Genomic DNA, 286,705 nt, shown 5'->3' with positions numbered 1-286,705 from the left:
TAGAGATGTAAATTGGATTTTTTTTTTAAGAAAACAAGGAAGTAGGCATATTAGAGAAAGTTTACATCCACAAAAGTTCTCTAGTTTTCCAGAAAGTATCCCTGATTGCTAGGTAGTGCAGGAGAACATTAACAGCCTTGAACCTCACTTGGGGTCATGGAATTTGTTCTTTGAGTTTTTAAACAAACTGCATTAGGTTGAAGGAAGCCTCAAATGTTTATTCAAGTGAAAAAATAAGTTACTAGAAAGATAGATTGATGGATCTACAGACCCTGTCTCTGATGGTGTCTTAGTGAAAAATACTTGAAGAAAATAGGCTGGATTTTAGGTTGATGCACTGGGCTATAAATTTATTTTTGAGTTGTGTGTTTATATATTGTTCATAATATCTTTGTATAATAAATTTGTAGACATAATTTCAAACCTGTAGAAAATTTGCTAGACCAGTATGAAGAACTCTTTGTATATGCTTCACCTAGATTCACCAGTTCTTCATATTAGGCATCGTAGACTTTGGCATTTACTCTTTCCATATATTCTAATTGTTTTTCCTGAAGTGTGTAAGAATAAGTTGGAGACTGTGTTCCCCTTTATCTCTATACAGTGTTTACTTCTTAAGTAAAAGGGCATTCTCTTATGTAACCACAGCACAAATAACCCAAATCAGAAATTGAGCAGTGATACATTTAATCTACAGTCTTGCAGAAGTGCTACTGTGTCCTCAGTTGATTTGTCTTATTGGTAATACTCTTAGTGTCTTGGTTCACCTCTTCTATGAGATGTCCCCACTGTCAATTTATTACTTGTCTTTGTGATTAATATGTTTTGGGGAGATGTTTTGAGAGTCTGTAAATATGCAATCAAATAGATTGCATATAAGTTACATAAAAAGGATATTATCAGGGCTGGGGATGTGGCTCAAGCGGTAGCGCGCTCGCCTGGCATGCGTGCGGCCCGGGTTCGATCCTCAGCACCACATACAAACAAAGATGTTGTGTCCGCCGAGAACTAAAAAATAAATATTAAAAATTCTCTCTCTCTCTCTCTCTCTCTTTAAAAAAAAGGATATTATCAGTGGAATTATTTGATGGAGAAGGTAAAATGATTTATTGCTTATTTTTTTTTTTTACAAACTCCTCCTCTTCTCCCCAAATAAAAAAGCACCTGAAACAAAGGTGTGCAAAAAATTACATTTGGGAAGTCCAAAACTAATAGCTGGAGGGTATGTATTCCAGAAGCCCTGAGAGCAACAAACATATTTTGAAAATATGAATAGTCTGGGCAAGTGTGCTTTTAGTGAACCAGGAAAAGAGAAAAAGCATTCTCTGGTTGGGATATAGGGTATTCAACTTGTAGAATTTTCCTTCCTTGTCTAAGTTTGTTTATGTCTCAATATTTTTAGAAGTACAGCCCTTTGTTGACACATACCTTTAATCAAGTAGCCAGATCTCAAACCACACAGCCTGATTATACTTTGAAAGATGTCATATAACATACCTAAAGTTAAAGTTGCCTCAGATGATTCTAGCTCAGCAAAATTGTACCCAAGAGGGGGGAAAGTTTTTGGCTTCCATCTAGTCAGGTAAGAAGCTGAAGTTATCTTAAATATCGGAGAAATGAGACTTGAAGTTGAAGCATAAGAAATGTAAGCCATTGCAGCTTATTTGTGCAGGGGTGTGTGTGTGTATGTGGGGGGGGTGGGGGGGTGGATATTTTATCCAGGAAAGTAAAAGACAACTAGAGGCTTTCTGCTCTCTTCCCCCAGTTTAAAACCATGGTTTCTTGAGGTTGAAAGTTCCAAGTTTGAAGCAGAAATCTTGAGTAGTTCTTGGGAAAGGATAGTTGAGCTGGTTAATAAGCATAGGAAACAAACTTGCTATGAAATATGCCAGGGGGGGAAATGCTGTTGCATTTCAGATGCATTTGAGTTTTGGGAAATATTACATCTTTTCTAAGAAAAAGAAGCAAATTGAGGCTCTAGCTGACACCTCTTTCATTAAAACATCCCCAGATCTCCCAGCAGCCATTATTCAATAGAGTTATTCAGTGTCTTCCCTGAGGAAGGTCCTTGGGCAAATAGGAAACTTGATCCAAACCGACTAGAGGGAGAAAAAAAATATATATATATATATATTATTGGCTGATATACTGAAAAGGCCACAGGCAGGCCAACCTCTGGTCCGGTTTCCTCCGGAGGTCCAACTTCCTGACTCTGGGACTTCACCCTCTTTCACATCCTTTTGCATGATCTGAGATGGCAGGGGCAGTTCTCTTTATATAGGCTGCCCAGGTAATGGCAACAGGTATGTATTTCAACCCTCCTAGCAGGAGTACCGAGGGGCGCTTTGATTGGGCCGGCTTAGTCAGATTCTCACTGTTGAACCAATGAGGTAAGGATATGCTGACTGGCTGAAATAAATCAAGGTCCTCCCTTGGAAGTGGGTGAGCCAATGCCATCTGAACCATGTTGAAACCTGGGTAATTTGTCAGAAAATTTCTGTTACCGTCATTGATCAGCCTAGTTGGGGAGGCAGACAGTAAACAAATAAATGGTTGTAATATATGAAGTAACAGTGTGACAATTAAGTCAAAGACAACCAGTACAGATTGGAGGTGGGAGGTGACATTTAAACAGAGTCCTGAAAGATCGTGTAGGAGTTATCAAGAAGAGAAATTTAAGGAGAGAGCCAAGAAATTTGGGCATCTTTCTTGGGGAGACACCTATTACTTGACTTTTTCTTGGGAGAGTTGGTGTTTTGAACCACTCATATTGTGCTCCGCAGAGGCTGCAGTTTCCTCAAGTGACCACAGGAGGGCGCCTATGGGAAACTCCCCAACAGACAGCAGGTTCCCATGGACAAAAAGTCAGGTAAGACCTCAGCAGTAGCTCACTGCAGGGCCTGGGACGCTTTCCTGCTGGGGTCTGAGGCCAGCAAGGCTGGGGCTTGGACAGTGATTGCAAACCAAAGAGGATAGATATAGATAAATATATAAACCACTGATACAGAGCAAAGATGCATACCTGCTGTATTTCAGCACTGAATGTACCACATTTTCAGAATTTTCCCAATATCAACCACTAAACTTCTCTAAGTGATATTCAGTAAATGTTTACTAAAAATATAGATGACAGTATAGATGACCATGGGAAAGTAATATACATTCATGCCTGACTGATATAAGATTTCTTCCTAAAGCAAATTAACAAGTGCTTTCCTGTATCTGTACAGCCTCCCTCCCCACTGGACATCTTGGGTATTGCTGTTGTATCACAGACTTAGGGTAATTGAATCAACATCTGCTCAAGGTTTTCAGGGTGAGAGAAACTCACCCTGGTGGTACATGTTGATTCTACTGTAGAATGAACTCTTGGTTGTGTTTTGTTGGAAATATTTAATACCTTATTATTATTAAATTAATGGTCGTTTTTAAAAAGAATGAAAGGAAGCATCATCCTCTCAATTCCTGCCTTTCCTTAATGAGGCCTGCATTCAAGTGGTAACAATGGTCTGGAAGCTTTGGAGGCTGCTCCTTTGGACAGAGAGTGCTCAAATTTGCTTTTCTTCTACCTTGTCAAGTTCTTTCATATTTGTTACTTAAATGGTTTTTATATAATGGGTATAAGTATATAGTAGCAATATTTATACTTTATATTAGAAAATCACTCTGATACAAAAAGAATAAGACACTTTAAAATTATCAGTTTCACCCTTCTGGCTGTTTTCCACCATCTTCAACCTCTGCAACAAGAGTGCAAACAAATTGTAGAGCTGGATGAAGGACTCTGGGAACTGTCGGCCAGTGAGCAGCCCCACAAACTCGTTCATATTCTTCTGTTAGCTTTGTTGAGGCTAAAAGCATTACCTAATCATTTCTAGTTACCCATCCTGTCATTTCCTTCTAGTTATAGTTCCTTCCATTAAGCTCCTCTCTTAGAGCCCAAAGGCCTGACCTAGAACCAATCTCTCTGCCTAATGGTCATCAGCCTCTTAGTCTCTGAAGCATCTCTTCGATTTAGGCCTGATGTTATTAATTTATTTTCTTTCTATCCTTCTCCTGCTCCTTCTCCTTCGTCTCCTCTGGATTGAACCTAGGGGCATTCAACCACTGAGTCATATCTCCAGCCCTTTTTATTTTTAATTTAGAGACAGGGTCTTGCTGAGTTGCTTAGGGCCTTGCTAAGTTGCTGAGACTGGCTTTGAACTTGTGATCCTACTGCCTCAGTCTCCCGAGTTGCTGAGATTACTGTGCCCAGCAAGTCCTATAGAATTTCATGTAAAAATACCCATTCACAATCACTTATCCATCCATTCAAGTTGCTTGTGCATTTACTTATTCATTTAGCCAAATGGAGAACTATTATGACCGGATCATTATCCTCAAGGGATTTGGAACTTACTGGGAAATGAAAATGTAAATCTTCATTTGCAATACTCTGGAACAAATGCTTACCAGGTAGGATTGCCAGATAAAGTACAGGATGGCCAGTTAAACTGCATGGTTTAGTTGTTCAATCTGGCAACTCTCCCACAGGGGTATATGTTAGGTGCAGGGAGACACACAAGAAGAAGAGTGGGGATGCTTCCTGGAGAAAAGGACATGAAGGCTGACACAAAGAAGGAATGTCAGAAGAGGGAGGAGGATACGGGTGTGTTCCATGTAGAAGGAGCAAACAGACCACGCGAAGGTCCACACTCAAGAGCTGCCCCAGGGAATTTGAGGCAGTGACGCTGAGGAAGGTTGGAGCCCAGAAGGCTAAGGACTGTCAAACAGGATGTCTAGAGAGACAGTGAAGCTGCTGTGGAATCTGGACTTGAACTTCAGTGTGCTGTGGAGCTGTTTTAGGATTGTAAGCAGCAAAGTAATGGAGGGTAAGCCTTTCAGAATTTTTTTTTTTTCCATCTGGAGGTAGCTGAAGATGAGGAGATTAGAGAGGAGTCTGGAGATGATAGGAGAGCAGAGAAGGGTGCACGCTGCAGTAGTAAAGCTGAGCGGTGGCTGTGTGTGAGGAAGAGAGAAATGGACAAGCTCAGCGGGTGGATGACGAGCTGCAGGAAACAAGAGGAAGAGAAGAGTCAAGTCTAGCTTGCAGGAGGAGGGGTCTAGGGGTGCAGGAAGAAGTGGGCATTGTGCTCTCATGGCCAGTGTGCTTGAGATATGCTCCCTGCCTTTCCACTGCTGAGTCAGGGTCACCAGGACTGCACCTACAATCCACCTTCCAGAATTCCTTGCTGCTGCTTTCCAGGTAGGTTCAACCCAAGGTCAGAGTGAGGAGGAAGGGAGAAGCCATGTCTTTCTCCCTCTTCTTTGCATAGGCTCTTCTGCTTTGCCTCTGGAGGCCTGTCCTCACCAGGGGCTGCTTCCTCTGTGCCCTGGCTCTGGGGATATCCTGGACTGTCTGGCTCTTTACTTGACCTTCTAGCCTTTCTATCACCAGGTGAAACTTGCTATACTTGTCATGGGCTGTTTTTTTTTTTTTAAATATTTTTTCCTAGTTACAGTCAGACATGATACCTTTATTTATTTATTTATTTTTATGTGGTGCTGCAGATTAAACCCAGCGCCTTGCCCGTGCTAGGTGAGCACTCTACCACTGAGCCATAACCCCAGCCCCTCACGGGCTGTTTTCTACTGGGCCTTGACTAATGTGAGTGAGTTGAGTTTGAAGTCACCGTATGAGACATTTAAATGGGATTTTAACAGGAAGTCATATACAATGGTTCCTTGGTATCCAGGGTGCATTGGTTCCAGGACTTCCCTTGGATACCAAAATTTGGAGATGCTCAAGTCCCTTATATCAAATAACATAGTAGTCGTATTTGCATGTAACCTGTGTACATCCTTTCTCATATTTTAATTAGATGACTCATAAAGCTAATATAATGTAAATACCATGTAAGTAGTTGCTATGCTGTATTGTTTAGGGAACAATGACAAGTTCAGTACATACTCAATTTGTTTTTTCCAATTTTTTCCATGCATAGTTAGTTGAATCTATGGATGAGGAACCCATGAATATGGATAAAGGCATCATTTAGGACGGTCCACTCTGATTGGTTGACATGGAAGTTAAGGATCCAGAAGCCTTCCATTGGCTTGTCAACCAAGAAATTATCAGGGCCTCCAAGGTGAGCAGTTCCTTTAGAAAGAAAAACCAGGGCCTGGGGCTGTGGCTCAGCGGTAGAGTGCTCGCCTAGCATGTGTGAGGTGCTGGGTTCAATCCTTAGCACCACATAAAAATAAATAAAATAAAGATATTGTGTCCAACTACAGCTAAAAAATAAAGAAAAAAATATATATTTAAAAAAAAAATAAAAGAAAAACCAGATGGTAGTGGACTGAAGGGGAGATGGGTTGGGGACCAAGATGAGGCAGGTTCAAGAAATCCAGCAGTGGAGGGAAATAAGAGGAAGATTTGAAAAGAGAGGAGAGGGAGGGCTCTCCCCAGAGGCTCTTTAAATGTGGTGGGAAAGAGTCGGTGAAGGAGAACAGGGGGCTGATGGAGGCACAGAAGGTGGCATCTGCAATCCCAGTGGACCAGGCTCCTGTGCTCCCAGCACCCCACTGACTGGGTGTTCCCTTTCTCTGGTTTTCCACATTGCTATGGTTTAGATATGGGGTCACTCACAAAAGCTCATGTGTGAGACAGTGCTGGAAGGTTTAGTGGGGAAATGATTGGGTTATGAGAGCCTTAACCTAGTCAGTGGATTAATCCGCTGACAGGGATTAACTGAGTGGTAATGTAACTGGAGGCAGATGGGGTATGACTGACTGGAGTAGGTGGGTCACTGGAGCCATGGCTTTGAGCTTTATACTTTGTCCCTGGTGAGCAGAGCTCTCTGCTTCATTCCAAGCTGCTTTTCTCTTTCTCTTCTGGGTCCAGAGCTATAGAGTCAGCTCACCATGAATTGAACTGTGAGCCCAGATAAACTTGTCTACTTCTTCTTTTTTTTTTTTAAACTTGTATTTTTTAAAAAAAGTTGTACTTGTCAGGTGTTTTAGTCACAGTGAGGAAAAGCTAACTAAAGTACATGTTGACCCTTGGAGGTTGGTTGCAGGAGTCTTTGATTGACCTTCTCCCTCTCCCTCTTTTCCTGCAGTGCTTCTGGGTCATAAATGAAGGTCAGGTTCTTGAGTGAGTACATCAGATTTAAAAAATTTCATTCTTGACAGCTGATTTCTTGAACAACCTCCTAGGACAAAGACCTATATACTGTTTCAAAAAGCCAAGTTAACAATTTTTTTTTCCGTCAGCATTGGGACAGAGTGCTGTTTCTTTGAGAACTAGACAGAGGGGTTGACTTGCTCTTAGGATTGTTGCTTGTGTACCGGAACCAAACTTTACCTCTGGTGTCTTAGCATCCCTGTGGGCATGGGAATTAAATTGACATAAAATAGATGAACAGGAGCTGGGCACAGAAGTGCACACCTGTAATTCCAGCTACTAGCGAGGCTGAGGCACGAGGATTTTGAGACCAGCCTGGGCAATTTAGAGAGACCTCTGTCTCAAAGTAAAATAAATAAATAAATAAATAAATAAATAGGGCTGGTGGGTCCAATCCCTTGTTCTCCCAAAACAAAACCAATCAAGAGAACAAAGCAACTGAATGCTTACAAGAAAATGAAGACCCAAAGACATGGCAAAGCCCAAAGACTTTTGAATTAGGTTGAACAGAAAGAGGCAATAGTGAAAAAGTAACTAAATTGTATGGGGAGGCTAAAGGAAGGTAAGAAAGATAATAATAATGTAATAATAATAATTCTTATTGTACTGGGGAATGAACCTAGGGATGCTTTACCACCGAGCTATATGTGCAGCCCTTTGATCTTTTATTTTGAGACAGGGTCTTACTAAGTTACCAAGACTTTCCTCAAACTTGCGATTCTCCTGTCTCAGCCTCCTGATTTGCTGGGAATAGAGTTATGCACCACCATGCTGGGCAAGAGTTATTTTAAACCAGATCTGTGTCCCCTGCTCTCCCCAGCTATGGCTCCTGGTGGAAGAATGTGTCTTTCCTCCTGTTACAGGGAGCAGGGAGGGCATTTTTCATGTGGGATTTTTTTTTAACATCTGAGGACCAGTTTTATTATTTTAATTCTCTCTTATAATGCAACACAATTAAAAATTTTTATTGGTACATTATAATTGTACATAATAGATTCATTGTGATATTCATAAGGCACATAACATAATTTGGTCTATTTCATTCTCTAGTACCTCCCTTCTCCCTTCCCTCCTCCCTCTTCTTAGTCCCCTATTTTTACTCTGCTGGCCTTCCTTCTATTTTAATGAGGTCTTTTTTTGTTTGTTCCTGTATAGCTTCTACATATGAGAGAGAACATACAATCCTTAAGGTTTGGAGTCTGACTTATTTTGCTCAACAGGGTGCTCTATTTCCATCTTTTTTCCTGCAAATGACACAATTTCATTCTTCTTTATGGTGATTAAGACTCCACTGTGTATATTTGCCACATTTTCTTTGTCCATTCATCTGTTGATGGACACCTGGGCTGGTCCCATGACAGCTATTGTGAATTGCACTGCTGTAAACATGGGTGTGCAATATAACAGACTGACTTTAATTCTTTGGGATAAACATTGAGGAGCTGAATAGCTGGGTCATATGATGGTTCCATTCCCAATCTTTGGAGGAAGTGCCACACTGGTTTCCATAGTGGTTTTACTAATTTACAATCCCACCAGCAGTGTGAAGTATTCCTTTCCCCCCACATCCTCACCAGCATCTATTATTATTTCTATTCTTGATGATTGCCATTCTAACTGGAGTGAGATGAAGTCTCAGTCACACAGGAATTTTAATCTCCTATTTTCAGAAGTAAGAGGAGGAGATTAGAATTTTTTTTGTTTTCTTTTTTTAAATTTTCCTTAGCTCAAAATAATTCTTACACTAACATAGCATCTTTGGGGTGTATACTTTGTCACTTTTTACTGGAAAAATGCAAAAAAGCAAGATGCTTTTACAGTGAGAGACATCCAAAGTCTCGGGCTTCCTGAGAGAATGGCAGGTTTACACCCTCTCTTTCCTTGTGACTGGGATCTGAGCTCACTGAGGAAAATGGCAATTAAAATCACTAACATGGTTTATGTTATATTTTTTAAAAATCTTTTTAAATTTAGAGCAAATTTTAATTGAATGTTTGTAAGATATATAAACCACTTGTCCATGTTTTGGGGCCTGAGCATCTCATGGGGTCCTTTCCTTTTCTTTCCTGGTACCTGCCGCTGTGCTCCTCAGGGATCAGCTGCACACATTATCAGTCCTCTCAGCTGGTCCATCCAGGGAGCCCTCCTCCTTCTCAGTCTGGTTGTCATTAACAACTTGCTTCTCTCTTCCCACTCCTGGCGGTCTTAAACCCAAAGGCTTGGTCTTTGTGGAACCAGTCTTGAAAATCAGGATAGGGTCCTTATTCCCCAGATTTGAAGATTAAACACCCAAGAGGAATGCAGAGGCAAGATGGAAAAGTAAATTATATTTAAAAGGCAGAAGAGGGAGAGGAAAGGGGAGGGGCGGGGCGGGGAGAGAGAGGAGAGGAGAGGAGAGGAGAGAGATAGAGATAGAGAGATATGCTCCTCCAGAGAGGAGGATGTCCAAAGCTGTTGCCCCAGTGAGTGGGGGATGTCTTGCCCCTTTTATAGCTTTTAGGTTTCCTTTCTTCTCCTGTCCCCTCCTCCTCTTATCTAGCTTGTGAGACCAAATGTGACCAAAAGGGCAGGAAGAGAGCCATCTCGGGGCTGATTGCTTGTGTTGGAAAGTGTGATCCCCCCAGGCTGTCAGCTACCAGGTGATGGGAGTGTTATCTGCGCATTTCCTTTTCTCTGATAACCAGCTACCTGTCCTTTGTCCTGGTCTCACTTGTTCCCAATGTGGATCCTTTAAAGAGGACAAGATTTGGAGAAAAAGAAAGAAAATGTCTTGCTTTACTAGCAAAGGAGAAAGGCAAGGACTGGAGTAACAGAGGCTGCCATTCTAACTGCCAGGGGGAACAGAAGGCTTTCACAAGGAGGCTACAAAGGCTGTTTTCCAGGGCTCACTATCAGTAGATCTGATTAACAGTTAACATCGGAATGAGCTGCTGTTCTGTAACCCGGTCTGGAGTTTCCACACCTGGAGCTTCTTTACTTTTGTGGACAGTGAGCAGAAGCTCAGATAACTTGGCTTAGGATGGAAGAATGTCAATCTTGCTTTCCTTGCAGTTGGGGAGGGGAAGAGGGAGAATAGGGAAGAAAAAGAAAAAAAAAGTGAGTTTTGAAAGAAGCCACCAGTGGTTTATATTCAAAGCATTAAGTGGACCCCTGTTGCATGGAAGGGATCCCTGTTACAGTCTTACTCTCCACTGTGGATGTTAAGTACAAGGGAGATGGGGTCACTCAGAGAGTGCTGTCAACTCTGGATTGGTGGAAGCAAGGAGGCAACCAAGCTACCGAGTGAGCCAACCCTGAGTAATTTATTCTGACGCGTGTCAAGGAACATGGAAAAAGAGCAGCTCTGTGATGCCCCAGAAGTTTTAAAAATTGTTTCCTTTTCCTCTTTTCTTTCCTTTCCTTTTGTTGGATGGAGGATGAGCCCAGGGCCTTACTTATGCTAGGCAAGCCCCCAGAAGTCCTAAGACACCTACTGGGTCCTCATATTGTTATACACCCAGACTTTCTTTGTTCTCCCTCTTCATGCCACTCAGGTTTCTTACCCTCTTTGTCACCTAGGGAAGGTCAGTACCAGCCCTGGGATGGTTCCTAAATGTGTCCTACTTCCAGGTGCTAGGGAGATTCGTGCATACACCCCACCCGCCAACCTTTTTGGGCTGTCCTGTCATTCATTCTAACAAGGCAAGTGGACCTGTGCCCCAAGCTACATTTTCAGGCATCCTTCACTTATTGATAATCTTAATGCTTCTTCCATGTGTGTACAAATCATAGAATGCATTGTGAACAAAATTATACAAAGAACTAAACATAAACTCAGCTTTCCATTACACCCTGGAGTCTGTTAGTAAATCTCTATTTTCTTCACTCTTCTTACTTTGGATTGTTTTTTCATTCAAGCCTGTTTTTCTTCAAACAGATGTCTTTAAATGTAGATGCTCCTTCTCTTACAATTCAATGGAGTTGTGCTCTGAGTTGAAAATATTGTAAGCTGAAAAATTTACTTAATACACCTAACCTACTGAACATCATAGTTTAGCAACACACTTTTTTTTTTTTTTTTGTACTGGGGAGTGTACTGGGCACTTTACCACCGAGTGACATCTATAGTCCTTTACTTTTTTTTTTTTAATTTTTGAGATGGGGTCCAGCTCAGTTGCCTAGGCTGTCTTTGAACTCCTGGTCCTCTAGAATTGCTGGCTGGGATTACGCATGTACTGCCACACCTGGCTGATTGTCTACTCTTGTGATACAAAGATTAAAACTCCAAATTGGAAGTAGTTTCTATTGAATGTATGCCAGTTTTTGCACCATCATTAAGTAAAAAAAATTGTAAGTGGAATCATTGTAAGCTAAGACTGTATATAAAATATCATGTTAACTTGGACACATAATAGTATTTTCTCTCAATTTCAATTTGCATCATTTACTCTCCAGTAATCACTGAAGTATTATTTTTTAGTATATCCATGAAGGGATTCAGAATATCAGAAATGTTTTTGATAATAATAAATAATCTTATGTTTGCTCAGAAGTTTATGTAGCATGTTCATTGAAAACCCAGCCTAGCCCCTGGCATTGCTCTTGCCGAGAGGGCAGCTGGCTTTCAGCAGGGCTGATGAACTGACTGGGCCTCACGTCTGTCTGGCTGGTAGCTGGGGTGTGTGCTAGTGGCAGGGCCCCAAGTGGGGAGCAGGAACTGCAAGGCTTCTTGGGCTCTGGATTAGCTCCCCATTATTTCTGTTCCATTCTGTTGGTCAAAGCAAACCATGGAGTCAACCAGATTCAAGGGATGGCAAAACAGACCTCACCTCTTGTAGGAAGAAGCTGTAACATCACATTGTAAAGGATGAGGGTAGAGGAGGGCCCTAGATGGAGCCATTTTGGAAAACCTAGGAGGCTGTCAAAAACTTACCTTTTAGACAGCCCAGATTTTCATACATACCCATCTTTGGTTTGGTGGTCCCTAAAGATTGTCTGTCTATTTTGGTAAAGGGACATTTTGTGACAAGTGTTGTCTTTCTAAATGAGTGGTTCTATTATTGGCATTCCATTCTCCTCATCAATTATTTATAAGGTTTTCATGGATGTGTATGCAATTATATTTCTGTGTATATTTTGAGAAATAAGTTGCACAGGTCTCTTTTCTTTCTCACCCCCTAGAGATGTGATAGAGGCAGTAAAAGTGTCCAAATTCATGAGAAATTGGAATAATCAAGAGTTACCTGGATGGAATGCTATTAATGATAGCAATTCATGGTAGAGTACCTTTCATCTGAGACACTCAGGGTCTGTTAACAGATTAAAAGTAGTAAAAGACACCAATCTAGAGAATTTTCATTATCTTGTGCTCTGAAGACTCAGATTTTCATTGGTTTGAATGGGCCTGGAAATACATTTTTATTGCTAGGGGCATAGATGCCTCTAGCAATGTTCTTAATAAAGCAAGGTGAGTTATAAGCAATCGTCTGATGAAGGGTAAATGTACCATACTCCATTTTAAGAAAAATACAATATAAAAGTCTTACCATGGAAGAAAATCTTTATATGATCTTTTAAGAAAACTTCAAGAAAAATAAAGACGTGACACTATATTAAATTTAAAGCCAGTGACTTATAAGCAAAGAGAAGCAAAGACAGCCTGATTAAGGCTGTTGCATTGTTCTGGCATTTTTTATGTCTCATCCGTTTCTTGGGCCTTCTTAGATCATAAGCTTTTAGGGCGCATAGAACAACTCCATCTTGATGTAGTACTGAGCAAATGCACCAGGAGGTTCTCAATAAATAGGCATTAAATTCTAAGTCCAGAAGGGACCTTGAGATGCCCTCTGCTCACTCCTTACTACTACTGGTATGCAGTGTTTTAACCAGCTCAGAAAAACAGGCTTTTTTTTCTTTAAAATGTCCAAATTCAAAGACTTCCTACTATGAATTAACTTCTCACATTGCCTTATGCTCTTTTTTATGTCATTTAAGAAAATTGTGGTAGAAACCCATAACCTAAAATTTATCATCTTATCTGTTTGTAAGGGTACAGTACAGAAGTGTTAACTGTGTATGCATCGCCAAGCATCAGATCTCTAGAATGTTTTCATCTTTCTAAACCGAAACTCCACCCCCTTTAACCACCCCACCCTCTCCCCCTCTGCCTCTGTCCCCTAGCTCCTATCAGTCACCATTCCACTGGCTGCTTTTGAGAGTTTAGCTGCTTAAATCATCACAGAAGTAGAATCAAGTAGTTCTCATCTTTGCATGATTGGCTCAAGTTCATTTAGCATAATGTCCTCAAGCTTCGTTCATGTGATATCAATATCATGTGACAGAATTTTCTTCCTTTTTTTAATATTTATTTTTCAGTCTTTTAGGTGGACATAATATCTTTATTTTTATGTAGTTCTGAGAATCGAACCCAGTGCCCCATGCGTGCTAAGAGAGCACGCTACCACTTGAGCCACATCCCCAGCCCAGATTTTCTTCCTTTTTAAGGATGAATAAATTTCCACTGTGAGTACAGACCACATTCATTTTTTTTTTTTTGAGAGAGAGAGAGACAGAATTTTAATATTTATTTTTTAGTTTTCGGCAGACACAACATCTTTGTTTGTATGTGGTGTGAGGATCGAACCCGGGCCGCACGCTTGCCAGGCGAGCATGCTACTCTTGAGCCACATCCCCAGCCCTACAGACCACATTCATTTTGTATAGATTTTCTTTCATCTATCGATGGACACTGGGGTGACTTCCACCTCTTGGCTATTGTAGGCAATGCTGCCTTAAACACTGATGTTCAATAGCTCTTTGAGACTCTGCTTTCAACTCTTTTGGCTATATACCCAGAGTGCCATTGCTAGGTCACATGGTAATTCTATTTTTAAGTTTTTGAGGGAACTACCATACTGTTTTCTGTAACAACTGCACCATTTTATATTCCAATTAATAATGTATAAGTGTTCCAATTTTTCCCATCCTTTCCAACACTTATTTTCTGTTTGTTGGTTTGATTTTTGGTAATGTCTGTCCTAATGGGTATGACATGATATCTAATTGTGGTTTCAATTTTCATTTTCCTGGTAATTAATGAAATTGAACATCTTCTCATGTGCTTGTTGGTTATTTGTATATCTTCTTTAGAGAAATGTCAACCTGTTATTTGCCTATTTTTAACTAGGTTATTTTTTTGTTGTTGAGTTGTAGGCATTTTGTTGTTTTGTTTGCCATACTTCGGACTGAACCCAGGGGGTTCTACCACTGAGCTACATTCCCAGCCCTTTTTATTTTTTTATTTTGAGACAGGCTTTAGCTAAGCTGCTTAGGGCCTTGTTAAATTCCTAAAGCTGGTTTTGAACTTGCAATTGTCTTTGCTCAGCCTCTGAGTTACTAGGATTATAGGCTGCACCACTGTGCCTGGCTTGTGTGTTGATTTTTTTTTTTTTTTTTGTCTTGCAGCTTTGCTGAACTTATTTGTGAGTTCTAACAATTTTTTTTTGTGTGTGTGTGTGGGGGAGATCTTTAGGTTATCCTCTTAAAAAGATCATGTCATTGGAGAACAGATTATTTTAATTCTGCCTTTCCAATTTGGATGCTTTAAAATGTTTTTCTTGCCTAACTGCTCTGGCTTGTACTTCTAGTGGTATGTTAAGTGGAGAGAATGGGCATTCTTGTTTTGTTCTTGTTCTTAGAGGAAAAGTTTTCAGTTTAAGGCAGTTTTTTGATACTGTGGCTCCTGTGGTGTCTGTAGAGTAGTATGAGCTCTGTTTGGAGACCTGCTTTCCTGACATACAGTGTGGGCTGCTGTGATGTTTGCTACTTGATAGATGCTCTGGGCTCAAATGCCATCTTGGTCATTTTCTTTTATGGAACCTTTGGTGCTTGGAACTCTGAACCTCATTTGTAGGTTCTGGTGAGGATTTAATAAACTAGTATGATATCAAAGTGATTTAGCCACAGCAGGTGCCCATTAAATCCTTGCTTCCTTGTAATTAGTTGCAGAGAAGAATATGACCTTAGAGATGGGATTTTGGATTCCAGCCTAGTGCTCCTCAAATTTTAATATGAATATGCAATTTTATTATGTAAGCCTTGTTAAATGCAGGTTCCGGTATTATAGTTCCAGGGTAGCACCCTAATTCTGCTTTTCCAAGCTCCTGGTGATGCTGCTGCTGCCGAATTATAGACTATACTTTGCATAGGAGACTTTAGCTCTGACCTTTCTCACTGCTTCCTGGTAGAGCAAGATGTTTGCCTCCAGGGGCAAAAATGTCTGCAATGTGAATACTCAAGCCTACTTTCTTTGCAGACAGGGCCCTACACCAAGTCAAGGTGAGCTAAAGAGAACTGTATACAGAGGTGCTGTAATGCTCGAATTGGAGATGGACAGTCTGCATTTAGAAACTGTCCCTGCCATTCCCTAGCTGTGTGATCTTGTGTAAATCATTTAATCTCAGCATGGGGATAAGGTCCTTCCCTTGGGAGTTTGCTATGGGGATTAAATGAGACAATGGATACATGCAGGCAGCAACATGGGAACAAATGAACACTTGTGTGCACTACTTTAGTTCTTATTGTTGTAAGAGGCAGGTGTTGTTAGAAGATAAGGTCTAAACAGGACTACACACACTCTCCAGCAGAAGCTCTCCCAGAAATGCCACTCTCCTTTCCTCCTACAGCTTGGACAGAGTAAATAACTTGCACTTGTAGGGGCCTCTTGCTTCCAGCAAGAGAGGCCAGAGGTGGCCTCAATGGCCCAACTTTAGCCCCTGTCTCTCCACGCCTTTCCTTTGATTTCATCCCCTGGTCCTCTGTGGGGGGATTTCTGTTTTACTGAAAGAAGAGAGAAGGAGCCGAGTGCTTTGAAAAAGGCCTCTGCCTACTTGGAACTTCAGGACTTTTTAGATTGGAAAAAAAAAAAAAAAAAACCAACTCCTGATCAAGAGAAAGGAGTGGGTTTAGGATGGGTTTTAATTGGCTGTTAGAGTGCTCACTGGGTGGTGGGAACCACTTGGCCTCTGGCTTCAGGCCACTGGCAGGCATTAATAGCCCATTAATGCACACCCTGCCACTGCTTTATTTCCTAATTAATACTGCCTGCTTGAGGGACAGGGAAACAGAGCTATAAAATTGTTTTATCTATTGCTTCAGCAATGAGGGGGGAAAAAAATGTTATTAGCTGCCCATGCTTGTCACACATTAATGGCTAGGCTAGAAAATCAGAAGGATCAGCAGGACTTTTATTTTTTGAATTTTCACCTCAGGGTGGAGAGAGGTCAATACCAAACCCAACTGCAAGTTTAAGTCAGGAAGTTTGGATTTTGATGATGTTGCCAGCTCTTGGGTTCCTTTTCACAAGTTTGTGGAATAGAAAGGAGTGATCAAAGGCAGGAAAGAGGTCTGGGGTTGTGGCTCAGTGGCAGAGCGCTTGCCTTGCACGTATGAGGCACTGGGTTCGATCCTTAGCACCACATAAAAATAAATACATAAAATAAAGGTATTGTGTCCATCTACAACTACAAAAATACTTAAAAAAAGGTAGGAAAGATTTAAGATTTACTTTCTTCTCCTGTCAGGCTGGGGAGAAAGAGAGAGGAGGATTGTCATGTGCAGTTGGGCAGATTGTACAATGTACAAAGCAGCTTAATTCACATCATAGAGCATTGACACATATTATTATGACATGGTTCTCACAAATGGAAACAAGAGTCTTGAAATATCTCTGTTGCTTTTACAGGGTTAGAGAAGTCCATCTCAGCAGAAGTAATTTTGTCCCTTAGGGGATATTTGGGAATGTCTGGCAACATTTTTGGTTGAACAAGGAGATGGCGTGATGCTGACATCTAGAGTGCACGTGGCAACCCCTCCAGCCCCCAACAAAGTATCAGCTAGCTCAGAATGACACTGTTGCTAACGTTTAGACGCCCTGCTCTGGAAGATGAAGATGTCCCTGAAGGTCAATGTGGACTCTTTCCTTGGCCTGTTCTACTGTCAGGACTGTTGGAGAGACAGGGCCATTTCTGATTCTACGTCTGTCATGCCACAGCAGTGCATAGCTCGAGGTGCCCACAGAGGCCCACATGCCCAGAGGAACACGGGAGCAGACCTGAGTTTCTGGCAGTGTTGGGGACCAGGCTGGGGTGAGTCTTCTGCCTCTGGGCCCTTGCGTCACCAGCGATGCGGAGGGTATCTCCTCATCCACGGCCTGGGGAGAAGCAGCTGTCCTGGTCTCTCCAAAGCATCTCCGTTAGTGACTTGTTGCCTCTCAAGAGCCAGGTCCAGCACCCTGAGATTTGTCTTCCATGCTGCCCCTAAGACCAGTTTTGGAAGTTCTCGTGGATGAGCAACGGGGGGTAAGTAGCTTTGAGACAGAACAGAACTGTCGGGCTGGGCTCCAATCCCAGCTTCTCTGCATACTCCACCTGTGGCCTTGAGAGAGTCATGGGACCTCTTTGGGCTTCAGTTTCCCCATCAGTAAAAGGGATGATAACAATAGCGCTCACTTCATAGGATTATGGCCAGGATTGTGCTAATACAAAGGATGTGTTCAGAGCAGATCTGAATGTGTAGCAAATACCACGTGAGTGTTGCCCACCCTAGACCTTGTTCTGCATTCATTACTTGGGTGCTGCGCTAATTAGCTAGGAGGGCCATAACAAAATACCAGAGACTGGGAGTTTTCCACAATGCAAATTAATTTTCTCATGGTTCTGGAGGGTGGAAGTCTGAGATCAAGGTGCTGCCAAAGCTGGTTTCTCTGAAGATCTCCCTCCTTGGCTTGCAGACGGTCGTGAACACATTGCTGTCCCTCCGGGTGTGCCTGGGTCTGGTGCCTCTGTGTGTCCAGATTTCCTCCTCTTATCAGGACACCAGTCAAACTGAATTAGGGCCTAGCTTAGTGGCCTCATTTAAACTTAATTGCTACTTTAAAGACCTACTCTCCAAATATATCATATTCTGAGGTAATAGGCATTAGGACTTCAACATAGGAATTGCGGTGCTGGGGGACTGACACACGTCAGTCCATAATAGGCACCTATTACACTCCAGTCCCTGCTCCCCCAGCAGGGGAATAATGAACACAAGCCAGATTTGGAAAAGCTCAGAGTCTGGGAGTTCAAGGGAAAAGTAAGCAATCAGCACTTCTGTGGATTAGGAACTGCCTCATGTCTGTGGTTCCCAAAGTGTGGTCCTTGGACCAGCCGCCACATCACCCAGAGACTTGATAGAAATGAACATTCTCAGGTTGTATCCCAGCTCTACTGCATTGAAAACTGCGGGCTGGGGAAGGGCCCACATGCCCAGAGAAACACGGGAGCAGACCTGAGTTTTTAGCAGTGTTGGGGACCAGGGGAAGGACCCCTTCTATGCCACTCTGATCCTTCTGAAGAGTGAGAGTCCCTGCTGGAGAGGATATAAGAGTGGGTGCGACCTAGAGTCCACCAGGGAGTGCACAGCACAGGAGCTTGGAAGTTAAGCGACTGTGGATTCCCATCCCAAGACAGAGAGACTCGAGTTCATGTCTTTGTTTTTTTTTTCTTTTTTTTTATTGGTTGTTCACAACATTACAAAGCTCTTGACATATCATATTTCATACATTAGATTGAAGTGGGTTATGAACCCCCAATTTTACCCCAAATACAGATTGCAGAATCACATCGGTTACACATCCACATTTTTACATACTGCCATATTAGTGACTGTTGTATTCTGCTACCTTTCCTATCCTCTACTATCCCCCCTCCCCTCCCCTCCCATCTTCTCTCTCTACCCCATCTACTGTAATTCATTTCTCTCCTTGTTATTTTCCCATTCCCCTCTTATATGTAATTTTGTATAACAATGAGGGTCTCCCTCCATTTCCATGCAATTTCCCTTTTTTTCTCCCTTTCCCTCCCACCTCATGTCTCTGTTTAATGTTAATCTTTTCTTTCTGCTCTTCCTCCCTGCTCTGTTCTTAGTTGCTCTCATTATGTCAAAGAAGACATTTGGTATTTGTTTTTTAGGGATTGGCTAGCTTCACTGAGCATAATCTGCTCTAGTGCCATCCATTTCCCTGCAAATTCCGTGATTTTGTCATTTTTTAGTGCTGCGTAATACTCCATGGTGTATAGATGCCACATTTTTTTTTTATCCATTCATCTATTGAAGGGCATCTGGGTTGATTCCACAGTCTATGAACATCGATGTGGCAGTATCCCTGTAGTGTGCTCTTTCAAGGTCTTCAGGGAATAGTCCGAGAAGGACAATAGCTGGGTCAAATGGTGGTTCCATTCCCAGCTTTCCCAGGAATCTCCATACTGCTTTCCAAATTGGCCGCACCAATTTGCAGTCCCACCAGCAGTGTACAAGAGTACCCTTTTCCCCACATCCTCGCCCGCACTTGTTGTTGTTTGACTTCATAGTGGCTGCCAATCTTACTGGGGTGAGGTGGTATCTTAGGGTGGTTTTGATTTGCATTTCCTTGACTGCTAGAGATGGTGAGCATTTTTTCATGTACTTGTTGATTGATTGTATGTCCTCCTCTGTGAAGTGTTTGTTCATGTCCTTGGCCCATTTGTTGATTGGGTTATTTGTTTTCTTATTGTCTAATTTTTTGAGTTCTTTGTATACTCTGGATATTAGAGCTCTATCTGAAGTGTGAGGAGTAAAAATTTGTTCCCAGGATGTAGTCTCCCTATTTACCTCTCTTATTGTTTCTCTTGCTGAGAAAAAACTTTTCAGTTTAAGAAAGTCCCATTTGTTGATTCTTGTTATTAACTCTTGTGCTATGGGTGTCCTATTAAGGAATTTGGAGCCCGACCCCACAATATGTAGATCGGAGCCAACTTTTTCTTCTATCAGACAGAGAGTCTCTGATTTGATATCTAGCTCCTTGATCCACTTTGAGTTGACTTTTGTGCATGGCGAGAGGAGGGGATTCAGTTTCATTTCGTTGCATATGGATTTCCAGTTTTCCCAACACCATTTGTTGAAGATGCTATCCTTCCTCCATTGCATGTTTTTAGCTCCTTTATCAAATATAAGATAGTTGTAGCTTTGTGGATTAGTCTCTGTGTCCTCTATTCTGTACCATTGGTCCACCCGCCTGTTTTGGTACCAGTACCATGCTGTTTTTATTACTATTGCTCTGTAATATAGTTTGAAATCTGGTATCGCTATACCACCTGATTCACACTTCCTGCTTAGAATTGCTTTTGCTATTCTGGGTCTTTTATTTTTCCATATGAATTTCATGATTGCTTTATCTATTTCTACAAGAAATGCCATTGGGATTTTGATTGGCATTGCATTAAACCTATAGAGAACTTTTGGTAATATCGCCATTTTGATAATGTTAGTTCTGCCTATCCATGAACAAGGTATATTTTTCCATCTTCTAAGATCCTCTTCTATCTCTCTCTTTAGGGTTCTGTAGTTTTCATTGTATAGGTCTTTCACCTCTTTTGTTAGGTTGATTCCCAAGTATTTTATTTTTTTTGAGGATATTGTGAATGGAGTGTTTTTCCTCATTTCCATTTCAGAAGTTTTGTCGCTGATATACAGAAATGCCTTTGATTTATGTGTGTTGATTTTATATCCTGCCACTTTGCTGAATTCATTTATTAGTTCTAGTAGTTTTTTTGTAGACCCTTTTGGGTCTTCTAGGTATAGAATAATGTCATCCGCAAATAGTGATAATTTAAGTTCTTCTTTTCCTATTTTTATGCCTTTAATTTCTTTCATCTGTCTAATTGCTCTGGCCAGTGTTTCGAGAACTATATTGAATAGAAGTGGTGATAGGGGGCATCCCTGTCTTGTTCCAGATTTTAGAGGGAATGCCTTCAATTTTTCTCCATTCAGAATGATGCTAGCCTGAGGCTTAGCATAGATAGCTTTTACAATGTCGAGGTAAGTTCCTGTTATCCCTAGTTTTTCTAATGTTTTGAACATAAAGGAATGCTGTACTTTGTCGAATGCTTTCTCTGTGTCTATCGAGATGATCATATGGTTCTTATCTTTAAGTCTATTGATGTGGTGAATAACATTTATTGATTTCCGTATATTGAACCATCCTTGCATCCCAGGGATGAATCCTACTTGATCATGGTGCACAATTTTTTTGATGTGCCTTTGTATCCGATTCGCCAGAATTTTATTGAGGATTTTTGCATCTAGGTTCATCAGAGATATTGGTCTGTAGTTTTCTTTCTTTGAGGTGTCTTTGTCTGGTTTCGGAATCAGGGTGATTTTGGCCTCATAGAATGAATTTGGTAGAGCTCCCTCTTTTTCTATTTCCTGAAATAACTTGAAAAGTATTGGTATTAATTCTTCTTTAAAGGTTTTGTAAAACTCCGCTGTATACCCATCCGGTCCTGAGCTTTTCTTGGTTGGTAGTCTTTTGATTGCTTCTTCTATTTCATCCATTGATATTGGTCTGTTTAAATTGTGTGTATCCTCCTGACTCAGTCTGGGCAAATCATATGATCTAAGAAATTTATCAATGTCTTCACTATCTTCTATTTTATTGGAATATAGGTTTTCAAAATAATTTCTAATTGTCTTCTGTATTTCTGTAGGATCTGTTGTGATAGTGCCTTTTTCATCTCGTATGTTAGTAATTTGAGTTCTCTCTCTTCTTCTCTTCGTTAGCATGGCTAAGGGTCTGTCGATCTTGTTTATTTTTTCAAAGAACCAACTTTTTGTTTTGTTAATTTTTTCAATAGTTTCTTTTGTTTCAATTTCGTTGATTTCTGCTCTGATTTTAATTAATTCTTGCCTTCTGCTACATTTGCTGTTGTTTTGCTCTTCCTTTTCTAGGGCTTTGAGATGAAGTGTGAGCTCATTTATTTGTTGGTTTTTCCTTTTTTTGAGGAATGACCTCCAGGCGATGAATTTCCCTCTTAAAACTGCTTTCATTGTGTCCCATAGATTCCGATATGTTTTGTCTGTATTTTCATTTATCTCTAAGAATTTTTTGATTTCCTCCTTTATGTCTTATGTAACCCATTGATCATTCAGTAACGTATTGTTCATTGTCCATGTGATGTAGGATTTTTCCTTCCTTCTTTTATCATTGATTTCCATTTTCATTCCATTATGATCAGATAAAATGCATGGTATTATCTCCACCCCTGTATATTTACTGAGGGTTGCCCTATGGCATAATATATGGTCTATTTTTGAGAAGGATCCATGTGCTGCTGAGAAAAAAGTATATCCACTTGATGATGGTTGATATATTCTATATATATCAGTTAAGTCTAGGTTATTGATTGTGATATTGAGGTCAATAGTTTCTTTATTCAACTTTTGTTTGGAGGATCTGTCCAATGGTGAGAGAGGTGTGTTGAAGTCACCCATGATTATTGTGTTGTGGTCTATTTGAATCTTGAACTTGAGGAGAGTTTGTTTTATGTATGTCACAGCACCATTATTTGGTGCATAAATATTGATAATTGTTATGTCTTGTTGGTGAATGGTTCCTTTTAACAGTATATAATGTCCTTCCTTATCCCTTTTGATTAACTTAGTCTTGAAGTCGATTTTATTCGATATGAGAATGGCCACCCCTGATTGCTTACGAGGACCGTGTGCGTGGTATATTTTTTCCCAACCTTTTACCTTGAGCCTGTGTATGTCTTTTCCAATCAGATGTGCCTCCTGGAGGCAGCATATTGTTGGATTTGTTATTTTTTAATCCATGTTACCAGCCTATGTCGCTTTATTGGAGAGTTTAAGCCATTAACGTTTAGAGTTACTATTGATATATAGTTTGTACTTCCTGCCATGTTTGATTATTTATCTCTTTTTTTTTCTAATTTAGTTTGTTTCTCCATGATTAGCTTTCCCCCCATCCTCTGTCTTTACCGAGGCCCTTCCCACTGATGGTTTTGGTTATTGTTTTTCGTTTCTTCCTCGTGTAGTGTTTTGCTCAAGGTGCTTTGCAATGCTGGTTTTCTGGCTACAAATTCTTTTAGCTTTTGTTTATCATGAAAGATTTTTATTTTGTTGTCATACCTGAAGCTGAATTTTGCTGGATACAGAATTCTTGGTTGGCATCCATTGTCTTTCAGTGTTTGAAATACGTTTTTCCAGGATCTTCTCGCTTTCAGCGTCTGTGATGAAAAATCCGTTGTTAACCTTATTGGTTTACCCCTGAATGTAATCTGCTTCCTTTCTCTTGTAGCTTTTAATATTTTCTCTTTTTTCTGTATATTGGATATCTTCATAACAATGTGTCTTGGCGTTGGTCTACTGTGATTTTGTGTGCTCGGTGTCCTGTATGCATCTACAATTTGTATATCTGTTTCCTTTTTTATTTCTGGAAAGTTTTCTGTAATTATTTTATTCAGCAGGTTACTCATTCCTTTGGTATGAATCTCTGTGCCTTCCTCTATCCCGATGACTCGTAAGTTTGGTTTTTTTATGTTATCCCAAATCTCTTGGATGTTTTTCTCGTGATTTTTTCCCAGCCTATCTGAGTTGGCTAGACTCTTTTCAAGATGATATATTTTGTCTTCATTATCTGACGTTCTGGCTTCTACTTGCTCCACTCTGTTAGTGATACTCTCGATTGAGTTTTTAATTTGGTTTATCGTTTCCTTCATTTCTAGAATTATTGTTTGATTTTTTTTATAATCTCTATCTCCTGATAAAGATGCTTAACTTCTTCTTTTATCTGTTTATGTAATTCATTTTCAATGTGATCTTTAGGGTTCCTTTCCATCTGTCTAAGGTGTTCCTTGAGTTCTTTATATGGCCATTTTTCTGATGACTCTAGGTCCTCCTGAATATTTAGGCTGTCCTTCATTGTTTGTACTCCTTTTCTTCCTTGCTTTTTTATGCTCATGTTACTTCTTGTTCTGTTTGACTGCTGAGTTACTATTTACTCTTGTAAATTTATTTGATGCTTGGGAGGAGAGATATTAGAAGGGATGGGAAGAAGTCACTAAAGAGAATGAGTGTAGGCAGGTAGAATTCAAGTAAGGGGGAATAAGAAAATTGAAAAGAAATGAAAAGACAAAAGAAAAAAAGTGAAAAGAAAGAAAGAAAAAATGAAAAAATAAAAATTTAAAACAAAAAAAATTATAATGATAATAAAAAAATGAAATTAAAGTTTAAAAAATAATAGTAATAATAATAGAATAAAAAGAATTAAAAAAATTGAAACCATTAATAAGAAAGTTAAAGAACAACAACAACATCAACAACAAAAAGTGAAAATAAAATAAAAAAATACTAATAATAATCATTAAAAAAATAATAATAATAAATGCAGTTATAGAGCTCGATTAACTTCTCTTCCATTAGGTGGAGCTATGCCCACTGGGCCAGGCTTCTCTTCTTGATAGGTGGGAACCAATCACTGTGCCTCAGCTCTTCTTCCCAGACTGTGCGGGTCTCCAATCCTGAGTGCCTAGGGCCTTCTCTTGTGGTTCCTTAAGCCAGGCCCCGCTCATCTGTGACACTCACCACAATAGTGGCTACATGCTGGGTCTGCTGCTCCTGGGAGCCCTGTTTTCATGGATGCCTGGGCACACCCTTTCTGTTTGCCTCCCTCAGACCCTAAGTTTGTAGGGCTTGGGGCTGAGGACCCCCAGCAAATTTGTTTGCCCTCAGGTAGCAACTCCCCTGGTAGCTGGTGCAAGGGACCTCTGTTGTCAGCACTGGTGGGAGCGATAGCCGGGAGTTCTGCGCTGCTAGTCCTACGTCACTCCTGATTCCCTGGGTCTGGCTATCGTGCCCAGTTGGCTTTTACCTCTGTGAGTTCAGGTGGGCCGACTAGTTATTTCAGCGGGATCATTAGTGCTGAGTCACGAGAAGCAGGTGAACCAGAACTAGAATGCAGCCAATCCAGGCTCGGTGTGTTCTGAGAAGGGCAAACTGTTCGCCCGGAATCCTCTTCAGCTCAATAGTGCCTATTGGTCCTGAGCGAACAGTATTTTGACAGTTTACTTCTCCCTATGCCCGCGCAGCTGAAGGGGTCAGAGACTTGATCTCTCCACGTCCTCCGCCATGTTGGATCACTTAGATTTTAAATTGTCACTCATCTTATCAGCTGTTCCATTTTACTCGGCAGCTCACTCGTGCGGTGAAGAGTCTGCTCTAAGGTGCTCTGTGGGAAGCGGTGGCGGCGGCGCGGCGGCGGCCCAGCTGTGGCCTTCGGGACCCCCGGGGAGGGGGTGTGGGCTGGGGGAGAGGAGGCAGCGCCTCGGGGCCCGCGCGGGCCAGGTACTGGGCACACGAGAGAGCGGACAGGGCGGGGGAAAGAAATTGAGATCTAGATTTAGGGAGTGAGTGTGGGAGGAGAGACGGCGGGGGAGAAGCAAAGCAGAAAGGCGGAGAGGAGAAGGAGAAGGGGCCGAGGGAGCCGGGCAGCTCGGGGGCTGCAGCCTTACTCGAGTTCATGTCTTGTACCTTGTTTGCTCTGTTGTTTTGGATTCTTATTCTGAACCTCGCTTTGTCTTTGTGTGCTTAGGATAACTGTCTCATAGCATTTGTGGGAAAGTGTAAAGATAACAGATGTAAAACATTTAGTACAGAGCCTAGCTCAAGTTGGGGACCCGATTGCAGAGTTGTCCTAATGGGTTGGTGATGTGATGGATGGGGAGAGGCTGGGATCCTAGAGATTTAAGTGGTCTTAGAGTAGGTTGAGAAAGGAACTGACGTGTGCTGGCAGCTTCACAGGCCCAGGAGCCTCAGTCAGACTCTTCCTTGGAAAGAGCTTCCAAGTCCCATGGAAACTTCCAGGTGGTGATGATACCGTCCAACTAGGGGGAAGAAACCAGAGGTCCTGAGAGGAGTTCCTTTGCCATTTGTAAATGCCTTTGTGCCTCCTCCCAAGTACTCCTGACCCTTGGCGACCTACTCAGCACCTTAGTTTCTCAGGGCTACCCTAACTACACACTTACACAACAGGAAATCATTTTTGCACAGTTAGGAGGCCAGGAGTCCAAGATCAAGGTGTCAGCAGGTTTGTTTTTCCTGGATTTGTAGATGGCCGCCTTCTTACTGTGTCCTCACATGGTCTCTCCCCTGTGCCTCACATCCCTGGTGTTTCTTCCTCTTCTTGTACAGGCTCTAGTCAGATTGGATGAGGGTCCACCCTAAAGGCCTCATTTAACTTAATTCCCTCATTATGTAGTCAGGTTCTGAGGTCCAATAGGATAAGTCTTCAACACAGGATTATTTTAGGGAACACAATTCAGTCCATACCACCTGACAAAGACCTGGTAACAACACCACAACAGTCCTAGGCGTTCAACCATGGAAGCAAGTGAAATGAAAGCTGGAACATCAGGGGCAAATCCTCCTCCCTTTTCCTCTTTGTTCAAATTCAAGGTGAGACCTCAGGCCCAGATCTTACAATTGCTTTAATTATACTCCTGTGTCAATAAGTAGTATAGGTGGTTCTCTCCTGTCGCCTTCCTTTGCTGGCCATTTGGGGACATCTTAGAATAACACTATTTTTAAATTTTTTTTTAATTTGTTCTAATTAGTTATACATGACAGTAGAATGCATTTTGACATATTGTACACAAGAAGAGCACTACTTATCCTTCCTGTTAGAATAACACTATTGAAGTATCCACTTGTCTTAGATTTTTTTGGACAATCGTGGTTTTAAAACTATTTCCTAGTTGTCTGCCAGAAACCACTTCTCATTTTTCATGTAACAGATTTCAAAATTTGGTTTAGGAATTATAGCTATCGGACCTGCCATGCTGAAGACTGTAAATAGGAGAAGTGGGCAAGGAGTGGCAGAGGCCAGGATGAGGAGCAGAAAGTCAAGAATTTTAACAAGTCCCCAAATCATAATAGTTTGTTGTAGAAGCAAAAACTAGCTTCTGGTTTACTGGCAAATCTATTCCCCTAAATAACATATTAGCAGGAACATTTAACACAAAATTTCCTAGCTGTAAAATGGAAATATGTATACCTGCTGGTTGTGTTCAAAGGTTATTGCAAGAAGTAATGCTAATATCAATAAAGCCCTTTAACAATGAACTGAAGTAACTTGCAAAGTATTGCTTTCCCTCTCAACTGCTCTTCATAGCTAGATAGCAGTGGCTCTATTTTTACTGAATCCTGGAGTATGTATCTCTGAGTCCTGAAAGTATGAAATGATCCCTGTATACTGAAGAATATTCGTCTGCAATGTGTACAAACAATTATGGACTGGCGCTCAGGCCTCTTCTGGGAGCTCCTACCCAAAAGATCACACTGATACCTAGTATGACATCCTAAGGGTCTTTGGCAAATATCTGTAAGTTGCTTTGTTGAAGGCATTTGTTAATTGGACCCTGAGTGGCAAGAACAATGTACTTGTCAGCTGGAAAAAGTCCCTTGAAAAATCAACAACTGCAAACAAGACATCTTCAATAGTGAAGGCTGATTAGAATGTGGCTTGTATTTTGGACAATAAACTCTATTTATGATAGTGTCCTGGTCATTAAGTATCTCTGCTGTAAGAGAAAACTGAGGCTATTAACTTCTTCAGACAGAACCAGGGGGGGAAGAGCAATCATTTCTTTTATAAGCAGAAGGGAAGGTTCTGCTCAATAAAGATCAATTAAACATCTCTGTTAAAAGGCTGCTTGGGAGCTGGTGCCAATGAAAATCTCCCTGAATTGAATCCATGTGCTCCCATTCCATCCAGCTCCCCCCACCCCTGTATCTTGCTCTGGAGGAGATTTTAAAAGGACACTGGCAATTGTAAATGTTATAAGGCGACAGTGGCTCTCACATCCATGGCTGACTGATATTTGATGTTGAGTAACTTTGCATGCACTCTGCGGGGACATTCCTAGAGGATAGAAGGCAAATTAAATGTATCTCTGGATTCAACTGAGCCACCTTCATGAGGTTGTAAAAAGAATAATAATAGACACTAAATTGCCAGAAGATGCCTTAGTGGTCAGAGCTATGCATTCTCAGGATACAAGAAGTTTTGGGGGCCTCAGTCATATATAGAGCATATACAAGCCCTGAGCACTTTGTCATCATTTTCCACTTGAAACCTTTCTTTGTTCCTTTAAGATACCATGTGCTTCTATTTCCTGAGTTTTCTCACGTAAAGTCCATCTTTTCTTCAGAATTCATTGCTCTGTTTTCTGAGCTCTGCTATGGTCCTCTTACATATCAATTATAATACTTTCCCAACTGTTAATTTTTCAAGTATTGGTCCCTCATCTAAGATGTTAACTCCTTATTTATCTTTTCATTCCCTCTCACCATCCATCTCCAATACCTGGTACGAGGATCTGCACGTGACAAGTATGTTGAAATAGAGCCTGCAAGTTGGTCTTGGTGAAACCTCAGTGCAGTTAGCATATGGATGAGCACCTTCTGAAGAGGAGGGCTGGGTGTACTGTCCAGAGGTACATGAGAATCCAGGTCCAGTGAGTGAACGTGGCTCTAATGGAACATACCCATCTATATTTGAAACTGGAAATTGTTTTGAACTTCATCATCCCCAGTAGTAATTCAGACCTTGAACCCTAGTCTTGTCAGGAGTGTGGTGCATTCCTATAATCCTGGTGACTCAGGAGGCTGAGGCAGGAGAATAACAAGTTTGAGGCCAGCCTTGGCAATTTAGCAAGACCCTGATTTGCTAAAATATAAAAAGGAGCTGAGGATGTAGCTCAGTGGTAATGCTTTCCTGGGTTCAATTCCTAGTAATGCAAAAGCAAAGATTAATACTGCCCTCCCCTCAAAAGAAACTCTCTTAACCTCTCTGTTAATTTTGTTTTGCTGTTTTACCAAATTACCACAAACAGCAGTTTTCCATAACATAAAGCAATTATGTTACAGTTTCTGGAGATCAGAGGTCCAGACACTGCATGTCTCCTCTGTGCTTGGGCTGATGGTCAAGGTGTTTGCCAAGGCTCTGCTCTGACCTGCAACTTAGGGTCTTCTAAGCTCACCAGCTGTTGGCAAACCCACGTCCTTATGGTTGTAGGATTAGGACCCCTTTTGTTGCTGGCTCTCAGCTGGAGCACTCTCGGTTCCTAGAGGCTCCTCACATTCCTTGCAACATGAGCCCCTTCATCTTTCATCTAGAGACTCTCCCTATGTGGAATCTTCCTCGCTTTGATTCTGACTCATCTCTGACCTCTAGACTCAAGTTTAAAAAGCTCAATTGATTTGATTAGGAAAATTTCTCTACCTTTAGATCAATCAATTTGGGACCTTCACCCCTCAGAGCAGTGTTTAAATTAGTGTGATTGAATAATTGGAAGAAGTTGTGTGTCCCTCCACCAGGCAATGACAATATTGGATGCCATCTTGGAATTCTGTCCATCAAATACACCAACTGACCATTCAAAAGCTTCATTTATTTGTCTGTGCCTGATGTACTAATATTCTCGATCTATGTCATGCAATTGGGTAGACAAAGGAGATAACAAACATGGACCTGTTGTTAAAAGTGCTGCTCCTTGACATGAGTGAGGTTTCATGGCACTTGGAAGATGCTCATGTTGCCTGATTGAGACACAAACTTAGAGAGGTGACATATAGCAAGTATTACTCTCTTTTTTTTAAACTTTTTTTTTTTAATGGTATTCTGTGCCTGTAGTCCCAGCAGATTGGGAGGCTGAGGCAGAAGGACCGAGTGTTCAAAGCCAGTCTCAGCAAAAAGCGAGGTACTAAGCAATTCAGTGAGATCCTGTCTTTAAATAAAGTACAAAAAAATAGAGCTGGGGATGTGGCTCGGTGGCTGAGTGCCCGCCGAGTTTAATCCCTGTTTAACACCACCTTCCTCTAAAAAAGCCTTATTCTGAATACTCTGAGATATGGGTCAGCAAACTGGCCAGACACCTATTTTTGTAAATCAAGTATGGGCCCACAGCCATGCCCGTTCATTTGCAAACTGACTTGTGGCTTCTGGCTACTAAAGCAGGGTGCAGGGGAGACCTTATGAGTTTCTACTGTTTCCAGGAATGCCTCTCTAAACCTCTCAGGTAACTTACTTTTCTTTTTTGCTGTACTGGAGATTGAACATAGGAGTGCTCTACCACTGAGTTATATCCCATCTTTTTATTTTTTAATTGAGACAGGGTCTTGCTAAATTGCTGAGGCTGGTCTCACATTTGTTATCTTCCTGCCTCAGCCTCCCCAGTAGCTGGCATTATAGGCCTGTACCACTCTTCTCAGCTCAGGAGCCATCCTGGATTTCCTTGCCTGACAAATGAGCATATGATCATTCACTGTTAGTTTGTGTGTAAGTGAAGTGTGTAACACAGTGTGAGTGTTTAATAGCTTCATTAAGACGAGCAATACAGTGTGCTGGGGAAGCAACCCATAAATAAGATGGGCCCAGCAGGGCTTCACGATATTCCATGGTGTGGGCGTCTTCCTCCAAAGGAAAAACTTCCTGTAAAGCCATTTTCCATTACGGAGCACATTCAGGGCAACATGAAGCCCTTTAGAAATTCAAAATTCCCTGCAGATCACTGAATATTGCAAGAGGTCATAATTGATTAGGATATAACTGAGTTTGCAAAGGAATATTTAATTTTATGATTGAGAACCCTGGTACTTTGCAAGAAACCTTCCTCCCTTATTTCTGAGGTTAATGCTTTTAAAAATCATTGCCTGATGAGATCATGCAAATTCAGCCATCTGTATAGTAGTTGAAAGAAAGTTTTTAGATAAATTGCTATGCCTTTGCCGCATAAATCCTTATAAGATACAGGACTCCAATAATACTTCAAGTTACCAGGGAGTTTCATATTTTACTAAAAGGCGAAAAAAAATCAATCTTGAATCTCTTAGTTCAGTGACCAAAGAATCACTCCATTGATTTTGTTCAGCTACTCAGGTGGGCATGCAATTTATCCTGATATGATCTTATCTGATTTAAAGTTTACTTTTTCTGGGAAGTATTAATTCAAGTGTTAGGACAGTACTGTAATACCAGACCCTCTTTAGAGCCACTTTACGCAGCTTATATAAACATCCCAGGATAGAGTTTCATTTTAACATTTTCTCAGATTCACATTTTGTTTGCTGCACGCTATTCTTCTTTTAAACAGAAGAGGGAGGAAAGCCTTGTCTAAATAGTGCTGGAAGGAAAGGGATGCACATTTTTAGAGGAATGGGAAGGCAAGAACAGGATGAACTCTGCCGGGTGTGATTTAGGTTTGCAAAACAGAAAATAAATACATAAATAAATAAATAAATAAATAAATATCGGAAACTAAGTATGTTTTACCAATTAATTTTTTTTTACTTTTAATTTTTAAAGCATCTATCAATAGAACCAAGAAAAATAATGGTAGAAGGTAGGGAGAGGGATATTCATTTGATGAAGTGCAGTATTGGGACCCTAACACATAGCTGGATGGATAGAGAGCTTCAGGGTCTGATAGAATTAACTCTCTGAGCAATTCAGTCCACCTGGCTGAACTCTAGGCTCTAGGCAGCTAGTGCGATAGTATTTATTCCTCTCCTACTTCTGGGAGGAAAGCAGAGGTGATGACCACTAGAAGCTGCATGAATTCTTGCTGGAGTTGTCCAACTCAGAAATTCTTCTGGATAGATGTCCCACACTCACTCCTAAAGGGTTCCCACGGTCCACATCTGGGGCCACTGCACAGCGCTAATAAGAAACTCACAGAGCTCTTCCTCGGGAAGCAGTGTCTTGGCTAGAGTCTCTCTGAGGGCTTCTGTCTCTTGTTTTTATGGTCGAGATGAACATTTGGGTTAATTTCATTTCAGAGTTCATCATTCAGAGATAAGAGTATGGATTGTTTTGGTTGTGTGGAGTCACAGAAACACATGCAGATGGGAGTCACTGGATGACTAAACTGGGTGGAGTGCATGTCCCTTGTTGGCAGTGCAAACTTGGACAAGCCCCTTAACCTTTGTGGTCCCTCTTCTATAGAATGGGGATTAGGACTCCTGTATTGTTTTCCTCAGAGACTTATGAACAGTCAGTGAAATAATGCTTTCTACAATGATGAAGTATATAGTATGTGTGGCAGACAGCATCTCAGCCTGATTCTAAATAAGATGCAGAGCTATAATAGGTTACAGGAAGAGGGGAGGCAGGGCCAGGACTAGGGTGCAGTAAGGTGGCTAGGCTGCAGAATATAAGGGGGGCATGCCTGTAATCCCAGCCACTCAGGAGGCTGAGGCAGGAGGATCGCTGGTTCAAAGCCAGCCTCAGCAACAGCGAGGTGCTAAGCAACCCAGTGAGACCCTGTCTCTAAATAAAACACATAATAGGGCTGTGGCCGTGGCTCAGTGGTTGAGTGCCCCTGAGTTCAATCCCTAGCATCCCCCAACACCCCAAAATGGGACCACAATATACCTGAAACATTTCAATTGTCTCGTTTTACTTAATGCATCTCAGGGAATCTTCTGTAGCAATACTTAAAGTCAACCTCATTGTTTTAAATAAACTGCCTATATTCTATGATATGTGTCATAATTAATGGAGCCATTTCTATACTAGTAGATATTTGCAAGAGTGAAAAAGGGGAAGCAACACAATCTGCCATGAAAATCTTATAGTTTTTGTTTCTTTTCAAACCCAGAGATTTAATTTTAGTCAAAAAGGATTGCATCCTGACATAGGTGATGAGAGCAGCAGTTATGAGTACTGTGTAACATGGAATCTGTCCCTGCTGCTTTTCATCCTGACCAACCTCCACTGGATTCCTGTTTCTATACTAAATTTTTCATTTATAGTTTAGAGGCTGTAAAGTAAAGACTGGAGGAGCTATTTTTCTAAAAAAAAATCCTCAGTAAAATATTGTGGCACGAACAATATTGTTTTGGGAATACTAGTTCAAAAGAAGAGTGAGGTGTTTCCCTCTGTTACACCATATCAAGCATCCTGCAGCTTTGATCTGCTGGGGTCTAAGGCGAGGGAATGCTTCACGGAGCTGCGCAGGCACAGCGCCACCCAGTGGCTCTCTGCGGAGGATGGATTTATTTCTAGGCACACGTGCAAAATCCCTGGGAGATCTTAGACATGCTGGAGGGGGCATTTTACTGGAGGCCCAACCCCTGCATGAACAGCAGGGGAGATTGGAGTCAGTGACATTTGGGATATTGTCAAAGTGACTCCATGTGTTGCCATAAGCTGATGCCTGGGGCAACTCAGGTTACTGTTGCTTTTCAATGAATTTGCATTTTATGTCTCACAGTGTATCTACATATATTAGAACAAAATTGTGGCAATATACTGGGAGCAAGTCATTCCTTGCTCTGTAGGCAGTGCTTATATGACTTCAGGGACCTTTGCCATAACCCTGTGGTCCATAAGTTGGGAACCACTGAGATGAGATATTGAAAAACTGAGTGCAAATGAAATCATTAACTCAATGTCAGGGGGAGTATGGTCTTCGAAGGAATCCTGGGGTGAAGTCTCACCATACCGAAGAAACTCCCTGTCACTCCTCAAGAGCCCAGAATGACTCCCCTAGGTAACAAATCAACATCTCAGGCAGCTTGTTACTGGAGGTCCCACTCTGTAATGAACCCTATTTCCTACAGCTCTAGATTAAGGCAGTTGCCCTCATCATTATCAGCAAACACTACAGTTATTTCTTCTTTTAAATCTAAGCTTCTGTTTTTTGACCTCTCTGAAATGCAGCCTCCAGCCCTTTGGTAATCTGAAGCTTACCTCTTTTTAATTCCCTTCTTAAAGATTCCTTGATGTTCACTCAGTCAGCTTGGGCCTAAGGTGGCCTTCCCTTCTGCAAACTTGTAATATTGTGTAGTTAACATGTTCTAATTTGGGGCTTGCTGCTTTGTCTTAGTTGGGCTGTAAATTTCCTGAGTTGGGGATGTTCAATGTCTTCATAGCTCCTTAAAGCAAGGTACTAGATGCAACATAGCATAATAATATTTAACTTGCTGACTAATGAAAACAAATGTAATGATTTTTGGGATAAATTTAGATCTTCAACTACTGTCATGTATAACAAAGTAGAGCAAATTGTATATATGTCTGTCTGTCTGTCTATCTATCTATCATATATATATATATATATATATATATATATATATATATATAATCTGTTGCAGGTAGATTTAAAAAAATTCACTCTCTCATTCTCTTATTTATTCATCTAATCACATGTGGTTGGCCCTCCATGTCTCTGGGTTTTGCATCCACAAATTCAACCAACTATGGATTGAAAATATTTTGAAAAAAAATTGCATCAATATTAAACATACATAGACTTTTCTTGCTATTCTTTCCTAAACAATATAGCATAAAAACTATTTCCATAGCATTTACTTTATATTAGGTATTAGAAGTCATCTGGAGATGATTTAAAGTACACAGGAGGATATGTATAGGTTATATGCAAATATTGTACCATTTTATGTAAGGGACATGAGCATCGTAGATTTTAATATCCTTGGGGAGTTGTGGGAACAAACCCCTGTGGATACTGTGGATACTGTGGAATGACTACATATGAAACTCTGGGTGCATGGCAGGCACGTCCTTATTTGGCAGAGTGGAGAACAATGACGTTAGCTCTCTGGAGCTAGGACAAATGGGCAGTCCGTGTTCTGTGGACAGGACCCTCATGACCCACCAGCCATGGCTTGGAAGATGCCTGTTTTCTCAGTTATATTTGGTCCTGTACATTCTTAAGTTCAGAGTGTGTCCTCTATGTTCTCGCCTGTGCCCCGAAGATCTATATTAAATGCTTACATGCCTGGGCAAGGATATGAGGCAGTAGTACCTCATTTGGAATGGAGAAGTGTCCTGTGGGAAGCATGTGGGACCATTATGGAAAACAGCCAGTTGTTCATACAGACTGAACCACTTTGCTTAGATGAGGGATTGAGAACCCAGACGGCCCTGATTATGTGTCTGTATTCCTGGACCTAGGGCATTGCTTGGGAAATGTCTGTTGAATGCATGGTGGCCATGCTACTGGTGACAACTGTGCCTGCCCTGCTCTCTGTTGTCTTTTTCTTGTGTGAACAGTGTTTTGCAGGCCTCTGGGTTAAGAGTAGTTATTTAATGTACATAGACCAATGGGTGACTGCTAAATGGGAGAAAATTGTACATTTAGGGGATGTAATATCTTGGGAGGATTTATACCAATTACTTAACTGCCTGAATTCCAAGTCCTTCATATTAGCTTTATAATAAGATGAGCCAGGTCTCACATTTATCCCAAGAAGACAGGCTTATCCAAATCATCTATATTTTAGCAGGCAGTACCAAACTTCAGGCCTCAGAAACACATTTTAAATAATTCTTACCATGCCATATATTTTAAGTATCATTAAAAAGCCATTTTCTTACTTTTAAAAATATGTGTGCAATATATTTTATGAAACCTATAATAAGTCTATGAAAAATTGATTATTTTTTCCACAGGGATACGTTCAAATGATTTTTATTCTGCTCACCCAGTGAAAAATCTAGTGTGCATTATGTTCTTTATCTTATTTACTCCCTCTCATGTGTATAATCACCATGTTCCCAACAAAGAGAGAAATGGGTTTCTCTGTTTGGGTAGCCAAATAATTTCCTGTGGTGGGCAAAGGAGTTGATGCAGATCTAAACCAGGGAGTGTGCATTTCCCTTGCAAACATATCATTTCTCTATTCTGCTTCCTTTCTGTCGACTCCATGGGATAGGGGTCAGGGTGTAACCTGGGTACTGACCTGAGCAGAGGGCAGCGTGGATGCTGGTTGTTTTGGGAAGAAGCAAAGAGCTTCACAGGCAAGGGTAATATTTTTTCTGTCCTTTAGCAGTATTGTTTAAAATTAAACATGTAAATGTCCCATTTGCTTTCTTTTTGTCATTCTCTGGTGCTTAAGCCACAGGCTAATTGGTCATGGTAGAGGCTGCCTTTGTTAGCAGCCCCTCTCCACCTTTTCCCCTGAAGGGGAGCCAGGGCAGAAGGCTGCAGCACTCCATGCCAGCCTCTTCCCAACTCCTCCCTCCACTTCTTCTATCTGAGCATCCTTATACTGGTAAAGCTCTTATAATAGGTAGGGAGATGGAATTGGGCAGAGCAGAGAAGTGACAGGTGAGAAGACAGACCCCTCCACCCACCACTGAGATGGAGAGGGATGGCCTCCTGAGCTGGGCTGGCTGAGCATACCACACACAAGGAGGAAGAGGGCAACACAGAGAAGCTCATCAGACTGTTGTGAGTCCAAGGAAGGAGAGAGCTTGGAGCAGGATTTACCAAGCACAGGGAGTGACAGTGGGACATGTCAACATCAGCAGGCCCAGCCCTGACCCAGGAGAAAGGAGAGGGTTTCTAGGACCGTGTCGAGGAGTGTGGTCTGATCACACATGGAGGGACCATGAGGACTTTTGAGATTTTTGAGAGTATGACTTGATCTGAAGCTTTTGGAATCCTAAAGAGAATTTAGAAGTTGTCATATCTGTCTAGGGGTTTTAAATGTGTTTTCTGAGGAAACCCCTTGGGGGCTGCTCTGGTGGGGGCAATAGGAGGGTCTGGGACCAGAAGCCTAGCTGTTGGGATCTTGGACCGCTGCTCCTGCTAAATCAGGCAGCTCCATCTCTGTTTTACATATTGAGCTGTTAGGTAAAAGTTCTTATTTTTCTTGTAAAATTGTACAACATAAAATTGGCTAAGATGGTAAATTTTAATTGTGCAGTTCAGTAAGGCATATTCATATCATGAAACAGATCTGTGGAACTTTTTCATCTTGCAAAACAAACCCTATCAGTGGTTTGGAAATCACTGATCCATTATCCCTCCCCTGCTCCCCATCCCTGCTTTGACAGCGAGGAGATTAAGATCCTGGGTAGCCACACTGGCCCCACAGTAGAGATGCCATGCATACGCCTGAAGCCAGGTTCAAAGTATAATATAAGTGCCACTAATTGTGTGGGAGACACTGAGCAGTCGCTGTACTTCAGTGTCTCAGTTTTCTCATCTGTTAAAGGGACATGGCAAACCGAGCATGGTGGCTCACGCCTGTAATCCAGCAACTTGGGAGGCAGGAGGATCACAAGTTTGAAGTCAGCCTCAGCAATTTAGTGAAGCCCTAAGCAACTTGGTGAGACCCAAAATAAAATATAAAAAGGGCTGGGGATATGGCTCAGTGGTAAGTGCCCTTGGTTTTAATTCCAAGCATTACCAGAAAAAAAAAAAAAAAGAACATGGCAGTAATTGTATCTGCCTTATAGCCTTGTTGGGAGGTGGGGTAATATAAACAAAATGTTTGGAACAGGGCCTTGTACTTAGAAGTATTGGCTATTTTTATTAAGTGACTTCCTAGGATGACGTGGCTCCTCATAAGGAGAGCTACTCCTGTGAGCCAGCAGTTGGCTCCCTTAGTGCTTCATCTCTTGAGTTTGCCACGTAAGACTGAAAAGGTGGCTTTGAATCAACCTGCCTTCCTTCTACATGTCCTATTTCTCTGCTAGTGTACGTCATTGACCTCAAGACCTTAATCCTAAAGGGGAAACGGATGCAGGACATTTTATGTAGCATAAGGACAGACCTACATCCTCCCAACAATGATTTGTGCAATATTTGCTGAAAGCACTGGATTAAGTATAGGGGATAGCAAATGACAGACCAGGCAAAAGTCCTTGCTGTCACAGAGCTTGTGTTTTGGCAGGATAAACCTTTGCAGTGCAGATCTTTTAATACATGAAATGTTTTTCTTGGACTCATAAGGCCCAGGAAGATGAAAAGTTTGCATAAAAATGCTCAGGTTTGGAAATGAAATGCTCCAGACTTCTTGCTAGTAGTGCCTTGAAAAATAGTTTGTAAAAATGGATACTAAAAATGGTGCAGAAATACTGGAGCTCTTGGGCTGAGATAATTTTTCAGATACAAAGTTTCCAAATTGATTTATCTCAAGTTCTTATTCCAGGGTTTTGTGTTTAGTACTTGGTGAGGACAGCATAAGGTTCATTTCACTTGTTCGTCAATCAGATGTCAGGAGGAATGTGGGAGTCCAGCTGCCGTCACCTCTCCAGAGCTTCATCCTTTCCTCCACCATGTGAGCAGGTGACATTCAGATATCAGGGAAGCAGACACAGTAGTGTGGGGACCAGTTTTGTTGGGGATGAACTGATGCTCACCTGTCACAAGCTGAGGACTCTCCAGCAAGGAAGAAGATCTGTACTGCAGGGCACTTGAGCCACGTGCTCCTCTCCTGTGCCACATGCTTTGTACTCATGGCTACTTCACTAGGTCCTATGAACTGTCATTCATTGGCCTTCCCCAATGTGGCATTTCTAGCTGCTGCCAGCAGTCAAGGTTGGCAGCTGATATGCATCCTGTGTGCCATCAAGACCTGACTGTGGACATTGAAGTCATTACACAGTCACTGCAGCTGAGGCTCACTTCTCTTGCCCATGCAACTTCCACTAAGGGACCCCTATTTGTTCAGGGAAGGTGGAGATCACTTATCTTAGAGAAACAAGGTCTTTTCTCTAGGACTAGCAGATGGATCATGAAGGTCTAGGCCACTTGTAGTAATCCTGCTCTTTTTCAGCTTCTCTTGCAGTTCTAAGTGGTATGTGGAACTGGCTAAGTCTGTGAGCAGTTTCTAGGAAAGACTTTTGTATTTCTCAAACACTAAGAGAGAGCCTTAAGAGAAAAAAACTCTTTTTTGTTTCTTTTTTCTTTTCCTTGTGTGTGTGTGTGTGTGTGTGTGTGTGTGTGTGTGTGTATGCAGTAGTACTGGGATTGAACCCAGGGCCTAGGCATGTGCTCTACCACTGAGCTATTCCTCAGTCCTTTTTATTTTATTTTCAGACAGGGTCTCACTAAGTTGCTCAGGCTGGCCTTGAACTTGCAATCCTCCTGCTTCATGAGCCAAGTAGCTGGGATTACAGGTATGAGCCACTGCACCCAGTTTTCCTGTCCCCTTTGATTCATTTTCCAGGTGTGTCCCACTCACTGTAGCTGAGCACATGCTAGGTGCTATGCACTATTCCAGTTGCTGCGGGACCAACAGCATCTGAAACAGAGGATTGCTGTCCCTCAGTTTCCATTCTAGTCAGGAGGGCTACATAGATAAGAAACAGAAAGACAAACACATAGTACGTTAGAGAATTAGAACTTTGGATAAAAATATACCAGGGAAGAGAGAGGAGCTGTCATTTTGAATAGACTTCAGCTGAGACCTTGAAGAGAAGGTAACGTTTAGGTAGTGGCCTGAGGGGAGGTGAAGGTATTGGAAGAAAAACGTAGGGGAGAGAAAGCACAAGGTTTTGAGATCGAGGAGTGTTTAACACATTTGCGGAAGAGCAAGGAGATGAGAATAACGGGTAGGGGGGAGCAGAACCATGGCCAGCTGAGTAGTGGGGTCAGCCATATGAGGCTTCATAGAGCTCTGCAGAATGTGGCTGTGCCCTGAGTGATACAGGACACCTTGGGGAGGTTCTGACCAGAGGAGTGATGGGACAGGCACATTTTAAAGAGGAACCATCTGCTTGCCACAGTAGATTGTGTGGGTGAGTCAGGATGGGAAGAGAGGAAACCCAAGACAGGTCGATGCCATGATCCAGGCAAGAGGTGATGGCCTGGACCAAAACAGGTCACAGGGGAAGAAGTGAGGGTGGATTGGATTCCACATGTGTTTTTAAAGTATAGACAGGATATCTTGACAAGTTAGATGTAGTTATATGAGAGAATCAAGGATGACTCTAGATTTTTGTTTTAACTAAGCAGATAGAAGGTTGGGTTTGCTTTCTCCTGTGATGAGGGAGAATGTGGCAGGAGCAGGTTCACTGGGTCCTTCAGGTGCTCGGTCTAGGACAAGCTAAGTTGGAGATACAATTGGAAGTACTTAGTACGTGTTGTACATGATCTATGATGATGCAGGTCTGGGGCTCAGGCAGAGCAGAGACTACAGATAACACACCTGGAGGGAGTCAGCATGGTCATCATACTTAATGCAGTAAAGTGGGATGAGGACATCTAGGGCTGAGTGGAGGTGAAGAGAAGTATGAGCCCTGAGACGTGTGATGCCCCCGAACCTATAGGGCAGGGGGTGAGTTGGATCCTGAGAAGGAGCAGCCCAAGGCAAGAAGAATATGAAGTTCTGGAAGCTGAAGGTGTTTTCAGGAGAATGGAGCCAATGGCCAATGGCCGTGCCATTGGTTGCCCGAAGAGGACAAATTTAGGACCCTGGAATTTGGCAAGGAGAGATCATCCATAAGGTTGATAGGGCAGTTTTGGAGGAATGGTGGGACAAAAATTGGAGAGGAGCAGAGAGGGAGGGGCAGTCAGCCTGGGCACTTCTTGGAAGGAATCTTGCTGTAGAGGGGAATGGGAATGAAGAGAGAGCTGAAGGGAAACACAGAGGCTAAGAAAGGAGAATATTTTGTCAGAGCCAAAAATTGTTTCTTATGTCTACAGAATGAGACTTCCCAGCCCACCTAGCCCTCACACCTACTTTGGGCTGTGCCTTGGCCCTTCTCAAATTGTTGCACTCCTTGATCTTCCTGTAGTTCCACCCTCTGGTTACCTTGCAGGCTCTCCCACCTTTTCCTGAGCCCCACCTTTTCTTATTCCCTCCAGTGGGACTCTGATATTCACCTCCAGTAGAATCGATGGTTGCCTCCTCTGTGGGCTCCTAGAGTCTAAACTTCTTTTATGGGGCTGTCTTACTTTTTAGGACCTCAGTTGATTTTTGAGTTCCTCAAGGGCAAAATCACATCTTGTGATTCTACATGAAGAATAATGGTTGGCTCTAAGTAATCATGTGGGCTACGATATCAAGTATATAATCTTGGTAAGACAGAGGATCTGTTGTTCTTTCCTCCTAAAACATAGGTCTCATGGACTAGGGAAAAGGCATAGGGTATTTTATTTATAATATGAGGTGGACTACATGCTAGTGTTTATATCTGGTGCAGGCCTTGCAGCAGTTTCCACTGCTGGAGAAGTGTGTGTGGTATAAATGGGAGTAATTACCTATGTTTCTTCCTAACGGCAAGAATTTGGTTCTGAGTATGTAAGCCCTACTAGGAATATACCTAATTCTGCTACTGGATAATGTACTTGTTGAAATCTCCATGACTGTGAGGCCTCGCCTGCCATATGGCTTCATAAACTATTCCTCTTTGAGACTGCATGGAGATGCACATGGAGAGGTCGAGTCTGAGCAGGCAGCTTGTATTCCCAAGCTCCATGTGATGAGGAGCAGAGCCTGGAACTCAGTAATTACAGATTGACAAGTTGGTTTAATATCAACTCGAGAGGACTTCAACGATGGAGTTGCTGGATTGATTAAGTAATACTATTGTAGGAGCATAGGCTCCAATGGGTTTTGTTTGGCAGAAGGTTCTGTGCGGTATGGGTCTTCAGGGTTCAACTTTGGAGCCCATGAGAAGAGCTAGAATTTTCACCTGTAATTGTGCTGGGAGGGGGGGAGGTGCTCCTGATGATTATAGCTTCAGACCTCTGAATGGGGATGGAAAGAGGAAAAAAAAAGGTTTTAGAATTAGAAGAAAATGAGCATGAAGACAAAAACCAATAAGTGGTCACAGAGCTGCCAAGAGTGAAGGCAGTAATGAGACAGAATTAGTTCTTACTGACAACTTGAAATTGCCTGGAACATTATAAAAATCAATCAGCCTGTTAAAAGTAGGCTCACAGTGACCACTGGATGGTGTGATGTTTGCAATTTGTCTGGACACAAATTTAGAGAAGCCAGCAGAGATTTACCCTAATACATAGCTTTTGGCTGGTACCAAGTTTTTGAAGAAAAGGCTCAAAATGAGCTTCTATCAGGGTTATTTTTCTCTAGCAATCCTAAAGCCAGTAGAACTGAACTTAGTTGATTACTCATTTTTCCAACCTAATATCTTTTGTTGTTTTGCTGCCCTTATAATGTATTATGAGAAATATATTTTAGTGTTTCTTTTTTTCCTATTGAAGATTTGGTTTTTTTTTTTTCCTTTGGATTATGTTTCTCTGATATTGTTCCCTAGTGGCTTCTAACAATATTGTAGTAGCTCTCAATATTTTGAACGTGAATAAGTGTAAGAAAACATTAACCTTAAATTCATTCTTTAAACAGATGTAGTGGGCACAGAGCATACATGTGATCCTCAAGGAGTTTCAGTCTCTAGGGAGAGGTAGATGAGTAAATCAATCATGATAGGACAGGATAGGAACAGAGAGAGGGGAGCCTGAACATATAGTGGCAGTTGAACCTTGGTGAGGCAGGGATTATCTTGCTTGCTAACTGCACTATAGTTTTGATTCAGGGTGGCCCTCAAAGGCCCATGTGTAAAAGATTTGGATTTCAACATGCAGAGCTATTTGGGAGGTGGTAGATGCTGTAGGAGGAGGGGCCTAGTGGGAGAAAGTTAGGTCATCAGGGATGTGCCTTGGGAGGGAACCGGAATGTGAGTCTCTTCCTTTCTCATTGCTTTTTGGCTGCCATAAGGTGAACAGGCCTCCTCTGCCATGCACTCCCACCATGATGTACTATGCTGTTGCATACTCAAAGTAACAGGGATAAGTGACCATGAACTGAAGCCCTGACTGAGGTAAAGTATACATTTCTTCCTTTTAAGTTGTTTATCTCAATTATTTTGTCACATTGATGGAAAGCTGAATAACAAAAAACTATCCCCAGAACTTGGTACATGGATGGAGTTTTGTCCAATGCTTTAAAAAAAATCTCCCAAGTAGATGGATGTGTTGAAGAAAGGGATTTATAGACATAAGTGAAGGCAAATACAAAGTGCCAAGAATATAAACAAAATTTGATGGCTGGGTGGTGGGACATGGATGTCTCAGGGGCCAAATGAGGTGAGGTCAGAGGTCATAGGAGCCCTGTGAAGCCCAGGTGAAAGTTCTTGCACAGAGAAGGTAATTACAAATGTTTATCACATGACCAAGTGAATGAACAGAGGACTTCATGTCAAGGATGTCCTTGATGAGATTTGTCTTAGATTTCTCCTGCTATTATGGGAAATGGTTTGGAAGGGGTCAGTCTAGAACGTGACTCCCAACCTGAGATTATTCTGCTTCCCTAGGGACATAGGTATTGTAGGTTGGTGCCACGTGGGGGATGTTACTTGTATCCAGTGCATAGAAGCCAGGGATGATGCTAAGTAAACAGCTTACAGTGCACAGGACAGACTTCCTTCTCCATTAAAGATTACTATAATGAAAAATGTACCAAGAAAATGTAGTTTATTCAATTCACCTAGAACTGATCTAGTATCCCTTAAGAGCCCCCACTTAAATTGATTTAGAAGAAGTTTAACAATATTTAGTTAATGCAGTCTAGAAGTTGGTGTGATCTAATGATCTAAAAAGACCCTTTAGACAGTGGTCAGTCTTCTGGGGATCATTGTATCAGCCTTTCTAATGCAATAGCCTACTATACCTGATCTCTGGGTTTATATTTTTCAGACCCCAGGGAGCCTGAAAATTTTTTGAAAAGCCCAGGGGCCACTGCTGGGTATAACAAACTGCCACTCCAGGCTTTTTCAACCCAGTGTGACTCAGCAATATTTTTATTTTTGTCTGTTGCTTCCATGTAAGATATTGTTTGAGAAAAGGGTCACTATGCTAAACACTTAAACAACTGATTAGAAATACCTTCAAGGCTATTGAGCTGGATCATGAAATAAGGCTTAGACTAGTAACCTGGGATCCACTGGGCATTTTTACCAGTGTCATGATATTGGTTTCTAGGCTTTGTTGTTGAGAATTGGGCCTGCCCAAACTTTTTATTCATGTCCAATTGTGTCATCATTTTGTAGAGTGGATAAAATCTCTTCATCATGGTCAATAGTTTCTTCTCAAATAGCAATTTCTCATTGAAGACTGCCCTCCTTAAGGGAACACAATGAATTTCATGCTTCTCCAACAAATAGGGAAGGTGCTAAATAACCTACATCATTATAGCAACCATTTCCCTTTAAGGAATAAAGAACTGGACTTACAACTTTAAAATTTCTTTTTAATACCAGTATCGAGAAAGTTTCACACTTTACCAGAGATCAGGTATAGTAGGGTATTGCAACAGTAGAGCTGGTGCAATGATCCCCAGAAGACTGACCACTGTCTAAAGGGACTTTTTAGATCCTTAGATCACACCAACTTCTAAACTTCATTAACTAAATATTGTTAAACTTCTTCTAAGTCAATTTAAGTGGGGGGCTCTTAAGGGATACCAGATCAAGTTCTAGGTGAATTGAATAAACTACATTTTCTTGGTACATTTCAGTTGTGCTTTAATTTGCAACTTTGTGTGCTTTCTGAGGTCTTTTTCACACTTGTTCCATGAATAGTTTCTTCAGTAATTCTTTCTGTATTGCTTGAGTTTCTTCAACTTTTCCCTCTTCCCCATGAAGCAAAAGGATAACTAGAGGGGCGGGGGGTTGAACAGGGCTGAAAGGGTTTATAATAAGAAGCATTAATAATAACAATGTCAGTTATTATAAATATAATAGTAGCCAATATTAATCAAGTACTTATGATCTAAGGGTTGCTCTGAGCACTTCTCACTTGTAATGCTGTGGTGAGGGTTAGAGTAAGTTCTCAGACTGGGAACTGAGACAAGAGGAAGTTCAATATCTGCTCAAGGTCACTGTCTGCTGATTGGATTCCACCCCAGGCATCTAGTTCCAAAGTCCAAGGTTAACCAGAACCCCTCATGAGAATTGTTGTTATTTACTCTGGGCTGAGTTTTCTGGCCTCTGGACCAACGGTTCTTTCACTTGAATGCTCTGTGTCATGATGGTCCATCTGCCTGCATTAAAAAAAAGTCTTGTCGTCAGTGTCCTTAAGCAAAGATTTGGAAGATTTAGATCTTTAAAGAGCAAGGCAAATACATCCAGGCAGAGAGGTATATTTTGTGAGGGATTTGATGAAAATTAAAGGAACATTTAATTTCAAGCAGGAGACACACAGTTCAATCAATTTGTTTAATCTTTATGGATTTCAAAATCTGTTCTTTTAGGTCTGTAGTAGTTTGACTTCATTATTTTAATGTTTGGCTGTTGACAGCCTAAGCCTCATTCTTCCTTCTTCCTTCCTGCTCCCATACATGAACAAACTGATACCAAAGCCTGGGGTGTCCTTTCTTTGGGGTGGAGAGAGATTCAATCCACACAGGCCTCCTCCTTCGTGTGAAACCTCTCCCTGACCTTAGGGAAAACCAGACCAGTCTCCTTTCTTCGTCTGTGGTGGTTTATTTTATGTACAAACTTGATTGGACTAAGGGGTGCCTCAAAGGCTGCCAAAACCCTTCTGGGGGTGTCTAAGAGGGAGTTTCTGGAAGAGATTAACATTTTAATGAATAGATCCAGTAAAGAAGGGGGGAGTCTTCATCACTGTTGGTGGGCATTGTCTAACCTGTTGAGGGGAGAAAAAAACAAAAGGCAGAAAAAGGGTGAATTCTCTGTCTTCTTGGGCTAGGGCATCCATCTTCTCTTCTTCTCAGACATTAGACCTCCTGGCTCTGGGGCCTTTGTAGTTGCAGTACATTATGTCACCATCCCTCCTGGTTCTCCAGCTTGCACATGGCCAACCTGGGCCTTCTTGACTTCCATGGTCATATGAACCAGTTTCCACAATAAATCCAGATATATCCGATTGGCTCTATTTTTCTGGAGAACTGGCTAATAGTCTATGGTACTGTGAGTGGTTCTAGAGGAGCAGAGTTTTAAGGATCAGTTTGCTGAATTGGCTTTGTGGCATCTGGAATTGGCTCTCTAATCTGATTAAAGATGCTATTTACTGTCTAGTAGTAAGGAGAGCATCGATATTCCTGATGTGGACTGTTAGTAGAGATATTGTGCACTAGATACTCATAATCAATACTTATACAAAGCAAGTAGCTAAACAACTCTGTATATGATATTTATGGACACTTTTTTATTTTAAACTAAGGAATATAAAGACATTGGTTTATTACTCCTAATGTCTTGGGACAAAGTGATATAAGAAAACAAAGAATTTAGGGATTTGAATTCCCAGTTCAAGTGCCACATAAATGATCTAAGAGCTTCTAGATGTCTCCCAAGGGAGGGTCTTATCTCCTGCTATAAGGTTGAAACTGCTGAAAATCAAACATAGGACCTCATCTCCTGAGTGGCCAGGGCCACTTTCAGAGCCACTGCTATTAAAGTAAGGTTACTGTTTGGGAAAGGATGGGATCCAGTAAAGTGGAATGGAGACATGTAAGAAGACCCTGATGAAGCTGGGGACATTGAGTTTCCTTTGCTAGCAGCAGTCTCCCTGACTCCTATCTGAAGGAATTAATCCTGTCTTACCTGAGGAGATGGTAATGTCTCCTGTGAGGCAGTTTGCATGCAAAACATGCTAACTCTCCTCACGACCCACCCCACCACACCTCTTTTCTACCAGACCTTTAACTACACCCCATTCTCACCAATCCTGTAAAGGTGAGATTCAAAGTGTAATCTAAGGGATTTGTGCTATACTCTGGAAGAACTACTGGAGTTTTCTAATCTATATAAGCAGAAATCCAGAGTGCATGAATAGAAATAAATATTAAGGGTATGGGCTAATGGTGGAAGAAACATAAAGTTTGATAAGTTTAAATTTATCAGTATGGGGATTTAAAAATGATAGCTCTTGTAGCACCTGTTCTTAGTAGAGAGTCTGGACCCAGCTGTGCCTGCACTGTCTGTTAACTTTCAGTTATGCAAGCATTTCAGTTTCTTTTGTTTCCACTTAAGCTGGTAAAAATTAAGTTCTTGTCAGTTACTCCAAAATATTTCTAAGCAAAATCAAGATCTGGTGTTGCTGGACACAGACCTGACCCTTCGCCTCTCCCCTCCCTCAAACCTCAGGAGTTGAGGCAGCCATGGCAATCCTTTATTGCCAGAAAGATTTCAGACAAATCGCTCATAGTATCAGACATGAGGTTTTATTTTATTATTATTATTTTTGCACCAGGGATTGAACCCAAGGGTACTTTACCACTGAGTCTCATAACCTAACCCTTTAAATTGTCTATATTGGAGATAGGGTTTTGTTAAGTTTCTGAGGCTGGCCTTGATCTTACTGCCTCAGCTTTCCAAGTGGCTGGGGTTATAGGCAGGTGTCACTATGCCTAGCAGCAGGCATGAGTTTATTAGAAGGGATAGGAAAAGGAAAAAGGGGACACTCTCAAGGGAGAGTGTGGGTCCTCTCAGAGAAGGATGGTATCCCCCTCTTACCTACAGTTTTGGGGGGACCCAGGGAAGTTTACAAAAGTCTACTTCTTGACTTTTGACTGAATTACTGAATTTCAACACAAGCAGGATGACATTCAAGACTTTGACAAGACAAGTCCCATTGAGCATGACAACTCTAGGACACTTAGCCCATGCTGACCCGTTCTAACTGAAACCTGTTCTTACAGATTTTATGGTAGGAGAGATTATCCTAATCTCCCGAGTTCTGGGATCTTTTCTGTGTCTTTAAGCAGGAATGTCACAACATGTGTTCTTGAGGTTAACATGTGTTCTTATTGGCATTTTGGGCTTGCATTTCTCCTGCAGATAACAGGTTGTTTGCTGAGGGCTGTAACACATCCTGTTGACTTAAGCCAGACAGGGATGCAGGTAAATTTCTTTCTTTCTTTCTTTTTTTTTTTTAAAGAAGAAAACCTGTGGGGGGTCAGCACTGTGACACCAGTTTACGGAATTGTTCCGTTAACTTCCTGTTCCCATCACTCAGGTCTGTCTGTTCTGGATCATGGAAATGCAGAGTGGAAGGCCAACAGGCCTATACTTGTCCCCTCTACCCTGCTCCTCAATTTTCTTCAATCAATCTGGTATTTATGTAATGCAATGCAATGCATCTTAAGGAAAAAACTAAAACCTCCTTCAGTTTCTTAATCTAGGTCTAGTCTTTCCTACCAGGAAATGCAAATCACATCTGCTTCGGTGGTGAGTATTATGTTTCTGAGCTGCCTTACTGAAATCATCTCTCAGCTTTATTTCCTCCAACCTAAACTTCATGGGTGGGCACTTTCTTAAACAGCTTTCCTAGAAGGTTTAAGCACTGGAGACAAAAATGGAAGGCTTGGCTGAGCCTTGAAACACATGTTAACAGCACAGCAGGGACTAGGATCCTCAGACATAAAGATCATCACAAAAGAATGATATTTGTTTGTTTTCATGCAAATCAGCACTTCCAGAGGACTCCAACATTTTCAAAACCAACTGAGGTTAAAAGCAGCTGAAGCACTTGCAATCCTTGTGGCAGCTCCAGGATGAAACATGTTTTCTGCCTTTTTTGTTCTTAGGGTTGCTCAGACAGTGTTGAGACAGAAAGGAGAACAGGAGTGGTACCAAAGACGAAGTGATGGGGCCCGAGGCAGACATGAGTTTGTGAGCCTTATCCTCCAGTGGAGAGATGAATAAATACGAAGTGAAGAAATGAATATGTGAATGGAGTAACTTAAAATGAGTAGGAAATGCTACAAAGCACACCATGTGAAAGGGGGAAAAAATTCCCTGCTATACCTGGTGGGAGTAACAGGTGTGGCTTTAGGTATGTAACTAAGGGGGTTAGGTTCCTGTTGGTGCACATAAATTATCTCATAACAAACAGCCTAAATATAAGAGATTCTACAGTGGATTTATTAGATGTAAAAATTGTTTCGTAGACTTAGCAGCTAGCCCCTTAACAGTGGGGTTGGGGAAATCATCCTTTCAACCTTGTACTGTGTACTAAACCTTGAGGGATCTGGCATAGAAACCCTGTTCAGAAGTTGTTTAGGGCCTGGCCACTGAAGTGTGGCCTGAACCAGCAGCTTTGGCTCCACAGGAATCTGTCAGACATGCAGATCCTCAGGCCCCACCTTCTATGTGCTGAATCATCTTGTTTTATCTTGATCCATGATTACCAGAACTTTAAAGTTTGAGAAGTCCTAGCATGGACAACACAGGTAAGAATGAATAAAGATGAATCTTGCCCTCAATGAGGCCCCAGTTTGTTAGGGGAGACCAGAGTATGCCTCCCCCAAAAGGAAGAATTGCTGATCTGGAGGCAATTAAGAACCAGAAGCAGGAGAACTCTCTGCCCTTCCTCTCTTTGCTTAAAAGCAGGACATAGATTTGTGAGGACAAAAGGTATCTTGCCCCTATTTCTGTGAGGGAGAACCAAGGCTAACACTGAAGAACAACTTAGATGCTCCTTGTCTAAGGGATGATGCCAGAAGAGTGTTTATTAGTAAGCTTTACTAATTAGCCTTTATCCACTATTGATTGGTTTGCTTTTCTACAACTTGCTGCTCATAGAGACCCAAAGTTCTTTGCCTTTGTTTTTTTTTTTTTTCCCTATAAAATTTTGCTTTCCTGGGCTGGGGTTGTAGCTCAGTGGTCAAGCACTTGCCTAGCATGTATGCAGTACTGGGTTCGATCCTCAGCACCACATATAATAAATAAATTAAATAAAGGTATTGTGTCAATCTACAACTAAAAATATTAAAAAAAATTTTTTTGGCTTTTTTTCAAAGATGCTGTGTGAATTCAAAGCCACCTCTGGAGAATTACTCGTGCCCTGGGTGTTTCCCACGTGCATATGGAATATACATGCTAATGAACTTCTGTTTGCTCTTCTTTCACTCTGCATTTTATTTTTATTTTTTAGTTGTCAATGGACCTTTATTGAATTTATTTATATGTGGTGTTGAGTATCGAACCCAGGACCTCACAAATGCTAGGCAAGTGCTCTATCACTGAGCCACAACCCCAGCCCCTTATTCTGTATTTTGACAGAGGAGTCCATTCCAACTATAAACCTCTGGGAATTGTTATTGTTCTCCTACATGTAGGTAGAGAAAGTTCATGGAGAGGTGCATTTGGGGCACTGGGTGTTTTGGGAAGAAGTACTAGAAAACAGTGAAACAGAATCTTGGAGATCTGTCCCACAGCTATTGAGATTTCGATGAAACAAAGAATCTGAAACCCAATTTAGGTCACTTTGTGATTGGATTTTTCCAGATTCTAGATGTTTCTTAGGAGGTAGAACTGCTTGAAGGTTTAGGAAAAGACAGCATGGCCAGGCCTGGAAGACTTGGAAGGAGCCACGTGTCCTGTATATACTGAGTTGACTTACTAAACCTTACCGGATAAACCTTTGTGTGAATTTCCCCTCAGTTGTAATTAGGGATCCCTGTGAATTGCCCGGGTTCTCTCTCTGCACAAGCCAAGCATTTTCAAGGTCAGCAGTGAGGCCTGCACTTAGGGAGTGCTGACCCCAGGTCAGAGCTAATTGGCCTGAAATGGTGATTAGTGGAAGAAATGGGGGAGCTGGAGGGCAGGCTGGTTTCATTTATTGGCAAATCATCATCCCTCCGCTCCACTCTTTTTGCTCATAAATACATGTAGATTTTCTAATAGTGTTGGAGAAATTTTGAAGAAAGGAAGAAAACATGTTCTCATAGATTGTTAGCCATTTGGATGACTATTTTTAGAAAACAGGGCATACCTGAGATAAAAATCACTTTCGGGGGACTAAGCATAGAAGTCATTTGAGATGTCATTTGAGAACAGGGGTATCCAAAACTATGTTGCTCAACAGAACTTTTTTTTTTTTTCCTTAATTCAAAATCTCAGAATGTGAAACTGTTAAAAAGTGATGTCTCTGGAAATTGGGGAGTGATGATCATGAGCTGTCCCCTTGTTGGGACCCACCTACCCAAAAGTACTATGTGGAACCACAGAATACTGTTCTTGAGCAGTTCCTGGCAGGTTAAAGTTTTGGTGTTAAGAGATATGTCAACTCAAGTCCTGTGCAAATGGCAACTGTTGGCTGATCCCAAACTCCTGCAAAACCAGTCACGCTGTCCTCTGTCCTCCTAATAGAATACATTGATAAAAGACAAAACAATTGGCCACAGTATAGAAGCTTGGATTAAAAAAAAAAAAACAGCTGTAAAAACTGAATGTATTAAATCCTGATGAAACAGAGGGACAGTTCTTTGGAAGATAATGAGATGCCTCCTTTGTCCGTCTAATTCATGACTTCCTACAGGGGAGCCTGGCAGAGCTCAGGTTTGGCTCTTGCGCCTGGCTTTCTTTGACAATTTGGTCTTGGTGGGAGCAAAGCAGTTGTGAATGAGCAAATGAGCGCCAGGTAAGCTGGTGAGTGTTCTGTCTTTGCCTTTAAGGCAGCAATTTGGAGGTTGTAATGAGAAAGCTATTTGCTGCTTCCTACTCCCAAGCCCCCAATCTTTGTTGGAAGAGAGAATTAGTAAAAAAAAAAAAAAAAAAAAAAAAAAAAAGAAGGAAATTCCCTAAAGAACCTTTCCAGGGACAACAAAACATCCATTGTAAACAGCAGGTTTGTCTTCTGACAGGTTTTGTTTGCAAATGATAACAATTACAGGTAATTTTTCATTTCAATTGGAGGAGCAGGTATTAAAAGAGAGTGAGAGAGAGGGGGCAGAGAAGGAATGAGAGCGGCAAGATCTCCCAAGTGTCTTATTCACTCCCAGGTCTACAACCCAACATGAGTGAGGAGGGCCAGGTAGCGGCTCCTCATTCCATTAAGAGATCTAATTGTGGCTGTTCGGTCTGTTGGCAGATGCAGTTTCTACATAACAACAGCCCAGAGACAGAGCTGCATGATTAATGCCTCCAGCTGTCATATGCCCCATTATCTGTGCATTTGCATAACTTAATGGTTGAGGACAGGGGAGAGAGGATGCTTAATTTAATGTTTAGCAGGCCCTTGATAGCTGAATAATTTAAGAACTGTCAAGGGGGGTCAGTCCTACAGCGATTCAGCAAGACAGCTATGATTTCTGCATATCGTTAAAATTCTTACTTGGGAAAAAAAATTTTTTTTTTTTAAAGGGAAAAGAAAAGAACAACAATGCCTGAAAGGAAGCACTGATTTTTCTCTGTTAACCACTTCTTCCCCAGGGCAAATAGGACTTTGCTTTTGACAGCAGTTAGATGTCTGGTGACAGCTGGAAGAGAAAGGTTTAATCCACTCCCTTTCTCCCTTCTTCTCTGGACCTCCAAGAGCCTCTTCCCTACTTCTTGTTCTCTTTGTCCCCTCAATCATCTTACCCTTATGTCCTGTTTGGTGACCCACATACAATCCTCTCCCACTGTACCTCCAGTCTCATTTAGTTGGAAGGCAGACAAGGTAGGGGGAGGGATGTGGGGGAGTGTCGAAGGGGGTGGAGCATAATTTACTTAAAATCAACTAATAGCCCAACCTGCTTTCAGTAGGAAACACTGTCAGTTTCATTAGTTGCTAATGAATATTATTAAACTAATCTGTCATTTGTTTTCTAATTATGTGTCACTAGGCATCACAGTGGCAGCTGAGGTGACTGCTGTTGAATAATTCTCCCTCTTGAGTTCTTGTTATTATTTTTTTTTTTTTTAGAGGAAGAACAGCCAGGAATGATTAGCAATAATTTGAACCTGTGTTAGGTCCCCCAACGCTGAACATTTCAATAATCATTTTTTTCTCTGGCATGTTCATAATACAGCCAGAATCTGTATGATAGAATACAGAATCTGGGTAATACACTCAGCTTTTGCAGCCCTCAGCCAGGGGGTTGGCTGGCCAAGACCTTGGCTTATGTGAAATGTGGGTCAGCCTCATTGCTGAAATTTCCAACTTGAAATTTATTCTCATTATTTTCCACTACAACTTCTCATCAGATGCCATTAAAATTCTGTGGGCCTGGAATTTGGGCCCAACTTAACTAGTGACTAGGTCCCTCCATGGTGCTTGGCTTCTCTGGAAAGTCTAAATTGGTTTTGCTCAAATGGCTGGAGTGATAGGCTCCTCCACCCTCTCTGGGTAATCTCTCCAGCAGGGTGGGTGAACTTCTCACCGGACGGCTCAGGGTTATGAGAGAGTATTCCAAAGACCAGGAGTGGGAGCTGCCACTGTCTAAAGAGCTACCTTGGAAGCTTGCCTGGCATCATTTTATTTCCATCATATTCTATGAGACAATGCTGTCACAAAGTCTACCTAGACTCAAGAGGAGATGTGGACTTCTAATGGAAGGTGTTAGGGTCTGGGGCCATCTTCAATCCACCTTGCTCTCACCAGATGTCTCATATTGGTTCCCTGTCATTTTCCTTTGAACTTCTCCTACACCACCTGACCTGGTTTCTCACCAGCATTCTGAGTTCCTATATGTCTGGTCCTTCCACCAGAATTCTCTTGCAAATTCATAAACTAGGGCAAGCTTTACTTCCCCTCTTAATGTTTATTTGAGATTGAGGGCAGCCCAGACAAATGGCACATCCCCACAGAGTGGATCCACTAAAAACAAAGGGGCTAAGAGTTCAACTGCATCCTCAAGCTGTCTGATCAGCCTTCTGTGTTTCTGATTTCTCTCCAATTTTCTAAAATAGTTATTAGAAATATTTACCCCTCTCTTGAATGCCCAACCTAGATCTTCCTTATCAACCCATCACTTCCCTTCAAAGGACTTCATTTGATTTAATTCTTTGCTTGTGGTCTTGACTTCTTCTCACAGGCCTGCACATCTGTTGCCCATGTTCACTTACTTCAAATCCTTCTCTGTATAAATCCTTCTTTTCCTCCTTTCAGATCAGTCTCTTGAACCAACTGCATCTTTCATTTCTACTATTTTCTTCAAGGACTGAGAACTATTTATCATTCCCTCTCTGGGTCTTTTTCTCAGCCTACATACACACTCAACCTCAGCATTGAGATAATAATGCTATGGTTTGAAAGAGTTGTCTACATTTATAGAATCCGTGGTCTCCCTTTCCATCTCCTCCCCTGATTATTGCAATCAGGTTCTTGGTCCTTGCTGATATCAACAAGGCAAAGGTTAGTGGGGCCTCCTGATCACCATATCCAGGGGCCAGTTTTCAGTTCTACCTGGTTTTGTTTCTTTGTACCATTGATCTCTCCTTTCCTCTCAGACTTCCTCTTTCTTTAGCTGCTGCTATGCCATCTTTTATGTCTTAGTTTGCTTAGGCTGCTATTAAAACAATAATAATAATAATAATAATAAAAAACAACAAAATTCCACAAATTGGATAGCTTATAAACAATAGAACTTTATTGTTCACAGTTCTGGAGGCTGGAAAGTCAAGATCAAGGCATTAGCAGTCTGATAAAGGTCCATTCTGGCTCATTTATGGCACCTTCTCTCTTTTCCTCACATAGTTGAAGAGGCAAAGACGCTCCCTTGAGCCTCTTTTTTAAGGGCACTAATCTATTTACGAGAGCTCTACCCCCATGACCTACTTACCCCCAAATACCATCACTTTATGGTTTTGGATTCTACCAGTCAATTTTGGGGACACACAAGCCTTCAGACTCTAATACTTATTTCTTCTGTTTTCAAAATCAGTTTATGGTTTTTCTTCTTCCTTGACCTCTCCCTTTCCTGAGTGTTAATGATCCCTGAAGTCTGTCCTAGTTCTCTCCTCTTCTCTCTCCACGATGTAGCTGATGGTCATGTCAATTGCTGTTTGTTGTGAAGACTCCAAAATAAATCTAGCACAAATCTTTCCTGAATAACAAGGTTATATATACATGTACATGCACACATCTGTATAAACACATTCCTATGCACACATTTATGATTGACTAGTAGACATCTTGACCTGGAGGTCCCACAAACTCAAACTTCCCATATCTGAAAAAGGACTCAATTCTCAACCTGTTCTTACCCCTTACTTCAAATCTGCAGTCTGTAGTTTCTGGCATTCTTCCTTGTCTTCCATGTTCACTTAAGTACTATTTCTATTGAGTCCCTCTCTTTGGGTTTGCCTTGTTTTTCTCTTATGGGCTTCGTGTTGCTCCTCATTATCTAGTTAGTGAGTTAATCAGCTTTCCATTGCTGTGACCAAAATACCTTACAAGGACAAGTTTATTTGGGGCTCATAGTTTTAGAAGTCTCAGTCCATAAATGGCTAACTCTATTGCTTTGGGCCCAAAATAAGGCAAAATGTTATGGTGGAATGGCCTCATTGAGGAAAGCTGCTGACCTTCTGAGAGCCAAGAAGCAGAGGTGAGGGGAGGGGAGGTAAAATGGTTGCAGGGAATACGAAGTCTTCCAGGACATACCCTCAATGACACACCTCTTCTAGTCATGCCCAACTGTCTACATTACTACCAAGTTCAGTCAAACTAGGATGAACTGATTAGGTTACAGCCCTCATAATCCACTCACTTCACCTCTGAACATTAACACAGGAGCTTTGGGGGGGGGGTGGATCACCTTATATCCAAACCATAACAGTAAACTGGATTCCCTTCTTTTAATTTCCTCTACTTTTATCCTCTTACCACTTGCTCACCAAAGAAATGCTTCCAAAATGCAAACTTGAACAATTCACTGCTCTACTCAAAATCCTTCAATGACTTTCTGTTGCCTAGAGATGAAAGTTCAAACTTTCAGCCTGGCATGTTAAATACTTTCTGCCTCCAGGCTTCATATCCCTCCTCATTGCCGTTTTTTGCCTTCATGCCTTTGCACATGATTCATCTGTCTGAAATCTCTCCCTTCCTCTTTCATTAGGCAATTCCAACATATACTTTAATTCTCAGCTTAAGTTTAAGCTACTTCAAATCTCACTCCCCAGGAGACATTTGGCAATGTCTGGAGAAATTTGTTGTTGTCACAAGTTGGGGGTGCTACTGGCCAAGAAAGCGGCTAAGCATCCCTACAATGCATAGGAAAGCCCCCCACCCCCACATCTGGTCCAAAATGAAAATAGTGCTGAGGATGAGAAACTTTGCTTCAGATCAGTTTTCATGCTACTAATCCTTTGTACTCATCTCTTCAATATCTTCCACATGGCATTTTATTTATTTGAACTATATATTTCTCTGCTTAGATTGTGTGAGGTAGAGGACCAGATTTTATTTCCTGGCAGATGGAGCATCTTAAGGACTATTTATTTAAAAAATGACTTTAGTTGATGTTTCTCCTAAATTTCTCCTGCCTACCATACTGGCTATTCATGAAGATGTTATCAATCATTTATACTTCGGAGTGAATGAGCCTTGGTTGGTTTCTTGAATAGGTTGATTGGTATAGGAAGGAAACAAGGGATGGAAGGCAAGGAGACGTGGAAGTTGTTGCCCATCTCATGAGTTTGGACTCCTGTATTTCTTGGATGTTCATATTTTCCTTTTTCTTTCTCTTGGTCCCCAATACCTGACACAACATTTCCAGCTTTTATTTATCTTGGTTTTCTAAGGTTTCTAATAGTGGAACTCTGATGGGAAAGATGCTGTTTATTTGTTGGCTATTGGTTCCATTTCCATTCTTTTGTGACCTTCCGTAGATTCCTGGCAATGGGGGCTAGAAGTCTGAGAACTATATTTCTAAAATTATCTTGCCAAATGGCTTCTAGGTATGTTCTGCAAATGGAAGGCACGGGCAGGATATTGGACAGAAGGAAGGAAGAAGATATTTTCTATGTTTCTGGAAGTGCAGCAGAAGTAGTGGTGGTGGTAGGCAAGTCTAAACTCCTGGCTTCCTTCCCAGGCAGCCATGCCCCAAGCCGCCTCATCTACAATGCACCTGTGGCCTTCACTCTGGTAGTAGCAATGTTCAATTTGGACAACATTAGGCTCTGGATTTTCTATGGGACCATGGATATAATTCCAACAGCACCAATGATGGGTTTTCCAGAAGCCTCCGTGGTATGGAGATTATGGACTCTAATATTTTCTCATCTGCTTCTCTAGGCTTGGAGATGGGAGCAGCTTCTTGCAATGACTAACCTTTGGCTAAGTTCACTTATTCCCTCTTCCCTCTGCCAACGCTTCCCAGATTGTTCCAATTCCTGTATTAAGTTTCCTCTGTTCAAAATATGTAGAGTGGCTTCTGTTTTCCTGATGAGACATGGGATGAAGCGGTACTAATATGGCACATGACCTTTTTCAAGGAATTTCCAGGAATTTTCAAGGAATTTTTGAGATTAGGGTTTGAACTCTAGTAAATACAGTGTTTAAATTTTAATCCAAGGTAGGGGAAAGTTGTCACAGAGGTAAGATTTTCTAACTTTTTTGATTCAGAATGTATTTGGAATTCAAAGCAAGGTTCTTTACTTTACCCCCTTAACTCTTTAGTGTCTTCTTCCACTGAATGAAGTGATCAGTTTGAATGAAGTGATAAGTTTGATGCAATTTTCTGTTCTCTAAAATTAAAAACAAGGCCTGTTTTTTTTTTTCCCTAAATAGAGAAGATGCATTCAACGGATAAAACAACTCTGTCAACCAAAGAAGAACCTGGTTGCTTTGACAATCTGCATGCTATATTAGTATGAAACAATTTTGCAGGAACTAGAATAGCCTTGTTTACTCCATCATGTGATGGTGTACCAGGCAGGTGTCTTTTCTAAGAAGTATTCAAAGTCTTCTGATGCCTTCTTGTCATGATTAGAATAAGATCTGAACTATTCACACTAGCTCACCCAGCCTCTGCTTCCCATCCAGGTCCATCTCACTTAAGCCCACTGTGTCATACGGTACCTTTCTGCTATTCAGATATTGGAAGCTTGTGCCTGAAACTGGGTTTCAACACTTACTATCAGAATGCTCTCCCCTGGGTCTTCTTGGGGTTTACTCCTTTTACCCAAATGCTTAGATGTAGCGTTGCTTTCAAAATGACTTCAGTAGTGATTCCATATAAAAGTCATCTCAATCATCCTCTACTCTATTTCTTTTTAATGTGTCATAATTTGTATTGCTATATCATCTAAATTATTTATTTGTTTGCTTGTTGATAATCTGCCTCCCACCACTGACATGAAAACTCAATGAAAGTAAGGAGTTTCTTTTACCACACCTTTATTTTCTGAGTTTGAAATACTCCCAGGAACAGCCTAGGTACCTGACAGATATTGTTAAATGACTTAATTAACTGTGCCCAGGGTGCCTCCTACTCAAGTTGGTAAGTATTTATTGTCTATCTTCTCTGTGCACAGGACTGTAGTAAGAGATGGAGATAGTAGGTTGTGATACTTTTCTAAACTAGTGTTCGTCACGATGAGAACTCTGTCAACAGCCACAGCTTCTGCCTTGGAGGAAAATAGGTTTATACTGAGCTTTCATGACAAGCTGGGTAATTTGCTAAGTCTCTAACTTATTGAATTCACTCAACATTTCATGACATAGGTATTAATTTAAACAATTTTTTGATGAGAGAACTGAAATTTGGGAGTTCAATAACTACTATAAATCACATAAATAGGAAATGACAAAGCTTGACCTTGAACTTAAAATCTAAGTCAAAAGCTACTTGTAACCTTTTCATGATCCCTGTGTTTTTAAACACCTTATTTTGCTTTTCATGATGCCCTTACATAAAAGATGGAGTTTCTTACATAGTATAAGTTCTAGTGTTCTATAGCACAATGGGGTGAATATAGTTCACCACAACTTATTATGTATTTTATGAAGAACTAGAAGAGAGGAGCCTGAAGTCTCCAATCATAAAGAAATAAGGAGATGGAAATGCTAATTACCTGATTTGATCAGTGCATGCTACATGCAAGTATTGAAATACCACAATGTATCCCATTAATAAGTACAGTTGCTACATGTTAAAAAGATTTGAAAAAAACCACATGTATTAAAAAAGGAATGAATGATCAAAGGGTCACTGTGTAAAAATATAAGGTCCCTTATAATGTCTCTTATCATCCTTTAAACAAGTTTTCCAAAGCAAATTTTAATTAAAACCACACACACACACACACACACACACACACACACACACACACACCAAACCCAAGAAATGTAGTGCTTCTTAGAATTCAATAAAACTGCAATCTTATTGCTAAAAAATTGACCTCTAGACTTTAATCTTGGTTTGAAATGTGACAAGTACCCCTAAAGTTGTGCATTATATTTAAATGACATATAATATCATATACATATTATAATTATATATAATACATATAATATTGCATTATGACAGGGAAAACTTCAGTGTGATGACATGGGAAATGTTTTGATTTTTAAAATCACCTCCTTAATTTCAAAGAGAGTAAAAGAGGAAAAGGGAATTTTATTTTCTATTGTAAGGCAATGAGATTTGTTAGTGAAAAAAAATCAAGATTCCTTCAAACACTTGTTGATTTTATTGTCAACTCAGAGCTTGTGTTAATCAGCTTTTCATTGTTGTGACTTAAAGACATGACAAGAACAATTTAGAGGAGGAAAAATTTATTTTGGCTCACTGTTTCAGAGGTTCAGCCACAGCGGGCTCACTCCATTGCTTGGGGGCCCAGCATGAGGCAGAACGTCATGGCAGAAGGGTGTAGTAGAGGAAAGCTGTTCTGTTCTTGGTGGCTGGAAGGCAGAGGGAGGGGAAGGGGCTGCAGGAAAGACAAATCCTTCCAGGGCACGCCATTACCTGCTCACAGTTCCCACCTAGTCAGTTTGTTCAAGCTAAGATGGACTGGCGAGCTTCCAGTTCTCAGAATCCAATAATTTGACCTTTGAACATTCCTGCCTTAACATAGGAGATTTTTGGGGATACCTCATATCAAACTACCACAGCACTTCATTTCATTCTTGATCTTTTGGGGAAAGAATAATGAAGAGAAGGTAGTAAGTGGGGTCTCTGCAGGAGGTAGAGCTAGTTGGATAAAATTTAGAGACTAGTCTAAAAACATCCTCCTCCCCATTATGCCCATGTGTCTTACCTTTTGCCTTTTTACCAACTGAACATTTATTCTGATTCCAGCAGTCTACTCTAGAATGCCCATAGTCACTCACACTCCAGACTCAACTCATCTTTTCACTTATCTGGTATCTGTTAATTAGAGAAAAGAAGATTTGTGTGTGTGTGTGTGTGTGTGTGTGTGTGTGTGTGTGTGTGTGAGAGAGAGACTATGTAACTCATCACCACTGAGTTACATACTCAGCCTTTTTTTATTTTCTATTTTGACATTGGTCTTGCAAAATTGCTGAGGCTGGCCTCAATGTAGTAATACTCTTGCATCAGCCTCCTGAATTTCTGGGGTTACAAACATGTGCCACTGTCCCAGTAACCCTCTCCTTCTTTTATTGCTTAATAGAGAAATATCAAGATTTAAAAAGAATTTAAGAGTTAACCAAGTTCTGTTAGAAGAGGCTGGATAGGAATTTGGAAGCATAATTCATTCTCTCCCCCACTTTTTTTGTTTTGTTTTGTTTACTAGAAGTAGTTTCAAAATTAAAAGGTGGGTGATTTCTTATTGTGTGTCCATTAATGAGGTTCAAGAAAGTAATTCCACATGGCTAATATGCTGTTGTTTTTAAAGTTACAATATAGGTCAGCCATGTTGATTGAAGGAGGCTTGCTTAGAGCGAGATCTAGCAATGTAAGAATACAGGCACAGAGACACCCAGGATAAATGGTCTTCTAGCCTAGAGGGGCAGGGGTGATTGCAGCCTGTATGTCACATACCAGCAGCTCTGACATCTTGTTTGCTCCTCCTAAAAACAAGGATATCTTTTATCTCTGGCTTGTATTGGCCGATCCCTGTCTCACATGGCTTTTATCTTCCTTTTGACCCCCTTCAGTTGTACTACTGGGAAATTAACTATTGGCCAAAGCTGGAGGATCTTAGATTCTCCTGGGGGAGATGAAAGTCATAGGTTTATTTGACATCCTTGGAATTTCCTTGTGAAGCCACTCAACCCTGGCCAGAGTTACTCCTTGGAGTGAAGAGTAGAGAGAAAAGTGGGAAGGACACATGTAAGCATCAAACTTATAAAGTGACTATTCTGTGATAGTCCTTTTTATATTGGTGCATGATAACTTTACATAATAACAGGATTGGTTATGTATTTGTATGTGCATACAGTATAACAGCATAATTTGGTCAACTTCATTCCCCAGTACCTACCTTTTCCCTTCCTCCTGGTCTCTCTTCTGTTTTTTGTCATTCTCTCTCTCTCTCTCTCTCTCTCTCTCTCTCTCTCTCTCTCTCACACACACACACACACACACACACACACACAAATACACACTTTTTTTTTTGGTATGTGTGTGTGGTATTAGGAATGAACCTAACAGGGGCTCTCCTGGTAAGCCACATTCACAGGGCTTTTTTCTTTTATGGTACTGGGGATTGAATCCAGGGGCACTTAAACACTGAGCCACATCCCCAGCTGCACCCCCATCACCTTTTTAAAATTTTTTAAAAAAATTATGAGACAGAGTGTAGCTAGGGCCTTGCTAAATTGCGAGGCTGACTTCAAACTTGTGATCCTTCTGCCTTAGCTCACTGATTAGCTGTGATTACATGCTTGTGCCACCACGCGTGGCCTGTTTCTATAATATTGTTGCCTTGGCTATTGAGCCATGGTTCTAGAATGAGTGGGGATGGAGATGAGGGTAAATCTGCTTTCATTTTAGGGGAGAGAGAGAGAAAGTACCTTTAGCTTTCACCAAATTTTTGTAACAAACAGATCTGCTTCACCCTACTGGAAACTATCAACTTTAAATAAACAAACTCTAGGAAGCCTCTTTGTAATGGCAGAATAAATCTACCCTTATATTTCTCTTGAAATAACAAGGAGATGAAATACAAAGGAAAAAAAAAACAAAAAACCTTGAGCTCACTAACATAAATCAGCCCTGTTGTTGGGATTGGCACATATGGTACGGTAACGTGGCCCACTGCTCGGAGACCTGCTAATGGAAGACCATATGTGCTTCTGTAAGATCAAAACACAACAGGCCTGGTTTAAGACTCCGTGGCGGCCCTGATACGGAACTTCCTTGCATTTATTGGCTTGTGTTTCTGCTTTAGCACTATTCTTACCAGCACAGTCTCTCCTTCTCTCACTTTTTATTTTCTATCTTTTAGGAGTTGAAGGTGCTGGATAATTTAAAACTTGCGTTTGGACTTTGTAGTGTTCTTTCAGTGGGCAGAGGCCACTAGAGAGATGTAGGCATCAGGAAAGGGAGGCGTTATTGATGGTGCCTCCAGGACAGAGCAGTCTTTCTGCTTGCAGACTTGCCTTTTGGAATATATTAATTATAAGAGGTTAGAGATTTGGCTTTAAGCAAGGATGAAAAGAGGTATTACTGGGTTTTCTCACTTTCACCCTTTTATTTAATATAGGAATGTAGACTTTGGAAAAAATGAGAGGGCTCAATATTTACTTTTAGTACATAAGCAAAATGAATGAATTGGAATGCACAGCTTTTGTTATTGGGGGAACAAGAACAAAGGAAAACCAAGGAAGTTATTAATAGGACCAGATGCACAGCATATCTTTCTTCTTTGGCGCTCCAGGAACCTTGTGAGTGTAAGTGCATTTATCTTTGAGATGACCTCTGAAAGTGGTGCCTAGTGAACATATTACCCTTTGATTTGTGACCATTGGTGCTCTCTGTTTGCAGGAGATGCTTGATCCTGGGTAGGTCTGAATGGGCCCATGATGACTGTCAGATCTCATGGGAAACAAAGCCTTCTTTTTTTTTTTAAGAGAGAGAGAGAGAGAGAGAGAGAGAGAGAGAGAGAGAGAGAGAGAATTTTAATATTTATTTTTTAGTTATGGGTGGACACAACATCTTTGTTTGTATGTGGTGCTGAGGATCGAACCTGGGCCGCACGCATGCCAGGCCTGCTTGAGCCACATCCTCAGCCTGAAACAAAGCTTTCTAAGAGGGAACAAACAAACTACCCACATGCACACCTGTTATTGACATAAAAGTTGGTTATTTTCTTTTTTATTTTTATGTGGTGCTAAGGATGGAACCTAGTGCCTCACACACACTTGGCAAAGTGCTCTGCCACTGAGCTATAGCCCCAGCCCACACTATTACTTTTGAATAAAAAAGTACCTTACCATTAACATTACCTAACTTGGTTATGCTATTTTCTTTTTTTTTTTTTTTTTTTTATTTTCTGAATCCTTGTCCACAGCATCTGTCAGGACCTTTCTGTTCAGACCGTGGGGCATCTCATTGTCAGTCTGCACAAAAAACGTTTTGCTATGTGTGTGTGTGTGTGTGTGTGTGTGTATTGACTAATCCCATGCCATTTCAGTGCTATGAAAGCATAATGTTTCAAAGTCAGAGCTCACTCTTGAATCCAAGTCAGAGTAAGAGTTGTGACTGCCTTAATTTGTATATTATACTTAAAAATTTTTTTTGGGTGATGACTTGTGACCTTGTTTTTCCCAATTCTAAAAGATGAACTCTATATGTAGCCACCTAACATGGAGAAATAAATAAATTCTACCTGTCTTAGGTGTGTTAGGTGTCAAGAGGTGGTATCATTCAGGGCAATAGTTTTTAAGCCTGGGTGATCATTACAGTGAACTGGGGGAGAATGTTAACATCATTAGATTCCCACTTCTGAGGATTCTGATTGAAGAGGTCTGGAGTGCAGTCCAGGGATCTATCTGAAAACTTCCTTAGGTCATTTTGATGATATTCCTTAGGTTTGGGAAATGCTGGTTATAAAACCCTTTCTCTGAGTTTCAGTTCAGTTTTGCCGTGTAGTCACTGAACCAGCAAATGAATCAACCACCTGTTATCAATCCCAGGCACAGGCTGAGTGCTGGGCTACAGAGATGGACATGACAGGCATGCAGTCCACCCTTTTTCATGGTTCTGGGCTCTGTTTCCTCACCTTTAAATAGAGGTTGGATGAGGTTTCAGGCCCCACTCAGCCCTAGCAGTCATGATATTTTAGAAACTCAGCTGTGACCTCCAAAAGTGCCTTTCAATTTCTTTTTGGTTCTTATTGCCAAGTTGGCATTCTCCCATTCCACTTTTCTGTCTGGCCCTAGACATATCCTTACAGCAATGGTCTTCAGAACCTTTTGTCAGCCTGAAGGAAATGTTAACAGATTGTTCTTCCGCCAGAGGTTAGTGGGCTGGGAAATTAACCAAGGCTTCATTAGGGCTGTGCATGTGTCTGATCATCAAGGAATATGACAAGTGGCTGTCCACTACTGACAGAGTTTAGAGGATGCCCCTTATTTCATTACAAGGAAAAGCTCTTGTACTTATCTGTTTCTATCAGAGGCCTGTAGGCACTAGCCATGAGGCTCCAAAGACAGGTAGACATGGGGCAAATCTGGACCTTCCAAACCCACGGGGGCTAAAGTGAGGGGGTAGGCACTTTTCTCAGCATCTCACAGGGATGGGATTAGGGGTGGAGTAGAGGAGCAAATGTGGTCAGAGACCCATTCTGTCTCCAGTGCAGAGTCATCATAAAGCAACATGGCAATTTAAAGTTAAGGAATTTTCGAAGAATGACTCTATGAATTTGGAACACTCTAGATCTTACTTAGATGGAGAATGGAATTTAAACAACTGGGTTTTCTTTAGAAGTCTTCTTATGATTCAGGAAAGTTACTGGTGGATGCTACTTGTTGTGGTCAAGGAGATTGTTCCCAGTCATGAGTATAAGCTATGCTCACTGTGGTTCAGCAGAGTAAAACTTCAAGGTGTCCTAATCAACCAACAAACAGTTGTCTTGTAGTTCTTCCTCCCGGAAGGAGAAGAGGGAAGTCAAGAAACTCATTCTTTGGGTCTTCAGGGACCAGCATATAAGGTAAGTAAGGTGAGGGAGATAGTAGAGACTAGCAAGGGACGATTTGAGGCTTAGTCTAAGGAGCAAGGCTGTTGCTCAGCCTCAGTGACAGTGGCATTCTGGGAATATGAATCCAGGGTTTCCCAATCTTATGAAAAATTTCAAAAGAAGCTGGAGATCAGGATATTTAGGTCTTCAAACAACTTGAATTAAATTTGCACATATACCCCAACTACAAATTGCCCTCCCTAATTGTTACTCATATGGAGAATATTGGGAAACTTTTGATGATTGGAAATAAGAGAAAACACACAGGTAGAACTTCAAAAAGGTTTACTCTGTTATTCATGATCATTGTGATGGAATCCAAATTGTAGAAACCTTAAGTTGAAAACAGCATCCCAATGTACCCTATAGGAATGCAGATCTGAGTACTCAAGCCACAGTATATAGAGCTCTTTGGGGTTGTGCCATGGAGAAGAGGTACAACCATCTATGATGATTTTGTTTCAGAGCATCTCCTCAGGGAGGTGCCTTCAGGAGGTAGTGGGTTTTCTGCCATGACCACAACTTTTCTTTATTATATCCTGTGTTTCTTATCAACAAGATTAGGTCCATTTAATCCTTTTCCTTCCCCTGAAATGATCACCTCCCTTCTTTTCCTGTGTTCCCCCCAGATTCCACTGTGATTTTTGTCTTCAAAGTTGGGTGTGCATTATTGTCATCTCTCCTTCTATGTCATTAATTCTCTCTCTCTCCCTTACCCACTCATTTTCATTCACAGGTAGGAGAAAGATTTAGAATGCTGAGGGTAGTGAGGACAAAAATGACATCAGGGTGGCCTTCTACCGGGTTGTGACTTCAAAATGTTTTTCCTTTTTTTGGTGTCCGTGGAGGTCTAACAAATAGATATCTCTACTGTAAGACATAAAACCTTGCCACTATGTCAATATGAGATATAGCTCCCATCACTGTAGAACTTTCAGGTCTTACTTTGCTAAGGAAGCTTCTGTATCCTTCCATAATTCCAGGTGCATCAAAAATCAATTGGGCGCCATGTTTGTATCAATGAGGAGCCTAGAAAAATCAAATGTTATGTCATAGTTGAATAATTTTTAGTGCACTTAAAAGAATTATTTATATAGTTGTAGAGCAGAATTACATATGACTGTGCAGTATGGTAGGGCTAGAAACATTGGGACATATGTGGGAGTTTCTTGTTACCTCCAGGCCTGCTGGGGCTGGTGGAGATGGTGGCTCCTAGAATTTGAAGACAGGACAGGCTGTGTGGAAGAGGATGGTGTCAGGAGGAAGCCAGCATGTAGAGACTTTCTGTGGAGGAATCCAGTTTATTCTCCTCTTTTTCCTATGGTCTACCATCTTCATTGTCGAAGATCAACTGGAAGCCTGTGCCCATGCAAGTCAGCAGGGTGAAGAAGGTAGAGAGTGGGTCTGGAGTGGCAAGTAAACTATCAAATATGACATTTTAACAGATCCAGGACTTCCAGATGTAGTCATGAGATGGCAGTTTGATCTTGATTGTTCAGTGGAGTGTAATTGCCCACATTTCCATGCTGGAATGTTCAAACTGAATTTTTTTTTTTTTTTAGAGAGGGGAGAGAGAGAGAGAGAGAGAGAGAGAGAGAGAGAGAGAGAGAGAGAGAGAGAGAGAGAGAATTTTTAATATTTATTTTTTAGTTCTCGGCGGACACAACATCTTTGTTGGTATGTGGTGCTGAGGATCGAACCCGGGCCGCACGCATGCCAGGCGAGCGCGCTACCACTTGAGCCACATCCCCAGCCCCCAAACTGAATTTTTAACAGAAGCCTTTGAATAAACACTACTAAAGAAATATATTGCAAAAGACTAACTGAATTGTTGCTCATAAAATTCAACAAACATTAAATCCTTAGTGTGTTCCTATTACTGTGACCACCTTATTGATGAACTATATTGATGCTACTGTAATAAGGGCAAGATCTTATGATATTTATATTGGGTTTAGCTGTGAACTCTTCCTCTCTTCTGTGAACTTGGATAAGAGATTGTCCCTTTGCCCTTCAAGAGTTGAACAAGTGATTATTTTGTACCAGTCGACCTTTGTACTTTTATATTGTATAGGAAGATGGTTTCAGAAGCAGAGTTGTTTTTTTAATAGTCTACTTATTGTTCAGGTTTTAATTTATGGACAAAGCAATGTCAGAACTGCATTTGTGGTTTTCTTCTTGTAAAATGGGGATTGACACACTGCCTATATGCACAAACCTGAGTGAGATTTTGAAATCAGGGCAAATCCATCAACACTTTACTCCCAAATCCAATGTTTTTTTAAATTCTCTTTTGGACTTCATCCATGTGCATGTATAATTTCTATAAGCCAAGAGGTTCTGTTTGCATGTGAAAAAAACCCGAACTTGAAGTGGGATCAGAAGTGACATCACTAGAGCATTGTTTCAGTGTCCTTGAGCACTGTGCCCTGCTCCAGGAGGCTCCATCCTCAGACTGACTTCTTCAGGGGATAAAACAATCCTCCTTTTCCAGGTTTCACAGCCACCATGACAGACTATGAGACTTAAACATTAAGTCTTTATTTCTTAAACTTCTGTAGACTGGGAGTCCAAGATAAGGGTGCTGGCAGGGTATCTGGTGGAGATTCTCTACCTGGCTTGCGCGTGGTCCCAACCCCGACTCTTCATATGGCCATTCCTTAGTGCCTTTAGGTAGTGGGAGGGAGGTGGGGAGTAGAGTCAGGCGGGAGGAGAACAAAGCTCCCTGGTGGTTCTTTCCACAGGGACAATAGTCACATCACTGGCCTCGTCCAAACTGAACTGCTCATGACCTCATCCAAACTGAACTGCTTCCCAAGGTTCTCATTTCTAAACACCTCCATCACATTGGGAGTTAGGATTTCAAATATGAGTTCTGGGTGGACACAATTCAGTTTATGGCATCAATTTAACAGTCAAAGGTTTTGTCCCCAAACTATCAAACAAAAGCCCTGATTTCACTGTGATAGAACTAACTTATACCAGTCCTTCTAGCCAGGGAATGCCATAAACTGGTTAGCTTGTTTTTTTTTTTTTTTTTGCCCACCGTTAATGGACCAGTGGTGGTGGTGGAGATAAGATTTACAGATTGACTTGCGTTGCGTTGTGGGGGGGAGTTCTGCCCTTGAAGCGTGCCTGCTATGCAGGATGGGAGAAGAGGAAAAGGTCAAGTGTCCGCTGTATTTAGGCTACCCGTTCCCATATTGTTGGGTACCCAGCTTGTTTTTAGTATTTGATTTCTGTTCAGTAACACAACTAAATTGGATTTCAAAATTTCTCATGAAAGTGCATTAATATTGGGTTTCAGAATTTTTGTCTGACATGCTCAGCAGTGGTTGCTGCTTAATGGACAAAAGCTGGTACTACTCAAACCAAGTGTTCCAGAAAATCAATATTACTACAGCAGTGGAGCCCTTGTTTCCATACATGTCTCCCCATAAAGAAATACAGTCTAGGCATAATTTTTGACAACTGAAAGCAGAATTAAAGCCTACCCACATTTTGGAGGATAATGTGTTTTACTCAAAGCATCACATCTCAAAAATATCTCATAGGGGCTGGGGATGTGGCTCAAGCGGTAGAGTGCTCACCTGGCATGCGTGCGGCCCGGGTTCAACCCTCAGCACCACATACAAACAAAGATGTTGTGTCTGCCGAAAAGTAAAAAATAAATATTAAAATTCATTCTCTCTCTCTCTCTCTCTTTAAAAAAAAAATCTCATAGCAATATCTAGAGTGGTGTTTGACCAAAACCTACATACCATGGCCAAGTCAAGTTGACACACAAAATTAACCATCACAACAGTTAATATTATTCCAGTTTTACAGATAAATCTTAATCAAAGTCTACCCATCACATTGAAACTTTCTCTAAAAAAACAGATCTTTTCATGACTCACAGTATGTGTGTTCCTCCAGGCACATTACCTCTGAATTTATTGTACTACATTTCAATTTTTGTAGGAGTTAGTTTTACATTGCATACAACGAGAAACCCAGAATCTAGATTATATTTAGCTCTTTTGATGGTCAAAGCTCCAAACTTGCCTATTGTCAAAAGCATACAGTGCCCTCTGAGGTGACTGTCACTGACATATATAATTTGAGCTTTCAAGGGTAAACAGGGTAAATTAAGACATCCTTTAGAATGTCACTCAAGAGAGTACTTCAAAATTCACTAAAGCTACATCACCTTTCAATATTAATTTCAAAAATCATAGCCCATACATCACAGAACATAAAACTTTATGTTAAAAATGAATCTTGGGAGAGACAAAAGATGATGGAGTATAGGAAGAGGACAATTTCTTGTTGTTCCTTGATTCGGGATTCAAGTAGTGGAGATACTACTTCCCAGTGAGGTGGTTACAGAGGGAATATACTGAATCTCAGTGTATTCAATATCATGGAGAAAGAAATTTGGGTGCTTTGAACATAGAAAAGAATATCTCAGGAATCCAACTGATAATGCTATGGCACCAGAACACTGTGGATGGGAGGGGCAACCCAAGCAGAAAGAAAAACTGGATTTGTAAAGAAAATTTGGCCCAGAGAACCACTGAAACAGAACTTGAGTGATCCAAAGGTGGCACAGCAAATCAATTGTGATGGATGCTCTGCTTTTCTCAACTGGAGAGCGAAGTGCTGATGCAGCATATTTTGAGGAGACCAAGTTACAGATTTCTGTGTCTGGAAGCCAGGAAGTTCGTAACAAGAATTAAGCAATTGTTCATGCAAGCACCTACCCTAGCACCTACCCTAAGATCTAGATTCCTCCTGGAGGAACACAACCGAGGTGAAAAGAGAAGGGATTATGCCTGGAGAGACACTGGCTATGGATACAAAGTACAGTACTTCTCACTTTCCCTTTGGCTTGGCAGCTTGCAGGACTACTCAGAGAGATCCGAGAAGCTAGACAGGTGGGCATATTTATGTCCTGGGTTTGATCCTAGGAAGAATGAAACTCTCAGGAGAGAGTTCAGTTCACCACCATCACCACCACCAGATCTAGAAGCCCAACAGAGATCCCCATCTGCTGGGCTGGGCAAAAGGGTGTACAGAGGTATTCTCTCTAGAGCAGATACCTCATGACACAGCTTGAAAGGTTCCTCAGAACTAAATCCCAGCAACCTGAACTTTCCATTTAGAACTCTCCATCAGCCCCACCTCAGGAGGCCATCTATACAATTTGAACAGACAAAACTTCAATTGTCATTACTTCCCATTCTGTTCTTAGAAACTGGTTAGCTGATAGTTTAGTGAGCAACTCAAAAGAAGATGGTTCTCAACCCCCAACCGTTACTCTCTCTAAGGGACACATGGACCAAGAGGAAACAGAAAGATTTCTTTTCCTTTCTTTTTTTTCTTTTTCCATCAAGCAGAAATGTGAATGTGTTTATGTGTGGACATGAGTGTTCTAGCTATGTTGATTGGCTCATGGAGGTGCATATATACACATACATATATATAATATTTTGTCTTCATGTTATCACTTTTTCCTCTTTTATTCCTTTTTAAAAAATTTCTTTCCTCAATCATTTGTTATTTTCCCTTTTTTGACCTCAGAGGGGTAAGATTTCCTGTTTATAAGTTTTTGTTTGGATTTTGTTTGTTTGGGCTTTTGTTCTTGGTTCATCCTTCTTTATAATCATCACTTGCTACCTCTCTTCTGCTGTAACTGTTAACTTTTTGAATACTTTAAACTTGCTTTTACCTTCCTACCCCATTTAACAAACTGTAATTTATTATTTTATTTTTGGTACCAGAGATTGAACCCAGAAGCACTTAACCACTAAGTCACATCTCAAGCCCTTTTTAATTTTTGAGACAAACTCTCACTAAGTTGCTTACGGTCTTGTTAAACTGCTGGGACTGGCTTTGAACTTGCACTCCTCCTGTCTCAGCCTCCTGAGCATCTGAGATTACAGGCATGTGTCACCAAGCTCAGCCTAATTTTTGAATCTTTAAGAATAACTGACTTTATATAATCAGTACACCCACCACTCAAGTTGTTGTGGTTATTAGTTGACACCCATGGCTTATGTTACTATTTCATGGCTTTTCTTATTATTGCTGTTGTTAAATGTTGACCCTGCAATTTCTCTTTTTGTGATCATTAATGGTGTACATGCCACAGTAGGCACTGGACATTTATTCTAATACTATACATTGATTATTATGGTTGTTGCTGTTGCTTGTTTCCCCATTTTTATGAGAGGGGTTTCAGGAAGTGACTGGTATACTAAAAGTTCACAGAGTACAGAACTCTGTGGTTGAGCTACACCCACAATGGAACAAAATGACAATACACCTTCTTCCACACGCAAATTAACCCTCATCAAGTTTAAACAATACTTTAACACATAGAATAGAGGAAAGAAAACTCTTAAACCAATGATTAAATTCCAAATAAGAAAAACTAGAGAGGAATATCAGGTCCCATTCTTGGACAATTTACTCCTACAGCAAAATCAAATAAAGTTTCCAAAAAGAAGGCACAGCAAAACCCATAGTGTTACAGCAACTCTACAAGAGTTAATTGAACAGTTCTGCAGTAGAAAACTGAGAGGCATTAGCAGCTGGAACTAACACTTGGATTAGAAAGCCTATATGTTGAAGTGAAGAAATACCAACACAGAACTAATTTTTCTCCACATTTTTATTTGTGTATTATAGTTGTACACACCAGTGGAGTTTTTTTGTTAAATATTTGTACATGGATACAATATAACAATATTATTTGATCAATATCACTCCCCAGTACTTTGCCTGTCTCTCCCCACCTCTCACCCCTTGGTCCCTTTCCTCTACTGATTTCCCTTCGATTTTTAGGAGATTCACCCCAATATTTTTTTCCTTTTTCCTCTCTACCTTTCACATACGCGAAAAAAACATATTTATTTCACTTAAAATTCATGTATCACTGTAGTAAGATGTCTTTAATTCTTCAGGGTAAATATTGAGAAGTGGTATAGTGGGTCATATGGTGATTTCATGCCTAGTATTTTGAGGAGCCTCTACACTGATTTCCATGACAATGGTAATAATTTACAGTCCCACCAACAGTATAAAAGATAACACAGAATTAGTAATAGAAGAGATGACTATATGCCAAAGGACATCCTCAAAAAAGAGGAAGACAAATCTACCTCAACAGATACACAGTCTAAGACCTCTGAAAACATGAGGAAACAGGCAAATAAGTCAGACCCCAAAAGTTATAATCCCCTAACAAAGAAACACAGAGACATGGAAGGGGATGAAATTCCAGAGAAAGATTATTTAAACTTGATTTTTTAAAATAATTGAGATAAAAGAAGATCTAAGAAACAAAATAAGAAATAACTAAGAGAGGACAAAGACCATTTCAATAAAGAAAAGAGATTCTGAATAGCAATTATCAAGAATACAAATAAAGATAATTGTTGGCAAGGATGTGGGGGAAAGGTACACTCATACATTGTTGCTAGGACTGAAAATTAGTAAAATCACTCTGGAAAGCAATATGAAGATTCCTCAAAAATTAGTAATGGAACCACCATATGATCCAGCTATCCCACTCCTTGGTATATATCCAAAAGATTTAAAATCAGAATACTACAGTGATACAGCCACATGAAAGTTTATAACAGCTCAATTCACAATAACAAGGCTATGAAACAAATATACATGCCCTTCAACAGATTAATGAATAAACAAAATGTGAGATGCACACACACAATAGAATATAACTCAGTGATAAATGATAAAAATAATGATTTTATGACTTTTGCCAGTAAAAGGATGGATCTGGAGACTCTCAGGCTAAATGAAATAAGCCAATCGCCAATCCCCCAAATCCAAGGACCAAATATTCTCTCCAATCTGTGGATACTAACACACAATTGGGTGGGGGCAAGACAAAAGGAAGAATAGGAAGGGAAGGAAAAAGGGATGGGAATAGGAAAGACAGTAGAATGAATCATATGTAACTTTCCTATGTTCATATATGAATACACCACCAGTAAAACTCCACATCATGTACAGCCACAGAATTGGATCCTAATTAGAATAAGTTATATGCCGTAATATATAACTTGTCAAAATATACTCTACTATCATGTACATCTATAAATAATAAATTAAAAAATTAGAAATGTTAAAAAAGAAAATATGGTATACACACACACACACACACACAATGAAGTATTGGTTATAAAGAACAATGACATTATGGCATTTGCTGGTAAATGGATGGAACTGGAGGTTATCATGCTAAGTGAAATAAACCAGTCCCCAAAAGCCAAAGGTCAAATGTCTTTTCTAATATGTGGAAGTTAATCCAAAATTGAGAGGGGGAGATAAAAAATAAAAGAAAGATCAATGGAGTAGATGAAGGGAATTAAAGGTAAGGGAGGAGAGATGGGATACGAAAAGAAAAGTGGAATGAATCTGACTTAACTTTCCTATGTAGGAATATACCACAGTGAATCTCACTATCATGTATATCCATAAGACATAAATTACAAAAATAAATAAATAAATAAATAAATAAATAAATAAATAAATAAAAACTATAAATAGCCAAAAGATCAGTAGAGTAGAGAGAAGGAAACATGGGGAGGAGAGGGTAAGGAAAGGGGAATTACAGGGACTGAATTAGAGCAAATTATAATCCATGATTTTATAATTATGTCAAAATTAATACTAATATAACGTATTACTAAAAGAACCAACAAAAAAGAAAAGATAAGAGAAAATATAGATTCTCAAAATAAAACTAGATCTCCTTGAAATGAAAGAAAACACAAATAAAATAAGAACTTCACCTAAAAGTGACGGATTAGATTGATAGAAAACAGAACCTTAAGCCTTGCAGACAGGGTATTTGAGCTGGAACACTTAATATACAGTGAAGGAAAAATAATAATAATAAAAGACTCACTTCAGACTTCTCATCTCAGACTCTAAAACCAAGGGCAAGGTATGAGGTAATCCAAGCCCTGAAAGAAAACAATTGCCAGCCAAGGTTGCTATATCCAGTAAAATTATCAACCAGAATTAAAAAGGAAATAAACATTTTCCATTTACTTTAAGGATAAACTCAAAACATTCATGATCACTAAACCTATACTACAGAAAATACTTAAGAAATAATACACAATGAAGAATTCAAAATTAAAACCCAGAACTTTCAAATGAATGCAACTTTTCAGAAGAATAATTAAGCAAATGAAAACTAAGAATGAATTAAAGCTATGAAAAAAAAATTGCTAGAAATAATGAACATCTCCCCATAATAACTCTGAATATAAATGGTCTCCACTCTTCAATTAAAAGACATACTTTCATTATCATAGCATTAATTGTCCATATTTTTTAAAAAAAGAACTGAAACAATCTAATGCTATATCTCAAGGCCCTAGAAAAGCAGGAACAATATAATTCTAAAACCAATAAAAGACAGGAAATAATTAATATCAGAGGTGAAATTAGTGAAATACAGAATTTTTAAAAATACAAAAGATCAATGTAACAAAGAGTTGGTCCTTTGAAAAAATAAACAAGATCTATAAATTCCTAGCCAAATTAACCCAAAGAATTAGGTAGAAAGATCCAAATCAACAAAATTAGAGATGAAAAAGGAGATATCATCACAGACATTTCTGAAATCCAGAGAATCATTATAAACTAGTTTGGAAACTTATATTTAAAAAATAAATGTATGTTAGGAAAACAGAAATCTAATCCAAAAAAAAAATAAAAAGATATTCACTTTTGGGCTGGGGGTTGTGACTAAGTGGTAGAGCATTTACCTAGCATGCATGAGGCACTGGGTTCAATTCTCAGCACCACATACAAATAAATAAAATAAAGGTCCATCAACAACTGCAAAAATATTCTAAAAAAAAGATTCTCAAATTCATCCACATTAGTTCTGCTTATAGGAAAAGGAAAGCAATAATTTAAAAGGTTATATTTAGATGTTTTTAAATTCGGCTGAATTCCCTAGAAGGATTCAAAAAAACATGGAGGAAAATGGACCCTGAGATCATATCCCACCACCTCAAACAAAGAGGGAGTGGAAGAAGTGGAAGAAGAGAGAAAATAATTAAAATCAGAGCCAACACCAATGATTTGAAATATCAAAATTTAGGTCCAGAAAAATCATGAAACAGGTACATTGCTTGTTGCACTGAAAATTAGTGCAACCACTATGGAAAGCAGTAGGAGATTCCTTAGAAAAATTGGAATGCAAACACCATTTGACCCACCTATCCCACTCCTCAGTCTATGCCTGAAGGACTTAAAATCACCAAACTATAGTGACACACCCACATCAAAGTTCAGAGCAGCTCAATTCACAATAACTGAACTGTGAAACTTCTAAATAATTCCAATATTCCCCTTTTCTGAGGAAATCCCAACATTATATCTTATACCTAACTGCCATCGTATCTCACCTGGAATCTTGCTCTCACTATTCCATTCTAATTCTTTCTGAGGCCCCATTTTTGTATAAGCAATCTGAGTAATCTTGTTCAATGTAACTATAATTACAAGTCAAATATCACTTCCTAAAAGACCCATCCTCTAAGACACAAATTCTCATGACTCTGCCACTCCCCTTCACACTTCTTATGCAATTTTGCATTTATTCATGCAATTATTGTATTTATATCTGAGTAGAATCTATAACTGCTATTTAGCCACCAGAATACCCCCAATATATGTTTATTACATAGAAAAACTCTCTCTCTCTTTTTTCTTTTTTTTAATTAGTTCTAGGTACCCAAAGCCTCCCACATACTAAGCATTCCCTCTACTACTGAGCTATAATTCCAAACCCAATGTATGTTCTCGAATGAATAACTGTCCTCATGTGTAAGATTAATCAAATAATCTAAAATATTATTAATCTGCATCTTTATTTCCCCCAAAGAGCTAAGGTTGCTAAAAGTGAAAGTCCAAATTACCTGTTAAGTCCCTTCTTTTTTTTTTAATTTTTTTTATTTTTTTTTATTGGTTGTTCACAACGTTACAAAGCTCTTGACATATCATACTTCATACATTAGACTGAAGTGGGTTATGAACTCCCAATTTTACCCCAAATGCAGATTGCAGAGTCACATCGGTTACACATCCACAATTTTACATAATGCCCTATTGGTAATTGTTGTACTCTGCTCCCTTTCCTATCCCCCACTATCCCCCCTCCCCTCCCCTCCCTTTTACTCTCTCTACCCCATCTACTGTAATCCATCTCCCTCCTTATTTATTTTCCCATTCCCCACCCAGCCTCTTATATGTAATTTTGTATAGCAATGAGGGTCTCCCTACATTTCCATGCAATTTTCCTCATCTCTCCCTTTCCCTCCCATCTCATGTCTCTGATTAATGTTACTCTTTTCTTCCTACTCTTCCTCCCTGCTCTGTTCATATTTGCTCTCATTATATCAAAGAAGACATTTGGCACTTGTTTTTTAGGGATTGGCTAGCTTCACTAAGCATAATCTGCTCTAGTGCTGTCCATTTCCCTGCAAATTCTATGATTTTGTCATTTTTTATTGCTGCATAGTACTCCATTGTGTATAGATGCCACATTTTTTTTATCCATTCATCTACTGAGGGGCATCTGGGCTGGTTCCACAGTCTAGCAATTGTGAATTGTGCTGCTATGAACATCGATGTGGCAGTATCCCTGTAGCATGCTCTTTTAAGGTCTTCAGGGAATAATCCAAGAAGGGCAATAGCAGGGTCAAATGGTGGTTCCATTCCCATCTTTCCCAGGAATCTCCAAACTGCTTTCCAAATTGGCCGCACCAATTTGCAGTCCCACCAGCAATGTACAAGTGTACCCTTTTCTCCACAACCTCTCCAGCACTTGTTGTTGTTTGACTTCATAGTGGCTGCCAATCTTACTGGAGTGAAATGGTATCTTAGGGTGGTTTTGATTTGCATTTCTCTGACTGCTAGAGATGGTGAGCATTTTTTCATGTACTTATTGATTGATTGTATATCCTCCTCTGAGAGGTGTCTGTTCAGGTCCTTTGCCCATTTGTTGATTGGGTTATTTGTTATCTTATTGTCTAATTTTTTGAGTTCTTTGTATACTCTGGATATTAGGGCTCTATCTGAAGTGTGAGGAGTAAAGATTTGTTCCCAGGATGTAGGCTCCCTGTTTACCTCTCTTATTGTTTCTCTTGCTGAGAAAAAAACTTTTAAGTTTAATTAAGTCCCATTTGTTGATTCTTGTTGTTAACTCTTGTGCTATGGGTGTCCTATTAAGGAATTTGGAGCCCGACCCCACAATCTGTAGATCGGATCCAACATTTTCTTCTATCAGATGCAGAGTCTCTGGTTTGATATCAAGTTCCCTGATCCATTTTGAGTTAACTTTTGTGCATGGCGAGAGAAAGGGATTCAGTTTCATTTTGTTGCATATGGATTTCCAGTTTTCCCAACACCATTTGTTGAAGATGCTATCCTTCCTCCATTGCATGCTTTTAGCCCCTTTATCAAATATAAGATAGTTGTAACTTTGTGGATTAGTCTCTGTGTCCTCTATTCTATACCATTGGTCCACCCGCCTGTTTTGGTACAAGTACCATGCTGTTTTTGTCACTATTGCTCTGTAATATAGTTTGAAATCTGGTATCGGTATACCACCTGATTCACACTTCCTGTTTAGAATTGCTTTTGCTATTCTGGGTCTTTTATTTTTCCATATGAATTTCATGATTGCTTTGTCAATTTCTACAAGATATGCCGTTGGGATTTTGATTGGCATTGCATTAAACCTATAGAGAACTTTTGGTAATATCACCATTTTGATGATGTTAGTTCTGCCTATCCATGAACAGGGTATGTTTTTCCATCTTCTAAGATCTTCATCAACTTCTCTCTTTAGGGTTCTGTAGTTTTCATTATATAAATCTTTCACCTCTTTTGTTAGGTTGATTCCCAAGTATTTTATTTTTTTTGAGGATATCGTGAATGGAGTGTTTTTCCTCATTTCCGTTTCAGAAGTTTTGTCGCTGATATACAGAAATGCCTTTGATTTATGCGTGTTGATTTTATATCCCGCCACTTTGCTGAATTCATTTATTAGTTCTAGTAGTTTCTTTGTAGACCCTTTTGGGTCTTCTAGGTATAGAATCATGTCATCTGCAAATAATGATAATTTAAGTTTTTCTTTTCCAATTTTTATGCCTTTAATTTCTTTCATCTGTCTAATTGCTCTGGCCAGTGTTTTGAGAACTATATTGAATAGAAGTGGAGATAGAGGGCATCCCTGTCTTGTTCCGGATTTTAGAGGGAATGCCTTCAACTTTTGTCCATTCAGAATGATGCTAGCCTGCGGCTTAGCATAGATAGCTTTTACAAAGTCAAGGTAAGTTCCTGTTATCCCTAATTTTTCTAATGTTTTGAACATAAAGGGATGCTGTACTTTGTCAAATGCTTTCTCTGCATCTATCGAGATGATCATATGGTTCTTATCTTTAAGTCTATTGATGTGGTGAATAACATTTATTGATTTCCGTATGTTGAAACATCCTTGCATCCCAGGGATGAATCCTACTTGGTCATGGTGCACAATTTTTTTGATGTGTTTTTGAATCCGATTCGCCAGAATTTTATTGAGGATTTTTGCATCTAGGTTCATTAGAGATATTGGTCTGTAGTTTTCTTTCTTTGAGGTGTCTTTGTCTGGTTTCGGAATCAGGGTGATGTTGGCCTCATAGAATGAATTTGGAAGAGCTCCCTCTTTTTCTATTTCCTGATATAACTTGAAAAGTATTGGTTTTAATTCTTCTTTAAAGGTTTTGTAAAACTCCGCTGTATACCCATCCGGTCCTGGGCTTTTCTTGGTTGGTAGTGTTTTGATGGCTTCTTCAATTTCATCCATTGATATTGGTCTGTTCAAATTGTGTGTATCCTCCTGACTCAGTCTGGGAAAATCATATGACTTAAGAAATTTATCGATGTCTTCACTATCTTCTATTTTGTTGGAATATAGGTTTTCAAAATAATTTCTTATTGTCTTCTATATTTCTGTAGCATCTGTTGTGATATTGCCTTTTTCATCCCATATGTTAGTAATTTGAGTTCTCTCTCTTCTTCTCTTCGTTAGCATGGCTAAAGGTCTGTTGATCTTATTTATTTTTTCAAAGAACCAACTTTTAGTTTTGTTAATTTTTCAATAGTTTCTTTTGTTTCAATTTCATTGATTTCCGCTCTAATTTTAATTATTTCTAGCCTTCTGCTACATTTGCTGTTGTTTTGCTCTTCCTTTTCTAGGGCTTTGAGATGAAGTGTGAGCTCATTTATTTGTTGGTTTTTTCTTTTTTTGAGGAATGACCACCAGGCGATGAATTTTCCTCTTAAAACTGCTTTCATTGTGTCCCATAGATTCCGATATGTTGTGTCTGTATTTTCATTTATCTCTAAGAATTTTTTAATTTCCTCCTTTATGTCTTCTGTAACCCATTGATCATTCAGTAACATATTGTTCATTTTCCATGTGATGTAGGATTTTTCCTTCCTTCTTTTATCATTGATTTCCAATTTCATTCCATTATGATCAGATAAAATGCATGGTATTATCTCCACCCCTTTATATTTACTGAGGGTTGCCCTATGGCACAATATATGGTCTATTTCTGAGAAGGATCCATGTGCTGCTGAGAAAAAAGTATATCCATTTGATGATGGTTGATATATTCTATATATGTCAGTTAAGTCTAGGTTGTTGATTGTGATATTGAGTTCTATAGTTTCTTTATTCAATTTTTGTTTGGAGGATCTGTCCAATGGTGAGAGAGGTGTGTTGAAGTCACTCATAATTATTGTGTTGTGGTCTATTTGATTCTTGAACTTGTGGAGAATTTGTTTTATGAATGTCACAGCACCATTGTTTGGTGCATAAATATTGATAATTGTCATGTCTTGTTGGTGAATGGTTCCTTTTAACAGTATATAATGCCCTTGTTTATCCCTTTTGATTAACTTAGTCTTGAAGTCAATTTTATTCGATATGAGGATGGCCACTCCTGCTTGCTTACGAGAACTGTGTGAGTGGTATATTTTTTCCCATCCTTTCACCTTCAGCCTGTGTATGTCTTTTCCAATCAGATGTGTCTCCTGGAGGCAGCATATTGTTGGATTTGTTTTTTTAATCCATGATACCAGCCTATGTTGCTTTATTGGAGAGTTTAGGCCATTAACATTCAGAGTTACTATTGATATATGGTTTGAACTTCCATCCATGTTTGATTGTTTATCCTTTTTTTTTTTTAAAAAAAAAATATTTAGTTTGTTTCTCCGTGATTATCTTTCCCCTTGACCTCTGTCTTTACTGAGGCACTTCCCACTGATGGTTTTGGTTATTGTTTTTCATTTCTTCCTCGTGTAGTGTTTTGCTCAAAATGCTTTGCAATGCAGGTTTTCTGGCTGCAAATTCTTTTAACTTTTGTTTATCATGAAAGATCTTTATTTCGTTGTCATACCTGAAGCTTAATTTTGCTGGATACAGAATTCTTGGTTGGCATCCATTGTCTTTCAGTGTTTGAAATACATTGTTCCATGACCTTCTTGCTTTCAGTGTCTGTGATGAAAAGTCCGTTGTTAACCGTATTGGTTTACCCCTAAATGTAATCTGTCTCCTTTCTCTTGTAGCTTTTAATATTTTCTCTTTGTTCTGTATATTGGATATCTTCATAACAATGTGTCTTGGCGTTGGTCTACTGTGATTTTGTGTGCTCGGTGTCCTGTATGCATCTTCAATTTGTATATCGGTTTCCTTTTTTATTTCTGGAAAGTTTTCTGTAATTATTTTATTCAGCAGGTTTCTCATTCCCTTGGTGTGAATCTCTGTACCTTCTTCTATCCCGATGACTCGTAAGTTTGGCTTCTTCATGTTATACCAAATCTCTTGGATGTTTTTCTCGTGATTTTTTACCAGCCTTTCTGAGTTGGCTAGACTCTTTTCAAGATGGTATATTTTGTCTTCATTATCTGACATTCTGGTTTCTACTTGTTCCACTCTGTTAGTGATACTCTCCATTGAGTTTTTAATCTGGTTTATCGTTTCCTTCATTTCTAGAATTATTGTTTGATTATTCTTTATAATCTCTATCTCCTGATAAAGATGCTTAACTTCTTCTTTTAGGTGTTTATGTAACTCATTCTCAATGTGTTCTTTCGCTGCTTGAATTTGCTGTCTTGTATCCTCTTTGATGTTCCATTCCACCTGTCTAAGATGTTCCTTGAGGTCTTTATATGACCATTTTTCTGATGACTCTAGGTCCTCCTGAATATTTAGGCTATCCTGCATTGTTTGTACTCCTTTTCTTCCTTGTTTCTTGAAGCTGCTCATGTTGCTTCTTGTTCTGATTGACTGCTGAGTTACTGTTTATTCCTATAAATTTATTTGATGCTAGGGAGGAAAGGTATTAGAAGGGAAGGGAGGAAGTCACTAAGGAGAATGAGAGTAGGCAGGTAGAATTCAAGGAAGGGGGATAAGAAAAATGAACAGACAAAAGAAGAAAGAAATAGGAACTAAGAAAGAACAAAAATTTAAAAAAAATATTAATAATGATTAAAAAAATTAAAATTAAGATTAGAAGAGAAAGAAGAAAAAAAAAGAGAAAGGGAAAAAAAAAGATAGAAAAATGAAGATGAAAGAAAAACCCCAATCAAGAAAAAAAAAAAAAAACCTAATAAATGCCGTCTTAGAGTTTGATTAACTTCTCTTCCACTAGGTGGCGCTGTGCCCACCAGGTCAAGTCTTTCCCGTCAGTACGCGGGAACCAATCACTGTGCAGCAGCTCCTCCCAGACTGGGCGAGTCTCCAAACCTGAGTGCCTAGGGCCTCCTCTTGTGTCCAATCACTTCCACTTTTCCTCTAGCCAGGCCCCTCTCACCACAGTACTGGCTACAGGCCAGGTCTGCTGCTCCTGGGAGCCCTGTTTTCATGAACGACTGGGCTCACTCCTCCAGATTGCCATTCCCTCAGACCCTAATTTTGTAGAGCTTGGTGCTGAGAATCCTCAGCGAATTTTACTTGCCCTCTGGTAGCCACACCCCCGTAGCTGGTGCAAGAGACCTCAGCAGTCAGCCCTGGCGGGAGCGGCAGTCCCACACCACCTCTGACTCCCTCGGGCTGGCTGTAGCACTCACGGGAGAGCTGGGAGGGGCTCTTAAGTTTTCCCCGATGCGTGGAGAGGGAAAGCCAGGTGTCCACACACCTGTAGCAACAGGCTTCAATGAAGTTATCTCCTGCACTGCAGCCCTGCGACTCCAGCCCTCTGCCACAGTGGTGTCCTCCGCAAACGGCGACAGTTCGCCTCTCCCTGCCGGGCGACCAACGCCACGGGCGGGTCCCCACTGTCTCCCAAGCCCCGCCTGGACCCTGCGGCCACTACCCACGAAGGCCCGGCAGGCATCCACCTCCGCAGGATGAGAAGGGCTGACCAGCCGCCTCGGCTGGATGGCTTAATGCTGAGTCACAGCTGTCAGTCTCAGCTTTTCAGACGCGGCGGTGCGGGGCGCGGAACACGGAGAGGCTTACTCACTTCCCGCCGCCATCTTCCTCTTCTCGCTATTTCGGGATGATGGCGGGGTGCTGGCTCGCTCTCTCCGGTGTGTCTCTGCCTCGAGCTCCCACGCCTCTCTCCTCCACGGCCTCCACAGCCAGCACTGCCCTGGTCGCTCTCTCCGCCCCCGGCGTTCCAGGCTTCTAGCCAGCCGCGCCGCGTCCCGGTCCGTGTTTTTCTGGCTCGCGCTCCAGCAGCGCCCAGGGCCGGGGAGGCGACGGCCGGCAAGTACCACAGTCCCCGGGCCCCGAGTCCCAGCGGCCACAAACCGACACTTCTAATAGACCTACCAGATCCCGGCAGGACCCCTCTTCATGGAATTTTGCTAGGAGTTCCTTAGTGTGAAGACTGCCGCTGTTCCAAAGGATCTTTTTGATCTCGTTAATGTGGAGACATTAGAGTCACTGCTTCCTCGTCGGCGGCCATGTTCCCTCCCCAAGTATGCTATTTTAAATTAAAGGTCTTTGGAGAGCAGTAGATGCTGGAAAAGGTTTTTTCAAGATACCACACAAAGATTAGAACTGCCAAAGATGGAAAACAATGATCTTTAGTTAAACTAATGTCTGTCGGAAGGAAAATTAAAGAATATAACCATACCTAGAATGAATTTGTTATAAGCTATTGTCTGTCTCTTAGGACCATTCAATTCCCAAAGAGAATCATTTACATTATCTGAGCACTCAGTCTATTCATTTACCTAAAATCATTTACTACCCCTCCAATTGTGTATTTCACTGACCTCTTTGGGTTGTTTCAATTATCACAATCCTGTGATTCTCCCCTGTGCATGTTAATAATATATGTATCTTTTTTTCCTATTATTAGTTCATGCCAGCAAACTTGCAGACTTTTTGAGAGAGAAGGGAAACTTCTTTCTTTGCCCCTATAATATACTGACAAAGGAATAATTCATATCCGGAGTGGAATAGTGCAAGATTTTCTAATGCTACTTAGGATAGCGTGCAGTTTAAAATTTTGGAATTCTTGGAATTTTTCATTTAATATTTTTGAGCTGTGGGTGACTGTGGGTAACTGGAATCACATAAAAACAAAACTACAAATGGGGTGGGAGATTGCTTCATTCAAATTTCAGGGCCTGTCTTCTGCTGCTAATATTGCAGAGTTTATATCTAAGTCCTGTTAGACTGTTCAGGTAAATGAGCATTTTAGCATGTTACTTTGAGTATTCATGATATGTAAAGTCTTGAGTGTTGTCATTTACTGTAAAATATTCTTATGAAACTTTGAAATAGACTAATGATTTCATAAGGTGATCTTTAAAGATTACATTTTATAGTTTTTCTATACTTTTTTGTAATCAAGAATGTTATTTGTTCAAAAGTAATTTTATATTCTTTTCCATTTACTTTAATTCTTAGATTTCTATTAAATTTTAAAATAAATAGATCCATGGTGTTTCATTTCAGAAAATTTATTACAATGTTATTATTAAATTGATCATTTTTTTATTATTGACTGAAACAATATTCTTGAAATTTAGACTCAGAAGAAGAATTTTTTGATGCACCATGTAGTCCCTTGGGAGAGTTTCCTCAAGTTCCAGTTAGAGTTAAAAGTACTCAACACAAAAAATTACAAAAGCAAGATTGTTCAGTAAATTTGACTGAGATTAAAATGCGATTTGAAGTAGCAGAGGTATGTGATATGGTAAATTAATAACAGTTTTTTAAATTGTCATGTCTACCATTTACAACCTCATTGCTAATAGGTACTGCATCCCAATTAAATGATGTAAATTTTCTGTATGGTGGTTCCCTTTCATCCTCCCCTTTCTTTTGTTTGAAGAATAGCTTCTTTAATCAAGAATTAGGTGTTTGGATATGATACATTGTGGGTTTTCAATACATATTTCTTAAAAATTATTATAAAAAGTGGAGTGGTGATTATATGTGGAATGGTGATTATAAAATTGCTTCTAAATTTTAAATACATAGTACATTATTTATATCATGTGTATGTGCAAATACATTTCATATATCCATATATAGCCACTATGCAAATAAATGTGATTTTTGTTTTAATAGTAGTATAATTTTCCATTCTTCTTCAGGTTTTGATTCAATTTTATCACCTTGTGGGAGATTGTGAACTACCTGTGGTAGAAATTGATGTTTTAGGATTAGGCACAGAAGTTGAACTTAGAACATTTGATTTGAAAGCAAGTGCCTTTTTGAAAGAGTTCTGCTTAAAATGCCCAGAATACTTAGGTAAGAATCTCTATTTCTTAAAAATAAATAAATTAATTTTATTACTTAACTACATGCTGGAGAACTTTTAATTATTTTAGTGTTCGAATATTTATAGTATATTTGCTCAAATATTCTCGGAGAAATATTGTGTTTATACTATTACTATTATATTGTGTTTGTACTAGTCTATTTTCCATTGATATAACAAAATACCTGAGGCTGAGTTATAAGTATAGAAAAGAAGTTTAATTACCTCATAAATTTGGAAGTTGAAAGGCTGAGCTTCAGTGGCTGCATTTATTTGGCCTCTGGTGATTATCTCTTGGTGGGTGGTATGACAGCAGGAGCATATGTAGTGGAGATCACCTGGTGAGACAGGAAGCCAGAAGCTGATTCAAGGGTCAGTCTCACTCTGTTGTAACTATTCACTATAATGGATACTAACTGGGATCCCACAAGAACTATATTAATGCTTCCTCTGGACAGTGTCCCCAATGACCTTATCATTTCGAACTAAACTCTACCTCTTTAAGGTTTGACCACCTTAACACAACATCCCTGAGGACCAAGCCGCCAGCACACTAATCCTTGGGAGACAAACCACGTCCAAACCTTAGCAGAATTAGTCTTTGGCTTTTCATCTTACACTTGGTAGTCTGAGGAAGGGGTAGACCAGAGACAAAATGAAGATAATTTTTTTTCATTAAGGAAAATCAAATGTGATTAAATCTTAAAGCTACATTTAATATAGGAACACTAAATTAATTTCCTATTACTGCTGTAACAATTTACTATGAACTTGACAGAAATCTGATGTAAGTCCTACTGTACAGAGAAAACTGTTATATGATTTATGAATATGTCAGAATGAACCCCAGTATCATATATAACTATAAAGCACTAAGGAAAAAAAAAGAGACCTGAGAAAATAAATTAAGGGGTCAGTGAGAGTTCCTTTTTGGAGGCTCTAGAGGAGGATCCATTTCCCTGTTTATTATGTTGTTGACTAAATTCATTTGCACATGATTTAAGTTTGTTTTCTTGTTACCTGTTAGCTGTTGTTAATGCCTACAGGTTTCTATTCAGTCTTGCATTATATCCTCCTACATCTCAGACCCAGCAAAGGGTATCAGATTCTTACAGGGTTATTTCTAACATCCTCTTCTACTTTTTGCTTCCACTCTTAACTCAGGGAGATAATCAAACATAATCTCCATTTAACTATAATCACATCTTCCAAGTTCATTTTGTCATATAATCCCGTAAGATCACAATGTAGGAATCTTGTCTTGTTTTTCTTGTTTTTGATGGGAATGGTATTCTGTCTGTCACAAAACTTTTAAGTTTTCCAGAATCATAATGGATCTGTTATATCTAAGAAAATAGTCCTGTTTTCTTTGTTAGGGATTTAGGTAGATACTATTTATATTTCTTCTTTTATGTTTTTTTAATCCATAGTTTACATTAAAAGTTCATAATTTACATCAGAGTTCACTCATTATGTTATACATGTATGCATTTAGACAAAACTATAATAGCAAGTATCCACCATTATATTTATCTAAAGGTTAGTTTTACAATGCTAAAAATCTTCTGTGCTTCATCTTATTCATCATTCCCTCCCCTTTAACAAGTGGCAGTCACTGATCTTTTTATTATCTCCAAATTTATACCTTTTCAAGCATGTCATATAATTGGAATCATATAGTATGTATCTTTTTTCTGATTGAATTCTTTCATTCAGTAATATGTATTTAAATTGTTTTTATATCTTTTCATGGCTTGATAGCGTTTTTTTAAAGCTGGAATAATGTTTCATTGTCTAGGTTGTTATGGTATATTTAATCCATTCACCTACTGAAAGATTTCTTAGTTGCTTCCAGATTCTTCCAGTTATGAATAAAGCTGCTGGGTGTTTGTGTAGATGTTTTTGTTTTCTTTCGGTAAATGCCAGAATCTGCAATTATAGAATCACATGGTGAGAGTGTAATGTAGTTCAGTAAGGAACTGCCATACTGTTTTCCAAAGTGGTTGTACCATTATGCATTTCAACTGGTGATAAATAAGAGTGCCAACATTTGGTGGTATTGTAATTCTGGATTTGGGTCATTCTAATAGGTACGTAGTAATAATTTGCATATCTCTGTGACATATGGTGTGAAACCATTTTTCATTTACTTATTTGCTGTATATATACCTTATTTGGTGAGTTGTCAAGATCTGTGGCCCATTTTTTAATCAGATTAAGTAGTACAGCCCTTATCTCTTACTAAGAAGATCACGTATGTAGCAGATACAAAATTTTATTATGCTTGTTCTTTTGTAACCAAGAAGCAGTTTTCTTTGATAATTGGAAAGAAAAGTATACCAGCTCAATAGTGTTCTGTAATGCTCTAGAAGTATTAGAACAGTTGTTAATTTACACTTTAGCTTATTTTTGTTTTCTCAAGAGCAAAGGATAAGAAAACCCTTGAAAATAAAACACAGTGCATACAGTTTTCACTGTACTCATTTGCCCTTGTTGTCTTGAGAGAGAGAGCAAATAGCACAGTTTCTCATGAAAGGTAGATGATCAATAAATATTTGTTCAGTGAATTAATAAGTGTGTAAACAAAGTGTGGATCTTCTTGGGGGTAAAAGTGTGGTTAGCACCGGCATTAGAAAGCTGGTTTATATGCTAATAACCTTTTAAGTTTGGAGGATTTTGTGGTGTTTTTCCCTTAAGAATAGTATAGTTTTTTTTCTCCCAGTCTCTACATATTGACTTCTAATAGACATAAGTAATTTGATGATGATGATAATGATTTTAAAAGGCATTATACGAAAATCTCTCCTATGGTAGTTTTCCTACAATGGCAGATTTTGAGCAGAAGCAATAATATAATTAAAACAGATTATGTGGTAATAGAGTTAATTTAATCTAAACTGTATATAAAAACTTTTTCATCACATTCCTGATCTGTCTTCTCAACAACTCGGTTTTCTAGGATTGATGACTTTTCTCTAGGGATTTTTATGACCTGGGGCTATAAGTCTCTTCATGTCCTTTCATTTAATAGATTGCTAATTTTTCTTACCTTACCTACTGTCTAGGGTTAGGAAGGTTGAGACTTCAGTATTGAGGCACAAAGGAAGGGAATGAAATTGTATGGAAAAATTACACTTGTAGAATATAAAAAATGAAGGGAACTGAGTAAGTATATTCCAAAGACTAGAACTGGTACAGAAAAGCCTTTTTCAATTATGTTATTATTAATATTCCCTACCTTTATTTTGAATTAATTTTCCTACCAATAGATAATTAAAAATTTTATTTTTAGATGAAAACAAGAAACCTGTTTATTTGGTCACAACACTGGATAACACAATGGAAGATCTGTTAACATTAGAATATGTGAAGGTAACTGGTTCCATTTTTATCTGCTTGATAGGTTAAGTGTGCTGCTGAAATTTTATATCAAGTTTTGAAAGTTTTGTAATATTTTGTTTGTTTAATATTTAGTCCTAGTGTAATCTCAGTAACTCCTGTCTTGATAATAAGAATGATAATATGCAACATGTATTGAATACTTGCTGTGTGTGCTATGTGCTGGAGAAGCCCATACTTAACAAATGTCTTTTGTTCTAGTAAGGAAATTGCTTTGTTCTTGTGAAGCACTTGCCTTTTTCCATAAATGTATATACTTAACCTAAAATCCGTAATCTATATATAGTTACTGTATACATACATACCCCGGGAAAATTATATAAATGCATGTTAGGACTATTATTAATTATATGAACATATTTTCCTAAGATATGCTAATAGACTTGTTTTCTCTTTTGATAGGCTGAAAATAATGCACCTGATTTGAAAAGTACCTATAACAATGTTTTACAATGGCTTAAGGTATGATTGAATAACAATTTACTTTTAATTGTGTGTATTTTTTTTGTCCAAGTGTATTATGAAAATTATCTCTCATTATAAAATCCTTGAGGATAAAACAGTATTATAAATTGTATCCTTGATAGCACAAAGCGTAAGTCCTTATAGAGACTACACAAGCAAATTTTTATTGACCTGTTATTAAAATCAGCTTCCTTCTTTAGGTGAATTTTTCATCTTTGGATATTCATTTACATACTGAAGCACTTCTGAATACAATGAATTATCTCAATAACATCCTTTCACAATCAGTGGAAAAACCAACCTCAGTGTCTGTTCCAGAGACTGAAGACAAAGGAGATGTCATTAAAAAATTGGGTATCTTTCTTTAAAATTCAACTGCAATTTCTTTTTTAAACAAGTAGATCATTAAATTTAGGACTGGGACTTATTGTTAACTTATATTAATGACTTCAGGATTCTGGTGTATAGACTACTATCCAAAGGATTCATGATTTATTGAGTTAATTTTAGAAAATAATATTAAAGGCAAAGGAAACCAATTACTGCTGAAGAAAAGATTTTTGTCATGCAGCTGATTATACAGAAGATTATACAGTAGAAGTATTTGATTTGGATTAAAATTCATGCATTTAATAATTAAATAGCATTATTTTAGATTAAGAGGAATGTAAGCCTTGGTAACTTAGCCATGACCCTGTTTCAAAATAAAAAATGAAATAGCTCAGTGGGGAAGTGCCGTATGATTCAATCCCCATTTTTCTTCTTTTAGTGCTAAGGATCAAACCTAGGGTCTCATACATGCTAGGCAAGCACTTTGCCAAATGAGCTACATCCCCAGTTTTGTTCAGAGTGTATTTTTAATCAGAATAAGATTGAGTATCCCAGTCCAAAAATTTGAAATTCTTCAAAATCTGAAACTTTTTAAGTCTCATGTGTGCTAAAATGTTTTAGATTTTGGAGCCCTGTTTTGGATTTTTGGATTAGGTGTGCTCAGCCTATTACTATTTAAAAGCAACAAAAATTTATAATTTTCACAATGATAGGTGTTTCCTAGTAGACATCAAGTCTTAGAAGTTTAGAATTTTATAGCTACAGTTGCTTAGTTTCAAATAAGTAGTCTCCCCTAGGAACAGTATTTCATTTTGCTTTTTTTTTTCATTAGGTATGATAATTCTTTAGAAATCCTAAGCCAGTAGGAATTATCTTATTTTGCTTTTAGTTGATACAAAGCAGACTTTTAATATCATTATTTATATTGATAGTTCAGTTACTTTTTAAGTGTAGTATGGTAACTGCTAAACTTTTCCTTTTATTTTACAATATGACTTTTTTTTCTAGCTTTAAAACTATCCATGAATGAAGATATTATAACCTTGCAGATTTTAGCAGAATTATCATGTATACGGATTTTTATTCAAGATCAGAAACATAACATTGCCGAAATTAAGATTGAAGGTAATAAATCTCATAAAATAAATCCAATAAATAATTAAATGAAAGAAATAAAAACTATTAGTCATCTTTTTATTTCCTTAGGACTTGAAATGATTATCATCTGAAATGATTATGAGGACTTCAGTTATGGAAATAAATGCCAAGCTAAGGAATATAATTGTTTTGGATTCTGATATAATGGCTATGTACAAAAAGGTAAGAATTTGTTTTCATTAATACTACATCACTAAATATGATTGTCCTTAAAGAGTGGTCATACTTTGCTAAATTTTAGCAATGTGTATGAGTTTTATAGTCAGGCATAATCAGATTATCTTGGCTCTATTCCTTAGTAGTTGTGTGATCCTTAGCAAATTACCTAATCTCAAATTTCATTTCTTTTCTTCGAATACCCTGCATGTCATAATGAGTTTCAGATGCCAACATCAGAAGGGCTGAGATTTTTTTAAAGCTTATTTCCAGGGATGCTAATCAATATAGCTGTTATGTTAAGAGAGCTGTTTGAACTGAATGCTTAGTGACTGAAGAGTAGGTGTTTTATTACTGGGTATAAAATAGTAGGGATTCTGGATTTGATACTTTTGTGGAGTTGGACAGATAATTCTTGAATAATGAGGTCTGAAGAGTGAAGGAATATTAAATAGTAAGATCAGAAAACCTGTACTTCTTGAGCCAGGAAGTCACCATTTGGAATTTGACAAGAAGAAAGGAGAAATGCACAAATGGACTTAAGAGTATTCTAATCAGCTTTTTCACTGCTGTGACTGAAAGACCTGACTAGGACAGTTTATAAGAAGGAAAAGTTTATTTTGGGACTCATGGTTTCAGAGGTCCATAGAATATTCGCCTGTTTCTCTAGGTCTCAGAAATGGAACATTCTGGGTGACCCTGTCCCTTTTCCTCATGGCATTTAACTGATATGTTTGGTGGCTCCTACATGGGACCAAATATCCTACTGTGTCACAGCAGAAGGGGACCTTGAAAGATATTGTCCAAGGAGGATTTCTTATTCTTCCCCCAGGTATAGTTTTCTCATATCCTTGTCCCTAGAATTTTGAATCTTCACCTGAACCTTGATGGCCAGGATTTCTGCCCTTTTGTATCTTAAGATTTTGTTCTGAGAAGCGGATAATCCTGGTGGTTCTTTGGACTTTTTTGCATTGGAGTCTTCTTTTCTTTTCCAGGAATATACCAAGGAATACTCTGTCTGATGTTCTACTTTGTCTTTCTCATGATCTCCCAGAGAGGTCCATGAAGTACCTTCAGCTGAGTGTGAACTAGTCTTGTGTTTATGGCTTCCAGGGTTTCATTATCTCACATTAGTTCACAGTCCATCTTTATCACTTTGTTTTGTTTTTATCCTGAGGCATTTTACCTATCTTGTATGGTACCTGGCATCTCTCTATCCTGCTTTCTACCACAAGTGAGCTGGTGCTTATTTTCTGACTTTCCTTGAAGATGAAAGTTTTCCCTTATGTTTTAGGGTGTTTTGTTGTCAAGAGACCTTCTATTTCTAATGGTTCCACGAAAAATTGTGATGGTTTATTTGGTTTATTCTTGTTTCAGGGTTTGGAATGACTTTCTCTCTAGTTCATGCATCCTAGACAGAAGCATACTGTAGACTTCTTTTCAGACCTCATATCTTTGACTCTTGAGGATTATTTATGCTATGGTTGGAATTTATTTGCCTGTTGATGGTTCTTCAGCTCCCTGTTCTTGCTTCTAGAATTTAAGAGAGTTGACAAGACAGTAAATTAGTGTCCTTCCCATGTTCCAAAGTATTAGAATACATTTTACGTCTTCTGTCGTCTATACCATTTTTAACTGGTATTACAGAGCTTGAAATTTTAAGCCTTTGTAAGTAATTCCAAATTGACAATTAAGATGGGTCTTCACAAACCAATAAGGAATGAGGAGTATAGAAATAGGAGATCCCTTTAAAGGATCTGGAAAATCTGTTCCTATATCTCAGATCAAGAGAAGGTAGTTTTTAGTAAGTTGTAAATATAGTTTTTTTTCAGACTTTTGAAAGTGAGCGAGGATTTTTCATTTAAATAATGACTCTTGGATACAAAAGTATAAACTCTTAAGTGAGAATGCATACGCTGAAATTTTCTCTTCATTAAAAATAAAATGCTGAGCCATACCTACTAACATGATTTCATGACCTACAAAGGGAGCTGCCACCATCAGTTTGAAAAACTGTGTAGTGTAGGTTCTAATAAAGCAGTGAGAATTGTAGCCTCATTTGTGCTGGCTTGAATATGTGGGATATTTTCCAAATATGTATGTCTTTTATTATATTTTGCTTTGTTTTCTTTTTATCCTGAGGCATTTTACTTAAAAAATGGATTCTAATCATTGGAATGTTCTCTCATTAAGGCTGTGTATATCACTGGAAAAGAAGTTTTCAGCTTCAAAATGTTTTTTTACACAAATGTAACTGCTGGTTCTGCAGACACAGATATGAATGTGGTTGACGTTGGGTTTAATTTAACTGTTGGTTGCATTGAAGTCGTTTTTGTCACAAAATTTCTATATTCCATAATAGTAAGTATTTTAATTATTTTTATTCTTTTATACTAGTTTGGAATTGGTGTATTAACTAGATAATCAAACCAATGAACAATAGCAAGAATTCCTTGCTTTTTAAAAAAATTTAATAATTTTCTGTGTACCATTTATAATAGTGACTGAAATGGTCAGTACCTTGTTTATATAACATCATTTTCACATGGGTATATTCTATTTAATTGAAATTATATTTTATATATTACCACATTAATATATGTAGCGTTATTGTTATATACTATATATTAATTGAAATCTTTTATATATTATTGACTTAAGTATTTGCTTTGCCTGATTTCCAGCTCCAATTTTAAAAATGCCAAACACAAGTTTGTTTTGGTCTCATGTCATTATTAAGAAAATTACATTTCTTATTTCTTTATAATTCTGTGGATGTTTGGATACTTCAAGAACTGATATGATTCCTATATGACTTTGTGCTAAAACTTCTGCGTTTTTAGTTGTGCTTTTCATATTTTATTTTCTGTTTTACCATTGCCATCAGCTATTTTTTCCTGTGAGTGTCATACCTGTCTTTATGATGTCACTTTTTAAAAAAATCTTGTTTCTAAATTTTGGTGTATAAACTAGATAATCAAATCTAAGGATATAAATAGAATAAATAGGCCAAGTATGGCAAGTATGCATATGTATTGTACATATACAACATGGCATACATATTGATAAGATTAGCAGTTTTTATAAGAAAGGGATTCATATATTTACTTGGATATATTTGGGGGATATGGAGCCCTCTTTTGTTATTTCAGAGTTTTAATCACTTAGAACTTTTGTGATTTTTTTCAAATTGGGGTTACCATATAGGTTTGTAGACATAATATAAGGATGAACAAATCCTCTTCGTCTAATTTATGTTTATTACTCAAAACATTATGTCACTGAGCCCTCTTATGATACCCTTTTATTTAAAAATTACTGAAAATAAAATGTAGGTTTTTTTCAGAATGTGAAAATTAATTTTAATCAGATATATTTTATTATTAAGGTAATTTTTCTAGAATTTTAGAAATTTGAAAACTTACTTGAGAATCCTTGAAGAAAGATATGTTATCTTTTCTTTTAAAATTTTACAAACATAGATGGCCTCTCTTCGTTGAGGTTGTATGTGGAAATATGATTGTTTTACTTTCAGAGAAGGTATACTAATAAAAGGAATAGGTATCAGTGAAACATTCCCCGTCCTTATTTTGCTTTGTTTAAGAGACTAGATTTTTATTTTATCAATATCTTTGTGTTTATTTCTCAATTTTTACATCAGAAAGTTAAGATTTAATTTAGACAGACTTTGAATAAATAATGCATGGTTATGTGAAGTCAAGAGGTTTTCTTATGGAGGTAAGTTTAGAAACATTAATACATATTTAATACATCTTACTAATGGTAATGTTAATAGGAATATTATTCTGTCTTTAGGCTTTTATAGATAATTTTCAAGCAGCAAAACAAGCCTTGGCTGAAGCAACTGTTCAGGCAGCAGGAATGGCTGCTACTGGTGTAAAAGAACTGGCACAAAGGAGTTCTAGATTTGCATTAGATATTCACATCAAAGCCCCAGTTGTGGTTATCCCACAGTCTCCTGTTTCTGAAAATGTTTTCGTTGCTGATTTTGGACTTATTACAATGAAAAATACATTTGTTCAAATATCAGAGAGCCAGAGCTATCCCCCACGTGTTATTGACTTGATAACAATAAAGCTGAGTGAAATGAGACTATATAGGTAAGTTTTTTGCAAGTATATTTGTGTACAGTGTAATTTTTTTCTGAATTTTTACATTAAAGACTTTGGTAGCTTAAATTGTTTACAGTGGGATTGTAGTTTATTTTAACTATACTTCATTTTGTGATTCTCTCTCCCTCAAATATTTTTGGGAATATCAATTATAGTCTTTTTAAAATTGTTTTGTATTGGAAGTGCTACAGCTAGTTGGATTCAAGTGACACTGAATTCTTTTTTTTAAATTTATTTTTATTAGTTCTAATCAGTTATCCATGAAAGCAGAAAGCTTTTTGATTCATTGTACTCAAAAATAGAGCACAACTTTTTATTTCTCTGGTTGTCCACGACGTAGAGTCACACCACATGTGCAGTCATACATGTACCTAGGGTGTTGGTGTTCTTCTCTGTCCATCATCTTTCCTATGCCCTTCCCCTTTCCCCTTCCCACCCTCCCCCTTGCCCAATCAAAGTTTCTACATTCTTCTCACAGCACCCCCTATTATGGATCAGCATCCACTTACCAGAAAAAATACTCGGCCTTTGGTTTTTAGGGATTGGCTTACTTCACTTAGTATGATATTCTCCCACTCCACCCATTTACCTCAAATGCCATAATTTTATTCTCTTTTAATGCGAGTAATATTCCATTGTGTGTATATACCACAGTTTCTTTATCCTTTCATCTGTTGAAGGGCATCTAGGTTGGTTTCACTGTTTAGCTGTTGAGTGACACTGAATTCTTGACAAGCTGGTTTGACTTAATTTTAGGGGGCCAGGATTCTATTGAATGAGGGTCATGCTAATGAATAATGGTGATGGAAGATATTAAAGACAAGAGGGTAGTGATAATGTAAAAGAATATAGAGGCATATATAGATTGGAGATTCAATAATATCAGTCTTAAAAAATAAGAACTATTTGTTGATGTATTATAGCATGAGTAAAAGTGGTAAACCTGGGTCTTGTTATTCTTAAAGGAACAGTGAGAGGTGGGAGGCATCATCACAAATTAAGAAAAATTATTTCTCTTACCCTGAGATAGGCAGGTTATTGGAGAAAAACTGACATCTGTTTATAGAACTTCTTGGAAAGCCAGGTTTCGGTTAAGATAAGTAATGAATGATATAGTTAATGAAGACAGTTGGAAAATGTTGAATGATTTGTTATCTAAGTCCAGGGATTTGGGAAATTACAGGAAAATACTAAGATAAGAGATTTCTGTTTTATTAGTAGGCTATAATATGCATTAATACCTTGAAGTTTCAAGTGGTTCAGTAACCTGGAGAGTTTGAACTGTAAGTTTCCATTGCTAAAATAGAATATTTATACTTTCATTTCATCATGTGTTGTTTGTTTTAAAGAAATGGTAGATGTATATGAGGTGTGAATCTATTGGTAAAATAGATTGCTTGTGTTTAACAAGAGTCCACAATTGTCTGTAATAATCATAATATTTATTATTTTATCTCCAAAATGGTTAATTTTATTGATAATGAGCATAAAAGGTTTTTAACAATCTCTTGAATATCCCAAAATAACTGCTAACAATTTGGTCTTTTTGTTACAGTTCATTTTATCTGCATATATATTTAACTTCAGTAAAATTAGGATTATATTGTGTGGTTTGTGTTGTACATTGCTTTTTTCTAACAACAGGCTGTGTTTTTCCATGTTTTTATTTTGAATGCATAATTTTTTCTTAATAGTTTATTACTTAGTTTTTTAAAAAAATTTTTGTTAGGAATTTAAATTGATTCAATTTCTTTTTGATATTATAAAACTATAATGTTGATTGTTTTTTTGTTTGTTTATCAGTACTGATATGATCATCTTCTTTCCTTTTTTTGGACAATTCATTTCTGTAGGTTGAATTCTTACAAATAGAATTGTTCAACTAGAGTATAACCACTTTTTCCTGAAATAACTTTAAAAAAGTAATTGGTTTGTGAAAATATAGTTTAGTTACTACTTTTTTCCACATAAGCAAGGACAGCAAGTTCTTTATATTGTTGTATATATCTTAATCCAATTTCTTGAATACAGTTTAGCAAATATTTATTAATTATATTACTTATGCCAATAATCTGGACTAATACTAGTAACACAACAAAGAATAAGATAAACATAGTCCAGTGCCTTCCCATGAAGTTTTCACTATAATTTAAACTCATAAGTGGACTATATACATTAAAATGCATTATATGAAATACTTTGATAGAAAAAGTTCAAAGTACTTGTAGGTACACATATCCAAATTATCTAGCCCCAAGATATAGAGTAATATTAATACAAAAGATTTTTCCAGAGGAAATAATGTTTTAATTTAGTATTTATGTTTCTTATAGTTTATTTACTCAAATATTTTGAAGGTTATGATCCAAGTATTTATTACAGTGAAGAACTGGAAATAACATATTTTTCATGATAGAAGGCTGATTAAATGACTTAGGACTTAGCTCTATGTTATGATATATAGCCATTAAAGTTGAATATGCAGTATTATCCTATAGAGTTTTTAGATTCCTTATTTTATTACAGTTAAGTTGGAGATTGCAAGCATGCATGCATGGATAAGTATAATGCCACTCTGTATTCCATTCATCAGTTGGTTTGATAACTAGACATTCTGAGAGATCCTTGATGATTCCCATATTTCTTTCCCATTGTATAAACAATAGCTAAAATTACAGTAGTATCCTGATATTCTAATTTAAGGATTTGCTGTCAGTTAAACTATAAATACATTACTAATTGTTTGAGATTGTCACTTGAAGATACAATAGGAAGCTTCTATGGTCATATTGTCCTTGAAGGGTGTTTTAGTCAGCTTTTTTGTTACTTATCACAAGGCCTGACAAGAAACATGAAAAAGTTTATTTGGGGCTCCTGGTTTCAGAGGTCTATGTTCATAGGTGGCTGACTCCATTGCTTAGTCTTTAAATGAGGCAAAAGATCATGGCTGAGATATGGAGGAGGAAACAGCTCAGGACACAGCAATCAAGATGCAGAGAGAGAGAGCTCTGCTCAACAGGGACAAAATATAAATCCCAAAGGCATGTCCCCAGTGACCTGCCTCCTCTAGCCATGCCTTACTATCTTCAGATACAACCCATTTAATTTCCGAATTGAACCCAGTTAATCCTTTTTAGTGGATTAATCCACTGACTGGATCACAACTCTCATAATCTAATCATTTCACCTCTGAACCTTCTTGAATTTTCTTACATGTGAGCTTTGAGGTACACTTCTTATCTAACAAAGGAATTCAGTGACCTGATCTTTTCTTGATTCTTGAGCATCAATCCTACTTTTATCAGTACTTGGAAAACCAAATATGGTTCAGCTTTATATAAAATTATACATACTCAGCTATTTTGATCCATAGAAATAGAAATTTCATATAGTACAACTTTATTTCTTTTTAAAGTAAGGAAATATGCAGTATTCTGCTACATATCTGAATCAGTGTAGTAAAATGTTTTTATAATGAGGTTTTATGTAATGGTTGTTTACTGATTATATAGAGAGAGTTCTGGATTTGGTATACAGCGAGTATTTTTTGTCACTTTTTACCACATCGTAAAATGCTATTTAAAAAATTAATTTATCAGATAAAGTCGCCTTTGTTTCTATAGGGACAGAACATCTCTCATGTTGATATGCAAAATGTAGCCCAACAGAGTTTCATCATATCCAAAATTTATTGATTTCTCTTTTATATAGAAGTTTATATAAGTTAATCTTTGTCCCTCCACCCTCATCTGACTATATATGAAACAATTCATAGAAATTTTGTTTCTACTTACAGGTCTCAGTATTTTAATGATGCATACCAGGAAGTACTGGACCTATTACTGCCATTAAATCTTGAAGTGGTTGTTGAGCGAAATATGTCCTGGGAATGGTACCAAGAAGTTCCTTGTTTTAATGTAAATGCTCAGCTAAAACCTATGGAGGTAACATTCTGGTGGCTCTTTGATTTCTGTTTTTGTATTTGTTGTTGTTTTTCATGGGAAATGTTGCTTTGGAATATAAGAACTTTTTTGGGTAGAATTTTTATATAATCATTTCGGTCAGAAGGAAAATTGTGACTTATTAGTCTAGAATTTTTTAATATTCTCCGTTTGCTCTTTTAACAGATACTCTAATTTAAGGATTTGCTGCCAGTTAAAATATAAATACAAATGAGTACTTACTGTGTGTGAAGTCTTGTGTTAGGTACTGGAGATATAGTGACAAAGAAGATATGACATTTTACTTCATGTAACTTACAAGTCTAAGGCAGTGGTTGGTGGTGATGGTGATCTGGAATATGCAGTAGTTAGATAGTAAAAAGTGAATGGACACGTATTTAAAATAGTTATAAATTGTGATAAATTCCATGAAGGAAACAGTCAATTAGTTGTATTCATGGAGAATTTAGTGGAAAGGTCTTGGCTGGAAATATTATTTGATAAGTTATCAGCATATAATATTTAAAGCTATGGTAAAATATGAAATAACCTGTAAAAAAAGAAGTTAAAGGAAGAGAATGTCTAGAAGAGTGGGGAGGTTGAAGGTGAAAATGGTAAATGTTGTCATCACCTTAGTTATAGCTTTGTCTGTTCTTTGACATTACTTTGCAGATCTCTAACACACCACCCACAAGTCCTTATTTTTCCCTTCTGACTGGATTGAAGTTAAAACTATTATCACATGCTTTACTGAAGTGACAGCAACATATACTCTGTTTATTCTTTAAGAAATCTACTTAGATCCTTCCCCGCCTTCCATCCCCAGTTTTCCTTTAAATTTCTCTATAAAATTTTATTCAAAAAGAGAAAACCATCATTTTTGAGATTTCAGACTTTTTAAGTCAAAATTATATATAGTGTTTAAAATGTGATGGTGTCAACCGAAAGTCTTTAAGCTCTTAGTAAGTAAGGTAATATGAATGTGTTAACTTATAGGGTTGGGCATGGATGGTGTCTTCAGATAAATATTTGAAATATTTAAAGTCTCTTTATATTAGTAAGAGAACAGATAGAAACTTAAAAAAACATAAATAGCATATTCTACCCAGAATGCAGGGAGATCCACACCCCACTGTGTTATTAGGCAGATTTTCGTGTGGCAACAGAGATTTTGTTTTCGCTCACTGTTCTCAGGGAGACTTCATGCAGAATATTCATGTGATGCTGCAGATCACCTTCAAATACCTGGGTGCCTTCTGGGGCAGATTCACTAGGAGGAAGTTCAGTCTTCCCCTACCCTGATTCACCTGAACAATTAGCAAATATTGCCATAGCTCACTCCACAGCCCACATATTTTATCCCTTTTGGACCTTATGTTTATACCCTAGGACCTTATTCTCTGTCAGAGAAAAGCTGGAATGAAGTCATTTAGTCTCATGCATGCAGACCAAGTGCAACAACTTTTGATTTCTGCCTGCCCTGACTTGTAGGAGCCATACATCAGCGGTCTTGCAATCCTTACAATTCTTCTAGCTTCTTCCAGTGAGCTGCTATCTAGATTGAAGAGTTAGGATTAAAAATCAGTATTTGAGGGGAATTCATTGTACTGTACTAATTGAAAGAAATGATTTAAAAGTTCTAACATTTAATTTCAGTTAACTAATTTATATGAGCATATTATTTTTGCAATGCTTGCACCATAATGAGCACAAAATAGTGTCATGAGTAAAAGAGAATGAATGAAAGTTTAAAAAAAAACATAGGTAGCATGAATAAAGTATATATGGACTTTATCTTAAAAACTAGATGAAGTACAGTCAAAGGAAGCCTGATTTCAATACAACTGTAAAATTTTGTGTAATTAAAATCCCTTTAGCTTTTTACAACCAGAAATAAAAACAGTTTTGACAAGTTTAGAATGAAGTCACAATTTCACAATTAAAAAAACTGTCTTGATCACATACATCAATTTAAAACTCATTTTTTTTCATATAAATGCTGTTACTTTATTCATGGTTCTCCAAAGAAATAAATAATAGGAATGGTGTGGTAGGGGTAAAAGGGAGAGATTTAGCTTAAGAAATTGGTGCATATGATGTGGAGGCTAACAAGTTCAAAAGGTACAAGGTAGGCCAATAGAAGGCACAGGAAAATGTTGATGTTGCAGCAGTCTGAAGGTAGCCTGCAGCAAAATTCTTGCTTGAAAGGGGTCAGTCTTCTTTCTAGGGAATGCATTCAACTGATTGGATGAGGTCAACTCTGTCATGGAAAGGAGTCTCATTTGCTCAAAATCTACTGATTTAAATGTTAATTTCATCTAACAAAAAACTTTAGAAGAATGTCTAGAATAATATTTGACAAGATATTTAGCTACTGTGAACCAAACTAATGAAACATACCATACCTTTGTGTGTACATACAATTAACCACTATATCTCTCATAATAGGTCTTATGGTGTTGGTATAGGCTAATTTCAAAACATGTGGGGTTTGAAGTTAACTGTGAGGGAGTTATTGAAGTTTATGTGAACTTAAGCATTTTACTTAACTGTTTAGGTTTATTTTCTTATAAAATCAGGATTATATTTCACATACTTAAGACTTTTGTGAGATTGAAATAAAATAATTCATGCAAAACACATTATATATTTCATCACACAAATATACTGTTAGTTTGGCTGTTCTATCTTTTATAAAATAGATGATTAATAATAAAAAATGTCCAAAGTATTGGATAACTACTGACCAATGAAAGTTCATTTTAAAGGTTTAAAATTACTGGATTATTTGGCACATTCATAGCAAGTAGTTCACTGGCAGTAGTTATCTAATTTAGTTGTGTATTTCACAAATTCCTAAAGATCACATGGCATTTAGAAAACTGAATGTTCTTATGCATTAAAATTTTAATCTAAATTTCAGTTAGAGAGCTAAAATTAAATAAGTTTTTCATTTTTCTTACATGAGAATTTTAAGGGAAGGATATAGGGGTATTAAAAAGAACAAATCTTTTTTTTTTTTGTTATACCAATACCGAGACCCTCAAATAACTCTCAGACCACACATTGCCATTCCAATTAAGCTTTTATTGCTGGCCACCAGCAGACACTCTAACTCTCTAAAAGCGAGATGGTCAGAGTGACGCGCCTACCTTCAGTTGGCCTCATATTTAAGCCAAAAACAAAAACAAAAAACCCACAAAAGGGACGTTTGAGGGTTTAGCCAATATAAGCAAGGAAGTACAGAAGCTGAATTGTGCAGTTAACGTGACAATGCAATGGGTACTTTGGTATTTCCCACAAGACTTTCCAGGTTGACATAGCATCAAGCAAGCAGAAAGGAAGTGGGTCAAAATGATCCTAGTTGAGTACAAGTTAGAGAATGGTTACTAAAGTCTAGACGGTTAATCTCTGACAAGGTACGTTGCCCTAGAAATATAGAAAGCAGAGAGAACAATTTTACATTTTATAAGAATTTCTAGGTAACTATTGATGGGTACAGAGTTGGGGCTTTCCCATGGGAGAAGCATTTCTTACATGATATGGAGTCTCGGTAAAATGGAGTCTGTTTGGTCATTGCCTTACCCTGGCCCATAACATTTTTCCTTGTATTTTCTTTTTTTATTTTCCTAAATTATTTTTTTAAATAGTTTATTCTTAGTCAGGAAGATATGACTACTATTTTTAAAACATTATATGGCAACTTATGGTATGAAGATGTTCATGCCTCACCTGCTAGTGTGAAAGACCACTCTGGCAATTCTAATGGAGTAGCTAATGCTTCATACCATTCAGGAGGTAAGTTAACCTTAAATTTGTTCCCCCTTTTCATGCTTTCTGTCCTCTCTCTATTTATTCTCCCCCTCCTCTCCTTTGTCCCCTGCCCCATCTCTCTCTTTTCTCCTTTCTTCTATTCCTTTTTTCCTTTCTCCTCTCTTTCTTTCCTTTCCCTTTCTCTTTCTTCTTCTCATAGGATTAATAAATCTCTTTCTAATGCTCTAATTCCATTTAGACATTAATAAATTATCTCTTTTATTAGTCATTCTGTTGATATTTATCCTTTGAATTAAAATTCCTAGTTCTGTTTTGTTACTTTTTTCTCAACTTTCCTATAGGACCTTCCATCTGCTTGCAATCCTCTCCCTTATCCTTATAATAGTATACAATGGTATTAGGAATATCAAAATATTATGAGTGTATATAGAAAGATGATCATTGTAGGTGATGGGTTTTAACATATGTTTTCAAGATAAATGGCTGAAAAATAGGATAGAAGGAATCATAACTTAGAAAGTTGTTTTCCAGTGTTAGATCCAAAGTGCTATGTGGAATATAGCTGGGTGCTAAGTTCAGTACTAGCATGTGAAAAATTGGGTTAGTTAGGAATGCTAAGATGATTTTGATGCACAATAATGAAGTGTTATCCTCATTGTACAATTTGGAGATCCTCAAACCTACCTACCATAAAGTAAAACCTACTTATCTATGATGTCTACATTTTCAAAGCCCTAAGGTATTATATAGCTTTACCACTTGGAGAATCCTTACACAAAAATAACCTTACATTTACAGCAGTACTGGAAACCCATCCTTACTATCTAATCAACACAGTCCTTTATTGTTAAACATAAATGGTCAGATTTGAGGAAAAATCACAAGAGCACAAGCATGAAAGAAACAATAAATACATTAGTGTTTTCTAAAATAAACAAATAATTGAACAACAGTATATACTTGTAGTGCAGAAGTGTAGCATACTAAATTTTGCATAATTGAGCCACTGTTAGCAACTCTCTAAAATAAAGAAATTCTCTTCTCTCACATTCTATTTTAGAGAGTTTCTTTATCGAAACTGTAGCAGCAGAGGTAGTATCATAATAAACTACAAGTCCCCAAAAACACAGGGATGAAAAAGTGTTGCTTCAGTTCAGAAAGCCCAGTTCCAGAATAATAGATACTGCAGGGGAAATATCTGAGAGAATGAAAGCTTCCAAATATGTATTAAACTCTGTATTTAAGTAAAATATCAAGTCAACTCTTATAAAGAATCTACCAGATTTTAAGCAGCTTGAGTAAACTATGTCTCCCCATGTAAAAAAAAAATTTCCTTTTTTAAACTATCAGAACCAAAAATGGTAAGATTTTAAAAGTTACGAGAAAAAAAGAAACAGGCTGCCTACTAGGGGCTTGAGAAACAAATGACTAGATTATTGATTGTGTGTGTGTGTGTGTGTGTGTGTGTGTGTGTGTGTGTGTGTTCGGGGGTGTATTGCTTTTGCATTATCAGTAGAACTTGATAAGATGGGAATCTGGATAATAGGTGAAAATAGAGCAATATTTCAGAATTCTGAGAAAAGTGATTTTAAAGCTAGGATTCTGTATATGGCCAAACCATCATCTAAAATGTGAAAACAAAAGAATTCTTAGATTTTTCATTGATTAAAGTGTACTCTGGGCTGTTGTTCTGCCTCAGTGGTAGAGCAATCTCCTCGCACTCTGGGTTGGAACCTTAGTACCACATAAAAATAAATAAGTGAGATAAAGGTATTGTGTCCAACTATAACTAAAAAATACATTTAAAAAATGTACTCAAACTCCTAAATATCTACACCTAAAAAGTTGAGTTTAAAAATATGTTCCAGCAAGGTAAACTAGGAATCAGAAAGAGGAAAATATGGGATCAAACAATAATGGTTCTACCCAGGAGTGCATTTTAAAGAAATCCCAAAATTATATATGTGACTAAGCTGGAAGTACTTGGTTTTCATTAAAAAGGAACTGAGACTATTTAATGAACAACAACAAAAAAAAAAAATAGAAAAGAAGAAGAAGAAAAGTTAGGTAGAATCATGTTCTATATCCTAAGAAAAGTAGCATAAATTGTACATAATTTGTGTGATGAGGACTTAACTATATTTCATAAGTGGCATAGAGAGAATTGTAAGTTTTCTGTTTTTAAGAAAGAAATCTGTATATTGTAATGCAGAAATACAGTGTGCTGAATTTTCCATGATTTTTTAGCTACTGTTAGAATGGGAAAGAAGAATTTTCATTTTTTAAAAAATTTATTTATTCATTTTTTTATTGGTTGTTCACAACATTACCAAGCTCTTGACATATCATATTTCATACATTAGATTGAAGTGGGTTATGAACCCCCAGTTTTACCCCAAATGCAGATTGCAGAATCACGTCAGTTACACATCCACAATTTTACATAATGCCCTATTAGTAATTCTTGTATTCTGCTACCTTTCCTATCCCCTACTATCCCCCTCCCCTCCCCTCCCATCTTCTCTCTCTACCCCATCTACTGTAATTCATTTCTCTCCTTGTTTATTTTCCCATTCCCCTCACAACCTCTTATATGTAATTTTGTATAGCAATGAGGGTCTCCCTTCATTTCCATGCAATTTCCCTTTTCTCTCCCTTTCCCTCCCATCTCATGTCTCTGTTTAATGTTAATCTTTTCTTCCTGCTCTTGCTCCCTGCTCTGTTCATAGTTGCTCTCATTATATCAAAAAAGACATTTGGTATTTGTTTTTTAGGGATTGGCTAGCTTCACTAAGCATAATCTGCTCTAGTGCCATCCATTTCCCTGCAAATTCTATGATTTTGTCATTTTTTATTGCTGCATAGTACTCCATTGTGTATAGATGCCACATTTTTTTATCCATTCATCTATTGAAGGGCATCTGGGTTGGTTCCACAGTCTAGCTATTGTGAATTGTGCTGCTATGAATATCGATGTGGCAGTATCCCTGTAGCATGCTCTTTTAAGGTCTTCAGGGAATAGTCCGAGAAGGGCAATAGCAGGGTCAAATGGTGGTTCCATTCCCAGCTTTCCCAGGAATCTCCAAACTGCTTTCCAAATTGGCCGCACCAATTTGCAGTCCCACCAGCAATGTACAAGAGTACCCTTTTCCCCACATCCTCACCAGCACTTGTTGTTTGACTTCATACTGGCTGCCAATCTTACTGGAGTAAGATGGTATCTTAGGGTGGTTTTGATTTGCATTTCCCTGACTGCTAGAGATGGTGAGCATTTTTTCATGTACTTGTTGATTGATTGTATATCCTCCTCTGAGAAGTGTCTGTTCAGGTCCTTGGCCCATTTGTTGATTGGGTTATTTGTTATCTTATTGTTTAATTCTTTGAGTTCTTTGTATACTCTGGATATTAGGGCTCTATCTGAAGTGTGAGGAGTAAAAATTTGTTCCCAGGATGTAGGCTCCCTATTTACCTCTCTTATTGTTTCTCTTGCTGAGAAAAAAACTTTTTAGTTTAAGTAAGTCCCATTTGTTGATTCTTGTTATTAACTCTTGTGCTATGGGTGTCCTATTAAGGAATTTGGAGCCCGACCCCACAATCTGTAGATCGGAGCCAACTTTTTCTTCTATCAGACGCAGAGTCTCTGATTTGATATCAAGCTCCTTGATCCATTTTGAGTTAACTTTTGTGCATGGCCAGAGAAAGGGATTCAGTTTCATTTTGTTGCATATGGATTTCCAGTTTTCCCAACACCATTTGTTGAAGATGCTATCCTTCCTCCATTGCATGCTTTTAGCTCCTTTAACAAATATAAGATAGTTGTAACTTTGTGGATTAGTCTCTGTGTCCTCTATTCTAAACTATTGGTCCACCCGCCTGTTTTGGTACCAGTACCATGCTGTTTTTGTCACTATTGCTCTGTAATATAGTTTGAAATCTGGTATCGCTATACCGCCTGATTCACACTTCCTGTTTAGAATTGCTTTTGCTATTCTGGGTCTTTTATTTTTCCATATGAATTTCATGATTGCTTTATCTATTTCTACAAGAAATGCCGTTGGGATTTTGATTGGCATTGCATTAAACCTATAGAGAACTTTTGGTAGTATCTCAATTTTGATGATGTTAGTTCTGCCTATCCATGAACAGGGTATATTTTTCCATCTTTTAAGATCTTCTTCTACTTCTCTCTTTAGGGTTCTGTAGTTTTCATTGTATAAATCTTTCACCTCTTTTGTTAGGTTGATTCCCAAGTATTTTATTTTTTTTTGAGGATATTGTGAATGGAGTGTTTTTCCTCATTTCCGTTTCAGAAGTTTTGTCGCTGATATACAGAAATGCCTTTGATTTATGCATGTTGATTTTATATCCTGCCACTTTGCTGAATTCATTTATTAGTTCTAGTAGTTTCTTTGTAGACCCTTTTGGGTCTTCTAGGTATAGAATCATGTCATCTGCAAATAGTGATAATTTAAGTTCTTCTTTTCCTATTTTTATGCCTTTAATTTCTTTCATCTGTCTAATTGCTCTGGCCAGTGTTTCGAGAACTATATTGAATAGAAGTGGTGATAGAGGGCATCCCTGTCTTGTTCCAGATTTTAGAGGGAATGCCTTTAACTTTTGTCCATTCAGAATGATGCTAGCCTGAGACTTAGCATAGATAGCTTTTACAATGTCAAGGTAAGTTCCTGTTATCCCTAGTTTTTCTAATGTTTTGAACATAAAGGGATGCTGTACTTTGTCAAATGCTTTCTCTGCATCTATCGAGATGATCATATGGTTCTTATCTTTAAGTCTATTGATGTGGTGAATAACATTTATTGATTTCCGTATATTGAACCATCCTTGCATCCCAGGGATGAATCCTACTTGATCATGGTGCACAATTTTTTTGATGTGCCTTTGTATCCGATTTGCCAGAATTTTATTGAGGATTTTTGCATCTAGGTTCATTAGAGATATTGGTCTGTAGTTTTCTTTCTTTGAAGTGTCTTTGTCTGGTTTCGGAATCAGGGTGATGTTGGCCTCATAGAATGAATTTGGAAGAGCTCCCTCTTTTTCTATTTCCTGAAATAACTTGAAAAGTATTGGTATTAATTCTTCTTTAAAGGTTTTGTAAAACTCCGCTGTATACCCATCCGGTCCTGGGCTTTTCTTGGTTGGTAGTGTTTTGATGGCTTCTTCAATTTCATCCATTGATATTGGTCTGTTCAAATTGTGCGTATCCTCCTGACTCAGTCTGTGCAAATCATATGACTTAAGAAATTTATCAATGTCTTCACTATCTTCTATTTTATTGGAATATAGGTTTTCAAAATAATTTCTAATTGTCTTCTGTATTTCTGTAGCATCTGTTGTGATATTGCCTTTTTCATCCCGTATGTTAGTAATCTGAGTTCTCTCTCTTCTTCTCTTCATTAGCATGGCTAAAGATCTGTCGATCTTATTTATTTTTTCAAAGAACCAACTTTTAATTTTGTTAATTTTTTCAATAGTTTCTTTTGTTTCAATTTCATTGATTTCTGCTCTGATTTTAATTATTTCTTGCCTTCTGCTACATTTGCTGTTGTTTTGCTCTTCGTTTTCTAGGGCTTTGAGATGACGTGTGAGCTAATTTATTTGTTGGGTTTTTCTTTTTTTGAGGAATGACCACCAGGCGATGAATTTCCCTCTTAAAACTGCTTTCATTGTGTCCCATAGATTCCGATATGTTGTGTCTGTATTTTCATTTATCTCTAAGAATTTTTTTATTTCCTCCTTTATGTCTTCTGTAACCCATTGATCATTCAGTAACATATTGTTCATTTTCCATGTGATGTAGGATTTTTCCTTCCTTCTTTTATCATTGATTTCCATTTTCATTCCATTATGATCAGATAAAATGCATGGTATTATCTCCACCCCTTTATATTTACTGAGGGTTGCCCCATGGCATAATATATGGTCTATTTTTGAGAAGGATCCATGTGCTGCTGAGAAAAAAGTATATCCATTTGATGATGGTTGATATATTCTATATATGTCAGTTAAGTCTAGGTTATTGATTGTGATATTGAGTTCTGTAGTTTCTTTATTCAACTTTTGTTTGGAGGATCTGTCCAATGGTGAGAGAGGTGTGTTGAAGTCACCCATAATTATTGTGTTGTGGTCTATTTGATTCTTGAACTTGAGGAGAATTTGTTTTATGAATGTCGCAGCACCATTATTTGGTGCATAAATATTGATAATTGTTATGTCTTGTTGGTGAATGGTTCCTTTTAGCAGTATATAATGTCCTTCCTTATCCCTTTTGATTAACTTAGTCTTGAAGTCGATTTTATTCGATATGAGTATGGCCACCCCTGCTTGCTTACGAGGACCGTGTGCATGGTATATTTTTTCCCATCCTTTCACCTTCAGCCTGTGTATGTCTTTTCCAATCAGATGTGTCTCCTGGAGGCAGCATATTGTTGGATTTGTTTTTTTAATCCATGATACCAGCCTATGTCGCTTTATTGGAGAGTTTAAGCCATTAACATTCAGAGTTACTATTGATATATGGTTTGTACTTACATCCGTGTTTGATTATTTATCCTTTTTTAAAAAAATTTAGTTTGTTTCTTCATGATTATCTTTCCCCTCGCCCTCTGTCTTTACCGAGGCACTTTCTACTGATGGTTTGGTTATTGTTTTTCATTTCTTCCTCGTGTAGTGTTTTGCTCAAAATGCTTTGCAATGCTGGTTTTCTGGCTGCAAATTCTTTTAACTTTTGTTTATAATGAAAGATTTTTATTTCGTTGTCATACCTGAAGCTTAATTTTTCTGGATACAGAATTCTTGGTTGGCATCCATTGTCTTTCAGTGTTTGAAATACATGGTTCCATGACCTTCTTGCTTTCAGTGTCTGTGATGAAAAATCCGGTATTAACCTTATTGGTTTACCCCTGAATGTAATCTGTCTCCTTTCTCTTGTAGCTTTTAATATTTTCTCTTTGTTCTGTATATTGGATATCTTCATAACAATGTGTCTTGGCATTGGTCTACTGTGATTTTGTGTGCTCGGTGTCCTGTATGCATCTTCAATTTGTATATCTGTTTCCTTTTTTATTTCTGGAAAGTTTTCTGTAATTATTTCATTCAGCAGGTTACTCATTCCCTTGGTTTGAATCTCTGTACCTTCTTCTATCCCGATGACTCGTAAGTCTAGTTTTTTTATGTTATCCCATAACTCTTGGATGTTTTTCTCGTGATTTTTTACCAGCCTTTCTGAGTTGGCTAGACTCTTTTCAAGATGATATATTTTGTCTTCATTATCTGACGTTCTGGCTTCTACTTGCTCCACTCTCTTAGTGATACTCTCAATTGAGTTTTTAATTTGGTTTATCGTTTCCTTCATTTCTAGAATTATTGTTTGATTATTTTTTATAATCTCTATCTCCTGATAAAGATGCTTAACTACTTCTTTTATCTGTTTACGTAATTCATTCTCAATGTGTTCTTTCGCTGCTTGAATTTGCTGTCTTGTATCCTCTTTAAGGTTCCATTCCATCTCTCTAAGGTGTTCCTTGAGTTCTTTATATGACCATTTTTCTGATGACTCTAGGTCCTCCTGAATATTTAGGCTGTCCTGCATTGTTTGTACTCCTTTTCTTCCTTGCTTTTTGAAGCTGCTCATGTCACTTTTTGTTCTGTTTGACTCATGAGTTACTGTTTACTCCTATCAATTTATTAGATGCTTGGGAGGAAAGGTATTAGAAGGGAAGGGAAGAAGTCACTAAAGAGAATGAGACTAAGCAGGTAGAATTCAAGGAAGGGGGGATAAGATAATTGAAAAGAAATGAAAAGACAAAAGAAGAAAAAAAATAGGAAATAAAAAACGAAAAAAAATTAAAAAAAAATAAAAAATATTAAAATTAAAATTAGAAGAAAAAAATTTTTAAAAAATTGTAAAAAAAAATTTAAAAAAACAACAAGAAAGAAAAATGAAAATGAAAGAAAAACCCAAATCCAAAAAAAAAGAGAAAAGAAAAAAAGAAAAAAAAACTAATAAATGCAGTCTTAGAGTTTGATTAACTTCTTTTCCAGTAGGTGGCGCTGTGCCCACCAGGCCAAGTTTCTCTTTTCAATACGCGGGAACCAATCACTGTGCAGCATCTCCTCCCAGACTGGGCGAGTCTCCAATCCTGAGTGCTTAGGGCCTCCTCTTGTATCTAGTCACTTCCCACTTTTTCTCTAGCCAGGCCCCTCTCACGGGTGCCGCTCACCACAATACTGGCTACATGCCAGGTCTGCTGCTCCCGGGAGCCCTGTTTTCATGAATGACTGGGCACACTCTTCCAGTTTGCCATTCCCTCAGACCGTAAGTTTGTAGAGCTTGGGGCTGAGAATCCTCAGCGAATTTTACTTGCCCTCTGGTAGCCACGCCCCCAGTAGCTGGTGCAAGAGACTTCAGCTGTCAGCACTGGTGGGAGCAGTAGTTCAGCGCCACGGGTCCCGCGCCACCTCTGATTCCCTTGGTCTGGCTATCGTGCTCACGGGAGAGCTGGGAGGGGCCCTTACAGGAGAGCTGGGAAACCTTAAGGTTTCCCCGATGTGTGGAGAGGGAAGGCTAGTGAATTACACACCTGTAGCCGCAGGTTTCAATGAGGTTATCTCCTCTGCCGCAGTCTGATGACGTCAGTTCTCTGCCATGGTGGTATCTCTTGCAAATAGCGACAGTTCGTTTCTCTTTGCCAGGCGACTAATGCAACGGGTGGGTCCTTACTGTCTCCCCCAAGTCCCGTTTCAAACCTGTGGCCACTACCTATGAAGGCTCGGTAGGCATTTACCTCCGTAGGATGAGAAGGGCTGACCAGTTGTTTCAGCCAGATGGATTAGTGCTGAGTCACAGCTGTTTGTCTGCGGGAAGCAGGCGAACGGGAGCTTGAATTCAGCCGATCAGGGCTCAGTGTGTGTTCTGAGAGGCCCAGACTGTTCGCCCCAGATCCACGTCAGCTCAGCATTGCCTAGTGATCCTGGGCAAACAGATTTAGGTTGTTTACGACTCCCTATGCCTGCACAGCTGAAGAGGTCAGAGACTTGATCTCTCTGCGCCCGCCGCCATGTTGGAATCCCCAAGAATTTTCATTTTTGAGAGATGCACCAGTGTACCTAAAGTTCCAGAGGCAGTATTATAATAAACTATAAATCTCTTCACTGAAAAATATTACGTAGTCCAACAACACATGAAAGACTATGTAGGTGCCAAGCCATTTGTAGATGACCTTCTTCTGGGTTAGGATTTCTTACCTAGCAGAGCAGCTCCCTTGCTGTGACCTATTAAAAGTTAGCTCTTGGTATAAAGGTTTGGAGGGCAAGGGAAGACAGAGAAAGAGTATATAAATAAGCAAATGTTATTAATCATAATAATACAGAAGTAAAGACAGAACTAATTAAATCTGGAGAGGAAGATGTGACAGGTGAATGAAATAATATATAAATAATCGGGATTATGAAGATAATATCTAAAATTGATGGCACAAGAAATAAAGGTTAGAATATATTGTTATTTTAATAATTTTCTTCTGGAAAATTTTATACCTATGTCATTTGAACTGAATAATGATCAACATAAAATATGAAAAAAATTGTGAACTGCAACTTATGCAATGCTGAAAGAAATTTGTAGCTATAAAGAATTATATTAAAAAAGTATAAGATTAAAATAAAATGTCAAATTTTTCACCTCAAGAAACTAGAAAAATAAACCCAAAGTAAATAAAAGGATGACAGAAATTAGAAAATACAAAAGAGAACAGATGAACAATAGAGAAGTTTAAGTCAATTTAATAGGTTTATTGGAAGGACTAATAAAATTGATAAACCCTAGAAAGACTAATGAACAGATCTGTGGGCTCTCTCTCGTCCAGTGAGGAAGTCCACAGAACAGGGTAGAAGAGAGTGTGGCTGCAGAGTCGCTATTCAAGACCCCCAGAGACCAAGCAGGAAGCTGGTCTGATTTTATTGTGCAGTTGCCATGTATATATACTCAGGCAATAGCTAAGTAGATTATATGCAGCCAACAATACAATTTTTTGCTAACTGTCCTTGCAGTGACCAGTCCAGGAGAGGGCTGTGGAGCAAGCACAGGGACTGCAACACTTGGCCTCATGCCCAGGGTTGTGCCTACCAGGTAATTGGCCTGCTGCTCATGGGCCTAGCACAGGGGAATGGCCTGCCACTCAGATACTCTTAACATATGCCATGTATGCAATACTCTATGAACTTGTCCCCACAAATATAAATTCTCAATATAAGATTTAAATAGATTACTTACAGACCACTAACAGGATAATGAGTGAATATTATGAATAATTTCATGACAGTGAATGCTAGCTACAACATAATATTGAATCTAATAATAAAGATATAAAGAAAGTTCATCTCAAGTGATAATTATCCTGGGTGACAGTTGGTTTAACACTGAAAATAAATGTAAGTGAACAAATTAAAAGACTAAAGGCAGTGGGGCGATCATATGATCATCTCGAGTTATGCACAAAGTACATTTGACAAAATTCAGCACCTATTTAAAAACTAAAAACTTGAGAGGCATACATTTTTTTTGACAAAATATTGAAAGTATTCCCCCCCACCAAAAAAAGGATCAAGGCGAGAATGTGCACAGTCACCATTCATGTCATTATTCTTCTAGCAGACAATTACAAAACAGTAAGGCTGAGGAAAGGATTAATAGAATAAAGGAAAATATCACTGCCTTTTGTCTCACCTTGACCCATCATGTAGAAAACACTAAGAAGTGTTTAGCAAATTCCTAGGATTAATAAATAAATTTAGCATTTTAACAGGATACAAGATGCAATTTGTAAATATCTTCAGTAACAGTTGAAAAAAACAGTAACAGTTTTAAAAAACATTATTTATAGTAGCATCAAAAGTCACACATGGGAAGAAGTTTACAGAAATTATGCAAGTCCTCTATACTGACTGATGAGAGAAACTAAATGATTTAAATATGATGGAGAAGTGTATGGTTTTGGAGCATTGTAGATTCAGCATAATCCTTGTCAGACTTCATTTTAATAGAAATCGAAAATTTGCTTTTAAAATTTATATGGAAATGCTAAAAACCAAGAACAGTTTGAAAACAACATTGCAAAAGCAGACCAAAAACTTACTCTAATCTTAAAACTTGCTATAAATTTGTTAACAATGGAGATATATACTGCTGGCGAAATCCAGAGATATAGATCGGAAGACAATAGAGTTTAGTAGATACAAAAATATAGTTAGTTGATTTTTGAGATTGTATTAAATATGGAAAGGATAGGCCTTTTAACAATGATATTGTCACAAGTGGGTAAATGTGGGAAAAACTGAAACTTATCCCTTTACACCACATACAAAATATAATTTGAAATGGATGCAAAATGTAAAATTTAAAAGCTAAAACTTTAAACTCATGGAAGAAAACATGAAAGATTATCTTCATTGATCATATGATAGCCAAAGATATCCTAGGTAGATGCAAAAGCACCAATCATAAAAGAGAAACTTTATATATAGACTATCAAAATTTTTCATCATCAAAGATAGTATCAAGGTAATGAAAGGCAAAGGGGAGGGAGGGGAAAGGAGGCGGGGCAAGGGGATAGGAATGATGGTGGAATAAGTTAGACATCATTACCCTAAGTACACGTATGAAGGCACAAATTGTGTGAAAATACTTTATGTATAATCAGTGACTTGAAAAATTGTGTTCTGTATGTGTAGTATGAAAGAGTTGCATTCTGTCATCATGTATGACAAATTCAAATAAATAATTTAATAATAAATAAGAAACATATTCATGGTGTGTTATGGTTCTTAAGCCCAGAATACATTACAATAATTCAGTAGCAACTTTTTGAAAACAAAATAATTATCAAAAGATACGGATATTTGAGAGAGGATGATGTGTAAATGGATAGTAAATACATGAAAAATGGCTATTATAATTTTTATGAGATAAACTTCAGTCTACCAGACTATTATAATAGACTTACAATGCCAAATATTGATGGAGAAAATGGAATTGCTAACACTTTTACATATGACCTGTAGGAATATGAAGTAGTATAACCAGTTTGACAAAGAGTTTGTCTGTTAATATACACCTACCTATTATAGAGTAACTCCACACTTAGGTATTTAACTCCACCCTATTCCAAAATAAGTGTGTATATACACAGAATGATTTATTCATAGAAGTCCAAATCTAAAAATAATCCAAATGTTTTTCAATAGGTGAATGAATAAACTGTTTTCAGAGTGCATGATTACTTCCATAAGTGAACTACTGATGCATGTAGTAACATAAATAAATCTCAGAAACATTATGTTCACTGAAAGAAGCCAACCATGAAATGGTACAATCTATATTATTCCATTGAAATAGAATTTAGGTACAGACAAAATTAATCCATGATGATTGAAATTAGAATGGTAGGGATGTTGGAATTTGACTGGAAAGATCAATTAAGGAGACTTTTGGGGGGGAGATTTAAATGTTCCATATGTTGGGGGGTTGGTTACATGGATGTATACATTTATGAAGTCTCATTAAGTTGTTCGGATAGGATTCATTTATTTTATTTTATGTAAATTTTATCTTAATTAGAAATAAATTACCTGGAATGTTGATCTTGTCTCTTGAGTTGGGTTGAATGAGAATTAGGAATTGATGTGTTTTCCTTATAATCCCATTTAATATATATCATATACATATAATATTCTCATTAAAATTTAAATCTAGGAAACACAATATTTGAGTCCTGATTAGTGGAACAATTTTTAAAATAACATCTAATGTGTCTTATTTGGTCTTATTTTTTAAAAGTAAAATTTCAATATTAAACTATGTGATGGTGCTTTATTTACTTATTGTTAAGCACTTTAGTATACATTTTACACATGCTGATTTACTTAATCTTCAAAACAAACCCTGTGGTTAGTTTTATTATTCCCAAATTATAAAAGTAGAAATGAAAGCATTGATAGAAAACAGGAGTGCTGAGTGTTTAATATTCCCAAATTATTATGCAAAGAATCTCAAGCCAGAAATTCTATATGTGAATTTCTAATATTTTTAATTTTCTTGAATAACATCTTAATTTGTTGAATCTATTTCATGGTTGTTATAATAAGCTACTTTTCATATTTTTTTCTCTTAATAATTTTTCAAGGTGCAACTGTGGTAACAGCTGCTGTTGTAGAAGTACATTCACATGCTTCTCAAGTTAAGACAACACTAAATATGAGTTTCAAAACTGATTATCTCACCATGGTACTGTATAGTCCAGGTCCTGAACAGGTAAGTTGAGGAAGGAAAGAAAATACAATTTATTGTGAAAAATTATATATGTGAATGTTCATCAGTAATGCTTGTTCATATTCTGTGTGTATTTTGTAGTGTTCTTCTGAAGAAATGGTTGATCTTTTCACTTTAAATTGACAATAATTTTGACTATTTCCATTTTTAATTAGCTATTACTTTTATATAACTAATAATGTGAAAAATAAATTGTTTTTGGCATTTTATTGGAGAGTCCTTTGACAATATAGAATTTTGGAGCAGAGGATATATATATAGCTCAGCAGTAAAGTACATACTCAACATGTACAAAGCCCTGGAATTAGCCCCTGAATCACTCCCGAAATTAGAGAATTTTGATATTTCAGATAAGCAGATATAATAATTTCTAGTAGTTTATATCATAAAGTATACTTTAAACCTATTTTTGTATAATTTTCAGATTTCTGTTTGGATTTCTTATTCCGCAGGAGGCTTTTACAGATGTTCGTGATCCTTCTTTGAAACTTGCTGAATTTAAGTTGGAAAATATTACAAGTAATTTAAAAATGTATACAGATGAATCAATATTTTCTTCTTTCTCATTAAGAAACTGTATTTTAGATGATAAAAGACCTCACATCAAGAAAGCAACTCCTAGGTATGTATTATAATAGCATTCTGAATTTTTACGTTAGAAATTGTTGGTATATTGTATAGAGCATACCTTTAGGATTACATTTTAACTTTCTATTTACATCTTAGGATCTTCAGAGCTTCAGTTCAGTCAAGTCATGATATTCATGTTACATTTGAAAAGTTCTGGTTTAGTTATATGCTCTTACTAGACAGTTGATAGATTCATTGAATAAATAAAAATAAATGGGGAAAAGCATGCTGACTTTCAATAATGATAATTTCTTAAACATGAAGTTTCTAATTTATGAAGTATTTATGCTCCAGAAGTTTAAAGGTCTGTTATTTATAGCACTTTGTGGGTCTTCCTAGGAGACATGACTTCAGAGTGCTTATTTGTTCTCAGTAAAAGAATAAGAGGCCTTAAAGTTTTAATTGGTGTATTTGGTTATTTGTAAATTACTCATACATAGGCATTGTTATTGTGTTTTTCAGAATGATAGGACTAACAGTTGGGTTTGACAAAAAGGACATGATGGATGTTAAGTTTAGGAAAATCAGAGATGGTTCTGTGACTGATGCAGTCTTTCAAGAAATGTATATTTGTGCAAGTGTGGAATTCCTGCTGACAGTTGCAAATGTCTTTTTGGAGACATACACAGCAGGGTCTATTACAGAGACCAATGTTCAAGCATGGACTTCTAAAGAAGGTTAGTTACCAGTTAAAATATTTAATATCTTTACTTTTGAAATACTATAATAGCATTTATCTTGGTTAGCCATTTAGATGATCAGAGTAAATGCAGAAATAAATTAAAATCTTTATTGTTCAGAGTAGGAGGAAACCCTTAATGTGTTTTCTGAGAGTATATGCAGTTTATATTTTTTTTGACAGTGCAAATATATATTGGGTTAAAATATTATGAGACCTATATTGGAATAAGTAATTTGCTTATCTACAGGCAACAATATGAACAAATTTGTTGCCGAAAGAAAACAAGTAGGGAGAATAAGAACCCACCACATCTTTTTGGGATCAAAGATAATATCTTAATTTAATATATTTGTGTTTTATTCTGTTCTGTTGATAAATAGCTTTTACATATAATTTTTATATTTTTAACATATTTCATGTAGTAGAAAGAATATCAGGTTGAGAGTTGGAATCTAGATTAGGTTCCAGTTGTGCCCTTAAATAGTAAAGATTTTGTCCCACAGTTGTTAGTGTTTCTCCAAGTCATGAGAGAATTGGAGCTTGCATGAGCATGTACTTAGTATGCATGAGTCCATTGGTTTAATCTCCAGTGCCACCAAAAACAAACAAAAAAAAAAAAAAAGAGAAATTTTGAGTAGATTATTTGGGGATCTATGATTCTTTTATTTTCCTTTTGTACTTAGAGAAACATGTTTTTCTCATAAATAATAAAATACTTATAAGTAATACTTATATAACAAATACATATATATTTAAGATGTTGAATTATCATTTTTATTTTAGCACCTGTACAGGAGTCAGAGAAATGGGAAGTTAATATTCTTATTAAAAACCCTGAAATTGTGTTTGTGGCTGACATGACAAAAAATGATGCTCCTGCCTTGGTCATTACAACACAATGTGAAATTTGCTGTAAAGGTGACAGTAAAAATAGTACAATAACTGCTGCTATTAAAGATCTCCAAATCAGAGCGTGCCCATTTCTTCCAGCCAAGAGAAAAGGCAAAATCACTACTGTGAGTTTACTAACTAATTATTTGCTTAATTGTAACTGATTTAATATATAATATATATCATTTTTAGGAGTAAAAATTTCCTATTTTCTTTCTAACCTTGTTCTGTATAATAACTTTGTCTCTGTTTGAAGAGCCTCATTTAGAATATTATTATACCAGTTTTCAAAATTTTTTTTTTCATTTTTGTAGATGTTCTTCATTGTTGTGTGTATTTGTGGGAATTTTCTTATAAGAAGTTGGTTTCCTCTTGATACTTTTCAATTAAGATCTTACTCTGAATTTCTAACCATGTCAGTTTCAAACTGCTCTTTGACTTTTAGGACTTTCTACCAGTTGTTTTCTGTGTTGTTTCAGTTTTATTATTTTCCCTTTTTATCTCCCATTTGGGTGTTTTGCTTGTCTGCATATAACATATTTTCAACCTCAACCATTTGCTTTGATATACTTCATATTTGAATTTTACTCACTAGTAGTCACTTGGTTTTCTTCCTCCTTAAAACTCTTAATTCTTAGTTTATTTGCATAGATTCCCAATAGTTTAAAAAATACACTTGAAAATGTTTAGGCTTCTAAAGGAGTAATAGAAGCATAAATATTCTAATTATGAAATATAATAGACATTATAATTTTAAGTTAATATATATTGATTAAGATATTAAATACAGGCTGGGGTTGTGGCTCAGAGGTAGAGCACTCACTCTATGTAAATGTAAAATAAAGATATTGTGTCCATCTAAAAGTAAAACAATAAATATTTTTTAAGAAAGATATTAAATAGGCTGGCCATGGTGGCACACGCCTGTAATCCAAGGCCTGACCATGTTGTGTTGAACATCCGAACTTCAGGCTTTGGCGGCTGAGGCAGGAGGATCAAGATTTCAAAGCTGGCCTCAGCAATCTAGTGAGGCACCAAGCAACTTAGTGAGACCCTATCTCTCAATAAAATACAAAAAGGGCTGTGTGTGTTGCTCAGTGGTTAAGCCCCATGGGTTCAATCCCCAGTAAATGAAAAAATTAAGATACTAAATAAACCTCGTCTTAGTTTGCAAAGTTGCTCATTATTAAGAAAAGGGAGGCTCTAAGGAAAATAACCATGAGCTGGATCTGTCTTTAAAGCAAACAGCAGGTGTCAAGTATATCATCCACAGCACTAATAAATGTATTAGCATTAATGATGGGGGCCAGTTAGTTCTGAAAGATGGAAAAAGTATAGTAAATTAGGGGGAAAGAGATGTATTAGGAAGTTAGGAAAGCGTTTACAGTTTCAAAAGTGAGAGAGAATGCAGAAGAGATAGAGTAGGTAATGTTTATATAGAAAGAAGGGAAAAATAGAAGCAACAAATGAAGTGATATTATTACTTTTAATGTTTGATTTTATATATAAAACCTTTAGTATGTTGAGATATAAAGTCTTATATATCTAATTTTATGACAGAAAATATCTTATTAAGTGTAGCATTTTATTGTGTGACTATTGGCAGACTGTTGAAAAAAAAGATTAGTTTTTCCTATTCTTATGTTAAATTATGTTGATAGATTTTCCTGTAGTATACCAGCATTATGTTTATTGGTTGGGGTTATCTGTTGCGGGGGGGGGGGGGACTTTTCACTGGAAGTCATATTTATGGTGATAACCTGAAGGATAAGTAGATCTTAAACTTGGGCAGGAGGAATCATAGGAATGTATTTTGAGAAGAAGGAAACTGTATGTGCTGAAAAATGTGAGTTTCATAGAACATATTTCCACATATTTACCCAAACATCATCACTTTATCTCATATATTTTATCTTTTCTCTTTGTTATTCAGTGGTCTTCAACTTGGGGCAGTATTCCCTACCACAATTAATCTCTGTAATGTAAGGAGTCTATTGTGAGAATTTTTTTTATTGGTTGTTCAAAATATTACAAAGCTCCTGACATATCATATTTCATATATTAGATTCAAGTGGGTTATGAACTCCCATTTTTACCCCAAATACAGATTGCAGAATCACATCCATTACACATCCACATTTTTACATAATGCCCTATTAGTAATTGTTGTATTCTGCTACCTTTCCTATCCTCTACTATCCCCCCTCCCCTCCCCTCGCATCTTCTCTCTCTACCCCATTTACTGTAATTCATTTTCCTCCTTATTTATTATCCCATTCCCCTCACAACCTCTTATATGTAATTTTGTATAACAATGAGGGTCTCCCTCCATTCCCATGCAATTTCCCTTTTCTCTCCCTTTCCCTCCCACCTCATGTCTCTGTTTAATGTTAATCTTTTCTTCCTGCTCTTCCTCCCTGCTCTGTTCTTAGTTGCTCTCATTATATCAAAGAAGACATTTGGTATTTGTTTTTTAGGGATTGGCTAGCTTCACTAAGTATAATCTGCTCTAGTGCCATCCATTTCCCTGCAAATTAGATGATTTTGTCATTTTTTTAGTGATGTGTAATACTCCATGGTGTATAAATGCCACATTTTTTTTATCCATTCATCTATTGAAGAGCATCTGGATTGGTTCCACAGTCTAGCTATTGTGAATTGTGCTGCTATGAACATCGATGTGGCAGTATCCCTGTAGCATGCTCTTTTAAGGTCTTCAAGGAATAGTCCGAGAAGGGCAATAGCAGGGTCAAATGGTGGTTCCATTCCCAGCTTTCCCAGGAATCTCCATACTGCTTTCCAAATTGGCCGCACCAGTTTGCAGTCCCACCAGCAATGTACAAGAGTACCCTTTTCCCCACATCCTCGCCAGCACTTGTTGTTGTTTGACTTCATACTGGCTGCCAATCTTACTGGAGTGAGATGGTATCTTAGGGTGGTTTTGATTTGCATTTCCCTGACTGCTAGAGATGGTGAGCATTTTTTCATGTACTTGTTGATTGATTGTATATCCTCCTCTGAGAAGTGTCTGTTCAGGTCCTTGGCCCATTTGTTGATTGGGTTATTTGTTATCTTATTGTTTAATTCTTTGAGTTCTTTGTATACTCTGGATATTAGGGCTCTATCTGAAGTGTGAGGAGTAAAAATTTGTTCCCAGGATGTAGGCTCCCTATTTACCTCTCTTATTGTTTCTCTTGCTGAGAAAAAACTTTTTAGTTTAAGTAAGTCCCATTTGTTGATTCTTGTTATTAACTCTTGTGCTATGGATGTCCTATTAAGGAATTTGGAGCCCAACCCCACAATATGATCGGAGCCAACTTTTTCTTCTATCAGACGCAGATTCTCTGATTTGATATCTAGCTCCTTGATCCACATTGAGTTAACTTTTATGCATGGCGAGAGGAGGGGATTCATTTTCATTTTGTTGCATATGGATTTCCAGTTTTCCCAACACCATTTGTTGAAGATGCTATCCTTCCTCCATTGCATGCTTTTAGCTCCTTTATCAAATATAAGATAGTTATAGCTTTGTGGATTAGTCTCTGTGTCCTCTATTCTGTACCATTGGTCCACCTGCCTGTTTTGGTACCAGTACCATGCTGTTTTTGTTACTATTGCTCTGTAATATAGTTTGAAATCTGGTATCGCTATACCACCTGATTCACACTTCCTGCTTAGAATTGCTTTTGCTATTCTGGGTCTTTTATTTTTCCATATGAATTTCATGATTGCTTTATCTATTTCTACAAGAAATGCCATTGGGATTTTGATTGGCATTGCATTAAACCTATAGAGAACTTTTGGTAGTATCTCAATTTTGATGATGTTAGTTCTGCCTATCCATGAACAGGGTATATTTTTCCATCTTCTAAGATCTTCTTCTATTTCTCTATTTAGGGTTCTGTAGTTTTCATTGTATAGGTCTTTCACCTCTTTTGTTAGGTTGATTCCCAAGTATTTTATTTTTTTTTTTTGAGGATATTGTGAATGGAGTGTTTTTCCTCATTTCCGTTTCAGAAGTTTTGTCGCTGATATACAGAAATGCCTTTGATTTATGTGTGTTGATTTTATATCCTGCCACTTTGCGGAATTCATTTATTAGTTCTAGTAGTTTTTTTGTAGACCCTTTTGGGTCTTCTAGGTATAGAATCATGTCTTCCGCAAATAGTGATGATTTAAGTTCTTCTTTTCCTATTTTTATGCCTTTAATTCATTTTGTCTGTCTAACTGCTCTGGCCAGTGTTTCGAGAACTATATTGAATAGAAGTGGTGATAGAGGGCATCCCTGTCTTGTTCCAGATTTTAGAGGGAATGCCTTCAATTTTTCTCCATTCAGAATGATGCTAGCCTGAGGCTTAGCATAGATAGCTCTTACAATGTCGTGGTAAGTTCCTATTATCCCTAGTTTTTCTAATGTTTTGAACATAAAGGGATGCTGTACTTTGTCGAATGCTTTCTCTGCATCTATCGAGATGATCATATGGTTCTTATTTTTAAGTCTATTGATGTGGTGAATAACATTTATTGATTTCCGTATATTGAACCATCCTTGCATCCCAGGGATGAATCCTACTTGATCATGGTGCACAATTTTTTTGATGTGCCTTTGTATCCGATTTGCCAGAATTTTATTGAGGATTTTTGCATCTAGGTTCATCAGAGATATTGGTCTGTAGTTTTCTTTCTTTGAGGTGTCTTTGTCTGGTTTCGGAATCAGGGTGATGTTGGCCTCATAGAATGAATTTGGAAGAGCTCCCTCTTTTTCTATTTCCTGATAACTTGAAAAGTATTTAGTATTAATTCTTCTTTAAAGGTTTTGTAAAACTCTGCTGTATACCCATCCGGTCCTGGGCTTTTCTTGGTTGGTAGTCTTTTGATTGCTTCTTCTATTTCTTCCATTGATATTGGTCTTTTTAAATTGTTTGTATCCTCCTGACACTGTCTGGGCAAATCATATGACCTAAGAAATTTATCGATGTCTTCACTATCTTCTATTTTATTGGAATATAGGTTTTCAAAATAATTTCTAATTGTCTTCTGTATTTCTGTAGCATCTGTTGTGATATTGCCTTTTTCATCCCGTATGTTAGTAATTTGAGTTCTCTCTCTTCTTCTCTTCGTTAGCATGGCTAAGGGTCTGTCGATCTTATTTTTTCAAAGAACCAACTTTTAGTTTTGTTAATTTTTTCAATAGTTTCTTTTGTTTCAATTTCATTGATTTCTGCTCTGATTTTAATTATTTCTTGCCTTCTGCTACATTTGCTGTTGTTTTGCTCTTCGTTTTCTACGGTTTTGAGATGAAGTGTGAGCTCATTTATTTGTTGTTTTTTCCTTTTTTTGAGGAATGACCTCCAGGCGATGAATTTTCCTCTTAAAACTGCTTTCATTGTGTCCCATAGATTCTGATATGTTGTGTCTGTATTTTCATTTATCCCTAAGAATTTTTTGATTTCCTCCTTTATGTCTTCTGTAACCCATTGATCATTCAGTAACATATTGTTTATTTTCCATGTGATGTAGGATTTTTCCTTCCTTCTTTTAGCATTGATTTCCAGTTTCATTCCATTATGATCAGATAAAATGCATGGTATTATCTCCACACCTTTATATTTACTGAGGGTTGCCCCATGGCATAATATATGGTCTACTTTTGAGAAGGATCCATGTGTTGCTGAGAAAAAAGTATATTCACTTGATTATGGTTGATATATTCTATATATGTCAGTTAAGTCTAAGTTATTGATTGTGATATTGAGTTCTATAGTTTCTTTATTCAACTTTTGTTTGGAGGATCTGTCCAATGGTGAGAGAGGTGTGTTGAAGTCACCCATAATTATTGTGTTGTGGTCTATTTGATTCTTGAACTTGAGGAGAATTTGTTTTATGAATGTCGCAGCACCATTATTTGGTGCATAAATATTGATAATTGTTATGTCTTGTTGGTGAATGGTTCCTTTTAGCAGTATATAATGTCCTTCCTTATCCCTTTTGATTAACTTAGTCTTGAAGTCGATTTTATTCGATATGAGTATGGCCACCCCTGCTTGCTTACGAGGACCGTGTGCATGGTATATTTTTTCCCAACCTTTCACGTTCAGCCTGTGTATGTCTTTTCCAATCAGATGTGTCTCCTGGAGGCAACATATTGTTGGATTTGTTTTTTTAATCCATGTTACCAGCCTATGTTGCTTTATTGGAGAGTTTAAGCCATTAACGTTTAGAGTTACTATTGATATATGGTTTGTACTGCCAGCCATGTTTGATGATTTATCTTTTTTATTTAAAATTTAGTTTGTTTGTCCATGATTAGCTTTCCCCCGCCCTCTGTCATTACCATGGCTCTTCCCACTGATGGTTTTGGTTATTTTTTTTCATTTCTTCCTCGTGTAGTTTTTGGCTCAGGATGCTTTGCAATGCTGGTTTTCTGGCTGCAAATTCTTTTAGCTTTTGTTTATCAGGAAAGATTTTTATTTCAATGTCATACCTGAAGCTTAATTTTGCTGGATACAGAATTTTTGGTTGGCATCCATTGTCTTTCAGTGTTTGAAATACATTGTTCCATGACCTTCTCGCTTTCAGCGTCTGTCATAAAAAATCCATTGTTAACCTTATTGGTTTACCCCTGAATGTAATCTGCCTCCTTTCTCTTGTAGCTTTTAATATTTTCTCTTTGTTCTGTATATTGGATATCTTCATAACAATGTGTCTGGGCGTTTGTCTACTGTGATTTTGAATGCTCAGTGTCCTGTATGCATCTACAATTTGTATATCTGTTTCCTTTTTTATTTCTGGAAAGTTTTCTGTAATTATTTCATTCAGCAGGTTACTCATTCCCTTGGTTTGAATCTCTGTACCCTCCGCTATCCCGATGACTCGTAAGTTTCTCGTGAATTTTTACCAGCCTTTCTGAGTTGGCTAGACTCTTTTCAAGATGATATATTTTGTCTTTATTATCTGACGTTCTGGCTTCTACTTGCTCTACTCTGTTAGTGATACTCTCAATTGAGTTTTTAATTTGGTTTATCGTTTCCTTCATTTCTAGAATTATTGTTTGATTATTTTTTATAATCTCTGTCTCCTGATAAAGATACTTAACTTCTTCTTTTATCTGTTTATGTAATTCATTTTCAATGTGTTCTTTCACTTTTTGGATTTGCTGTCTCATATCCTATTTAAGGTTCCATTCCATCTGTCTAAGGTGTTCCTTGAGTTCTTTAATTGACCATTTTTCTGATGCCTCTAGGTCCTCCTGAATATTTAGGCTGTCCTGCATTGTTTGTACTCCTTTTCTTCCTTGCTTTTTTATGCTGCTCATGTTACTTCTTGTTCTGTTTGACTGCTGAGTTACTGTTTACTCCTATCAATTTATTTGATGCTTGGTAGGAAAGATATTAGAAGGGAAGGGAAGAAGTCACTAAAGAGAATGAGAGTAGGCAGGTAGAATTCAAGGAAAGGGGAATAAGAAAATTGAAAAGAAATGAAAAGAAAAAAAATAAATAGAAAATAAATAAAGAAAGAAATAAAATTTAAAACAAACAAAATAATATTACTAAAAAAATGGAAATTAAAGTTTAAAAATAATAATAATAATAAAAAATTGAACACATTTAAAAAAGTTAAAGAACAACAACAAAAAAATTAAAATTAAAGAATAATAATAATAATAATAATAATAATAATAATAATAATAAATGCAGTCATAGAGCTCGATTAACTTCTCTTCCAGTAGGTGGAGCTGTGCCCACTGGGCCAAGCTTCTCTTCTCAGTAGGTGGGAACCAATCACTGTGCAGCAGCTCTTACTCCCAGACTGTGTGGGTCTTCAATCCTGAGTGCCTAGGGCCTTCTCTTGTGTTTCCTCAAGCCTGGCCCCGCTCACCTGTGACGCTCACCACAATACTGGCTACACGCCAGTTCTGGTGCTCCTGGGAGCCCTGTTTTCATGAATGTCTGGGCATACTCTCCCTGTTTGCCTCCTTCAGACCCTAAGTTTGTAGAGCTTGGGGCTGAGAACCCCCCGCAAATTTGCTTGCCCTCCGGTAGCCACTCCCCCGGTAGCTGGTGCAAGGGACCTCAGTTGTCAGCCCTGGTGGGAGCAGTACCGGGCGTTCAGCGCTGCTAGTCCTGCTCCACTCCTGTTTCCCTTGGTCTGGCTGTCGCGCTCACGGGAGAGTTGGGAGGGGCCCTTAAGGTTTCCCCGATGTGTGGAGAGAGATGGCTAGGGGATTACACACCTGTCGCCACTGGCTTCAATGAAGTTATCTCCTCCGCCCGTGACGTCAGTTCTCTGCCATGGTGGTATCCCATGCAAATGGTGACCGTTCGTTGCCTTTGCCAGGTTACCAATGCAACGGGTGGGTCCTGACTGTCTCTCCCAAGCCCCGTTTCAGTCCTGTGGCCACTGCTTATGAAGGCTCGTTTGGCTTTTACCTCTGTAAGTTCAGGAGGGCCGACCAGTTATTTCAGCGGGATTGTTAGTGCTGGGTCATGAGAAGCAGGCTAACCGGAGCTTGAATGCAGCTGATCTGGGCTTGGTGTGTTCTGAGAGGCCCAGACTGTTCGCCCCAGATCCACGTCAGCTCAGCATTGCCTAGTGATCCTGAGCAAACAGCATTTAGACAGATCTCTCCACGCCTGCCACCATGTTGGATCCCTTAGATTTCAAATTGTCACTCATCAGCTGTTCCATTTTGCTCGGCGGGTCAGGGGCTCACTCGCGCAGTGAAGAGCTCCGCAGGAAGTGGTGACGGCGGTGGAAGCGAACCAGCTGCGGCCCTCCCGACGCCCGGGGAGGGGGTGCAGGCTGGGGGAGGGGAGGTGGGGCCCACGCCGGCCGAGGGACTGGCCACGCGAGAGATTGTGAGCATTTGTTAAGTGCTTGTTCATGTTTGGTTGAACCTTATAAGATTGCTTCTTTGAAGGGGAAGCACTAATAGTCTCCACAGTAAAAATCATATAACAAAGGGAGAAATATGGTGAAGGGGTTATAGTAGTAAAAAAGAATAAATCAATAGAGTGTGATAGGAACTTTTGCAGAACAAAGAATAGATAACATGGCACCATCAGTATCAATGTACACATTCCACTGTTGCAATTGTATACTATAGGAATAAAATGCCTAATCAGAACGTGTATTACTTTATATGAGAGACAAAAACTGACAAGTAAAAGAGGAACTAGCAAGAGTGTGATATAAGACAATGACTGCTGTGTTCAGTGCTCAGCCTTTGGATATGAATCCTTTGGGCCAGTGCTGGCACTTATAAACACTGCTTTCTGCTGAATACCCCACTGATTTGTCTCTCTATAAAAGAATGCCACAATGGCAATAAAATCACACTGGATGTAGTTGGTGTCAAAAATATCACTAGCAGGGAAATAATCCCTTTTAAGAAAGTATTCTGCAACCTGAAGTTTAACTCTGTGGACCGCATTATGGAGAACTTGAGTGTGTAGTTTTGGCATGAACATTCTGATGGATGAGAACCACCTACATGTTCAGTTTTAGAGAACTGGACAGAGCAATTTGGTGAGAAAACAAATACATGTGAAACTTTTCTACAACTTGAATATTTTTAATTGGCATTTTGTGAAATTCAAACCCAAAGTTTCAGGGACTTAACGCCTAATTTAATTGGACAAAAGCCAATTAAAATTTTTTATGTGTAAAATCTTTTACATGTATTTATATATTTTTTCTTTTATTCTTTTGTTTTTGCCTTCTATAAGATGAAGAGATAACATAAATTTTATGTTGAGAATCTGATTATATATTATGCATCATTATAATTTCTTATGCTCAAAGTACATAGAACTAGTATATCGACTTTTAAGTCATATGCTAGTTATCTTACTTATTAAGAATAATAATATTTTTCTATACTTAGAAGATGAAAAAATTCCATAAGAAAACTTCTAGAACTAGTAAATGAATTAAGCAAAGTAGCAGGATATAAAATCAACACCCATAAATCAAAGACATTTCTATTTATCAGTGACAAATCCACTGAAAGGGAAACAAGGAAAACTATCCCATTTACAATAGCCTCTAAAAAAAGAAAATACTTTGGAATCAACTTAATGAAAGAGGTGAAAGATCTATACAATGAAAACTACTAAAGAATGCTAAAGAAAGAAATTAAAGAAGACCATGCTACCAAAAGCACTATGCAGATTTAATGCAATTACAATCGGAATCCTAATGGCATTTCTCATAGAAATAGAAAAAGCAGTCATGAAATTCATATGGAAAAATAAGAGACCTAGAATAGTTAAAGCAGTCCTTAGCAAGAAGAGTGAAGCAGGTGGCATTACTATACCAGACCTTAAACCATACTACAGAGCAGTAGTAACAAAAACAGCATAATATTGGCACCAAAATAGACTTCTAGACCAAAGGTACAGAATAGAGGACACAGAGGCTAACCCACATAATTACAGTTATCTTATATTAGACATAAGTCACCAAAAATGTACATTGGAGAAAAGATAGCCTCTTCAACAAATGGAGCTGGGAAAACTGAAAATTCATATGCAACAAAATGAAATAAAACCCCTATCTCTCACCATGCACAAAACTCAACTCAAAGTGGATCAAGGACCTCAGAATTAAAGCCAAACACACTGTGCCTATTAGAAGAAAAAGTAGGCCCAAATCTCCATCATGTCAGATTAGGCCCCAACTTCCTTAATAAGACTTCTATAGTGTAAGAAATAAAATCAAGAATCAATAAATGGGATGGACTCAAACTTCAAAGCAAAAGAAACAATCAGTGAGGTGAAAAGAGAGCCTAAACTTTTACCACTCACACATCAGATGGACCACTAATCTGTAGGGTATATAAAGAACTCAAAAAGCTAAACACCAAAAACCAAATAACCCAATCAATAAAAGGGCCAAGGAACTGAACAGACACTTCTCAGAAGATGATGTGCAATCAATCAACAAATATATGAAAAAATGTTCAACATCTCTATCAGTTAGAGAAATGCAAATCAAAAGTACTCACTAAAATTTCATCTCACCCTAGTCAGAATGGGAGCTATTAAGAATATCAACAACAATTTGTGTTGGATATGGGGGAAAAGGCACCCTTATACATTGCTGGTTGGACTACAAAATGGTACAGCCAATATGGAAAGCAGTTTGGAGAATCCTTAGAAAACTGGAAATGGAACCACCCTTTGACCCAACTATCCTACTCCTCGGTCTATACCCAAAGGACTTAAAAACAGCATACTGCAGGAACACAGCCACATCAATGTTTATAGCAGCACAATTCACAATAGCTAAATTGTGCATCCAACCTAGAGGACTTCAGTAGATGAATGGATAAAGACAATGTATACACAATGGAATATTATTCAGCATTAAAAGAGTATAAAATCATGGCCTTTGCAAGTAAATGAATGGAACTGGAGAATATAATGCTAAGTGAAGTTAGCCAATTCAAAAAAAAAAACAAAAAATGCTGAATGTTTTCTCTGATTTAGGGATGCTGATTCATAATGTGGTTGTTTGGAGGGTGGGTATGGGAAGATTGGGTGTACTCCCAAAGTGGGTGGGAGGGGATGGGAGGGGTATGGGTGTAGGAAAGACAGTGGGATGAGGTGGATATCAGTACTATAAGTACATGTATGAAGATAGGAATTGTGTGACCCTACTTTGTGTACATCCAGAGATATGAAAAATTGTGCTCTATATGTGTAATACGAATTGTAATGTATTCTGCTATCTTATATAACAAATTAAGTTTTTTTAAAAAAAGTAAAAAGAAACATTCAACTAGATATGTTAATTGTAAGTTGGATATACGAGTCTGGAAGTCAGGAGACAGGCTAGACATTTTGCTTCATTTTTCTTATCTATTTCTCTACTTAAAACTAATTTAAAAAATTAACCCTGGAAATAAACATTTCAGATATGAAAACTGAGCAAGGGTAAATTTTTCTGGATTCCTTATAGACAGAGTCTCTGAATATAGATCCTAAATAAAAGAGATCCCCTCCCAAAAAAAGAATAACAATATTTTTTTTGTGTGATTTCTTTGAAGGAATGGTTTTAGATTTTTTTCTTCCAATTTAGTTTTCTCTGTAAGTGTATTAAACAGAATTCCAAGATTTCTTCCCCCGATTTTTGTTCTTTCTACACAGTTTTTTCTCCCCTATGGATGATATTAGGTTACTAATCAGTTGACTTTGTGTTAATGGGGAGTGTGATTCTTCTCAGTGAGATATTAGAAATATGATGAAGCATCAGGGAGACGCCTGCTTGCTGTTTTGAATGAAAAATTGCCATGTCAAGGAGCAGGCCACATGGCAAGGACCTGGGGAACAGGAAGTAGTCCCTGACTGACTTAATACATATGGGATCTTAGTGTTAGGGCCACAAGGAAGTGAATTCCCCCATCAATTTGAAAGAAGTTGAAAGCAGGTCTTTCCATAGTCAGTCCTCCTTTTTAAGATGAATCCTGTAGGGTATATAAAGAACTCAAAAAGATAAACACCACATGTTTTATTTTATTGGCCACATGTTCAATTTTGATTTCATCAAAATTCCTGACTCATAAATCTAGGAAATAATACATTTGTGTTATTTTAAACCACTAAATGTGTGGTTATTTGTTTCACAGTATTATAAAACTAATATGTATCGTGTTTTGCTCCAGAAGTAAGATGCTGTTGTAACAATTTATTTTAAATGTGGGAGCATCTTTGGAACTGGGCAGTAAGTAGACATTAGAGAAATTTTGATAATGATAGAGTAAGTCTTAATAATATCAAACACACTCTTGAAAAAAAGGTGGTGAAGGAGAACACTACCAGTGAGGACTCAGAGGAGAATAAAATGTACATTATTGGAAACTCGGTGGAAGAGGAGTTTGGTACACAGTGATTAAAAAACTTCACAGAATTGACTTATGGTTACATAGAAAATGGAACTTGTGACAAAGTTTGGCATGTATAGCTAAAGAGATTGCCACTTACCTGGTTTTTTGCTGTTTATAATAAAATACTGGAAGACAGAAATAAATTGTGGAAAAATGTTAAAAAGAACCAGAATTTAATGGTTTTGATAATTCTCAGCCCTTCCAAATGGCAAAAGCTTCTAGAAAGCAGAATGGGTGTCTAGAGGGTAATCTGGAGAAAAGATTGTGTGATTATATAATGTTTTGCTAACACCTAAGGAAGATAAGTGTTCAGTCACTTAAAGGTCCCCTTCACAAGATTAGGATTTGTTTGGTATCTTAATCCAGAAGGCCTCTAGAAAGCACAAGGGTGTTACTCATTAGTCTTCTCATGAGGAGACCAGGTTTTCTTAAAAAAGAGATATTTGGATGTGGCTTTTGTCTAATGGAATGAATTTTCATGAAATCCACAAAAGACTTGCAGACTTCCTGAGAAAATTATTTTGCCTGAAACACTATTATATTTAGACTGACAAGGACTGAGTATCAAATGAATAGAGACTCTTGAACCCCCAAAATTCTACCATTGAGGGGAAGAATGATAAAACTATAAAGGTGCAGATTTTCCCTATCTTTTATAAAGAAGGAAGGAAGATTTAGAGAGAGGAGCTGAGAGAGAATTATTCCCAGGTTTGAAAACTGAATCAAGAAACTCATTTGCCTGGCTAGATTTCAGAATTGTTTTGGACTCTGTTGGCTTCTTTTTTCATTCTTTTTCCCCATTTGAACTGGAATATATGTAAACTGTTGTCCTAGTGTATTCCACCTTCAAGTGTTGTGAGTGGTGGATGCTGGTAACTCACCTCAAGTTTTAGAAGGAGCGAAATTGTGTCTCAAAAACTATTTTTAATGGATTACATCCTGGAACTTCATCTGCAGCTGGTTATGATTTACATTTTAAACTTTACGTTGATAAAAAATAGATGAAATTTTGAATCAGTGAGACATACAAGTCAGATATATGATGAAATACATAAATTTTAGGAAAGGGTAAATATATTTTGCATTTGGGAGAGACATAAGTTATTCGACAGGCCAGAGGACAGAACTCTGCTTACCACAGTTAGGGAAAATTCAATTAGTTTTTAATTATATTACAGAATTAAATTTGTAAAATTTTTAGCATATATTTTTATAATGTATTATAATGTATCTAGTATTTTTATAATGTATGTTATTCTATGTTTTATTACTGACATTCAACAGCTTTTATTAATATCTACTATCGTTATAGTACATATAGTTGAAATTATACTTGATAGTTCAGTATTTACAAGATTCATGTAAATACTTAACAGATTGAAGTTAGTTGTAGTAATGTAAAAATTAACGTAAGCAACAAATTATATCTCCTATTTTGTGTTAATAATGTTTAATATTAATTGCTTATGATTATTTAGCAAATATATTTAATGTATTTTGAAATTTTGTTTTTCCATTTAGGTTTCACCAGTTATCATAAATACCATGATTACTATAACTTCAGCACTTTATACAACTAAAGAAAGCACCCCAAAAGAGATGGCTTCTTCTTCAGCACATTTATGGGAAAAGAAGGATACAAAGAATTTAAAAATGTGGTTTCTTGAAGGGTCAAATGAAACTGAAAAAATATCTCCCTCAGTTGAATTGGTACCCAAAGGAGAGATGATGAAATTGAACATTGATTCTATTTTTCTGGTTCTTGAGGCTGGAATTGGTCATAGAACAGTGCCTATGCTTTTGGCAAAGTCATGTTTTTCAGGGGAAGGCAAAAACTGGAGTAGTCTAATAAATCTCCACTGTCAGCTTGAGCTAGAAGTAAGCATATGTTTATTCTTGTAGTTTTTATAACAAATAGTACTATGCATAAAATATTTTAGGTATTATATGTAGATATTTATGCCTTTAGAGAGGATTTTATCTCAAGTAAATTATGAAGGGCAAATCTGGACCATTATTTGTTAGCCAATCGAGGAAGGTGCTGAGGGAGGGATTATATTGTAGGAAGCTCCTGAATGACATGCAGTGTGTTTTTCATGCAGAAGAAATAGCATGGCCAGAGTCATGTTTACAGGAACCATTGTGGAAGATCATTTTTTAAACTATCAAGATGCTTCAATTCATTTAAAAAGATTAAAAATTCTTTCTTTAGGTTCATTATTATAATGAAATTTTTGGTGTATGGGACCCATTGCTTGAACCATTAGAAATTGATCAGACTGAAGACTTTAGACCATGGAATCTTGGAATCAAGGTAAATATATATATATATATATATATATATATATATATATATATATATATATTTATGTATATATTTGTATATAACATATATATATATATATATATGATGTGTATGTATATATATTTATGAAGTGTGTGTTTAATGACTTTATTTGAGCCATTTATATTCATAGCAAAATTGAGAAGATACAGAGATTTTTCCATATACTCTTTGCCACTCTACATGCCTGACTTTGTATTACTATCCCCCATCAAAGTATATTTGAAGTCTGAACAGAAGATGAACTCTAGATAGGGCAGAGGAGTGGAAGGGGAAGCGAGGGGGCAGGGGGTTAGCAAAGATGGTAGCATATGATGGACATCATTATCCAACGTACATGTATGAAGACACGAATTGGTGTCAATATACTTTATATACAACCAGAGATATATTAAAAAAAAAGTTTTCAAAAATTGATGTCTACACCACATTAGACACTTTAATTTTAATCATAGCAAAGTTGAAGTTTTCTCATTGTCAACTTTGCGCACATTCTTCCCTATTTGACCTCTGAATGTGATTTTCAAATCCAAAGCCAGTGCTACCTGTCCTTCTAATACAAATAATTAACATTACTGATGTATAAGGCATTGTTCTGAATAAAATATATTTGCATTAATCCCCACAATGCACCCCCACCACCACCACTGAAAATGATGCAGTTTTTATCAACATTTGTAACTGGACTAAGACCAGAGAGGTTAATGGACTTCCATAAAGTAATAATAGCTACAAAGTAGAATAGATGGTATGAAAATTTAGCTGCAGTCCCCATTCTTCACTATATTATGTGTTCTTTTAGGTTGTGGTCTATTCCAGGTTTCTTTTACTTTCTGGAGGGAATATTTTTCTAACAATCTTATCTATCTTTCTATCCATAAAAACTTTATAGAGAAAAATGTATATTTTTTGCTTAAAAGATATTGTAAATTTATGTAATCATGATAATCAGGGCTTTTAGATGGACAAATAGTGCTTCTGAAGCAGAGATTTTAGTATTACCAGCATGTTTGCTGCCTAATAGTGACTAGTCAAACTACAAACAAATTTTTAGGGGCTTTAAAGCCACTTAAAGTAACAACAGAAATGGCTAGCCTGGCATGCCCAGGTTAATGTATTATATCACTTGATTTAATTTTCGAGATATTTTTAGATGAAGGATTTAGATAAATGAATTCCTTTGGTAATTTTTACGTCAGAATATGCATGGCAAGTAGGTCTTTGAATCCTAAAACAGGGTAAATCTTATTGATTCTTAATGATGGCATGTACAAGTAAATTTAGGAATGAATGAATTCATTGCCCTTTGTAATAACAATATTATTGGATTTGTCTCAAGTTTGTTTTTACTTTGTAGAATGAATTATGTTGTGTTCCTAGAAGTGAATTCTTTTTTATATGTCACAATTTATCATTTTAGATGAAAAAGAAAGCAAAACAAGCTATTGTTGAGTCAGATTCTGAAGAAGAAAACTACAAAGTGCCAGAATATAAAACTGTCATCAGTTTCTATTCAAAAGATCAGTTAAACATTACATTATCCAAATGTGGCCTTGTAATGTTAAGTAATTTAGTTAAGGTAAGAAAATTTGAAACTTTTAATGTTGATATAATGGACTGAGTTGACCCCTTTTTTGAGTACATTTATTGTTAATTTAATTGTCATGTATTCTGCTTATCATTTAGTTCTTCACATTTTCATTTAAGAAAACTGTTCCTCATTAGGCATTTACCGAAGCTGCTACTGGATCTGCACCTGTCTTTGTAAGGGATCTAGCACCATTTATGATTTTAAATTGTCTTGGACTTACGATCTCTGTTTCACCAAGTGATTCTTTTAGTGTACTCAGTGTTCCTCTGGCAAAGTCATATACATTACAAAATATGCAAAGTTTAAGTATGGATTATGTACGAACTAAGGACAATGACCATTGTAATGCAATGACCAGCCTAAGCAGCAAACTCTTCTTCATTCTTCTTAGTAAGTGATAAATTTCCTTCTTGACGTTTTATTCAAAATTACATTTTACCTATTTGTAGTGTGTATGTGTATAAGCTATATGGTATATATGTAGGTGTGTGTGTTGTTGGGATGGTGGTGGTGGATTTTTAATAGATTGAGGCCTTTTTTTTTTTTTTGCCTTTGCAGCACTTTGGTTTCTTTCATCACTAATTATGTGTTGTTCAAATCTGCTTTATTTGTTCTCCATTTATTTAGAGCAGGCTAGTTAACTGCTTTATTGTGGGGAGGAAAAAATGTTGTATCTCTTCTAGTTTTTATAAACCATAGGTATTTGGTGAATGTTTTAGTCATATGTGGTATAAAGTATTAGATATTCTACCAGTTTTGTAGCTTAGTGAATTCAAAGAGTTTGAATTCATACAAAATTCTTAAATTGTCATACTACCTGGTCATTATGAAAAACAGTTCCAAATCTTTACCCTTACCACTTTCTGATACTCTGATATTTATGTAGCTATCGAGGAGAGGGCATCATTTGAAAAAGGTAATTCAATTTGGGGGACAGGGAGCAGACTACAAAAATATTGCTCATTCTTCTAGTTAAGAAATAATGCATAATGGGTGTTTCAGAGCATTGTCAGTGGATTGATCAGTTTTAGCTCTGTTTGTTTTTGCACTAACATTTCTATGATTGGGAATAAAGTGAGTGAAATTTATATAAATAAGAAACTTCACAACTCAATACAACATGTATATATTAGGTAAGTATATACAAAATTTTGTTTAATCAAATCCAAGATATGGCTAAAAAGTTACAGAAGTAGTTGAAATAAATGAAAATTAAAAAATTTCAGTTCCTTTAGTATTTTCCAATGTCTGTCTCAAGGTATTAGTGACAGCAACTCAGAGATCACTATTCTTGAATTTTATAATAATAATTATCATTACTTAGATATTTTTAAAAGGTTTAAACTGGGCCCAGTGATACATACCTAAAATCCCAGCTACTCAGGAGGCCAACCTGGGCAACTTAGACCCTATCTCAAATTTAAAAATACATAAAAATAAAAAAGAAATAGGATGTGGATCAGTAGTAGAGTACCCTTGGGTTCAATCTCCATATCACAAAACACAGAAAATAAAATTTTAAGACCATCATCTGATATTTTGGTATTTACCATATGTAAAATTAATATATAGTAAATTACAGTAAAAACTTTCAAACATCTGTATTTAATTTAGCTCCTGTTAACCACTCGACTGCTGATAAGATTCCTTTAACAAAAGTAGGACGATGTCTGTACACTGTAAGACACAGAGAATCTGGAGTTGAAAGATCTATTGTTTGTCAAATTGATGCAGTAGAAGGAAGTAAGAAGATAACAGTTCGCTCACCAGTGCAGGTATGAAATGATTGATTTGGAGGGGAGATTCTTCATGCTTACTTATTATTACTAAATGGATACAAACTATAATAGAAGTAGGTTAATATCAAAGAATATCTCATCAGTAGCCACACTACTAGAAGAATTTGTTCAGTATATATCTTAAAATTTTTTGTAGAATGGCTTTATAAGATATTATGTAAGAAAAATCATCAATATGTTCTTTAGGTTTTTATAATATATACATATATATGTATATATATATTTATATATATATCCTTTCTTTTCAATTAGAAAAAATTATATAGCTTTATCAAGGTATAGGCAATAAACAGCATATATTTTAAATTGAGTTTTGGTATAAAAACACGAAACTTGATCATAGTCAAGGTAATAAACATATTTATTACCAAAAAACTTCCCCTTTTCCCAACTTCCCCATTCCTACGTATCCGCTAATCTATTCTCAATGTGCATTATTATATAGTCTTGAATTTTATATAAATGGAATACAGAGTAGAATTTAACTTCTTTCACTCAACAAAATTTTATATGTATCAACTTCTGTGAATAGTGTTGTTACATGTAGTTGCAGAGAAGTAATCCATTATATGGAGATACCATATATCCATTTTGAGTGATTTTTTAAAAATATTTTTTAGTTGTGAATGGACACATTAACTTTATTTTATTTATGTATTTTTATATGGTGCTGATAATTGAACCCAGTGCCTCACACACATGCTAGGCAAAGGCTTTCCCACTGAGCTACAACCCCAGCCTCTCTAGTAATTCTTTGTATACATTGCAAGGTAAAGGTTGAGGATTAGTCTTTCCAGATGACTTTCCAATTGCTCCAACTCAGATTGTATTTTTCCCAACAAATTTTCTTGATACTTGCCAAAAGTTATTTGGCCATAATAAGATGGTTTATTTCTAAACTTGTGTTCTTTTTCATTAATCTGTTTGTCTTTGTGCTGGTACCACATCATCTTGATTATTAAGTTTTGAAATCAAGTAGTAAAAATTGTCCCTCTTTAGTTCTTTCTATTTCTCTTTAAATTTTAGTCAGGTTATTTATTTTTGTCAAAATGTGATAAAATCGACTTTTTTAAAATTTAAATTTTCAGTTATCTATTACTAGCATTTAGAAATAGATTATTTTTCTGTTAACTCAGATTGTACAGCCTTACTGGACTCATGTATTCTAGTAGATTTAAACCGTTGTGTAGCTTTAGACAATTATAATTTCTGCAAATAAATACATTTTTACTTCATCATTTCCAATTTTTTTTGCCATTTTTCTTGAGCTTATTGAGAAGATCTTAAAAATTTTGTTGAGATGATAGATTAAATTTATTTTAAAATGTTTCATCAACTCTGCATTCCTAGGATAAATCTCATTTGATCATGAAGTATATTATTGGACTGTTTTCTAAAATTGTGATTAAAATTTTTTAATTTATGTTCACAGAGAATCTTTGTCTAGAATTTTAATGTTTTGTGTGTCTTGTGGGAAAGTTTTAAACTATGGTTTCAATTGATTTGTTATCTACTACTATTTTTGGTGGTATTAGGAACCAAACACAGGATCTTGCATATGCTGGGCAAATGTTTTATGATCTACACCTGAACTCTACCTTCAGACTTTTCTGTTACTTTTAAGTGAGCTGTTTCATTCATGAAATTTATCTGTCTCACCTAAACTGATGAATTTGGTAACATTAAAGTGTTAATAATATTCCATTATTTCAATGTGTAAATTTGCATTGACAGTCAATTTTTAGAGCAATGACCTTAAATAGACTTTATCTAAAATATATCATTAGGTCCTTAAAACATTTTGTTGATTGTTATTTACTTATCTTCCCTCAATACAGACAAACCAATTGAGATTACTATTCATATTTTTTAATACTGATAAAAGAGACAAGCTGCATATCTGTGAGGTATTAGTTAAGTACTCCACAGAGCCATTGCAAATGAAAAAGAATTTGGAAGGAAGGAGGGAAGACAGGAATGAAGGAAGGAGAAAAGTAAAAGAAAAAGGAAGAAAAAGAAAAATAGAATTAAGGATTGCTACAATATATTATCTGATGTATCCATATGTTAAATCATTCTTTTTCAAAAGCAAGAATAGAGATTTTTAAAACAGCATATATAAAACTGAACATTTGTTGTATTTTACAGGTTTTTTTTTTTTGTGTGTGTGTGTGGGGAGTATGTTATTTATACAGATAAACAAAATATCCAGGGATTGTGCCCTGGATATTTATGGATGGGAATAATTTAGAGTTTCTTTGTTATGTTTTCCTGTATTATTAAATGTTCTCATATATGTGTTCATTACTTTTGGTATTCAGGAGAAATAGAATTTTTCAAGCTCACAGAACTAGTTAATAGTTGAGCCAGGATTTGATTATGTGCGTGTGTGTGTGTGTGTGTGTGTGTGTGTGTATAATGTTTTTACCTTAGTTGTTCATGTCCCTCTCCTATTACTCTGCTGCTGTATAGTGAAAAACTTTAGGATAAACTTATACTTTTTTAAAAAACAAAGAACAGAAATTTATTTCTCACACTTTGGAGGCTTGGGAAGTCCAGGATCAAGAGGCACCAGCTTGAGTGTCTTGTGAGAACTGCTCAACACTGTGATTCTAAGATTGTACCTTACTGCTGAGAGGATGTAGCAATAAGATGTAGTCCTGGAATCAGATGGTGGCAGGCAGAAAGGCAAGAGGGACTGAATGCTGTGTCCCCAAGGACAGAAGAGAAAAATGGGAAGGGCTGCAGAAGGCTTTTATGATTCCTTTTTCCAGATATTTGGTCTTCTTTCCTAGTTTTAAACAAGTAGTTTATTCTCTGCTTCCAACCGACTTTTTCCACGCTAAATTTGACTGGGTAAACAAAGCAAAATCACACTTTGGTAACTAACTTTACATTCCAAATATGCACTATTGGAAGCATGTAGATCTTAGTAGGTTTCATTTGTATCAGTGGCAAGTTGAGTGAAAAATTTATTCAAAAATTTGTAATAAAAAATGTGATTATAAAACTTACACCTAATGTCTCTTATTTGAACTGAACATTGCTGATTTGATATCAAATCTTTTCCTTAGGAAGATTTTTCAGTTGTATTTTTAACTTTGAGAAGTTTATTATATATAGTCCTCTCTGTCCACAGCATGGAATATAACAAATGTTGACATTTAAATTTTTTTCTTCAAATTAAAAAAAAATGAGTAAAGTTGAAGTCATCTATTTTGTTTCCTTCTTAGTCTGTATTTGCTTTTTTATTCTTATAGAAAATACCAATTTGGTGATATATATATTTTTATCTATGATAATATATTCTGTTGCATAAATAATCAATTCTAAGAAAATTGTTTTGTCTTGTGTGTGTGTGTGTGTGTGTGTGTGTGTGTGTGTGATGCCAGGTTCAGACCCAGGGCTTTTCACTTGGTAGGCAAGAATTCTAACACTAACATCACCAGCAAGAAAGTTTTCTTAATTATTGCAGTATTTATGAGGTGGTTTCTTTGTTTCTTAATAAGATCAGTAAGGTCAGTGTTGTAGAGAACATGACTGTTTTTTGGTGCATATATGTAAATATTTCTCTGGATATATTACAGGAGAAAACTTGCTAAGTCTTTAAACAGGTATATATTTATTTCTTTGCCCAACTATTTTCTGAATAATTTTTATCAATTTGTATTATATCAGCAGTGTGCAGGTGTTCTTGTTCACATTCTTTTTAGATGTTGATATTATAAGGCTTGTGATTTTTTGCTAGCCTTATGGTATGAAAACATACCTAATGATTATAATTTGCATCATATTGATTTCTAGGAAAGTTGAGTATTTTTTCATCTGTTTATTGGTCATTCAAGTTTTCTCTTCTGCAAATTACTTGCTTATATTGTTTGCATTTTTCTCGATTGCAATTTTCTTAATGATTTCACAGATTTTTGTATGTATGCTGATTATAGATTCTTTATTAACTATATTTTAACATTTTCCAACCTGTCACATTTTTCACTTCTGTCATATAAATAATAAATTGATATATTTTTTCTGTGGATTTTCTTCTTCTGTTTCTGCCTAAATAAAAACATATCTCTAAATAAATTAATCCCTGTCTCAAGGTGAAGATATTATTATCTTTCACCTCTTGAGATATTTGAAGTTTTATTTTTAAATTCATTTCTTTTCTTTTCTTTTTTTTTTTTTTTGGTAAAGCTGAGAACCTTTCCATATATTTTTTAGGATAAATGATTCTGTTTTCTTCTAGTTAGTTTATATGAGCAAGATGAATGTTGCCTAATAGTATCTTTGTTTTACTGTATTTTATATGGACATATAAAAATTATTTAGGTTCTTATAGTAGTAATATTAAAGATGAGTTATTTTTCTTTCTCAGATTAGAAATCATTTTTCAATTCCAATCTCTGTTTATGAAGGAAATACTTTATTGGGAATTGCTTCACCTGAAAATGAATTCAACATACCATTAGCATCTTACCGGTAATTTTTTTCTTTATTTTTTGTTGCTATTTCATAAAGTTTTTAGTTTTAGATGCTATGTGAATATTTATTTTTAACTTATTAAATTTTCATCAAATTTATCCTGTTGATTATTTTATTTAGATTTCAAGTATCCTAGGTGGTTCTTTTCAAAAGAAATATTATTTAATGTATAATTAATTTGTACCATGTAAATTATTTATGTTTTTGCTGGTAAAACAATTACTACATGCTTGCAGAATGATCACCTTAACCATAGTTATGTATATTCATGAGTTTTACATATGTTTAAGAATATGATTGATGGTTCCAAGATTTATATATTGTGGCCTGATTTTTACTTTCAAAACTATTGTAATAGAATTTTGGTGAAATTCCTTTTGAAAAAATATCTTTTAATATTAACACTTCTCTGTTACTTGGTTAGGGATAGAGTAATGTAAATGCATTAATGGTTAAATGTTTATAATATTTTGATTAAATTTGATATAAATGTTTTAAGAAAAAATTAACAAAATGCTAGTCTTACAATTGTAGATTTAACATTGTAACAAATAAATATTATTTGGGCGATTTAATTTACAATTGAAAATAATCTCTTTTGTGGAGAATGGATTCTCTTGGAGAATAATCCTTCTGTAAAATTAAGCATTGTAGTTTGTTTAAATGCCATTTCAGAATACACTCTAAAAATGCTAGGGAAGGAAAAAGGTGATACTACGGTTTTTAACTGTCCCCTAGTTCTGTTCTTTCTGATCCAAGCCTGAAAGTTTATGGTGGTGTTCTAAATGCTTAGAAAGCAGTCTTAATAGTTCAGGGCACATATTTTCACATAGATAGACCTACAAACCCTAACATGCATTTTATTACTTAATTCAGAAGTGCTGAGGGAAAGAATTGTTGAGAGAATAACAGCAAAAATAGTTGTTTACAATATCAGACATGTTCTAGAAAGTTTTTTGGGTTGGTTAAAAGACAAATTTTAGATAACTTGTAAGATGTTTAAAAATTTCTATGAAGAACTTTTAAACCATTTAATAATATTTAATAATAGTTAATGACATTCATCATAAAAAAAAAATACCGGCAAGGCATTGGCACCAAAAGAGAGACTTAGACCAATGGTACAGAATAGAAGAAACAGAGACAAACCCACATAAATCCAATTATCTTATACTAGACAAAGTTGCCAGAAACATACATTGGGGAGAAGATAGCCTCTTCAACAAATAGTGCAGGGAAAACTAGAAGTCCACATGTAGCAAAAATGAAATTAAACCCCTATCTCTCACCTTGCACAAAAATCAACTCAAAGGGGATCAAGGACCTAGGCACTAGAACAGAGACCCTGTGCCTAATAGAAGAAAAAGTAGTCCAAATCTCCACCATATCAGCTTAGGTACTGACTTTCTTAACAAGACCCCTGAAGCACAAGAAGTGAAATTAAGAATCAATAAAAGGGATTGAAATCAAACTAAAAAGCTTCTTCACAGCAAAGGAAACAACAACATGAAGAGAGAGCCTACAGAATGGAAGAAAATCTTTAACTATATGCCACCAACATTAGTCTCCACAATATTAAAGAACTCAAAAAACTTAACACCAAAAACAAACAAATAACACAGTCACTAAATGGGCTAAGAAGCTGAACCGACACTTCACAGAAGAAATACAATCGATCAACAAATAGACAAAAAATGTTCAACACCCCTAGCAATTAGAGAAATGCAAATCAAAACTACACTGAGATTTTATCTCACTCCAGTCAGAATGGCAATCATCAAGCATACAAGCAACAACAAATGTTGGCAAGGATGTGGGGGAAAAGATACATTAATACATTGTTTGTGGGGCTGTGAATTGGTACAACCACTATGAAAGCAGTGTGGAGATTCCTCAGAAAACTTGGAAGGGAACCACCATTTGACCTAGTTATCCCTCTTCTCAACATATACCCAAAGGACTTAAAATCAGCGTACTACAGTGATGTAGCAACATCAATGTTTATAGCAGCTGAATTCATAGTAGCCAAACCATGGAACCAACTTAGGGGTGCCCTTCAACAGCTGATTGGATAAAGAAATTATGGGATATATACACAATGGAATATTACTTAAAGAAGAATGAAATTATGGCATTTGCTGATAAATGGATAGAGCTAGAGAATATCATGCTAAGCAAAATAAGCCATTCCCATAGAACCAAAGACTGAATGTGGTGGGAAGAATAGAGGTACTTTGTATTAGAAGGGAGTGAAGGGAGGGGAGGAAGTATGGGGCGGGAAGTACTGTGGAAGGAATCAGACATTATTACCCTATATGCATATATGATTACATACTAGTGTAATTCTACATCATTTACAACCAGAAGAATGAAAAATTATACTCCATTTATGTATGATACGTCAAAAATGCATTCTAATGTAATGTATAACTCATTAGAACAAATTTTTAAAAAACAGTTAATGGCATTCTGGTTTTTAAGAATATCTGCCAAATATTTTGTGACTCTGTAGTAGAGAAAAGAATATCTTTGTACTTTTGTTCAAGTCTAAATAATACTTCATTACATGAAATTTAATCTTCCCTAATAGAGTTATTATTGACTAATCAGCAAGAATTTTGCATTAATTCAATGATTAGATGTACGTGCACTTAAATATTTATGAGTTGAGGGCTTAAATTAACAAATGGTATTTTTCTCTATAGAATTTGACTATACTCATCCTTAAATTTAATTAATAAATATTTATCAAGTGTTGTGTTGTGGGTGAGACATTGTAATATACCAAAATAAATTGGACATGGTTGTTACCATTAAGAGATTGATACATTTTCTAAATATATTAGGTAGGAAAAAATGGATTTTAGAGAGTTACTGAAAGTGTTACTAGGAACTGTTGAAAACCAAGGATTAGTGATTGACTTCTGGGGAAGGTACATGAAGAACAGATAAAATATAGTAATGTTGAGATTAGATGCAGACAGCAACATAAGTAGAAATAATTGCATAAACAAAGATAAACAGGAATGAAATGGTAAGGACTTTGTATAGTTATAAAGAATAATTTGAATTTCATTAGAATATAGAGTATGTATTTAAAAACCGAATTTGAAGAATTAAGTTCACGCTTAAGAAGTTATTCCCTCATTTTTTTTTGCTGCCAGTTTTATAAATCTTACATCCACCTACTAACATCATCTGTTTTCTTCCTTCTTGTCACATAATATTTGTTGTTCAGTTTCTAGACCACTCATTCTACCACTTTTTCTTATTTACAGTCTCCTACCATTGATCATCTTCTGTTTTCTCTTCTTCACTCATTATTTGAACTTTCCTTTAACCATACATTTTTCTCTAACTCAAGTCTTTTTCTCAGAACTCTTTTTGGGAAACATTTCACTTCTTCATTTTTTTTAAGGTAATTAAATCCATGGACACTTAACCACTGACCCACATCCCTACCCTTTTTATTTTTTATTTTAAGACAGGGTCTTGCTAAGTTGATAAGGCTGGCTTTGAACTTATGATATTCCTGCCTCAGACTCCCAAGCTGCTAGAATTACAGATTTGTTCTACTGTGCCCCGCAAAATTTTTCACTTCTGAATAACACCCTGCAGTCTGTTTAGAAAGAGTTGGCCACACTACATTATTCCCTCAGTCTTACATTTGCTTTTTCAGTTATCTATTACAGTGTAGTAGTTACCTTTTAACATTTCATTTACTACTTGGTTTATATATTTTAAATTTTGCCCTCTCATTGCTACATGGAGGCCCAGAGAATGTTTTGATAAAATGTTTTGATATGTTTGTTGACTTTAGGAGAAAATTAATTTTTTTCTTTAAGTGTTGGAATAATGGAAAGTAGAATGAAAATTATGAAGAGGCTACAAATAGAATAGGCTGTCTGAAACTGATTGGATAAAAAATTGTGTGTAGGTCAGGGGTACAAGTACTCTAATATTTCAAAGACTAGTAGTTTAAAGTCACTAAAAATGGGAATATAGAAAATCAAGCACGGAGGATTCATTGTTCATTGTGGGCAGTTTTTAACATCACAAATCATTATAGAAATACAAAACAGTTAAAATTTTAAGAAAAGAGCTTAGGAAAATAGGGATGGAGATAGTTTTTATAGTTGTTCATCTATAAAGGTTACTCATAATCATAGCTCATTAGTGTTATAAATAAATAATATTTGTAGGTGCTGAGGGTGTAGCTCAGTGGTAGAATACTTACCTTGCACATTTGAAGCCCTAGATTTGATCCTTACCACCATACATACTCATAAATATACACAAAAATATTTCTTAAGTGTTTATTCTAGCATATAGCTAACTTTTAAACTTGTTAGACCTAGCTAGCCATGGTGGCATACTCCTCTAATCCTAGTAACTATGGAATATGATGTTGGAGATAACAAGTTCAAGGTCAGCCTGGGCAACATAGCCAGCTCCTATCTCAACAGCTTAAAAAATAAAAAAGACCGGGATATCCAAGATGGCGGGCCAGCAGGAGGCAGCATTCTGTGTTACTCTGTGACCTGGGACTTAAGTAGTGAGAATAATGTTTCTCTGCAAGCAATATTCCTGCTCCTGCGCAGGAATCACAGCCACTGTGCCAGCACAGAGCTCCAGGCCTCAGCTTCAGAGAAGGTCTCCCAACTACTCATCCATACAGGACTACCAGGAGCTGGAGTGGCAACATAGGCATGGGTACCCACACAGAACTTTCGGCCGCCCACCTGAGCAGAAATCCCAGATGCTGCTCCTACACAGGACACCCAGCAGCTACCAACGTGCAGGAACTCCACCTGCCATTCCCGTATGGACACCCGTCTACTAATGTGGGTCTCCCAGGGTCGTCTCCATCTTGGGACTCTGCAGCAACAGAGGTGGTCCCCTACGTGCTGTAGCATGCCTGTACCAGAGAACTTCACACAGACTCTGAAGACAGCTGAAACCACACACTGTATGCCACAGAACACACTCTGAACATATTGTCCATATCCAATGCTATCACCTGCCTCCCCCAAGCTGACCGATACCTTATCACTGAAAGCAGCTGGCTCCATCTTGGGTCACTTTCATCACCATCTTTAGTGGGGCAACTCCCAGTTTGGAATGCCGCTGGCCAGGTGCCCAGTTTCTAAATCCCCCTTCTCCCCAGCAGCCACTAACCCAGAATAGTAATACCATGCTTAACTTCACCATCCTGAGGGGATAAATACTAGCTAACAACAGATGACACCACCAGGAAAGATACTGATCTCTAGCTTAAACAACCCTTGCCTCTTCCTTCAAGCTTTTTTTTTTCCTTCTCCTTCCCTATTCTCCCACCCTCACATCCCCAGCCTATGTGAAAGCAAGTATTTTGCATGAATTAGGATTTTGAGGACTGGGTGTCTGAATAGTATATTATAGTTGACTTGCGTATTCTTTTTTTTCCCTCCAATTTTTACTATTTTAACATTTTTTATTTTTCTCAGTATATGTGTACTCTACTGTCTTCCCATTTACTTTTCTACCCTAAATTACTTCTTCTCCATTCTCCTGCTACTGACATTCTTCTTTAGGTTTCTCATCCATACTTCCTAAGATATAAGAACTCTATATCCTCACCTCCTGCCTCCTCAGCAAATCATCCTATACCTCATCCCCAGTTCTTTGTCCACTGTCAGAAATTGTAAACCCTTTTACAAACTTATGGATTATATTATAGATAATAATTGAATTCACCATTTCTATACATTGTAAACAAATTGTAAACATTTTAATAGCAACTATTTGTTTTAAGGTTATATCTTGTTTATATTGGGATTGTTAACATTGTCCTTCCCCTCAAAAGGAGAGATATTGGAACTCTACAAGGATACTATAAGCTTATAGGGTAAAAATGGAAATGCCTCAGATCCACAGTGCTAGAAGGAAAGACAGCAACATGAAAAGACAAAGGAGGAAAGTGCCCGAAATAAATCAAGATAACACATTATTATAATCCATGGCCAGCACAGCAAATGAAATTACAGAGAAGGAGTTCAGGATGTACATAATTAAAATGTTCTGTGAGTTAAAGGATGATATAAGAGAGCAAATACAGGCAGTAAAAGCTTATTTTGACGAAGATCTACGTAAACACAGGAAGCAAAAGATGACTTCAATAGGGAGATAGAAGTTCTAAAAATAAAAATCAAACAGAAATCTTTGAAATGAAAGAAACAATAAACCAAACTAAAATTCATTTGAAAGCATCACCACTTGGAAGACAGGACCTCAGACAATGAAGACAAAATATATCATCTTGAAAAGAAAGTGGACCACACAGTGGAAATGGTAAGAAACCATAAGCAGAACATTCACGAAATATGGGATAGCATAAAAAGACCAACTTTAAGGGTTATTGGGATGGAGAAAGGTATAGAGTTCCAAACCAAAGGAATGAACAATCTATTCAATGAAATGTTTTCCAAGCATGAAGAATTAATTGGAAAACCAAATAGAAGAGTCTTACAGGACGCCAAAATCCAACAGATCTACACCAAGGCACACTATAATGAAAATGGCTAACATATAGAATAAGGTGAGAATATTAAAAGCCACAAGAGAAAGGAATCCAATTACATATAGGGGGAACCAGTTAGGATATGTACAGATTTTTCAACCCATACCCTGAAAGCTCGAAGATCCTGGAACAACATATACGAAACTCTGAAAGAAATAGATGCCAACCAAGAATCTTGTATCCAGAAAAATCAAGCTTTAGATTTGATGATAATATAAAAACCTTCCATTATAAACAAAAGTTAAAAGAATTTACATCTAGAAAATCTGTACTACAGAACATCCTCAGCAAAATGCTTCATGAAGAGGAAATGAAAACCAAAAATGAAAATCATCAGAGGGAGGTGTTACACTAAAGGAAAAAATAATGAAAGGAGAAATCAAGTTAAAATAAGCACAAAAATGGCTGGGAACACAAATTATGTCTCAATAATAACCCTGAAGGTTAATGGCCTAAACTCATCAATTAAAACACATAGGCTAGCAGATTAGATTTTTTAAAAAGTCCTAATTATATGCTGCCTCCTGAGACTCATAGGAAAAGACATCAACAAACTGAAGGTGAAAGTTTGGGAAAAATCATACCAGTCACATGGACTTCGGAAGCAAGGAGGGGTTTCCATACTCATATCAATTAAGTAGATTTTAAGCTAAAGTAAATAAAAAAGGATAAAGAAGGTCATTTCATACTGCTCAAGGGATCCATCACCAAGAAGACATAACAATTATAAATATATATGCCCCAAACAATGAAGCAACTTTGCTCATTTAACAAATTCTTCTCATGTTCAGAGACTCAAATAGACCACAACAGAGTAATTTAGGGTGACTTTAACATACCTCTTTAGCGACTGGATAGATATTCCAATCAAAAGCTGAACAAAAACTATAAAACTCAATAATAAAATCAATAACTTCTACTTAATTGATACACATAGAATATTTAATTCTTCAACAAGTGAATACCTTTCTTCTCAGCAGCACGTGGATCCTTCTCTAAATAGACCATATATTATGCCACAAAGAAACTCTTAGCAAATACAAAAAAAAGTACAGAGACTACCCTGCATTTTATCAGATCATAATCGAATGAAATTAGAAATCAATGACAACATAAAAATTATTCCAACACCTGGAGACTAACTAATATTGCTATTGAATGAACAATGGGTTGCAAAAAACATCAAGGAGGAGATTAAACAATTCTTAGAGGTAAATGAGAATACTGATGCAACATATTGAAATCTCTGGGACAATATGAAGGCAAAACTAAGAGGAAAGTTCATTGTATGGAGTTATTCTTCTTTAAAAAGAAAAAGGAACCAAATAAATAACCTAACATTACATCTTAAAGCCCTAGAGAAAGAAGAATAAATCAACACCCAAAGCAGTTGAAGACAGGAAATAATTAAACTCAAAGCTAAAATCAATGAAATCAAAACAAATGAAACAATTGAAAAAACTGACAAAACAAAAAGTTGGTTCTTTGAAAAAATAAATAAAATTTACAACTCCTAAGCCATGCTAACAAAAGGGAGAAAGAAAACTCAAAATTACTAACATACATGATGAAAAGATAATATCACATCTGACACTACAGAAATATAGAAGATAATTAAAAATTATTTTGAAAACCTATACCTATAAAATAAAAAATATTGAAGGCATTGACAAATTTCTAGAGTCATATGATTTGCACAAATTGAATCAGGATGATATATACACTTTAAACAGATCAATTTCAACCAATGAAATAGAACATGTCATCAGAAGCCTACCAACCAAGAGAAGCCCAGGACCAGATGGATACACAGATGAGTTCTACAGGCCATTTAAAGAAGAACTAATGCCAGTACTCATCAAATTATTTTGTGAAATAGAAAAATGGTCACCACTTCCAAACTCATTCTATGAGGCCAGTATCACCCTGATTACAAAGCAAGCAAAGAAAGAAAACTTCAGACAAATATCTCTAATGAACATAGATGTAAAAATTCTCAATAAGATTCTGGCAAATTGAATACAAAAACATATCAAAAAGATAGTGCACCATGATCAAGTTGGGATCATCCCAGTGATGCAAGTTTGGTTCAGCATACAGAAATCAATAAATGGAATTCATCACATCAATAGACTTAAAGATAAGAATCCTATGATCATCTCAAAATACAGAAAAAGCATTTGGCAAAATATAGCATTCCATCATATTCAGAACACTAGAAAAACTAGGGATAATAGGAACATACCTCAACATTGTAAAAGCTATCTATGCTAAGCCCCAGGCCAACATCATTCTAAATGGAGAAAAATTGAAAGCATTCCTTCTAAAAACTGGAACAAGACAGGGATGCCCTCTTTCACTACTTCTATTTAACCGTTCTTGAAACACTGACTAGAGCAGTTAGACGAAAGAAATTAAAGGGATGCAGTTAGGAAAAGAAGAATTCAAATTAGCGCTATTTGCTGATGATATGATTATATACATAGAATATCCAAATTGTTCCACCAGAAAGATTTTAAAACTAGTAAATGAATTCAATAAAGTAGCAGGATATAAAATCAACACCTATAAATCAAAGACATTTCTATTTATCAGTGACAAATCCACTGAAAGGGAAACAAGGAAAACTACCCCATTTACAATAGCCTCTAAAAAAAGAAAATACTTTGGAATCAAATTAATGAAAGAGGTGAAATATCTATACAATGAAAACTACTACAGAATGTTAAAGAAAGAAATCAAAGAAGACCTTAGAGGATGGAAAGATCTACCTCGTTCTTAAATAGGCAGAATTAATATTGTCCAAATGACCATACTACCAAAAGCACTATGCAGATTTAATGCAATTACAATCCAAATCCTAATGGCATTTCTCATAGAAATAGAAAAAGCAGTCAATGAAATTCATCTGGAAAAATAAGAGACCCAGAATAGTTAAAGCAATCCTTAGCAAGAAGAGTGAAGCAGATGGCATCACTATACCAGACCTTAAACCATACTACAGAGTAACAGTAACAAAAACAGCATAGTATTGGCACCAAAATAGACTTCTAGACCAATGGTACAGAATAGAGGACACAGAGGCTAACCCACATAATTACAGTTATCTTATATTAGACAAAGGCACCAAAAATTTACATTGGAGAAAAGATAGACTCTTCAACAAATGGTGCTGGGAAAACTGGAAATTCATATGAAATAAAACCCCTATCTCTCACCATGCACAAAACTCAACTCAAAGTGGATCAAGGACCTCGGAATTAAAGCCAAACACACTGTGCCTATTAGAAGAAAAAGTAGGCCCAAATCTCCATCATGTCAGATTAGGCCCCAACTTCCTTAATAAGACTCCTATAGTGCAAGAAATAAAATCAAGAATCAATAAATGGGGTGGACTCAAACTTCAAAGCAAAAGAAACAATCAGTGAGGTGAAAAGAGAGCCTAAACTTTTACCACTCACACATCAGATAGACCACTAATCTGTAGGGTATATAAAGAACTCAAAAAGCTAAACACCAAAAACCAAATAACCCAATGAATAAATGGGCCAAGGAACTGAACAGACACTTCTCAGAAGATGATATGCAAACAATCAACAAGTATATTAAAAAATGTTCAACATTTCTGTCAATTAGAGAAATGCAAATCGAAAGTACTCTTAAGATTTCATCCCACTCCAGTCAGAATGGCAGCTATTAAGAATACAAACATCACATTCCACCATCATTTCTAACTGATTACTCCCATGCTTCCTCTCCCTACCCTACTATGAATCAGCCTCCTTATATCAGAGAAAACATTCAGCATTTGGTATTTTAAGATTGGATAAATTCACTTAGCATTATCTTTTGTAACTCCATCCATTTACCCGCAAATGCCATGATTTTATTCTCTTTTATTGCTGAGTAATATTCCATTGTGTATATATGCCACATTATTTTTACCCATTCATCTATTGAAGGGCAACTGCGTTGGTTCCACAATTTAGCTATTGTGAATTGTGCTGTTATAAACATTGATGTGGCTGTGTCCCTTTAGTATGCTGTTTTTAAGTCCTTTGCGTATAGACCGAAGAGAGGGATACTAGGTTAAATAGTGATTCCATTCCCAATTTTCCAAAAAATCTCCATACTGCTTCCCATATTGGCTGCTCCAATTTGCAGTCCCACCAGCAATGTATGAGTGTACCTTTTCCCCCACATCCTCGTCAACACTTATTGTTGTTTGTCTTCATAATAGCTGCCATTCTGACTGGAGTGAGATAAAATCTTAAAGTAGTTTTGATTTGCATTTTCCTAATTGCTAGTGATGATGAACATTTCTTTATATATTTGTTGATTGATTGTATATCATCTTCTGAAAAGTGTCTGTCCAGGTCCTTGGCCCATTTATTGTTTGAGTTATGAATTTGATGGACATTATCATCCAAAGTACATGTATGAAGACACAAACTGGTGTTTATATACTTTGTATACAACCAGTGATATGAAAAATTGTGCTGTATATGTGTAATAAGAATTGTGATTCATTTTGCTGTCACATATAAAAAAAGAATATAAACAACAGTAAATCTTGGTGCAGATGTTTGGAAAAAGACACACTCATACATTGCTGGTGGGACTGCAAAGTGTTGCAGCCAATATGGACAGAGTTGGGAGAATCCTTAGAAAAATGGAAATGGAACCACCCTTTGACCCAACTATCCTACTCCTCGGTCTATATCCAAAGGACTTAAAAACAGCATACTGCAGGGACACAGCCACATCAATGTTTATAGCAGCACAATTCACAGCAGTTAAACTGTGGACCCAACCTAGATTCCATGCCCTTCAGTAGATGAATGGATTAAAAAATGTGGCATATATATACAATGGAATATTACTCAGCAATAAAAGAGAATAAAATCATGGCCTTTGCAGGTAAATGGATGGAGTTGGAGAATATAATGCTAAGTGAAGTTAGCTAGCCTCAAAAAACCAAATGCCGAATGTTTTCTCTGATATAAGGAGGCTGATTCCTATTGGGGTGGGAGGGCAAGCATGGGAGTATTAGACAAACTCTAGATAGGGCAAATGTGTGGGGGTAGAAAAGATGGTGAAATGAGATGGGCATCATTACCCTAAGTATATGTATGAAGACATGAATGATGTGAATAAAATTTGTGTACAACCATAAATATGAAAAATTGTGCTGTATATGTATAATATGAACTGTATTGCATTCTGCTGTCATATATAACAAATTAGAATTTTTAAAAAAGAGACAAAAATAAATAAATAAATAAATAAAAAGGCTGAGGATGTATGTAGCTCTGTGTTAGAGTGCCCTAGGTTCAATCCCCAGTACTGCTAAATAAATGAACACATCTTCTTAAAATTTCTTTAAATAAAACATTATTATGCTTAAAGGTATTGTTGAAATGTAAACACAGAATGTAATATTCAAATATAAGTATTAATCATTTGGTATCACAGGATTCTGTCATCATTTTCTTATACCTACTCTTCCACATCTGTGCCCCAGATTTCTGCAAATATATGTAGAAAACTTTTTTTTTTTTTTAGTTCTACGGGACAATAGAATCCATTTGATATATTTATACAACCATGGACTATATCTTATTGTAATAAGGATTCCAGTCTTGTGGATGTATACAATGGTGAGATTCACTGTAGTGTGTGTACATAGGAAAGTTATGTTGGATTCATTCTATTGTCCTTCCTGTTCCTAAACATCCTCCCTTCTCTTCATTCTCCTTTGTGTATACTACTGAACTATTCTTCTCCTCTTCTTGCCTTATTATGTGTTACCATCCACATATCAGAGAAAAGTATCAACCTTTGGTTTTTTGGGAATTGGCTTTCACTTAATATTATAGTTTCCAGATCTCTCCATATAACAGCAAATGTCACAAACTAATTCTTCTTTATGGCTGAATAATATTTCACTCTGTGTGTGTGTGTGTGTGTGTGTGTGTGTGTGTGTGTGTGTGTACCACGATTTCTCTATCCATTCATCTGTTGATGGGCATCTAGGTTGGTTGCATAGCTTAGCTATTATTAATTGTGCTGTTGTAAACATTAATGTGGCTGTGTCACTGTAGCCTGCTAATTTTGACTTCTTTGCATATATCCTGAGGAAGGGGATAACTGGGTCAAATGGTGGTTACATTCCTAGTTTTTGAGGAATCTCCATACTATTTCAAAATTTTTCATTAACTTTGAAAAGCCTGTGATGATTTTTCAATAGAATTTTTTAAATTTTATGATCACTGTTGTGACGTTTACTTCTTGTTAAGATGACATAAAGCCAACTTCTTTCAGTAAAATGCACAAGTGATTGTATGTGTTTAGCTTTGCATGTATGGTTGGTATGATTGTGTATTTTCTGGTTAATATAAGTACACTTTTAAAATAGTAAATTTGTAATAAAAATATTCTCTTCTTAAAAGCCAAATAACATAGTGGATTTACAGAAAGTTAAGAAGATATTACCTAGGCCTAAAAAATATACAAAAACTTAAATATTTATTATAACAATATGGAACAAAATAATTTCATTATTCTAAAGCTGTAATCATAGTTTTTTAATGTAAAGCATTTTATTTTATTTTTATTGATTTTATAAAAAATAAATGACAGTGGGATGCATTACAATTCTTATTACACATAAACAACACAATTTTTCATATCCCTGTTTGTATATAAAGTATGTTGACACCAATTCATGTCTTCATACATGTTCTTTGGATAATGATGTCTATCACATTCTACCATCCTTGCTAACCCCCTGCCCCCTCCCTTTTCCTCCCAACCCTCTGCCCTATCTAGAGTTCATCTATTCCTCTCAAGGCATTTTAAATTGTAATGTTTAATCTTTTATGCAGATCATTTCTTTTTCTGAAGCCAGAAGATGAGGACTATCAAAGGTGTGAACCAATTGACTTTGAAGAAATTATAACAAATGATGGAGCTCTTCTTAAGAAGAAATGTAGATCTACAAACCCTTCTAAGAAATCATTTATTATTAATATCGTCCCTGAAAAAGATAGTTTGACATCTCTGTCATTATATTCACAAGATGGTTGGGACTTACCTTATATAATGCATTTGTGGCCACCCATCCTACTTCGAAATCTTCTTCCTTATAAAATTGCTTATTATATTGAGGTATTTTTGATTTGGGATTTCATTATTTTGTGTGTGTGTGTGTGTCTGTGTGTGTGTGTCTGTGTGTCTTCCTGTCTGACTTTGCAGCTTGAGTTACTTAAAATTATGAAAAATAAAAATTGTTTTGAAGTTCTAGTAAATGTTATATAGTAGTAATAAAGAATATCTAACAGATATTCTTCAAGTAGAAATGTTTTAATCATGTATAAAATGATGAATTAAAGTACTTTTCACTAATTTACCTTAGAAGTCTGTTAAGCCTAATACAAATTATTTGCACAACTGTGGTATGCCATTTATAAAATAACTTAACAAAAGTAATATGCAGTTCTCTTAAAATTAAATTTAGAATATGGAGATAATAAAATTGCATATAATCACCATTTGATGAGATCATTGTTTTAGACAACATATTGCATGTATATTTCATATATCATTTGTTTAAAAGATGAATACTAATTTTTGAAATGAGTATGAGAATTAATATTGAAATAACATTTAAGTACTATACATAAGCAGAAAAGCTGGCTACTTTGTATTATATTTAATGCTAATTCCCTAAAAGAGTTGTTTGCCCTCTGAAGGTGCTTTTTCCCTTAAATACTCGAATTTATTTTAGCAGATTAAGTATGGTTTTCTCATAAGGTTATAAAAGTAATATCTCCATCATAGATTTCATATAAATAATCAATTTTTCAAACTTATCACATGAAAGAAAGTACTTTTTCACTATATTTATCGTAGATTCATTTTGCTTTTTGAGTTATTATATTCCTACACTTTCTAATACATTCTTTGCTGAAGGGAGTTAACATATCTGTGGTTAAAGAATATCTGTTTACCACATGAGTGACAGATAGTTAGTTGCACTTTGCTGTCAGATTTGAGATTGTATTTTAATTCTGTAATTTGCTAGTTGTATGTTCTTCGGCTATATTTTATAATATTTTGTTCCTAGTATATAAAATGTGAATAATAATAATACTTGCATGGTTAGGATATGGGGAAATTATTTGTTGGTGTACATAAAGAATTTAGCATAGTGCCTAAGAAACACTCCAGCACCACCACCATCAACCACCATCATTTTTGTGTGTGTGAAATATTATTTAGCATATAAGGAGTCAGTAGCTGATATTTTGCTTTAATTAATTAAAAATTTTAAGATGAAGAGATTCCTTCATCTTATGTTATGAACAATATTAATTGTAAGAAGGAACCAGGAAAGAAATATTGAGAATACTGGTAAGATACATAGATGCACTGTTTACATTTACATTCTTATAAAATTTTTTATTTGATGCTCTTGGAATCATATTCTGTCTGCCAGTTCCCAAAGGATGTGATCAATTTTTTTAAAATACAGTTTATATAAGTATGGGAAAAGGGAATAGAAGAGGAAAGTATGGTTAGGAGACTCAAACTTAGAGGTCATAGAGATAGGAATTCAGGTAATGGAAGCATGGTTGGAGAGCAATGAACAGTTTTGAGGGATACATAAGATGTAATATAGTTGTTGGATATGTGTGAATGGATTGGTAAAAATCAAGATTGGAACCTGGCACTGTGGCACAAGCCTATAATCCCAGCTGCATGGGAAGCTGAGGCAAGAAGATTATAAATTCAAGGCCAGCCTGGGCAATTTTTTAAAAAATTAAAAATGCTAGGTCATAGAGCACCCCTGGGTTCACTCCCCACAGCTGTCAGAACAACAACAACACATCAGAAATGGAAGGCAGTAAAGATTATTATTTTGGATTGGCATTAGCTTTTTATGTTTTTCGTTATTTTGTAGTTTTCAAATTATAATCACTTGTAGATGTTTTTGGTTTACTAATTATATTTATAATGTTTTACATATAATTTCCAATGAAGTTTCCTACTGCTTATTCTTCACAAGAGTCTTTGAAGTAGTTTTTAGACCATTTTACAAATCAATTACTCAAGTCTAGATTGCATATTTTACAGAGGTTTTCATCATTGGCAAAGTTAGAACTTCAATGTAGGTCTTCTAACTGATTCTGATTGTTATTTCAAGAGTTTTTTGTATAGCATTAGAATAATAAAATAGAACTTTTGGATGATTATTCAGACATTTCAAAATTTATTGTATTTTTTCATTACAGGGGATTGAAAATACAGTTTTTACTCTCAATGAAGGATATTCAGCCCAAGTTTATACTGAGCAAGTGGATAAAACCAAACTACATTTAAAATTGCTTGATTATCTTAATCATGATTGGAAAAGTGAATTTTATATAAAATCTAATCAACAAGACATTAGTTTCATCAGTTTTACCTGTGTTACAGAAATGGAAAAGACGGATTTAGATATTGCTATCCACATGACTTACAACACTGGTCAGGCAATCGTGGCATTTCATAGTCCATACTGGATGGTCAATAAAACTGGCCGAATGTTACAATACAAAGCAGATGGAATTCATCGAAAGCATCCACCCAATTACAAAAAGCCAGTTCTCTTTTCTTTTCAGCCAAATCACTTTTTTTATACCAATAAGGTATGTAACTTTTTTCTTACTCTTGCTCTTCTCTCTTTATGATTCCTATTTGGAGCACTAAAGTACTTTGAAACTTAGGTAGAAATAACATTTGTACATGAGGTTAAATAGATTTAACATTTAATGTTGAGAAAGGTTTTGTGTATTAATGTAATATTTAGTTTATGCAAAAAAAGTTTTAAATTGTCAATTTAAGTAAAAATTTTTAAAGGTACTTGTAATATCTTTAAAATATTTTTTCCTAGGTTCAGCTTATGGTAACTGATAGTGGGTTGTCAGATCAGTTTTCAATTGATACTGTTGGTAGTCATGGAGCTGTTAAATGCAAAGGCCCAAAAATGGAATATCAAATAAGTTCATTCTGTGTTCAAGCAACTTTTATTTAAAATATCTGTTGGTTACTTAAGAAAATTTTATAAGGATGTTATAATAATATAACAGTCTTTGAACTGTTAGTTTTTTTTCCTTAGGTTGGTGTCACTATAAACCTTAGCAGTTTTAACATTACCAGAATTGTGACATTTACTCCTTTTTATATGATTAAAAACAAGAGCAAATATCATATATCAGTGGCTGAAGAGGGAAGTGATAAATGGCTCTCTCTTCAATTGGAGCAGGTGGGTAGATGAATTTCAAAAATGTATCTCTTTGAATTCTCCTTTTTTGAAGTTAGATGCCTGAAATTTTAACCCTCCCCCACCCCAATTTTGAATCAGTTCCATGAACTTTTATTGAGTATTTGTACTAGGCTTTCAATATTTAATTATCAAAAACTAGACCTTTCTCTATAGGAATGCATAGCTTGTTCAGGAAGGTAGACACCAAAATAGTTAAATATACTAATGGAATTTGTTAAGGTATAGAGGCATTAAAGAGGAGGAAATGATTTATTTTCTCTTTTAGAAATGCCTTCATACAGAGTAGATTAAGCCAAACTTTCCTTCAAATTATTTGAAGTAACTTATGAAATTTTGATTGTGTACCATCATTTGCTGTCAGATCTACATAAAAGTTTCTAAACAATTGACTTAGGTTGATAGAATATTTACTTTCTATAAAACTTGAAACTTATGTGTCTTTTAATATTGCTTTTCCTTTAGTCTGTTTTTATTTTCCTACTGCATCTTTATTCAAACATTTTAGATGTTCAGATTCTCCTTCATGTATCTTATATATCTTAATATTCCTTTTGTCTTTTCCATGTCTTTAACTCTTTGCTACATTCTGGATGAGTTCTACTTTGTATATCTCTTTCTTGTTTTTTTTTTTTTAATTTACTGTGTCTAAACTGCTATTTATGACTTAAACTACTGATTTTTCATTTAAATATATTTCTCATTTCCAGAAGTTCCACCTTTTTCAATTCTGTTCATTCTTTCAGTGAATACTTACCATGGACTTTTTGTTTGTTTTGTTTTGTTTTGTTGTTAAATACTTAATTGTAGGTAGACACAATACCTTTATTTTACTTTTATGTGGTGCTGAGGATCAAACCCAGTTCCTCACACGTGCCAGACAAGTGCTCTACCACTGAGCTACAGCCCCAGCTCCTTACCATGTACTTTTTATGTGACTTGAATTACATCTGTTAACAAAATCTCAAGTTTCTGTCTTTGGTAGTTTACAATTCAGTGAGTGCAAAGAAAAACAATAAATCAATAATAACCTAATCAGTTAATAAAATGTATAAGAAAGTTAAAAGTCTAATGAGAGAAATAGAAATCAAGTAATATAAGGAATGTCAAACATTCTGAAGAGCAAGGAGTGACCTTTAGTTTTAGTAAAGTGATCAGAACTCACTGAAGTCACCTTTGAACAAAAGCTTGCAGGAAATGAGAGAGTAGCTGTCAAGAGCTCAACTGAGCTGACAGATACAGGAGTAATTGATTAAGACAACAAGCCAGAATGAAAGTAACACAATCAAACTTTTAATCATTTACTTTGAATAGTCCAAGCAAGAGGCTAAATAAACCAGATAGGGCACTTACATCCCCTTGTTCCATTTTCCCTTCTAGGAACATTCCCCTTCTAGGATGAAGTGGATCAGCCCAGTCATTTACTTTGAATAGTCCAAGCAAGAGGCTAAATAAACCAGATAGGGCACTTACATCCCCTTGTTCCATTTTCCCTTCTAGGAACATTCCCCTTCTAGGATGAAGTGGATCAGCCCAGACATTGGGGTTGTCTCCCTGTTGAAGGACTCCTTAACAAAAGGCTCTGGCAGTTTTATGAACCTGAGGGATGAAAGAGGGCAGAGTAGAAAAATACTGAGCACTGAGAAAGAGTTTTCAGGGCTTCTTCTCTTCTCAGATAAACCTCTGGCAGAGGCTTCTGAGGAACTCCTCTGCTCATGGGCCCAGATAGAGAGACCTCCAAATGAAAGTGCCTGGGCTAGAAATGCAGGTATATCTAAAAGTATTGGGTGAGGGAGAAATGAGGGGGACTGTCTTTGAAACCACGGGAGGGTACTTAGTTAGCCTTGTGAGGCCTGATGGAATATTTGAGGAGAAAGCATTAGACACAGAAGGATAAACCAGAATAGGGATTCTAAAGAGGGAAAGGATTTGACACGTTTGAGGGATATCAAAAGAGGCCAGTGATACTGGAGAGGGAAAAATAGTAGAGGAAAAGCATAGTGGTAATGAAGGATAACTATACAGAACTTTGTAAGCCTTTACAAGGACTTTACCTTAACCGAGTGAAATGGGGAGCTTTAGGAGAGTTTTGGTCAAAGATTAAACATAGCACGTTTTCAAAACATACTTACTGATTTAATATATGATTTATCTTTGTGAGTGTTCCACATAATCTCATTAGCTTTATGTTTTTCTTAGACATATTTTTTCTGTGATTTTGTGATAACATTTTTGTCTTGATGTATCTGTGTCTCTCAGATATTGTCAGGTCTTGATTATCCTATGAAAACCTTATCTGTAGAATGTCTTTCAATAGTTAGTTCATATTTACATTAATTTCAATCACAAATGCATAATGACTCTTTAAAATTTGCTTTTTGTTGTTGTTGTTGTTGTTGTTGTTGTTTACCGTTTCAGCCTAAGGTAAATTTTCTTTCATGTGTTGAATTTTTTAAATTCTAATTTTGTTATTTGGCTTTTTGTTCTTGATAGGGGAATGGGGTCTCACTTTGTTGCTCAGGCTGACTTTAATTTTTTTTTCTTTTGTACTGGAGATTGAAACCAGTACTTTACCACTGCACTACATCCTCAGTCCTTTTATATTTATTTTTATTTTGAGGCAGGGTTTCTGTGAGTTGCTGAGGATTTTGCCAAGGCTGACCTCAAACTTGTGAACTTCCTGTCTCAGGCTCTCAGATAACTGGTATTACAGGTGTGCAGCTTGTTTCAAACTAATGGGCTCATGCAATCCTGCTTCAGCTTCCCAAGTAGCTGGGACTATAAGCATGTTTCTAATTTGACTCATACTGATCAACCTTATCATATTAAGATGCATACTCACCAGGCATGTTGGCGCAAACCTATAATCCCAGTGGCTCAGGAGGCAGAGGCAGGAGAATTGCAGGTTCAAAGCCAGCTCAGCAAGGCCTAAGCAACTTGGTGAGACCCTGTCTCAAAAAATAAAAAAGGCTAGGAATGTGGCTCAGTAGTGAAATGCCCCTAGGTTCAATCCCCAGCACCAAAAGAAAGAAAAATACTCATGATTATTACTGTTTTTGATTTTTAACCTTATCTATATTTCTCTGTTTCCCTTCTACAAAAGACAAAAACGTTAGCACTTTCTTGAGCCTCAAGAGGCCTCACAGTTTTAAATACATTATACATTATTAAGCTCAATACATTGTACATTATTAAACTCCAGTATTAAGCCAAGGCTGTCAAGGAATCATAGCCTTGAGGATGTCTAAAATATACAACATTTTTAGTCTTTTCAGTTCTTCACAAGAAATATGCTTGGATTAGTTGTATTGTTTCTATTTTGACTCTCCCTGGTAAGTACCTGCTAGGATACAGGAAGTCTTGACGGGGGGGAATCATAGTAAACCTCTTACATCCTTAACCTTGTTCAATAACTAATTCTACCTTTCATGGTTGAATAAAACCGACTTTAACAAGCTAAGACATTTAGCTCAGTTTTGCTACAGAATTGTCCCCAGGTAAAAACTAATTATCAACGTGTAGAAGAATGAGACTATTTCCTTATTTCTCACTCTGCACAAAAATCAACTCAAAAATGTATCAAAGACATAGGAATTAGACCAGAAACTTTGCAATTCCTGGAAGAAAATGTGGGGTCAACTCTTTAACATATAGGTACAGGCAGCGATTTTCTCAGTACAATCCCTAAAACTCAGGAAATAATGCCAAGAGTTAATAAATGGATTGACATCAAAGTAGAAAGCTTTTGCACAGCAAAGGAAATGATTAAAACTGTGAAGAGATAGCTTATGGAATTGGGAAAAATCTTTGCTCTCTGTTCTTCTGACTGGGGATTAATATCTAGAATGTATAAAGATCTCAAAAACCTTAATACCAAAACCCAAATAACCCAGTTAATAAATGGGCAAAAGAACTAAACAAATACTTCTCAAAAGAAAAAATACAAATACCCAACAAATACATGAAAAAATGTTCCAGATCATTAGTAGTTAGGAAAATTCAAGTCAAAACTACACTGAGATTTCATCTCCCTTCAGTTAGAATGGAAGCCATCATGAATACAAAAATAATAAATGCTGGAGAGGGTATGGAGAAAAAGGATTACTTTTACACTGTTGGTGGGATTGTAAATGAGTACAACCACTATGGGAATCCATATGGAGGTTCTGCAAAAGGTTATACCTCTACTCAGTATTTATCCTTAAGAATCAAAGTCAGTATACTGTAGAGATACATGCATACTTGTGTTTATATCAGAACAATTTGCAGTAGTTAAACTATGAAATCAGCCTAGTTGTATGTCACTAGATGAATTAATAAAGAAAATGTGGTATATGTACACAGTAGAATTTTATTTAGTCATAAAGAAGAATGAAATCATGTCATTTGCAGAAAAATAGATGGAACTTGAGAACATTATTTTAAGTGAAATAAGCCATACTCAGAAAGTTTTCTGTCATTATGGAAACTAGAGAGGAAAGAGAAAAAAAAAGATGTTTGTGTGGGGGAGAGTATCTTATGAAAATCAAAGGGAGGTTAAGGGAAGGGAAGAGGAGATGAAAAGGAAATACTGGGGCATGATACTGGTCAAATTCTATTGTTACATTGTGTGCATGTACAAATATGTAACAACAAATCCCACCATTATGTACAACTAAAAAGGGGAAAAAAGAATTGTCTCCAGGTCATATATGATAAAGTTCAGGTATCATACATGAAAAGGCTCTTTGAAAACACTGCATGACCAATCAAGTGACCAATCTGGTCAGGACCTAAGATGGAGTTGACTATAATTTATACAGAAGGCTAGTTCTCCATCTTGTTTTTTTAATTCTTGTCTTTGTTTCCAGTTTCTGTCATCCAGTCTTTTTTCTGGTGCCTTCACCGTCTCCTCTGTCTTTAGCTTGATTTCCAAATCACAGATGTCCAATTATTTTAAGATTCCAAGCTTCTTTCCTTCTATGAATTTTAGATTACTTTTTTACTCTTAATAATATTAAGAGCTTAATTACATTTTCTGACTCATCCATAGTGTGTACTTATACTTAATTAACAAATAATATCCAAACATGATTTATATTTTTAGTAATTAAATGAACCTTTGTTTTAAACTCAACATCTGCTTCCTAGTTTCTGACTCAGCTTAGTTGCTGATTTTTCAACACTTCTCTGAAAGAAGTCTGTTTTCTCCCAAGCACCCTATTTATCTTTGCTCTCCAACTTAATTACTCATTGCTGCTTGTATTTTTAGTACTTGAAAGTGATAACCCATTTCTAAATTGACAGTTTATAGCTGTTCAGCTAAGCAACCTAATAACAATGTTGAAAGAGTTTGGTGGTTTTGTTGTTGTTTGTTTTGGGTACTCAGGATTGAACCCAGGGGGCTTTACTGCTGAGCTACATTGCCAGCTCTTATTATTTTACTTTTTTAAATTTTGAGACAGTGTCTCACTAAGTTGCTGAGGCTGACCTTGAATTTGAGAACCTCCTATTTCAGCCTGCTGAGTCCCAGGGATTATAGGCATTCACAACCATGCCCAGCTGACAGAGATTTTTTGAAGTTTATTTTACTACTATGATGAGTTTATTGCAACAATATAGGTATTTTTGATAAGATCTGTTTATTTTTATAAATATATGTAATATATGTTCTTAGTGTATCCCCTTTTGGCCTGAGGACGCTGGCAGTAAACTTCTTATTCAAGTTGAAAGGAGTGAAGGTCCTCCAAAAAGGATATATTTTAACAAGCAAGAAAATTGTATTTTATTGCGTCTGAATAATGAGGTAAGTTATTTTTTCACAAGAATCTTTGAAAAAGCTACTATGTATTTACTAGTATTTTATTTTACTTTTTAAAACAATTATCTGTTTTTCCCCTCTCACTAAAAATGAACCAACATTTCTTTTTAAAAGGGAAAAGGTACCAAAGATAAAAAGAAATATTTAACAAAATTAAAAAATATATATTTTTTAGTTGCAAATGGACACAGTATCTTTATTTTATTTACTTATTTTTATGTGGTGCTAAGAATCAAACCCAGTGTCTCAAGCCTGCGAGGCAAGCGCTTTACCATTGAGCTACTACCCCAGCCTTAGAACAAATTTTTTAAAAATTAAAAAATTTTAAAAAAGAGAAATTTAAGATAAATTAATTATCACACCGAAAGTGAGTTGGAGTGCCTAAGATGCTAGATAGGAGATCTAGAATTCCACAAATATGCATACAAAAAGAATTCATTGTTTCCCAGAAATGCAATATAAAATGCTTATTTTCTAAATTGTCTTCCAAATTATCAAGTTATGAATAGTTTTATTACTACATGTTATTAATAATAATCTTGGGGAAATTGTCACATTAAAGAATGTTTTCCTTTCTTTTAGCTTGGAGGTATCATAGCAGAAGTTAATTTGGCTGAGCATTCAACCATTATTACATTTTCAGATTACCATGATGGAGCAGCTACATTCCTGTTAATAAATCACACTAAGAATGATCTTGTTCAGTACCAACAAAGGTAAGAAGATTATCACAAATATGGTAACTCCTGATTTAGCCGAATCTAGGTAACGAGACATTTATAATGATTTCTCATGAATATAAACATAGATAATGGTATTGTGGTTATAAGAAACAATGTCCTACTTTTAAAGAAAGGTATACTCAAGTTTGTAGGGATCAAACCAACTTCATGATTTACTTTCAAATGCTTCAAAGAAAGAATCATGAAGAGTTAAACAAAGTATAGCCAAAGCTTGATCATTTTTTAGTCTGTTGAAAAATGTCAGGTTTGTTCAGAGTCTCAGAATTTGGTCTTTTTGAAATTTTCATATTTTAATAAGCATAATGTAATTATAAAATTTTAGATTTTTTTCAGATATCCTCTTCTCGATAAAGTGTATGGGAAAAGAACTGCTTCCTAAATACCAAAACTCAAGGTTGATGGTATAGGACTAATCTTAAAATTGTTTATTTCAGTTTTGCGTGATATCATACCCTCTTGGTGCTACTGTAGTTTATGCAACTCTATGTTCCACTACTTAGTGGTTCCAGGTTATCCTGAATTTATTGTGTCTGAGTATTTTGTTTTCATCTCTTACTTTTTAATGGGCCCATATCTGTTAGTGTATTTATACTTTTCTTTCGCTTCCAAATGTAAAACTTATAATAATTGATTTAAATCAAACACATATTGAATAGGGACCATAGAACTAGTCTAAGAAGTACCTAGAAGTCCTCCTTGTCTATCATTGTCTCATTTGTTTGAGATATTGAGAAAGGATACTTCCTGTTTTTTTTGTTTTTTAATTATATTATAAAAAACATAAATTCTGTCTTAGTCTGTTTGGACTTTTTTGTAAATAACAGAAATTTATTCCTCACAGTTTAGAGGCTAGAAAGTCTAAGATCAAGTCACTGACAGATTGAGTAATCTGGTGAAGGCTCACTTTCTATTTCATAGCATTCTGTCTGTATATTTGAACTTTCTCACTAATTTATAGAATTTTTTTCTAAAAGCTCATTTTTATTCCTTTGCAAGTAACTGGCTTTTCTGAATGTTTACAAGGGTTTCTCTTCCCTTTGTTTTTTTAAATTTAAATATTTTACTAAATAGGCATAGGATCATATTCTGTTTTTGTTGATATTATCTGATAGCCAGTGAAGTCTTTTAATCTTCAGGGAAAATTTATTTGGCTCAGAAAAACTTTAATTTATCACTTCTTTGATTAAATAATTTCTGTTTTTCTTATTGAAATCTTTTTGTGAATGAGCTGAATTTCTTATATTGTGTCTCACATCTTATTATTTTAAAAATAACTAAGCTACACCTGTTTTTGCCACAGTAACTAACACTTAGGGAACAGTTGCCAGTTAAATTCTCTTAGATTTAGTATGAATCATATAAAATAGTTGAAATTTTTTCCATAATTTGAATTAAAACAAAAATTGACATTCATTTCAAACTTGAAGATCTTTATTTCCTAAGTGAGATGCTTTCCTTAAAATATTTTCTTAGAGATTGCTTATTTCATTATATAAGGAAAATTTGTCTAATTCAGAATTTCTACAAATCTCAATAGGCTAAGAATTATATATTATCTTGTATTTTTGATATATTATCTGGTTGCATTTAACTTAATACCTATTTTTGCTACTTTTAACAGTTGTCTCAGTGATATTGAAGATTCCCTTCCTCCTGGAAAAGCAGTGTTTTATACCTGGGCTGATCCAGTGGGCTCTAGAAAATTAAAGTGGAGTTGTGGAAAAAGCCATGGGGAAGTAACACAAAAGGACGTAAGTGTTAGTTTGATTATTACAGTGTTCTCAAGAACTCTTTTTGGTTTTGTGGGTCTGTGTGTTTTTTAAAAGATTATTTTCAGCCTTGATGATTTTAAGAATTGTTCTATATTTGTAAAATAACTGCCAGTGATTTAAAATATAGTATTTAGGCTCTTTTTTATTTGTTTGTTTGTTTCTTTTACTATTTCTTTCTTTCTTTCTTTTTTTTAATCTAACCAGAAGCTAGATACAGTTGGAAACCAGAAAGAACTAGTTTTATCCCAAAGAAGCAGGATCTTTCAGATTTACTCCAGTAAAACATGCAAACCACATGCAAAACTTTTCTTCCTTTAAAACAAAACTATATAGAAATCCTTCCTTATGTTCATTGTAAAAAAAGTGAGTTCTGTCCAGCTTTATCTTATCCAGAAATATTATAAACCAGAAGTAGTCTAATTTTGTCCACATCTCTATATGCTTCTACTAAGTTGTAAAAGATAAAGCTCTGCTTACAGAAGTGCTTTCAGCATTCACCTCATAAAGAGATAAATTATTGGCCCTGACAGTCATCTTAGATTTAACTGCTTATGTAGAAAACATTTAAGGGTCCATTAAGTATACTGTTAAGAATTTATTTCTTAGGGGCAAGTTCAGATAATAAGGTTGTATACAAACATTTTCTAATAACATAAATGACTTTCAGAAAATATTTTCTTAAAGTTATATTTGACCTTCAGAATTCATCTTAATTTGACCCTATTCTAATGTTTTTCTTCCCTTTTATTATTATTTGTTCCTGACTATCAATAGGCCAGTGATTTCTCTCATTTCTCTTTTAGAAAGGAGACTGGACAGTTTTATTATTTTTTTATTTTTTTTTTTTAAAGAGAGAGTGAGAGAGGAGAGAGAGAGAGAGAGAGAGAGAGAATTTTTAATATTTATTTTTTAGTTCTCGGCGGACACAACATCTTTGTTGGTATGCGGTGCTGAGGATCGAACCCGGGCCGCACGCATGCCAGGCGAGCGCGCTACCGCTTGAGCCACATCCCCAGCCCTGGACAGTTTTATTATTAAGTGTGTTTTTTGTTCTAGGGTTTTGTTGTTGTTCTTGTTGTTACTATTTTTTGAATTAACAGCCCTGTATCAAATTAAGGTAATTGCTTTCTACTCCTAGTAGTTGCTGATTTTTTTTAAATTAAATGCTTTCAATTTTTATCTATTGAAAATGATTATGTGCCTTTGGGACTTTATCTTATTTTGTAGATGGATTTTATGATTTAGTTTTTTAATATTAGGCCACTTTCACATTTTGGGAATTGACTTGCTAATGGCTTAAAACTTTTTGTTTGAATATTCATGAAGGAGATTGGCCTGTAACTTTCCTGTCTTGTAATTTCCTCTTCATAATTTGATATCAAGGCATTCTTGGCTCACTAAAAATCTTAAAAAATATTTAATCACATTTTATAGAAGATTGATGTGAATCAATATGATGTCCTCTTTGGATGTTTGATAGAGTTTACTAATGAAGCCAAGCAGTCCTTGCCTGCAGTGGGAAGGTTTTGAATTATGAACTCTATTTTATTTTTACATATAGGACAATCCACTTTTCTGTTTATTCTTATTTTGATGTTTTTCTAAGAATGTGATCTCTTCATTAGAAATTTCTAATATGTTGACATAAATATATTCATAATACCCTTTTTAAAATTTTGAATATATTTATGGTGATGCCCTTTTTCATTCTTGGGATTGTTTATTTGTGCCTTCTTTTTTTCTTGATTAATTTTGCTAAGGGTTTATCAATTTTATAAGTTGCTTTTTTACACAAGAAAATCATGGTTTCTTTAATGATATCTTTTATACATGTATTTTCAGTTTCACCAGTTTTACTCTATTTTATTTTATATTATGTCATCTTTCTTTAGATTTACTTTGATTATTTTTTTTAACATCTTAAGATCAATACTGTATTAGTCTGTTCAGGCTGCCAAAACAAAGTACCACTGACTAGATGGTTTAGACAAAAGAAATTTATTATCTCCTTAAATGTTCCATCTCCAGATACAGTCACATTGAGTACTAGGGCTTCTACATAAGTCTTAGGGGAAAACAACTTAGTTCATATCTAAATCACTATTTTTCAGATATTTTTGCTTCATATTTGAAGTCATTTAAAGTCACTAATTTTCCTCACAAAATAACATTAACTTCATTAACAAAATTAACAAATGTTAATTTTGCATGTTTATTATCATTTAGTTCAAAATAACTTTCTAATTTTTTTTATTGGTTGTTCAAAACATTACAAAGCTCTTGACATATCATATTTCATACATTAGATTCAAGTGGGTTATGAACTCCCATTTTTATTGTTACTTATTTTTTATATTTTAGTTTACTGGTTATCATATACTTTTTTTTTTGTACTGGGAATTGAATTCAGGGGCGCTTGAATACCGAGTCACATCCCAAGCCCATTTTTGTATTTTATTTAAATAGAGATAAGGTCTCACTGAATTGCTTAGCACCTCGCCATTGCTAAGACTGGCTTTGAACTCGAAATCCTCTTGACTCAGCCTCCCAAACTGCTAGGATTACAAGCATACGCCACCACGCCCAGCCTTACATTTTAATAGTATGGGAACTTTCTCATTTTCATTGATTTCTGATTTAATTCTTCTGTAATTTGGGAAAATATTTTGATTCACTATTTTGAAATGTTTAGATTAGCTATGTGGGCCAGTCTATGGTCAGTAACTAATTCATATGTATTTGAGAAAAAGAAAATGTTCTGTAGCTTTTTAAAGAATGTTATATGGTTTTTGTTAGTTTGTTCAGATTTGTTAATTGTGTTATTTAAATCTTCTGTATCATTTATTTGCTTGTTATATTTGAGAAATATGTTAAAACAGTATAATCATAAATTTATACATTTCTCCTTTTTGATTCATTTATTTTAGCTTTTCTATTTTGAAGCTATGTGATTAGGTAATTACAAATTTTGAATTGTTATATCTTCCTGGTCATATCATGAGGATATAATGTTGCAGTGCCTGACATAGTATCTTCTTAGGCCCAAACATCTAGACTCACAAAATGCTTATAGGCAATTTGCACCTGCTTATTTCTTTTTTTTTTAGTTGATTTTTTAAAATACACAACAGTGGAATGCATTACAATTCTTATTACACATAGAGAACACAGTTTTTCATATCTCTATATATAAAGTATGTTCACACCAACTTATGCCATTGTACATGTGTACTTTTTTTGCATTACAATTCTTAATACACATATATACCACAATTTTTCATATCTCTGTATATAAGGTATGTTAACACCCAATACCTGTACTATGTATAATGATGACCATCACATTCCACCTCCTTGCTAATTCCCTTCCCCCTCCCTTTGCTTCCCAACCCTCTTCCCTGTCTAGAATTAATCTAATCCTCCTATGCTCTCCTTCCCTACCCCATAATGAGTCACCCCCCTTATATCAGAGAAAACATTTGGCATTTGTTTTTTTGGGAATTGGCTGACTTCACTTAGCATTATCTTCTCCAATGCCACCCATTTACCTGCAAATGCCATGATTTTATTCTCTTTTATTGCTGAGTAAAATTCCATTGAGTATATATCCAACATTTCTTTTATCCAGTCATCTATTGGAGGACATCTAGGTTGGCTCCACAGTTTAGCTATTGGGAATTGTGCTGCTATAAACATTGATATGGCTGTGTCCCTGTAGTATGCTGTTTTTAGGTCCTTTGGGTATAGTCTGAGAAGGGAAATAGCTGGGTCAAATGGTGATTCCATTCCCAGATTTCCAAGGAATCTCCAAACTGCTTTCCAAATTGGTGCAGCCAATTTGGAAAATTGTATGAATGTACCTTTTTTCCCACATCCTCACCAACACTTGTTGTTGTTCGTCTTCATAATTGCTGCCATTCTGACTGGAGTGAGGTGATATCTTAGTTTTGATTTGCATTTCTCTGATTGCTAGAGATGATGAGCATTTTTTTTCATATATTTGTTGATTGATTGTATATCCTCTTCTGAGAAGTGTCCATTCAGGTCCTTGGCCCATTTATTGATTTATTTTTGGTGCTTAGCTTCTTGAGTTCTTTATATACCTAGAGATTAGAGCTCTATCTGATGTGTGAGGGTTAAAAATTTGCTCTCAGGATGTAGGCTCTCTATTCACCTCACAGATTGTTTCTTTTGCTGAGAAAAAAACTTTTTAGTTAGAATCCATCCCATTTATTGATTCTTGTTTTTAATTCTTGTGCTATAGGAGTCTTATTAAGGAAGTTGGGGCCTAATCTGACATGATGGAGATTTGGGCCTACTTTTTATTCTATTAGAGGCAGAGTCTTTGGTTTAGTTCCTAGGTCCTTGATCCATTTTGAGTTAAGTTTTGTGCATGGTGAGAGATAGGAGTTCAATTTCATTTTGTTGCATATGGATTTCCAGTTTTCCCAGCACCATTTGTTGAAGAGGCTATCTTTTCTTCAGTGCATGTTTTTGGCACCTTTGTCTAATATAAGATAATTATAATTTTGTGGTTAGTCTCTGTGTCCTCTATTCTGTACCATTGGTCAACCAGCCTGTTTTGGTGCCAGTACCATGCTGGTTTTGTTACTATTGCTCTGTAGTATAGTTTAAGGTCTGGTATAGTGATACCACCTGCTTCGCTCTTCCTGCTTAGAATTGCTTTAGCTATTCTGGGTCTCTTATTTTTCCAGATGAATTTCATGATTGCTTTTTCTATTTCTATGAGGAATGCCATTGGGATTTTGAACAGAATTGCATTAAACCTGCATAGTGCTTTTGGTAGTATGGTCATTTTGATAATATTAATTCTGCCTATCCATGAGCGAGGTAGATCTTTCCATCTTCTAAGGTCTTCTTTGATTTCTCTTGCTAGGGTTCTATAGTTTTAATTGTACAGATCTTTCACCTCTTTTGTAAGTTGACTCTCAAGTATCTTTTTTTTTGGGGGGGGGACATTGTGAATGGGGTAGTTTTCCTCATTTCCATTTCAGAGGATTTGTTACTGCTATACAGGAATGCCTTTGATTTATGGGTGTTGATTTTTATATCCTGCCACTTTGCTGAATTCATTTACTAGTTCTAGAAGTTTCTTGGTAGAGCCTTTTGGGTCTTCTAACTATATAATCATGTCGTCAGCAAATAGTGCTAGTGGTTTTAAGTTCTTCTTTTCCTATATTTATTCCTTTAATTTCTTTTGTTTGTCTAATTGCTCTGGCCAGTGTTTCAAGAACTATGTTGAATACAAGTAGTGAAAGAGGGCATCCCTGTCTTGTTCCAGATTTTAGAGAGAATGTCTTCAATTTTTCTCCATTTAGAATGATATTGGCCTGAGGCTTAGCATAGTTAGCCTTTACAATGTTGAGATATGTTCCTGTTATCCCTAGTTTTCTAGTGCTTTAAACATAAAGGGGAGCTATATTTTGTCAAATGCCTTTTCTGCATCAGTTGAGATGATCATATGATTTTTAAGTCTATTGATGTGATGTATTACATTTATTGATTTCCATATGTTGAACCAACCTTGCATCCCTGGGATGAATCCCACTTGATCATGGTGCAAAATCTTTTTGATATGTTTTTGTATTTGATTTGCCAGAATTTTATTGAGGATTTTTGCATCTATGTTCATTAAAGATATTCTTTCTTTGAAATGTCTTTTTCTGGTTTTGGAATCAAGGTTATATTGGCCTCATATAATGAGTTTGGAAGTACTTCCTCTTTTTCTATTTCCTGAAATAAGTTGAAGAGTATTGGTATTAGTTCTTCTATAAAGGTCTTGTTGAATGCAGATGTGTATCCATCCAGTCCTGGGCTTTTTTGTAGAACTCAGGTGTGTATCCATCTGGTCAAAGACTTTTTTGATGGCTTCTTCTATTTCCTCACTTGATATTGGTCTGTTAAAATTGTGTATATCTTCCTGACTCAATCTGGGCAAATCATATGACTTAAGGAATTTATCGATGCCTTCACTGTCTTCTATTTTATTAGAGTATAAGGTTTCAAAATAATTTCTAATTATCATCTGTATTTCTGGAGTGTCTGTTGTGATATTTCCTTTTTCATCACATATGCTGGTAATTTGAGTTCTCTCTCTCCTCTTCTTTAGCATGGCTAAGGGTCTGTCAATTTCATTTATTTTTTCAAAAAATCACCTTTTAGTTTTGTCAATTTTTTTTCGTGCAATGTATACCTATTTTTATTTTTTTATTTATGAAATTTATTTATTCACCCTAATGTGTTATACATGATAGCAGAATGCATTTCTATATATATATAGAGCACAGTTTTTCATTTCTCTGGTTGTACACAAAGTAGAGTCATACTACTTGTGTCTTCATACATGTACTTAGGGTAATGATGTCCATCTCATTCTACCATCTTTCTTGCCCCATCCATCCTCCCTTTCCCTCCCTCCGCTTTTCCCTATTTAAAGGTCCTCCATTTCTCCCATGATTCCCCCCAATCCGCATTATGGATTAGCATCCACATATCAGACAAAACATTCAGCCATTGATTTTTTGGGAATTGGCTTTCTTTACTTAGCATGATATTCTCCAACTCCATCCGTTTACCTGAAAATGCCATGATTTTATTCTCTTTCAATGCTAATATTCCATTGTGTATATATACCACAGTCTTTATCCATTCATATATTGAAGGGCATCTAGGTTGGTTCCACAATTTAGCTATTGTGAAATGTGCTGCATTAAACATTGATGTGGCTGTGTTTCTGTAGTATGCTGTTTTTAAGCCCTTTGGGTATAAACCAAGGAGTAGGATAGCTGAGTCAAATGATGGTTACATTCCAAGTTTTGCAAGGAATCTCCATACTGCTTTGCATATTGGTTGCACCAGTTTGCAGTCCCACCAGCAATATATGAATGTGCCTTTTTCCCCACATTCTCGCCAACACTTATTGTTGTCTGTATTTTTTTTCCTGTGTTTATATTTTAATTTTTTAAATATTTGAATCAGAATTGGTTTTTTTATTTCATTGATTTCAGCTCTGATTTTAATTATTTCTTGCCTTCTACTGCTTTTACTGCTGATTTGTTCTTCTTTTTCTAGCACTTTGTGATGCAATGTGAGATCATTTATTTGTTAACTTTTTCTTCTTTTAAGGAATGAACTCCATGCAATGAATTTTCCCCTTAGTACTGCTTTCATAGTGTCCCAGAGATTTCAATAAGTTGTGGCTGTGTTCTCATTTACCTCTAAGAATTTTTAAATCTTCTCTTTGATGTCTTCTGTAACCCATTATTCATTTAGTAGCATATTGTTCAGTCTCCATGTGATGCAGAAATTTTTATTCTTTATTTTGTCATTGATTTCCAACTTTATTCCATTAAGATTTGGTAAAATGCATGGTAGTATCTCTGCTCCTTTGTATTTGCTAAGAGTTGCCCTGTGGCATAGTATATGGTCTATTTTTGAAAAGGATCCATGTGCTGCTGAGAAGAAAGTGTATCTGCTTGATGCTGGTTGATGTATTCTATATATGTCAGTTAAGTCTAAGTTAAGTCTAATTGTGTTGTTGAGATCTATAGTTTATTTATTCAACTTTTGTTTGGAATATCTGTCCAGTGGTGAGAAATGTGTGTTAAAGTCACCTGAGATTATTGTGTTGTGGTCAATTTGACTCTTGAACTTGGAAAGAGTTTGTTTGATGAACATAGGTGCGCCATTGTTTGGGGCATATATATTTATGATTGTTATATCTTGTTGGTATATGTTTCCCTTAAGCAGTATGTAATGTCCATCTTTATCCCTTTTGATTAACTTTTGGCTTGAAGTCTGCTTTATTTGATATGAGTATGGAGATCCCCTGCTTGCTTCCTCAGTCCATGTGAGTGGTATGATTTTTCCCAACCTTTCACCTTCAGTCTTTGTTTGCCATTTCCTATCAAGTGAGTCTGCTGTAGACAGCATATTGTTGGATCTTTTTTTAATCCAATCTGCTAGCCTATGTCTTTTGATTGGTGAATTTAAACCATTAACATTTAAAGTTACTATTGAGATATGGTTTGTATTTCCAGCTATATTTGTTTATTTTTGTTATTTAACTTGACTTGTTTTTCCTCTTTGATTGGTTTTTCTTTTAGCGAACCACCTCCATAGTACTGATTAAAATCCCAATGACATTCTTCATAAAAATAGAAAAAGAAATCATGAAATTCTTTTGGAAAAATAAGAGACCCAGAATAGCCAAAGCAATCCTTAGCAAGAAAAGTGAAGCAGGAGGCATCACAATAACAGACCTTAAATTGTACTATAGAGCCATAGTACATAGTAACAAAAATGGCAAGGTATCGGCACCAAAACCTATATGTACACCAGTAGTACAGAATGGAAGACACAAAGACAAACTCACATGAATACAGTTATCTCATACTAGACAAACATGCCATAAACATACATTGGGGAAAAGATAGCTTCTTCAACAAATGGTGCTCAAAAACTGAAAATCCACATGTAGCAAAATGAAATTAAAACCCTATCTCTCACTCTGCACAAAAATCAACTTAAGGGAATCAAAGACTTAGGCACTAGAACAGATCCTGCTCCTAATAGAAGAAAAAGTAGGCCCAAACCTCCACCATGTTGGTTTAGGAACTGACTTTCTTAAGACTCCTAAAGCACAAGAAGTAAAATGAAAAATCACTAAATGGGATGAAATCAAAGTAAAAATCTTTCACAGCAAAGGAAACAATCAGTAACATGAAGGGAGCGCCTACAGAATGGGAAAAAATCTTTACCACATGCACCTCAGATACAACATTAATCTCCAGCATATATATATAAAGAACTTAAAACTTAACACAAAAAAAAAAAAAAAAAAAAACCTAATCAGTAAATCAGCAAAGGAACTGAACAGGCACTTAACAGAAGAAGAAATACAAATGATCAACAAATATATGAAAAAATGTTCAACTTTTCTAAATTATAGAAATGCAAATCAAACTACACTAAGATTCCATTACACTCCATTCAGAATGACAATCATCAAGAATACAAGCCACAATAAATGTTAGCAAGGACAAAGGAAAAAAGGTATACTCGTACATTGCTGGTGGGACTGTGAATTAGTGTGGCAACTATGGAAAGTAGTATAAAGAGTCCTAAGAAAATTTGGAACGGAACCACCATATGACCCTGTCATCCTACTCCTGGGTTTATACCAAAGAACTCAAAATCAGCTTACTCCAATAATGCAGCTAAATCATTGTTTATAGCTCCTCAATTCAATTATAGAACCAACCTAGTTGCCCTTCAGCAGATGAATAGATAAACTGTGATATATACACAATGGGATATTACTTAGACTTAATGAAGAATGAAATTATGGCATTTTTTGGTAAGTGGTTGGAACTGGAGAATATTATGCTAAGTGAAATCAGCCAATCCCACAGAAACAAAGGCTGAATATTTTCTCTGATATGTGGATGCTAATTCACATTAAGGGGTGGGAGGTAAAATAGTGGTATTGTGGACTAAACAGATAGAGGTAATGGGGGTGAAGGGAGGTTATGGGCATAGGAATGATAGTAGAATGAATCAGACATTATTACCCCATGTGCATATATGAATACATGACCTGTATAACTTTCCATCATGCACAACCAGAAGAATGAGACGTTATACTCCATTTATGTATGATGTGTCAAAATGCATTCTACTATCATGTATAACTAATTAGAACAAATACAGAAGAAGTAGGTAAATAACTTCTCATTTAATCCTTATTTACCAAAGGGTTTTTTTAATCATGGTTAATATTGAATTTTATAAAATGTTTTTTTCCCAGATAGATCTTATTTTATTTGCTTAACATCTATTTTGTTTCAAACCTCCATCTTGGATCACTTTGTTTTTGCCATTTGTTAATTCCTTCTCTAGAATATCCTTGTATGATTCTCTTTTGATGATGAACTTTAGTAATTTAGCATGCATCTTTATTTTGTGTCCTCATCTTCCATGAAGATATTTTTGCTAAGGAAGGAATTTTAGGTTCAGAGTGACTTTCTTTTAGCATATTGGTAATATTTTCCCATTGTCTTCCAGTGATGTCGAGATATCTGATATGGGTTTTTTAAAATTGTATTTAAGGGGATTACCTATAATTTAAATAACTTTATTTAATGTTTTCTAATTCCGATTAGATTTACTCAGGAAAAATATTTTAATATAAAAATAGTCTTGATTATATTTGCATATTTAGATCATAGTGATAGTTTGAAGTTTATAAAAGCAGAAATTCTCAAGACATTAGACTTAAGAATTGTTTGTAAACTTCTTATCTCTCAATGTTGTTTTAGTGCTGTTTATTTTACTTTAGAATGTATTATAACATGATGTTTCCTATGCAATAATTTCATTTTAACATTTCTAATTTCTGTGCATTATAACATGAATGTTACTAAATATTAAAATTTCCTATAATCTGAATATTCATTAGCTGGAAATTTATAGCTCTTACTGGAATTTGCTACGTTTATCATGTTATTTAACCTCAGGATCCTGGTTCATCACAATGCTTCTGTAAGTGCTTTCTACCTAATTAGTCCTGTGCTGAATATCAGTGTTTCATTTATAAGAATTTGCAATTGAGATATCAGACATTTTTTATTCTCTTTCAGCTATCAAATGATACTGAAGTAAATTTCCAAGTATTATACAAATATTAATTCAATTGGTTGTCACTAATCCTTTGAAGTAATCATGACTGATTAATTTTCTAAGTATTATAAAAATATTAATTTATTTAGTTTGCCACCCCACTCCACTCTTATGAAATAGGTGAAATTAATATCTTCATTTTGCAAATATGAAATTTAGACTTTGTGTTGGTTGGGACCAAACTCTAATTTTTTTGTGTGTGTGGTTTTCTTTTAGGATACGATGACACCTATAAATTTGGGAAAAAAGACCGTTTATTTAGTTTCATTCTTTGAAGGCTTACAGCGCATTATTTTATTCACTGAAGATCCAAGAGTGTTTAAAGTGACATATGAAAGTGAGAAAGCAGAGTTAGCAGAGCAAGAAATTGTGTTGGCATTACAAGATGTTGGAATTTCTCTTGTCAACAATTATACAAAGGAAGAAGTAGCCTATATAGGCATTACAAGGTTAGGTACCTTAAGTTTTGGATAAGTTTAATTAGTTCTTAATTATTATGAAATGATCATAAAAATCTAAAGTGACAATTTTTTTGACTAGTCATCAATACTAAGGTAATTGTAATTTCCAAGTACATTTAAGGGTTTTTTTTTGGGGGGGGGCGCTGTGGAATAAAAATGTCAAAATCAAATTTATAAATCCCCTATCATGTTTTTAATCATCCTAGTGCTCTAACAAAGTTAGACTTATTCAATTATTAAAAGTATATCTTATTGAACAAGTCATAAAATTTTCTGATTTATTTCTTACCATCTATCAGAGAACAAAGTACACTGTATATATAATCCATAAGTAGTTGTTGCAAGACTTAAGACAAGCACATTCTAATTTGACCTTGGCACTTGAAGATCTAGTAAAGAATGCTGTATTTTATTATTTTCCATATAAGGCATCACCATTAAAGCTCTTATCTCCCCTTATGCCCTTATTGTTCCTATTCACAAATTGTTAAATTAAAATTAACACACACACACACACACACACACACACACACACGTGAGCACCCGCATGCCTATTGTGAGAGCATTTCTTCCAGTCTACTTAACAAGATAATGTAGTTTTAATCCTTTACATGAGTTGAATTCCAAATATTAAAGGTATTTATGATACATATTTAAATTTAGTTTCTATGTGAATTATATTTTACCGATTTCTCATTGAATGGAATAAATGTAATTTTAAAGAAATCTTAAAGCTGTTTTCTTTAAAATTTTCATTGTTCTCAAAAACTTAAAGTTTTTCTTATTTAAATAAGAAGTTAAAATACAAATTTTATGGCTATTATAACTATCATGTATTATCTCTCATGCTAAATGATATGGCAAAGATGAAAACATGGTTTTCTAACTTTGTATTTTATTAAGTGAATATAAATGTTGGAAAGAGTAAACAAATTGAATACTTAAAATTAAATAATTTATGTAAGTAGAGTAATTTTAGAGGCTGTTTTTATTGGTGCATACTTATTATACATAATGGTAACTTACAATGTGACATATATTGGAACACGAATATAACATATTTTGATTAGTTTTAGTACCCCAAACTTCCCCCGATAGGGTTTTTTAATTGCCATTAAAGTAAATAAATAAATAAGTATATATGCATATATATAGTGCATTATAGTTGTACATAATACTGGGATTCTCTCTGACATTCATGAATTCATATAATATTGTTTGGGTATATATATTTATTCTGTCGTTAGGTGTTTAAGCATTTTAATTTCTGTGCAATTAGATTTCTTCTATTTATACTGTCTTCTAGATTACTGTTAGATTGTAATTTCCAAGTACATATAAGGATTTTTTTGCCTGTGGGATAAAAATATCAAAAATCAAATTTATAAATACCCTATCATGTTTTTAATCATCCTAGTGCTCTAATTACTGTTTTATATTTTGTCTCTCCTTAAAACTCCCGTTTTCTCTCAGTTCATTCCCTTGCATCTCACTTCACCAATTGAAGCCAATTAAAAGCAAACTTCCTAGACCCACCTTATCTCCCAGTATCACAACTTCTTATTTACCAGCATTTGTACCTACATGCTATACCAATATGATTCTCTTGAGTTCCATAAGTATATGTATGTGCTCCCATTTAAACATGTTTCTACTTTTGCACTATATTTCCTATATTGCACATATATTTCACTGTTACTTACTTGACAACAATGATCCACCATCATCTTCTTTCCATCTTAGGTTTACAATTTCTGTCTCTCTATTGGGTTGTTTCTGTCTCTCTACTGGGTTGTTTCTGTCAGAACTGTTACTTCTCTGAACTTAAAAAAAAAAAGTCTCCTGACCCTACTTTGTTTCTTTCTACTACCCATTTTATTTTTTCTCTTTACCGCCAAACTTCTCAAATCACTATTTCAAAAGAGTTTAATACGTTCACTATCTCCAATCTTTTTCATTCTTTTCTTTCTTAACCACTCCATGCAGGATTTGCTATTTAACACAAATTTCTTCTTGATACAGTTTCTTTCATTTGATTTCTAGGATATCTCACCATCATGGGTTTTCTTCCTGTCCCAACATTCTCAGATTCATTTGTTGTTTCCTTGTTTTCTCTCAGTTTCTTACATTGGATGCTTTGAGGCTCTAAGACCTCAATCCTCTTGTCTATTTCATTTTTTCATAATTTCTAATACCAATATATTCACCAACTTTTTGTAGATACACAAATAATATATTTCTTAAGCCAGTCCTCTTTTCCAAATTCTTTACATATATATCTGACTGCATACATAAAATCTGCTCAGATATCTAAGAGACTTATTTAACTTCATATGTGTAACACCAAACTCTTTAATTTTTTCCTACCAAAACCTGTTTCCCTTGGGAGGTATTCACAACTCCAAGTTGCTCAGGCTGAAGACTTTGTTTGATTCCTCTGTTTCATACCCCATATCTATTTCATGGAGAAGTTCTGTACTAACTTTTCCTTCAATGTATGCATAGCAACTGACCATATTTTTTTTGCCTGTTATTACCCTCATCCAAGCCAGTACCATTTCTCAGGTGCTTGCTGTATTAACCCTTAATAAGTTTTTCTGCTTGTAGCCTTGATCCTCTTTTTTCCCCCAACCCATAATGCATTCTCAAAACATAGATTATATTACTAATCTTCTTTTAACCTTTCAGTGTTTCCTCAACTCAGAATAAAACTCAGTCTTTTCAATGTCTTAGAAGGTTCTGCATTATTTGATCTCCCACTGACTGACTTCATCTTTTACTCTTAATGTGTTCCTACCATACTGGCCTTCTTGTTCTTCTTCATTTACTACAGATGTGATATTGCTTTATAATCTTTGTTAATGCTTTGCACTTAAATGAAATATTCTTTTTCTGTAGTCTGCTGGATAACTCCCTTACCTCCTTTAAGGTTGATGAAATTTTAGCTTCTCAGTGAGGTCTGTGTTGAACACTCCATTTTAATACCACATCCCCCACCACTTCACATATCCTGAGACTCCAGATTCTCTTTATTTTGCATACTTTTTCTCTTTTGCAAACATTTTTACGTATATGTTAAAATTGATTCACTTGTTCACTACTTATTGTCCATTACACCCCAGCTATAATGAATAGGAATGACAGAAATGTTAATTAATTCGTGTTTTTAGATTTGTAATGTGCTTATTTGTAATGAAGGCTAAAATTGTGACTTCACAATTCAGTAAAACTTTTGAAGTTTTACAAAGGTTTTTTAATTTATGTAATAAACCAGTTTAAATGAAAACGATTATAAATTAGTACTATGATTTTCGCTTTCATATGTAAGTTCTGATGTGGTTTGGGAAACAAAGCCCAAGAAGAAGGCAAGATGGAAGACAATGAGTGTAAAGCATACTGAGAAGTTGGAAAAAGAATTTAAGGAATATACTGAATCTTCACCCTTAGAAGACAAGGTTATTGAGTTGGACACTAATATTCCGGTAAATTCTTTTAATCATTAATGTGAATTTCTAATTTTTCTCTATTGTAGTTTGAATTGCTAATGAATTTTAAGGAAAGTCTGGCTTCCTTACAAAACAAATTGAATATAGTTAATCCTAACATACCTAACTCATACAAAATATTTTAAAGGGATGGTTATGTGTATTAAGAAATCAAACTTTCTGGCTGGGGTTGTAGATCAGTGGTAGAGCGCTTACCTAGCACATGAGAGGCACTGGGTTTGATCCCCATCACCACATAAAAATAAATAAACAAAATAAAAGTATTGAGTCCATTTTCAACTAAAAATGTTATTTTTTAAAACACTTCCTCTTAAAGATACTTTCTTTAGTTAATGAGAAGTTAAAAATGGTTTTTTATTTTATTCTTAAATTTATTTTCTTTCATTACTTGATTTTTATTATGTAAATTTTATTAATGTAAAAATTGATACAGCTAACCTATAAGGATTATAAAAGTATGTACAATTTAAGAATATGAGGTAAAAGATCTCAGTCTAACCCTAGTCAAATATTTAGCCTACTCTTTAAATTAGTATTACCCTAAAAGTTTTATGATATAAATTTTCAATCTTAATCATTTATGGAAAAGAGACATTTCATGTTGGTTTTCTTTTTGTGGGGGGATTGGTTATTTTTCAGGTTTGATTCACACCTAGTGGGATTAACATGAAAATTTTGCAACCACATGTACAAGCTATTCGAAGAAACTATCTTCCAGCATTAAAAGTGGAATATAGCACATCTGCACATCAATCATCATTTAGAATTCAGATTTACAGAATACAGGTAAGTCTTACTGAAAATACTGGCAAAACATAATTCAAACCCTATTTATTCCCCTGGTCTATATTGTCTTTTAGAAAACCCAAAGAAAAAGGCAAGATGGAGTCAGTATAAAACACACCAAGAAGCTGGAGAAAATTGAATCTTCACTTCACTTCCTACTTCAATTTCAATATTTGACTGACTTTTTGATTCCCTCTATTTCTTAAAGCCTACTGTTGTAGTCAGGTTGTATTATTTATATACTATGTATTGACCTCTTTTTTGTTTTCTTAGATTCAAAACCAGATTCCTGGTGCTATTTTTCCATTCGTGTTTTATCCTATTAAACCTCCAAAGTCTGTCACGTTGGACACAGGTTTGTTTTTACTTTTAGATTACCATAAAAACAGTTGTTCTAGCTATTAGGTTCATTTTACTATAAAAATATGAAATAAAACCTACTGTAGGATCACTGAAAAATTATACTGCTTAAAAAGGAACAGCAGAGAGTATTCAGCTGACTTCAGTGAAACTCAAGTTAATGCTAAAAATAAAAGATTAATTGTAAATGTATATTTAAAATTTTAAAAATATTAATTAGCACATCAGATTACTAATCTATAAATCTGTGATTTAAAAACTATTAGATCATTTGAATAAATAATGAGTAAATTCAAATTCAGAGTGTTTTCTAATAAGAAACTTTTGTGATGAGAATAACTGACACCGTTTCTTCCACTTTTTCTTCTCCTTTACCTTTCTTACCTATCCTTGTTCCCCCACTTTCTCTTTGCTCCTTTCCACCCTACTTCACTTGCCTCTGTTCTGGGTTTCCCATTCCAAACCACAGGCTCTTAAAAAAAAAAAAAAAAAAAAAAGCCTGAAAGCTTTTTTTCTTTTACTTGTAAATGACACAATACCTTTTTTTTTTAGTTGTTCATAGACCTTTATTTTTTTATTTATATGCGGTGCTGAGAATTGAACCCATTGCCCCACACATGCCAGGCAAATGCACTACTGCTGAGCCACAATCCTAGCCTCAATATTTTTATTTTATTTATTTTCATTTTTATGTGATGCTGAGGATTGAACCCAGTGCCTCACATGTGCCAGGCAAGTGCTCTATTACTGAGCCACAACCCCAGCCCCTTTGAAAACTTTTAACTACTATACATGCCCCCCCCCCCCCCCCGCACTGAGAGACCTTGGGCAAGTCTTCAGAATCTATTTTCATAGTTTTTGTCATGATTCTAATGCATACTTCCAGTTTAAAATACTAATTTTTAGAATTAATTATTTTTAGAGTAAATTTAGATAATCACAGTCCTAGAGTCTGAAATTAAGACCATAAGGAAATTTGCAAATATCAGTAATTTTAATTGATACTCATGATTTAGTAAATGATTTAATTTTCCATTATAATTATATTAAATTGGAAGAAAATGCTTATGTTTGCCTTGAAGAATCAAGAGAGTAATCATGTTTATAACCTTGACAGCACCAAAACCCTTCACAGATGTCAGTATTGTCATGAGATCTGCAGGACATTCGCAGATATCACGTATTAAGTAAGTGTCGTCATATATTTCTTACATGTTCATTTAATATTTTGGTTGAAGAATATGAATTATCTGCACTCTATAAAAATAAATTTCAGATAAGTCAAAGATTTAAATGTAAAATATTAGATAATAAGGATCAAAGAAAATATCTTAATTATATTATAATCTTGGAAATTCAAAAGGCTCTGGATGAAATACTTCAAATTTTAACAATAATTGTTTCTAGATCTGGGTATTTTATTATTTTCTTTTTTGTATATTTGTTTTTTCTTTTTCCTAAGTTGTCTAAAATGACTGTAGATTGTTTTAGAAACAAGAACAAAATAATATTTATATTTCACTCACTACACATTCAAAAAATGGGACATAGGCAAAAATTTAAGTCTGTTCCTCCCAATTATCTCTGAGACAAACTCTCTTTATTCCCTTGCTTTTTAAAATGTAGTTTATTGTATATGTGTACCTATTATTATGCTTTTTTAAAAAATATATATTTTTAGCTGTAGATGGACACAATATATTTATTTATTTATTTTTATGTGATGCTGAGGATCAAACCCAGTGCCTCACATGTGTGAGGCAAGTGCTGTACCACTGAACCACAGCCCCACCCCTCTTTTTAATTTTTTATTTTTAAAAATTTGAGTTTACTTATCCATTTCCTCTCTATAGCCCTTTTTATATTTTGGGTTTGTAGCTGTTATAAACAGTATTGCCTTGATTTATTTTTTATTCACTCATTTAAGAAGTCCTAAATTTCAAAATTCTAATATTTATCTGATACTTTTTTTCCTCAATGCAATTAATTGATTTTATGAAATGTTTTCTGCTTTATAATTAGGTATTTCAAAGTGTTGATTCAAGAAATGGATCTCAGGTTAGATCTTGGTTTCGTATATGCTCTAGCAGACCTCATGACAGAAGCTGAGGTGACTGGAAAAACAGGGGTAAGACTTAAAATAATAGAATTTATGGGATGGGCTAAGGAAAGAGGGGGATTAAAAAATATAAATTCTTACAGATATTAAAATGGCTTTTGTGTTCTTCTTTAAAATATAATTTTAAGCCAGGTATGGTTGTGCATGCCTGTAATCCTAGTGGCTCAGGAGGCTAAGACAGAAAATTCAAAAATTTGAAGCCAGCCTCAGCAGTTTAGCAAGGCTCTAAGCAATTAGCAAAGCCTTGTCTCTAAATAAAATATAAAAAGGTCTGGGGATGTGGCTCAATGGTTAAGCACCCTTGAGTTCAGTCTCTGGTACCAAAAAGAAAAATAAATAAATAAAAAAAAATATATAATTTAAATCCTTATTTAATTGTGGTGGGTATATTGGGAAAAATCATATTTTTAGATGTTAGCAAGACAAAGGAAAAGTTTTAGTCTAAATGGTAGAAGAAAGAAGGTAATCAGTCATAGTCACATCACTTTTTTCCTTTTATTTTTGTGGGTTAATTTTGCTTTGTTTTTGTTTGGATTGATAATTTAGAAATTTGGGGTACAACCAGGATATTTGATGAAAAAAGGGATAAGTCAAATTGAAAGGTTTCATTTTCTTGGTGACTATTTGAAAGACTTTAATATCACAGTGATAAGCTAGATGAAATATAGGCTCTTTAATTACCTTCCCACATAGAAAGACTTCTTAAGATAAAGACAAACTTCATGGCAGATACATTTTTTTCCCCTTAAAACAGCTTTTTGAGATATATTTCACATACTATGCAATTCACCCTTTAAAAATATAAAACTTGGGGATTTTAAATTTATTCACAAAGTTGTATGACATCACCACTAATTCCAGAACATTTTTATCACACCCAGAAGAAATGCCTTAGTTCTGTGTAACTGCTATTCTACTTTTTGCCTCTTCAGAAAGGTTTTCTATTCTGAACATTTTATATCTGTGAAATCATATAATACATTGTCTTTGGTGAAGTGTTTCTTTCACTTAGCACAATGTTTCTAAGTTCATCTATGTTGTAGCATTAGTATTTTATTCCTTTTATGGTCAAATAATATTCCATTACATGAATATGCCATGTTTCCATTATCAGGTAATGGAAATTTGGGTTTTTAGCACATTTTGTCTGTTACAGATAGTATTACGAATATTTGTTTATAAGGTTTTATATAGACATATGTTTTTATTTCTCTGGATTAAATGTATACCTAGAAGTGAAATTGCCAGGTCACATGATATCTATGTTCAATTATTTGAGAACTACCAGTTTCCTATAGTTTCTCCACCATTTGTCATTTTTACCAGAGTATAAGAGGGTTCTGTTTTCTCCATACTCTCTCCAACACTTATTATTCTCTGTGTTTATTTTATTGTAGCTATTCTAGTGGGGTGTATAATAGTTTCTTATTGAGGTTTTGATTTGAAATTACCTATGATTAATAATGTTGAAAATCTTTACATTTGCTAATTAATAATTTTTATATATTTCATGGAGAAATGTCCATTCAGATGCCTTTGCCTAATATTTGTATTTTTTCTTCTTATTAAGGAATTATAAAAAGTTCTTCATATATTCTGGATACATTCTGGATACTAATCTCTTATCAGAGATAGGTTTCTTAAATATTTTCTCATGTTTTATTTATTTTATTTTTTATTTATTTTTATGTGGTGCTAAGGATCGAACCCAGTGCCTTACAATGCTAGACGAGCGCTCCACCACTGAGCTACAACCCCAACCCCATATTCTTTATTTTATTGTTCATGCTTTTGGTGTCATTTCTAAGAATCCTTTGCCAAATCTCAGGTCATAAATATTTAGCATTATGTTTTAAAACTTTTAAATTTTTACATCTTAAAATTTGGTCTTTGATCCATTTTGAGTTCAGTTTTGCATATAAGGGTCTAAGCTATTCTTTTGCATATGACTATCCAATTGACTCAGTGTGATTTCTTGAAAAGATATTTATTCCTCTGTTGAATAATCTTAGCACTTTTGTCAAAAACCAATTGACCATAGGAACATATTTTTATTCCATTGTTCTGTTTGTCCTTGTTACCAGACAATACTATCTTATCATTGCTTTGTAATTAGTTTTGAAACTAAGAAATGGGTGTTTCTACTTTTTCTTCTTTTCCAAGATTGTTTTGGCTATCCTGAATCTTGGAATTCCATATAAATTTTTAGCTCCTCAAGTCCTTCAAAAAAATTCAGATGGGTTTCTGATAGGTATTGCATTGAATCTATAGATTAAGACAGAATTAATAGTTTTAAGACTTCTGCTGCTTTAACATGAGATGGTTTTCCATTTTATAGTTCTTTCATTTCTTTTAACAATGTTTTCCAGTTTTCAGAGTATAGGTTTTGTACTTGTTAAACTTTGGCAGGTAAAGGGACCTGGGGATTGAACCCAGGCACACTCTATCACTGAGGTACACAACCCAACCCTTTTTATTTTTTGATTTTGAGATAGGGTCTTGCTAAATTGCTGAGGTCTTACTAAGTTGCTGAATCTGCCCTGCAATGCAGTCCTCCTGCCTCAGCTTTCCAAGTAATTGGGATCACAGGTTTTTCACACCACACCCAGCTACTTATATTAAATTTATTCCTCAGCATTATATTCTTTCTTCAGTATTATGCATGAAGCTGCTTGTTTTCCTAATTACATTTTTTCATTGGTAATTGCTAGTATATTGAAATAAAATTGATTTTCACATGTATTATTTTCTACAATGTAACTGAATTATTTTGTTAGCTATGATTGTTTTTATCATATATTTTAATATGAGGTTATATCATCTAAGAAAAGAGGTAGATCAACTACTTCCTTTCTGATATGAGAAGTTTTTTTGATTACTTTTTCTTCCCTAATTGCCCTAGTACTAACTAGTGAATTGCTGAAGTGAGAGCAGCAATCCTTTTGTTATTTCTAATATTAGTGGGAAAGGTTTCAGTCTTTTACCCTTAAGTATGATGTTGACTGAGTTTTTTCTAGACATTGATTGTCTGTGTTATACATACATTTACATGTCATTATTCTTATAATACATATGTAAATAGCTAGATTAAGTTTATTAATATTTTATTGAGGATTTTTATATTCACATTCATAAGAGATATTCATCTGTGGTTTCTTATGATGTCTTTGTTTGGTTTTGGTGTCAAGAGTAGTAATGACTTCATAAATTGAGAATTGTTCCTCCTCTATTTTTTTGCGGGGGGGAGAAGTTTGTGAAAAATTAGTAGTTTTTAAAATGTTTAGTACAATTCAGCAATGAAGCCATCTGAGCCCACATTTTTTTTGTGTACTTTTTAAAATTAAAATTTAATAATCCTTCATTTATTGTAGATCTATTTAGATGGTATATTTCTTTTGGGGTCACTTCCACCAGTTTGCATACTTCTAAGAATTTTGTCTCTTTTATCTAAGTTTTCTAATGTATTGGTATAAAATTATTGACAGCATTTTTTAAAATTAGTTCCTCATGACAATACGACAGCAATTTTTTATAATCCATTTTTTTAAGGTCAGAGTGGCTGGGATTACAGGCGTGTGCCACTGTGCCTGACTCAGTCTTACTTTTTTTTACATCCATTCTGATAATTTCTGCTTGTCAATTGAATTGTTTGATTCATTCACATTTTGTTACTAATATAATTGGATTTAGCCTACATTTTATTTTTTTGTTTTCTCTGTGTTCATCATTTTTGTTCCTTTCTGCCTTCTTTACTGCTCTTTGTATTAAAAGAACATTTTCTTATGAAGTGTTTAAATTTCTTTAGTAATGTGCTTATCATAACTTTGAGTTTTTTTAAGTGATTGCTCCACAACTTAAAATATACATCTCATCAAAGCAATTTCTGATTTATATAAGTGGTATTCCATATTTCCCTGAGACACTGTTAATTTTTCTTCACCCCTTTTTTTATTGCATAATTTCTACAAATTTATCTTCAAGTTCCTGGGCTACTTCTCAACACATAGAAGTAACTTATGTCTTTGTGTTTGGAAGAGAAGTATTGGTGATTATCAAAAATGAAAATATAATCACTTCATGCAAAATTATTTTCACTCCTTCTCCTTTTTTGCATAACTATTGTTATAGTAAAAACTTTAGAAATTATTCTGTAATATTATCTAATTGACATGCCATGATTAAATTTTACTCACTGTTGAAAAACTGTCTTTTTACATTTGATCATATATATCATGATCCAAAATTGGTCCACAGGCTGCTTTGATTAATATATTTAAATATGTTTAATGCATTGCGTCTTTTTGAAACCACTTATTGTTGAAGAAACTCATCCATTCATTCTCTAAAATTCTTCACATTTTGGATTTATCCATTTCTGTTTTTGCATTATCATTTAGTAAATTACTCTTTTTATATGTTTTCTTTAAAATAGTAGTTGGATTTTTTTGCTCGATTTATCCTGGTTCTACTTTGATGCTTTAGCAATAGGTTTATTATGTGAACTTAAGCATGAGTTCATGAGTTTCTTTTTTCATTTTATTTTTTAATTTGTTCTTATTAGTTATGCATGACAGTAGAATGCATTTTGGCACCTTGTGTACAAATGGAGCACAACTTCCCCTTCCTCTGGCTGAACGTTGTGCAGAGTCACACCTATAGTATAATCATACAACTATATAGGATAATAATATTTATCTCATTCCACCATCCTTTTCATTCCCACCCCCCTTCCCCTTCTCTCATTCCCCCTGAATAATCCAAAGTTCCTTTATTCTCTCCCACTTCCTCCCCCCTTTATGGATTAGCATTCGTTTCTCAGAAAACATTCAGCCTTTGGTTTTTTGGGTTTGGCTTATTTTACCTAGCATAATATTCTCCAGCTCCATCCATTTACCTGCACATGCCATAATTTTGTTATTCTTTAAGGCTGAGTAATAGTCCATTGTGTATATGTACTACATTTTCTTTATCCATTCATCTGTTAAAGGGCATCTAGGTTGCTTCCATAGTTTAGCTATTGTAAATTGATCAGTTCCTTCTTTTCAAAATTATATTAACTGGCCTCTGTAGATTGCAGTAAAGCAGGTACCAACATTCTATAAGTGTAACCATTATGATTGTGTTTAAAGAAACAAATATGCCCCAGAGTAGGTTGATGAAATGGATTAGTGGCCTTTTGAAAGAAGATTTGTAGTCACTTGAAGAAAATCTTGGTGTCTTCTAATGATTTAATGAATGAAAACAAAAGATATGCTTACCAGTTTGTGATCAGACAGAACTTTTCTAACTATAAAAATTTTAGTTTCTCTTCTGAGGCAGTAATCTCTAATCATGAGTACTCTTGAGTAGGTATTATAGAGGAGCTTTCTTAGATATGTGAGCTATTAGTTTAAATCTCCTACAGGCAGATTTTTTCAGTTTTAAATACTTTATGTTCCTTTTGTAGCTTGAACTTTTTCATAAAGATAAAGAAGCAAAAACTTTTTCATAAAGATAAAGAAGAAGAATATGAGACAGTTTCATTGGTAGATCAATCACAAGTCAGTCTCTATGAATATTTTCATATATCTCCTATCAAGGTAGGGAAAAACAAATTATTTTTATTGTCCTTGATAATCTAGGTAATAACAAATAGATTTGATCTTTTAGGAGTGATATAGCATTTAAATTATATTCTTTAATAGTATAGAAATTCTCTATTATGATAATTACAGATATAAATAAGTAACAAAGAAGTTATGTGGAAATAATAGTGGAATCACCCTACAGCATGTGTTTGTATTTTGACCTAACATTATTTTACTTTAATTTTCTGTTAAGCTATTAGCTGGCAATTTTAAATTTTCATATATTGTGTATTAGTTTTGAATTATTTTACAAATTATACTTGATTTTAAAATTGGACAATGAATTAAAGTAAATCTAAGTTAGATTTTAACAAAAAAATGCTTTGAGTTACAGAATACTTTAAAATCATTTCACATATATATGCACATATATGCAGTACAATACAATTGTACTTTTTAACTGGTTTCATCATACTAACACAATTCTTATAGTTGAAATGTACACATTTAGACATATTTGAGTTATTCTCAACAGCTTTAGCTTCTAGATTATTAATGTTATTAACAAATGTTAAAAATAAATATTTTCCTAAGCTTGTCAAAAGAATAGGATTAAAGTAAATATCATATAATTTTAAATTGTTGAATTTAAATAGAGCTATGTTGGATTTTAAGTTTCTTTAAAATTTCTACTTAATTTTGGCATAATCCAGGTAACTTTAAAATGTTATTTATGGTGTAATAAACTTAAAATTAAGCTGATTTTTAAAAATTAAAATTGTCAGTATGAAGAAAGTACTTTTAAATATGTATCTCTTTGTCTCTAGCTGCATTTAAGTGTTTCACTGAGTTCGGGTAGAGAAGAAGCTAAAGATTCAGAGCATCATGGAGGACTGATCCCAGTTCATTCTTTAAATCTTTTGCTAAAGAGTATTGGTGCCACCCTTACAGATGTACAAGATGTAGTTTTTAAGTATGTTCAATATTCAGATTTGTATACTGATGAATGATTCCTTTTTATTTACCTAAAAATTTTTGTAAATGAGAAAGTATGTATAGTATGTAGTAGATAATGGGGGAAAGGCGGTTTTGTGTTTAAGTGGAATGCAATCAAACTAACATCAAGCATTTTATCTGCTCCTAACTACTAAATCAAAGAATAATTATTAAATAATTTTCTTAAGAAAAATTGACGTAAGCCATGCAATTTTGTATACTTTAAAATGTCTGGCCTTGGAAATATTTCGAAGAAGACATGGTTGCCCGGAGATATTGTGCTTGAAGTCTCAATTAGGACAGAATGAATGCAATAATAGGGAAAAAAAGGGGGATCAATTTAAACAGGTGGTCAAGAATTTATATTTGAATGTAAGCTCTTTATTAAGTCATCTGACCAAAGACTCAAAAACTCTATTTTTAGAAAAAAAGAATGAACTTTGCAGGTAGCATGTGTAACTGGTGAATAAGGTCAGTATTGAAAATAAGTGTAATAAGAGGTAACTCTGAACCTAGGTGAACTTAGGTAACAGTTAAATAAAGAATGTACATTCTTTAAAGTGAAAGTATTTTAAATATTCTAGAGCTTTATGTAAATATATTATCTCATTAGTGTAATACTGAATTGCTTTTTAAAAACAGAATAATGATGAATGGGTGATATAAAGTAAGAGTTGAAATTGGTAGTGAAGATGTTATCTTCAGAAAACTGGATATGTATACTAAGTAATTTTTAAGAGAATTAGGTCTAATGATCTGAATTGATTAATGTTCATATTTCATTTTTAGGCCATTAAGCAGATGTATGTACTAATTCTTGGACTTGATGTTTTGGGAAATCCTTTTGGCTTAATTAGAGAATTTTCAGAAGGTGTGGAAGCATTTTTTTATGAACCTTACCAGGTAAAACATTTACACTTATATTGTGGAACGTATCAAGTTACTTTTGAATAGATAATGCATTTCTTTTGCTAACTTGAGCTGTTGGAGTAAATAGATTTGTGGAGACACACAAAATGATAATTTGCAGCAAACATTCTTAAGGTTTGAGGAGGTTGGAAGAAAGTTTCTACTTTTTTACTCAAAATATTTAACTTCTGATTTTATTAGAAATACTGGATTTTAAGTGTTTTTTTGAAATATAAAAGATTGATACAATTCAAAGTGTAACAGAAGGAAGGTCACCATGTTTGACAAATCTTGCTTTGCAAAGAACTGTAGAACTATAAAAATAACCATAGAAGCTAACATTTTGCAAAGTAGTCTTAATAACCAGTGGGAAAAATTATGATTGTTTAGATCCCTGAAGACTTTGTCAAAACATTCAGAACTTTCCTGCTTTCACTTATAAGATGTATACCCTATAGGATAACAAAAAATGAAGTAAACTAATATATATTTCATATAATTAAAACATTAGAAACATTAAGAATTTTAAAGTGTTTTATTTCTTTTCTAAAAAACTTACGAGTAGTTTGAAGTGTGCTTGCTTTGTTTTCATCATATAATTTACAAAACACAGCGAGCATCTTTTCCAAATTTTGGTGAATTGTCAAACTCTTTTCTAAGTTTGGAACAGCTTCCAACAATATATTCTTTACATGTTAAATGTCATGAAATTTTCCCTGAAAATTCTTTCAGTGTTACATTTTTGCTGGCAGCACTTCTTTATTCTTTTCCTCACTACCACTTTCCTCATTTATATCAATAAGCTCACTTTTAAAAGTAAATATAACCTTTTTTTTTCTTTAATTCTTTTGTCACTTCAGGGGGCTATCCAGGGTCCTGAAGAGTTTGTGGAAGGAATGGCACTAGGACTTAGAGCACTAGTTGGTGGAGCTGTCGGTAAGAAATAGAATGCTATGTTTTATTGTACTGAAAAGTAATGATATATTGTTTTTACTAAAAATATTACAACTTCTGTTAGGTGGATTAGCTGGCGCTGCCTCCAAAATCACCAGTGCTATGGCTAAAGGAGTAGCAGCTATGACTATGGATGAAGACTACCAGCAGAAGAGAAGAGAAGCAATGAATAAGCAACCAGCTGGGCTTAGAGAAGGCATTACTCGTGGAGGAAAAGGCTTAGTTTCTGTAAGAAATTTCACAGGGTTGTGAACATTTTAGGAAATACCTATTGAATCCACATTCTATGAATAAAAAAAATAGTCTTATAACTCTCGCTGCTTAAATTATTATTTGGATATTTTAAGAGTAGTGAATGATGACATATAGAATATATTTGTAGCCTCCAAAAACATTGTTTCAATAAAGTACTTAAGAAATTTGTTAATTCTTAATGGTATATATCAATGAATAATTCTGTATTTTTTTTTTGTTTAAGCCATACTTAGTTCTTCAGAGCATCATATAAATGTATTGTAAACTTTCAATTGTGTTTTCCCTCCAGGGTTTTGTGAGTGGCATTACAGGAATTGTTACAACACCAAAGGTAAGGATATTGTTGCTTTTGGTTATATATATATCAAAGTCTTTAACAAATTGCTTATTTTTATTCTTGGTCCGATTGTTTGAATCTTTATTATTTTTTTCTTTCTAGGAGCTCAAAAAGAAGGAGCAGCTGGTTTCTTTAAAGGTGTTGGGAAAGGTTTAGTTGGAGCAGTGACCAGACCAACTGGAGGCATCATAGACATGGCTAGCAGTACATTTCAGGGAATTAAAAGGTAAATAATTCTCTTTGAGGTAAAATGTATAAGCCATGAGAAATGAAATATACCTGTTGTTTGGCTTTGCACATTTAGTTGTGAACACTATAATATGGCAGATTACATATGACTTCCAAATTCGTTTTGATTCTTTTTAAGTTGTTGTGATGTCATTTCAAATTTATATAGTTCTCCTTTACTTGTCATTCATTCCTAGAAGCTGTTCCCAAGAATGGTTTAGCAAGTAGAAGCTTTTTAGTTACCTTAATTGAAATATATTAATGTAATGCTATGTGTCAGTTTTGAAATTAGTAAATATAATATTCTGTATTCTATTTTGAGAGATAAAAAATGGCATTTTATATTCGATTCAAACTCATTTTATCCTCATCCTTCCTTTATGATCTTATTTTGTTATAAAACTGTTAAATTCATACCCTCTCTTCCTCTTCCTGTGTGTCTTTGTTTTTATAATAATTTAGAATTAAGATGGGGAAGAGGCTAAGTTTCCTTTACCTTTAACTTCAGTTTACTATAACTGGAGTCACATTCATTAGAAACTCAAATGGCAGTGAAACATAAGGAATTCAAAACATCTATGCACACATCTGCCCAGAGCTGCTAGACTTACCAGTCATTTAGCTAAAACCTGTATTTCTGTATTCTGCTACATTACTTTTAAAAATCAAAGGCAAAAACAGAGCATTTTTAGAAAAAAGAAAGAAGACTGAAACTATTAAAGGTGTACTTACGAAAAAAGACTTTGAAACCAAAAGGAAGAATCAAAGGTGAAAATATAAATTAGTGGATAAATCTAATTGGCCTATATAAAAAAGAAAGTTGGATCCCAATTAATATAAAATAATAAAATGGAATTTGGAAAGGGAATGATAGGCATCAAGCATTCTGTTGCTTTATTATTTGTGAAGAGTATATATGTATTAATTTTACATGAAATAGACTCTAAAGCAGAAAAAGCTTTTTTTGAATAAATAAGGCAATTTCTAATAATCAAAAGAATAATAAGCCACAAAGTTAAGAATAATCTTCAACTTGTATTCACTTCACAAATTCGCTCAATTTTTATAAAGCAGGTTTTATAATTTTGATAAAATTATAAAGCCTTCCTATATATAATATTTATGAAAGAATTTAATATTTCTCTCAATTTTGGCAGATGAGAAAGACAAGAGTAAGTAAATAGATCATATAAACATAGTTAATAAGCTATTTAATACACAAGTAAATTTTTTTGTATTTCTGTAATATATAGTTATCATATCTGTTCCAGTTACTTAAAGAACTACCAGTGAATGTAATTGAAAATGTTTCTGTCTTGATACAGCTTACAAAAATAAGTAGCTGGTAAATATAAGCTAAATGGTGAAAAACACTGTGAAGAAAAAGTAGATCAAGGATAAGAACCAGCCAGGCATGGTGGTGTACACCTGTAATTCTAACAACATAGGAAGCTGAAGCAGGAGGATCACAAGTTCAAAGCCAGCCTCAACAACTTACTGAGGTCCATCTCAAAATAAAAAAATATATGTAAAGGACTTGGATTGTAGCTTAGTGGTTAAATACTCCTGGGTTCAATCCCCAGTACAAAAAAAAAAAAAAAGACAAAATGGGAGAACCAAAATGATAGTGATGAAAAGTTGCTGTTTTATAAATACAATATTCAGGGTCAGTTCACTTCAGTGAACTCATAAGATTGTATTTGAGGAGAGACCTGAAAGAAGTAAGAGTCATGTGAGAATCCAGGCAGAAAGAAAAACAAGTAAAAAGTCCTAATGAAGGAGTATGCGAATACAACAGTCACTAATATGGCAGTATGTAAAAATGTGATGTGTAACTGATGTGATTCTGCAATCTGTATTTGGGGTAAAAATGGGAGTTCATAACCCACTTGATTCTAATGTATGAAATATGATTTGTCAAGAGCTTTGTAATGTTGTGAACATCCAATTAAAAAAAAAAAAAAGGAGTATGCTTGGCCTATATGAGACAGCAGGACTAGTAAGCCCAAAAACGTTGGGAGATGTTATCAGGAAAAATGAGTAGGGACTCATCACACAGAGCTTGGCAAGCCAGTGTAAGGACTTAGAGTTTTTAAGAAAGAAGCGAAGTCCTTGGAAGGTTTTGAACCCAGAGGAATGATGTGGGTGGCAAAGGGGTCAAACAGTAGAGCACTTAAAAGGGCTCTGCACTAATTCAGAGAGAGATGATATGATTTGACCATTATAGTGTTAGAGATCGTAAGAGGAGGTCATGTTATGAGTGTATTTTGAAGGTAGTATTAATAGGATTAATTGATTAATTGGATATGAGATATGAAAGGAAAATCATCAAGGATAATTATGAGGTTTTTTTGTATGAACTCACTAGAACAATGGTTTATCGTTACTTTTAGGTAAAGAGGAGTTCAAGGGTTTATTTTAAATATATTAAGCTTAAATTACCACTTAGACATCCAGATGGAGACCCAAATAGTTGTTTCATGCAAGAGTCTGAATTTGAAGAGAAATTTCCAAGCTACAGTTAAGTATTTAAAACATGAGATTGAATGGGATCACTTAGGGAATGAGAATGGAAATGAAAGAGGCCCAAGAACTTGGCACTTAGGCAAAGTGAGGGCAATAAGGAGGACCCAGTAAAGGAGGAGAGAGGAACAGCTAGTGAGGTTGGAGAATAATCGAGAAAGTGATGTTTCAGAAGCTAAAAAACAGGCAGTTGGTACTTTTACTATGGTTTAGGAGAAAAGAGAAATTCCTGCCCCCCCACTCCATTAATCCTACATGAGGATGTCATAAGTTTAAATTGAAAATCAGATGTGGTACACAACAGAAGATAATGTTCCTCTTTCTTTACTTTTTCAGTCCGCTCTGCTTAGAATATACTTTCCCCAGTAATTAGCAGGACTTATTCCTTTATTCAGAAATTATATTCCTACTGAGACTTTTTGTGACCACTCCTGACCCCTTCCTGACTCCACATAGTTCATATTTCCCTTCCCTTCTGTAGTTTTCTGTCTCTATCTTTTGGCCACTTTTTAACATACTATATATTTTACTTTCTTTATTTATGTCTACAGCTTAAATGTAAGTTCTGTGAATGTAGTTGTGGCTCTTGTCCTTTTCCATAGCACTTAGAGTACCACTTAACATGTGTCATAGTCCTTTTTTTTATTGCAGTAATTACAGATTTACATCTAAATTGTAAGAAATCATGTGGAGAAATCCCTTATATACTATTTTTTGTGTGTGTGTTCTGTGGCCAGTGTAACAAATTTCCACAAACTTGGTGCTTAAACAACAGAAATTTATTCTTTCACAGGTCTGGAGTCAAAAAATCTGAAGTCAACGGGATTTGCCTACTCTGGACATTTCATATAAATGAAATCATAAAACATGTGGCCTTTTTGTAGCTGGCTTCTTTCACTTAGCATTGTGCTGTTTTCGGGATTTATTCATGTTACAGCAAAAAGGGAAAACTTCCTTCCTTTTTTATGCCTAATATTTTATTGTGTGTGTGTGTGTGTATATAATGCCACTAAGAAAATTCATGTACAAGTATTTGTGTGGACCTATGTTTTAGAAGTGGAATTACTAGGTCAATATGGCTGCTTCTCTAAACTATGGAACCAACCTAGGTTGCCTTTTAACAGATGAATGGAAAAAGAAACTGTGGTATATATACACAATGGAATATTACTCAGCCTTAAACAAGAATGAAATTATGGCATTTGTAGGTAAATGATTATAGCTGGAGGATAGCATACTAAGTGAAAAAAGCCAATCCCAAAGAACCAAAGGCCAAATGTTTTCCCTAATATATGTGGATGCTAATTCCCAATAAAGGCAGGGTGGGATAGAAGTACTTTGGACTAGACACAGGGGAGTAAAATGAAGGGAGGGGTTGTGGGAGTAGGAATGATAGTAGAATGAATCAGACATTATTACCCTATGTGCATATTATGATTCTACAACCTGTATAACTCTACATCATGTACAACCAGAAGAATGAGAAGTTACACTCCGTTTACGTACGATGTGGTAAAATGCTTTCTACTATCATTTATAACTAATTAGAACAAATTTAAAATTTTTTAAAAAAATATATGACTGCTCTATATTTAACTTTTTGAAGATCTGCCAGACTTTTCTATAGCAATTATACTATCTTACATCTTTAAAGGCAAAGTAAATTTATAATTTCACCACATTTTTTTCTAACACTTATAATCTTCCTTTTTATTCTTTTTTTAAAATACCTAACATATTAGGTATGGAGAGGTATCTCATTAAGGCTTTGATTTGCATATCTTTAATGACTAATGATGTCAGTCATCATTCATGTGCTTATTGGTCATTTGTATATTTTTTCTAAAGAACTCTCTGTTCTAATCCCTTTTTTCTGTTTTTTAAAATGGATTTACGTATTTCTTGTTGAGTTGTAAGAGTTGTTTATATATTCTGGAAACTCAACCCTATTTTCTCCTGTTTGTATGTTGTCTTTTAACATTACTAAATGTTTGATAAAATCCAAATTATCTATTTGGGTTTTTTATAGGCATACTTTATCATGATGGTTGAGGAAATTCCCTTATATTCTAGTCAAGGGTATTTATTATGGAATGGTGTTAGATTTTATTACATGCTTTTTCTGCATTCATTGAGATGATACTGTTTTACCTTTATTAATATGATCTATTTTAGTAATGATTCATATGTTGAACCAGTATTACATACTTGCAATAAATTCACTTCATCATGATTTCTAATCCTTTTCATATTTTGCTGGATTTCATTTCATAGTATTTTTGTATATTCATGAGGGATATTGTTCTGTAGTTTTCTTGTACTGTTTTTACCTGGTTTTGATATTTGGGAAATACTGTCTTCACAGACAATTTTAGAAGAATTTGTAATATATTGATGTTAATTTTTCTTTAAACACATGTTAAAATTTATCAGCGAAACCATTGGCTCTAACTTTTATTTCTGGTAAATTTTTAAATTATTAGTTCTCAGATTATTTCTTCAGTCACTTTCAGTAGTTTTTGTCTTTCTAGGAATTGTCTGATTAATCTAGATTGTCTAATTTGTTAATTTACACTTATTCATAGTATTTTTATCTCTGTAAAATTGGTAGCAGTATTCTCTCTTTCATTCCTGGTATTAGTCATTTGAATCTTCCTTCCTACCTAGTGCTTTGTGTTTTAGTCTTTTTTTTTTTTTTTGGTCTTTTCAAAAAATTGTTTATCTTATTCTTTGTCTCTGCCTCCCCCAACCCCTTTTTTTCTTTTGGTATTGGGGATTGAACCTAGGGCCATGTCACTAATGAACTACATCCCTAGCCCTTTTACTTTTTATTTTGAAACAAGGTCTCCCTGAACTGCTTAGGGCCTCTTTAAGTAGCTAAGGTTGGTCTCAAATTTGTGATCCTCCTGCTTCAGCCTCCCAGATTCCTGGTATTGCAGGTATATGCCACTGTACCCAGCTTCTCTGCTCTAATCTTTTATTTTCTTCCTTCTGCTAGGTTTGGATCTAGTTTGCTTTTCTTTTCCTAGTTTCTTAAAAGAGTTAAGTATTGACTCTAAATCTTCTTTTTTTTTAAGTATTTTATTTTTACGTTTTAGGTGAGCACAATCTCTTTATATTTATGTGGTGCTGAGGATCAAACCCAGCGCCTTGTGCATGCTAGGCGAGCACTCTATTACTGAGTCACAACCCCAGCCCTAAATCTTCTTTTTTAATAGGCATTCCCATTTATAAATTTCCTTCTGAACTCTCTCTTTGCTGTACATCCTAAGTTTGGGTATGTTATGTTTTGTTTTCATTCATGTCAAAGTAGTGAATTTCCCTTGTGATTTCTTCTTTGATCTTTCATTACTTAGACTTGTTATTTAATTTCCAATTTTATTTAGTTTCCTAAATTTCTTTTTTTATATAGATTTTATCTTTATTCCATGTAGTTAGAAAATATATTTGTGTCTTTTTAGTATTTTTATATTTTTTGAGACTTATTTCACATCCTTGAAATATTGTCTGTCCATCTGGTAGAATGTTCCATGAGGCTTTTCGAAGAATAGGTATTGTGCTGTTGTTGGGTTGAAAGTTCTACAGATATGTTCGAATTTTCTGTTTCCTTACTCTTGTTGTCTAGTTGCTATTCATTATTGAAATTAGGGTATTTAAATGTTGAACTGTTATTGTTGGATTATCTTTTCTCTTAAATTCTTTCAGTGTTTTGCTTCATTTATTAAAGGAATCTTCTGTTAAGTGCATATTATGAGAATTTTTTTTATTTAATGCTGTTTTTTTTTTCTTCTGGTTTTAATATAGCCACTTCAGTTCTCTCTTTTAGGTACTATTCACATGACATTCTTTGTTACATCTTTCTACTTCTACCTTTGTAGCTTTGGACAACCTTTGTAGCTTTGGACAATGTTTATTTAGTTGGATCATTTTTGTTTGGTTTCTGTTTCATCTATTCTGCTTTTAACTGGCCAATTTATCAGTGTGTATCATTGTTTAAGATAACAAACATTAAGCCCATGTACATTAAGCCCAAATAGGCAAGTATTCAAACTTTAGAAAATCATGTCATGTGATTGTTAACACCATAAGTTTAATGGAGATAGGCCATATGATCACAACAATGAGTAGAAAAGAAATTCTTGTTTAAAATTCATTGTGCATTCAATATGTTCAAAATAAACAAAAATTTTAAAAAGAACTGTTATCACACTAAAAGTAGAAATGAATTTCCTTGTCTTGATTAGGGCACAGTGGTGTATGCCTATAATCCCAGGAATTCAGGAGGCTGAGACAGGAGAATTGCACTTTTAAAGCCAGCCTCAGCAACTTATCATGGCCCCAAGCAACTTAGCAAGGCTCTTTCTCAAAATAAAAAAAAAAAAAAAAGCGGGGGTGGGGGTGGGGGCTAGGGATGTGGCTCAGTGGTTGAGTATGCTTGGGTTCCATCCCTAGTACCAAAAAGAAAAAAAAGAGGGCTGGGGATGTGGCTCAAGTGGTAGCGCGCTCGCCTGGCATGCGTGCGGCCTGGGTTCGATCCTCAGCACCACATACCAACAAAGATGTTGTGCCCGCCGAAAACTAAAAAATAAAGATTAAAAAATTCTCTCTCTCTCTCTCTCTCTCTCTGTCTGTCTCTCACTCTCTCTTTAAAAAAAAAAAAAAAAAAGAGTGCTTGAAATCCACACTTACAATGAGAATTGTACTGGAGGAAACCAAAGGTATTAAAGGGAAACAAATGCTCTGATTTTTATCTCAAGAAAACCTATTAACAAACTTTTTCATAGTTTTATATTTTTTCTAGAGAATTTACATTATAATCATATAAGCAAATTTAAAAATGGAAAAGTGATGTGGTATTTTTTACATTTTATAGTGTTTTACAAGGTTTTTTTTTTTTTAATAACTTTTTCGTTTGTATTTTTTTCCTCTAGAGCTACAGAATCTTATGAAGTGGAGAGTCTACGACCTCCTCGGTTTTTTAATGAAGATGGAGTTATCAGACCTTACAGGTTGAGGGATGGTACTGGAAATCAAATGTTACAGGTAAGTTAAGAAATATCTTATAAATTAAAATTAAATTAGTAAAGCTAGATTTTTTTTAAGTACCTATATGATGCTATAAATATATATTAGATTATCTGGACTTTGATCAATTTTGATTAATTCCTTTTTTAAGTTTTTTATATTTACTTAGGCTTTAAAATACATTTATTTACTATAAGATTTTTTTTCTTTTTTACAGGCATCAAAAAGTTTGATATGAAAACAATTAATGCATGACTTTGCAAGTGAAAGCCAACAGTAGATTTTAGTCTTAAAATTACAAACTACATACAGCTGTTTCAGTATTTTGAACATAAAGAAAAGCTTTTGTATTGGTAACTTTTTAATAGAATTTTAGTGAATCTAATCTTTTTATATATTCTTAGCTCTGCACTGGATTTGCTACATTTATTCAAAGCCAATGTGCCTTATTTATCCTCATAGTATGTGGTACATATTTAGCCAGTTAGACCACTTCTATTTAGGATACTTCCTTCAGTTAATTAAACCACTACTAACTTTTATACCAGATATAAGTAATCCTTATCTCTAATTGAAAATAAATAAAAACAAAACTCAGGAACACTGCCACTGTAGATTATTCATGGGTTCTTGTGATTTACTTTTGAAGATGTTCAAATGGCCATGATCTTCTTCCTGGGTGTTTGTTTGTTTGTTTGTTTGTTTGTTTTTGGTGGTTGTTGTTTTTAGTTTTTGTTGATGTTGTTGTTCCTAGTGTAGTCTGTGTAAAACCTTGGAAGATTTGATATGTAGTTCACATGCTAGCCAGTATCTTTTAGTAAGGGAGGTTAGCTTCTGAAACACTAGATATTTGGAAGGTAGAATATTTTATCTGTTCAGACAATTTCTTACTTGATAAGTCAGACATTAATATCTGGATTTTGGTGTAAGTAACATGGTGATCATACTAAGCTATACCAATCTAAAGTTGTTTCTGTGGTTTAGATGTGGAATACTAAATTAAATCATTTGCTTGAAAACATACCAGTAGTTATTACATTATACAGATTCAAAAATACTTACAGTAATAATGAATATATGGCACTTCTTTATAGCTTTGATATTGTAAATATTATCATATTTAAAATAACCAGGGTAAAGATTTAAAACTTTAATATTTTACCTACTTCATGTAGAGCATATAATATTGCACAAAATGTACATATCCATTTTTCTCTGAGCCTACTGCCTAGTATATTAAAATGTAACCACAGAGTTAATGTACACTATTTAGTGAAGTGATATTATGCTGTGATTTTAAATTGTTCCTTAAAGTGTCACAATATTTGCAGTCTGTTGAAAGCTTGTGCTCTAAGGACTTATTGTGAAATCTCTACATTGACATTGTTTCATTCTTTGAAGATAGATAGTTGCAAAAATGACATTGGCTAACACTGTTTAACATTTCTACTCAATTCCTGACTTATCTTGTCAGAGCACAAACAAAATGTTATTAGCATTTTACTAGATTAAAAGTTGAGTAGTTTTCAAATCACCTTTTAAAAAACTAAAAATACTTCTAACAAAACTATTTTTAAAAATTTCCTAGGAAATAAGAATGAGTAGTGAGAATTTAGAAATATACAAGTCTCATTATTATAATGGAACAGATTATAATATATAAGAAAATTATGAGTTATCAAAAATTTCTCATGGTTGACGATTTAAGTGACAAGTAACTTATTTCCATGCCTTTACTAATTGTTTTATGAAGTTCTAAACTCTGGGATTTAAAGGCATGATTTTCTAAGTACTTCCAGAGATGCATATTATTTTTAATACTCCAGTCTTAGCATTTATTACTACAAGAGCTATTGCAGGGACTAAAAACTCATAACTTACTGTTTAGTAAGAGAGTTAAATACAGTATAAGCTGAAAATACCTATAAGAATTCTCCAGCTACCTTAATATGTTTACAATTAGTATTATTCTCTTACAGGTGTTAAGAAGTAGGTGGTTGTTCTAGCAATAGTAGTGATTTTTTTTAAATGGAAACTACTATATTATTAGTGAGTGAGTTAAAATATATGAATACTAGTGCTGTGAAAAATAATTGGATGATATAAACTAGATTTAAAACCTCATCTGTTTAGGTTTCATCTAAATGATTTAATGACAGAGCCTTTGAAAAAATTTGATACTTTAAAATGTTTCTCTTTTTCTTAAAAAGGTGCTCTTTGTTCACTAATTTATATTTGCCCATATTTAATAATTAAATATAAAATACTTTTATTGAGTAATTTTCTATCTAGAAAGCTACATATTATTATAGTGCTTCATAGTAGTCAATTCCTACATCTACTAGAGATGTAGAATAATTTTAATATATTCATAGAATACCTTATTGATATCATAAAACCATTTTATACATGGAGGGTATAAAAGTCAACACAGTTTTATCTTAGGCCTGTTAAGTTATGGAATGTTATATCCATGATTGCAACCTGAGTCGCAGCCATAAAAATCTGCTTTAAATTATTTTAACTCCTTTAGCATTTCATATTTTTACATGTTTTCCAAGAAATTTGCCATAATTAACTAACCTCTGTGCTTCTTTTTTCCTTTACCATGCTTTCAGAAAATTCAGTTCTACAGGGGATGGATTTTGACTCTCAGTAGCAGTAGTGATGAGGAGGAGGAGAAGGATAATGATGATTAGTCAGATCTAAATTGTTAACATTCACATGTTCTTTATCTTTTAACTTGGAATGTTTCATTAGTGTGTTTTGTAGGACTGCTATCATAACGTCTATGTGTCCACTTTTAGGGAGTTAAAACACTTTTATTTCCTTTCCAATGTTTTTCTGAATATCATGATAAAGCAATATATAATTGGATTATCTTAAGCACAGAAAAAAATGTATTTTACATCCAAAGTAGGGTGCACTCCATATTGTAGATTTGCTTTTATACACTTCATTGCTTTTGTATTAAAAAGTTTGTCCTTAAGATTTAAAGTTAGACTTAAATATAGCTTTTAATGTTCACTAATTTTAATTATCCACTTACATTTGTTAGCACAATGCCTTCTTTTTATTGTTCTATGTAAATTTTCTGGGCTGTAATGTAATAGCATTGTGTAAAAAAAGAGAAAAAATAGTAATGGTCATTCAATGTTTTTAGATTTATTTATCATTTTAAAGGTACTTTTTGTCAAATTTCTTTTAATAATAACAAACATACTTTACTTTTGAAGCTGTGTGAATTTGTTGTTCTATTCCAAAGCAATAGGTTTAAATATATCTGATTTGCCATGGAATGTTAGTGAATAATGTATAATCTAAGAATGAAAAAATATTATTTTATTTGGTTCACTTTCTATTGTTTTATTGTGAATTTTTGTGAAATAATGAACAAAGTTGGTTTTTAAAGTCATTATACTTGCTTATTAATTTACATATCTATTTACTATATATTATAAAATTTTATAAATTCAGAATTATTAGTAAGATATTTATAATAAACATATATATTTTTCTGGGTAATATAGGGGAATTTTGCCTGTGTTTCTGAAAGATTTAGAAACAAATTCTTTTTATGTTTTGTTTTCTAAAGGTATTTTCAGAATTTCAACTTAGATAAATTTAATTCTATTGTTCTAGTTCCCTAGTTTATCAGATGTACTAATAATTAGATGTACTAATGGGGGGGGACTACTAAAAGGTGAATAATTATTAGTATTATAAGTTTTAATCCCCATGACTGCTGTGCTTTTGGATCAACAGAGGAAGATTTCTATATGCTAAAGCACATTGTTTAAATTAAGCTTATATTAGATCATACAAGCTAATTCCCTTAACTGTTTAACTTTTGGTTTGTTTCAACACATCATTTCTGAGGTTTTTTTTAATTCTTAAGTTTATCAAACAAACTTTTATTTCTATGAACCTGCATTCTTTACATTCTTTGAAAATGACTACTCTAGATTTTAAAATACTGTGCTTTTCAAAAGTAAAACAGGAGCAGTAAAAAATAATTGGCTCTTCTGACATTTCTACCTGTCTAGCATTCGTTTAAATTAAAATAAAGTCAAGGGTATACCTACTAAGACTAAGGCATATACATATATCAAAGAATTTATTGTTGATATCAGTAGTACTCTTATCTTTTGGGAGTAAGTAAATAAAAATAATGACCATTAAAATAGTACTGGCATCAAAAACTGAATTTCTATTTGTCACTACTCTCTCACCCTTGGCCAAAATCACAAAAACTTTCTCTACTAGAAACAGATAGACCATAAGCTATTATTATATATATTGTAGGAAAGAAAAGCCTAGAAATGCCTTCATTGGTTTCTTACATTTCAGCTTTATAAAACTATTGTTTTTCAAGACATTTTTACTGAGTTTCCTGTGGTTGGTCTGTGATACTTAAGTTTTTTGATATCATTTCATAAAGATGACCTTAATAGTCTTTTATTAATTATTAATATATCTGGAAAAAGTTCTGTTTATTTCAGTAACAACTTGTCATTTTAATGAAAAGAAATTGGAAGTAGAATTACATTTATTTAAAATCTCTCTGGCAGTAAGATTTTAAACAGTGTTATAGTAACTAGCACATTTCACTGATGTGGTCTTCTTTTATCATTCTTTAATTTTTAGCCCTTACAAGCAAAATATGAGTGGGTATGGTGGTATCCACCCGTAATCATACTGCTCATGAGGCTGAGGCAGAAGGGTTGCAAATTCAAGGCCAGACTCAGGAATTTAGCAAGGCCCTGAGCAACTTAGTGAGACCCTGTCTCAAATATAAAATATAAAAAGGGCTGGGGATGTGGCTCAGTGGTTAAACATTCCTGGGTTCAATCCCTAGTACCCCCTCCAAAAAAAGTAGTAAAATATATTCTTTAATATTAAAAATTTTTTTATTATTAGTTGTTCAAAACATTACATAGCTCTTGACATATCATATTTCATACATTTGATTCAAGTGGGTTATGAACTCCCATTTTTTCCCCGTATACAGATTGCAGAATCACATTGGTTACGCATCTACGTTTTTACATACTGCCATACTAGTGTCTGTTGTATCCTGCTGCCTTTCCTATCCTCTACTATCCCCCCTCCCCTCCCATCTTCTCTCTCTACCCCATCTACTGTAATTCATTTCTCTCCCTTGTTTTTTTTTCCCCTTTCCCCTCACTTCCTCTTATATGTAATTTTGTATAAAGATGAGGGTCTCCTTCCATTTCCATGCAATTTCCCTTCTCTCCCTTTCCCTCCCACCTCTAGTCCCTGTGCCCTTTTCTCTTTTTGTTTTTCTGGCACAATGAAATAATCTTTTCAAGCTTATTAGACAAAAGTTTATAACTGGATTTCCAGTATTGTAAAAACAAATGCTTTTATTGGAGAAAAATTGAACACTAAAAATTGCTCTGTACCTGAGTTTTATTGATGGAGATATATGACTGGACAAAAATATCTTGTTCCTCATCATATATGTAGAAATTAAGCTCCCCTTTGAGATTCTAATCAGGTGAATAGTTCTTTTGTTTATTAATGCCTGTATAATTAATTAGAACTTTAAAATGGAATCTACAATGAAAGTCTAGTGAGAAAGCTATTTTTGAACATTGATTATATAATACTATACCTTTCATATCCTTTAACTTTATGAATACTCTAATTTCTACATAATCATTGCTTATGTGTAGTAAACAGGAAGAAAATTCTTCCTTAAGAAAGTGATTACCATGAGGGATTCATTTTCACTGTCTCCCTGACTCTGGAATAACATTTGAAAGATGGCAGGAAAAAAGCTGTGAAAATCCTGAAATAGTGCACACCCATGATCATGGATGAATAACCAAGGTGTTTAAGAGTGTAAATGAATTTAAATATTATTCTGAGCTTACATCTGATTTATCTATATCCAATTAGCACTCACGTTGGATATAGATAAATCAGAGGTAAGCTCAGAATAATATTGCTCACTTGAAGTATTCCTTATAAAACAAGTCAAAATAAATTTCAATTTAATCAGAATTTTATAAATTTTAGCTTTTGAAATTGTTCAGACCACTTATTTATGCAATTTTGTGTTGGTTATTAAAATGTACAGCTGGAGTCATTGTAGATCCGTGACTAAGATATTAATATTCATATGAAAAACATGTTAATGTATTTATATCTCAAGGTCATATATACAGAAGAAAACGACTGATATAATAGCTATTGCTCTCTCTCATTTAAATCCTATAATGAAATTTTGCATTAAACTTTGCTTTGGTGATGGGAAGAGGACCATCTTCAAGCTTTAGCTTTTTTCTTTTATAGAAAAGAACAAATTTAAATTATAAACTATTAAATTTCCTTTCAAATGAATTTATAATGACCTCAAACTATTACAGGTCCCATGAGGTTAAGTAAAATGATATTAAGTGTATTATTAATTTAGATCAAATTATTATGATGGATAAATTAAAAAAATATCAGTTTAATTCATTAGTCTAGCTCCTTTGGGGTAAATGAAGATCAATTAAAATATTTAAACTATTAATCTTTAATTTCAACAGATGAATGCCTGAGTATAAAGTAGTATAGAAAAGCCTGAATCAAAGAATAAAACATGGTTTCAAATGGCTCTGTATTTTAGAATTAGAATAATTAATGATTTGCATAGATAGAACATTTTTGTGTTCATTATTATCTTTCAATAGGATGAATCTACTTCAGCACTTATTCCATACCAACCAGTGAATATAGCAACAATGTATCTCCAAACATTAGTTCAAAAACACATTTAATAATTCTGTAAAACTGGCTTCTAATGTAACTTTGTTCATTGTATATACATTTTCTAAGCAGTGAAACAGTAAAAGATTTCTACTAAGTGGCAGTATATCATTTCTCAGGATTTTAGAGATCCTCTAATTTGTAAACATTCAAAATATTATAGATATTTGTGTTTTTAAAACAGAATAGTCAGATTTAGCTAAGTATTCATATGTCTGTAATTTTGTCTTGAGCTTATTATGTTTTTCAATTAAATCAATTATCATTTCTCAACAACCTGTTAAGTACCTTAAATCCTGCAAGGATTTTTTGAATATATTCAGTTAAATATGGACTTATATAAATTTCTAAAAGTATGCTCATTAAAGAGAAGTATAAGAAACTGTTGAAAATTTTCAAAAGCCTTTGTCTCTACCATTTATGAAATATTCTTAAGAATTTATTCACTCAGTTCTGATCCAAATATATGAATCACCACTTTGTTTTTATTTTTTAACATTTTAATTGATGCATTATAATTACACATAATAGTGGGATTCATTGTGATATATTCCTACCTGCATAAAATATAATTTGGTCAGTTTTATTCCTAACTACTTCCCTTTTCCTTCCCCCCACATCTTCCTCCAATATCCCCTTCCTCTACTTTACTGGTCTCCCTTTTGTTTTGTGAGATTCCATTTTTCCCCCTTTTTTCTTCCATATATGAGAGAAAACATGTGACCTCTGACTTTCTAAGACTGGCTTATTTCATTTAACATGATGTTAGAAACCAACTTACTACCTTTTAAAGATTGAGAAAAAAAAATCCCACTCAGTATTATCCTTAATGTAGAGAAGCTTAGTTTTCATTGCTGAAGCACATGAATGGCCAGAATCTTTTCTTTACTTGTGTATCTGATGTAGAAGCTTTTTTCTTTTTCATTGAACATTTTACCGTTTTGCATTTCCTTTTTAAAAAATATTTCTTCCCCTTAAAAAATAAATTTTTCCTTAAAATGTGTGTGAATGTGTGTGTATGTGTATGTGTGTATATATATACATATATATATATATATATGTGTGTGTGTGTGTGTGTGTGTGTGTGTGTGTATATATATATATATATATATATATATATATTCTCATATCCATTGTTTATGAATATTGAAAACCAAGTTGTCCCATGGAGGTATATTCTTTACCATTTCAGGTACTTTTTTATTTTTATCTGTGTTGTCTTTGAATCCTTTACAAAAATATTATAATGGCCATTATGTAAGTTCTAGAAGGGAGGCTGTTTTTGTTTGTTGTGTATTTCTTTTCTTTCAGAAATTACAGATGTTTGTAATTAGCTTCAAACACTGCCTTAATAACATTTGGAAGATAACCACCTTCAGCCGTCGTAGTCTTTCCTTTTACTTCAGGATGAGAATTACAACTAATCGGGAAAAAAGGGCTTAAAATAGCAGTCAGATCACCATAGTAGTGCTGAACACTCTTCCTCTGGCTTCATCTGAAATTTTGAGTAAGTGGACAAGAACTAGGAGACAAGGCTTAATGGATCTTACTCTTCATTTTGTAACTCTTCCTCTCCAGAAGGATACTTCTGAATGGAACAAGAAAATTGAAGAGAGCCAAATTTTGTTTCCCAGGCTAATTAGAGGTCTTAGTACCTCAGATAAAGAAAATCCCATGGGAAAAGAAATTACCTATCCTTTGATGGAATTCTCAGAATTTATTTATTAGATTACCAAAAATCTCTTGGAGGAGTACTTGTCATATCATTTTGTAAGGCCCAGAGTTTTAAACATTTGATAGGGGTATGTCCCACAATGTTTATTTTGGACCAAAGGAACCCCACTCCAAACTTCCAGTGTTATGTAAGAATAATTTTTGAATAAGACTGAAATTAATTATATCTTCTCTGGAGGTAATGGTTCTACCTAGGGAAGGTTTAGGTTTACTCTGTCAGAAGTTTTAAATGAATGTCTCTTTAATTCTGTAACTTGAATGAGACCAATTTAATTTCTAAAACTTTTTAAAATTTGTTCTCATTGCATTTGTTAAATTGCTAAACATATGAAGGAAAGAAAAATACTGTTATAATTGAATTTGAGTACATTTTAACGTTTTAAAATATTCTTTTAAATTGAACTCAGATAAGATCCATTTGGGTCGTACCCTCTTTTTACCAAGGGAGTAAATAGAGCTAAAACTCATAATATTAGTTTAGAAGGTCTTCCAGTCTTATTAAGGTACAGGTACTAAATTCTCACCCCAGGCTTGCTTAACTCATGACTTCCCTATTGGCTTGTTGGAGGTCTGCCTAGTAATTTCTCCCCTAGTTTCTTTGGATAAACTCAGAAATTCTCAGCATAAGCTGAGTTTAATAAAACTCATCCGTAAATGTGTGTGTATATGTGTGTACAAGTGCATGCTAAAAGTAGTTGTTAGAATTCTAGACTTTGAATGAGTTAGGATTTTTGTTGTTACTGGCTAAATGTCCTGTGAAAGGATAATGTTCGTTTGCTGAATTAAGTAATTCATTTTCATGGGCTTCTCTCATTTATCTAAAAAAATTTAATGTCACCTATGAAAGGAAGCACCATGTTTTTTTGGTTTTTGTTTGTCTTATAAATTTAAATAATATTGATATCTTAGGCACTTCTGATGATAATTCTGATAAACTGTCTTAATGGCAATTTTTCAGTGAAAATTTACCTGTAAAGAACCCTATGGAAATATTGTAGAGAAAAATGGGGAAATGTTACAGAGAAAAATGCATTTAGTTATTTTTGTGGTACTTCAAGTCAGAGGTGGTTGTGTATGTTAGAGGTCTCTTGAAGATGCAGTGTTGGAATACAAATATGGGAGGCTAGCTGTTTTGTGGAAGTTAACCTTGCTGGAATACATTGCCAGGCTACTTTGAATTTTAGAATTGGCAAAGGAATAAAATGTATAATTACATATATATGAGTGGATGTTTGCTGGCTTGATATGGGAGAATAGTTTATATGAATACATATAAAAAATTAATGCCATCCATGCATTCCTTAACTCTAGATGTCTTTATTGAATTCTTGTTAGTTATGTATCATACGTTTTTCAAGATATTAGGCTTCCAGCTTGGAGTTGAGTAATCAAGATTTCTACTCATCCTTCACAAGCTTAATTCTAGTGATTATTTTTATTGTTAGGATAATTGGGGATAAAACATTACCCATTAGAGGCCAACTCTGTAATGTGAAAATCTTCACAATTTTATTCCTGTTGGTTGTGTAGGTGATAGATGCAAGCTGTAAGAAATTGTAAGAGTCAAAAAACACATAAGATATGACTCATCTCCAAAGAGGATCCTGACATTACATCAAAGTTGAAACATTGCAAGAGCTGTGGGATATCTGAATCATATTCCACCGAACAGTTAAAATGAAATTCTACTCTGTCTCCTAGAATATATACACACTTGTCTCTTGGAATCTGTAGCAGATTGATTGCAAGACCTCCAAGGACACCCAAATCTGATGCTCCAAGTCCCTTATAAAATAGCATAGTGTTACATATAACCTAAGTATATCCTCTGAACACTTTACGTATCTATGGATTACCTACAATGTAAGTACTATGTAAACAGTTGTCATACTGTATTCTGAGGGAATAGTGACCAAAAATAAAAGTCTGTACACATTCAATTTTTTTAAAGAATTTTTGTTCCATAGTTATTTGAAACTACTGATGCTGCACAAATATAGAAGGCTGACTATAGTTTTTCTGTGCTTTTTTTTATAAAAAAATATTTAAGATACAGCAATATCCTATGGCTCAGGGTCTGAATTCTTACACTGTTAGCCTCAAATTCTAGTTTTTTTCTTTTACTAGATTTTTAGTCTTTTCTTATGCCTGTCTGATTTCAGTTCCAAATTGTAAAATGGAAATATTGTACTACCTGTCTTGGTATTGTTGTTAGGATTTAAACAAATGAGATAATATAAGTAATTATTAATATTATGCCTAATAAGAACTATATTGTATTTTTATTGTTCCAGATGAATACCAGTTTATGCTAGTTTTTGAACTCCATTATATAAATTCTATATTCCTCATTTGTCTCCTCTTTGTCAAGATAAAAGCATCATTAAATTTCATCCTTTTTGTTTCCTTTCAAGGTTAGTAGAATAGTTATAATACCATGATAATTTCTGCACATTAATTGGTAAACAGTAAGTTCTTAGTGATTTGGACTGCACCTAATTATACAATATTTTAAAAGAAATGTTATTTTCAGGTATATGTAATGTCATGGATCAATAAATGTTGATCACTTGGAGGTTCTGCTGGAACTGAGTGAGATTGTTGTAACTATGAACTTATTACTGATGCACCCACTCTGGTTCTTCTAGAATGTATTGGGTAGGTTAATTGAAAATCTGATGTTGTTGGTGCACAGTTACTCTGCAAGCATAATTCTGTCATTTCTCCAGGCTGTTTTGATTATACCAGTTGAAAACAATATATAATATATAATAATGTCTTTCCTTTGATTTTATGTCAAAGGGTTATATTCAGCTTTCTGGTCTAAGCTGTCAATATAACCTATAGCTATGCTTTGGCTGACAATCAAGGTAGCTCATTAATATGAGAGGAGAGGAAGATAGGAGGGATAATCCCTCTCCAGAAATGATGACATAGTCAGATTTGATTTTTTGTTTAATCAACTTGCTTTACAGGGTAGCCTAAATATCACTTCTTCATTCTTGTTTACATTTATTCTGTTATATATGAAATCATTGAGTTTTAAAATAATTGATTTCAACTATATTTAATTATGAAGCTTGAATGAATACCCCCTTTTATTTGCCATGGCACTGAAATCTCAAATTTGAACTGAAATATTAAGACATCTTTTATCCCTAAACTTTGAGCACATTACTCTTCAGAAATTATTGGGTTTTTTTCATTGAAATAGATTATTTTGAATAACTTGGTCAATTCTTAAATAATTGAAAATGAGAGCACTTGCCATTTTTCAAGTAATTCCTTGGATTTTGTTGTTTATACAAATGGTTCACATTTTTAGTAGAATCTTTCATAAACCTTTCCTCTTTCGCCATCTCTTGAATATTAAAATTAAATAATCTATAAAAGTTTTTCTTTATTATCTAATAGATTTTATCACTTGATAGCATTCATTGTTAATTCATCTTTCATCTAGATGAATTTCATTTTCCTATAATCTCCCATGGTGTTGTCTTAAATTTTTTTAAAAAACTATGAGACCCTTACAAATATTTCAGATATTGATCATATTTTATAGTTTTTGCTAAACTATGTATTCTTATTTTCACTTAGTTTTTAAGAATATATTTTCAATGAATGATTAATACTTTATATTGCTTGGGATTTAAACTTTTCTATGTTTATATTTTTCTTTGATTTTTCAGAATTTTGCTATTTTATAACATTTTGATGATTTGAAAGTATTAGAAATGTTGTGTGTGATACTATCTTTTTTAACTTATGTTCTTTTTCTAATGTATTGGGATTTATCTGACAGAAAATGTGGATATTAGTAAAGTAACTCTGACACTAGTATCATCAAGCTCCTAATCTCTTTGTGTATCTAAATGTGTGATTAATTTGATTGGATTTATTTACATTTAAAGTGTCACTTCATTTATATAAAGTGCCATATATACTTTTCAAAATGCCAGGGAGATTCTTTTACCAATAATCATTTTAATTCTTACCTCTACATTTTGACAAATATATGTAATGAATGCAGCTTCTGTTGTATTATTTTGTTTCTTTCTTTTTGAAAGTTTCCCAGTTTATGATAGGTAAATCACACATTCTTTTAATGCATAAGGCAAAAAATATTTTTCTTTGAACACGAAAGCATATAAAGAAGACTGACATGTCTAATGTACTGGCTATTGTTAATCCCTTCATATTTCAGCCAAATCTTGATATTTATGCAAAGGCCTTATAGTGATTTCTAACCCTGATTTTGCTAATTCTTCATTTGTTTTTAAATGGTATCACAAATTATTTTAATAGAAACATTTCATACCTAGCATCTGTTTGGGATAGAGGAATATAGGATATTAACACTAAACTTATTGGATACTGTTGATCTAGTTTAAAAATTCAACAACTACCATCTTCTAGGATTATCAAAGACATTCTTGAGGTGCCTTGAGGGAAGTGTGTCTGACACCTTAAGAGGAAACATCATGGTATAGTGAAAAGCACTGGAATTAGAAGTGAAGAAGCCGATGTTCTGAGCTCAGTTTTGCAACTGACCCAAGTCACTTAATTGTAGGATTATATATTTATTATTAATAATCACATGAGATCATTGTGAAGATTTACATGGATTGATTAAACACCGGATTCTCATTTTATTGATGTAAAGGAAAAGATTGTTTTGGATGAACAATACCACTCCTTTAAAGTCTAAAATTCTCAGGGTGGGAGGGTTCAAAAATATATAATGATGTTTTGAAAAGTATAGATCTTTCATATATAATGTGTTTATAAAGTCAAATAATTAGGCAGAAAATTTGTGACCAAAAGTGTGACATTTGTATACTCCTTACCATGTGACAGAAGATGGATTTGGCTGATAAGCTATCACAATCTCTCCCATGCGTCTATGGATTTAGTTTCAGATTCTTGGATTCTGCTTATAATGCCATTATTGCTGTATTTTCACACAAGTAATAGAGACTTCAGCAACATTTTGCTGTGCAATGAGTTATATTTGATGTTTATTCAAATATATCAACTCTAATAACAAAAGGTCCAGTTTATTATGTTTCAGAGCACATTACTATGATCATAACATCTGTTAATTTTTTAAGTGTTGTATTTAAGATTTTGGATGAACTCCAGAAAGCATTGCATGAATTATTTTTTTAGTTTTTTTTTAAAAATGCCAGATGCTATTGTAACTATTGAAATTGGTTTAACTGCTGGTAGACACAACTTAGATTTGATTTGAAAATGAAAAGTGATGAAAGGTAGGGTCAACTGCAGTGCCCAAACTTAACATAATATTGAAATAGAAGCTAGGTGCTTGAAGTGAAACAATGGCTTTTGGGTTATTTGAAGATTATAATCTTTTAAGGGGATAGAGAGTCTTCTGTCAGGAGTGGTGTCTTTGAGGAAAGCAACGTTTATAGTCTTGATTTTAAAATGTGACCATGTAGAACAAAAGAGAACAAATATTTTGTAGTTTAATTTCAATACAAACAATCATAATAAAAGGATTATATATTTATTATTAATAAAAACTTCACTTCTCTCCTCACCATTGCCTTTAACAAGTCCAGAGATAAATACTGTTAACAGATCAGTGTGTACTCTTTCAGAAATGTCTAATGTTTATGCATTTCCCTACCGATTTCCTCTATACAATCAGTTCAGTAATATGATTTCTTTTCACTTAATATATCTTCTTTTTCTGTATCTGTACACAGAAATCTGTCTTTTTATTATGACTTTATTCTGACATTTCCCATTGTATGGCTTCCCCATAATTTATTTATTCAGTCCCTCATTAATGAACATTTAGATTTTTTGCTTGTAACACAACATTGCTATAAAGATCTTATATGTATATTTTGGCACTTGTTGGTTAAGATAAATCCTATCAGTGGAATTGCTGACTTGTAATTGATTTGTATTTTCTTGTTTTTGAGTTAAGACTCCTTATTGGTCAGTTTGTTGTGTTTTTTTGTTTGTTTGTTTTTTGTTTTTTTCCTGAGCTACCTATTCATATCCTTTAGATAGTTTACTCTTGGTTTACCATTTTTCTCTCATAGGTTTATTTAAATCAGTAGACTTCTCTAGATTATGAAACACCTCTCTGTATTAACAAACATTTTCCCAAATTTTCCTGTTCTTTTATTTCTTTGCTTATTTGCTTATTGTTTTGCCATTCAGTAGTGTTTATATGTTCTCACAATTTTTTTATTAAATTTCATGATCTTAGTTTTATTTGGGCTTTTCCTGCTGGGAGATTATTAAAATGTTACTTTCATTGTATTTTTACAGACCTCTGTATACTTGCCTGATTGGCCCATGCAGGATTTAGTATATAGAAAAATAGATCCAGTTTTAGCCAGCAAGTTGTCTAAAACTATTTATTAGATAATGCATGCTCTTACCCACTAATTTGAAAGGTGGTTGCTGTCACAAATTACTATGTTCAGATAAAAAGATTTTTATAAATCCTATATGCATATTGGTCAGTTTCTGTAATTTGTATTTTTTTTCATTGGTTATGTCAGTATAAACTTTCACCAGCACCAAGCTGTTTCATTACTGCAGCTGTACAAGTTATATTAATGATGTTAGGGTATTGTTCTCACTCTCCTTTTTTATAATTTAATTGATGTTATATTTTTCTTTCTACATAAATTTTATTATGATTTTGTCCAGTCACTTATCTTCCCTCCTCTACCTCCACCCCATCCTCCAAAAATTACCATCTTGGGACCACTTTGAAAGAGAATATATGTGTTATCTATAAATGTGAAAGGGGGTAAATAATATCTTTATTATAATGAATTTTTATATTTATGAATAAGGCATGGATTTTCATTTTAAAAAATTCATATACCCCCCCTTAGGAAAGTATTATACCTTCTATCACATAACTTCTGCACATTGTTTGTAAAAACACACATATAAATATCTTTTTTATCTTACAAGAATAATTTTTTCCTTCTATTTCCAAATTGATTACTGGGTTTTATGTATTTGGCTTCCTAGATATATTGTCATCTGCAAATAAGTTCTTCCCTGCCTCTCTAATTGAGGCTTCTTTCTCTTAATTTATATCTTCTTGAAATATGACCCATTTCACCTGATTTTTCACATTTATTTGCATAATTTATAAGTTAATAATACTTATTAATTTCTTCTAAATCTGTGCCTCTGTCCCTTTCAATTTCTGATATATTTGTGTTTAATTGCCTTACCTATTTGTAGATATTTTTTCTCAATTTTTTGTGATCTTCTAAGTTAGAAACTTATTCCACTTGGTCCTCTTGCTCTAAAAGACTGGTTCCTAAGACATTACATAAAAAACCATGCCTCATCATGCTGTTTCAGTTTTTTATTTCTGTCTCCATTAAAAATGAAACCATTCTATCCACCTTTTATATCAAGACAATTATGAAATCACAGCTTCTAAGCTAAATATTTGTAGTTTTTTTAAAGATACAACTTCAAGAAACACAATTTTTTAAAAGTCTTGTATCTTCTTTTTTAATTTCTTGAAGACTTTTAACATTTTGCCTAAATTCTTAACATGCCTTTTTTGAGGGATCATGATCACAATTACATTGCTTACCTTTTGAAACAGTCTAGCCTGCTATATGTTTTAAATAGAGGAAGTAATTATTATCAGAGCCAATTACATTGAAAACAAATTTAAAAATTATTTTTATGGTTATGTTCATATTTTCTGAAGTAAATAATGGTTAACAGACAATATTGTACATAGACAATCTTTCAGTAGTCTTAAAAATAAATTTAAAGATTGTTACATAGTCCAAATAGGCCTCAGGGCTCCTATTTGTCTAGAAACTCTGCTCCTCATTTTTAATGAGTTCTGAGATTGGCAAAGAAAAGTATCTTTATAGAGCAGGTGAAATTTCCAGGGAAGAGACAAAGTGGGGGATAATAGTTATTTATGTCATGCATGCATTTATGAGTTTTATATATGTTCTATACAAATGTAATCTAATATTAATATATTTTCTGAGATAAAATGACAACAGTTTAATACCTCATTAGATTGAATTTAAACGTAACAATATTTTTTAAAATCTACAATTTAAAGATTGGCATTGCTGCATTCAAGAAATCTTAAAGCAGTGTAGCAAATACTTTTAAAAAGGAAACAGCAATAATTTTTTGAATGTTTGAATTTTCTGATATGTGTATTTTTTGTATATTAATGATTTTCCCCCATTGATAAATGATTTTTAGAGGATCATAACATATTATGGAATATTATCAATTTTCTCACTCTCACTTTTTTTTAGGTAATGGAAAATGGAAGATTTGCAAAATACAAATATTTTACCCATGTCATGATCAATAAAACAGATATGTTTATGATAACTAGAAGGTAACTTGCTTTCTTTCTCCATTGTAATTAGATAATGGGTTAACTAACAGTCACTTGTTATACATCTTTTATTCCATGTAGTCCTGCTAACTCTTGTCTTCTTTCTCTAAAAGATTGGTTCCTAAGACATTACATAAATTCCTGTTTAGATTTGTGCATATATACAGGTAAATAGCCACACATAACTTTAAATTAGATTCTAGAGGATTTGCTTCAGTCAGTTTATTGTATGCAGAAATTTTATAAAGCTATCCTCTCAGAGATCAACTTCCCTCCCTCTGAAGAAGTACACAATTTCAGGTTACCATAAAAGTCAATAGTACTGTGATTGTATCTATTCATTATAATATAGAGACCCAGTCACACAATTTTATACACAAATGGAAGTAGATAGCATTATATGTGGATACTCCTGGCAACAGTGACATCTTCAGATAGAACTATAGACAGTGGAAGGGTTCTTTGAAAAATACTCAGTGATACAACCTGTAGACACAGCTGGCCATGTACTCAAAACACTACTAAGTTTGTGCCAACAGCCACTATAATCCAGGAATGGTGAAAGAGAGGATGAGAGGCAGAAGACTGAGGTGAGAGACATAAAGCCAGATTAGCTTTCTCCTTCTGCATTTCCACCAGAAGCTGGCTATTTCTTTAACTTGGTTCCTTAAATTGAAAATATACTTATTTAAAAGAAAACTCTGGTTACACCTAAAATTGATATTTCAACCAGAAAGAGAAATTGCAGAAGAAAGATTTTTGAAGAAAGGATTAAATAGAATTATTTTAAACAATGCATTTTCATTTCTTAATTTCTTCTCCCAAAATAGGAAAACAAAAATTGATTAAAATGAAAATCATGTGGTGGCACGTGCCTGTAATCCCAACATCTGGGGAGGCTGAGGCAGGAAGATCATAAATTCAAAGCCAGCCTCAGCAACTTAGCAAATCCCTAAGCTACTTAGTAAGACCCTATCTCAAAATAAAAAGGACTGGGGATGTGGCTCAGTTAAGTGCCCCTGGGTTCAATCCCTGTTACAAAAAAATGAAACCCAAGATGATGGCTATTTGAAATTTCCTTCTAAAATTGATAATAGGGCTTGATTTTGCCTGTGAAAAACCCAGTGCCTCTCAGCATGTCAATTTTGTTTAACGTAGTTAGAAAAGTCTCTTTCTGATATATGCTGGGAAATGTATTACAGGAGTCTTAGTAATACAATAAAATATTTATTCTAAAATGCTAATTATATGAAAGTTCTCCAAACTATTGGCTGGTAATTGGTTCTATAAATGGTTTCTAACATTTTTTATTTCCCATGTATTTGTCTTTATAAATACATTAGTTTTTCTTGTTATACTTTAAATTTCCTACTAAGCATCACTTTAGTTGCATCCCAAAAAAATTTGTATTATATTTTCATTCTGTTCAAAATATTTTCTAATTTCCTTTGAAATTCCACGGGTTATTTTAGAAATATCTTAATTTATGGGCATTTGGAAATATTCTTGAGCTCTTCCTGATATTTTTCTAATTTAGTTCCATTATGATCTGAAAATATACTTTTATGGTTTTTGTTCTTTTAAATTCATTTAAAAAAATTTTATGACCTAGAATATAGTTTATCTGGAGAAATGGTTTATGTGCACTTGAAGAGAATGTGTATCCTGTTACTAGATATAAGTGCCTCTGTTTTTAAAGTGGATTCTTTGCTTTCTTCCCTTTGCCCCCTTTTCTCCTCCCTCAGTGGTGTATTGTTTGTAACAAAGGGAGCATTTGGACAACTTACATGTGAGTGGCAGTATAGTTTTGATGAATTTACCAAAGAGCCTTTCATTGTTCATGGGAGAAGATTGCGTATTGAAGCAAAGGTATATTGAATACATTTTTTTCAAAAAACTTGGAGCTGAAAATATACATTGTAACAGTTACCTTTACTTTTGTAATGTTTCTTCCTCTTTTATAAGTGTTCTTCTGGTCTTGGTGTGGTTTTCCTAAAACTGATAATTGGGCTTTAATTGAAGGGGATACGGGGAGGCCAAGGGAAAAAGTTCTATTTTCTGTGCTATTATATTGACGACAGCATTCCTAGTTACTTATTTCATAAGCAGGAATAGAACCCCAACTAAATATGAAATAATGGATGGTGGCTATTAGCCTCTGCTCTAAACCATGGCTTTCCTGGTTTTGTTTCTTGTCTTTTTCCCTTTCCAAAGATAACAGTTCCCCTTATTTCCTTTTTTCCTCTTATTTTCCTTTTTTTCCTTTCCAAAGATAACAATTCCCTATATTTCCTATTTTCTTCCTTTTTCACCTTTTTGAGACCTGTGTCAGCAAATTGCTATTCTGTTTTAGATAGAAGAAACTGATTTCTTCTGGGTTCTATATTTGTGTGGATTTTTTAATTACTTAAAAGTATTGCTAAACTAGTAAAACCTGCCATCTTCTTTTATAACAATACCCATCCTGGTCCTTAGTAGTACCACTTTTCTTTCTTATTTATCCCTCAAATGGTTAATATCTGCTATTAAACAGTTTCCCCCAACAAACAGCAAATAATACCAAAAGAGTTGTGAACAGTAGAGAATTATAATCTAGGATCCAACCTTATTTCTTTGATTCTAAACTGCATTCCTATTTCATGACTGGTTTAAAATGTCACAGGTACACACATACATACACACATGCACATACCTATATAACTTGTGTGTACATGTATGTGTGCATATATATGTGTGTATTATTTTTGAACTGGACTCAATCAAGGTTGCACAGCCTTATATCAAGAAATGAGGAATTATTTGAAAAGAAAAAATAATAGACATCCTTCTCATCCTTTTATGTCCTTAGCAATTGAAATCTCACCATAAGCCTTTTAACTTGGGTTTAGTAATATGTGAGAATGTAGCCTTTTTTCTGTTTGCTTTGATTCTTCTTTGTTACCCATTCTTGGCTTTTTAAAGGTGCATATTTGTGTAAAATGGATACTTTAAAAATAGGCTAATAAATCTGTCTGACATTTCTTTCTTGTATTTTTACAACTGGATTTTCTTTTTAATAAAGTTACATATTCTGCTTATAGGAACGGGTGAAGTCTGTATTCCATGCCAAAGAGTTTGGAAAAATAATTAACTTCAAGACCCCAGAGGATGCAAGGGTAAGTATAATGAATCTTTTACTTAAACTAGCTAGGTGCTTTTCACATTAAAACCATGTAAGTTTAAAAAAACAGGATAAATTTTGTTTGGGATTTTTGTTTTTGTATTTTGACAGTTTTTAGAATGTAATTAGTATTTCCCCAAAACATTTTCCACTCAATTTAACACTCCTGTTTGCTTCTCAAATCAAAATGGTCTTTTAAATCCTAACTATACTATATTTTAAAATGTCAAAAGCAGAAGAAATTATTTCATTCTAGTGTTAAATCTCAGTTCCAGCAGAGAAAGTAGAGCCCCATATACAACAGTAGAAAAATCAACCATATGTGATTTAACCACAAAACAAAAACAAAGAAAGCCACTACTATAACATGGCACAGGGCAAAGAGAGCCAAATCTATAGTCAGAAAATTTGAGTTTGAATACTGTTTTTGTTCCTTCTTGATGGTAGAACCTTGAAGGAAGTCAGTCAAGCTTAGTTTCCTAGAGATGGGAATGTTGTGAACTGACAAGCACTATATATACTTCAGGGATTATGGCACTTATAACAATGTGCACTGTCAAGAAAATGAAGACGATGAGCCAATTATGTGAACCTCATTGATTGTAGTTAGATACTATTGTTGACACCGAATTATACCTAATGTGTTAGGAAATTTACAGTAAGAGCACCTGACTCCTTTATTAATCACTGGGCCTCCTGCCTGGATTCAGTACATATACCTGGCCTCCTGGCTGGGCATGACTATTGCTGGTAAATGGCACATCTGATCCCAAGTGAGGGATATCCCAAACCCCACCCCAGTAAGCACAAACCAGGTAGCATGTGCTATTCAATTTTACTAGATATTGTATATAAGACAACATTGGCACATGAACAGTAGAAAATGGGAATTACAAAGAAATATGAGTAAAGCAGCTGGACCCTTAATATATGTGTCACTTGGAACAAGGAGACAAAATGGAGCATGATAACAGCATGACTTTTAGGCTACTATCTTTCATGTTGCTGAAAAATATCACCACTTATTTCAATTTTTCTGTGATAAATTCTTATAATCTCTGTTCTCATGTGACTCTATCCCATAGAATTTAATTCTGCTCTTCCAGAAACATTCATAGAAAGCTACTGAACTCAGTTCTCAGTTCTCCAGGTATGTTAGGGCTGTTCCCACTAGGTGGTTCTTAATGTAAAGAGGCACAACCATCTCTGCCAAATGGTTTTTTTTGTTTGTTTGTTTGTTTTCTTCTCTGAGGAAGTTCTGTTTGCTTTTTAATTTATATCTTAACTGATACATAAAAACAAAAATTGTAAATATTATTGAGTTACCATGGTAACTTTCCATATATGTACATTGTACAATGTTTACATCAGGTTAAACATATTTCTGTCCTCAAACATTTATCATTTTTTATGTTCACAATCCTTCTTTCCAGACTTTTAGAATCTACAGTACATTATTGCCATTTGTGGTCACCCAACTGAGCAGTAAAATACCAGGCTTCATTCCTAACTGTAAATTAGTACCCACGGATCAACATTTCCCCATCCCTCCCCACCTCTACTATTCACCATTCTATTCTTAATTTCTATTAGATCAACATTTTTTAGGTTCCCCATATGAATGAAATCATACAGTACTTAACTTTTTGTGTCTGTCTTATTACACTTCAGTACTCTATACAGTTTCGCACATGTTGCTGCAAATAACAGGATTTCATTTTCTTTAATAGCTGGAGAGTATTCCAACTACAAATGTACATTTTCATTGTTCCTTTAAGATCCTGATTTCAATTCCTTTGGATATAAACCCAAAAGTGGTATTGCTGGATCATATGGTAGACCTATATTTAATTTATTGAGGAAACTTTGTGCTGTTTTACATAATGACTGTACCAAATTACATTCCCACCAATAGTGTACAATTTCCCTTTTCTCTATATCTTTACCAGCATTTGTCACGTTCAGTCTTTTTGATAATAACAATATTGAGAATTAAGTGATATTTCATTATTGTTTTTACTAGTGTTTCCCTGTTGATTAGTGATATTGAAACTTTTTTCATTAGTTTTTTGGCTATTTGTGTCTTCTTTTTATGTAAATTTTTAAAATTTTATATGATAGCAAAATGCATTACAATTCTTATTACATATATAGAGCACAATTTTTCATATCTCTGGTTGTATACATAGTATACAATTCGTGTCTTCATACATGGACATTGGATAGCAATGATCATCACATTCCACCATCATTAATAACCCCATGCCCCCACCCTTCCCCACAACCCCTCTGCCCTATCTAGAGTTCGTCTGTTCCTCCCATGCTCCCATTCCTTATCCCACTATGAATTAACCTCCTTATATCAAATAAAGCATTCAGCATTTGGTTCTTTGGGATTGGCTAACTTCAATTAGCATTATCTTCTCTAACTTCATCCATTTACCCGCAAATGCCATGATTTTATTCTCTTTTATTGCTGAGTAATATTCCATTGTGTATATATGCCACTTTTTTAATCCATTCATCTATTGCAGGGCATCTAGGTTGGTTCCACAGTTTACCTATTGTGAATTGTGCAGCTATGAACATTGATGTGGCTGTGTCCCTGTAAAATGTTGTTTTTAAGTCCTTTGAGTATAGACCAAGGAGAGGGAGAGCTGGATCAAATGGTGGTTCCATTCCCAATTTTCTAAGAAATTTCCATACTGCTTTCCATATTGGCTGCACCAATTTGCAGTCCCACCAGTATTATATGAGTGTACCTTTTCCCCCATATCCTTGCCAACACTTATTATTGTTTGTCTTCATAATAGCTGCCATTCTGATTGGAGTGAGATGAAATCTTAGAGTATTTTGATTTGCATTTCTCTAATTGCTAGTGATGATGAACATTTTTCATGTATTTGTTGATTGATTGTACATCATCTTCTGAGTGTCTCTTCAGTTCCTTGGCCCATTTATTGATTGGGTTATTTGGGTTTTTTTTTTTTTTTGGTGTTTAGCTTTTTGAGTTCTTTATGTACCCTAGTGATTAGTGCTCTATCTGATGTGTGAGGGGTGAAGATTTGCTCCCAAGATGTAGGCTCTCTATTCACCTCACAGATTGTTTCTTTTGCTGAAAAGAAGCTTTCTAGTTTGAGTCCATCCCATTTATTGATTCTTGATTTTAATTTTTGTGCCACAAGAGTCTTATTAAGGAAGTTGGTGCCTAATCCCACATGATGGAGATTAGGACCTACTTTTTCCTACTATTAGATGTAGGGTCTCTGGTTGTATTTCTAAGTCCTTGATCCATTTTGAGTTGAGATTTGAGTGAGAGTAGGGGTTTAATCTCATTTTGTTGCATATGGATTTCCAGTTTTCCCAGCACCATTTGTTGAAGAGGCTGTCTTTTCTCCATTGCATGTTCTTGGCACCTTTGTCTAATATAAGATAATTGTAGTTTTGTGGGTCAGTCTCTGTGTCCTCTATTCTGTACCATTGGTCCTCTAGTCTGTTTTGGTGCCAATACCATGCTGTTTTTGTTACTATTGCTCTGTAGTATATTTTAAGGATAGAGTGATGCCACCTGCTTCACTCTTCCTGCTAAGGACTGCTTTAGCTATTCTGGGTCTCTTATTTTTCCAGATGAATTTCATAATTGCTTTTTCTTTTTCTATGAGGAATGTCATTGGAATTTTGATCAGAATTACATTAAATCTGTATAGTGCTTTTGGAAGTATGGTCATTTTGATAATATTAATTCTGCCTATCCAAGAGCAAAGTAGATCTTTCCATTTTCTAAGGTGTACTTTGATTTCTTTCTTTAGGGTTCTGCAATTTTCATTGAATAGATCTTTCACCTCTGATGATTCCCAAGTTTTGTTTTTGTTTTTGTTTTTGTTTTTTTTGAGGCTATTGAGAATGGGGTAATTTTCCTCATTTCCCTTTCTGAGGATTTGTCACTGATATACAGAAATGCCTTTGATTTACGGGTGTTAATTTTATATCCTGCTAGTTTGCTGAATTTATTTACTAGTTCTAGGAGTTTTCTGGTAGAACTTTTAGGGTCTTCCAGGTATAGAATCATATCATCAGCAAATAGTTACAATTTGAGTTATTCTTTTCCTATGTATAGCCCTTTAATTTCTTTCGTCTGTCTAATTGCTCTGGCCAGTGTTTCAAGAACTTAAATAGAAGTGGTGAAAGAGGGCATCCCTGTCTTGTTCCAGTTTTTAGAGGGAATGCCTTCAATTTATCTCCATTTAGAATGATGTTGGCCTGGGACTTAGCATAGATAGCCTTTATGATGTTGAGATATGTTCCTGTTATCCCAAATTTTTCTATTGTTTTGAACATAAAGGGGTGCTTCTTTAAGTCTATTGATGTGATGAATTATACTTATTGATTTACATATGTTGAACCAACCTTGCATCTCTGGGATGAATCCCACTTGATCATATCTTTTTGATATGTTTTTGTATTCAATTTGCCAGACCTTTATTGAGAATTTTTGCATCTATGTTCATTAGAGATATTGGTCTGAAGTTTTCTTTTTTTTTTTTTTTTATGTGTCTTTGCCTGGTTTTGGAATCAGAGTGATACTGGCCTCAAAGAATGAGTTTGGAAGTGCTCCCTCTTTTTCAATTTCCTGAAATAAATTGGAGAGTATTGGTATTAGTTCTTCTTTAAAGGTCTTGTAGAACTCGGCTGTGTATCCATCCAGTCCTGGGCTTTTCTTGGATGGTAGACTTTTTGATGGCATCTGCTATTTCGTCACTTGAAATTGATCTGTTTAAATTATGTATATCATTCTGATTCAATTTGGGCAAATTATATGACTCTAGAAATTTGTCAAAGCCTTTGATTTTTCTATTTTATTGGAGTACATGTTTTCAAAATAATTTCTAATTATCTTCTGTATATCTGTAGTGTCGTGATATTTCCTTTTTCATCATGTATGTTAGTGGTTTGAGCTTTCACTCTCCTTCTCTTTTTAGCATGGCTAATGGTCTGTTGATTTTATGTATTTTTTTCAAAGAACCAACTTTTTATTTTTTGTCAATTTCTTTAATTGTTTTTTTTTGTTTCAATTTCATTGATTTCAGCTATGATTTTAATTATTTCCTGTCTTCTGCTGCTTTTGGTGTTGATTTTTTTCTTCTTTTTCTAGGGCTTTGAGATGTAGTGTTAAGTCATTTATTTGTTGACTTTTTCTTCTTTTAAGGAATGAGCTCCATGCAATGAACTTTCCTCTTAGAACTGCTTTCATAGTGTCCCAGAGATTTTGATATGTTGTATCTGTTTTCTCATTCACCTCTAAAAACCTTTTAATCTCCTCCTTGATGTCTTCTGTAACCCATTGTTCATTCAGTAACATATTATTCAGTATCCAGGTGTTGGAGTGGATTTTATTATTTTATCATTGATTTCTAATTTCATTCCATTATGATCTGACAGGATGCAGGGTAGTATCTCTACTTTTTTATATTTGCTAAGAGTTGCTTTGTGGCAGAGTATATGATCTATTTTAGAGAAGGATCTATGTGCTGCTGAGAAGAAAGTATATTCTCTTGTTGAAGGTTAGAATATTCTATATATGTCAGTTAAGTCTAAGTTATTGATTATATTATTGAGTTCTATAGTTTCTTTGTTCAGCTTTTGTTTGGAAGATCTATCTAGTGATGAAAGAGGTGTGTTAAAGTCACCCAAAATTATCATATTGTGGTCTATTTGACTCTTGAATTCGAGAAGAGTTTGTTTGATGAACGTAGCTGCTCCATTGTTTGGGGCATACATATTTATAATTGTTAAGTCTTGTTGGTGTATGGTTTCCTTGAGCAGTATGTAGTATCCTTCCTTATCCTTTTTGATTGACTTTAGTTTGACTTTATTTGATATGAGGGTGGAAACCCCTCCTTGCTTCCACAGTCCATGTGAGTGGTATGATTTTTTCCAACCCTTTACCTTCAGTCTGTGGATGCCTTTTCCTATGAGATGAGTCTCCTGGATGCAGCATATTGGGTTGTTGTTGCTTTTTTTTTTTAATCCAATCTGCTAGTCTATGTCTTTTGATTGGTGAGTTTAGGTGAGTTTAGGCCATTAACATTCAGGGTTATTACCGAGACATGATTTGCATTCCCAGCCATTTTTGTTTATTTTTGGTATTTAACGTAACTTGGTTTCTCCTCTAATTAGATTTTCCTTTAGTGTAATCCCTCCCTCTGCTAATTTTCATCATTGTTTTTAATTTCCTCTTCTTGGGATATTTTGCTGAGGATGTTCTGTAGTGCAAGCTTTCTCATTTTAAATTCTTTTAACTTTTGTTTATCGTGGAAGGTTTTTATTTCATCATCATATCTAAAGCTTAGTTTTGCTGGATATAAGATTCTAGGTTGGCAACCATTTTCTTTCAGAGCTTGGTATATGTTGTTCCAGGATCTCCTGGCTTTGAGGGTCTAGGTTGAAAAATCTGTTGAGATACAAATTGATCTTCCCCTATATGTGATCTGATTCCTCTCTCTTGCAGCTTTTAAGATTCTATCCTTATTCTGTATGCTAGGCATTTTCATTATAATGTGCCTTGGTGTAGATCTGTTGTAATTTTATACATTTGGTATCCTGTAAGCTTCTTGTATTTGGTTTTCCAATTCGTTCTTCATGCTGGGAAAATTTTCTGATGTTATCTCATTGAAGAAATTGTGCACTCCTTTGGTTTGAAACTCTGTGCCTTCCTCTATTTCAATAACTCATATATTTGGTCTTTTGATGCTGTCCCATAATTCTTGGATGTTTTGTTTATGGTTTCTAACTTTCTTCACTGTGTGATTAACTTTATTTTCCAGATTGTATATTTTGTCTTCATTATCTGACGTTTTTCTTCCAAGTGATCTAGTTTGAAGTGAGATGAGGTCTTAGTGTAGATTTGATTTGCATTTCCCTGATTGCTAGAGATGTTGGACATTTTTTAAATATATTTGACCATTGAGAAGTTTCTCCTTACTTATTTTGCCCATTTATTGATTGGGTTATTTGATATTTTGGTATTAAGTTTTTTGAAATATTTTTTAATATATTCTGGACATTAATCACCTATCATAGGAGTAGCTAGCCAGGATTTTTGTTCATTCTGTAAGCCCTCTTTTCATGCTCTTAATTATCTCCTTTGCTATGCAGAAGTTTTGTAGTTTGATGGCATCCCACTTATTGATTCTCAGTTTTATTTCTTGCATGTTGGGGGTTTGTTAAGGAGATCTGTGCCAACACCTATATGATGGAGTATTAACCCTGTGTTTTCTTCTAGAAGTCGTAAAGTCCTGGTTCCTAAATCTTTGATCCATTTCAATTTGAGTTTTATTTATGGTGAGAGATAAAGATCTAGTTTCATTTTTCTACATGTAGCTGTCCTGTTTCTCCAGCATCACTTGTTTAAAAGGCTTGCCTTTTCTCCAAAATATGTTTTTGTACCTTTATCAAATATCAGATGGCTGTAGGAATTTAGGATTTATCTGTGTCTTTTCGTCTTCATGTTTATAATCACATCACTCCATGCTGTTTTTGTTAATATAGCTCCATAGTATAATTTCAGAACAGGTATTGTGATGCCTCTTGCTTTCTTTTTTCTTGCTTAGAATGGCTTTGGTTATTCTGGGTCTCTTATTCTTCCAAATGAATTTAAGAATTGTTTTTCTTAATCCTGTGAAGAATGTCATTGGTATTTTGATGGGGATTGCATTGAATCTGTATATTGCTTTTGGTAGTATGGACATTTTGATAATATTAATTCTGCCTACCCAAGAATATGGATGTATTTTCATCTTTTCAGGTCTTCTTCAATTTCTTTCTCCAGTGTTCTGTAATTTTCAATGTAGAGCTCTTTTACCTTAGATTAATTCCCAAGTATTTTATTTTTTTCAGGTTATTGTGAATGGGATGGTTTTCCTGATTTCTTCAGGAAACGTTGATTTGGCTGAATCACTGTTGGAGTATAAGAAACCTAATGACTTATGGGTGTTGACCTTATATCCTGCTACTTTGCTAAATTATTATAACCTCTAGAAGTCTTCTGGTGTCATTTTCTGGGTCTTCTAGATACAGGATCATATTGTCAGCAAACAGAGATAGTTTGACCTCTTTTCCTATTTATATCCCTTTGATTTCCTTTTTTTGCCTTTTCTCCCTGACTAATGTTTCAAGTACTAGGAGTGGTAAGAATGAACAGCTTTGTTTTATTCCTGATCTTAGAGGAAATTTTTTTAGTTTCTCTATATTCAGTCTGATGTTGGCTTTGGGTTTGTCAAAAATGCCCTTTACAATGTTGAGGTAGGTCCTCTGATCCCTAGCTTCTCCAGCATTTTTGACATGAATAGATGCTAGGATTAATCAAAGGCCTTCTCTGCATCTGTTGAGATGATCATGTGTTTCTTATCCTTAATCCTCTTTAAGTTGTGAATTACATTTATTGATTTGTCAAACCAATCTTGCATCCCAGGAATGAAACCCACTTGATCATGGTGTATTATCTTTTTAATGTGTTTTTGAATGGAGTTTGTTTCTTCTTTTAAGAAGTTTCTCTTTAGTTCTTTTCCCCATTTGTTGATTGGGTTATTTGGGGGTTTTGTTGTTGTTGTTGTTTGTTTTGTTTTGAAGTTCTGTGTGTGTGTGTGTGTGTGTGTGTGTAAGTTTTTTGAGATCTTTGTATATTTTGGATATTGATCACCTATCAGAGTAGTACCTATACAAGATTTTCTTCCATTCTATTTTATTAAAGAATTTTGCATATATAATCAATACATAAACCTTTGGATTTCAGAAGGGTTTGTGGTGATATCTTCTGTTTCATCTTTGAACTTGTTGATTTGGATCTTCTTACCTCTTTACTTTGTTTACTTTGGCTAAGGATTTACCAATCTTATTTATCAATCTTATTTATCCAACTCTTTGTTGCATTGCTTCTGTATATTGTATTCTTATTCTCAATTGCATTGATTTTTGGCTCCGATTTTAATTATTTCTTATCCTCTACTGGTTTGGGAATTAGTTTGTTCTTCTTTTCCTAAGGGCTTGAGACGGAGGAGTATAAGCTTATGTATTTGGGTTTCTCTCTAATTTTTTAATGTAGGCACTCCATGCTATAAGTTTTTGTCTTCAAACTTCTTTCATATTGATTTTGATATGTTTTATCTCTGTTCTTATTTTTTTCTAAGAATTTCTTGATTTCTATTCTCATTTCGTCTTTGATCCATTCTTCATATACAAGATTATTATTCAATTTTCACATGTTTATGTGGTTTTTATTATTTTCCTTGCTGTTGATTTCTGGGTTCACTCCATTAGATGATAGGGTACATAGGATTATATAGATTTCTTTTTGTATTTGCTAATATTTACTTGATGGCCTGGTATATCATCTGTTTTGGAAAAAGTGTCATGCACACCTGAGAACAAGTAAATTCTTCTGTTTTGAGGTGGCATATTCTGTAGATGTCATTTGATTTATAGTGTTAGTTAGGTTGGAGAGACCTTTATTGATTATGTTTTGATAACCTGTCTATTGATGATAAGGGTGTAATGAAATCACCCTGCATTATTGTGTTGGTGTCTATGGGGATTTAATGTCATGCAGTATTTTTACCATGTAATTGGATGCACTGAAATTTGAGGCTTAAATGTTTACCATTGTTAAACCTCATTGTTGAATTATTCCTTTTAGTAGGATGTATTAGCCTTTTTTTTTTTTTTTGGCCTCCTTTGATTGATACTTGCTTGAAATCTGCTTTGTCAGACATCAGAATAGCTATTCCTGCTTGTTTTCATGGTCTGTAAGCATGGAATTTGTTTTCTTTTTTTTTTTTTTTTTTTACCTGTAGCCTGTGGATGTCTTTGCTATAAGAAGAGTCCCTTGGTAACAGCATATAGTTGGATGTTGTTTTTTGATGCACTTTTCTAGTCTGTGTCTTCTAATTGGGGAGTTGAAACCACCGTTAACGTTCAGCATCAGTATGGATATATGTTTGGGGTTTCCTGCGATTTTTAATTAATTTATTTATTTTAATTAGGTATATGTGATAGCAGAATGCATTTTGATTCATTGTACACAATTGTAGCACAACTTTTAATTTCTCTGGTTGTACACAATGTAGCAGTCAAACCACATGTGCAGTCAGATGTATACCTAGGGTAATGATGTCCATCTCATTCTACCATCTTTCCTGCCCCCACACCCCCTCCCACCATTTTGTTTTTTGCTCTATTTTATCCTGTCTTGATTCTCACTTAGTGGATTATTCTTCTGTTGAACTTTCTCTGTTTGAGAGCTTTGGGAATTTTTCCTTAGTTCTTATGTATGCAGTTTATCTGTGTCTTTGTAGTATTGGCCTGGTGCTCATGAATTCTTTTAGTTTTTTCTTGTCATGAAAAAAATTTTTATTTCCCCCTCAAATTTGAAACTGAGCTTTGCTGGATATAGTAACTTCAGCTAGCAGTTGTTTTCTTTTAGGGCTTAGAATATCTCATTCCAGACCTTCCTTGATTTTTAGAGTCTGAACTGAGAAATCAGAAGTGAGCCTTATTGGTTTGCCTCTAAATATGACCTGATGGTTCTCTCTTGCAGCTTTTAATATTCTTTCCATATATTCTATGTTAGGCATTTTGATTATGATATGCCGTGGCCAGCTTCACACTTGAATTGCCTATAAGCCTCCTGTATGGGATGTTTATCTAATTTCTAATATGGGAAAAGTTTTATGTAACTATCTCATTGAAAATGTTCTTATACCTTTAGTCTCTATCTCTATGTTCTCTTCTATCCCAGTGATCCTCAAGTTTGGTGTTTTAATGTTCTTGAATATTCTGGTTATGTTCTGTGATTTTTTTTAATCTCTCTCTATTGAATTCTATATATTCAAGATCATAATCCCTGTCTTTAAGGACTGAAGTTCTGTCTTCAAGAGCTAAGGTTCTGTTCTCTACAAATTCCAGTCTGTTAGTGTTGCCGTCAAGTGAGTTTTTCATTTGATTATGTCTTTCATTTCTAGGAACTGTACCTGTTTTCTTTTCACTATTTCTATTTCTTTATTAAAATGGCGTTCATCTCCTGTAACTGCTCTCTTAATTCCTTCTTAGCTGTTCTTTCAGTGCGTGGAACATTTTAATAATCAGTTTTGTATAATCTCTCTCTGGGCTTTCATCCAACCTCACTGTCTGTGGGATCCTTTGTTGGGGGATTGTGGATTTGGGTGGAAGGGGGTGTTATTTTCCTGTTTCCTCACATTTTTAGAGATCTTGGACTTGGACTTGCACATCAATTTTTGCCCTTTTGTGTATAACTATCTTATTTATTCTAGGACTTCTTTTGTTTTTGATGTATGAGTACATGCCAAATGGTGGGACCAGAGGTCCCTCTCTGCCTGTTCCTCCTGAATCCTTGTCGTTGCTTTGAGGCTTTTGTCTCCTCACTTCTTTGAGTTGGAAAACATCAGGGCTCATATGGAGTAGATGGTGTATGAAGTGAGATTCACTATTGCCCAATTGAGATGTATCTCTCCGTGCGGGATCACTGTGATCTTGAAATGTCCTTATCTCTCTCCAGCCCCTCTTAGAGACAGGGGGCAGCAAGGAGTGGCACTAATGTCAGCAACAAACTTATAGCTTTATGTTAAATGCCTGGTATCTGCTTTGATGTCCATTATGCTATTTATCACCTAATAGGAATAATGGGGTTGGCCTTTAAGCAATAGTACCAGTAAAACGAAAATAAAACCAAAAAAAAAAAAAAGAATCTGTGAACTAGATCAGGCATTCAACAGCAGGTGTCTGCTTTGTTGTCTGGTATGTTTATGATCATCCCAACATGAATGGGGTGGGAATTACATAGTCTTATCATTAGTTTTGGTTTTGGTCTCTTCTATTCTTTGTATTAAGTATAGCTGAAGATTGAGTGTCATTAGTTTATATGTGGAGCAAGGTGCACTCTCTTTTGGTTGGGTTTAGTTCAGCAGCAGTCTCTCTAACCTGTGAACTTTCAGTTTTCTTGTGGGTTCCCAGAACCTCACAGAATGGGTCAAAATAATCAATAGTAGCAACCATATAGTACACAGCATTAAAGTAAATACCCAGATCCTACTACCACATCTTCAACATTAATTACCATCAAAAAACAGTAATGGTGGGTTTAGCAATAGTAAAAACAATATCCATGAACTATATCTGTCTTAAAGCAAACAGCAGGTGTAAAGTATATCATCCACAGCAGTAATGAATGTATTAGTAATGAATGCAGGAATTATATAACCCAGTTAAGTTTTGAAAGATGCAAAAAGTACAGTTAATTAGGGAGAAAGATATATTAGGGAGTTATAATAGAGTTTACAATTTAAAAAAGTAAACACAGAATACAGAAGAGGTGTAGCAGATGATGTTTATATAGAAGGAGGGCAAAAATAGAAGAAACAAAGTATTTGAAGAGAGGTTGAGAACTATATAATTTGGTCATTAGCAAGAGAAGAGAGAAAGAGGAACAAGAGAAATGAAACAGAACAAATGACAATGATACTAAACCAAAACAAAACAAAATCCAAAAAACCCAAACCCTCAAAAAGACAAGGCACAGAAAAAAGTAGCTACATTTTAAAAATGCAAAAAAAAAGATAGAAAAAGAAATGTATGTATTTATGTCCCTGACTCCGTCAGCATGCAAGAAGTCAGTGTCTCTCTTCCATTCTCTCTCTCTCTCTCTCTCTCTCTCTCTCTCTCTCTCTCCCTCCCTCTCCCTCTCTCCCTCTCCCTCTCTCCCTCTCCCTCAGAAAAAAAAAATAAAAAGAAATCTTAACAATTGAAGGAAACATCTCTGCTAAGGTGCTCAAAATAGTTGACGAGATTTGATGTTCAATATTACCTATGTCCAACAGTCTTTCTTTTCAACACTTTTTTTCTTTCTTTTTTTTAAATTTGTTCTAATTAGTTATACATGACAGTAGAATGCATTTTTGACACATCATACATAAATGGAGTATAACTTCTCATTCTTCTATTTGTACATGATGTGGAATTACACTGGTTGTGTAGTCATATTAGCATGTAGGAAAATAATGTCTAGTTCATTCTACTATCATACCTACCTCCATGCCCCCCATCCTCCCTTCACTTCCCTCTATTTAGTCCAAAATACCACTGTTCTCCACCCACCCACACCCACCCCTTATTGTGAATTAGCATCCACATATCAGAGAAAACATTTGGCCATTGGTTCTGTGGGTTTGGCTCATTTCATTTAGCATAATATTCCTACCCTGATATCTTCTCTCCCTCTTCACTCCTAGTCCAAAGTATTTGTATTCCCTAGCACCTCCCTTATTTTGAATTAGCATCCACATGTCAGAGAAAACATTCAGCCTTTGGTTTTTTGGGATTGGCTTATTTCACTTAACATGATATTCTCCAGCCCCATCCATTCACCCATAAATGCCATAATTTCTTCTTTAAGACTGAGTAATGTTCCATTGTGTATATATATATTACTTTTTCTTTATCCATTCATCTGTTGAAGGGCATCTAGGTTGGTTCTATAATCTGGCTATTGTGAACTGAGGTGCTATAAACATTGATGTGGCTGCATCACTGTAGAATACTATTTTAAATTCTTTGGGTATAAACCAAGTACTAGGATACCTGGGTCAAATGGTGATTCCATTCCAAGTTTTATGAGGAATCTCCCCATACTGTTTTCCATAATGGTTGCACCAATTTGCAGTCCCACCAGCAATGTAGGAGTGCACCTTTTCACATATCCTTGCCAACACTTATTATTGCTTGTATTCTTGACGATTGGCATTCTAAATAGAGTGAGATGAAATCTTAGAGTAGTTTTGATTTGCATTTCTGTAATTGCTAGAGATGTTGAACACTTTTTCATATATTTGTTGATTGATTGTACTTCTTCTGTCTATTCAGTCTTAGCCCATTTATTAATTGGGCTTTTTATTGATGTTGAGTTTTTTGAGTTCTTTATATCTTGGACATTAATCTATATCTGAGGTGAATGTGGTACCTTTTCAATTTGGTTTCCCTTTATTTATTTCTCTTGCCCTATTGCTCTGGCTGGGACTTCCAGAACTATGCTTCATAAAAGTTGCTAAAAGTAGGCATCTTTGTTTTGTTCCCTATCTTAGCTGTCAGCTTTTCCCCATTCAGTATAATATTAACTGCTGGCTTATTATAAATGGCCCTTATTATGTTGAGATAAGTAACTTCTATGCCTAAATTCATTCTGCATTTTTATCATGAAGGAATTTTGCATTTTATCAAATTCCCTTACTAGGATTATTATTATTATTATTCCCTTACTATTATTTTTTATCCTTCATTCTGTTGATACAGTATATCATGTTTATTGATTTGCATGTATTGTACCATCATTACATCCCTGGGTTGAATCCCACTGTTCATGGTAATTGTCTTTTAATGTGCTATTCATTTAATTTTGATAATGTTTTCTTCATTTTTGCATCTATGCACATCAAGGATTTCCTCCTTGATTTGTGTGTGTGTGTGTGTGTGTGTGTTAGTTATTGTGTTCCTCATGTGGTTTTATTATTTGAGTAATGGTGGTTTCATGGAGTGTGTTTGTGTGTTCCTTCCTCTTCCTGGAATAATTTAACCCATTTTGTCCCATTGTCCCAGATGTGGAACACCTACAAAAAGTCAAATTGAGTTACGGTAACTTTGAAATAATTGTTTTTAGAGGTCTATTCTCTGGAGGAAAAGTAATAGGTAAATAATTAGAGCATTTGAAAAAATACATAAATATGATATGTAAGCTTTAAATTATGATTTCCAACTGATTTTAATGCACCTTTATTAATTTTGTTGAAATATTCACAAATTTACAAACTTAGGACTTAATAGTTAAGGGAAATTGTTATTACCTTTTTGAAGGTTTGGTAGAATTCATCTGGTTCTGGGCTTTTCATTGATAGGAGCCTTTTTATTACTGATTACATTCTGGTTACTTGGTTTTTTTTTTTGTGTTTCTTTTTTTTTTTTTTAATTTTTTATTGGTTGTTCACAACATTACAAAGCTCTTGACATATCATATTTCATACATTAGATTGAAGTGGAGGTTACTTGTTAATAGTCACTTGGGATTTCTGTTTCTTCATGGTTCAGTCTTGGTAAGTTGTTTGTGACTATGAATGTGTCCATTTCTGTGGTGTCTGAATTTGTTATGCCTCCCCTACTTTGAGCCTTCTCTTCTTATAGTTAAAGGCTTGTGTATTTTGTTTATCTTTTTCAGAGAACCAGCCCTTTGTTGTATTTTTATTAGTATCTATTTCATTCATTTATTTCTACTCTGGTCTTTACTTCCTTTCATTTATTTGGGGTTTGATTTGCTCTTGTTTTACCTACTTCCTTGAGATGCAATATTAGGTTGTTTACCTCTTCTTTGTGATGTGGGCATTGGCTGCTATACCCTTCCTTCTTAGTACTGCTTTTGCTATATCCTGTAGGTTATTTCTTCCTTAATCCATTGATTGTTCAGGAGTAAATAGTTTAATTTCCATGTGTTTGTATAGTTGCCAGAGTTTTTCTTATTACTAATTTCTTTGCATTGCGGTTAGAAAAGATACTCAATAAGATTTCAGGGTTTTCTTTTTTAATTTGTTGTGATGTGTTTTTTGGTCTAGTGTATGATCTCTCCTGGAGAATGTTCTGTGTGCTAATGAGAAAAAATGTGTATTCAGCAGCTGTTGGGTGGAATGTTCTGTAGATGTCAGTTAGGTTTATTTGGTCTAGGGTGCAATTTAGCTCTGCTGTTTCTTTGTTGATTATTCTGTATTGATGGTCCATCTATTGCTGAGAGAGAGGTGCTAAAGTCTCTAATTGTTATTGTACAGGAGTCTTTCTCTCCCTTTAGATCTGTTAATATTTGCTTTATATATTTTGGTGCTGTGTTTAGAATTGTTATTTCCTCCTCTTCCTTTATAATTATATAATAACCTTCCTTGTCTCTTTGATTGAAGGTATATTTTGTCTAATACAAGTGTGGCTATTCCTGCTTTCTTTTAGATTCAATTTGTATGGAATATCTTATTCTAGCCCTTCTTTTTCAGTGTGTGTGTCCTTAGAGATGAAGTGAGTTGCTTATTAGCAACATATTTGTTGGGCCTTATTTTTTTCAATCCACTCACTCACTCTGTGTCTTTTAATTGGAGAATTTAATTCATTCATCATTCAAGGAAATTATTGAAAAGGTCTTATTATGAAAACTTTTTTTCTAGTTTTGTTATAATTCCCTTCTTTTTTCCTTTCTTGCAATCTTCCTTTATGGTTAAGTGATTTACTCGAGTCATGTTTTGATTCCTTATTATTTTGGTTTGTCCATTATAGATTTTTGTATTGTGGTTACCATGAGGCTTACAAAACTATCTTTTGGTTATGAAAAAGCTATTTTGAAATGATAGCAACTTATGATTGTAAAGATAAGAACAGAAAGGACAAGAGAAAATATACTAATAAGAAAATTCTACAAGTGTCCTCCATTGTTCCCTGCATTTTGAATTTTGTATATCCATTTTATATCTTTCTATGTTGCCTCTTAATAGATTAATATAGTTATTATTTTAATTGTTTTGTTTTTAGCCTTCATACTAAACATATGAATGATACATGATTGCAATATTAAAGCATTCTGAATTTGTTTGCATGCTTATGCAGTCCCATATTCTTATTAATATCTCTCTCAGTTTGAAGAATGTTCTTCAACATTTCCTATAGAATAGACCTGATAGAGATAGATTCTCTCAGCTTTTGTTTTTCTGGGATTGTATTACTCTCTGCATTTGTAAAGGATAGCTCTGCTGCATATAGTATCCTTGATTCAATTTTTGTCTTTCAGTACTGTGATAATCTCATATCACTCTCCTGCTGGTAAAGTTTCTGCTGTGAAGTCTGTTGTTAGGCAAATTGGTACACCTTTTGTGCTGTTTCTTTTTCTTGCAGACTTGAGAATCTTCTTTTTTTTTTTTTTTGACAGCCTGATTATAAAATATCTTGGTATAGATTTGGTTTAATTAAATTTGGTGATTTTTGACCTTCCTGTGCCTGTATATTTCTATCTTTCTCTAGGTTTGGGAAGTTTTCTGTTTTGTTTTTTTTTTAACATGTTTCTACTTCTTTGGCATTGTCCAGTCCTTCTTGATCCCAAGTAATATGAATATTTTTAAATACAATCTCAAAATTTCCATAAGTATTTTTGTTCCTTTTCCTTTTTTTCTTTTTTCTTCTCCAACTGTATACTTTCAGATAGTTTCTCTTCACGCTCACTAATTTCTGTGTGAGCTGTCCTACAATTGATGTCTTCTATCACATTTTTCATTTTAAAATTAGTGTACTTTTCAGCTTAAGAATTTGATTTTTAATAGCTTTCATCTCCTGGTTGAATTTCTCTGTTAGAGAACTGAAATGTTTCTTCATATTTTCTCACCTAATTTGGTGAGGTCATGATTTCCTGACAGCTCTTTATGCTTGGCATGTGATGTCATCAAGACATTGAAGAATTAGATATTTATCCCAGTTTTCCTTAGTCTGCCTTTGTGTCTATTTTCCAGAAATTCTAAACCTGCTGCTTATCTTAGCCTTCCACTATTTCAGTACTAGATGGCACCAGATTTGCTAGGAGTTTCCTATTGCCAATTGCCACCATTTCAGTACAAGAGGGCAATCCAAGCCCAGGTTTGTCCCAAATACACTGTTGGTGTGTTTTTCAGAAGGAACCAGAAGATATCTAGGAAGAACTGTCCATCCCTACAAACCACTGCCTAGTGTAGGGCTGGATGCCTTGTCCACAGTTAGCAGCCTTTGGTCAGGTACTGCAGGACTCAGCCTGCCTGTGGGCTGAGTATTTGTGGATTGATCAGGCCACCAGCGCTGCCAAACAGTGCTATACCCCTGAGCCCATAGCCCTAGACCAGCACCAACACTGGGGTATGACCAGGGTCCACACTGCTGCTACAGGATGCCTATTGCTGAGATGGAATTGTAGCCCAAGACCACTGTAACCAGTGATAGGTGATGCTAGCTGGAAAAACAGCCTGATAGAGTTAGGTTATGTGACTTCCCCAGACACTGAACTGTTCCAGAGGCTCCATTTACAGATGGGGTGTTGGGGACCATAACAACTAGCTAATGTTAGGTTTTACCAAATTCCAAAGGAGAGTCTTGTGCTTACTATTCTGCCCTACCCCAGCAAAGGGGATGTTGCACCATATTATGCTGCCTGAGATTGTGGTATTATTGGGGAATGCAGTCCCTTAGCCACCAAGGCTGATGTTAGTAATGCCTGAGTCTTAGAGCTTTAGGGGCTTGCAGAGTCTCAGGAAGAGGGAGGTATGCCCTTAGGCTCCTGTAAGATTGGAAATGATGTAGGCCAAAACTTGAGTCTGTCCTGCTGGCACAAACATCTCTTGATTTGGGGGCTGGTCCAGTGGTTCCACCTGTGAGTTCTGGCCTATGTATGGTCCTTTAATTTCTACCATGTGCTAGTGCTCACCATGGCAGGCCTGACACTGGGCTTTAAAGCAAAGCCCTGTACTAACTTGTGTACCACTCTCCAGCAGGTAGAGTCTTGTTCCATGCTCTGTTACTCAAGGTTGGAGGAGGGTGAGATTGCAGTAATTCATCTGACTTACAGTTCCAGCCACTCATTGCAGGGGCATTGACTTGGCATTGTAGGGGTTGTGATTTTTCACTATGGTGGCCCTTGTCCTAAGTTTCACATCTAAAGCCTGGATTTAATTCTCTCTCCCTCCCCAAAGTGGGAGGTGTCCCTCCAAATCTGTACTGTATGGAGTTATGGGAAGTATGTGGGAACATATACCTTTTACTTTCTTCAACACCGTTTTTTATCTTGTTACACTAAAAATGGGCACTATAGTTTCTTAACTGATTTCTTAACTACTTGTGATTGGCATGTGACTAGCTGTTCAATTTGGTGTATATGTGGGTAGACCACAGGCCAGAGGATCTTACTCAGATGCCATCTCCTAAACCTTTTTATAACGAGGTGACCCCATATTAACTGTTACGACTTTCACCTGTCCTGACCCAATAATAATGAACAATATAGGTAGAAAGGTTTGTATTACACTTCATTTTTATGATTTCAAATCCTTTCAGAATAGAAAATACATTAAGAGAACATCGTTTTGATGTTTTGATGATGCCTGAGGATATTATTATGCTACTACCCACAGTAGAATTGTATGTAATTATCCTGTTCAGTAAAGAACTGACGCAGGTTGGAAGGAATTTTACATAAATAATTTTTAGACTGTCATGTATTCAGTATAACTGCCAAATTACCCTTATCCCTCAGGATGGTTGACTTTATTTTTCTTATTGTGAGGATGAACTTCCAAGTGCAGAGACCTTGGAAAAACATTATTCCTACTGTTAAACGCAGTAACATTGTCCCTGAATCATATGAGCTATTTGAGTGATCACTTCTGCGGTATGAATGTTGTGTATCAGCTATCAATGTATGCCTAACTAAACTGGAAAGCTGACTTCTAGGTTTCCATCTATTAACATTTTGTGTCATTGTAAGTTCATTGAAATAAGTAAATGTTTTTTCCTCCACAACAGTGGATTCTCACAAAGCTGGAAGAAGCAAGAGAACCTTCTCCAAGCCTCTGAGGGATAACCCTGCCTGAAGACACAGCAATCCATTACTACAGCATCCATACTGTTACTTCCTAACACCTGATGGGGAAGCGTGTTATAGGAGTGATTTTGAGTATACTGTATTCTAGATGATTTTTAAAAATCAGGTAAAACATCTATGTGATTAAAATTCATCTCTTCAGAGAACCATTCAATTTTCTACCATGAATCAAGAAATATTTGCTCCAGGTTATTCTCTGTTGCGGTAGAGAAGTTGCCTGTACCTGGTCTTCACATGGGGTGAAGCCTTTAGTTTACATTTTAAATTTCAATCACATTTACCTCAAACTCATAGAGTGATGGATATATTATCAAATCAGATATTGCTTTAGTGGAATCAAGAGAACTGTGGTGGTGATTTCTTCAGAATCATAAAGTCATTTCTTTTTACAAATTAATATTTTGGCATTATTTCCCTTCTTTTTTAAAGCATAGGTTTAAATTATACTTAAACTGCATAGCATGATCATGAAAAACAGTCTCTTGAGTTTGAACGTAGATTAAATAATATCCCTTCAAGCCTCAATTTAAGAAAGGCTTGAAGAAATTAATATCATACCCAGAAAATGAAAGTCTCTCCCAGACTTTAGAGCCTTAGGAAACTTCAAATCAACTCCTTGATAGCTACTTGATTTACCCAAATAATGTTTTTAAGAGACAAATCTCAAAGGAAAATTCCTAAAGCCTTAAATATACCTATTTTCTATTCACTGATAACAATAAAATTTCTAAATCTTGGATACAATGTGCCCTAAAATCTAACCTAGTTATCATTTGGCCATAGATTAAGAATTTCTTGTTTGCTTTCTCTAATTATTCAAGTAAAAATTACTTCTTTAGTTAAAAAAGGGCCGCGGGGCAGAGGCTGAGGGATTTTTTTTTCTTGGTTTTTGTCCAAGATCTTTGCACCTTAATATTCATGGACTATTTCAAGTGAAGGAGGATAAATATGTGATTGTGAATTATGAACAGAATAGTGTAGTATCTTAATTAAATTGTTATTGAATAATATAGAGTATTTGATGCATGCTGTTTGTGCTATCAAATTATTATCAACTATTTTTGAAACTGAAGACTCTATATAGTCAATGGTTGTGAAATTCTCCTCAGGCTTTTCAAACCCTTGCATTGTTGTAAAAGCTGAAATAAACAGCTTGCAAGATAGTAATTGTATTTCTTGCTGACCAGATCCTACTAAATACTATTGATTTCTCTGATTACAAAAACTCATTGTTTATTATCAGTAGTTTCACCCAAAATGCTTTTTCCTTATCAAAGATAAATTGAATAGAAAGAAGATGACAAATTTTAAACCACATGGTGGTGTGTGTCCCCATGGTGATCTTTGTTCAAAGTAATGTACTTATATTCACTGTTGCTGAGCTCCTCCAGTTTTGCATATATCCAAATTAAAAAGTAGAGGTAGTCTGAAAGCTTGATTTAGATTGTCTCCATTTGGAATGTTGCTTTACTGGAGTTCTGTTTAATGCCATTTGTCCAAAACCTCATTGCTCCAGTTTCAGCATTCAGAAAAGGTATAGACCCCTTAATTCTGTAGGTATTCTATGGTGAAGAAAAAGGGTGAAATAGTAAGCATAGAAATTCTTCTGGTATCCTCTGGCAAACAGGAGGAATGGATTTGTAACTAGTATACATTGTAAAGCCAATGTGCCTATCTCTCCTGTTTTCCTTCTAATGAGAACCTAGAAAAATCTCTTCATCTACACATCACTTCCTCTGTCTGTAGTTTATCAGTTGTTTTACAAGATTATGTTCATCTGAACAAAAAAAAAAAGAATAAGAAGAACATTAATAGATCACTAAAAAGGGAGTATTTAGCATAATACTTTACAATTTATAGTAGTATTATGTTTTTTCACACACAGAATGCAGAATCTTCTTCCCTGAATTACAGTGTATACTTCTCCAATGGCTTCCCTTTTAAAGGGAGGGCGTATATATGTTGCTTCTTTCCTAATGTTAGCAGTGTCTTGGGATATTGCTGTTTCCTGAAATACCATTTCAGATAAATCTTCTACATACTGTATGTACTAGGTCACAATATCAGGTGTGAGCTCCGATTGTCAACTGTAGTTTTTTTTAAAAAGTTTGAACAGTCTAGATTGTGTGATACCTGTTAGATAAAGCATAGTGTAGATTCACAACTCAAGAGCCCTTCAGATTGTAAGCACTGTCCTTAGAATGAGAAGACAGGATAGTTCTCACTTAGGCTTATAAAACGTTTTTCTTTGCTAGCATGTGACCCTCACTGTGATTCAGTGAGACCAGAAAAAAATGCATGAAAAAATTAGATCTACAAATGGCACCCAAAGACCATGGCTATCATTTACTTAGGTATATTTCAACCTCCTAATCACTAAGCATTTTACTATAATTGGGGACAAAAGTTTTCCTTTTGAGTAAGTTGAATTTGTTCCATCTACCTTCTGGCTGATTTACCATAACAGGTGGCAAAAGCTCGTAAAAATGGGGAATATATATGTCACTTTCTTGTAGGCCCAAAATATTCATTTGCTGGGGGGTACTGTCCAAATGTCACTCATTTTAACTAAAGGAACAGTAAGAATATTAAAAGATCACTGATAAGGAGTCTTTAGCATAGCATTTTACAACTTACAATTTTTTTTTAAATAATGGATTTTCCCATTTCTTTAAGAAAGTGTAGACAACTTGCATTCCTTATACCAGACTCAGTGCACAACTTAGTCAACCTGATATCCTTTGGTGCTATGCAGTATCACAAATAGCTCCTTTACTCTATAAAGGAACCCATTTTACCTTTGCCTAATCCTTTAAACATCCTTTTGAAGTTGCATCTTTACCAGTAAAGGTAGTGCTAGCTGGCTAAAATTTCATGATTCTTATGATCTGTATTTTTAGTTATAATGGCCAATATACCCATTAGTACAACTCTTAATCCCCACCCCGCCCCCACACTTTTCTTTGGTTAAAGTGGTGTTTTTTAGAACTGTGCTGTAAGCAAGGCTAGCACCTTGCTGCATCCTGCTCTATTACGAATCTCATTTTCATCTAATTGAAACTTTTCTACTTTATTTCCTCTTTTGTAAAATAAATTTGCCCATGTCACTTTAAAAATGTACTTTAAAATTATGGATTAGTTCTAGTTTTTTAAAAAAGCATATGGCTTTTAAAAATACACATAATTTTGGTTACCCAAAGAGCTATGCAAAAAATACAATTTCAATTTTTATAGGTAGATATATTTTTTAAATTTTATTACTGTATACAAATGTAAATTAATTTGTAAAATAGTTTATCACCTATTGTGATAGGTATCAAACTGCTTTGATTGAAAATCTCTGTCATGAATACGATTCATTTCATATTGCTGATATATTAATGATGTGTTCCTTTTATGACATTCTTGTAACAAGAAATCCTGTGAGTCTGGTATAATAAAGTGTGTAATAATTAGAAGTTTACTTAAAGGAGAACATGTTTAAAACCTCAACATTTCTTGTTATGCCATGATACCTCCAGTTTTTGGTTACCAAAAAGTTCCCAATTCTTGCACTGAAAAACATTCAAATAACAATATGGTATAGGTTACATTGAAATATTGTCAATATCAATGATTATACTCATGTAACCCACAAACTATTAGAAATGATATCTAGGACTTGTTGCAAGGTAAGATAGGTTTTTGTAAACTTTTTAAAGTTATTATCATCTCTTTATGTAACTGTATTAAACTTAATAATGAAGTTTTCAGGGAAGGTACACTTTAAAAATACTTTTTCTTGCTACTTTGTATATTGACCAAATAGTCTCACATGTTTGTAATGCTTATTCTTTGGTTGCTATTGGCTATGATAGTTCCTGAATCACTGCAATGTTTCTTGTTCCTTTTATAAGTGGGCTCAGCCCAGTTGTCTGTTTTACACAACCTCTGCTTTAGTTTATTTTGATAAGACAATCTATAAACCTCAATATTTACAGTGAAATTCATAGTCTTGAAACCGACCTTAGTCTTTTTGTTTTTGCTCCCCTAATTGGGTTGGCCATCCTTACTAATGACTTCTCTCTGAACAGTATTTCTTGGTACTGGTAGATTTGGATTGCATGATAAAGATGAGTGCCCAGTTTAACCATGTGTATCTTTTTCAAATAAACTGAGTACAATAACACCTTCTAATTCTTTAGTGTACTTTGGTTTTTAATTATTGACTAGAACTAGAAACTCTATCAGTAGCATTTCCTTGCCTATCTGATTTCTACCTTCTGTGAGTCCTAAATAAAGGTCCCCCAAGAGAACAAGCATGATTTTTCAGTAAAAACAGAAAGCATTCCAGCCCAGCATGATCACTGTTCACCAAAAAGGCTTGAATAGTTGTACCTGGTGAACTCTCAGCCACCAGCACTGTGCCTCTCAACCTTTAGAATACTTCAGATGGATAATTTTCTCAGTAAGTGATTAATATGTTTTGAAAGAAGGGCTAAGGGAGAATTTTCTATGAGTAGAATCAATATTGGCAGAGGTGAGTAATTCACCTTACCATCAGTGAGAGTTCAGCCTTTCTATGACTTAAGAAAATATTTTGTTACCATCCTTTGATTTATTCCACAGCCCTACTGTACTAGTAATTGAAAGCCATTGTTTTCTTATATGCTTTTAAGTGTCAGCTGGAGATTAATTAACAATAACTTGAACTAAATACTAGAAAATACTTGAAGTAAAAAACAAAATTCCACATTGTTTAATTTCTTTAATTACTGAATCTTTTGAGCCCTTTTCATGTTAATTGTCCAATTGTACCCAGTTCATAACCTTTAGCCCACTGCTTGTTGCAGGGAATAAAGACATTGTCTTTTTATTTATGTTTCTAAATATTTTGAACTATTCCACATCTCATTGTTCTCTTGTGCAAAATTTTCTTGACTGTTCCTGGACCTTTATTGTTTCAGATAAATTTTAATATGTGTATCAAGTTCTTTATCTCTTAAGGATTAGTTTTGAAGGCTTAATGTTGCTATGGTAGAAAAATATCAGTCTTTTCCAGCATGGATGTCCTAATAGCTTCACACTTAGAATTGTTCCAACAGAAACGAGAACTTCACAGTCCAATAAGTGGCTAAAAGGAAGGTTTAGGACAGCTGTGGGAATACTGACACATAGTTTTATAACATATGTAACCAATCTGGGTTTACCTTGTATGTTCAACTTCTGTAAACTATGCTAAGTTGAAAATATTAGATCTGGCCCAGGGCAAGGGACTTGGCCCTTCCAGTACTAATAATAATGTCCCACCTCCTTAGCTGTTTAATTAATAAGATCATAGTCTATGCAGGTCGCCTCTAGTACACTGAACCTATGTTTCATCATAGCCTAGCAACACAATGCACTATGGGATAAAATTGCTGTTGTCCTCCTCTCTCCCTATCTTGTGGCTGAGTGGGAGTTGCCTGTCATTGCATCTTCCATGCATTGTTGGCCTAAGATCAGATCAAAATCAAAGATTTCCACTGAATGTACAGCTTTCACATCATCATCATCAAGTCATCCTAAGTTGGAGACCGTCTGTACATTAATTTGCAATAGACATATCACACCTTAAATCCCAAAGTGTTGAGCTTATGTGAACACCTTCAGATGAAAAATTCAAATAAAACCATTGTGGGCCTTTAGTTTGATGCACTCTGTACTTATAGAGAATTCTGCATCTACTTTACTAAGCTAGCTACTAAGGGAACTCCAGCATAACATGATGAATGCAGATTTTTGAATTTCTAAAGGAAGAAACTTAGTAGTTTCTCAATTACTATTAAATCTACATCATTTTTCTCTTTAGGAGAACCATCAACCAACTGTGTGCTCTTAATAAACACAAGGTAATCAGTACTAGCGGTAGAATATTATATTCTCAGCCTCCTCACAAAGGCACAAGCATACATAGTTCAAGCAAAGTTCTGTAATGACCATCAGAACTTTGGCAGAGGTTACATAACATTTGTTAAACAATTGCACTTTTAGCCATTTCATAAGTTTATAAGACCTGGCCATATGCATTAATGCATTATATATATATATATATATATATATATATATATATATATATATATATATAAAATCTCAATCTTATATATATACATACATATGTATATACACATTTTTCACCAATACTGTCTGGAATCCATTTTTCAAATGTCAACTTTAGTGTCATGGTGACCAAGTTATGACTAAACTAAATTAGATGTACTGATATATTCATTAATCCGACTTAGAAAGTTGACACAAAAAGAATCATCTTTTTTAAAAAGAGAAAATCTTTGGTGACATGTTGTTAAAGGAGTCATAATTCCAGCATAAGGAGAGAAAAACACTCAAAATTAGAAATTTCTCTAAATTACAAGATTTAATAAAAAGCATCAAACCCATTAACACTTGTTTTTTTAAAAGGTCACCCAAATTAATCCTAGAGGTCTGAAGACATAATCTATTAACAGGCCCCTCTGTATGTGATATTTTTTAATACCTTTATTTTATTTATTTATATCTGGTGCTGAGGATCAAACCCAGGGCCTCTCATTCATTAGGCGAGCACTCTACCACTGAGCCACTACCCCAGCCCTTGTGATTTTTAATGTCTATCATTAAACATCTTGAAACTTAATTTTTGAAAGAAAACAGTAAATCACAGTGGCCATTTAAAATTCTTTAAAATACCAAATTCAAAAATTACACAAAATGTAAGAGGCAAGAAAAGAACTACAAAAACAATCTGGGAATAAAGACTCTTTTGAGAGGTTTGATAAACTCAAACACCTTCCAAATTCTATTACCCATCTCTGTCCCTGTTGTCTACAGAATGTTCTTGGTGCCTGGCACAGGGTCTTGGTCCAGGGATGTCAGAAGCATTTGCAAATTAAACAGAAGGAGCCTGCAAATCCTGTCTTTTGTTGTGAGGAAGAAATGGGCAGTAGCTTTTAAACTAAGTTGAATTCCCTTAGATTTAGTTGCAGAATTGTGTCTTTGACAGCAGCAAACACAAAACGGATATTCTCTGTATCTGTAGCACATGTGAAGTGGGAATAGATGACTTTTTCTTTGTCCGGATTCTGGTCTTGATAAAGCTTCAGAATAAAGTCTCTGGCAGCTTTGACATCCTGCTTTGGTCCTATTCACGAGTGCAATTAGGAGAAGAAAAATATATAGACTTACTACCACATCCTCCCAAGAACCAAGAACTTTTTTTAAAAGAAATTGGTTCTTTTTAGTTATATATAACATTAGGATTCATTTTGACATAATTATAAAGCATGGAATATAATTTGTTCTAATTCAAAATTTAGTCCCCAGTACTTCCCCTTTTCCTTTCCCTCTGCCCACCTACTCCCCACCTCACCCCCCTACCCCATTCCCTTCCCTCTACTCTACTGATCTTTCTGCTATTTACTTACAGTTTTATGGGCATTTTTTGTTGCTGTTTTTTGGGATTGTTTTTGGTTTTGTTTTGTATTAGAGGATTGAACCCAGGGGTGCTTAACCACTGAGCCATATCCCCAGCCCTTTTTATTTTGAGACAGGGTCTCATTAAGTTTCTTAGGTCCTCACTAAATTGCTGAGGCTGTCTTTGAACTTGCAATTCTCCTGCCTCAGGCTCCTGAGCCACTGAGATTACAGGTGTGCACCACTGTGCTGAGCTTTTTTGTTTGTTTCTGTGGATGTATATGATGGTGAGATTCACTGTAGTACATTCATATATGTATATAGGAAAGTTAGGTCAGATTCATTCTACTGTCTTTCCCTATCCCATGTCTCCCTTCATTCCCCTTTCTACTCCACTAATCTTCCAAGAACCACTTTGAATATACTCTTGTTCTTATTTGGGGTCCTTCTTTGGTCTACCTTACTTTATTCCTAGGGAACAGTTTACCTGGAGCATTATGTTTATTATGTCACTATGGGTGCATATAATAGCATTGCACAGTGTGTTCACTGTTATCTAAAAATCGTACTTTAAGATCATTTGTTTAAAATAGTGGCCCAATTTAGTTTTTTGATTTGGACCACTTTTGAACAAAGATAATTCTTATTATCTTTCACAGATGTAGACTAGAGGAAAGAGCAAAGGAATTCAAAATTAGAGGCTAGAAAGCTTAAGGGCTCTATATTTAACAACCAGTGCGGGTAATAAAAGGAAAAAAAAGAGTGACGAGACACCAACCCTCAGTGTCAAACAGTACTATCTGAGAATTATAGGAATAATTCACAACAGGGCAAAAAACTCTCCTGCTTTGAATAGGTGTATACATAAAGGACTGATCGCCTGTGTCTGGGAAAGGGGATGCCACCCCCTAACCTATGAAGCACCAGCTGCTCTGACTGATTCTGACTGGGCAAAGATAAATTAAGTAGCTGAGTAGGGAGAGAGCTGAGCAAGTGAGGGGACAATGCTACACAACCAAATGACAGCCAAAGGAGCAAGAGGAGCCAGTGCAACACCAAGGAGGTGGCACACTTATGCAAGCCCTTGCTTGTTCAAGGAAAGGTCAGAAAGGCTTCCCAGTAGAGAAGCATGAACTGGGTCCTGGAGAGCCAAGAGGAGCCAGCAAAAGGCGTTGTCAAAAGTGTATTCCAGGCGCTAGGAGTGGCCTGTGTGGAGGTGCTAAAGGGGAAACACACAAGAGTCCAATGAGAGCTTCCTTCCAAAGGTGAGGAGGCAGAGAGGCTGTTTTGGGCAGATCAGGGTAACCCCTGTAAGCTATGCTGAGAATTCAGAATTGATGCCTGGGAGGCTGACAAGATCAACACAGAAGCATTATCCCCAAGATGAACACTTACCTGTGTATTCTGGGAAATAGCTAATTAGATGAGAGTACATGATTTTCTCTTCCAAAAGATCCTTCTTGTTTAAAAACAAAATGACAGATGAATTCAAAAACCAGGGGTAGGTGATGATGGTTTTAAACAAGGCTTTGCTCTCTTCCATGTGATTCTAAGTGAGAAAGAAGTGACTTAGGATAAACTGGGGGGAAAAAAGGCAATATTTTGGAAACAACATGCCAAGTGGCTAAGGCATCCATCAGTCCTCTTTACCCTGCTGCAGGCTCTGGGTTCCTGCTCTTATTGAAGTTGGTGAGCACATGGGCCCACAAGATACTATATCCTGTGCTTCTATTTATCCCTTCTCTCTGGAGCACCCCAGATCTTCTCTAGACCAAAACTAACATGTAAGGAAATAAAAACTTTTGTGCAACTTAGAACAGGAAGGTTTATGTCTATATTTGGCAAAAATTTTCCATGTTGTATAATTGTTGGGATTAACAAGTGGAGAAGTACCAGCTTTTATACCTGAGACAGCCACTCAGCTGGATATGGGCTTCCAGATTGTTCCTCAAGAGTCACGTGACATAGGAGGAAGAAAGGTTTTTCCAGCAAGATCATGCCCCTAGGAATGCTAGATGCTGGCCAAGAAGGGAACCAGTGCTGCTGAGCACCTGTCCTCTGCCATGCTCTACAAGCAGAACAGTGCCCCCATTTAAAAGATGAGGGGCTGGGGATGTGGCTCAAGCGGCAGCATGCTCGCCTGGCATGCATGGGGCGCTGGGTTCGATCCTCAGTACCACATAAAAATAAAAAAATAAAGATGTTGTGTCCACCGAAAACTAAAAAATAAATATTAAAAAAGTCTCTCTCCCTCCCTCCCTCCCTCCCTCTCTCTCTAAAATAATAATAATAATAATAATGAGAATATTGTTCAGAAAATTTAAGTCCCTTTACCAAGCCCATGTAATAGTGGGATCTGGTGAAGACTATATACAAAAAACAGTAATAATTTCTATACATGGCAAGAGTATGTTAAATGCTCTAAATTTGCGGAGAGCAGACAGTGCACATACAAATATATCTGATGACAATAATTGTTTTAGATAGCATTCTTAGAAGTATTTCTAAGATGAAAGAAACAAGAACCTCTGTTTAGAGAGAGAGGTGGCCCAAAGGAAAAACATCCAAGCTCCACGCATGACCTCCAGAGGGACATGCTTTAACTCTTACTTCCCTACGACTCCCAGACACCAGGGCTCATTCTCCCATTCAGTGCATTTGGAGGCATTAAGATCTGGAACATATTAATAGACAGGTAACCCCTCACCTGTTTCTAAAGCTTCTTTAAAATTTCTTATGATTTTATTAATAATAACATCCAAGGAAATAATATATTCAAAAAATTTCTTTCAGCATAGTAAGTGGATATCTACAACCAGGCAGGAAAGGTCTGGCATAGCAACCACTTAAGTTTTTTCTCCAAATACCTTGTGATTCTTAGGGGAAAATGTTTAGTTTCTAAGCACATCAGGCTGAGTTACTAGCCCCTTGTGCCCCTGTCTAATCTTTGTTTTACTGGGAAATATCACAAATTATTCCCAAGACAAATATGGAGATAATTTTTTTATGTATTGCTAAGTGGATGCCTGCTTTAAAAAGGAGGAAAAAAAGTGGAGCTGGGCTGCAGCCAGTATTACTATTTGCACAATGACACAAGTAAATGGGTTAAACCCTCCACTAATTAGCTAATGTAGTAGTGCTCCTCAGAGAGTCTGCTCTCAAGAAATATGATATGATTTGTTCATAGTCATTACCTAATCCTGGACACAGTTCTTTATTGATTTACTTTCATGTCCTGGAAACAGAGACATTTTTTTCTAAGAGGTTAAGAAGGCTTGCACAAGTTCAGGAGAAAAGAAAATGAGGAGGACATTAGCATCCCACAGAAAATACCCATCACCTCACAAAGAAATGACTGGAAATGTTATCACTTGGGCAGATCTAGCTAATGGAACTGGAACCAACCAGCAGGGGACAGAGTGCCTGACTTGGCTGAGTCAGCTATAGCTGCCTTGAACAAGTGCCTCCTGGGGGAAGTGAAGGGCAGACATAATCCCAGGCAACCCCAGAACAACTCCAAGCATCTGGTACTGCTGTCCATGCCAGTTAAGATAGGGACCTAATTTGGGAGTGCCATGGCCTGTGGAGGTTGGGAATTTTGTGCTCAGATAAATTTTATTACAAAGAGTATTGCTCAAATTTGGCTGTGCTTTAGGATCCCTGGGGAACTTGAAAAAGAAAGCCCCACCTGAACCCAGTAAAGCAACTCTCTAGTGTGGGGCCCAAGACCATGGTTTTAAAAGCTCCCCCGGGGATTCCAATATGTTGTCAAAGATGCGAACCTTTGATTCTGAGTGACTTCCACCCTTCACAGCACATAGATTCACCTAGGGAACTTGAGGGGGAAAAAAAATCCCATGCTCAAGCCACATTTATCACCCATTAAGTTAGACTCAGGCACCAAATTTTTCTTTGAAGTTCCTCAGGAAACTCTATAGTGTGCTGGCAAATTTGAGAACCAGGTCATGGCCAGTGATTCTCAACCTTTCATATGTACAGTCTTGTGTTGCAAAATAACCATTTGGCTAACAACCACCATAAATGATGATGGTCCCCAGTGCCTGGTATTTTTACTGTTACTTCTATGTATTTAATATGTTTAGATACATAAGTAATTGATGTTGTATTGCAGTTGCCTTTAGTATTAAATATAGCAACATGCTGTACAGGTGTGTAGCCTAGGAGCAGGTGTGTAACCTGGGTATGTCACAAGCTGCATACAGTCTAGGTTTATGTACATACATTTTCTGATGTTCACATGAGGATGAAACTACATAACAACCGATTTCTCAGAATTCATCCTTGTTATTAAGTGACACATGACTGTTAAAATTACCTAGGACCTTGTTTAAAAAAATGCAGACTCTGACTTAGTCACCCTGGAATAATTTAATAGTTTGCGTTTCTAACAAGCATCTCAGTACTGCCTGAGCTGTTAGTGCATCGATTGTACTTTGAGTGGCAAGACTGTGTAGCCCAAGGAAGAATCTATTACTTGATCTACTTGGAAAAAACAGAAAAGTTCTCTGTTACCTAACCTCCCCTTGCAAAATACCTCATTGTCACACTCAGCCAGGACCTGGTCATATTCACTCAGAGCAACCAAGAAAATGATGGAGGTGACACTCTCGAAGCAATGAATCCATTTCCGTCGTTCAGATCGCTGACCACCAACATCCACCATCCTGCTCAATACAGACAGAAGACACAAAGGTTGGAATACATCACTTTGGAGGAAAGGATACAAGTCGCTATACCATGGAATCAGTGATCTCTATAGAGTCCTCAAATTTTCAGAGTGCAAAGGAATCCTAAGTTTAACACATTTGAGCACCACTGTTTTAGGCAATGAGGGACCACTGAATGTTTCCAAGCTCAGGAAGCCAAAAATGTAAATGAAGTTTCTGAAGACAGAGGTGACTCAGATGGCATACAGAGGAACCTTCCTGAGGACACTGGTTAGGATCCTGCTGCAGTAGTTCAGGAAGAAAACACAAATTTCACTTGGGTTTGAATCCAACCACCTACTATAGAGTCAACGGATAGCAGACACAAAAGGAACAGAGTCAAACAATCTTCCAAGTCCCTTCAGCCTTCTTTGGGCCCAATCTTGATTTCAGAGTTTCTCTAATTTATCCACAAATCCTTGCATTAACTCTATGCCACCCCTTCTTCCCTACAAATACCTGCAAGTGCTCTCTGCCTGGTATGGAAATCCAAAGCCTTTACCTGTGTCTTTGGGTGAGATTTCAGGGACTAATAGCCCAAAGATCACAGACTTGAAAGGCCCAGGGGTCAGGCAGTTCATGAGTCAAATGGAAAAGCTGCAGAGTGGAAAAGCTTATATGCTTGAGAGTTAGGGGCTCTGTCCGAAGGGATGGTTGCTATATCAGCAGTTAAGCGCTGCTGGACAGAGTGCAAGCTCACCATTACCAGGTCCTTGGATGTTTAAAGAGAACTTTGACATCAACTGTTTTAGGTGAAACATCCCAATTTTTAAATGTTAGCTCAGATTTGTTTTTATACTACTGAACAGCAAAGAGAATACATCTGTGGGTCAGATACAGCCCACATATTCTGTTCCATAACTATTGTCTAGAAAAGTGCTTGAGAAGGCCAGAAATCTAACCCTGCAGGTGCAGACACTTTACAATGCTGTGCTCATGGCTGGCTGTCCCACCTCGTCCCACCACACAGCAAGGAATGGAGCTGGGAAGGAACACTGCAATTGTCAAAAGCTTGGGTTCCATAAGGTCATTCTCTAAAGACTTTAATCTCAATGATCAGAATTCTTCAGCCAGAGGGTGAGCAGGAGGAGGTATAGAGCTATAAAATAATAGATGTCACTGGTGGATGATGTTAAACCTACTTATCAGTCTCTAGGAAACAAGGCAAACCTATTTATCAAAGCATGAAGCAGATACTTAGAATAAATTTCTTTAAAAAAAAAAAAACAAATGCAAGCCTTGGGAGGCCCTCACTCTGAGAAGGTTTGGGAGTTGCAAGCAACCCTTGGTTCTCAAAAGGTTTAAATATGGACACACAGGGACGGCCATTAAAATCAGGGATCTGCTAACAAATACACAGGATCTCTTCTGAGTGCCTCCCCAGCACTACAGTTCAGAAGAAACACTGAGATATAACTGTAGATAATATAGGACCTGGATATGGGAGAACTGGGCCTGAAGAAGTATGTGTAATAATAATTCTTGGGAGGAACAAGGGAAATAAATGCAAAAGTGCTTTGAAATTTGCAGTGCTGTGTATATGCCCCCACATTATTATTCATTTTCCCATAATTAAATCAGTGAAGACCTACCCAATTTGTCATAAAAGTACATCCTACATTTGTAGTGGAAATTCATACATTTACACAGCTGTAAGCAGTTTATCCATATCTGAGGTAATTTTACTATAAATTTTTGTATTCTTATTTTTCTCTTTTTTAAGGATAAAACATAAAGAAATAGAAAGAGAAATATTATCCAACATTAGGGAAAAGACATCAATAGTCAGTATATTCAGTATGTAGGTGACATATATATATCTGTATGCATGTTACACATAAGATGATTCCAGTTCCCAGAAAGAAATTTCTTTCCTAAGGGCAAAATAGAGTCCCTCTCAATTCTAGAACTTGAAACCTACCACAATCGTACATGCCTTGGGACCAAGAGGGTCATTCTGCCTATCACAAGTAACCCCTACTTAGGGATAACACATTTAGGCCTTGGGCAGACAGATTCTTAAATGAGCATGCCCAGAAGACAAACTTACCGAAAAATGATGTTTTCCAAGTCGAATGGATACTCAATGATGCCTGTGGTGGGCACTCGGACACGAAGCACATCTTGCTGTATTGGCACAAACGATGGCATGGCGATTCGGTCAATGTCAGTCAGGTAACTGTGATGTGAACAAATGAGAAGCCAAGACTCCTTTTAGAGAAGGGAGAGAAATGCCCATCCTACTCAAGGGAAGTCACCCCCAGCTCACAGTGCTACCTACTGAATTCTATCGCTGACTTTCTTGAGAGTCAACTGAGGGTCAGGCCGCAAGCTCTATCACACAGCTGTGGCTGTGAGGGAGACAGCAGGTCTGGAGGACTAGGATGTGGGAAACAGCTCCACCTAGGGACTCTGACCTGCCACCCAAAGGGCCCTCCCACCTGCCCTTAAGGAAGAGCATTAGGTAATGTAGATGCTGCTCTTCAAAGCTTCTGCTCAACAAATTAGATGGAATTTATAAAAAAACACGGATGTAAAGCAGGCCAACAGGAAATTCTTTCAAAGAAACAAGAAGAAAAAGTTTTCCTGTTAAAAACACTAGGAAATGAAACATCTCAAAATAATCCAAAATTTGTCTTAGATTATTAAAGACTTGAACTTAAAATAGATCATTTTTTCTAAGGTGAAATTAGAGGAAACTCTTCAAAAAATGATAAGGCTCTTATAAAAGTCATTTTTAGAAAAATGACTAAATTTTTTAAGGCCCTGGCCAATAATGGAGTTGGTGATTCTGAGCTCCTTCCAAGCCAAGGGCGGCCCTGCCTTCTCCCAGCACAGCATGGATGCCAGAGACTGAGCAGGTCAGCATGAAAGTAAACCAACAGGAACAAGGCCAACCTGGCTCACTGGACAGCCTGAAATTCAGCTTAAGAAGCCAGGCAGTAGGCAGTCTTCTGTGGCCCACCCCATGCCCAGATACAAGCCCAAGGTTTATGACTGTCTTTGCTGAGCAGTACAGTGGTCTCCCCTTACTAAAGGTTTCACTGTCCACGGTTTCAGTTATCCATGGTCATTCGTGATCCAAATGGGAAATTCCAGAAATAAACACCTCATGAGGATCTTTTGGTTTGTTTGGGACAAGGTCTCACTATGTGGCCCAATCTGGCTTCAAGTAATCCTCCTGCCTCAGCTTCCTGAGTAGCTGTGACTGCAGGTGCCACCATACCCAGCAACAATTCATAAACTAAGTCATAATCTGTTCTGAGCAGCATAAAATCTGGTGTCGTCCTACTCTATCCTGCTGCGGACATGAATCATCCATCCCCTTTTCTGGTTTGGGGCATAGTACATACCTATTAGACGCTTAGTAGCTGTCTATTACTAGATCAACTGTCACAGTATCACTGTGATGTCCAGGTAACTGATTTAACTAAATAATGTTCCCAATAATTGTTCTATTTTATTGTTGTTAATTTCTCACCTGCCTAGTTTATAAATGAAACTTTTTCTTAGTTAGGTACATATAGGAAAAAATAGTGTCTACACAGGGTTCAATATAATCTGCAATTTCAGGCATCCACAGGGGGGTTCTTAGAATGTACTCCCCATGATAAGGGGGAATCCTGTACGTTGCTGTGTGATTATTTTATTTATATCTCATTCCACCAGGCAGTACCTTTCCTGAGAGTAGAAGGCATTGATTGCCCTATAACCCTTACCACTGTGCCAGGCACATTACAAGCATTCATCAAATAGTAAACACATGTCCATTTGAGTAGACAAAACTAGCAGATGGTTGTGAGATGCTGATGTAGACCAAAGAAGTGCACAGGTGCCTGCATCCTGCAGATTCTCAAGATCAGGCAACCATCATGTTTATGAGTACCATTTTTAATCTATGGCATCTCTGTCCATCCCTCTCAATGAACTTGCCTCGGTTTTCTGGGTTACACTGAATTCCCCAGCAGTTCTATTGGGTCTTCTCCAAATGGATCAAGAGCCATTGCCAATTCCCAGGTCCTTCACAGAGTAAATAACACCAGGCAGTCTCAGGTAGGATCAGGAAGGCCATGGATACCTGGCCTTGAGCTGTCCCTGGCTCACCAGGCTGTCCAGGACCTGGGCAGCCCATACCTCCTTCTTGGAACAATTTCTTCCTCCATCTCTTTTCTTTGCTGATCTAACACCTATTGGAGTTCCTTTTATTTTCTTCCTTGATGGTATTTTGTTCCTGTACTTAGATTAGTTGTGCCCATCTGGATTAAGGACATTGAACACTCAGCCTAGGACAGACTCCGAAGGGAAGCTGTTGACCACAGAGATAACATTTCCTTTCCTGTACACTGCTTCGTTCAGCCCTTTGGGCAAACTCCCACCCAAACCAGCTTAGAGGGCAATGGCACCTGAAGGGAAAGGGATGGGAAGAGGAAGTAAAAGGGATGGATCTTGGGAAATATCTCAAGGCCACCATGATGATGATGTGGGACAGGCAGAAAGCTGAGCTGTAAAAGCAAGGATCACCACCTATTCAAGTAAGACCAAACCATTTGCCCAGTGACCTGGCTGAAGGATGCATTTCCTTGGGAAATTGTTAGATTCCGCGATCTCTATGAGATGGTTTGCATGAAGGACTGTCTAAACAGAAATTTTTCCACCTTTGGGAGTTAGCTATTTAAAACTACAACTTTAACTATCCAAAATGTGGTATGTAGGTCGTTGGAGTCAGCTGAGATTTCTGGATGCCGGGCCCAGCAGTACTTGGCTCTGCCACGAGAGGGCAGCACCAGATCAGCAGCGACTACCATCGGTGGACCCTGATTTTAGGTTTTCGTGCAGTTGGACCTGCTGTCTTCTGATCAGGCAACCAGAAAGACAGAGATATGGAAAGGAAGAAAGTGAAAAACCAGAAACAAGTATATTCCTTGCTTAAATCATTTCAACACCCCAAATCAGATCCACCCACTAACAGAACCTCAAATTTGAGCATTTTATTGAAAATTAAACACATAACAGTGAGGAAAAATTGGGTCTCTGCCAAGAAGGAAATTTGGGGATCCTCAAAGATGGAAGGTTTTCAGGGGATGGTAAGAACACCAAGAAGGGAGTGATAACAAAAACAGGGGGAGGTGGTGTTGCCACTGAGCCCTTCCACTTAAGCAAGCAGCAAGAAGCTCCCCTGAAGCATGACTGTGTTTGCCTAAAAGCCCGCCTCCCCCCCCCCCCCAAGGCAGCTGTGGCCGGAGCTCTGTACTCACTATTTGGCAGAGTCTGACAGCTGGTACTCCCGCCTCCTGTCATAACACTCCTGGATTCCTGGATCCTGCCAGAGCTGCTTGATGGCTTCCACCTGGTCCCTGCAGAGCACTGAGACCTTGTCAACTTCCACTTCTTTGATTATCTGGGCATTTTCCTACACAAAGAAAAGAATTTTTCATTAGACAAAAAAAAGTCAGCTGCTAGGTGATTTAAGAATAAGGACTTGCCCTGACCCATGGATCTCACTAGGTGTGGAGGTGGAGAGGCTCATGGCTGGGGCTGTTGACAGCCTTGCCACTCAGCTGCAGCCACAGTAAGTGGAGGTGATGCAGCTGTTCATCTCAGCAGAAAGCAACAGAGTCCACAACCTTCAGGTCTAGCAGTGCTTGGGGACGGTTCCATCGGCATTAAATTCCACGTGATGACACACAGGACTATCATCCAACTAGCAAACATGCTGCTCATTCGAGTACCTACAAAACCAGCAATTTAAAAATAACATCATAACAAGGGTTGGTTAGTGGAAGCGGGTCCTTGCTGGGTGCAAGCAATAAGGGGGTGCACTGTCTTGGAGAATCCAAAACAATACCATCATTTGCTTTTTCTTCTCTGTCCTTTATTTTAAAAAAAATTATAATAGATGACTTTCTAGAGTAGTTTAAAGGTCATAGCAAAAATGAGGGGAAAGTACAGAAAGTTCCCACACAGCCTGCTTTTTATTATCATGAGTCAGTGATTAAATTCTTTCCCACTGTGTGAACCACCCCCATTGTACCCCCTCTGCACACCACTGAATTAGCTATATTTATTATTGTCATGATTATTAAATAATAATTACTCTAATACTGTTGTTTGATTATTGCAGTAATTGTTATGGTCATTTTTCCTAGAATTATTACTACTAGAGCAGTTACCATTTATTAGCTACTTACCATGTGCCAAAGACACTATAGAACATTATCTCACTTAATCAGTGGAGGGCCCACACAAGGCCAGAGATCCTTCCAAACCTTAGAAAATGAAAATGATCCCATTGGCCTGCATCCACAACATTTCCCAGAGACTCAACATCCCTTCCTTGGCTGCAAGTTGCAGCACACAAGCAAAGCCTGCTGAGGGAGACAAGACCCTGGTCCCTTCTCCCCGCCCCCCTCATCTTCCTGCATCTCACACCTATTACATCATGGAGATCTGGCCATTCAACGGCAGATGTGGGTTGGCAAAGTGTCCATTTGGGGCTGTGAGCTCAAATACATATGGCACCCTGTGAACGTCGCTTTCAGCTTGCATTGTTCATCCAACAGGAAGCTGGAGCAGGGAGTCTCATAGACTCACTTGGCTCAGAGTGAACCTCTACGGGCTGTATTTATAGAAACGTGCCTTTGCCCCACATCCATTGTAAAACTGAATGAACTCTCCTCCCAGGCTGTGGGATCCTCAGCCAGGCAGGATCTCAAGCTAGAAAGAGGCAGGGTGGATTGGCAGAAAGTGCCCTGGACCAGGAGTCAGGACCATCAGTTCCAAGCCATGCAGTTGGGAGTTAAAAGATTCCCTGTCTTGGTGTCCTTGTTTGTTTAAAAAGAAATACTTAGTGATTTTCAGGGGAACCTGAATTATAAAGTACCAAATCTTACATTTTTTTAGCATTAGCCTTATTACTGTAGCAGTTGTCTTGTAAACAACAACAAATACATATATATATATATATATATATATATATATATATATATATGTATGTTGTGTGTATATATATATATATATATATATATATATATATATATATATATAAGAAATGTATTAATAGTCCTTAAACCTCAACATCTCATGCCTCCTGCTGGCACACTGTGTCGTCTGCACATTCCTGGTTAGAGAGATGAGGAAGACATGTCCCTGACAGAGTAAGCCACAAGCAGATGCCTCCCACTTCCTCCCTTTCTCTAGCCACCCACTCTCCCCACGAACAGGATCAGATGGTCTCACCACTCTGTGAAAGTTCTACTCTAAATTTAAAATCTGTTTTCTTCTTGGTCTTCAAGACAACTCAGGAAGTGCCCCAAGAACACAGCCAATGTCTTGCTTGTTCTTATAGCCCAGAGCCTAGTGCAGTGCCTGGCAAATAATAGGTATCTCTGCTGATGTGTGCATTCAATAAACATTTGTGATACATATAAAATTTATCTAACAGAAAAATCCTAAGTAACCAACAGCCAAAGAATGCAAGGACAGGGTGCCAGGAGCCTGTGCAGGTGGCCATGGGAGCACAAAGAAGCTTGGGGATGTCTCCGAGGGGAACACGCCCTGGTGGGTCTTGGCTATTTGTCTTCCTGATTCTGCCCCTGGTTGAAGGTGGCATTCTGGTGGCAGTTGGCATCCTTGTTTCTTGTGCCCTATGTCTCTTAGGCTGCACTCCTAAATGTACCTGTTAAATGCAACTTAGCCACCAAGAATCAGTGCTGTGACAGTTAGGGATGTTACAGATATATTTCTCTCTCCCTTATGACCCAAGGATTTTACCTTCTGCTTTATGAAATGAGGGGAAATAACTTTCATTTTTTTTGGAGAAGAAATTTTAAAAATCCAGTAATTCACCACCTTCCCTTTTTAGCCTCCTGTGGTGATGGTAGAAGAGTCAAGATGGACCCTCTATCAACCAGGGTTCCCAAGAGATTTCAATGAGCAGAGATACCCTAACACACCACAGCAGACATGTTGCATGAGTGAGAACTTGACTTTTAAGTTGTAATCAACAGTGAGTTGAGTCAGCTGAACTTTAGGGACAGTTTTCTACTACAGTATAACCTGCTGTGTGCATCCTGACTAACACATGCTGCAGCGGAGAAGCCCAGCCCTGGGCTCTCCCAGTGGAGAGAGAGCAGATGTTAGAGAGGTACCAGAGAGGAATGCGGGTTTCCACAGAGGCTACCCAGGGAAGGAGTGGATCTGAGCTCTCTTTGAAGGCCCAGCCAGGAGAGAGATTGTTCAGCTAAGTGAGGGGATTTGGGGGGACTCTGGCTTGAAAGAGGAGGAGAGCTCAGGCTCTTGAGAAGCTCAGTAGGAGAGGGGTTTGGAACAGACTGCACTCACAAGGCCCCGAAGCAGTTCAAGTTCAGAGAACTCTTTTCTGTCATCAGCTCCTTCTGGTTGGTTTTCCTACCTCCTACCAATGAAAATCCTTTTCTTTTTTTCTTTTCTTTTTTTAATTTCTCATTTTGAAATAATTGAAGACTTAACAAAATGTGGAGCAAATGGTTCAAAGACTTCCTCTATGCCTTTCTTCCAAGAGTGGTCTAATGTTAATAGCTTGCTACCTTCCTTATCATGCATTCCCTCTCCAACATGTCCGTGCACCTAGACACGCATTCGCCCATGCCTGTCAACACACACGTATATCTTTTTCCTGATTATTTGAGCGTAAGTTGCAGATACCTTGCCTCTATTTGTAAACACTTTAGTGTGGTTTTCTCCTGCGTAACTACAGTACAACAATCAGAATCATGATATCAGCCTTGACACAACATTATTATCTAACTTTCAGACCTTGCTCAAGGTTTGCCATTTTTCCCATTAACATCCCTTATCTTGTCTGGAACCCAATCTAGGGTCACGTGTCACATCTCTTTAGTTTCCATCTGGAAATTGTTTTTCCAGATGAAAAATTGTTTTTGTCACTCTGGGCAAGAAGAGCCAAACAAGTGTCTATGTTTTAATTGCAAGTCATTATGAGGATGGCTGGTAGAGACAGTTGAGGCCCCGGAGAATGTTCCATCAGCAAGTATTAGGGAGGCTGGCAGAAGGAGAGTGATCTGCCGTGGAGCACACCTGTGATTCCAGCTACTCAGGAGCCTGAGGGAGGAGTATCACAAGTTCTCTAAGTTACCTTAGCAACTTACACCCCATCTCAAAATAAAATTTAGAAAGAAAAAAGGCCTGGGGTGTAACTCAGTGGTAGACTGCTTGCCTAGCATGCTCAAGATCTTGGGTTCAATCCCCAGCACTACAAAAAAATAAATTACCTTTTTTTAAACAAAAATGTTTATTGAAATATGAGATAAATGACTTTTGTACATGATCAACAATGACTGAACATTATAAGAGTGTGATATTGTGCATATTTCTCTCTGATGTGTCTCAAATGCAGGAGTTTGGGCATTTCCAAGTGCGTTGTCTCGACAATGCACAGACAGAGCAAGGGGCCCCCATGCAATAGGAGAAAGCTTTGTAACATTTTAAGTCTGGCTTCTTCATCTCATAGAAAGAGGGGACAAATGTGAGAAGACGATCAAGGTTGGGAGAATGTTAGCCTTGTTGTGCTGAGTTGGAGATGACCAGCATCTATAAGTGATGTTCAGGAAGCAGATGAGTTAAGTGTCTGTAGCTTATGGTAAATAGAGCCCCAAGCCAAAGTAGCACACTGAGCTGAAATTGCCTGGAACACTTTTTTAACCAAAAAGGGGGAAAAAAATCAACCTCGAAGAGTATTACAGGAGCAAATCCAGGGTGTTCAGAAATGTAACCAGGCTCTTGAAGCACAGAGCTCAATGCTGACTTTTCCTCCTTTTTTTTTTTCTCTTCATTCTCAAATCATTAGTTTCACTGCTTTGAAGGGGGAACACAGAAAACAGATGTCCTCCACGTGTGTTCTGCTCAGAAATTCCCAGGCCTGTAGTAAAAGGAGATGCTGATGGAGTAGCGCCTTGCTGGCTTCATGCAGGGACCCACGGCTGCTGGTGACAGTCCCTGTCAGGCACAGTGAGCCCTTCTGGCTGGGACCCAGAGCCCAGCAGGCTGCCTAACCTCCACCAGGCCCCCTCCATGCAGTTCCCACATCATTAACATGCCCAGACAGTGGGGCCTGCGCCTTCCCTGCAGGGCTGACTTTCTCACTCACTAGAGGCAATGTCACCTCCCCAAATCAGAGGGCTAGAGCTCTTGATTCTTTGGAGAGACAATTATACATTTTCATAATTTTTGTTGATGTATTTTAACTGACAAACCAAAAATTGCACTTATGGCATATAACATAATTTTTAGTATGCCTGTACATTATAGAATGGCTAAATCAAGTTAGTTAACATAATATTACCTCACACACTTTTTTGTAGTGAAAACCCTTAAAATATACTCTAGCAATGTTCAAGTGCATAATACATTGTTATCCACTTAGCACCAGGAGGTACAGTACATCTTGAACACCTTCCTTTTGTCTAGCTGTGACATTTTCATTGAAATTAATATTCATTAAATATATTATAGATGATAAAAACCTAACAGTATTTTGGTTTACCCATAAACTTAACATGCTTTGTAAAAACAAGTGAGATTAAAGCATGATTAAGAATGAAAGTTCACTGCAGCATCATATTTCCAATTTTTATGCAATCACCCCTACTCCTTTCAATAATGACATCAAGGTTCAGAATGACACTACATATTGTATTAAACAAAAGTTATGAAGTAAAATTTCAGTACTTATAACCAACAGCTATTAAGGCCTCTCCAGCTGGGCTTGGTGGCATATGCCTGTAATCCTAGCACCTTGGGAGGCTGAGGCAAGAGGATTGTGAGTTCAAAGCCACCCTCAGCAATGTAGCATGGCCCTAAGCAACTCAGTGAGACCCTGTCTCCAAATAATATTTATTTATATATTTTTAAAAGGTGCTGGGGATGTGGCACGATGGTTGAGTGCCCCTGAGTTCAACCCCCAGTACCAACAACAACAACAACAACAAAGCCTCTTGACCATTGTATTATAAAGAAAATGCAAGCTGGGTGTGGTGGTACCTGCCTGTAGTTTAATCTACTCAGGAGGCAAATGTAGCAGGATCACTTGAGCCCAGGAGTTTGGGGCCAGCCTGAGCAACACTGTGAGACCCTGACTCTTCAGAAAATGCCAGTTAATGATGCCTCCAAATGTTTTCCCCACAGAAAATAACAAAGGATGACTTTTGCCAGTAAATGGATGGATCTAAAGATTATCATGTTAAGTGAAATAAGCCAAAAACAAAAAAAAAACCCAAAGGCCTAATGTTCTCTTGGATATGTGGATGCTAAAACACAATAAGAGGGGTGAAATTAGGGAAGAACGGAAGTACTTTGGATAAGACAAAGGAGAATGAAAGGAAGGGAGGGGGTTTGGGAACAAGAAAAACAATAGAATAAATCAGACATCACTTTCCTATGTTCACATATGAACACACAACCAGTGTAATTCTACATCATGTACAACCACAAGAATGGGAATTTCTACTCCATGTATGTGTAATATGTCAAAACACATTCTACTGTCATGTATAAAAAGAGCAAATAAAAAAATTTAAAAATAAAAAAAAAAAAGAAAAAGAAAATAACAGAGGAACTCTGCTTCTGATGAAGGACAACTAGAGAATTTGGACTGATTATCCTACCAAGAGCAGCTACAAGTGGTCCACGTAATATTTCTTTAAATATGCTCGAATGTATTAGAAATAGTAAATAATTGCTGATGCATAACTCAGGGGTGGATGAGAGGCTGAGCCCAGCACGTGGGAGGCCTTTCCTGGGGTTTCTGCTCATTCTGGAAGGGCAGAGACAGGTCAGCAGCTCCTGTTTCAGTATCACAGGGCCGGCACAACAGGGGCTGAAGGTGAAGGGCTAGCAGAGCACAAGGCCCTCACAAGTCCTCGGGCCCTGGGTCAAGGCTACAGGGCAGCCCTCAGGAGGCTGCTGCTCAGCCTGGAATCGTCAGTCTCAGAAATCAACCATCCCCAGACACCTGGCAGAAGAAAAGGAAGCACCCTTTTGGAGTATGGAAGATAACATTTCCACATCCTCTAATTACTTCTTCAAATAAGTGTTCAGAACACACCAAAAATAATGAAGCCTAAGAGAACTCCAGAGAAAGAGCTAGTGAAAGATGGCAAAGGCAATATGTAAAGCAGTATGGAGATTCCTGGGAAAGCTGGGAATGGAACCACCATTTGACCCAGCTATTGCCCTTCTGGGACTATTCCCTGAAGACCTTAAAAGAGCATGCTACAGGGATACTGCCACATCGATGTTCATAGCAGCACATTTCACAATAGCTAGACTGTGGAACCAACCCTGATGCCCCTCAATAGATGAATGGATAAAAAAAAAATGTGGCATTTATACACAATGGAGTACTATGCAGCACTAAAAAATGACAAAATCATGGAATTTGCAGGGAAATGGATGGCATTAGAGCAGATTATGCTAAGTGAAGCTAGCCAATCCCTAAAAAACAAATGCCAAATGTCTTCTTTGATATAATGAGAGCAACCAAGAACAGAGCAGGGAGGAAGAGCAGGAGGAAAAGATTAACATTAAATAGAGTCATGAGGTGGAACGGAAAGGGAGAGAAAAGAGAAATTGCATGGAAATGGAAGGAGACCCTCATTGTTATACAAAATTATATATAAGAGGTTGTGAGGGGAATGGGAAAAAATAAGAAGAGAAATGAATTACAGTAGATGGGGTAGAGAGAGAAGATGGGAGGGGAGGGGAGGGGGGATAGTAGAGGATAGGAAAGGTAGCAGAATACAACAGTTACTATTATGACATTATGTAAAAATGTGGATGTGTAACCAATGTGATTCTGCAATCTTTGTAATGTTTTGAATAACCAATAAAAAAATTAAATTAAATTAAAAAAAAAGATGGCAAAGGGTGTGCCTGCCAACCTACCATTCACCTAGTCAGGAGGCACCTGGCTGCAGCCACCATCCATCCTCATGGAGATACTCTTGCATTAACTCTCACATGAGCTTTTGGGGGATGCCACTAATCTAAACCATAAGAGATGGATTAACATTGCCCTGGTGGGAGGAGAAGAGAGCTGTCTCCCCTTTTTGCTAGTATAGATATGGATCCCTGACTGTGCTGGCCACTCCTGACAGCACTTCCTAAGGGAGGAAACTAGGTCTGCTCTCGGCAACATCACATTCACATAACGTTCCTTCTCCTAAGATGTGTTGGAAAGAACTTGAATCCCTCAACCTCCAAGGGAGCAGAACATATTTGAAGTATAATTTATCAAAAAGCATCTGGTAGCCCCTGCCCCTATCCTCAAAAAGGCAACATCCTTCTATAATAGTCCCTTTGTATCTCAGGGGATTGTTTCCAGGACCCCTTGTGGGTAACCAAATCCAAGTCCCTTACATAAAATGGCACCGCATTAGCATCGAATCTATGCACATCCTGCTACATAGTTTAAATCATCTCTAGATTGCTTCCAATATCCAATACAATGTAAGTGCTATAAGAATAGTTGTCACTATTCCCTAAACAATACAAGAAAAATAAAAGCTTGTGCATGTTCAGTAGAGGTATAGTCTCAATATATGTATGGTTTTTTCGTGTTTCTGTTTTCCCCAAATATTTTTGATCTGCAATTGGTTGAATCTGTGAATGGAACCCACAGATTGGGGGGGGAGGACTCTATTTGACCAATGGAAGCCACCTCTTAGAAAACCATTTGTTTGGGCCAGTAAAATTGCATGTACACAGAGGCGATATGATACAGTTCTATTACATACCAAGACAGGGTTTTCTGTCCCTGTCACCGTTTTGGTCCTCCTCCCTTAGCTTTTGAAGAGTTTTTAGTTTTTTAGCACATGGAATTTGTGTTATAAGTTTGATTTTTGTTACAGTTTGATTTTGCCAGAGAAGGTCTGTCCTTCATAATTACTTCTCAGTTTCTTTTCTTTATCCTGACTGAATCCAAACACGTCATTATTAGTAAGGAATGACCAAAGACCCTCTAAGTCAGTGTGTTAGAAAAACAGGTTTATTTTGTACTCCTTCACAGTCCAGCCTGAGTCCAGGGTGGGTGTGGGGAGGACTCTGTTCCACACAGTGACCCAGGAACCCAGGTTCACTACAGCAAATGGCTCACCAACTCCCAGGGCCCTAGGGTCTCTCACTAGATATTTGCACCTGGTCTTAAAGGGAGAAGAAATAGTGTAGAGCAGTAAGTTCTATGGGCGGGTGCTGGGCAGGGTGGACTTCACTTCTGAATACAGTTCATTGGACGGAACTAATTGAAAGCTTCCACCTGAGTGCAAGGGAAGCTGGGAAATGTCTTCCTGTGTGCTCGGGTGAAGAGGAAGACAGAATCTGATGAATGGAGAGCATTGTCTCTGACACAGATTCTTGAAATTTCTCTCTTACCACAGTGACTTCTGACATTTGGAATGATGCCGGCAGGTACTTTTGTATAGACTGGTTAATTTGCAGCCAGTGGGCCAAATCCAGCTCACTGCCCGTTTTTGTAAATAAAGTTCTCCTGGAGTGCAGCCATGCCCTGTCATCCTCTGCCTGCTTTCCCGTCTGAAATAGCAGCATCAGGCGGTTGTGATGGAGCCTGTATGGTCTCACAAGGCCTCACAGGCTATCTGGCCCTGTAGGGAAAATGTTCACCAACCCCTGGAAGAGACGGGTAATGTATGATTAAGTGTGCTCAAGTAGTACACTACTATAACCTTAATTCTCTCATTTCATTCAACAAGCATGTATTTATGAAGCACCAACTCTCCTAGGAATTACACAGGTACAAGTATGTGACTATGGTAAAATATTGCCCAACATGTTTACGCTGGAGCTTATGGTCTTGCTAGAGATGATGGTAACCTGTGCAGGGTGTGAGAAAGGAGCCATTTAAAATTAGCCATTTAAAATATATATATATATATATATATATATATATATATATATATATATATATATATATATCTCACCCAGTGGAACAAGCTGGAATTGTCTTGATTCAGAAAATTTAGAAAATTTCCCCAGTTCTTTTTCCCTTACTTACTTTCCTAAGCAAGTTACTTTGTCATATACTAGTTTCCTGGAGGTTTCATGTTGCAATTGCTTGTTCTTATAAAGTCTATATTGTGATAACCAGCCCAGGGCCAGTAACCAGATATTTCCAAAGAACTTGAAATCCAAGACAACAGGCTGGTCTCACAGAGGTAGATGGCACCATAATTCTCCATGGGTCACAGCTGATTCTCAGGAGAAGCTAGTGGTTTCTTCCCTGCGACCCCCCAGACTGCTTTAAAACAACTCCAAAATCTTCTCCCAACTCCCTATTAACAAACTTTACACTCAAATGAAAAGGGAAGGAAATGTCATTCAGTCACCAGCTAGACAGGTACGCCCAAGGCTGAGCAGAAGAACAAACAGTAAGAAATGAAGTTCTTTGATTTCACTAAACTGGAGTCCTAACTGGACATCTCTCTCCCATAAGCTCATCTTAGGCCCAGATATACTTCTAGAAATTTCCCTGTGTGTGCCTCATAGTGATTTAGAACCTTCCCTCCTCCCTGCCTAGACATGAACATTAGCAACCACAAGAGCACACACAGGGGTTGCAGGCAGACTGGATGGAAGGACATTTGCAGAAAGTATGACATTTGGAGAAAATGTTTGTAGAACTTTAAGATGCTTGAGGAGAGAAATACTCAGCACTGAGGCCAGTAGGTTTCCTCAGTTACCTGATGACAGGGCTGAAGGACATTTGGTACAAGGGCAAATGTCCTCACGTCCTCAGGACTTTGTCCCAGAGACTGCAGGATTCTGGGGCTTTAGAATTCTGGTTTCAGCTGTTCAGAACTACCCTTTTCTGTCTTCATCCTGGGTTATTTATCCCACTGGTCTTGAGTCTTAATTTACAAAATGGGATACAGGAAGGCAAGATGAGGAGGTTCTTCTATGTCTAAACATTTCTTCTCCCTGGGATGCATGTTCAGTCCCAGCAAAATACAGAGTGCTCAGCTCTTTATAGGCTTTTAGTAGAGGACAATGATTGTAACCCCACCTCCAGGCTTTTCCCTCCTACCTTCCCAAACACGCTCCTCATGTGCTGCCTGGAAGTAACCAAGAAGTCCATGCAATCTTCATTATTCACAGATTCCATGTTTGTGAACTCATCTATTCACTAAACTGTATTCATAACCCCCAAATCAAACAGATGGCACTTCCACAGTCATTCTCTGAGTATAGAATAGCAAAATATCCTAGTTGCCTGATAAGTATGTTCTCAACAAAGGTGGGATGTGGCCAGGCTCTGCCTCCTTATCTTGAACTATTAACTAGTATTCTTTGCATGGTCCACCCAGCCTTATGTTTTTCGCACTTTCATAGAAATTTTACTGACTAAAATGATCCCTGAGGAGAGTGCTAAAGAGGTGTCTGGTATTCCTAAGCACAAGAAGGCTGAGCTGTGTCTTTAGAGAAAAAGTAAATGTGTCACGTTAGCTTCCTTCAGGCCTGGAGGCACTCAGGATGTAAGCTCAGTAAGGGGTAAAATTCACCCAGGTTCTAAGACCTCATTGGTAAAGTAAGATGGGAAGGTGGAGGGAAAGTGATCATTTCAATACTAACATTCTATAACCCAGGAATGAACCCTTTAGTTATAAAGTTTCATAAATATTTAGTGTTATAGACACCCTTTCTTTCAAATTATAGGGGAAAACAAACCCTCTCCCGAAAGTCCACTCTGTACAGAAAGCCCAAAACCAATCATCACAGTTCAGGGAAGGATGAGTGAGCCAGACCTCATTGAGGATGCAAGGAATTACCACCAAGAGCAAGGACCAGCCACAGCCCATAGCCACCAAGGATGAGATGCAGGGTGAAGGCTGCTCTGGGTTGGCCCTTGAAATCATCAAACTGACCAATATTTTGGCTCTTCTCTCAATTCTGTTTCACATGTCTTCAAAACAACTGGGCAGACAGCCACAGTTACACCCAAATGATAAAATCAGTCCAACTGTTTTCTCTTTTATCTCACACAAACTTTCATCAGTGACCCCGAGGGCTCTGGACCAAGACTGTTCCAGATGGAATGTGCCAACATGCCACAAAGCTACTCAGCCACTCTTCCCTATGGGAATGAAGATCTCTGCTGTCATCAGGTAACCGAGGAAACCTACTGGCCTCAGTGCTGAGTATTTCTCTCCTCGAGCATCTTAAAGTTCTACAAACATTCTCTCCAAATTTCATACTTTCTGCAAAAATAAAATCCCTACCAAGCAACCAGCCCAGCACATCTAGGTGGGTAGCAGATTATTCGTGTAAAAACATAGACACAGGCAGTCTCTTAAAATCCCCCAGTCCAACAGCATTCCATTCAATAGAGTGGACAGCATGCTTACTACGAGCTAGGTTTCTCGCTAGGCTCCAGGGGAAACTGACATTAATTTGCAGAGCTGACTAAACAGGGACACCATCCAGCAGGAGACTGGACTGTTGGATCCAGATTCTCCTAGAAATGTCCTTGTCCTGCCATGGGTATGGGATAGGCATCTACTAAAACCACAGTCCCAGAGGGACATCAAGATTCACCGAAGTCACCCACTCATGTGATACATGAAGCATGTAGATTTGCTGCTAAGTAGAAGCAAAGAATATCTGCACTGGAGACACGGTGGAGAGTTTAGTCTCTGCTGTCTAACTCTTATCAGTGTTGAAACTAATGATATTTATGAATGGCTTTTCTAAAGCACACACAGTCCAGCTCGGCCTTTATTAGCATTTCCCAGAGTGGCATATTATTGTGTAAAACACTATAAAATGTTGCAAGCATCCTTAAAAAAAAATTCTATGTCCAAATAAGTTTAGGACCAGGCCTGAAACAACATTACCCACTGCCTTTTTTTTTTTTTTAACTGTGGAGCTTCTCAAGAGTGTGTGCAAGTTCACGTACTCTTCGGGGTCAGGGATCTGCTGTGGTCTCAATGTTTGTGTCCCTCTAAAATCCCTATCCTTAAAGCTAACCCCTAATGTGTTGGTATTGAAAGATAAGGTCTCTGGGAGGTGGCAAGTCCATGAGAACAGAGCTCTCATGAGTAGGATGAGTGTTCTTATAAAAGAGGGCCTCGGGGAGGTTGCCACTCTGTCCACCAAGTGAGGACACAGCAGTAAGGTGCCATCTGGGAGAAGTGGTCCTCACCAGCCACCAAACCTTCTGGCTCCTTCATCTTGGACTCCCCAGCCTCCAGAACCGTAAGCAATCAATTCTGTTATTTATAAATTTCCCAGTTCAAGGTATTTTGTTATAATAGCCTACACCAAGTTAAGAGCTTGATCTCATTTCTTCACTGCTGTACCCTCAAGTGCCTAGATTCATGGCAGGCACATCAGTATTCTTTGAAAAGAGAAAGTGATATAAAAGATCTTTACATTGAGTCAATATTGATGAAATATATTAAAGTCAAGGAGAAATGTGCACTAACAGTCTATAACAGTTCATGAAAGTATGTGACTATGCATGCCAAGTTCTAAAACTTCGAGTTTTATTTCCACATATTTTATGGCACATATTTATAATAGAAAAAAACACCACCATGAAACTACAATAGGATGCCATTAACAAAGGGACTGAACTGAGAGAACATGAGCTGTCATGAGCCTGTGCATCCGCGACAAACAGAAGGTTGCTGAGCAGGGAGGACCAAATACCACATAGAACTTTAATACAGAGCACTTCTGGGATATGCTACTTGCTGAACCAATGCATCAGTGAGCATCTGAAGCCCCACTTTGTCATGGGGTACAACTGGCCCAGACCTCAGACAATTCCATGGTTTAGAAAGTTGGCTCCCTACATTTTTTGTTAATTTCGGGGAGGGGGGTTGTTAAATCTTCACATAGTTTAGTGTCTATTCTCAATTACCCAGGCACAAAGCTCTGCCCCTTTATTCAGAGCAACCAGTCTGCTCAGTCTTGAGTTCCACAAGAGAAGGTCGCATGGCACAGCCCCCTACTGTCTCAGGTTAGTTCTAATCTCCCACCTTCTAGCTCCACTACCCACTGCAGCTTGGGATTCAGAGATCCCAAATTCTTTACCTTTTCTTATAAGAGTGACTTCCCCTTTCCTCTGCCATTCAGATACAAGGCAGAAGGGCTCAGATCATAACCTCCATCGCTTCAAGCCCAGACCTATTTTTTGAAACTCCTTTCCTTTTGGGTGGTCCACGGTCCATTCTCCCAACTTCTGTTTACAGCTGCCCCTAGGGGAAGGACCTTTCTCCCAACGTGTGCATCTTGGCAGGTCTGTTTATTCAGGTGTCCTGCTCTCCCATGGCTAAGTGCCAGGTTGCTCACACTTTGGCAAGACCATACTTCAAGCAGAGTTATGTGATAATCTTGAGAGAAAGAGTAGATTGGATTCTTTAGTTTGGGTGGCAATGGGGCCATCAAGGTTTTTCTAGGTAGTGAGACCTGAGGAATTTCCAGGTTCCTCCCCACCCGGAGGCTGTATCTTCAGCCTGCTTCTTGCTACAGCCATCCCATAAACTGTCTTCTGCATGTAATTGCCAATTCATTTCTGTTACTACAACCAAAAAAAAAAAAAACTGGCTCTTGGCTCTTTCTGCCTCTCTAATGTGAACAGACAGGGTTTGAGAAAAAGAAAACTTTCCTTTTTTTTTTTTTATTAACATCTCCCTTTATTAATGTTATATTAACTCTAGTTTGGGAAATGCCCTTAGATAATTGGGTTTTATTTCCAAATCAATCCAGCAACCATTGACTTTAAAATTATGGTCTGTATTGGCTTTCTATATGTAAAAAATGTCACACATTTATGATCCTGTTTCCTGCAGGTCAGAAGTCCAGGCACAGCATGAGTGGATTAGGCTCAGGGTCTCCCAAAACTGAAATCAGGATGTTTGCTGGGCTGTTCTGTTTCTGGAGCTCAGGGTCCTCTCTTTCAAGCTCATTTGGTTTATTGGTAGAATTCAATTCCTCATCAATATAGGACTGAGATTTCTATTCTCTGGCTGTCACCCAAAGGTCTGGTTCAGCTCCTAGAGGCCACTCTCAGTTCCAAGCCAAGAAGCCCCTCACAGTATCCCAGCTCCCTTCTTCAAGGTTGGCAAGAGATTCTTCCCAAACTCTAGATCTTCTTCCATGGAAAATTAGGTCAGCCACCCAGGGTAATTTCTGTTTTCATTAACTTGAAGTCAGCTGATTAGGAATTAACACCTTGAAAGCCCTTTCACCTTGGTTCCATCATATAATCCAGTCATGGGAGACACAGCCATCATAGCCCTGCACACACTCACAGGATGTATCATGAATGACGTGTCTGCCGGGGTTGTGAGTCTTGGGGGCTATCTCAGAATTCTGCCCAGCACATGTTCTCAGTCGCAGTTCTGGGAGCATAACTGCATTTTACTTTTCCCTTGGCTTATCTTAGAGGAGTGCCCACATGATCCACATGGGGCTGTTGGGGTTACAGTTTCCTACAGCAGTTCACATTTGCTGGATGATGCCCTCCCATAAAAAGATACGTTTTTGGAATTAAGACTCAAGAACATTATGCCTTGCTGAGGGAGTAGTAGGTTTTACTTTGTTGTACAGAGGAATCAGCGGCTATGGATGTTAGCATTATGGTCTATATTATGGACTTAGTCATGGCTCTCTTTTCCCATTAACTACGGGGAAGCTTGGAAATGAATATGTGTTAAGTCTAAGTAACTCATTAGAAGTTTAGGGGTTCTCGTGTCCTATACTGCCTGTGTTTTTATTTCACCCAGCCTCACCCTTTAAACTTAATTCAAACATTAATTTTGTCAATGGGTGTTTTTGTTCAGTAGATATTCTTGTAAGCAACCTCCAGTGTATCATATAAGGAGAGAGGGTATAAATATAATCGAATAAAAAAATAGCTAATATAAAATGAGTCACTATGTGATATCATATGACTTAATGTAAGCATTGTCTCATTTAATCCTCACAACCCTATGAAATGTAATACTTTACTATCCCTGTTTAATAGATGAGGCTTCAGAGAGTAGTGGTAAATGATCATGCCAGTCCAGGTGTGACTGACCACACAGCCTGGACTATTAGGAGACCACACCCAACTTATTTAAATACATTTTAAAGGGAAGAAGGAGCAGGGACAATGACTACCTATGAAACCCTCCAGACTAGAAAGAGACTGTCATATGTATTGTAACAACCAGAGGAATTGTTTCCTGCACACCTTGCCAAGCCACTGTTTTTATGCAACCTAAAACAATGTTCTCTAGGCTACAGAATTCAACAGGGGCTTTCAGAGATTTAAAAAGTGGGGAGGGTTTTGGAGATACATAAGATTTTTCCAAACAAGTGTAAGAGAGCATCTGACACCAACCGTTTCCATGTAGAAGACTCCCAAGTACACACCTTACAACTAAGGAGTAACATTCTTCTTAAAACAGAATATGGAAAACAATTAGTAATACATGGTAAGAAGCCATACCATTGTTTCCAGTTCACAATTTTTTTTAACTTTTAAAGGATATTATTTATACAATAATCAGTTCTTAAAACCAATGTTTGTTTCTAGTAGTTTATATAAATGTCAATTTCAATGTGATGATTACAGAAAAATAAGCACTGCTGGTTAGTTTGTATACTTTGTGTGACCAAATGACAGGAAAGTGCTGGACCATGTATTTCATACCCCTATGGCTCATGGTGCCATCTAGTGGCAGATTTCCTAACTGCATGTCCATTGAAAGGCAAGACTCCATGGGGCTGACTGCAGACCCAATCTGTAAAATAATAGCCAGAATGATGTGGGTTTTACCTTGAATTTTATCTCAGAGTTCATTTGAAGGTAAGAACCCAGAAATTCTCATTCTTTGAGAGCTATAGAATAAAAGAGAGACTGAGAGTTTAGCAGAAGGCATATATCTTTGCTACTTTGTTTGATTGGGGGGGAGGGTACCAAGGATTGAACCCAGGGCTGTTTAACCACTGAGCAACATCCCCAGCCCTTTTTATTTTTATCTTGAGACAGAGTCTTGCTAAAGTGCTCAGGGCCTTGCTAAGTTCCCGAGGCTGGCTTTGAACTTGAGATCCTCCTGCCTTAGTCTCCCAAGTTGCTGGGATTACAGGTATGCAACATTGCACTCAGCTTTTACTACTACATTTAAAGCTAGTAGAATATTAATCAACAGCACAGATTCACTTGTTCTATAAGTTCTAAAAAGAGGACAACCGCATTCTATAAATTCAAATTTTATCTGTAGCCCTCTGAAGTATATAAAAATTGGCAAAAAAAAAAGTTGTTTTCACTTGTCTTTTTTTTATCATTTATTTATTTTTATTTTTTAATTGGTTGTTCACAACATTACAAAGCTCTTGACATATCATATTTCATACATTAGATTGAAGTGGGTTATGAACCCCCAATTTTACCCCAAACGCAGATTGTAAAATCACGTCAGTTACACATCCACAATTTTACATAATGCCCTATTAGTAACTGTTGTATTCTGCTACCTTTCCTATCCTCTACTATCCCCCCTTCCACTAGTCTTAAAGTAAGCAAATGGTAAGGAACTGAATCCAATTGTCCCTGCCCCTAAATGTTCCATATGTTACTTCCTTAGTGATCTGATGGCCAGGTCATGAGACTGACAGGCAATGCCCAGCCAGAGGGTGAAGGCCCCCACCTTCAGAAGGTAGCCAGTTACTTTTGCCTTCCAAAACCTCAGTGAAGCTGTTTCCTTCAATTGTGTTTCCCTTTGGCTCATCTTTCACTCCCAAATGAAGTAGATTCATATGGGCTGTAAATACCCCTGACCATGCTTTAAACTTTCAAAATCCTATTCCATTAATGATTCTAGTCTAGTTCTGCAGTTCTCTCCACATAAGAACTTATATTTTTGAAAATAAAGAATTGCCACACAGTTCCCAAAGAACAGTACAAAACATTCTTTGCTTTTTTCTTTTCTCTCTCTCTCTTTCTCTCTCCCTCCCCCCCTCTCCTGGTGTTTCACTTTTTCCATTCTTTTTCAATAGCTTGAAAAACTCAAACACACAACAAATATTTGGGTCACAGCTTGCTTTAATGATGTGCTTTTGAAATGGTGGCTTTAATCCTGATGCGTTTGGGGTTGTTGTTTTCCTTTTGCAGTGAGAACCCACAGGCATTTCTGCCTGGGAGTGGCGGCAGGAGGGCAGGGCACCCCAGAATTCCCAAGGGCCTCCTTACTCTTGGCTCTGCAGGAGGCTGCCCTAGTGCCCCAGCACTGCAATCTTCAGAGCGGAAGTCCTGACCATCATCTATTTGGGACATGGAAAGAGGCAGGGATTTCTAGGGGGCACCAGAACAGTCCTGATCTTCCTCTGCCAGCCATTATTCACTACTTTACTGTAAGCAAAACCAGATCCAAGTGCACAGCTTTAAGGGGGAAAAGAGGCCTCCTGGGAATTCCATGTGGCTGGAGGTGAATGTGGGAGCAGTGGGTGCTCTGCCTTGGTAGGGTTGTGGTAGAGCAGAGTAAGGGAGCAGGGATGGGCTGACCACATGTAGGCAGGGCCTGCGGTTTTTCTGACCGGTTACCAGCTGGTGGAAAGAGACCCCGCTACAACTGGGCAAAGTTAGCTTAGGCTCTGGATTTAATTACTCAAATAGCAAAGACTCATCTGAATATAATGCCAAATACAAATACATGACACCCTGTTGAATTTGAATTTCAAATACACAACAGATACATTTTTAGAATAAGTATGTCACATGCATTTGAGAAAAACATGTACTAAAGTATGATTTCAATTTACTATAGTATTTCCTCATAGTGCAAAATTTAGGAATATAATTAATGTAATAATTTAGGAAAAAAAGGGAACAGGATACTTTTGTATCAGGGATTATTGATCAACAACAGTGCATTTTCCCTGGCTTTCAAAACAAACTTGGCATTAATAAGGCTACACCCCAAGGGGAAGCAGCAGAAATTGGTGCCTGTTTGTCCCTGAGTATCTCCGTCTTGCTTTCCAATGTTTTAGAAAGCCCATTTCTACACAAAACTTAAGCTTATTTAATCACAAGATGGAAAGGAGTCAATTTTTCCTCCTTCTCACCTAAGGCCCCAGGCCAACCTCCTCCTAGGACTATGTCACCAGCACCAAGTGTAACTGGCCCTCAGATTCAACCAACCATGGATTCAAAACATTTGAAAAACATTGTCTGTATGAAACATGTACTATTTCCATAGCATTTACATTGTGTTGGTTAGGTGTCATTAGTACCCAGTGTTAATTTAAAGTACACGGGAAGATGTGCGTAGGTTATATACACATATTATACCATTTTAAAGAAGGGATTTGAGCATCAATAGGAATGATTAAACTCCATCCCAGACATGATAAAAACCAAGAGGGTGGGTAAGAAACACACAAAAATGTGAAAGAACTTAAAGCCATTGAACTGTTCACTTAAAAATGGCTAAAATGGTAAATTTATGCTTTGCATATTTTATCACATTTTTTTAAAGGTAAGAAGTAGAGGAATTATCTCACTATTAGATGACTGACAGCTCAGTGCAAAGCCTGTCATGCTCTTGTTTCAGAATCTTCTCCAGGCTTCCTCCTGCCTGCAGTCAAAATGACATCTGATCTCTCCTCTTTCTATTTGTCTCCATGTGCTCTTTACTTCAGCTGTGTACAGACCCATGGCCTTTCCTGCTTCTGGATGTCTCTGCACATACCATCTCTCTGGGGACCCCTCACTCTCAGCTTTTCACCTCCAAGGTCCAACCTGCAAACCCTTTCCCCAGCTCTCCCTGACCATCCAACTTGAAGGGCAGGCTGGGCCCATGGTTTCTCCTACTTAAGAAATATTAGCAATACCTGATCCCTCAACATTTTCAATTTTTATTTTCCAAATGTCAAATCAGCTTCTTGGTTGGCAAGTATAATGCTGTGTCCTTGTCCAACCCTAGAGTCCCCTGACTTATAGGTACAAAGCTTTCTCATAGCCCATGGGGCCTACAAAGTACCTTTTTATAACCACTCTGCACTCTGCTAGGTGTCTCTGTGCTCCTGTCCATCCCCCTGCCTCACAGTGGCAGGGATCATGCAATGTTTATGGTCTGGTCCTGGTGAGGCCGTTAAGGTAGCAGGGGAACTGCCTGTAGCTTCCACGTCTCTGTGTCTGGAGCACCCCCTGTATCCTATCTGGACAAGGTCATTTCCTTCTCTACTTTGGGTTCCTTGCTATTGTTTCCCTACCCTACTAACCCCTGTCAGAAAGCTCTTCTAAACTTTGGTAAACTGAACAGTGTCCCCATCAAATTTACATTCAAGAAAGAACCTCAGAGTGTGACCTTTATTTGCAATTGAGGCCTTTGTAGATTTAGTCAAGACAAGGAGTCAGATGAAATCTTAAATTGGATTAGGATGGGCCCTAAATCCAATGAGAACATCTTAAAAAGAGACAGAAGAGGACACAGAGAAACATAGGGAACAAGGTGACGTGAAGATAGAGGTGCAGACGGAGGTGAGGTGTTCACAAGACAAGGAATGCCAAGAATTGTTGGTGACCACTGGAAGCTAGGAGAGGGGCCTGGAACAGGTTCTCCCTGGATCCTCCAGAGGGAGCCACCTGCCAGCACCCTGATTTCTAACTGTTGGCTTCCTGAACCATGAAAGATTAAATTTCTGATGTTCTAAGTCACCCAATTTGTGGTAATTTGTTATGACAGTCTAGGACACTAATTCACAAACCCACAGGGAAAACTGGGTCTCAATATACTAGGACAGAGGAGTGAGCCGTGGCCAGGAGGATGTCTGTAAGCAACTGTGACCAGAGTCTCGACAGATTCTCATGGGAGCTCCTGGAGGAAGTCAGGGACCTCAGGGATGAGGACAGCCAGAAAAATGGGAAAGAAATAAAGGTGCCAAAGAGCATCTCCAGCCAAGTGACCCTGGCCAGCTACGGGGAACAAAGCAGGAGCATGCCCAGGACAGGAAGAAAGGAGTGGTGATCATCATCAGAGGTTGTGGAGCATGGACAGAACTGGGGCCAGATCCAGGGCTGCTGCCTTTGGTTTTTCATAAATAGGATTAATAGTGTCTCTCATATGAGTCTCACAGAAAAGCCACACCAAACCCAACCAGAGGGATCAAAAGTGCTCAGAAAATAACCTGTAAAATTAGATCATTTGTTTAACTCAGTTTACCTAACAGACACAGTTCCATTAACCGTGATTAAGTGGCAAATATTCAGCCTTCACTAGTGTCAATCCATCAGTGAATAACAGTTCCTTCAGGAGTCTTAAATGAATATTCATCCACGTTTTCTCTAGGTCCCGGTGAGGGGGTGACATAAACCCTGTTGAGAGTAGTATGAACTTTGCTGTCCAACGTGAGACCCTCCGACCAGCACCAGTAAAGTTTGGGAGCTCTTTGAAAATGCAAAACCTCAGGTCCCACCCCAGACCTTCTGACTCAGAATCTGAAACTTAGCAAGATTTTCAGGTGGTTCAGGTTCATATTAAATTTTGAGAAGCTGTGGGATAAAACATGACCTTGCTCTAAAGGTTGATTCTTATGATATCCTTCTGGAGCAAAATCATCATATTATAAAAGGAAAAACCCAACTTGGGGAACTTGCCCAATGTTCCACAACTCATAGACAACTTGGTAGGTTTCAAACCTAATCCAAACGCATCTTGTGAGCCACTCTACTTTACCAAAAGGAGAACAAGTCAGCAAAGGGACTGCTTATCATCATTAGAATCAGCCAGGAAGCAAACAATGTCTGTCTTATACAGTCCTTGTAGTTTTATAGTCACTGTTATTTCTGGATGTTTACAAAATATACCCCCTAAAAGTGCTTCTCTTAAATAAGTATGTCTTTATATTTAAAATTTATTGAAAAATAACATTACAGCAAACCATCTTTCCTTAAAAAAAATCCAGGAGTATTTCTAATAATTTTCTAAGCAAGCATAGAAAACAAAGAAATTATATATTACTTTTAGTCTCTACAGTTCCAATATGGTTGGCATGCATCCCCCAAGAGGACCTGCCTTGAAATCTTGGTCCCTAGTTGAGAGGTGGAAGTCTACTGGGAGGTTCTTGGGTCGTTGGGGGCCCTATCCTTAGAAGGGATTAGATATTTCTCTTGAGATCCTGGTTATTTCTTATATGAGGTTTGTTTTAAGGAGAGTGAGCCTAATTTCTCCCCTTTCTCTGGCTTCCTGTTTGGTGATGTGATCTCTTTTTCTCACATACGCTACTGCCACCATGTAATGGGAACAACAGAGTCCTCACTAGAGCTGAGCCAATGCCCGCATTGTACTTGAACTACTAGAAATAAATAAATAAATAAATAAATAAATAAACCTCTTTTAAAAAATAAGGTTAGCCTACTTTAGGTATTTTACAGTAATGCAAAACAAACAAATAATATTATTTTTTAATTTTATAATTTTTTTAAAGTTGCTATTGGGGTGTCAAGGAAGGAGGTGGGGAATATTAAATCATGTGACTGCTGCTGCAGGGATTTCAGGCTGAGACCACTTGCCCAGCTTGCAAAGTTAAGATCGGAGTGTGAATATGTACTTAGCCACATAGTTTAAGGCTCCTCTTCAATAACTACCAGAAATATGAGATGTTAATCTAGTGCTTACTGATCTCCCCCTGCAGCTCTCTCTACCTGGGGTTTGTTCAGTCAGGCTAGCTCTTCTTCCCTATGAGCTCACCTGGGCTTGAGGCTGGCTGCTGCTATGTGGGTAATGGAGGAATCCTAGTGCAATGGCAGGAACTGTGGCTCTTGCCTGAGATGCCAACTGTCAGCTCCCTCTTAAAACAGCTGCATGAAATCCAGTGGCTCCCTGGTCTTCCCTCCATTATCCTGACTGTGATTAGAAAACATCAGCTTACCCTTTCCACAGATTTCTCCCACTGTCCTCAGGGTTACAGAAGAACTGGTAGCTTTAGACCTACCCTAGACTCCCCAGATCCCCAAATGCCAAGTTTCTTTATCTTGAACAGGGCTCCCTGGCCTATGCAGTAGATGGCCCCCTCATGTGGAGGAACCCACCTTAAAGTGCCTCAATTATTATTTCAGCCTTATCCATATCCATGGTCCTCTGGTGAAAACCACTCAAGGGCATTAAACAACATAGGGTGGAAGAACAGGGTAAGAGAAAGGATTTTGGACACCAAAAACCAATCTTGATTCTCTGCCACTGATATGAAGTGCACCATTTTAGAACATGAAATTTTACTAGATCCCCACTAGATTCTATAGCATAAATGACGGTAGAATTTGGGAATCTTAAAACTCTCCCAACAATAGACCTCAGTCTCTCTGTGTAAGAGAAAAGATACCATAAATCCCCACCCTAATCAGATACAGCAACACTGCATCTCAAAACAGCTACCCAATTTAGGCAAAGCCAAGAATAATTTCCTACTCAGGACACCAGAGACCCAGGACTGCTAATAAAAACAGTTTGGCATTAGTTGATGTCATTTTTTTTAAAAAAAGGTTGCATTATATGTGGACTGGTCAGTTCTAAACAGATGCTGACCTTTGCTTTTAAAAATCTCTCTGCAGTACAGGGGAGGACCATGGCCAAAGGGATTCAATCTAAGAAAATGGACCTTTATCCTAACCTTTAGTTTTAACTTCAGCCAAACATTTCTGTCATTTAGAAAGTGTGATTTGCTTTTAGATAAAGTTTTTTTTTCCCCTTCAGCAGAGAACATATGTAGTTTCTCAACCAATATCAAAAGCAATTAGGAATGCCTCAAAAAATGATCATTTGGTTTCTGTTGCAGGGGTGGGCAGTGGGATAATCTGGATAATGCCAGATTCAGTAAGTCAGCCCCATGAGCCTGGAGATCACAGGATCAGGGAGCAGCTTAGAATCTGGACAGGTTAAATGAAAGGTTAAAAGTCAGGAGGAACTCTGGGGCCATTCTAGCTTCATGTGGGTGAAAGTGCATGGACAGAGTCCTCTCTTTTATATAATTTATTTTTACATCACTAAAGAAACAAAAGGAAATACATAATTAGATGTCCTTTATCATTTCCTACATAATTACCTTTACCAGAACTCTTTGTTTTTTTTCTTGTGAACTCAAATTACTCTTTGGTGTTACTACTTTTCAGCCTAGAGAACTTTCTTTAGTATCTTTCTTTCTTTCATTTATTCATTTTTAGTACATGTTAGGCAATTGTTCCACCACTGAGTTACATCCCTAGTTCATAGTCTTTCTTTTAATGAAGGTCTGCTACCTACAAATTCTCTGGGGTTCCCACTCTATATTTTATCCCTCATTTTAAAATATTTCTCTTTTGTATTTTAAAATAACTTCATTGATATATAATTAATAACACCATGGAATTCATTTATTTGAAATGTACCAGCCAGTGGTTTTTAGAATATTTAAGGAGTTGTACATCTAACATATCTAATTTTAGAACATTTTTATCACCCCTAGAAGACTCCATACCCATTTGTAGTCTGAGTTACACCCTGTCCCCCAAAAAAGATGTGTTGAAGTTTTAATCCCCAGTACCTTGAATGTGACCTTATTTGGAAACAGTCTTTTCTGATGTAATCCAGTTAAGATGAGGTCAGTAGGGTGGGCTGTATTCCAATATGACTGGTATCCTTACAAGACCAGGTGAACTTGGACACAGACACCAAGCCGGGGAGAATGCTGGATGAGCCAGACACAGACACAGAGGAAGATGGCAGCAGAGACTGGCTTTATGCTGCCACAAGCCGAGGAAATCCTGGAGCTACAAGAAGCTAAGCGAGGCAAGCAAGTGTTCTCTCCTACAGGCATTGGAGAGGGCACTGCCTTTGATTTTGGACTTCTAGCTTCTAGAACTATAAGATAATAAACTTCTGTTTTTCCAAACCATCCAGTTTGTGGTAATTGGTTACAGCAGCCCTGGAAGCTAATTCACAATCACTTCCCATTCCCTCCACTCTCTCCAGCCCTAAGCAACCAACAAGGTACATACTGTCTGCAGAGAGTTTTGCCTCTTCTGGATATCTTACACAAATGGAGCCATACAATATGTGATCCTTTGTGACTGGTCTTACACTTAGCATGTTTTCTAGATTTACTTGTATGGTAGCATATATTAATATTTCAATTATTTTTATTGCTGAATGATATTCCATTGGATCATAATAATTTATCCACTTTATATTTGATGGTCATTTAGATTTTTAAAAATATTTTTCTACTATGAATATTTGACTTAGTCCATTTTTTATTGCTCATCAACACAATGTCACAGGGTAAATGATAAAGAGAAAAAGCTTATATGGGTTCCCAGTTCTCTCTCCAGGTGAAAGGGCTACAACTAGTGGTGGCTGTCCTACTGGCAGAGTCCTGAAGTGGTGCACAGTATCACATGGTGAGAAGGTGAGAAACCCAGCCAAACCGGCCTTTACATCAGACTAACTCTTGAGATAACTCATTAACCCATTAATCCATTAACCGCATGAATGGATTAATCCATTCATGAGGGCAGAGCTCCAAAGTCCCTGTTGGTCTCATGTCTTAATATTTAATAACAGAGATTAAATTTCAACACAAGTTTTGAAGGGGACAAATTGCAGTCAACCCACAGCAGCATTCACATACAAATTTTTGTGCAGACAGGTTTTTTTCATTTCTCTTGGGTATATACATAGGTAATTAGGCTTCCAAAGCAGGTGTTCTGTTTTTTTTTTTATTCCTACCAGCAATGTAGGATGATTGCTTTAATTTTTTTAAAGATAGCTTTGCTGGATATCTGGTTTGGGGTTGACTCCCTTTTCTCTTTCACTATTTTGAATATGTTGTCCTGTTGCCTCTGCTTTCCAGTGTCTCTGATGCAAAGTTGGCATATCATTAAGGATCCATGTGTGTTTATTGGGGTTCCTTGGTATGATGAGTTTCTTGTTTCTTTCAAGAGTTTGCTTTCTCTTTTATTTGTAACCTTTTAACAACATCACATCCAGGTGCAATGTATTTGGAGTTCTCTAGATGCATAGATTGGCATTTTACATCAAACTTGAGAGGTTTTCAGACATTATAACTTTCAATATTTTTTTCTATTCCTTTCTCTCATCCTGGTATGCCCTTTATGCATATACTGGCATGCTTAATGGTACCCCACATTCCTCTGAGGCTCTGTTTGATTTCATTATTTTTTCTTCCTGTTCTTCAGATTGCATAATCTTTAACAGTCTATCTTTTGGTTTACATTGATTCTTTCTTCTGTTGTCTCAATCTATTGGGCCTCACTAGTGAACTTTTAATTTCAGTGATTGTACTTTCAATTTCAGAATTTCCACTGGGTTCATTTTTATAATTACTATGTGTTAAGTTAGATCTTCATTTAATTCTTTAAACATGGTTCTCTTTAGTTCTTTAAACATATTTATAATAGCTTCTTTGAGCTCCTCAAAGCCTGTTTTGTTTCTCCCCATGTGTGAGTCAGACTTTATCATGGATTCCCTTGTCAAAAGCTGGACACTTAGATTATATGTTACAGAAACTCTGGGTAGTGCTCTTGTCCTCACCTGATCCTCTTCTAGGTTTGGCATTGGTGTTTGCTTGGTTATTTGCTTTTTTTTTTTTTTTTTTTTTTAGGAACTTGACTTGCTCAAACCCATTAAGTCTATTTTCCCCTAGAGTATGCAGTCCCTGAAGTCTCTGCTCAGATTTTGCCCCCTTATTTTTATCCTTTACTCTGGCTTCCTAGAGGTTGTCTCTGAGTCAGTATAAACTACTCACTGGTCAAATGTTGTAGTTCAGCCCTTTTATAACCAGTTAGCGTTTTGCCCTTTACCAGTGGATTATATGTGTATGTGCCTTGGAGGCTATTTTCACATTTCAGAGAGGTTATAGTTTTGTTCCATATTCAGCCAGGGACTAGATGCCACATCTGGTCTTTCGGCCCCCTGATCCCCAGGACAACTGTTCAGATCACCAGGGATAGAGGGACTTTATGTTGAACCTGGGAGTCACCTCTGGGTCAGAGCAGCTTGTTTTTGAGCCAGTATTTGGTCAGAGGTTTTGCTTAAGTACCTTGTGTCTTCCAGTAAATCTCTAAAGAAACATGTATTTTACTAATAGATCTGTGTAGCTTGGAGAATGTTGTCAAGTCTGACCTACAACTCTGTTAGAGCTTTATGCATGCCCACAGTCTTCTGGGTCCCTTGGGTGAATCTGAACACAGAAAGTTTATTGTTAGTTGTCTTTTCCAATCTGCCATTTTTCTTGTTGCTACTACTGTCCTGGAGCTACTAGTTCCCTGCCCCTTAATTTCTCACCACTAAGATGTCCAGTGTTTTTGATAATGACCTTAGGTGTTGTTATTCCAAACAAAACAATTCCCTCTGGCAGGACTGTGGAGCTCTGCAGTCTTTGGACTGCATCTCCCTTTAGATGCAATCTCAGAGCCACTGTACTGGAGCTGTGGTGGGGATCATGATCTGCTTCTCTAGGTGTCGCTGCGCACTGCAGAGGGAGAGAGTTGGTAGTCCTTGGTCATCTTGGCCTTACTCCTCCTGGCATGAAAACTTCATGTTAGAAGCATACTTCTTGGAGGCAATTGGAGCTCCACTATTTTCAACCCGTCATGCCTAGGGAAGAGCCTTTGACCCACAAGCTAGAACTGAGAGAATAAGAGGAACCCAGTCTTCTCAGACATGCTGATCTGAACTAGCACTTCTATTCCTGGAGCTAACGCCGTCGAGATACATTGGCAGGCTTCCCCTCTCAGAGTGAAACCACAATCCTAGAGCAGGAGCTGGTGGGAGGTCAGGGGAGAAGCCCCTCTCTTCTGGGTCATGTCCTTCTGGATGGACAAGTGCAGCTATGGGGAGGACATGAGAACAATTTATGGCTCAAAAACTATCACCTCTTGATGCTCCTACTGAGATAATAGTGGATTTTCTTGGGTAAAAGTTTCTGCACTTGCTATCTGCTCCTAGGACAATTTTCAGAGACTTTAAATAGTTGTTTGTCTATAATTTTCACCAGTTAAATGGCTGCTTGAATGGTAAGATGGTCTTCTGGGCTCCTTACACCATCATTCTGAAGGTCTGAAATTCTCTCTCATTGCACATCAGAGGTCAATCTGCTTTTCCTTCTCACCATAATCTGAAGCTCCCTCTAACATCTGAAATGGCTATCCTGCCCCTGTACTGTGTTGGCTATGGTGGGTGAATGTTCTAGCATTTTTCAATATTTCAAGGGTTTGTTTCTCCAGGATTATGGAAGATTACCTGTCCATCCCCTTCTTGAAATTGAGTTAGTTCAGTGATTTGCTTGAAATGTGAGAAGTCTGTCACTGCCAAGCAGAGCCATTTAATTGCTTCCCCATGCCTCTCTATCTTCTGTCACAACAAACCCCAGAGCCCTGTTGATGATCATAAAATGCAGATGTCTCTGTTATCTGGGATCCCAGTCCTTAACTAGCCCAACCAGAGCCCTCCTCCTTCTGATTGGGCACACAGTGTGAGCCAGAAATAAATGGTGGTCCTAAATGAATGCTAGTTATTATATAATTCTTAACACATGCAGTGCATTTTTGTGATTTTCAGAGAATCCTGGTCAAGTCCATGTCATCTTATTGAGGTATAAACTCCATGCTCCATCGTGAGCCCAGAAAGCATGGACTGTCCCTGCCAGGCTGTCCGTCTCCCAGGGTGCTTAGCCTCATCATTCCTCTCGTTATGGGGTATTGCATGTGGCTCCTATCCCTTATACGTGCTGTCTGTTCCCTCCCTCCCTTCATGTGAGAACCATTCATCCTTCCAGAGTCACCAAATGTCTGCTCTTAGGGACAGAGAGGACTGGATGGCAAGGTAGAGAAAATAAATGAACTTACATTTAAATAGTCTTGGATGAACTGTGTTTAAAAGCAAAACAAACAATATGTTTAAAGATAATTAGGCCAGTCAGTCCACGGGGGTTCAACCCTAACTTCCCAGAGGTTCTCAATCATTTAGGAATATCAGAAACAAGCATTTAATCAGGAATGTGAAATACTTCCCAGAAGGAGAGCCTGCATTACATCATGCAGAAAGCTCTGCTGTGGACCAGGTTTGGGCGATTTGCCTTTCTCAGGAGGCTCTCAAGAGCCAGATTTGGCCTGATTGATTGTGGTTCAGTCATCATTTGATTTCTGTTCATTCAAACATTTATTTATTTATTTATTTATTTTTTTATTGTTGGTCGTTCAAAACATTACATAGTTCTTAATATACCATATTTCACAGTTTGATTCAAGTGGGTTATGAACTCCCATTTTTACCCCGTATACAGATTGCTGTATCCCATCAGTTACATTTCCATTGATTTACATATTGCCTTTCTGTATTCTGCTGTCTATCCCATTCTCC

The 286,705-nt window shown here is 36.3% G+C and overlaps 2 protein-coding genes across 2 annotated transcripts; one reads left to right on the top strand and one right to left on the bottom strand.

Moving 5' to 3' along the window:
• Nucleotides 1–55,028: 55,028 nt before the first annotated feature.
• On the top strand, nt 55,029–240,634 carry LOC308641539 (intermembrane lipid transfer protein VPS13A-like; the record flags this gene model as incomplete). Its single annotated transcript, XM_081280214.1, is given in 48 exon segments — nt 55,029–55,078; nt 56,430–56,721; nt 83,693–83,851; nt 84,267–84,423; nt 87,726–87,805; nt 88,235–88,294; nt 88,498–88,651; nt 89,636–89,752; nt 89,844–89,947; nt 92,135–92,302; nt 93,758–94,062; nt 97,871–98,018; nt 101,666–101,813; nt 114,989–115,116; nt 115,587–115,756; nt 116,227–116,441; nt 117,230–117,462; nt 125,995–126,195; nt 131,748–132,104; nt 132,439–132,540; nt 133,991–134,149; nt 134,296–134,551; nt 135,776–135,936; nt 140,336–140,439; nt 153,889–154,171; nt 156,298–156,693; nt 156,939–157,043; nt 157,164–157,310; nt 162,985–163,113; nt 163,711–163,844; nt 165,493–165,622; nt 176,561–176,793; nt 180,134–180,287; nt 180,951–180,953; nt 180,957–181,097; nt 181,371–181,452; nt 182,575–182,644; nt 183,480–183,585; nt 190,929–191,042; nt 191,909–191,984; nt 192,067–192,230; nt 192,547–192,588; nt 192,693–192,820; nt 200,277–200,388; nt 217,191–217,276; nt 219,022–219,145; nt 220,357–220,431; nt 240,057–240,634. Coding segments are annotated over 48 exon segments (7,113 nt in total). The 3' UTR covers nt 240,108–240,634.
• A 5,708-nt stretch (nt 240,635–246,342) lies between these two features.
• LOC308641538 (guanine nucleotide-binding protein subunit alpha-14-like) lies at nt 246,343–268,461 on the bottom strand (the record flags this gene model as incomplete). Its single annotated transcript, XM_081280213.1, has 7 exons — nt 246,343–247,291; nt 248,959–249,112; nt 252,119–252,248; nt 254,341–254,469; nt 257,546–257,700; nt 266,715–266,873; nt 268,384–268,461. 7 exons carry the CDS (start codon nt 268,459–268,461, stop codon nt 247,101–247,103), a joined length of 996 nt encoding a protein of 331 aa, XP_081136339.1. The 3' UTR covers nt 246,343–247,100.
• Nucleotides 268,462–286,705: the final 18,244 nt, after the last annotated feature.

This window comes from Spermophilus citellus (assembly GCF_964194105.1).
Source record: "Spermophilus citellus genome assembly, chromosome: 2".
Classification (NCBI taxonomy): domain Eukaryota; kingdom Metazoa; phylum Chordata; class Mammalia; order Rodentia; family Sciuridae; genus Spermophilus; species Spermophilus citellus.
The sequence above is the reverse complement of the archived record's forward strand: the minus strand, read 5'-3'. Positions and strand labels throughout refer to the sequence as shown.